The sequence below is a fragment of the Ylistrum balloti genome, unplaced genomic scaffold (assembly GCF_031769215.1).
Source record: "Ylistrum balloti isolate Yb309-2 unplaced genomic scaffold, AGI_CSIRO_Ybal_v1 Utg370470, whole genome shotgun sequence".
Lineage (NCBI taxonomy): Eukaryota > Metazoa > Mollusca > Bivalvia > Pectinida > Pectinidae > Ylistrum > Ylistrum balloti.
Genome location: NW_026782309.1, coordinates 545,022 through 833,379, shown reverse-complemented (window position 1 = coordinate 833,379; position 288,358 = coordinate 545,022). Strand labels below are relative to the sequence as shown.

Genomic DNA, 288,358 nt, shown 5'->3' with positions numbered 1-288,358 from the left:
TTACCGTGGGATATAGTGATGTTACCGTGGGGTATAGTGATGTTACCGTGGGGTATAGTGATGTTACCGTGGGGTATAGTGATGTTACCGTGGGGTATAGAGATGTTACCGTGGGATATAGAGATGTTACCGTGGGATATAGGGGTGTTACCGTGGGGTATAGAGATGTTACCGTGGGGTATAGTGATGTTACCGTGGGATATAGTGATGTTACCGTGGGGTATAGTGATGTTACCGTGGGGTATAGTGATGTTACCGTGGGATATAGAGATGTTACCGTGGGATATAGAGATGTTACCGTGGGGTATAGTAATGTTACCGTGGGATATAGAGATGTTACCGTGGGATATAGTAATGTTACCGTGGGGTATAGTGATGTTACCGTGGGGTATAGTGATGTTACCGTTTTGAGCCCAACATAGATTAAACAAGATATTTTTATCCTTACTTTTTGTATTTTTCAACCAGATCGACAATATCTTTGTTCTCTAACCTCTGACACCAAGAGTGTTTTTTTATTTCTGTTGAGGAGAGAGCAGGGAATTACCAGGGACTAGATCTAGAGAATGGGGTTAGTGAGGTAGAATCCTCCGTTCGGATTTCCATGGTGTTTCTCCTTTAATTTATAATCACCTGCTTCAACAGGTTAGGCTAAATACTTCCTATTAATTGTGGTTCCAATATGCATGTAGTCGATGTGATTCACTCCTTTACTTTTCAAGAAAAAGCGAAAAAAGGACAATTAGTGGCCTTCTTGGTGGGCCTGACATTTCTATTGCATTAAGGCCTATTCCCGGGTCTTTATGGTAAACTCAGGTTACATCACAGAACACAACCCTAAAGTGACAATCATTTGGGTTGGCCTTATACCGATAGCGCAAGGCTCCACTTGTGGTGACCCACAAATACTTCAAGTCATTTGAAAGCATTACTGAGACCCATCTTAAAATGTATACTTGAAAGGTCAGTTGCTTCTACTGACTAATAAGAGTATAACAATATTGCGATTTTCCATCACTGGTCTGTTCATAGTGTCAATGTTTCCGGACTGGTACTGGTTGATGACCGTCCCGCTCTGGGCCATATTCTGTATCAGGGGAAGACTCCAGACGGCAGTCGGTCCCTCCTAAACATGTTTATCAGCTTGTTCCATCAGTACTAGAAGCTTTATCACCTTTCTATACTAAGTATTGTCCGTTCTACCAACTCATTGGGAGTATGTCTCTCCAACCAAGTGTTGTGAGTATACAATGGCTCGATATATCCCCATGTTTTATCTATATACAGATTACATTATGGGTGTCGTAACGTAAATTTTGCACCAGTTGATATGGTAAGAATGCTTTGTAATGCAATTATGTTTTAATTAAAAAGGTTTTTCTGGTGGACTTAAAATAAGCATACACTTCCACAAGAAGAGACCACACGAAAAAAAAAAGCTCAAGTGGCGCAACAATCAGCTACAAGCGATAAGTTTTCAGTACCTTGTCAACTTGTCAGCTGTCAGTTGACTCGATTGTCTGTCGGGTCAATTTCAATGTAAAAACACAAATTTATTGATAGAAATATGTAGTTGTGTCTTTAAACGTGAAATATGAAATTGTCTTAAGACACGAAACATGCAATTCTGTCTTTAAACGTGAAATACGTATGTGTTACTTTAGACATGAAATATGTAATTCTGTCGTAAGACACGAAATATGTTATTGTGTCTTTGGACATGAAATATGTAATTCTGTCCTACGACATGAAATATGTGATTGTGTCTTCAGACATGAAATACGTGGTTGTTGTCTTTAGACACGAAATGCGTTATTGTGTCTTAAGACATGAAATATGTAATTATGTCCTAAGACATGAAATATGTGATTGTGTCTTTCGACATGAAATATGTAATTGTGTTTTCAGACATGTTAACTATTGTCCATATTATTATTATTATAGTTGAATACGTTGGAGTCACTGCACAGAAGAGAAAATAATGTTATAAATTAAATTTGATCCCTGGTAAAGGTATTAATTGCTTTACAGCTGACCATAAGCCTAACAGAGATAAAACATAACTATAACAATGGTTGTGTATTGTGTTTACTTAGTAAGGTACCTGCTAATTAGTTGACAGTAAGGGCCAGTTTTAAGTCAGAGTTCAAGCCAAACTAGTTATTCATGTATCTGTACAGATGTTCACGATACTTCAGGGTTTTATTTGCTTTCCTTCTGTCTTTGGTTTTCGCCGGCTAAGGTTCTTTGTTTGACATGAAAAATTGCAGTTTCGTGTACATAACCTAACAGAAACATTATGTTACAAAGAGTTATCTCCCTTCGGATGCACGAAGTAAGTTTGGAGCGGTGTCGGTCAATACAAATCATTTAGCTGTGTTGATTATCTTCATGTCTATGTTGTCAGAATATTGAGACATCATATCATGTTTCTGAAGACTAAGGACAGAAATCTCCCTTTTAGAGAAATTTTACATTTTCAACAGAATAACCCCGTCAGCAGGCTAGAACATTTACCAGATTTTTTTTTAATATAGCCTTCCAAGTTTATCCGATATAGCATAGACCGTAGTCAAATAAATTAGCAAGTGAACCTTTATTTCGAATCAATATCAATTAGAAATCCAAAAATTCGAAAATCCTTGTGGATCCATTTCTTCGAAACATTTAGTGCATTCTAGTAAAAACATGACAGATCTAGCAAGGCTCTTACTTAAACCATCACATTATCTTAACGTCTACAGGACCGAAAAATGTAACAAAACATTCAATAAAATAAACCAGTATACCGAGGTAAAGTTTGAAACAAAACTGGCTGCTTCCCAGTGCTATATTCTCATTTACGTAATATAAATAGTGAATGGTTGATGCCGACACATCAAGAAATCATAATAACAAAGTTTGGTTGGAAGTTTACTTTTAAAGATATTCCGAGAAAATAAGTGTTACTATTGCGAACGACAACCCATTTTTATATAGATGGTTCTAAAGACTTCATGTGACTGTCCAAGTCAAACTCTGTGAGGGGTGTAATGTGTGCACATGGGACCGTCCAAGTCAAACTCTGTGAGGGATGTAAGGTGTGCACATGGGACCGTCCAAGTCAATCTCTGTGAGGTGTGTAAAGTGTGCACATGGGACTGTCCAAGTCAAGCTCTGTGAGGGATGTAAGGTGTGCACATGGGACCGTCCAAGTCAAACTCTGTGAGGGATGTAAGGTGTGCAAAAAATTAAACGGTTTGAAACATAAAAATAACGACAGAATATTTTTTTCTCTTTTTATTAGAAAGTTACAGCACTTAGCATTACATCCATTGCATATAAGTATAACCCGAACAGCGAGGACACTTCGACATCAGCTACGGTATACCTTGTCATACTGGTGGTGTACAGGTGGTGTGGGATCAGTTTCACCAGTTCTTAAAGATTACTTTAAACAGAAGAAAGAACGACAGCGTATAGATAACACCATTTTGGCTTTGACAAGTAATGATCCGTGGTTCGTTTTGTTAACTCTGGACCAAAACTTGATCTCGCCATCATAAGGCAAGGCTAGACTTTTTTAATCAACGTGGACCAGAGGAGAGTAGTGAGCTTGATTTTTTTTTTCGGTTAACTATTTTAACTCCAATTAATAACGTTATGAATATCATCACAGCATGTTTTAGGAGTGAAAAGGATACGCAAATCAATTTAGCAAATGTACACCGGAAATTGCAACTGTTTGTATAACATGGAAGGTAACCGTGGCTAGTGTCTTAAGCTTATTCAGTGACAACGGTAATACAAGAGCTCGTGTACTTCACGGCCTTCACATAACTATGGTTACGATGTCACCAAGTTGTGTCCTGTTAAAGCACAAAGTTGATAAAAAAATCCCGTACAACGAAATTTCGCTCTTTCACTTGATACGGAAAATGTGAATTTCTCTACCGTCATCCGTAGATAAAAAATGCCGTGAAAAATAACTAAAAAAGAAAAGAAAATTCATTTCAATACCTAATTTTGAATAAAATTTGAGGGAAAACTTCTAAATCTGTAATCTATCCTACCTGAGGAAATTCCAAACCAATTTAAATACAAAAGACGGACAATATCTAGCAGAAATGACGCGGAGAGTACTGTATTGAGTATTATATTTCAGATGGTTATTGCTATAGAATACATCCTAAGTTGATGGGTATACTACTGGGTGAGTATTAACCAGTGTAAATAGTAACTATCCAGTACAATATTACGTCACGTGACCCAAATTCAACGTTATTATTTCTCCACGAGAGAAACATATATTACTCTACATACGAAACGATACAGTCGTCTTTTTCGCGATCATACCGAAATTAATACAATAACATGCCGACGATACATTATCATGCTACTGCGATAAATTTCACACTACCACAGTACTGATGGTCTACAACACTAATAAGGCGCCGATAACGTACCAAATTCCCGCGACAAAGATAAATACATCACCACGGCGTTGTAAATGTGAACACTTGTATTTTCACTCTCGAACTCGTTATGCTATTGCTGTATTGTGTTAATGGATGGATGTAACCGAAGTCGGGTTTGGTGACGTAATCTTCAAATCACTTTTACACAATACACAAATATGCAAAAATAAATATAGAACTTATGATTAATAAACATACACATATACTCAAAAAGAGACAATAGCGCACACCACGTGTTATTTACAAGCCAATCGAAATCTATTGCTAACTAATATGCAAAACGGTCATTTATTCAATTATAAGATAAAGAAGTAACAAACATTCAGAACTTGGAATCTTGTACAACATGGACAGACGTTGGAACTGTTGAGAACCTAATACACAGTTCTGAACTCGAACAAAATCCATATAGTGAAGTTTTTCCTGACATGAAATGTACATTCTCTCTACTCTGTCATAAACGGCGCAATTTTCCATCACGTATTGGAAAATAAACAAACAAATCAATAACTTAAACCCGCCATGCATTGTACATTTTTATAACACATGAGCATATCTAACACTTAAAAACCATATCAGAATCCCACTTGTACGAAAAACAAGCGTTTAATTGACCGCGAAATATGACACAAACACACAGTTGAATGAGATGATGGCATGGACAGTGGTGACTAGAAGAGTGTGAGAGTTATAACACTGGAAATTAGGGGAAATGAATTAAAACATCTTAAATGGTATTAAATAAAATGGAATAAACACAAAGCGTCGATATAACTAGTTGCTGTACTATTTATACACAAATATTGAACTTAACATGTACACTACAGATGCACCGTCTATATACAAGTAATTAATTGAACTCAGGATCAAAATTTGCTGGACATTAATTTGTCTGCCAACCAACCGTTGAAACTGGGCATTCCGCCTAATTCCTGGTGGTCGACCGATTGTGGAGTGGAATTTCGAATCCACCTGTCCCTAAAACAAAACAATCTTTTACTTCCGTGTCATCCGTCATTGACACGTTTATGTCAGTATGGTAAACGTCTTATGTTTGAACTACAAATAGTCTCGTTTTCATACACTCTTTGAAATGAGTTACTACATTCCTATAGTAATCACATGACATGGCCAATAACCTGCTCATGCCATGCGCTATGCACAATAATATGATTCCCGTTACAGTAAGGCGTACACACATTTCCCATCCCTCCCGTGCCTGTTAGCCTAAACTACGTGTAGGTCGATATCTAAGAAATTGTCAGTATATGATACCATACCTATTAGGGCGACTTTACCAATAAAGATAGGGTTTCTGCCGAACCTTGAATTCTGAACAATATGTCTTTTTATAATCGATTTCACAATCCTAATGTCAACCAGCTACACTTATAAATATCTTCAGTTAAAATGTCGTAATTACAGTCAGGGATGATGACAAGTCCCTTGATGATCTCTACATACTGATGGCCGACTCTCCTAAACTACTGCTCGTGGATGTAACCGTCCTGCCCTAGTAGTATCTATTTGTACATATCACCCGTGCATAGAGGAATGATTGAAGAGTTCTGCCTGAATATCTAATCATTTTTATAATTACAAGACAAGCAATGACAATATAAGTGATAAACATGACAATACGCATGACAGGAAGTTGGATGTGGCTGCACTTGTTCCATCGCCCTGTGGTTCGGCTGTAGCTGTAAGATAAAACAAGAGGTTAAAGTTCTATGAACATTTTGTTTATCAAGCCAAACAAAAGTATTTGTCTGGAAAACTTAGAATTAGGACATCCGTCTAAATAAAGAAAGCTATGCACGCTCTAAATTCTAAGAAAGTTCCTAATTGACCTACTCGTTACGGTGTCGGTGTGTCTGACATCCTTATTGACCTACCCGTCACTGTGTCTGACATCCTTATTGACCTACCCGTCACTGTGTCGGTGTGTCTGACATCCTTATTGACCTACCCGCCACTGTGTCTGACATCCCTATTGACCTACCCGTCACTGTGTCAGTGTCTGACATCCTTATTGACCTACCTGTCACTGTGTCAGTGTGTCTGACATCCTTATTGACCTACCCGTCACTGTGTCTGACATCCTTATTGACCTACCCGTCACTGTGTCAGTGTGTCTGACATCCTTATCGACCTACCTGTCACTGTGTCAGTGTGTCTGACATCCTTATTGACCTACCTGTCACTGTGTCGGTGTGTCTGACATCCTTATTGACCTACCTGTCACTGTGTAAGTGTGTCTGACATCCTTATTGACCTACCCGTCACTGTGTCAGTGTGTCTGACATCCTTATTGACCTACCCGTCACTGTGTCTGACATCCCTTTTGACCTACCCGTCACTGTGTCAGTGTCTGACATCCCTGTTGACCTACCCGTCACTGTGTCAGTGTGTCTGACATCCTTATTGACCTATCACTGTGTCACTGACATCACCTACCCGTCACTGTGTCAGTGTGTCTGACATCCTTATTGACCTACCCGTCACTGTGTCACTGTGTCTGACATCCTTATCGACCTACCTGTCACTGTGTCACATCCTTATTGACCTAACCGTCAGTGTCACTGTGTCACATGTGTCACTGTGTACGTGTCTGACATCCTTATTGACCTACCCGTCACTGTGTCAGTGTGTCTGACATCCTTATTGACCTACCTGTCACTGTGTCAGTGTGTCTGACATCCTTATTGACCTACCCGTCACTGTGTCTGACATCCTTATTGACCTACCCGTCACTGTGTCTGACATCCCTATTGACCTACCCGTCACTGTGTCTGACATCCTTATTGACCTACCCGTCACTGTGTCAGTGTGTCTGACATCATTATTTACCTACCCGTCACTGTGTCTGACATCCTTATTGACCTACCCGTCACTGTGTCTGACATCCTTACTGACCTACCCGTCACTGTGTCTGACATCCCTATTGACCTACCCGTCACTGTGTCTGACATCCTTACTGACCTACCCGTCACTGTGTCTGACATCCTTATTGACCTACCCGCTTCTGTTCCTGAGTGTTTGACTTTTTATTTGACCTACCCGCTTATACATACTTTGCCTATTTATAGAACTGTACATGTGCTTACCGACAACAACATTCACGTCTCCTGATTTCTCTGTTTCTTTATCATACTTGGAGGTTGCGTCAGGTTCAGGGGTCGGTGTTGTAACGCCGGGCTTTGGTGTAGTAGGATATCTTATGCAGGTTTCGTTCGACTCCGTCTTGGGGCAAGCGTCCACTGGAAAGGAAAATACACACCGTAGTTTATGTATCCCCATAAAGAAAATTTTGTATCCTCCACACTTTGCTATATAACCTGTCGGTGTTACCTACTTTGACATGTTTCACTAAAATTATCCTCCATTAGGCATCATCCTATAAAAGGAAATTACGAGGGGAAAGACATAATTAATTTTTTAAGTGAGCCGAGTTACAATTTGTGAAGTGAAAACATTTAAAGCCCCAATATACGTAACATTCACCAAAACTTTAGTGTAGAATTGCACATAATTATTGAGATATTCTCTAAGATGTAGTTAAAATTAAGTTATTCAAACAATAGTTACCATGACTTTGTGCATAAAGTATTGATATATGAGCAGTTGAAACTCGCTATTTGTAAACACACCTCCATTTTAAACACGTCGCCATCGAAATTACGATTGTTGTCGAACACGTCGGAAAGTTCATGACCTGATCTCGCGAGAATTGAGGTTTCTACTTAGAGAGGAAGCACATGCAGATATGTCTACGGTAAGTTTTTGTTTACAAACATTGTTTGCGAAGTCTTGTCGTAGACTTGAGGTATTCCTGTGATAAACATTCAGTTTTTTGGGAAATTATTAGAAGGAATAATTAGTTTAGAAACGATATGACGCACAATTATAACGTAAGAATTCAGAACTGGCCTGATGTATGATTGGAAAGAAAGGAAGCGACTGGTGGACGTCTGTACTGTGTCTGCCATGTTTACACACGGAATATACGCATGCGCAATGTCATCGCTACGAGCGGTCATGTATGAATTATTGTGGGTCCCACATTGTTTATTTTCCGATTTTTTCAATTTTTATTTAAATTGAAAACAGTCAGTTTTATTTTGTTTAATTAAAGGAAAGTATTTGTTTTGTTACATATATTACGGGGAAAATAAGGTAAAGTTTGTTTTTTTGATTTTTACGTATATTGGGGCTTTAAAAAAGATCTAAAAACAATAAATTGTCTCAAACTCCTTGTTAAAATAATTCATAAAGATAATAAGTTGAACTTTTCATAAACTTTACCATGTATATCACGTGTGTACTGTAAACTGAATGATGGAGGGCTTTTTCAAATCATGCACATTCTTGAAATAATAATTACCATTTTAATGAACCTTGTAAACACACGTTCGTATTCTCATTGTATCTTTCCGGTGCCTCCATGTAAATCTTTCTTTTAGTCAAATTTTGCTATAGCATATATTTATGATCACAATTTGGTATTTACTTGCGGTTATAAATTTTAAGTTGCAGATAACACTATTGTCCACTAATACAATTATTTCGTCAAGCAAAAGATTTAACAATATGTAATCTCGTATCACAGTCTATGACGTCTATGAATCGCCACGATACTGAATATTTCACTGGTCTGCGGTAGTATCCACGCTCACTCACCGTCCTGAGTAAAGGCTGTACGTTCGATACCACATGAGGCTGCAACTTCGTAAATAACTTCTGCTTCAAATGCTGTGTATCTGAGTTTATAGCCTTCCATAGTTTTCTCCAGAAACATCACGTATTTGTTTCCGATCTCCAATTGCGCAGTCGGACAGTCAGCTGTAGCAGAAACAACACAGTACATAATTAATCAAAATTAGAGGTTCATGTTGCAGACATGCATCGTATTTAAAAGTGCTATAATAATCAAGTTCATTGATTATGGTTACATTTAAGACACCTATAATGAGTTGGTTACAAACGTTTGACGGTATATTTTCGGCGAAACGGTCACAATGGCGGTACCTTATCACCGTTCATTTGACTACAATTATGACGTCATGGACACTTGAGCAGCATTTCATACTGTGATGTCACCATATGTTTAGCATATGCGCAGATCACACGACTGGCGTTGTAGTTTAGTTAATACACTAATGTCGTGTTTTTTTAGTATGTGCTATCATTAGACTTGTGAAAAATAACTGACGTCATGTCATGTTAAATGTACTTGCATGTTTTTTTATGACGTCACAATTAGGACACTACATAAACAGCATGTATTGTACTGATGACTTTGACTCATGGGTATACATACAAATTTGTCATGTTGTTAACATTTAACGAAACTGTCGATTATTGACAACAATCTATGAAGAGGGACCTGAGAAAGTATATTTTCTCAGCAGAATTAGTCATAGGCTTTGTAAACAAGGTAAAACTTGTTTATCCCAGTTTATCAAAAGGCGGCCGTGCATCGACCGTGTCGACATAACCTGCCTATTAAAGATGATGATTAAACTGCTTATGATTCTGAAAGACTTGTTTTTGTTATAAACAGTCTGCTTCAAAAGGATCACTGTCAAGCAGCTCGCATGTCTTACCGTCCTCGGTATACTGTGAAATGTAGAAACACACGGAGACGCCGGTCTCAGTACATTTTTATAACTCATGTTATTATCATCTTTCACGAGAATCCCTCTTTGACTGCACTAATCCATTGACCTATAGAGTATTACCATGGAGATATATTGACGTCTGTCCTACAGTCCGCGTGACTTACTCGTCCAAGTTCCCCGGGGAGCAGGATTTACATATATATGATAGAACTGAGGCCTATAATCTCCAGTTAGAGATTTCCATCAGAATCACACGCCGGTATCTATTTCAAATACAAAGTCATTTACAAATGAAATGAAGTCCGGCTTTGACCGACCTTGGAGCTAAAACCGAGAACTATTTCCAACCTTATAATTGAAATCTTCCAAGACAGCCCAAGATGACAGTTGATATGGAAACAAAGAGAGTGTAATTACGTGCTAAGGAATTGTACTTTGGTTAAGTCATGCGAATATATCTCATTGCACTGGAGGTAATATCGACTTAAACAGGCTTGCGATGAAGATGAAAAACGATCATAGTAACATTCACAATAATTCTCTTTCATCCTTGTTCATCAACAGTCCCGACAACCACCATCAACCTTTCGTGCCAAACATTTTCCCAATCATTCTTGTAAAGTGTTATCAATCAACAACGCCAGAATCCTTGGTTCTGCAAAGCTTTCCAGGGACCATGGACACGGAGCCTCTTGTTCTGTTTCCAAGGAACGGTGACACGGAATACTTGGTTTTAAAACACAACAACGATTCCTTTGTAAAAGACATCTGGGATCGAATGGGATTGTTTGATGTCGAACCAGCTGTTCCATAAACTTACGACCAGATATTTCATCACAGAAATTATAAACGTCCTTTCAGTCCGAGTAACGACATAGTAATGATGATATTACAAAAGCGTGGCGTTTAGAGTGCGTTTATAACCATCAGTTTTACTGATACCTCAAATATGACGAAACTTTGATATACTAGTATAATACTGCTGAAATGGTTTAGTTCCAGTTCCCTTCATTAAAGCATTTCTTACATAATGATTCCTTGTTACGCATAGATTAGAGGCATGGATGTTATACGTTTAAAATTTTAAGGAATATTACAGATTTAGTCCTATCCTATCTCCCTTGTAGGGGTTTCGCTTCTTCCCACCACCCCTTCATTCACTACGTGGAGCTGTGATCTATCCGCTTATCAGCCAATCGAACACAGGACACACAAAATTACATCTTTGTCTTTGTTTCCCTGGTGGCTTATATCTAGCGATATCTAGCATTTGATACCGAAATATACAACAACAACAACAACAATAACAAAACAATATTTAAAAAGTAAATAAAAAATAATTCAAAAAGGAAAATCAGACTATACGGCCATATTTGAAGGTAAAATAAGAACTGTCAGAGTATCATTGGATAATGGTTGATTCTCCAGTGCAACAACAGCCAACCCCCCCCCCCCCCCCCACACACACACACACCACCATCCTCTCTACCGCATTCTAACTGGCCTAATCAGTTTAACATTTTAGTGGTATTTGAGGCGCGCGTCAATTGTCCTCCCATCGCGTTGGTTTTATATCTTGTTTTGTCATCGCTACATTCCGAAATACCATCTCTTATCTCTGCTTTGACATGTTTTTTATTTATAAATTCGACTGTGTTTATTTACATTGCCAGTGCCCAGACATTGGGTGTTGGACCTGTAGAGATGTGTGTTCTACAATCCTCTGTGATATAAACCATGGTAAGCTGTGAACTCTCCGACTGTCAGCCTATCGGGACAGACAAAATTATATCTTCATGAAACTGACACGTTAAAACAAGTATAATTAGACCTCAAACAACACCACGATTATAACTACACATAAAAAGGGGTATGTGTTGTATAAATCCTCCTCCCATTAGGTATTTGAGACAACTTTACAGTTTTTATGTAGCTATTATACTCCTTTGGCCAAAAAACGGCTGTTCATGATAGCTTTGCTTAAATTGCCAAAGTAAAAGAACGGTGTCATAAACCTCAACTGATTAGTCTTTTTATTTATTTCCTCGTTCCAAGTCCATATTTTATCTCTTTTGTGATATTGTATATCATTTGAATAGGTTGTTAAAGGGGAGAATGTTGCCGGGGAGACGATGCGGAAAAAACCCTCAATTTATTCATATTACTAATTAATAACATGTAGTATTTCCTTTCTATTCATGAAAGGAAATAAAACGAAGCCGAGGAAAATAAGTTAGAGTACGCATCCTCGAAATCTGACCTAATTTTAATACGAGAGTGAATCACCCTTTCGTTGTATTTCAGCAGCGGTCATCGCCGGCAGACCTAATGACTATAATCCACGATGTCGCAGATTTTTGTGTATTTCGCTCTGCAGCCGTTAGCATTGTTCTCGGTGACCAGCGTGCGACCGTCAAGTAGTTGTTCTGTTTAATTAATCACATTTACCAAAGCCTTCAAACCCCTTTAAGGTCTTAGAAACACCGTATAACTACCAATCAATGTCTTCATACCAGCGACCGATCTGCAATGACCGATATTTTCTACGCCCTTCTCGTTGACCTAAGACCTCTCAGGAAAGGTCAAAGTTGAAGACTCCACGCGTGTTTTAAGTTCCATATGAACATATGTCGGATCGGAGTCCCTAACAAAATCCGGGAACAGATAGAATTACGATTGACATAACTATGATCATTGAGGTCAAAAGTTCAGCCACAAAACTGGTTATCGTTATCTGTGAAGACAAAAGACTTACTATATTACATATGGAATGTACCGAATGTCAACCTATCTGTGTGTAGACTAGCTCGACAGTTAACACACATCCATCACTCCTCTACATACGTATCTAGTTAGCGGTGCAATCTTTCATATGGTTTGTTTAATCCCATTGGTATCTTTTCTAAAATGTGTTCCGGGTTCGTGAAAAGCCTGTATTGGAGAAGAGCTGGGCGAGAGTGAGTACGTACTGCTCATACATATAATCAGAGACGCGAGATACATATACTCATCGTCCCTGATATTAAAAACGAGGCAGATTTCTCCGCCTAAAATCCGTCGTAATAAAAACAGAAAGTTATGTAGCGATGTTTTGTTTGTTGGTGATGTCTATGTATGGGGTACAGAAACACGCACAACTTCTCAGTCATCACATAGAGAGATGAACGTGCGACAGATTGTACGATTACGGGTGGGGGAAGTTTTTTACTAGTACTCGGCGCAGGATAAACATGTCCAATCGACTTATAATAGTCAGCGCACATGTTGTTTGAAGTACAGAGGTCTACCGACTGATGGCTGATAAGCTACCAACCTTATCAGCCCAGGTATCGGGCATTGTTTCTTCTTTGTGTGAAGGTTTTGGACACGAAAGTAGTCTTCAAAAGATTGCTGAGTGCATACACCAGAAGTGACAGCTGATGGAATCTTCGGTTCTCTACCGGGCCTCCCCGATCTTTCTGAATCACGTGCTACCACTATTGAAACTGATGCCTCTTGTCACTTTCACTTTGAAGAAATGTTTTACAGGAAGCATATATCAGTCAGAGCGGAGAGTTGCCAGGCGTCAGGAGAGTAAGTACTGTAGTAACACCGCAGAGTAAAAAAACAGAGACAGGAATGACATAACTAGAGAGTTGTCAAAAAAAATGTGTTATTACCAGACGATGATTCGGAACATGCATTTGACCACGAGAGATTCTCTCTTTTTTCGCAGAAAAAAATAAACAACTTTTATGCCTTTCAAAACGGTTTAGTAACAAAAACATAGTGTTGCCCTGAATAGCTGTGAACACAATTGTTTAAACCGAAAACAAACCTAGGTCGATAGCCAACAGTCCTTCTCCTTAGCAGTAGCAGTTTTTTTTTTCCATGGTGAGACCTTCTCCTGAATCAGATGATTTCCATGTGTTACTGTCATCGCTTTACTAGGAAATAGCATGATCATAAACGACGTGTCAGTTTTAGCCAGGTGTCACGCTAAAATCCCATTCTCTCTGTCCAAGTATTTTAATATTTGCTGACTCATACCTGCCAACAAATCTGTACTTAATACTACACCAAGCTATACATATCTATAACAGTTTCTATTCTGCAAATAATACATAGATGCGTGCAACACTGCTTCATTCTCAGTTAAACATTTCACTGGTGGTAACGTAAGCTTTCCCACTCATTCTCCGCTAGACGTTTCATTAAAGATGTACGGTAATAACAATGCGTTCTCTCAATATATAGACTTGCCTAAGTCTTTTACATATTGAATTTATAAATGACACTGAGTCCTATAATAGTGATGATAATTCTGATCTCTTCAGTATATCGGATTTTTCACAGAAATGGGAGATAATGAATAAACTAGTAGAGAAATGCAGTGACTATTTCTTGTAAACGTATGGGTTGGTAAGTAATCTACTTGTTATCACGCTAGTTTTCCGAAAAGCAAAACAACGGTTACCATAATCGACTTTTATTAGACGATGTATTCGCCAAAACATTCGGTGACGATTAAGTTAGGAGCAACAATGTAATTTGTTTCAAAATCCATTACCATAACTTGTAAAAAACTGCTGTAAGACAGTGTTTTTTACCGCATCTAAAACCTCTGTAGATGCATACCAAGGTTGTAAATGTCTGTAGGATACCACTTTTACTGATGAGTTTACTTTGGTCAAAATAACTTAATAGAATACCGACTTGAAAACATTTTAAATTCTCGATAATACAGAGATTTACAATGATAACTTTAAAAAGTACAAGGATGCCAAGACAAGGTATTCTTAGAGGTTATTTAACTAATAATCATGTTGTATACAGGTTAAAACCAATTTAGTGTAGGCTCTCAAAGAGAAAAACGCGCTAGTAGTTTCCAAATGTAAACGGTAGATAAGAATCCATGAATTTACACACAAAGTCAACGGTTTCAACATCAGGTAAAGGAAGATCAGATGAGGTAAACAGTCTCTAAAATGAAATATACATGTACAAGTAAAACGAGACTTTGTGACGGAAATGCAAACTAAGCTGGTCATTTGTCCGTTTCAAGGCCGGACAACTCGTGAATACACCAATTTATACACTTTTATACATAAAACATTTGTAAAACTTATGTAATACTTTTGTATAAAACGCTGAACAATGGGGAATTAAATATTAAGTACAAATTGTAATTTATTTTGTTGTGATGTTACTAAACACTACTTAGACGTACGTAGAATGAATGTCGTGCACGATACATGCAGCTTACGTGTGTACGCGTGGAGGCTACGCGTGGATGTGTTTTCTATTAGGGTAGCTAATTGGTTTTGTTGGTCTAGAGGAGCGTTCCTAATCGACGCACCACACGACTGCCGTACATAGCCTACAGGTAATGCATGTGCACAAACACAGATACATTGAAGCATCCTCCGGTAAACACCGTGCAATTTTTAGCAGAGCTATGCACGCTAATCATTCCAACTATCCTCATGTCAATGGAGGAGGGACGGTTCTAATGTAGATTCCCTAACTTCATTAACCTAATTCTCTCTCACAGACTGTACTAGTATACCGTAGTGATGCTAATTATACATAATAATTAACAAGCCAATTTACTGTTTCTATGCCTGTATAATGTGACTATTATAACAAAACGTTATATATCCTTCAGCAAAGAGACTACATTAACAATACCAGCAGTTCTGATGGATCAGATGTAAATTACGAGTGCGAAGTCAAAATGGCACGTGCAAGTAGCACATGTTTTAGTCGTCTGTGTAGTGTCGTCTTAAATTTCACTTTTAACAGCTTGATAAGATATAGACTTTAAGGTGATATGAACAATATTTAAATTTCGCCACGATTTATATTCATGAAACCGTATCGGCTTTTTACGATGTGCATCTGTCACACCGGACTCTCTAACGACACGACATACCCAACCTATTCGACGGCACAACATACACACCAGTCTCCATGAAGACACGACATACAACAGGCTCCCTGACGACACAACATACAGCAGACTTCCTGACGACACAACATACACCAGTTTCCCTGACGACACGACATATACAGGGCTCCCTCATGACACAACAGAGACCATGACCCTAATGACATGACATACACCTGTTTCCCTGCGATGACATACTGGTTATACTGCGGCAATGGCAACAATTTGTATAAATATGTAGGGAAACAATCGTATTTATGTAATTCATCCAATTTGAAAACTTTGATATAAACACCTAAACCTTTTCCCGACACTGATTTATACTCTTAAACCTTCTGCCGACACTGATTATGCTCACTAAGTTCTTTACGGCACTGATTTATACTCTATAATTATTCTGACGAAGACCCGAGGCTTGCTTGGATCGTACAAGTACATGAATGTAATTATCTCATTTCTGCCAAAAATATTAGCGAAAAAACGCGGCACGCGTATCTATAAACAATGTGGCATTATTACCCAATCTAAAGATTTTGATATTTTAGTCTGCGTTCTATCCGTAACTCATTGATTGAGTCCGTCTAGGAAAGCTGATTCTGGAGATAGTTACATCCGTGGGGAGACCTGGAAATAGTCGGGAATATCTGATAACGGGGTCACGTGATCACAGACGTTCCTTATGACTACGGTATCCATGGGAAACTCATTCCACAATCTATTCGTTCTATGTGTCCAGCCATTAAACACAATTGCACCAGTTGCGTAATATCTATAAAATCAACAAAATATAATGATATCAGAAAAAAATCTTTCAAAATTACAAAAATCGCTAAGAGATATACCCTTACCGAGCCCCGCACACTAATAGAGTGCGTCCATCATTTTTGAATATGACACACGTCCCGGGACGGATCAATATGAATTGTGTAACCAATTATCTCTCACATTGATAGGGTCTGGCAATTCAAATGTTATGATATACAAAACTGCAGACAACAGTCGTCCTAAACTGTATTCCTCCGCACGCTCTGCTGCCCACTCACAACCTTTTCACCACAGATCTGCTATATCAAGTTGCAATTTTAATACGATATTGTCACGAATGTCATTACACAATTATCTGTATTTAAAACACAATGATTTCATTGTTTAACGTCTTTTATGTGTAATACAATGCTACACAATATTCTGTCAAAACGGTACAGCGCATTATATATAAAAACGTATATTTCCTTTTACTTATTGTAAAACCGCCATTGGGAAGTTGCACATTGTGATCGGATGGCAGTCACTAACATGTCAGTTTCGACAGCTTTCCTTCAACCTCTTCCATTCATATTCGAGATAATTCAGACCCGTAGCTCGTCCCTTGATAAACGTCAAATGTACAACATTCATAATTATCTTTGTCAGTGTAATTGTATAGCGCTCTGTAATTGAAACCAAAATAAGGGTTAGGATAGCGGAATGATAGGAATTTAGTCAAACCCGAACGATCTCTAACAGACCACGACTTTTATATAGCCCCTTTATAGTTAAAATGAATATTCGTCTCGAGGTGTAGGTTTACCATACTGAGCGAGTTTTTCTTTACTGGGTATCGTCTTTCTACACATTAAAGTCTCGGGTAAGATCTTGCTGTTTCATATGTATGAGAGGTTTTTTTTATTTATTTTTTCCTTCTTAAATACTTATTACTCTGGTCGACAGCTTGGTTTCTCCTAACTTCCTGTACAAAATTACATGTACGGACGAATGCAAAATGTAGTGTTGGACACACTAAAGTATAATTCTTAAGACATTTACACAGTCATCTCAACAATAGATATGAAAACCGGATGTATATAAAGCAATATGAAAACAGCATCATCTTTTCAAAACGTGCACATGACACAGATCAGTGCCGACATATCGTGCAATGGTCGAGGTCCCCATGCGTTTGGCATCGACGCAAAAAGTGTCACTATGACGTAACGTCTACAAGTCGGACGCGAACTTTAACCTTAGACAACGTAAAGGACTTTATCATGATAATAAACGGTTCTTTTGGTGTGCGGGAGACAGAAGATACGGAAGCTGGCAATGTCTAACACAATTACATCACAATGGTATTGACTAGCACAGAAAGCACTTTTACCATATATATTGAAATAAAAAATATGAGCAAATTATGATGACTCGACATTTTTATCGCTTTGTTGGACGGTGTTCCCGCGATAGCCAAGTGTATGAATATCATCTACCAAAGTGCCAAGGAAAACATCAATGTAAGCCTTCTGCTTTGTCTCCAATCCCCCATTTCCATCTGATCATGGGCTAGCGTATCCATCGAACGACTAGGACAATACCAATTTATATCGTGCAACAACTTTATTACAAGTGAGAACATTCTGAAGTAGGACAATGGGATAGAGACCGGTTCTCGAGTCACGGTGTGGAGTGTTACAATATCTATTATAAGACATCCCTAAATGATGACACCGCCTAAACCTCTGTACGTCAACTTTAGAACACAGATACGTGATGTCTAAGATACAGATTCCAGTTGGGAAGCGCCATTTCCTTATTGCTAAGAATCTAGTAAACAAATAATATTCCTGAAAGATTTCCAAGAATGACTAACTTGTCTAATCATCGTTTAAATCCTTAGAATATTTTCCCTCTTAATGCCAAGAACACCCCCGCTTAAAGCCAAATAGTAATCTAGTATTCATCGACCAAACATCTACTTCATTTTTTGCTGTAATACCTCCTCCATGTACACACATTTCCCCACATATGACTTTCTAGGTCGGCCCTCGTCTAGTCCTCTACTGTTCCTCGTGTGTAGTACCAAACAGTACACCACATATTATGATGAATTCTACAGACTCCTATTACTTAACGAGCTCGTGCTAACTTTTGCTCACTGCCAAGTTTTCTCTATATATTGTCTTAATAGTTGTCCAAGTCCACAATGCGAGGCACTAGACATTGCTCAGAACCGCGTCACAAACATCGATCTCGTATGTTCAATCTGTCACCAAATGGTATTCCCAATGTGTAAAATTGTGAGCGAATTTCATTGTAGAATGGCCGTCGTGTGCAATATTACCATAAAGAGGAATGGTGACTAGGTATTTGGCCATCAAGTGTCCATAGATTAACAGTTTTGTGACAAAACCAGGCGGTGCTTACTTTTACTGTATTCAGTTTCCTTCAGTACAAACTTTCCAAAGAGGCCGAATAGGTATGTATGTTCACACGTAACTTAGATAATATCTGTGAACTTTTATGAGAAATACAAGCTTGTAGTCTCTCTCAGAAGATTGTATTATTCGACATATAATGAAGACTTTAAAGAAACATTTCAGTTTGGACCAGGTTTAACCTAAACAGTCTAGATTGATTCAAACTGTATATACATTCATTCTAGCATGTGTTTCGTAGTAAATCAAAACATCACAATCCTGTAGAAGACAAAAATGTCTTGCATATCTGAACATTCACTCAAAGTAATTTATTACAACAAATATTAAAAAAAACAGTCATTTCTGCATGCCACTACTGACCAAATATCAAACTAATGATAGTCTTTATTGTTCTGGAAAATTGTTGAAATGTCTGAACATATATGACCCCTGGAAACTTTTACATGTAGGTCAAGGTTATTACTAAGAACAAATGAGTAGTATTTTCTTTAAGAGGGTTACTACCACTATGTCAAGACCCTTTTCATCTTCTTTCAGTTTGTTTGTGAGTGCACTTTCTATAGTTTACCCTGTATGTATGTATAAAGCTACTTTTTAACGCTTAATTGCCGTAGTAGGCTGTACGATCACGCCTAACTGCTCCCTAATCTCCTACATCGAACACAGCTCGTCAGGGGAAGCAATCAATGGAGTGTTACATTTGGCGCAATATCAAAATCACTGTTACTGCCAGGCTGTAAACGAGGAGAGTTCCGTTTGTTCATACACGTAAAAGTCCACCCGTCATGGCGTTAAAGTGATAGCGACTGATTGGTCGGGTTAGTTGTACTGAGATGTTAGAGATGAAGAAGAAAGGCATCGATCATAAACGGGAATGCATTATACAACATAATCACATTGCAGTTACAGACAGAGAAATATTGTTGGTTACTACCGTAATTCATGGGTACTTCAGCGGCAGAATGTCTCCGACCCCTCACACAAAAAAAATGTAATTAATCGGTCAATGACGGTCCGGGGATTCCTCCGCCACTAACGTGTAATACACCTTCGCACTCAAAAAGAGTGCACATATCAGTTACCACGAAGAGTGCGCGTACTTTTTTTTTCAATGTTTAGTCGATTTAGGACACATCTAAGCTCCATTTTGACTTTGATCAATGCTAACATCGTCGATAAAACAAGATTGCGCATGCTTGGTCCCAACTAATCTCAATTAAACAGGGCTTTTTTCTCCTCAGATAAATCAAGGAATGGGGAGGATGTGAAGACATGACATGTAAGTACAAAGCGACCAGAACAGGAATCTCAATGTCTCGTATATCCACATCTTACAGACGAGTCCGTTTTTATAACAGTGAATAATTTCCAATGCATACATCCATCAATGAATCCGTTGGAAACTCAACAAATGAATTCTTGTTTGTTGTTTATTTTCGTAACATTAGCTGATGTTTGGAAAGATGTTTGCTTTGAACAAGGAAGTTATTTTCAAATTGAGCTAGACACGGCAGCTTTAGGCCACAAACTGTAAGTGATAAAGACTGTTTTAAGAAAAGAGTGCTTGTGCAAACACCGAAAGTCGATTTCATGTATTCATTCATTTGAGGAATCGGCGCCAATTTAAACATTCTCAGATCGTAATCCAAAAACATTGTCGTATTTAAAATTCTGGCGTTTGTTCTAGTTACTTAACATTTTTGCGTATTTTGAGAAATGCTGGCATTCGATCGGGGCACTGTCGACGTAGCCGTTAGATATATGAACAAACCTCGTCCATGTTGGGGTAGTGAAAATGAGAAATAGAAACACTCGGGGTTTTTTCTGGGTAGAGCATTATACACGCATACCGTGCAGTGGCGCTTGTTTTACCCTGCTACTTGACAGCCGGTAATACACTTAAAGCACACCTGGCGCGAATAGAGCCTAGCCATGTTACAATCGCATGTTTTACATTTTAGCACCAATAAGCACGATTAGTGTCTTCGTGTTTTCCCGTTTTTAATGTCAGGTCTATACAGAGTGTTCTTCTCAATAACAATGCTTGCATTTTTGGCATAAACAACGGTTTCTTTAATGCGCGATGTAATTCATTATGTAAAAGGTCGTTCCAACGTAATAGGTTTTTCAACTTGTCCTTGCAAAGCTGTGTTTAATCAGACCATCTTGACGACGCTAAATTGTTCTATTTTTCTTAGTTAGTCCCTTTTTATAATTTTTACTGTATTTTAAAACAGACTTTGCCCTGATTACTGAAAATTTATTGTCGGTGGATTTGTTATAAAAACAACACAAATACCAATGCTAGATGTAAATGTTTACACCAAAGATTCGCCAGTATATTTCAGAAGGAAAATCTACAATATCATTTAATTCTAATTGCTAACATAAAGAATTTTTCTACAGTTATATATATAAAGACTATTATAAGATATTGTCTGTTCTGTACAAAAGGTGATGTAATCCTCTACTTCCTTGAATGAAACCATATAAATAACTCGACATGCCATAACGTTTGGATGACGTCCAAAATCATTGACGTGACGTAAGTCAATCCAGTGCCAAAATGACGTCATGATATCGGGAATTTATCAAGAATCTCCCGTCACAGAAATCTGTAACACGGAGGATTTATTAATATGGGGCATTGTCTAAAAGGGATTTCTAATGAATAATAACCATGGTCCTTCATAGAAAGGGCACAGAATATGAATTTGAATTGATGAAAACAGTCTATATTCAAAGTACCACTGGTAAGTTAATAAACCAGCAAAGGGGTTTGATTCTTGAAGCTACAGTCGATAAAACGATGAGTAAACAAAATTCCAATTGTTTCAGTGACGAGATAGGGCGAAGCAATCCTCTGTTTTCTTACCAAGTCAACATTGTATACACGGGACTTGTGTTGGCCACTGACAGAACTGATCAGGAGGGAAGTAACGTATATGCCACGATGTTTATGTACGATTCTGCTAATTCCGTCCTGTATGTCATTACTGTTGTCTACCTAAAGTCAGGGGCTACAACGATAGGACGCTAGCCAAAGAGTTCGGACACCCAACAACACCAATTCTCCAGGACGGAGGTCACGTGATTGTATACCAAACAACACCATTCCCGAGTCAAAGGTCACATGGTCGGACACCTTACGCCATATACTCCTTATAGTTCAATCAAATCAGTATGTCCACATTTATTGCGGTTTTCCACTCGACGTTGGCAAATTATAGAGGAAGGGCAAACGTGGCCAAGTAATATATTTAGGCAGCCTGGAATCTTCCTTAATTATTAACACACCACAGTATACTCTTGCTTACGCAAGGTGTCCTTCATAACCACTACCTTCTCCTATTCCTCTACCTCCCCCTTCTGTTCCTCCGGCAAGATCGAGCGAAGTGGTCGGTATAATACACACAAACACTACCGATGTTTAGTAAGTGTCGACAACTACGAGATAATATCGTTACATTTAATTATCTTGCTATACTCAGAGAACTGACGGTCTATGCTTATGTTTGTTGAGCCTTTGGTTTGGCAGTGTTATTGCATATGCCAGTAAACTAGCAATATTGCAAATTGTTTACAATACATACCGCTGATCAGTCAATCATTAGCTGAAATAATGGAAATAAACAACGTTGTTTTCACGATTCTTCAACATGCAAGACGGGTCGGAACATGAAGGAACATAGAAAGCTCGAGTTTAACACTATAGTGTACATAATACTCGTTCTTCTGTATTCCAATCGAAACATGGATAGAGACCATCTTGTCGCTGAAGTGTTTCTTATGTCTACAACAATACATACATGTATATGTATCTCAAGTAGTTCTGTTGAGCGATATATTTATACCTATTAGTTCCCATCAGGTTTAGTCGTTACCTTGGTAATAGAATTTATATTAACATCATACGTTCAGTGAATCGGCATTAGACTGTGCCAAATATTTAATTATATCCAGCACGCAAGCTCTGTAACAGTTGTGTCTTCTCGAGTATTTATAGGGTTAAAGCACTCTGTTTATCATGCTATTGTTTTCCTTGTGGAATTAGTATCTGTAATCTACTTTGTTCAGAGATGGGGCTAATTCACGGAAACGTTTATCCGTTAGGGCTTGTTGGCCTTTCAACATCGAGCGCCCATTAGATCTAGATCGATGACACACGCGGGACGAACTATTTGATAAGATGGAAATTAAGGGCGACTATGAATGTCAGCAACACAGACGTAACAATTGCGAAGTGGCCATCCTCGGGATATAGGTTGCATCATTAATGAATCACACTTGTAAATGGATTCTCACTCGTCGACAAATTGTTGTTAACAAGATGCATTTGGCTAAGGATCAGATATGTACATGAAATGTCACAACCTGTGCGGCAAGCAGTACAGGGGTGTGACGGAGAGTTAACCTCATACCACATGTCACACCGTCGCCGATCACCCGCTACAACATCTGTTCATTGTTCTTTTATACAATCACACAACACACATGTTCAGCGTTCTCTTTAGCTTCATCCAAAATTCATTGTAACAGTTTGCATACCGTAGTTTACTAACAACGCATGTTCACGTGCAGGTTCTTGTGTTAGTAATATTTGTCACGAAAGCCCAGCAAAGACAGTTTCTGGGACAAAACGCATCAACTACAATGAACGTCTAGTCTTTATGACGCTTTGCTCTGTAAACCAAGCCAATTTCATACACTCTATACTGCCACATATCGATTGTTTTGAACATCTTATTTGATCTACTTCATCAGACGATCACACTTACGGACAGTAAGTCCACAGCTTTAACACTGCACCATGTCATAAAAATGGGAGATCTGTATATCATGAAACGCCAATCCGGGTCAACAGGACGGTGTTTAATTCAGTACCACCGGTATAGCAAAATACAAAATTGACTCCGGAGAAAAAAATCTCAACTGATGTTATGTCAAATAAAAGGACTTGATATGTTTATTCCGGAACCAATATGAGAAAAACGATACAAGATAATGACGCCTACGAGAGCGTGCAAGCGTAACAGCACAGGTAGGGTGACCGTTTTGTGGCGCGATGTGTTGTGTTCTGAACAGTTTGGGTGTAGCCGCTTTATCAGGGCTTTAATTACAAGGTAAGCAGCAATGGAAAATGTCAACAGGTTCTACAATTACTATTATAAACCCGACCTGCCACTGAAGGCCTGTCTCCTTGTACAGACACGTGTTCAAGAAAGAGAATATCGCCCCCGCATGGTAATAGTTACGAACATGAATGTAGACAAAAACAGTTCAGACTCACATCTCGAGAAAGGCGAAAAGCAGAAACGATTCAGATGCTGGTTTTCACTAATAAGACAACGATGGATTACAAAACAGCAACATGGTGTTTAAAGAGAGTACAGAAATGTTGACCACGGGATGCAAAACAGTAGCGTCCAAACTCCATGCATGAAGATGATAGTGTTAAGTAGTCGGTCGACGTAGTGGGTAACACACTCGGCTTTAAACAAGATGGCTACACTCCCGACCATGCGAGACAATTAAGACCCACAATCAAATTCATTCCGATCTAAATATATATATGAATATTTATAGTAAAGAGAGTAAGGGCAGACCTATGGGAAAACATTATTGTCCTCAAACGTATACATATACATAAAGGACAAAATATTTTGACGCGCCGCATAATGACAGCTGAAATAACTAGGTTTTGTCTGGCAAGTATAGCAGTAAAATTATCTTTGGCAAGACCCATGACCAAAAACGACACGATGTCTATAACGAGGCAATGAAACGTAATTATGTGTATAACAAGCACAAAGACAGAGCGAGGGTTAGTTTGACAAATTGACATGTAAAATTTTATCGCTGTTTATTGCTTTCGCCTTGGTTGAAGTGATTAGTAAATCGCTTGCAATCATTTTTATATGAAAGTCTCCGGTTGGTACTCAATGGTGTATGACCAGCGCCAAGTACACATGCCTACACTAGTAAGGAACGTATTTTGGCGCGTGGCGTTAATTCTAGGTATTACGGAGAAGCTGTTACCAAGCTGCCGACGAAAGCGGTGAAGATCTAATGGCTGTAGCACGAGGGAATGCACAGATGCATCAGCTGCACAACATACATGTATATATACTCTCTACTTTACATATTAAGCCGTTTGCAATTCAAAGGGAACCTCGTTGATGTATATACAAACATGTGATTGAGTCATTCAAACAGCATGCCATCACTACTCGCCGAGAAATGTTTCGGATATTATAATGATATCAGTTTCTCATAATTTTTAATTTAGAAGGAAAAGAAGGAAAAAGTGATTACTGTGATACTCAATACATGAAATGAACAAAATTACAGCTTGTTGGCACCGTTACTAAATCTCTGCTGATGTTTCGTCCATATTTATCTCCAATCTTCCCGCAATTGTACGCCATGAGTAGCATTAAAATGACACATAGATACACCATTCAGCTGTTTTATCGTTTTGTCCCTTTGATGATTTTTATTAGAAATCCGTGATGCATAAAGATGTTAAAAATCGATTCCATTTCAAAATGACACAATCGTGAGTATTCTCGCGAGATTTCATCGACCGCGCTCGCAGAGAATATATGTATCAAATCGATGGTGAGAGAGACTGTGTAGAATATTAACGGGATGCCGTCATGATACTTTGGTCACTTATTAAAAATAGAACCATAACGTCAACACCACAAACAACGGAATTATATATCGATTTTATACCTGGTGATTAGTGGAGCGCGGAGACCGCTATTAATCATATATAGTGACCTTTATAATACATACACGCCATGAGGACTATGATATACAAGTCCAGTACATATAACGTCGGGAATCTCTCTTCACGTGTCGATTTTATATAACGGGTCATATCGGCGAACTTATTAAATCGTCGTCATGGCGACATAAGTTCATCAAGTGATAATATATATTGATACACGCCATCAATCCTGATACGAGGATAGTGTCTCAACGATTTTTTAGATATGTTTGCAACTCTTTTCAATATTTTTTCCTGTTGTAAGGTTTTAATGCTACCCTTGACTTATAACTATATAAAAACAAAAGAAAAGAAGGGCCAGACCTGACCACGGTCATCTGATCACAAAATTGTTTTGTCTCATTGAGAAACACGTTAGTAATGAATCTGAAATTAAAAGAAACCATTTTAGCCGAAATATCAATGTCTGTTACAGACAAGATATAAACAAGATGGGCGTGACCCTTGTAGTTGAGTAGGATCTCCCAGTTCCCTTGTCAGTCCGTCCGGAGTTGTTACGCCAACATGGTCTGTATCTATTCTGCTCCTCTTACTAAAGTAATACCCTGGCACTACACCATACAAACTTCAATTGTATAATCACGCACTCCCCAGAATCTAAGTCCGTGATATAATATGTGTATATGATTTTCATACTAATGGTATATAATAGACCAACTTTTGGTTGTTTTGTGATTCGTGAGCGTTGACAAACGACCACGGACCAAACATGATGACAAATGGTTTTGGTCATGCATTTGTTATGCTAATATTCCAATAGCGGTTACCCTGAACTTTCATAGTACTTTCGTAATAGAACACGTTTCAAGTTCTGCGTACTCACGCAAGCTTTCAAATGTAACTCCTGTAAACTTTTGTCTTTATTTCGATAAGGGAAATTCCGACTATTAAAAATATCGACTTTTTTGAAGCAACACTTGTAGGCACGAGCTTACATTAACTACCGACCACTTGTTGGGAGGTATCATGATACAAGTAACAGGCTAACACAGAGAACGGGAGGTCGATACAGACGGAATTTTATCTCAACGATCACAAAATTACGTAATGGCACCACCATCAAACTGCCTAAACGCACGAGACGTGCAACATTGTAAACAATATTGACTGTTTTTAAGAAAAGGATTTCTTAAATACAATACAAGTTATGTAGAAATGCATGTCCAATTTACCAGCACGTGTCTAGCCCCCATGCCATGCTAGGTTGATATTTCACGGACTAGAGAGACTGGGAACAACATCCGTTCCCAGCTCATTTGCGGTCATTACAGTTGGTCAGACCTGATTGTGTGGCCGAACACAGCTGGTAGGTAAAATACTTCCTGTTGGTAAGTGGTAATCAATTTGATTTCAATTTTCCAAAATGATCCAGATCTACACACATCCATCCGTTGTTCTCGCTTAGCTGATACGCGGGAAATACACTACTAATATTACTGATGTGGTGCCAGGTTTGGAACGGTCTGCAAGGTCGTGAAATATTACACGAGACATTTAGGCGGTACCGAGCATAAACAGAATCAAAATGTCACAATATCATTTTCATATAGTGACTATATATGTATAAGTGGATCTCATAAACAGTGCACTTGTGTCAGAATTGTGATCATTTATTTATATAGAAATACGGTAGGCATCCTCAGGTATCCCTATAGTTCTGTCCATGTCATTAAACTATCGGTGTTTATCAATTTTCTCATCTCTAATATGTCAACCGTGGCACATCGCCGTAAAACAATTATCCAGTCCTATAATATCACACGGTGAGTTCATCTGTCAGCCGCTAGCCTAATATGGCCATAAAATAGGACTTTCACATAAATCTTCAACATCACCTCAAGGGAGAGAAGATCTCGTGTTTTCTCGTCGATGTCACAATGACCTGCATTTCATGCTCTGCATATATCCAGACCGTTCGAACCGACATCTGCACCGTGCGTTACTTAGTCCGATCAATTGGTTTCCATGACAACCAGACCATTTTAGAAAATTGATACTCAATGGATAGACGACAAAATGGTGATAAGAACAATGACGAATGTAATTTAGCCCGCCTCCGTGCTTTAACTCGACTGTCTGTGACCTGGTTTACAAGCTCTCGATAATAACTATTGACAATCTAACGCTTCAATCGAGTTGGAGTTAGCTAAACCAGTCAACTATGTGATAGGGAGCGTGACTTTACTAACAAGATCGTCCTATAGGAAAAGTAAGTTGTATAAGGACTTCAAAACTATTTCTAAGAATTAAAATAATTGTAAATCACAATATGACGTTCATGTGACAAAGACAAACGCTGGTCAGAGAAAACACGACGATTTACCTGTCTAGTCGTGTGCCTTGTACAGGTAAACTAATTTACATACACACGTCTGAGATTACATACATTAATATGTTATATCAGTTTATTTTGGGCCGAAAAAGAATTCTCAAACGATGTACTCTTTCATAGGCGAGTTTTCACACAAATCCTGGAAATGGTCAGTGATAGGAGTGCCCATCTACTCCGAGACTAGAGTCTGTCCTTTGTCCGGCCAAACGGCGTAATTACAATAGCATTGATTCAGCGGGCTTTTAATAGGCGTCAAAACATTATCTGGTGTGTAAATGACCCACGGGTGGTCATCGGTGGTCAGTTTGATCAATGTATTAGATGTTAAGTGTCATATAGGATATAGCTCCTGGTCATATTAACTGACTGACTGGATACATAAACACCTGTCTGTTGACCAGTCTCGCGTCAGATACGGCGAGGTACACGCGAGAATCCTATCTCTAATGTGTAACACTGAACCAGCACAAACAGACATGAAGGAGGTCCCAGCCACTAATTAAATACCCTATTTATTCTTATGTTGATGTAATATGTGGTAATGTAATGCACATTTACATATAGACGTTCTGTCCATATCACTACATACAATATACTGTGTGTTGTTGTATCATTTAAACAGATGTGCTATTCTGTTTGCCCAACAAGTAAGAGAAATATTTTATTTTGATGAGTAGAAACTGTTCACGGTACATAATTGAGACATCCATAAAAACGATACACCTTCCCTAGATAGCGCGGAGTATTTCAGAATTCACTGGAGCGTCCCAGGAATGTACTATGTGTATATCTACAATATATGTATTTTGTCGTCTCTTGGGATGTATACATTTATAAAAGATAATATAATATCATAATTTAGTCCGCACGTCAGCTCTAACTAGGACAGTGCCATATGTATATACATATATATAGGTCTTTTTTTTTTCGTCGGGGCATCATTTAAAATCTAATGTAAATTGTATGCATGCAGGGATCGGCTCTGAATATATTACACACGTACGTCAGGGTTCACGTCTTCATCAGACGGGTCCTACAGACAATATTAAAACTGACTACACAACTATATATCAATTTATTACAGACGTTCGGACTGACGAGATTTGATAGACAATGATGGAAATATATTGTTCCCTAAAGAGAGCCTATAAAAATGGTATGATCACGCCCATCACCATAAACTCTGTCTTTCAGTCCGTCTGTCTTGTGTCACAGTACATATTACCATAAATGGATAAATTCTGTATTGGGAATCACTGCAAGCAACTCAAAGTGTAGAAAAACCGGAAGTCGACCCAATAACATCAATCATGACGGCGTTTTACAGGTATCAGCCTTGGATTGATTTCCGATAAACGACTATTTTAAATGAAAGTGCGACAGCCTATACATCACTGGGACCCTCTCGATTACATTTTTTATCACCGCTAAATGAGCAAAACCTGTCACGCTGTATAACCTCAGATGTAAGCTTTAAGGCTGTTTTAAATATTTCAATCTAGTTACATTTTAAAATTCCTAAACTTTCTAAGAGTAGATGAGTGATTGATTTTAGAAGAAGAATGCATCTGAATAAAGCAATTCAAAGAAAGGTGAAAAAAGAATCATGACAGAAGAAAGTGCAGGTACATGGTTACTATTAGATTTAGAGAACTTCCATCTAAATGTCTGACTTGTCGTCAGTAGGAGAATGATTCAAGATTAAATTTTAGAACTAGTTGTAGCAGTATCTCGGTCTGTGTCTCCTAGTCTGTTAATTCATATCTCGGTCTGTGTCTCCTAGTCTGTTAATTCATATCTCGGTCTGTGTTTCCTAGTCTATTAATACATATCTCGGTCTGTGTTTCCTAGTCTATTAATACATATCTCGGTCTGTGTTTCCTAGTCTATTAATACATATCTCGGCCCGTGTTTCTTAGTCTATTAAATCATATATCTGTCTGTTTCCTAGTCTATTAAATCATATATCGGTCTGTGTTTCCTAGTCTATTAAATCATATGTCTGTCTGTGTCTCCTAGTCCGTTAATTCATATATCGGTCTGTGTTTCCTAGTCTATTAATACATATATCTGTCTGTGTCTCCTAGTCTGTTAATACATGACACCAATTCTTTTTTCAAGTTATTTCAGCTTTAATTTACCTATAAAGTTTATGGAATTTTTCGCTATTTACTACACAGTCACATTAATGTAGACCTTGGTCAGTGCACAGGTCATGATCAGGGACGTATATATCTCGGAAAAGTATATTTGTTATACTTTCATTTGTTTAAAATCTTCGCTTGGTGTCGGACTCTACCTAAAACATGTTACGCTGGTATGGCTGCAGTTGTCTTTGTAACATTACATAACCGGAAAAAAACGACCAGTGGTTCACAGTCAAAGTGGAGATGGAGGAGGAACGCAATGATGGATATTTCCACTTCGTTATTCAAAGTCCGTAATAGCCGAGCGCGCACTCACGTGCCCGCGGGAGATATTAATTTCATTGCCAACACGTGCCGGGGAGACTAATATAACACCGTATTCCAAGGGCCAAATAAACACCAAGAAACAAGAATTTTTTGCTGATTGCATTCACTGATTATAATGCAGTTCGTTTCTGGTTTGGAGGATAATATCGAACTATGTCGTTTAGCTCTACCGACGACAGATGTTATCTCGATTCTAATTGGTTGATTTGCTTTTAAAGTGGATCGACTGCGACCATGATTTGACAAGTGTCCTGGCCTGGAAGGGGTAACACATACGGACAGAATGACGTCACACCATTACGAGCTTAACCGGCTCAAAAGTTTAATGAATGAAAAGAAAGATTCAAAATTATACTGATCTACTCGATTTTTTTCTGGAGATGTCAGAAAGCTGTTGACATATTTTATATGACAGAGAAAGACGTGTAATTCGTGTTTCGCCCTTGATCCGAGTTTCCGGTACAAAAATTTCGATCCCACTTTTTCTGTACAGAATCATTCTAACACATTTCGGTTTCCCAGGGAATGGCTATCGCTATGCTATACCAGCCTGATTAGTTGTGACAACTTCCAGTTTGTCATGTGTTCCCGCGACATTCCTAACTGGCGGGGGTAATTCGGCAGGCGACCATTGAAACGAACAATGCCCCCAGTCAAGAAATTGGCCAGTAACGTGATCATAACACTGGCTCTACCTGGAGTAGCCCATAGTTCACGTGGAACCAATGCTATAGACTACACCTAACAATAGCACAAACAGGGTATGGGGTATTGAATACAACAGAAACACAACAAACAACATGTCCAACTTCAAATGCCTGTCAGACTCCATAGAAAATGTTATTAATAATGCCAGTGGTATTAAACACGTCGAAGGTCGCCGGGAACTAGCCAGTGACACAGTCAATTGGGAGTTATTAAACTCTTATGATATGTAATTGAGCGAACAGGGGTTACTTAACTTTCCTCTGTCATAATTGTCAACTTCCTCTAGAAAGACTAAATTTGCATCAATTTCACAATCCGTCAAATCTCAATAAAGAAAAATTACGGTACGTACGTGTATGAACTGACAAATTTGTCATTTTACGATATAGTACTGGGTTCACTATTTTCCATAAATAGATTTTCAAGTCTGGCTTACAGGTGAACGGCAACACTCTGTCAAACGTTTATAAATGTTTTTCTTTGATACGTCAAACCACACGTGGTGACGTCTGCGTCTACAGAAAGTAGATTGATAGGAACGGTACAAAATATGCACGTGCATTACAGGACAATGCATGCTACGATATTGTTTACCGTGTCTGTGTTGCTTTAGGAAAACGTTTAGTAATCTAATCCCGAAGATTCGTGCCAGTTTCAATCATACATTCTATTTCATATTTCTGTGTATGTGGCGATTTCTTCAAGGAACAGACCATTTTATTACTCAACAATACAAGTAGTCCTAGTACAACGTACTAATATCTCGCTTGTCTGCAAAATGGTACAGCGGAGAGGACGTGCTTGGGACCAAGGCAGTAACGACATCAGCAGCCTACACACAATTCACGTGCAATCACCGCCTTGACATGCTTTTGTTATTTTAGGTATGTTTGGGTACGCCCATTGTTCTCAACTCGAGGTTATCTACTCCGAAGTAAGGGACCTGCACACATGTTGGACATTCCACTGGTTGTGAGTGTAGTGGGAACTGTAGTGCGACGAAAAAAGTAGACCGGACCCCTACACGGTGTTTGGGAAAGCAATGATTTTTTGCCATTATTAGGATTGCGCGGTATGAAATGAAGTCACATTAATTCCTCGCCGTCAAATCAGACCACGTGTTAGTAAGTTATTGGGTGCCGGCCCCCCGCCCCCTTGAAACACATCTTAACGTTTAAATGTATTTATTCGTCATATAAAAGCGTTTCATTGTTTCATACAAAATAAATTGGAACATAAAATAATAGAAAAATGATAGAAATCCTTTAAGTTAACTTCCGGTTCCGATGTGGGTCGCCTTGGTGCAATGGTTCCCAGAAGGTTGATATAAATATCCCTGATGACCTTGCACAGGAACAGACTTTAATGTAATAAAACTCCTCACGTTTCACAACTCGTCAGAAGTCACACATGGACTGTGGCGCGCGTGAAGCCATTAAGAGGCCAGAGTCGTGTGGCGCGAGTTTAACACTAAAGCAGTAACGTCGTTTACTTATTCGATCAGAGAGGAGTTTATTTGGTGATTGTTTAGTACTAACGTGACAACAGAGTTAGCATTCCAGGATGAAACGACAGTGCTGTGGGAAATAACGTTATCTACGCTATCTCATTGACCTTGATTTTGCACGAGAGCACGTGGTCAGCAGGCGTTGACCCAATTTGTGACAGGTACAAATATTCAATAAGAAGTTTGACACTGAAATATCTCCCTCGCATAATGAAGCCACCGACGCATAACCGCTGACTTCAATCTCTGTGTCATCAGCTAATGGTTGTCCTCAAGGTGAACCATAGTTTTCAGTTATATAACGAATAGTAAGAGACCTTCAAATATCTAAATTCGTCGCAAGGTGAAAAAAATGTATAATATTTCAAACAATGTCACACGATTTCAAATTAAACACGGTCACATATGTTACAGTTCATATGCATGTAAATACGTGCAACAGGACTTGTACTTGTACACCATGTAAGATGTACATGCTAACTAGACTATTGTGAGATTTTATTATAAACCAAAACCGGCTTTTAAATGTATTAATAAGAAATTACACAACAGAAGTCGCTCGCACACGTGTGTGTCACTGTCTAGGTTTACGACAATCAAAGGAACGTAAGCAACAAAATCTGTGTGCGATTCTTAAATGGGCGGGCTGGGAAGATACATTGTGGAGAGCACGGTCAGTTAGACCTGTGGTCAGTGTGATGACACCTTCCTACCCTAGTAGTCCATCTGTCTACCTGGTGACAATGAGGAAGTTAATAGTTGCTCCTTCACGCTCGACATACCTCGTCTCGGCTAGTAGCTGCCCTCCGAGACGAAGTCAGTTAACATCCAAATCGTTATGCGGTAACTATTTGTAAACACATTCTATATAGGTAAAATAATGAAATACAATTAACACCAGTTGCAATCAATATTGCTGTTGGTAAACAAATATGACAATTGACAGCGACACAGGGATCTAAACCCAGATGATTGTATAGGTGATAAGTGATGTCCAGTAACATCACCAGCTGTCTAACGATTGTGACAGAAAACCACGTGGTGACCACGCCCCTCCGTTGCAAAGATGTAGAGCATGGATTCTCTTTCGAGGTATCATCTCCAGGCGGCCACAACAGAATTAGCAGATGTTTAAAGTTATAGGGGTGGGGTTAGCTTGGAGGGGCGGGACTAGTGTATGGCAGAGAACAAATATTCAAATCCTTCAAAACTTGTTGCATAAAAGTACTAACAGGTATATATGTGAAATATAATTAATTAACAATATCAATGGTAACTTACTCGGAATCACCACAATGTCGCTCTCCTTCCTGCTGCCGTCTGTCTTGTAAATACAGTCGAGTAAAATATCATATTTTCCATCACTTAGTGTTTTTTCTACCAGCCCAGTCACTACAGCGTCCGACATAAATACCATTTTCTCAAAGACAATATTTTCATCTGAATATATATCGATATCCCTATCACATGTCTGGGCCCGGGCCAGGCCTAGAACCATACAGGACACGATCACACCCAACACTCCTCGTACAGGGGCCATGCTAGATTTGTACAGAGGTAGAGCTACCGATACCGCCGCTGTTTGTTTCACTAAGTAATCCACGTACACCGCTCAGGTCTGCACTCTCTCGTTGCGATGTATCCGAAACTGTCGCGTAGACTGGTTGTACTTGTGCCCGCACCTTACTACGTTAGCTGTGCTACCCTCGGCGACTGACGAGCGACTGACGGGCTAACACAATGCGTTCGTTCAACCTTCATTCAGAAAACTACTGAAAAGTCAGCCAAGCGCATCGATCGCGATACAGCCGAGTAATTTTCAGCACTCAGCCTTAACTTCCTCCAAGACATCTTGAAGTGGATCATGTTGTTGACTGCAGGACATATTTTAATAGTAAGCAATAAATCAATAACGACTGACGTGCTATAATCTGGTTTTACTCTGTTGTGACAATATAATATCGGTTACAGCTCAAGCCGTTTTATCGATCTAGTTTGACTGTCACATCTGTTGGTATAATGGCGGTAAGTGAACAAAGACCTCCGATTTTAGTTATTGATATCGTCAAAAATTAATTAGCATCATAAAAAGACGCGGCGCGTGCCTTACAAAGGTACTGAGATCGCGAGAGGTGTTTCCCATCGGTTCTACTTCGCACGTGGGGACTCCGCCATCACAAAATCACAACGGATCGATATATTGTATTAGAGAATGTAGATGTACCATGCTGATACTGACGCAATAGTAGTGTAAGTGCATTTATGACACAACGTTTCCAACTTTGATCTGTCTTACTCTATAACCAGTAGTTACACCACGTGTCTTCCTCTATAACCAGTACTTACACCACGTGTCTTACTCAATAACCAGTACTTACACCACGTGTCTTACTCTATAACCAGTAGTTACACCACGTGTCTTACTCAATAACCAGTACTTACACCACGTGTCTTCCTTCATAACCAGTACTTACACCACGTGTCTTACTCAATAACCAGTACTTACATCACGTGTCTTCCTCTGTAACCAGTACTTACACCACGTGTCTTACTCAATAACCAGTACTTACACCACGTGTCTTACTCTATAACCAGTAGTTACACCACGTGTCTTACTCAATAACCAGTACTTACATCACGTGTCTTACTCTATAACCAGTAGTTACACCACGTGTCTTACTCAATAACCAGTACTTACATCACGTGTCTTACTCTATAACCAGTAGTTACACCACGTGTCTTACTCAATAACCAGTACTTACACCACGTGTCTTACTCAATAACCAGTACTTACACCACGTGTCTTCCTCTATAACCAGTTACACCACGTGTCTTCCTCTATAACCAGTTCTTACATCACGTGTCTTACTCACGTGTCTTGTCTTCCTCTATAACAAGTACACACCACGTAAACCAGTACTTACATCACGTGTCTTACTCTATAACCAGTAGTTACACCACGTGTCTTCCTCTATAACCAGTACTTACACCACGTGTCTTACTCAATAACCAGTACTTACACCACGTGTCTTACTCTATAACCAGTAGTTACACCACGTGTCTTACTCAATAACCAGTACTTACACCACGTGTCTTACTCAATAACCAGTACTTACACCACGTGTCTTACTCTATAACCAGTACTTACACCACGTGTCTTACTCAATAACCAGTACTTACACCACGTGTCTTACTCAATAACCAGTACTTACATCACGTGTCTTCCTCTATAACCAGTAGTTACACCACGTGTCTTACTCAATAACCAGTACTTACATCACGTGTCTTTTTCAATAACCAGTACTTACATCACGTGTCTTACTCAATAACCAGTACTTACATCACGTGTCTTACTCAATAACCAGTACTTACACCACGTGTCTTACTCAATAACCAGTAGTTACACCACGTGTCTTATAACCAGTAGTTACACCACGTGTCTTCCTCTATAACCAGTAACATCAGTACTTACACACACGTGTCTTACTCTATAACCAGTACTTACACCACGTGTCTTCCTTCATAACCAGTACTTACATCACGTGTCTTACTCTATAACCAGTAGTTACACCACGTGTCTTACTCAATAACCAGTACTTACACCACGTGTCTTCCTCTATAACCAGTACTTACGGTACGTGTCTTCCTCTATAACCAGTAGTTACACCACGTGTTTTCCTCTATAACCAGTAGTTACACCACTTACATCACGTGTCTTACTCTTTAACCAGTTCTTACATCACGTGTCTTACTCTTTAACCAGTAGTTACACCATGTGTCTTCCTCTATAACAAGTACTTACACCACGTGTCTTCCTTCATAACCAGTACTTACATCACGTGTCTTACTCTATAACCAGTACTTACGGTACGTGTCTTCCTCTATAACCAGTAGTTACACCACGTGTTTTCCTCTATAACCAGTAGTTACACCACGTGTCTTCCTCTATAACCAGTTCTTACATCACGTGTCTTACTCTTTAACCAGTAGTTACACCATGTGTCTTCCTCTATAACAAGTACTTACACCACGTGTCTTCCTTCATAACCAGTACTTACATCACGTGTCTTACTCTATAACCAGTAGTTACACCACGTGTCTTCCTCTATAACCAGTACTTAGACCACGTTTCCTTGTTTATAACTATTCCTTATAATACATGCCTTATTCTACAAGTATGTCATATGTAACGTAACCTCTTTCTGACCTCGCTATTTTCATTTAGTATTCTTAAAGATTCGCAGGTACACATTTTATATATCATGTAGTCGGCTAGTCGGAACTCGTCACTGCAGTTTTATAGTTTGATTCATTACGTCACACAGCTTAATTTGTCACGGTATAAATATTTTATTTATGACAGCATATTGCTCTAGGACGTACGTTCCCATTACAGTGGTTATGATTTACACAAACGTATTACAACAGTAACGTTCCTAAATGAATTACGTGCTGCATACTTAATCACTGCTGACAAACACCGGGACCGTACTCTCTCGTTAACACGTTACCTCCACGCCGCCTCATGTCACCAGCTCCCACATATCATATATTTTATTTTTTATGGTGTAGGTCCAGTTGTCGCCACTTCACTTTCACATATGAAAATTGTATTGATTATCAATATCCGTTCCAACTTTGATTTTTTTTTATAGAAAACACAAATATTTGTGTATGAAATTAGTTGGGTCAATCGTCAATGCTTACATAAACTATCCCGGGACAGTGTGGACGTAACTCCTGAAGTCAATATTGTTCTTAGGATGGTAAGTGAACCCGGTTTGTGTTTTGTTACACTGTTCAACCTGTACATACTAACCCGCAGACCAGAGACAAGGTTTGTAAATGATGGTATACATTTCGTACACGTAAATAGCGTTTCGGATGTTTTATGCCGTTGAATGAACATCGATGTTTATGAGGTTGAACCTCGCAAGGCCGAGCAATGCGTAATCGGTCATGAATTATTTAATTGAGAATCGATGTGTACTGTTAGCCATTTTTCCATACCGATATGATGGACGATTCGGTCCCGGAGAGATTACAGGACCCGCTAATGACGTTTGAGAGATATGTTTGTGGATCAGGGAAAAACGTGTTCATTAGCGACCTGATGACTCAGACAATTTAATACGGCATTTGTCCCTTAATCCCTCTGTATTTCTGTGCGCATGCGCTTTTGCAACTTTCCATACGTTTCTATAGCCAAACACCTGGTCTAATAACAACAGCGAGTACCTTTCTAATGTACCTCAAGCACATGTGTGATGCCCAATATGGTGATTTAATTACTGGATATTATGAAACACATTTAAACTATACTGACAGAGCTACCGAAATGGGTACACACATCTACGTAAAACAGAGAGAAATGTCGGATATAATGTGACTGTTTCATTTACTGAAATAACCACCAAGTACAAAGAGCAAAGCACCGAACATAAATGATTATCTACGACGTCGTTCCATAGATAGCGTCACAAATGTGTAGCTGTGGGCCTCCATACACCGGTGTACTGCGATATACCGGTACTTACGATGAGGGGGCCGATATGCAGTCCTTACACCCGATAGTGATCTAACATTCCTGTACGTAAGACAACTAATAACTAAAACTACGGTGTCAACTGGTGGAGGGCACGCAGACAAAGGTGTACATTTCCACTTAGAACGAGTACCTAGTAGCGAAGAGATTAGAACGGGAGACTTGTACATAATAAGTGTGCATCTAGACGTTGACCGAGTATTATTTCGACCTGAATCATAGTATATTTGTCCAAAGTCAAACTTTACGTCGAATGACTGCTCAGTCAGACCTGAGTAGACTTAAATATGAAATAGGAGTTCCTAGGTTGGATTTCGACATGGTGTTGATTTCAGCATGGCGTCTACGACGGTAAATTTTGACATGTAGAAAGAACCTTTTATGTAGATTTCGATTTAGAAGAAGGATAATGTACATAGTGCAGAATGATGTAGATATCAGATTTCGGCGTGGCATGAGTACAATGGACACTTGTACCTAACAGGTTTGCATGTGTATACGTTTTGTTGTAACAAAGAAGGTTAAGAAGTTTATAATTTCTGTTTGGCTTAAGATGATACTTAGAACCAATCTTACAATTTTCATTAGTTCCACTATTACTTATTCAATGAAGTTAACACTTTTTAAAACTGTTGTCTTACACACACTTATAGCTCCACAGGACACTGCCGTGTTCGCAAGTTTCTTACGTAAAAGGTGCCAGATTTTGGGTATTTTTTTTTTGTAATTGCTTTTAATTATGTGAATTGATGTTCAGATTTGATGGTCTTATTAAATCTATTTATAGATTGGCTTCAAAGCCCATGATATGGAAATAAGGATGCATCAAAGTGCATAGTCACGTGACGTGAAAATCCGTGATGTTCCAAATGCCAAATGAATGGAGTTCAGAGTTCTAGAGGAGCGGATAAATGGAAGGCAAGTTACATCGCCATATTAGGCCATATACGCTCGTTTACTGTGTAACATGTTAATCTATCAACACAGAAACACATTCCCCAATAACATGACATATAAACATTAAACAGGAAAGAAAAAAAAGAAAAGGAAAAAAAATGGAAACATGTCACTGCATCACTGAATGGAAATCTATTCAAGTGTATGCGTGGTTCCTCTACGTAATGGACACCAAAAATAGAGCTCACAAGTCATCCAGCTTGGAATTTATTGTCAATATCTGGTATATAAATCTGCAATAAAGCGGAAATTCTTGTTGTAGCCATCGATCAATAAACATCACTTCGCATAAAACGGTAAGGGGAGTTAATGTGATTGACTTGGGTTGTGTTGTTGAGTCGTTCTCCTCCTGCACGTGACAGAGTTTGACATCTCACGGGGAGATCTCGTCCTCTTCGAGATTGTACAGACATTTACAATTAATTAATTTTACTATTTTATATGTGTCTATTCGCACTTGTGTTGTAACAATGATCCAAGGCAAATAATTGTGGGCAGCCTAATATTGATGTTTCTGAATGTCCCTCCGTGGTCAGCTTCTGTCACGGACTCTAATCTGACTTAGGATGAAACTTGTCAGTCTACAATGAGTCAGTATTACCTGAGCCATGAAAAAAATCAAGTACTTTTGAAAAAAGAAGATACTGTACAAACCAGTAATAAATATTCAACCTATGTAAGATATAGTTGAACTGATTAAGGATGAGATGTGAGTGCATCTTCGTACTGTGTTCAAACTAAAAACAATACATGGGTTTTAAATAAAAACAGCAAGCAGCAAGACACACAGTGCTACAAGAACAAATACACAGTAACCATCTTGTAAATATAACAAAAGTGCAGTAGATATATACATAATATGTATAATTACAAATTACTCGGTACACGCGACTGCTTAGATCACATAACACTTATCAACTTGTATTCACAGTGATTACTGACGACAAACCATCACGTGTTGTTGGTGAATACTGACGGTAACACAACACGTGTTGTTTGTGAATACTGAGGATGTCACAACACGTGTTGTTGGTGAATACTGAGGATGTTACAACACATGTTGTTTGTGAATACTGAGGATGTCACAACACGTGTTGTTTGTGAATACTGAGGATGTCGCAACACGTGTTGTTTGTGAATACTGAGGATGTCACAACACGTGTTGTTTGTTAATACTGAGGATGTCACAACACGTGTTGTTGGTGAATACTGAGGATGTCACAACACGTGTTGTTTGTTAATACTGAGGATGTCACAACACGTGTTGTTGGTGAATACTGAGGATGTCACAACACGTGTTGTTTGTTAATACTGAGGATGTCACAACACGTGTTGTTGGTGAATACTGAGGATGTCACAACATTTATTGTTAGTGAATACTGACTGTAACACAACACGTGTTTTTGGTGAAAACTGAGGGTAACACAACACGTGTTGTTGGTGAATACTGAGGATGTCACAACATTTATTGTTAGTGAATACTGACGGTAACATAACACGTGGTTTTAGTGAAAACTGAGGGTGTCACAACACGTGTTGTTGGTGATTACTGACGGCAACACAACACGTATTGTTGATGAATACTGAGGGTGTCACAACATTTATTGTTGGTGAATACTGACGGTAACACAACACGTGTTTTTGGTGAAAACCGAGGGTGTCACAACACGTGTTGTTGGTGAATACTGTGTATTACAACACGTGGTGTTGGTGAATACTGAGGGTAACACAACACGTGTTGGTTTTGATTACTGTGTATTACAACACGTGTTGTTGGTGAATAATGCCGGTAACACAACACGTGTTGGTGGTGATTACTGTGTATTACAACACGTATTGTGAGTGATTACTGACAGTAACACAACACGTGTTGTGAGTGATTACTGACAGTAACACAACACGTGTTGTGAGTGATTACTGACAGTAACACAACACGTGTCGATGGTGAATACTGAAGGCAACATAACACGTGTTAGTGGTGATTACTGACAGTAACACAACACGTGTTGATGGTGATTACTGAGGATAGTACCGAGACTGATGGTCACACGGTGTGTTTGTTTGTAAGGTGCTTAGAAGAACAACTGCTTCGTTGGCAAATTATTTCTGTTGGCACAGTATTTGTAATAAAAGAAACAGAGAAATATTTACAATATACACAACAGACAGTACCTACAGAATGTATGATAACTATATCACCGAGAACAGGCAGTTTTCTAACACAACACCTCCTCTACATAACTCAATGGAGAATTAACTTCTTAGAAAACGTATACGTGTACTCGAGTCAAGAAACTCACCGAAGTCTGGAGGAGTTGTCGTTCTTATCTCAGTTTCTTCCGGCACATCAGAGGAGGCAACTCCATCTAGCAATTGATATTTTCTCATTACAGGAATCAAAACCACGTCTCCTGAAGATTTCCTTAGTATAATAAGTCTTTAGAATTACGAGAAACTGAAGAGAGGAATAAAGAAAAAATTACCTGCTAAAGTTAAAATAAAGCGGTAGATAAGGCGATGTAAGTAACTATTGTTGGAAGAGCTTACGTGTTGATAAAACACACCAGATCTACATTTTCCGTTTTCTTTTGTGTTTGTGTTTTTTTGTTTGCTTGTTTAGGTTTTTGTGTCTTGGTTTGTATTGTTTAGAATTACTTTCAGTATACTTAATATGGTTTCAAATCGTTTGGTCGAGATTTTGTCATCGTCAAACTATGATAACGCGATTATCAAGATTTGTTCAGCGAGTTTGAATTTGTTTAATTTTAGAGAACAAAAATACCGTTATTAACCGAAACCAGCTAGTTTTAATGAAAGGCAAACAAATAATACAAAACCATGCAATTGGTTCAAACATCATATGCTGTTATCAAATAACATACTTGTACATGTATATGAGATAATGGTACATGATATAGATAAAGCTTCTTTCAACAAAAAATCATTGAGTTGGATTGTCCACTTGGCCGAAACATTTTACAAACACAGACAAGAGCAGGTCAGAGATTTTATTTTCACACATAAGGAGGCTTCATTTCTTTATGATAACCGTGTAACATAGGATGATGTGTCAGTAGCTGACGTAACATTTCGTCTAAAGCGGAAGCTATGGAACTTCGGGAAAAGCGACTCATGTGTACTTTTCAAGTGAGATTTTCGGGATCATCGATATTTTATTTTTTTTAACATTTTGTTTTTAGATATAGCTTGGACCAGGAAATCTAAACGGTGCATTCGACTCCTATATATCCCAACCAAACGATTTGAAACCAAAATAAGTGTTCTGAAAAAAATAAGAAAATAACAGTATGTCAACATAGTCATAATCCAAACTCAAATTCAATAAAGGTAGGGCAAAGTATGAACAAATGAAATTACAAAGAGAATAAGACCAGGTATTCCGGAAGAGTAAGCGTCTCCTGCTTCATCTCCGACACCCGCCTTGTAAACCTTGCTCAATCCAAGTATGTAATGTCACAAATGAAATCAACGTATACAAAAACGGAACCAACAGGCAAACTAACTCGTATCACACACGCCAAGATTCTTATCGCACAAGGGAATGGACTTTTTCTTAATAAGATCATTATGGCGACCATAAAACCTCCCCTAATTGTCATCATCCTACATCTTTGAAAACCCTATGTGACGAGTTTGTCCGAATTCTTGCGTGAAAATCGTGATAATTGGAACAGGCCCTTGAATATCCAATCAACTACGACATGTAAACGCCATAGGTTGGAATACATGATTATTGATAAATACATTATCATTGATAAATACATGAGTATTGGTAAATACATGATCATTGATAAATACATGATTATTGATAAATACATGATCATTGATAAATACATGATTATTGATAAATACATGATTATTGATAAGTACATGATTATAGATAAATACTCGATCATTGAGATGCAATCAGAGATGGTACTATGACATGAATAACGAAGATAAAATCTCGCCACTTACCAAACATGAGAAATTGTCTGTAATGAAAAATCTTTAGAAGGAATTGATTTTCTGTGATATGTATCTCGTAAAATCTTGTTTTATGATGTTTTTAAGGTTTTGACTGATGACGCGTTCCCGCGAACAACTATTTGATCTTATAAGATGTTACATATTGTGTAAACACCACACTGAGCAGATCTGTCACCACACGATCTGTAGATAGACAGATGATGGAATCACCACACGATCTGTAGATAGACAGATGATGAATCACCACACGATCTGTAGATAGACAGATGATGGAATCACCACACGATCTGTAGATAGACAGATGATGGAATCACCACACGATCTGTAGATAGACAGATGATGGAATCACCACGCGAACTGTAGACAGATGATGGAATCACCACACGATCTGTAGACAGACAGATGATGGAATCACCACACGATCTGTAGATAGACAGATGATGGAATCACCACACGATCTGTAGATAGACAGATGATGGAATCACCACACGATCTGTAGACAGATGATGGAATCACCACACGATCTGTAGAGAGACAGATGATGGAATCACCACACGATCTGTAGATAGACAGATGATGGAATCACCACACGATCTGTAGATAGACAGATGATGGAATCACCACACGATCTGTAGATAGACAGATGATGGAATCACCACACGACCTGTAGACAGACAGATGATGGAATCACCACACGATCTGTAGATAGACAGATGATGGAATCACCACACGATCTGTAGATAGACAGATGATGGAATCACCACACGATCTGTAGATAGACAGATGATGGAATCACCACACGATCTGTAGATAGACAGATGATGGAATCACCACACGATCTGTAGATAGACAGATGATGGAATCACCACACGATCTGTAGATAGACAGATGATGGAATCACCACACGATCTGTAGATAGACAGATGATGAATCACCACACGATCTGTAGATAGACAGATGATGGAATCACCACACGATCTGTAGATAGACAGATGATGGAATCACCACACGATCTGTAGATAGACAGATGATGGAATCACCACACGATCTGTAGATAGACAGATGATGGAATCACCACACGATCTGTAGATAGACAGATGATGGAATCACCACACGATCTGTAGATAGACAGATGATGGAATCACCACACGATGATGTCACCACACGATCTGTAGATAGACAGATGATGGAATCACCACACGACACGATCTGTAGATAGACAGATGATGGAATCACCACACGATCTGTAGATAGACAGATGATGGAATCACCACACGATCTGTAGATAGACAGATGATGGAATCACCACACGATCTGTAGATAGACAGATGATGGAATCACCACACGATCTGTAGATAGACAGATGATGGAATCACCACACGATCTGTAGACGGACAGATGATGGAATCACCACGCGAACTGTAGACAGATGATGGAATCACCACACGATCTGTAGATAGACAGATGATGGAATCACCACACGATCTGTAGACGGACAGATGATGGAATCACCACACGATCTGTAGATAGACAGATGATGGAATCACCACACGATCTGTAGACGGACAGATGATGGAATCACCACACGATCTGTAGACGGACAGATGATGGAATCACCACACGATCTGTAGACGGACAGATGATGGAATCACCACACGATCTGTAGATAGACAGATGATGGAATCACCACACGATCTGTAGATAGACAGATGATGGAATCACCACACGATCTGTAGACAGATGATGGAATCACCACACGATCTGTAGATAGACAGATGATGGAATCACCACACGATCTGTAGATAGACAGATGATGGAATCACCACACGATCTGTAGATAGACAGATGATGGAATCACCACACGATCTGTAGATAGACAGATGATGGAATCACCACACGATCTGTAGACGGACAGATGATGAATCACCACACGATCTGTAGATAGACAGATGATGGAATCACCACACGATCTGTAGATAGACAGATGATGGAATCACCACACGATCTGTAGATAGACAGATGATGGAATCACCACACGATCTGTAGATAGACAGATGATGGAATCACCACACGACCTGTAGATAGACAGATGATGAATCACCACACGATCTGTAGATAGACAGATGATGAATCACCACACGATCTGTAGATAGACAGATGATGGAATCACCACACGATCTGTAGATAGACAGATGATGGAATCACCACACGATCTGTAGAAGACAGATGATGATGAATCACCACACGATCTGTAGATAGACAGATGATGGAATCACCACACGATCTGTAGATAGACAGATGATGGAATCACCACACGATCTGTAGACAGACAGATGATGGAATCACCACACGATCTGTAGAAGGACAGATGATGGAATCACCACGCAAACTGTAGACAGATGATGGAATCACCACACGATCTGTAGATAGACAGATGATGGAATCACCACACGATCTGTAGATAGACAGATGATGGAATCACCACACGATCTGTAGATGGACAGATGATGGAATCACCACACGATCTGTAGATAGACAGATGATGGAATCACCACACGATCTGTAGATAGACAGATGATGGAATCACCACACGATCTGTAGATAGACAGATGATGGAATCACCACACGATCTGTAGATAGACAGATGAATGGAATCACACACACGATCTGTAGATAGACAGATGATGGAATCACCACACGATCTGTAGATAGACAGATGATGGAATCACCACACGATCTGTAGATAGACAGATGATGGAATCACCACACGATCTGTAGATAGACAGATGATGGAATCACCACACGATCTGTAGATAGACAGATGATGGAATCACCACACGATCTGTAGATAGACAGAGAAAATCAGACTATTGAAACTTAAACTGCTTTGTTGTTAATCTGAGTTTGCCTGACATTGACGTTACGCTGAATTTTGCCTGATGACGGACGCTCCGTGCGGTTCCAAGCTTCATCGGATATACCAGCGATTTTTTAATTTTCATGAATCAACTTGTTCATTACAACATGTAAAATATCTTATTTCAACAACTATTTATATATCTAGACGTAATATTTAAGTTAATTCAGAGAGTAATTATGACGAATTATCGTACGTGCTAAAATACAGCTGTTTTCCGTCACTGCCGAATACAGCGAAAATATTTGTGGCAGTGTTTTCCGACAACGGCACTGCCAGTTGCAGGATACATTTACATATATATCTATGCATTAGTTCTTTATTTCAACTAGGACTGCATACAGCCCGCAGGCTACCAGTAAAAGGGATTGTCCCAAAATTAATGTTTGATTAAATTATTGAGAGACTCAAAATTGTATACACCTTATATAAATGACATAATGTTACTACACATAGCGGTCGGTACGTCATACCACAACACAATACCGCAAATCAATCACTGGGTTCGATCCTGCTGCAACTTTAACTATCTTGATCTTAGCACTCATACGGGGTGTTTTATGTAGATATATTTACGTCTAAGCTGGATCTTGTCTCTTCATAGTCCACAAAGACAAGGTCGAAACCTGCATGTCATCAAGCCAATTTCTGGATTCAATTAATATCTTGAAAACGTGTATTAGATTAACTCAATCTTTTGTTTGTTGACTATAAAAGAACACCTGCGGTAAATACATTGGGTATCGATAACAGGTTTTTGACAGCGGCGGAACCGTTTACAAATTACACAAGATTCGACCAAGATTTATATGTACATAATTGTGATACAAAGAGCTCCAGCTTTTTCTTCGTTAATATAGACATCGCGAAAATTCAGCACTTCCGGGTCCTAAAGATCAACATTCACACGCACACATCTATTTTACTGTTGTTCTTACACAAAACAATTCGTGATCGGTCAAAAATTTATATATGAAAGTGTATTTCAAAAGTTATAATGAGAGGACAGACTATGAAAGGCAGAAAGGTATACAGCAAGATATTTTTTTTCTCTATCAATGATAACTAAATGGTAAATGTACATTAAAAATTTAGAAAAAATCACTATGTCGAAAATCCTGCAATGACATCTGTGTCAATTTACTTCCGACACATAACACCACAGATATCATTTTCACTTTCGACACACAACACCACAGATATCATTTTCACTTTCGACACATAACACCACAGATATCATTTTCACTTTCGACACACAACACCACAGATATCATTTTCACTTTCGACACATAACACCACAGATATCATTTTCACTTTCGACACATAACACCACAGATATCATTTTCACTTCCGACACACAACACCACAGATATCATTTTCACTTTCGACACACAACACCACAGATATCATTTTCACTATCGAAACACAACACCAGCACATTCTCACAAAACAACACAAAGATATCATTTTCACTATCGAAACATAACACCACAGAGGTCATTTTCACTATCACTACACTACACCAGAGACATTCTCACAAAACAACACCACAGAGGTAATTTTCACTATCGCTCCACAACACCACAGATGTCATTTTCACTATCACCACACAACACCAGAGACATTCTCACAAAACAACACCACATATGTCATTTTCACTATCACCACACAACACCAGAGACATTCTCACAAAACAACACCACAGATGTCATTTTCACTATCACCACACAACACCAGAGACATTCTCACAAAACAACACCACAGATGTCATTTTCACTATCACCACACAACACCAGAGACATTCTCACAAAACAACACCACAGATGTCATTTTCACTATCACCACACAACACCAGAGACATTCTCACAAAACAACACCACAGATGTCATTTTCACTATCACCACACAACACCAGAGACATTCTCACAAAACAACACAAAGATGTCATTTTCACTATCACCACACAACACAAGAGACATTCTCACAAAACAACACCACAGAGGTCATTTTCACTATCACCACACAACACCAGAGACATTCTCACAAAACAACACAAAGATGTCATTTTCACTATCACCACACAACACAAGAGACATTCTCACAAAACAACACCACAGAGGTCATTTTCACTATCACCACACAACACCAGAGACATTCTCACAAAACAACACAAAGATGTCATTTTCACTATCACCACACAACACCAGAGACATTCTCACAAAACAACACAAAGATGTCATTTTCACTATCACCACACAACACCAGAGACATTCTCACAAAACAACACCACAGATGTCATTTTCACTATCACCACACAACACCAGAGACATTCTCACAAAACAACACCACAGATGTCATTTTCACTATCACCACACAACACCAGAGACATTCTCACAAAACAACACCACAGATGTCATTTTCACTATCACCACACAACACCAGAGACATTCTCACAAAACAACACCACAGACGTCATTTTCACTATCACCACACAACACCAGAGACATTCTCACAAACACCTTACACGTCGTTTTCATAGTAGGAACTCTTTCGGTATCATTTTTATCACAATACAACACCGCATTTCCATTTCAACTCTAATAAGACCAAAGATTTATTTTTTTCATTATCGTAACTCAGCTTCCAATAAATGCTACACCAAAACATCTAAAACACAATTCAGTTTCACCAACAGTCATCGGTTTCAGGATCAATTTCCTCACACTATGGTTATCGTTCTATTACGTGTACATACTTTTGTAAGTAAACATTCATCATATCAGAAGAAAGGTGTTATATGCTTTCTATCGAAGATATTTGAACAACTTTGATCTGTTGACATATTAGACGTTACAAAGCCTTTCCGAACTATTTCCCTCGCGAACTAACAAAAACCAATACAATACACTACTATAGGAACGGGGTGTGTTGTATAAAGAAAATGGTGTTATTCAAACCGTTGTATTTATGTCGTGGTACATTTTCTTTACTTCTATTTGACTGTTGATACTCATCTTTATAGTGCAAGACCTGTCGTACCGAAAAAAAAATCAGACCCACCAGTAAGGCAGAAAATTACTATGAGTACCATTCGAAATGTAAGACATAGTATTCTGTTAGTGTGAACGCTACTGCTGATAAATTGTCTCCTACCTGTAATCAATATCCAGGTATTTAGATTATAAATTATTATACTTTATTAATACTGTGTATGATATACCTTTAAACCTTTCCTCACCTTAACCGAGTTCAGGCATATTCTCTACACCGTGGGAGGATTTAACGCTCAATCGCTCTCTTGTAAAATTTTGTTTCTTAAAACGGTTCTTATACGTGGAAGGTGAAATAGCCATACACCAGTATAGAATTAGAAGTATTTACACGTCTAAATTCCAAACCCAATCTACCGTTGTTCTGTTGATATTCACAGTTTACAATACTATAAGTTTACATAGACAAATATAATTTATACCAGGGTCGTGAGATATTTCAAAATTTAAAATAGTCTGAATGACATTAATGTTTGATTTGAATATCATGAGAAGAAAAATTTTGTGTATATGACTTATTGTGATATAATTATTTGTTTGATAATGTGACCTGTACAATTCAGGGTCTGTGTTTTCCATACACATTTACGGTACTTATGTCCTTGTACAGTGCCTGGTAGTTCTGTGTTATAGGAAGTAATTCTGTATACGTATTTGTAACGGTTACAATCAGATATATAAAGATACAAAATTTATTGAATTATTTGGCTAGTGTACCGTCCCATCAAGATCTTGACATTTCTTTCAATTACAGCGGATTTTCTCAAGTTACCCCCTAAACTTAAAAAATAGGCCCTAATCATCAATGACGAGTCCAAGTTCAATTCATTGTATGGTATCTTTAATTAAAGGTTTTTGAAAGCTGTGCGTTGGTAATGTATTTTGAAAGATAGTCAAAGTTTTTGAAAAGCGACTTTTGGAAAACGGTTTTTGAAAGATACATTTTAGCAAGGTGTTGGATGGAATGCGTTTTGGTGAAGGTTTTTGAATCAATGTGTTTTTGGTAAGTTTTAATCACTATATGTCTGTAGCTATAATCACCCTGTCCTTTGTACCAAATACTCATTCCTATTTACTCAGTGAAACACAAAGACAAACCGAGCTATGTGATCAAACTCACTTACTGCTAAGTCTAATAGCGCGGCATTTTTCCAAAACCACATACCTTCCGGATCATGTTCTCGCCGAGATACCTCACCCAGGCAGGCAAATATTGAAACCCCGATATATAAATATGTATCAGGCTTTATAGCAATGTGCAATGAACTTTAAACATTCAATAACGAACCTGTTTAATAGGTAAATAAAAACGTCTCCGTTAAAAAATCGAATTAAGGATATATGATATAATCACGAGGCTTTGCCCTGGTATAATCCTCTTAGGTTTGGCGGGTAGCATGTTTCAGTAGTCATGTTTCATTGCTGAGGCCGGGTAGAAGTACCATCAAGTTTCGAGTGGGACAGCTTTTATTGGTCTGGTTACAATGTTGCTATGAAGTAATTATGTGATTTGATATCTTAATTGACAGCACGTGGAGAGTAAATGAGAAGGATAGTAACAGTTTGATCAGATAATCTTGGACATATCGAAGTGTGTGCATAAGTGAGGATATACATCGAAGTGAACACAAGGATATAATAACAGTTGTGAATTACTATGGAAACTCTTTCCTGGTCAGTATCATCACAACAGATTTGGATTCCTGAAAATTTATAACTGTATTCCTAAATCCAGGTAAAGAAACATTGAATTACGTTGTAACCATTGACTGTTTACATTGTGGTACCATGTTTGAGGTATTGGTGAAAATTTGTTGACATTAGAAGGTGTTTGTGTAGGTTTGAAATCGCGTCCTCAGCTTCCGCCGGACACAATGGTCCAATATATGGTGTCCCAGGACTTACCTGGACTGTATGTAAATAAACCTGTGTAAAACCGGAGCTAGTATCACCTGATTTACCTGGTCGGTTAATGAGCCGTTTAAACCGATATAGAATTACGATATCACCTTACCTTTATAGATCTTATGACAATGAAACAACCAAATAAAACATCAAATGTAGGTATTTTAATTAAGGCTGAATCGATAGCAAATACTGATCAGAATGTAGACAATGATACCAGAGTCCAGTCCGGGGATTGTGACGTCCCTGATAGCACGGCCGAGGAGAGCACTGTTAGTAAGTCAGGATCAAATATCGTCAAGTTGAAAACCTTTACCCCGAAACTTCCTAAGATCAATGCGAGACGAGAGGAGCGACATAAAATGGAGAGGGAGAAAAGCACTTTGATACACTACGGTGTTGAACGAGCTCCCACTTGGTTGACTGAGAGGACCATTCACAGAGACGGCGTGAACAGATATAATACACAGCTCGCTAACAGAGCGTACCACAAGCCAGGCTACGGTCGGCACAACACCTCCACGGCGTTCCTCAGTGACTATGGCTCGGACGCCGGGGTATACTCCAGTATTGGCCAGTACGAGCACTTCGTAGAGGACTATCCATACTATGAGGATAGCGAGGAGGACGACGAGGACTCATTGGAACTAGCTATCGTAGGGCTGTCACCGGTCAGTCCAACTCGCGACATGGTGTCGCTTGACAAACCGCGAAAGAAGACTGACGATTTAACGGACAAACATGCAGCGGAGCAAGTGTACGCTGGATATAACGGGCGTGTACCGCATAAACTGGGATCCTATGAAAAAGTGAGGGATTCTAAATTGTACAAAAGAACACGTCAACATGTGAAGGACATGAAAAAGCTTCGGCAATGGCCGGCCGGATTGGAGCTGTCTGGGAGAGGAATGACCGACGACGAGGTCGTCCCTCCGATAAAGGTAGGCAAAGACAGTGAGAGTGTTGACCAACCGGACGATGCTTCAATAGCAGAGAGTAATCGTCTACCGCCGTTGTCGGAAAATATAGTCTTCACTCCACGTAGTAACACAAAATTATCATTTTCGTCTTCATTCTTTTCGGATTACGGTCTACGTTCGAACAAATCAGATTCATTTTCGGGTTACAAACGAGGTAGGATGAAGACCAAATCTGCGTCTGAGGCTCAGCTAGAGAAGGAACTCCAAGCTAAAGCCGAGCGCCATATATACGCTTGTCATGTTCTTAGTAGTGTAAGGAGGGGCAGTAAAGCTGCGCAAAATTTTTCTACTTTCCGTCAGGCCATTGGTCCAAACCAAAGATCAATCCGTCCTGTCAGTGAGTTCTCTCCTCCCAAGCCTATGCACAGACATTTTAACACTTCCCCTGATAGAACTGGACACTTGTACGAAACCGCAAAAAAATCCCCTGTGGCCTTCTACATCAAAACACGTGACTCTTCCGATGTCAGTCGGACAAAGATGAAAACAGCGGACGGCCTTCCTGAAATAAATGGACGGACACTAATTCTTGGAATGGTAAACAAATAGTGAATGTTTTATCTAAGTGTGATGGTATGATCAGTTCTAACTATCTAATGATGAAGAGATACTGCCTTCAAAAACATCGACTGATGAAAACAAACGTGCGTGGATTATTACTCTGTTCTCGCCTCACCATGACAGGAGAGTTCCATGATGGAAGACACTTCCTTCACGTGGCTGTTGTTCATTGTTATAGCGTCTCTGTGATATCATTACTTTATATCGTGTTGTGATAATATACTAGTTTTTAATTATATTAATTAATTACATATGTTTGTTTAATAGTTTTACTGGATGTTATAACATACACTTGTATCTCCCGTCACGAATTTGTTCATTGTCGCTGACTGACTAGGTCCTGGAACTAATGTGTTTTATAGTATACAGCCAGTCTACGCTTTAGTATCAAACATTCCGTGGTCGATATGTATCGTCAATAACGGGGTGTCATAAGTTATAATTCGTTACAAGATTAAGTGTTGTGGTGTTTATAGATACAACTATAACAAGCGAGACTGCGACACGTGTACTTCACTATCACTGTGAAAGGCAATCAGTGCTGTTTTATAGTTATTATATAAAACATGCATTTCTTATTTTCTTATCATGAATCAGAACAAGATAGTGCCAAAATATCTGACAGTAAATGCCGGTAGCAGAGATGCCTATGGAATTGTTAAGAAGCACCTTGGGTATAAGCTGTAATCATTTATAAATTAAATAGTATGTTATATCTTTAAGTCCTCTTGGGAAGGACTTTATTCAATATGGGATAATATTCAAAGGAAAATTCCACGTGTGGTTTGTGTATCCTACTGGGAGCTTGTCAATGGCGGATATGTGCTACTATCTACTCGAATATATTTTGATAAATCTGTCACGCTGTTAAAACGTTAATTTGTTTGTTTACAATGACCAATAATAACATTCTCAAGCTAACAAAGATTCCATTGTTTGTTTAAAAGTCAGGGCAGGGTTGAAATTGATTTCACGTTTGTGTTGTTATTTTGGACACAGATTTATCGGAGAGACTCTCTAGGTAGTCTGTAGTTCAGATATCCATATTTTTGTGACAATTTCTGACTGTAAATTTGTCTTACTTGGCATTTCATTAGACAATGAATGCTCCCTCTTTAACGCAAGATGTTTACAAAGCTAAAAGCCTTTAGATCTTTTAGTTTAACTTTGAATGATCACTGTTTTATGGACTTATCATTTCAATTTTCGACTTGAAATTGCTGAATTAAATAACAGTTGCTACTACCTATATCAATAAAGTATTCACCGGAAATGCTTATCCTTAATAGAGTCCAGACAGGTTTGTATTTGATCAATGAGAAGTGTTGGCAGGTTCTCAAATACAGGGGGGTCGAGATCAATAGCACTTTGATACACTCATCAAGTATTTAACTCGACTATGGAACTTGACCAAGCAAAAATCCTTAAACCTACTTCACACATGAATGTCCAGTTGAACTTTATATGGCGTATAATCATTCAAAGAGGAATATTAACTTTACACCTGGCAAAGTAAATTACAAAGTTTATACATCAGATCAGGATCAAACCATTTAATACCATTTTTTATTCCAACAACTTTAATTTCACACATATCTGAAGGAAGAAACCGTGCGTAGTTCTCCAAATCATACTGACACGAACACCGATATTGTCGTTGTGTTAACTTTACAACTTCTATACATAGGTACACAAACAGATGGATTTCCTTCATTTTGTTTCCGTCCTACAATAATGTAATTCTTCAAAACAGAAAACAAACAGAATATTGTTTCTCTTCCAATTACTATCTTTTGCAGTGTAAACTTCTCTGTATCATAGGGGATTCAATTCTAAATTGCTTTTCGTTTAGTTAATGTTGGTTGATGATACTTAATAAAAACAACATGTCTTTTGACTGTTTCTAAAGCAGCCAACTTTGCTCGTCTTTCAGAGCACAATTTCAATTTCATTTTTTTCAATTCAATTTTAGTCTCATTCACAAAATAAATTGTACAGAGAAGCATATTTACAATCATATTTACAATCATATTTACAATCATATTTACAATCAGAGTAGTGTTCCAAGTCAGTATATGATATTTTGTTAATAATGCTGTTAATATGACACAAGTGATGTCTATGAGCACATGATATCTGACAAAACACACCACACACGTCTTAGGAATGATGACGGTAACTGAAAACCTTCTCCATTTGTGGTAATAGCACGATTCTGCCTTTTAAAGTTAGATTGATGCTCTCTGTTCTGTGAATTTGTGCCATCTTCATTCGGTTCATCGGCGAGGTTTTCCTTTACGACATTGGGTTTAAGATTTGTCATAAAAAAACCGTGTAACTTGTCTGTAGGCGTTTTAGTATCTAAATTTATCTCGATTTGATTATTGTATATGAATGTATTTTTTAAATTGTATCTTTTAGTAAGTAAATTGAAATGGAAGTTGACATCAGACAAGTCAAAGACAGAACAGTGGAGAGAAATGAGGGCAGCTGTGGAGGCCACTTTACCAGGTCTGCGACTGTCCTTGTTGTACCTATGCATGTTCACGTCCGATCACACACACGTGAATCCATACAAATATTTAATATATGTATAGTACTGAACTGAAGTACGCAGATAGATCGTGTGTGTAGATATCACTAATTAATTCTTAAGGGGTGTCCATCACGTCTCACCGAGCAGCTAGGTTTTTTTGTCGATCAGAATTTAAGATAAACATATAAATATAACCTAGAACTTAGCAGTGGGTCTGTTGTCGGAATGGGTGCTAGTAGTGATACAGTTTTTGTTTTGTTTTGATCATAGACAACGGTTAGTGTAGGTGGGTAAATTTCTGACAAGACAATGACACTGTGACAATGCACGTCATGAAGTAGCGGATATATCCCGTTTTAATTAGCAATAATTTGAATTACAATCTACCTTTGAAAACACCATCGTCAAGACAGCATGGATTGTCTGAGACTTTACTGGGACCTTATATATTCAACTGTATCAAGTCACAGTAACATTATTGTCCCACCGTCGCTCGGCTCCAGAATGGTGGTGTTATGTCTGTAATGCGACATTGAGAGAGGTAACTGACACGGTTGTTGGAGAGGCCCTAGGTATGAACCTGACGCCGACCGATCCCCGGGTGATCTGAAGCTGACGAGAAGTGGCCACGGTATACCGACAGAATCGTCCCAGCAAATGCCCGGTACCCCGGGCCCAAGACCTGTCACTCACGCGAAAACTTAACTTTGACGTATACCAACAACTTCGACCTATGTCATTGTTAACACGCACTTTTGGTGCCAGATTACGTGTATGTTTGATTGTTTCTAAGCAAGAAGGTTCGACCCTATATCAATCAAACTAATGGTATATCACATACTTAGTATGGAACAGGTAGATATCCCGTCTGTGTGTCTGATGTATTAAACCCTTGTATTATTAGAAATATTGTTTTTCTTTATTGGATATTATTCAATATTAGTTTTAACAAAGGATTAGGTATTTACAATTAATTCGGTCGTGGCGATTCTCGCTACAGACATTGAAGTAACGATATAGTTACTGTGTTCTATCATTATCTGTTAGGGGTATCCTTTCTGTGAACGTCGTATTTCATCAAACAAACTACTAACCCAACCCTGACAAATTTGATTTCCTCTTTATTATTAACATTCTTTAATAGTGAAATCATGAGAACTTTTCCTTAGAATTCTTACCATATGCAAAACTCAAAACTACATTGGCCAGCCAACGCGAAACCGGAAGTACTGTGATCAGAGCATAGCTGCTATCGTGTTTCCATTAGATAGAAAAGTATCACCTCAGAGAAAAAACTTTATAAAGTAATATTTTGCAGCTGAATTACTGTAGATGTTTACTACTGTTTAAGCTGAATCGGCGTAATGTTAAACTTGTAGCTTAATGTCTCTGGTCTCACGGTCGGCCTCCATTGAAAGAGGTAGCTTCAAGGATACAACGTCACATGCTTTCAAAGTCTTGTTCTAAACATGTCAACAGTAAACGGCAAACGACAAGCAACCTTGACGACGGTAACAAAAAGTATATCCATAATATGTCTGATGTCGAATGAAATATAACAATAGAACGTGCCTCTGTGTACGTCGCCTTAGATAAACAAAACCCAAATTTTAAACTGATCGTATGTTTTGTTGACGACTCAGTGATACTTATAATACTTATGGTAGTTATGATACACTTACAATGCTATGAATGACATAGAAAAACACCCCACCGCGATGGTCGTCAGTCAGTCAACTGCTGTCAATACACACGGCTAAACAGTCGATCACCGCTTGACACAAAGACTTTAAATACCCACCCAGACCATTGTATAACACGAGAACTTTAAAGTGCTGTTAAAGTTTGTGTTTAAACCATAATCGGTAATTTAAAAAAGTTTTTCAGTGGTAATGGGATTAATTTTCAGTCCATTTTAAAGATTTTCTCTCATACCAAAATTACCATCCAACACGAAGACCCATTTAACTGCTGACATATGGTGATCAATGTTGAAATCTCAAATAACATTTATCGAACCTAGAAATAATGTAGTTTAATGGCCATTTAAAGTATAAGTAATTGTCATATTCTCGAGTTACTAAGTGTGGTTGAGGACTAGATCAGTTGGCCGTTGTTACTTTTAATGTTATGTGATTATAAACTTAATTGTAAAGTTATTAGTAACTCAATATCAGCGAAGACAACTGTCATCGGCGATGTCCCTGGGGTGTTATGTCAACTGTACAATCCACAAGTACACTACGTGTATCAGTTGTCCCTGGGGTGCTATGTCAACTGTACACTCCACAAGTACACTACATGTATCGGCCATGTCCCTGGGGTTTTATGTCCACTGTATATTCCACAAGTACACTACGTGTATCGGATGTCCCTGGGGTTTTATGCCAACTGTACATTTCACAAGTACACTACGTGTATCAGTTGTCCCTGGGGTGCTATGTCAACTGTACAATCCACAAGTACACTACGTGTATCGAATGTCCCTGGGGTTTTATGTCAACTGTACATTCCACAAGTACACTACATATATCGGCGATGACCCTGGGGTGTTATGTCAACTGTACACTCCACAAGTACACTACGTGTATCGGATGTCTCTGGGGTTTTATGTCAACTCTACAATCCACAAGTACACTACGTGTATCGGATGTCCCTGGGGTGTTATATCAACTGTACACTCGACAAGTACACTACGTGTATCGGATGTCCCTGGGGTGTTATATCAACTGTACATTCCACAAGTACACTACGTGTATCGGATGTCCCTGGGGTGTTATATCAACTGTAAATTTCCACACGTACACTACATATATCGGCGATGACCCTGGGGTGTTATGTCAACTGTACAATCCACAAGTACACTACGTGTATCTTGTCCCTGGGTTTTTATGTCAACTGTACATTCAACGAGTACACAACGTGTATCGGATGTCCCTGGGGTGTTTTGTCAACTGTACACTCCACAAGTACACTACGTGTATCGGATGTCCCTGGGGTGCTATGTCAACTGTACACTCCACAAGTACACTACGTGTATCAGTTGTCCCTGGGGTGTTATGTCAACTGTACACTCCACAAGTACACTACGTGTATCGGATGTCCCTGGGGTGTTACGTCAACTGTACATTCCACAAGTACACTACATATATCGGATGTCCCTGGGGTTTTATGTCAACTGTACATTCCACACGTACACTACATATATCGGCGATGACCCTAGGGTTTTATGTCCACTGTACATTCCACAAGTACACAAGTAACGATACATGAGGTAATGTTAACGACAAACAAGGTAATAAAAACGATACACCAGGTGACATTGGCGTTACACGTGGTTATGTTAACCAGACGATGTGATATTAACAATACATGGATAATATCAGCATTGGATGATATCGGTGATACACGGGGTGATATCGGTGATACACGGGATGATATCGGTGATACACGGGATGATATCGGTGATACACGGGATAATATCGGTGATGCACGGGATGATGTCAGTGATACACGGGATGATATCAATGATACACGGGACAATATCAATGATACACGGGATGATATCGGTGATACACGGGATGATATCAATGATACACGGGATGATATCGGTGATACACTGGGATGATATCAATGATTGACGGGATAATATCAATGATACACGGGATGATATCAATGATTGACGGGACAATATCAATGATACACGGGATGATATCAATGATACACGAGATGATATCGGTGATACACGGGATGATATCAATGATACACGGGACAATATCAATGATACACGGGATGATATCGGTGATACACGGGATGATATCAATGATACACGGGATGATATCGGTGATACACGGGATGATATCAATGATTGACGGGATAATATCAATGATACACGGGATGATATCAATGATTGACGGGACAATATCAATGATACACGGGATGATATCAATGATACACGAGATGATATCGGTGATACACGGGACAATATCAATGATACACGGGATGATATCGGTGATACACGGGATGATAGGGTGATTCACGGGATTATATCAATGATACACGGGATGATATCGGTGATACACGGGACAATATCAATGATACACGGGATGATATCGGTGATACACGGGATGATATCAATGATACACGGGATGATATCGGTGATACACGGGATGATATCAATGATTGACGGGATAATATCAATGATACACGGGATGATATCAATGATTGACGGGACAATATCAATGATACACGGGATGATATCAATGATACACGAGATGATATCGGTGATACACGGGACAATATCAATGATACACGGGATGATATCGGTGATACACGGGATGATAGGGTGATTCACGGGATTATATCAATGATACACGGGATGATATCGGTGATACACGGGACAATATCAATGATACACGGGATGATATCGGTGATACACGGGATTATATCAATGATACACGGGATGATATCAATGATACACGGGACAATATCAATGATACACGGGATTATATCAATGATACACGGGATGATATCAATGATACACGGGATGATATCAATGATACACGGGATGATATCGGTGATAAACGGGATGATATCAATGATACACGGGATGATATCAATGATACACGGGATGATATCGGTGATACACGGGATGATATCAATGATACACGGAATGATATCGGTGATACATGGGATGATATCAATGATACACGGGATGATATCAATGATACACGGGATGATATCAATGATACACGGGATGATATCGGTGATACACGGGATGATATCAATGATACACTGGATGATATCAATGATACACGGGATGATATCGGTGATACACGGGATGATATCAATGATACACGGGATGATATCAATGATCCATAATGTAATACCCAAGTGATATTCATGACAATCGAGGGCACATTTAACAATAAACAAGTCACATTTAACAATAAATAAGACACATTTAACAATAAACAAGACACATTTAACAATAAACAAGACACATTTAACAATAAACAAGACACATTTAACAATAAACAAGACACATTTAACAATAAACAAGTCACATTTAACAATAAACAAGTCACATTTAACAATAAACAAGTCACATTTAACAATAAACAAGTCACATTTAACAATAAACAAGACACATTTAACAATAAACAAGTCACATTTAACAATAAACAAGACACATTTAACAATAAACAAGTCACATTTAACAATAAACAAGACACATTTAACAATAAACAAGACACATTTAACAATAAACAAGACACATTTAACAATAAACAAGTCACATTTAACAATAAACAAGACACATTTAACAATAAACATGACACATTTAACAATAAACAAGTCACATTTAACAATAAACAAGTCACATTTAACAATAAACAAGACACATTTAACAATAAACAAGACACATTAAACAATAAACAAGACACATTTAACAATAAACATGACACATTTAACAATAAACAAGACACATTTAACAATAAACAAGACACATTTAACAATAAACAAGACACATTTAACAATAAACAAGACACATTTAACAATAAACAAGTCACATTTAACAATAAACATGTCACATTTAACAATAAACAAGACACATTAAACAATAAACAAGTCACATTTAACAATAAACAAGACACATTTAACAATAAACAAGTCACATTTAACAATAACACAAGACACATTTAACAATAAACAAGACACATTTAACAATAAACAAGACACATTTAACAATAAACAAGACACATTTAACAATAAACAAGACACATTAAACAATAAACAAGACACATTTAACAATAAACAAGACACATTTAACAATAAACAGTACTGATCGAGGTTATATTACCTCCTGAATGCTAAATACAAACCTGGTTTTGATACACGTGCTATTTTTCAACAATTTACACGGAATGTTGAAGTTTCGTCTAGATATCAACAACGACTACCACGTAATTACGTCATGTAATAACACCAATAACATAAATTACACTTTTACCACACGAGTAATATCATCCTTTGCAGAGTCATGTGATTGGCTGAATGTCCTAATTGTTTCCATTGTGACGTCATAAATTTAAGTATGCGTTAACAGTGACGACAATATATATATATATATATATATATATATATATATATATATATATATTTCACTCGTGGTTTACACTCTAGAAGTGAATCTAGATATTTTGTCATACTCTTGAAATATATATGAAATTAAACTGAAAATCATTAAATAACCTGGCGTATATTGTAATCTACAGTATGTACGTGTGTAGTTAGATTTTATCTCAACCCCTTCTCGAAAGAGCAGACTGGTCCCTTATTGACAGAATAGGTAGAGAAAACACACATTAACTAATATTAGAACACGTGAAGCACACACTACATTATTGACCTAATAACAATAAATTTAATCAGGATATACCAACCCCCATAGATTAGATTTAAAAAATAACTGGAAATCCGAGTTAAACAGCTTTCCAAATCGTCCATTTTTAATGAAAACGTACACCTCAGTATTAATGGTGTCTTACAGACGGATATTTTCTTTTGGTCTGCACAGGACATGGACACACACACTGGTCAATAGTGTGGGTCAATATTGACACTATACTAATGCTGTAGTGTATACATGGCAGATAAGATGGTCAAACATTGGGGAACCAGAAAGTCAACAGTGGCGGTAGTATTTAAACACGGAAAACACGGAATACACATTTGTAAGAGAAAATGGTAAATATGGAACGGTTAAAAATAAAAACACAAGTGCTCTAAATCTCCTCGACTGTGTATCGACCAAAGGAGATATCTGTATAGGACAGTGGGTTCACATACGATCACATACTTATCGCAGAACAAATAACACAATAAGATACTGACTTGCTTAGAATTACTTTATAAACTGTTTCAGAGGGTTTCATTCACAGGTACAAGCATAGCTTACTCTAACTGTCTTTACTTCTTCAGGTTAGTGTAGAATGAAGTGTGCCAATCGAAATGTGATTGATACAAGGGAAGTAACTCTAACAAAAATATGTTTCTGGCATTGCAGAGATTTGTATTTCAAAGAATTATAGCATCCAAAATTTTATGATATCCTAGCTTTTAAACAAACACTTTCTTTCGAAACTATCCTAATATCCACATGCTAGATTGCTTATATTTTCCCCGGCAACGCAACACACGACAGCCATCTCGCTGGATACGGGAGTTCCTGAACGCCATTGATCCATACGTCATTGATGGCGTCGTAACACTCTATAGATCTTAGGATCCTCCCAGCCACTGTAGACACACCTCCTATTATGTAGATCTTCCCACCTAAAACAAAACATGTATTATAATTAAATGATATACCTTTGTTTCAATCTTTTAATTTCTCCAAGAATGCATTTCAGTACCCTCCATAACACCTCTGTAAACAGCTCACTCCATTACCAGATTCCCGAAAAACGTACTTGATAAACAATGCTGTAATATTTGTCTTCCTTAGACATCTATCGTAATCCCTGCTTCATTTTAGTTGTTTGGCATGAATAATTTATCCTCAGCTAATACATATATGCATGTTGGATTATGTTGATGGACAAATTTTTGAGTCAAATATAAAAAAATCACGATTTCCATGAGGTATTTTGGCGTGTCAAAAGTAATTCTATTCTCTTTTGACAATTTGCCATTTCGAACTGAATTATGCATTTATTTGGCTTGTCACCTTATGTTGAATGATTATATAACACAATGACACGTTCAACAATCATTCGTTGACAGAGTCATTATTCCACATGGATACCACCATCTCCGTTCACAGGGGTGCATTGTGACTGTAAGGAATGACAACTCGGGTACAGTTTGAAGGATTTGCTACCTACCAATGACGGCACTTCCGGTGAAGTGTCGTGCCAGCACCATGTCCGTTTTGTGTTCCCAAACGTCACTTCTCTTGTTGTAAACGTCAATGGCAGCTACACTGGTCAGCACGGAGTCGTTAGTAGTAAATGATCTGATTGCACCTCCGCACAGAAACAACTGTCCATTCACCGATACAAGGTTACCATGGCAACGTGGCATACGCAGGTCCTTCTTTGAAGTCCACCTAAGAATCACCAGAGTAAAATCTGCTTTAACATCCAAGTTCTTATCCAAACTTTTGGCAACAAAATTATTGTGTTCTAGAAAATTGACATAGGTTTATTATTTAAAAAAGAAAAAATCTACATTTCAAAACGATGATAATTTATGATAAGAAATGTGTTGTATAATCTACCTTTAATATCATCAAGGCTCTTTGGTCATGATAGATTGCACTCTAAATTTTGATAAGTTATTAAACTACTTACACATTTTCCCGAGGGTCGTAGACTTCGACACTACCTAAGACTGGGAGTCCAGATTTGCTATCGACGGATTCACCGTAACCACCAACAACGTAGAGAGTTCCGTCCTTGACTGCACCTCCCATCCCTAATCTGGCGACTGTCATAGGCTTCACAAAGATCCAGCGGTCCGTCTTAGGGTTGTAACATTCCACGGAGTTAAGGACCCTGCCGAGAAAGTTCACAACATATATTCTTCATCTTTTAAACCATATATAATGTAAGGTATTTAAAAAAGTTTCTGTGGAAGAGAAACCAATATATCAAAGTTTCTAATCGCCATTCAAATGTTATCTTCAAACTCACTGAGAAACTTAAAAAAAAAAAAAATAATTATAAACATAAATGATCACTCCCCCCCCCCCCATTGTACGTATGTAAATATTACGTCTGAGAGTCGACGTAGTCCAGATGCTGTCAACCGTAATGAGATAGAACAAGGGAATTTGTAGATCTGGTTTCGATAGTGTGAAAAAAAACCCGTTATTTATTAGAAAAAAAATATAGTCCCATAGTTTTATAAAAAAAATCCTTTGGGGCTTGACATAGGCACACCTACTACAGACAACTTCAGCTCGTGCTTAAGCACTTATTCCAATTGTTGATTGAACTTAAGGATATAACATGAACATAAACATGATTTACAATAATTTTCATCGGAAAATTTCCTTGTGTAAAATTACCGTGAATTTCCATCTTGTCCACCTATTGCGTATAGCATTCCATAAAGAGAACAGACCACGTGATGCATCCTTGGTGTTGCCATGGACGCTATCTGTTTCCACTCATCCGTCTCCAGGTCATAAACAAACGCATCGCTGGAAGGTATGGATATCTTTTTGGACTTGGATGGGTCCGAACCCCCTAGATCGTGGAAATGAGTGTGTTTTATTGTTACGCTTGTGGTAACAAGACAAATTTTGATAATGACCTCATATTTCAGGACGAATTCTGTTAAATGTTGAACTTGGTAGACAGATTACTTAAGACGAGCAGAAATTGCCATTTATAACCAAAACAATAGTTGATAATTTTATTCTGTAGACAACAAGAGTCCCAAGGGAACTGCATCACTCACCTGGGTAATTTAGGTAATCAGGCAGTTGCTAAAAAAATTCAAGTATGACAAACAAGTTCTGATACAATTTCCCTATTGATTCACTATTTCATAACAAGACCCATCATTTATATAAAATTGAGCCCCTTTTACTCAACAATGTTTCCGATAAAATTTGGGCAAAATACATGAGTAGTAGGCTTTTAACTGTCTCAAAGGTATAACCCAGAAACTATGTCTCAAGGGTTGAGGCAAGACACGGGCCAATTCTTACATCATGACTGTGTTTATCTCTTGATGACCGTCATTGCTATATATGGTTAAAGAGTGGAGATCTCAACGGTTTCATAGATATAGCCAAGAAATCAATTTCAGAGGGGCGGGGCCACACCAAAGGGCCAGTACTTACACCACGAATATGTTTATCTCTTGATGCCCATCATTGCTTTATACAGTTATGGGGAGGGTATCTTAACTGTTTCAAGGATATTACCCAGAAATTAAGTTCCTTGAGGCGAGGCACACCCAGGAATACGCTTTACACTATGACTGAGTTTATCTCTTGATGCCTAGCAATGATATATATGATTATGCGGTGAGGATGTCAACAATTTCAAAGTTATAACTTAGAAATTGATTTCAGAGGGGTGTAGCGGCACGTAAGGGCCAGTTCTTACATCTAGAATATGTTTATCTCTTAATGCTAATCATTAATACATATGTTTATGGAATGGTGATATCATGTGTTCCAAATGTATAACACATTTCCCCTATTGAGCCCATCCCATCCTCCCCTATGGGGCCAATATCCATCACTTATACAAAATTGATTCACCTTCACCTAAACATGCTGATAACCAAATATGGACAAAATCCATTCATTCCTACAGGATGAATAGGGTTTTAAAGAATGACTCTATTTCCCCTATAAGGCCCCACCGTTCAGACCCCATGGGGCAGAGAACTATCGTTTATACAAAATTGATTCCCCTTCACTAGACAATGCTTCAGACCAATTTTGGGTAAAAGTCAGTCATTCCTATAGGAGAAGTAGGATTTTAAAGAGTTTGCTTTATATTCCCAATTCGGCCCTGCCCTTCAGACCCTAAAATGCCAAGAACCAAACTTGATTTTCCTTCACCCAACAATGTTTCCGGTTAAGGAGTAGGACACACCATCCCTAAGGATGCTTCCAACTAAATTTGGTCAAAGTCCCCTTAGTCGTTCATGACAAGTAGCGTTTTGTAGTAAAAAGTCGACATCGACGGACGACGGGCGGAGGACGGACAGACGACGGACACCGCGGTATCCCTAAAGCTCACTTGGTCCTTTGGGTAAGGCATGCTAAAATGTGACAAATTGTTCAATATTCAAACTCATCATATCTGAAAGCTGACTACATGTTCTAACCCAGGGCCACTTTTCAATTGCAGCTGACACATTCTAGATACGTTCTGCGCTTTATTAATTTCTATGAAAGGTCCGGAGTGACCATTCAACGTTTCTCACCGACTAGGTACATCTTCTTGTTGATGATGGCCGTTCCATGATGGAAACGAGACTGTGGTAGGTTGGTATAGTGTGACCACTGGTTCTTCACCGAGTTGAATCTCTCTACGGTCTTCACTGTAATATAATTATGTTCTTCAAATTCACTTGTACCAAATAAAAACATATTATTCGTTGAACTTTCCTTTCATGTCTTAAAATCTACATCACTGTATATTAATTTTTCTCTGTTCCATAAAGACTGGGTTCTATCTCATACCCTACCTTGTTCAATCGACGCTTGACGCAATTTGATTCGTGTCTGTACGATTCTCTACCATAGTACGAAGCAAACATTGATGTAATGTTAGGTTAGTTCAACCATGGGCATTGATTGCCACTAATACTATTGATATGAAATCGGCTTTGCTAAAAAGCATTCGGATGTTATATATATGTAAGATTATTATCGTCTATTTCATGACATCACTTCAGTGGTATAAACATTGTTTTATGGGAAACTTCATAAAAATTCAAATATAATTGTATTGGACTATATGGATCTTATCATACGCATTCAACATTGTAAACCAATGTGAAAGTTTCGTGCCAAATCTGGAACCTTCGACTTCTTCATTGTAAGAGACGATACATCTGCGTTTTTACGAAATGTAACGAAGATTCTCAAGTCTTCACACGATATGATGAACAAGACATCAGACGTGCTCTTAGCCTGATTTGCTATTTATTTATTTTCATAGTTTTTGTAAAACATAAACATAAAACATGTATTTAAAACAATAAATAAAAGTGTTTTTTTGTTTGTTAATTTTGCTTGTGTTATCAAAACATTTTTAATTTTAATTCCACATGAAAGCTTGAAAGGATAATTTGTAGCAAAAGATAGTTTAACCAATAAGCAGGGCGGACGTTTTCAGTGACCAGTAACCAATAAGCAGGGCGGACGTTTTCAGTGACCAGCTTTTAAATGCAGATCACATAGATACCATTGGTTGGTTTACTTAATTTTTGACTACCATGGATTTTCACACACTACATAAAAATGCCTGCAAACAAAATTTTAAGTGATACAAAATCTACAATGCAGACATTCATCCCAAATGGAAATTAGTTAACAAAAAGGCCAGGCGGATTCATTCATCATTGATAACGAATTCTTAGTCTTACTATCTAAAACAAATCGAAAAATGTTACGATAGCAACCGAACATGTGGGATGTTGAAATTGTTTTTTCATAAAATTCTTAGGAACGATATCACTAATGTACGTGCAATGTATCTCATGGTTAAACAGATAGTTTAGCACAATGAAATCAGTAACAAACAATTCATCTGTGTGGTTATCCAAACCAGTACCACTCTCAGACAGCTCATCTGTGTGGTTATCCAAACCAGTACCATTCTCAGACAGCTCATCTGTGTGGTTATCCAAACCAGTACCATTCTCAGACAGCTCATCTGTGTGGTTATCCAAACCAGTACCATTCTCAGACAGCTCATCTGTGTGGTTATCCAAACCAGTACCATTCTCAGACAGCTCATCTGTGTGGTTATCCAAACCAGTACCATTCTCAGACAGTTCATCTGTCTGGTTATCTTAACCTGTATCGTTCTCAGACAGCTCATCTGTCTGGTTATCCGAACCAGTACCGTTCTCAGACAGCTCATCTGTCTGGTTACTCGAACCAAGACCGTTATCAGACAGCTCATGTGTCCGGTTATCCGGATAATTGACAGCACCAGAAAACTTACCTGTTCGATTATCTTTGGCCTTAGTGAACTTCTGGAACGCTCCCACAGCAATAATGTCTCCTGTCTTAGACACGTAAGAGGCATCCGTAGTAACGCCTAATTTTGGTGTGTGCTCCACCTCCAGCTTCACATTTCTCATGGAATGAGAACTCTGAGAAAAAAAGTTATTTCAGTGTTGTTTTCTGTGTATGCGGTACCGACACGTGACTTTTCAGACTGTGTCAGGTTTAATATTAATAATGATTGAGAGATGACAGTCACTAGATGTAAATAGAGTGGGATTACATCCACAACATCATACTCAATTTATTTTGTTAAACATGCGCAATTAGAATTTTGCAATGAATATTTGAATTTTGGATTAGCAGCTGACTTAATGCAAACAATGCCACTACATACGATACCAGTTCAATATCACCATCTAGCCCTGAGCCCCAACATGGTTAGAGTTCGTCATTATACAACCAGTCGAAATATTATCAGTACTTTGTACATTCCTGGGTGACGTGTTTCCAGAATCGAGGATAAACGCTCCCCACCCCAATCCCCTCTAACCCAACCCACCCTTCCTCGAAAATTCAATAGACGAATGAAATATAAATGAAATTAAGCTGTGTACATGACTTTTCGTGTTTGTGATGAATTACCTACCAAGTAGACACTGCTGGCTTTCTTTGTCCTCAGGTTCTGAGGGTCGGACAGTGCTGTCCTTGGGTGGACCATGGGGATGTTTAGGGGGTCGTCCCGGTGTAATTCACTAGCAGACACTAACCTAAACAATAGATACGTTTTGGCTCTTTCTAGTGGGTCAAAGTTAACCATGGGATGGGTCAAAGTTTTTTCAAAACGGTATGTATATTTCTGTTGCTAATTTGAACCGAAATCTACGCGATTGCAACAATGTAATTGAGACTGACCTTGTTAATCATGTCTCCCAATAAAAACAAATGGTAACATTCACAGGTAAATACAAGAATGCATAAAATTATTATATAACAGTTCTAGAACACGTCAAAACAAGAAGAACGTTTTAGAGGGCGTTTCGATAACTACACTTCCATTAAACATTTTACGAAAATTTCCACAAATGTTTACTTGAAAACATGAACAATAATTAGTCATATATACCAATTTGCGTGTAGAATGGCGTTCCTTGTTTCTTGGCATTCCCTGAGAAGATCTGTGACCTCGAAACACCGGAAGAGTTCCTCATGAGTCATGTATGGGAATCGCACACACGACATGACCTTGGACAGGTGTCGGTGTCGATCGTTCATGTCATGTGCTATCCATTTCAAGGCCACTTGAAACACCTCTATCTCGGAGGTGATATTAAGGTCATCACGTGATAGGATCATACACAAGGTATTTACATCGAGAAGAAAAAAGGATGTGTGATCCAAAACATCAGGGAACTGTGTACTCACGTGAGAAACACATACGTCATACAGGTCACTGCACGTGACCACTCGACCACTCTGCAGGACTGAAAGAGATTTCTCTAATGGCATACTCATCATAAACTCAGCACATTTGTCTTCAAGTAATGGTACGTTGAGGTGTTGTGCAATCACAAGAAGATCAGCTACTAGCAATGGAGTGATCTTTAAATTCCCTGTGTAAATCCAATCAAGGAAGACAGAGAATGACCTTGACGTCACTCCGCGAAGCCGAATTACTACTGGTACCTTCTGTTTTTCTGCTCCTTTGAAGAAAACATGCGAGAAGTATTCACTGAAGCAGGCCAGTGCTACACGATGGGCCATGAACTTGGACGTTTCAACGTGAATTTCTACATCGCATATCTGCTGGTTTTCTTGGAGGAACTTCATATACTCGCCGATGTTTGAGAAATGGGTGAGCTGATCGACTGGCAGACTCTGTAGACGACATAGTGCATTTGACAGGCAAGGAGACATGTGTCTTTCGTCTCTATTAATCAGTCTAAGCATGTGATCCAGGTCTGCTTCATGGTTGACAGGAGAGAGAGTGTTAAGATCATCAAGGACCATGATAAGCCCTTTTCGAAATTTCGGTGTACCTGTCTTCTGCACTTCCGGTGTAACTCTCGAAATCTGTCTGGTGGTCATAGCATTCTCAACTTGGTATGCGCCTAGAAAGAGGAAGTTCAATTTATACATGTACTTAATTAATCGTAATCCCCATGGAAATAATCTAACGGGTGTCCTTATGAGTCGAGGCATTCAATGTGAACAGCGCACAAGAGATATTGCTGTCTGTGATATGTGTCGACCGTTATCAGGCATGAAATGATATATTTTACAATCTCTTGGAGGTGTTACAGTGAAAAGAAATATCTTCTCATTACAGCAATGCCTGTATATGTAACCTTATATACAGTAGTTGTATTCAGATTACTATAATTTCGGGGAAGAAACAACAGAACAGTAGAAACATGCTTCAGCCATACATACAACCCATCAACATTTCAAAACTAAAATGAAAGGTTGCAATCATAGAGCTAACCTTTAATTGGCGTGGATGTCCTGGGGACGTTCTGACAGTCATTCGAACAAATCGATTCATCGAAGATTACACTTCGAAAGTTGTCCGATATTCCAGAATCGGTTGTGATACACCGACACTTCTCATTCCCCGACATGGCAACACATCCGGTCCGGTTACAGGTCATCACCGGCTGCCCTTTACTCGCCAACATTGGCACCTCAGCGTACCTCTTTGACTTGGTGCCTTTCTGAGTGTATGACTGTGGCTCTATGCTCTCGGACAATTCCTCAAGTTCGGCTGCAAGTGAGCGCTCCAACTCGCTATTTGTGACATTAGGCGGAACGAAACAATCGGTCATTCCTCCAGATTCATTGTGTTTTTGTGATTGTTCCCATTCCTCTTGTGGATTGAGACCATGGGTCGAACTTAGACACGTGAGACTGTCCTTCGTGTAATAGGAGGAAAAATTAAAACGAGGCATCTCTGCGGTGTATTTCCATCTATTGCCGTATATGAAACGCGGGTCTTTATGACTCGTGTCGCGAAGCAGTAACTGGCCGCATAACAACTGATGACGTCACAATTAGAATATCATTTACCGTGAATGTGCGCGCAGGAACAATGACCGCGCTTGCCATTATTGGGTTCTTACCACTTGTAACGTTTCGAGTCTGCTACTAAATTAGGATGTGTGTGCCGTTCCGGACGAAACGAACATACATGTACTCCGCTTATGTGATCTAATCCCTCGCAGGAAACCCAAGACTAATATATACACATATATTACAATTTATTACAATACACTTAACTATTTCAGAATTTACTTTTCTTCATCAATATTGTTGAGTCACGTCAGGATCATTCATCCGGATTCTGCACTTCGGAACACCGTTGACGGCGACTTTACATTACAGTGGACCCCACTAGTCCGGAAATGTCATCACGAACTCAGATTTTTTTAGATTGTCACGTGACCCGATACTTTCAGCTTTAACATAACATTATATGTGGACAAAATGTTTTAAAGAAATTTAAAAAAAACGAATGCAGTATTACACATGACACCATTTTGTGATTATTATAACTAATTCTAATTTTTCTATCAATCATCATAAAAAATACCTTAAACCTCTTTAACATGGACAGTCAGTTCTCTCCTGTGTTGTAATTAAACAAGGAATGTGGTGTTGAATTAGAAAACTTTCATGTAAGACAGACATGCTGTTTGTGTTTCTATTGACTTGTCAATACAGGGCAGCTGAGATAAAAAAAAAGCGCTGTGTCTGAGTAGTCATAGACATACATATAGGGAATTGTCCATTGACAGTCTAAGTGTTCGTATAAATGGCCAACTTTCAACCAAGGCCAATAAAACTGGCTGTAGTAACGCGCTGTTGACACGAAACAATCCCGATTGATTATTCATGAAATGTAAACTCAAGGACGGGAATATAACACAGATCATTTTAACTGTAAATCGCCGAGAAGTCAGGATTATATTTGCCGGTGTACAGTAATGTGACGCACTGATCAATCTACCTGTGTATTTCTTTCACTTATATTTTGTCGGAAGAGGTAGCATTGACAGGTAAGTGGAAACCGTTGTGTAAAACTAGAAGTGTTAATATGTTATTTATACTGTCTTAGAGATATCATAACTTAGAGACCGTCTCGAAGAAAATTACTTTACAGAGTTCAGCTAACTGCTGGTGTTCGGTTTCAGAAACCTTGAAGGTTTTAAAATATTACCTAGTGGGGTTTACCTGTTCTAGTCAGGACATTGTTTATCATTGAGCCTACGTTTCCCTGGTAGCATTGGGTGAATGCTACCCGAGGGGGCTGATGTTTACCTTATAAGGTTAGAGCATTTTGACCGAACGTGCTGATGTTTCCCTGGTGGGGTTTGGGGAAAGGTGCACGAAGGCATTGCTGTATACATTGTGGGGTTAGGACATGTTGTCCGGAAGTATCGATGTTTACCTTGTGGTGTTAGAAAATTTTGCCCGGAAGTAACGATGTTGATCCTGTGGGGTTAGGGAATGTTACCTGATTGGACTGATGTTGACCCTGTGGGATTAGGACATGTTGCCCGGAAGTACTGATGTTGACCCTGTGGGGTTAGGGAATGTTACCTGATTGGACTGATGTTGACCCTGTGGGGTTAGGGTATGTTACCTGATTGGACTGATATTTACCCTGTGGGGTTAGAGTATCTCTTTTTTTAATTTTTCTTAGTGGAGTTAGACAAATTTCCATAAATTGATCCGTTTCACAGGATGTGTTTTATCTCTTAGGACATACCATGAAGTTGTTGATATTTTATAGTAAAATCATAAAATAGTAGTTCGGATTGTTACTTAGTTGTGTATGAAGAAACGTGAACAATTCACGACAGTTTGCCAGATTTGTAACCAACGGACGACAGGTATATAGATAGGAATTTGCATGTTCGCCAGTGACCACCACATTGACCACTGGTCAGTTCTGTTTACCTTACTCTGTCTAAGTTTACCGAAGTATAAGTGTATTTAATCTCTATATCCATATTTGACCGAATTAATTTCCTACTATATATATAAACACACCGTAACCGCCTTTATCACAGAATTTGTTACACATTAAATAGGCTTTAAGCGACACATGACACTTTGTACTTAAACACACTACGGTAAGAACGGTTGGAAAGATGGATTCATACAACTCCTTTTCAAATGATTTTAATTTCATATTTTTTCGCTGGCGGCTTTACGTAATACGTAATAAGTCGTTTGGTTGAGTGAACATCAACAGTGATTCCTTAAATCAAGAAACCATTAGCGGTATATATGTGTATACTTATAAGATATTGCTAGTGAAAGTCCGACATGTAAGAAAGCCTAGCCAGGCGTTGATAATGAGGAAAAACATATACGAGACCCTATACTTATCGACTAGAACAATTATTATTACAGTCAAGATATTTTTATAGAAATACTTTCCATTTAAATCTACCTATTCTATCTCCTCCTGGCTTGAGTCCAATATCGCCATGTCGCTGTAGACAACATAATACAACTATGATATTGTTGGTGGTGTCTTCCATAGCGATGAAAGGAAAAACGTTTTGTGTCGAAAACAAACGCATACAAAATTCAACAATGTGATGTCAGGTATTGTAGAATACTAAACACTATAGCGGTAAAGACATAGCTTCAATAGTCACCGATATCTAGCAATAGCTTTGAAATACTGTCATTTTAAATATGTTCTCACAAGATCTATAGACTGTTTCACTGATGTGTTTCTTAATATAGACCTATAATACTAGTAGTATGTAAACTGTATCATAACATATCTACGGCTGATGGATATTCACGGTTTAATCGACTTAAAGAAATTACTACTAAGGCTTTCTTATTATATCCGGTTTGAACACTTTAAGTCATTGCCAACCGTATCAGATTTATAATATACCAGCGTAGACTTTTGATTACTCGACGATCTCGATATAAAAAGCTGTTAAAAATACGTTTGATTTTACCGTTGTTAGTCGTCTTGGCGACAAAGCGGGATATGGTCCTTTTAACTACTAATACGTCATCTTTGAGGAAAAATAACCCAGGCATTTTTATTGCATGAAAGCGATGATATTTTCTTCCTCATGCTGGCGACAATCTGAATGGGTTACCAGGCGATGTTTTATTCGGACGCGATTTTTTCAGTTAGGGTAAAATATCTCAATCTTCTACTAAACTGGATCCAAGCCGGACGTATTTATTCGGTACGAACCAAACATTAACGAGAGCTAAGCCGGAAGTGGCAAACGCGTGAGCCAAAAGAAAACATCAGTTGATGTAAGTGAAAACACGTTTTCCTTTTTTCGTGGAGTTCTGTGTCAATCTACTTAAACATTGAGAATATAGACCTACCATTTAACACGATATGGCAAAATTCAGCTCAGGGTCCGGTTGTTCAACAATTGGTTACAGATGACCAGTGGTTACCGAAATTTTAAATATAAATTAAACGAAATAAGGAACATGACTTATCAATTTTACATAAGTAGGTTTGTTGAAACAGGTCAGATGGCTATATTTTAGTGTTAATTTTGTTTTTATACTCTTATTTGCTCAGTGCCAGAAATTAGATTTTTTTCACTAATCACTGGTCAACTCTAGCGCTATACAATGAACAACCGGGGCTGAACAGTTTATAAAATGATACAATCATGAGAGCTGTGGATACAGTCGTGTGTTTGTGTTCTTTTCCCACCTAGACAGAAGGATAAATGGATATATCTTCCCTCGGTCCTACCCTAAAGCTAGGGAATGATCGTATCGGTCTACATCCCCTACTCTCTGGATAACTTGAACAAGGGGAAATAACTGCCATTTGAACTCAAATGCAACTTTGTCAAATTTATTAAGTTAGTGCGATAGCCAATGCGGACACACATGTAGTCATACCCACAAAGATCAGACACGACTAAAACAAACAAACAACCAAGTGCTGACCATCACTTAAGCGTGAAACGCTGAAGTTTCTAAGTAAACGGTTTGACAATAGATTTAAGATTCCACGTTCAGTATACGAGGAGAAAATGTGTAGTTTTATTTTTCATGGATCTAACGTCTTCGCAACAGCCAGGGTCATAATGTACCCTTATCTATCGTCAGATGTGCACACCAATCCCCTAGAATAAAAACATTCTTCACTAGAACAAAGCAGGTCAGCTCCCGATACAAAAAAATTACACTCAGCACAAATCTTGTTTAAAAGTTTGACTGATATCGACATTCACTGACAGGTAAAGTTCATTTTATTGTCAATGGTGCAGACAGACAAAAGACACTATAACACAGTAACGGGTTCTTTGCGAAATTGTTCACGGCGTTCCTTCTCGGCGAGAACATGTTTCACTCTGTCACTAATGCATTCTTTGACTTTATACATGAAAAAGAAGAACGTGTGTATTAAAGGTACTCCTAACAACGTTAATAATGCTGACGTCACAAGTGACGTTTGCCAATCGTTTGCCCAGTCAAGGATGAAGAGATAGATCGGTCTACTGTCACCGGTCCAGAACAATACCAGAGTAAATAATAAATATAACAGACCTAAGACCACACTGTATATCGCGTGCAGTAGTCGCACGGGGATGGGGCCGAGCACGTGATCAAGGCCGATAATAACGACGTTTATGGCGTGAGTCTGAAGGTTCATATTGCTGATGCCTTCCTGGTGGCTCAACCTCGGCCACAGGAAGACAAAGAAGACGAGCATGACCATAAGAGCAGCATTAGATGCCAAACCGTATAGAGCCCACGTGATCTTAAAATACCACTGTAATGTCTTCCGTCTAGATGGAACCAAATGGTTTTCCGTATTTTTAAATTCGGAACAAACTTCTTCTGAACGCATCACTTCTGATAAAATGATGCCATCCATACGTTCCTGCGGCACATCTGTTTCAGTATCACTGGATGGAACTCTCCAGTAGAACTTAGGCTGACGACACACGTGGAAGGACACGGCCAGTGCGTACAAGAGTAAGTACAGTGTGAGAATTAAGTACGCCCAATGAGACAAATACACAGGCCAAACGTGAATCAGCTCCTGATGCGCGGTCAAGGCCGTAAATTCCATGCATGTGACCAACAACCAGAACAAGGCATACAGCGCGAGGACCACTCGGTATACAGCGTACAGGAAAGGAGGCCATGGAAACTACAACAAATCACATACATCTTAAAACAACAAGTATTTTAAACATGAATGGTCTTGGAAGGCGGGCTTTACAGATTCATATCTCTAAGTGGCATATTTAGTCACGACAATATTACATGTTTTGCGGATATTTGGAAGTCATTCATATGATACTCACTTTAATAGTTTGGAAAACAATTTTGTTATGTTTTCTTTCTATAATCTATTTATTTATTTATATTTTGTTTGTTTAATTTTTCCCTGTGTTTTTCTTTCTGTAATCTATCTATCTGTTTATTTATATTTTGTTTGTTTAATTTTTCCCTGTGTTTTTCTTGCTGTAATCTATCTATCTATTTATTTATATTTTGTTTGTTTAATTTTACGCTTTTTCTTTCTGTAATCTATTTATTTATTTATATTTTGTTTGTTTAATTTTTCCCTGTGTTTTTCTTTCTGTAATCTATCTATCTATTTATTTATATTTTGTTTGTTTGTTTAATTTTGCCCTGTGTTTTTCTTTCTGTAATCTAGCTATTTATTTATTTATATTTTGTTTGTTTGTTTAATTTTTCCCTGTGTTTTTCTTTCTGTAATCTAGCTATTTATTTATTTATATTTTGTTTGTTTTTTTAATTTTTCTCTGTGTTTTGTTTTCTCTCCACATTCATTTTTTGTCGATTTCCAAGGCGGTAATATTTGATATGTTGACTTACATGTAAAACGTATCTAATCCAGTTGAAACTACGAACGTCAGCTATACGTTGGCTATAACGGTGGTTTCATGACCCAACAGCATGGCCATGTATTGTAGCATGGTTTGAACATGAGGCCCAAGGGGCCTACATCGCTCATCTGGCGAAGTTAGCTACATGTATTTAGCCATTTAATAAAGAATTTCAAATATGAAAAATAATTTCTGATCAAATTTCCCTACTTGGTCCCGGTGGTCTTGTGGTCTAACAAAAGTTTGATTCGATATTCATACAATTTCCTTCAGACCAAATTTGGATAATAAAAGAAGGCTGTTTAAAACTAACCTTCCCCCAGTTTAGCCCATCCCCCATCCCGCTCTAGGAGGCCAGGATGTACCGTTATTACAGAATGGATTTCTCTTCACCCAAGAATACTTCAGACACTATTTCAAAGAAGTTGCAAAATTTCCCATTTTGGGCCCCGCTCCTATGGCCCCAGGAGGTTAGAACCAATCTTTACATAAACTATGTTCCGTTTCTCTCGAGGATACTTCTTACCAAAATTCTGACCATAAAGCATCACCCTTCGCATGTGTACAACAAACAATACCCTTCACAATTGTAAAACAAACATCACCAATTGGCTCACTGGGTCTTGCCTAAACACAAAGCTGAAGGTTTTGGAGACAATTAGCAGTTTTGCTTTTAAGTGTTAAAGATGACTCCTCAAAACTTGGCGTACAAAATCTTGGCATCATTTCTATACCTTTCGAATGCAAAAAATGACTATGTGAAAATTTTACGGTTTCCAAACGAACTATAATTCTACTACCGTTCTAGATTTTTCAGTAAAATACCCCTTTCTTAAAGGCTAAATGGTATTCCCAGCGGCCACGGAGTTTGCAATGTTGCTTGAGCTACTCTTAACATTACAATCATAACGACCACTTATTTCTTATTTTCATAGCATGTTTTCACTGTTTTTGCCCCACCCATCGCCTAAGTGGTTGGGGACTGCGAATTTCCCAATTTTAATGTCCCGTTCAAGTATTGATGCTGGTGACTACGTTTGGTTTATCTCTGCCAAGCGGTTCTTGAGAAGGTGAAAATGTTTTCGAAAATTTCACAGACCACGGACGACGATAGACAAAAGACGATGTTAATTGGTCACTGAAAACATCACCGTTCACACAAGCATCCTAAAAAAAATACAAGAGTACCATTCACGTGTGTGCAGCGGTTATATAACCAATCTCAAGTGTGCAACAAACATACCTTATCCACGTGCACAGCACATTAACTTGCACATGTGAACAAAAATACTGTCTTCCCTGACGAAAAAAAGCGTCATCCGTCACACGTATAAACAAACACTACTTTTGCACATGTATAATAAATACCAGCATTAAAACGTGTAAAACTGATAGGCATTACACATTAGACATTCTCACGCGCAGCTAACCTCGCTACCGGTGTAACTGCAATTTATCTTGCGCAATAATTTGGTCCGGGCTCCTTTCTGAAATAGACCTACGGGATTCGGCGTCATCAGCCATAGATTCTAATTCTAACCGACATGCCTGACTTGGCTGAGTGCCACAAACACAACTGTTGCATCCCCAAGGTGAACTGTCTGACCCCAATAACCTCCATAAATTGTCATGGTAACCTTCACGTGAATGAGCATCATCTTACTGCGATAAATGACATGTGCACGACAGCATGGACAATTTGACTCTATGGTCCTGTTGTAATAGAGTAACTATCGCCCTGTTTACAAAACGTCAATATATGTGTACATACCCTGTTTAGCTGAATGCAATCGCCTTAGGATAGGGTATAGATTTTTTGCTCTTATCGAATGTGTAGTGTCTGTTAGGTTCGTTAAAATGTACATACATGTAGTTATCATACCAACAGCTACATTTTGAATCGATGCTAGCTATCTTTCACGATAATGCACAGCCCTGTATCTAGTCACAAGGGTATTCACACGAAGTCGTCTGCTCTTATTCATATACAAAATTAAAATGCCTTGTGTGTATGTAGTGTATGTACACTCTGTATAAGTACATATAATTATGTTTTATACAACTATATATAACTATGTGCTGTTGTCACTTACGTGGAAGCGCGTAAATTGATTCGGGTGCACTCCCCCAAACCCTAGGTTCCTCAGCTCGAACTCCCGACGCACATGCTGACAGCAGGAAGACATCTCTGTACCACTTTCTTCCTGTTGGCAGGGTTACTAGCGGCCAGGAACACGTACGCACACGACACCAATTTGATGGTTCGGGTTCAGTGCACCTGTTGCATGAACAATTAAAAAACGTCGCCGGCTTAATAGGCATTCCTGTCATTCATACTGGTGTTGGTTGAATGAAACATGATCGCTGTCGACCGATACTACATCGATTGGCAAGATCGCACGAGAACTGAGCTATAATTAGCCGCTGTGTGAGGGACCATTGTGGACAGTGCGAGGTACGGGTGAGCAACAGAGGGCGGGTGTATTTGGTTACTGAGTTAATCATATCACCACATCAGGTTAAAGCTACATATTAAATAGGGCATCGTCCCGGAGGATGATGTGAATGCTCACTTATGTGTGGGATATACCTGTGTACATAAGTAGGTCGAGTCATATTTAAATAACAATATGTAACAAAATAATACTATTTAAATCAACTCTTATATTTCGTGTACCCTTTGATAAATCACATCCTCGCAGTAAAGTGTATACAGGATTGGTACATTGATGCTACACGTTTACTGAACAATATTTAATCATGATGGAAATAGGAATAAGTTTTAGTGTTGATGTATACCGGGTGGGTATATTAAAATGTCTCACTGCATCATTTTTTTTTTAAATATATTTTTTTCAGGTTGCTAATGTCAATAGAATAGAAGTTCTTATAACACAACCAGTTGAAGATTAGAGTGTGACGTTTCAATGACTACACGGTCATCTTCATCATAAAGTGAAGTCACGGGACCAATAAAGTGATGTGGTGTCCGATAAAGTGTAGTGGGTGAACTTCTTTGTTGAGAATGAAGAGTGTTGCAGTGTTGAGTGGAGATGAAGAAATCCAAACGCTGTTTAGGTTGATGTAAATTTATTGTGTGTAGACATAGAGGTGGTACACTCGCATGCCTTCAGGAACCGAATCGACGACTGGCTAGAAACCTAGTCGTATTTATACTAAAAGTCGTAGACATTGATAATCTAATATTACATATTTGCTAACAAGAAGTGGATAACACATGAGTTATTTACATGGTCTAATGCACACACATAGTGGTAGATTAGGTGGTTTACGACAAGCTAAGGTTTTGCTGACCTGTCCTGCTAGACGGTATTGGTAAGCTTATGTAATTAACCCGGGAGCGAATGTATACTGGACATGTGTGATAGATTATTAACAGAAAGTATGTTCTGGCTTCTGGACAACACGTCTGACTTATGTCTAGTAGAATACAGTTTTGGGTAGTTTAATTTAACTTACATATTAACTTTTAATAGTTCATTCGTCCCTTTGTATAAAATTGATTTCAAATTAGTTATAATTTTGACATCATCTATGAAAATATTAATAGTTCGTTACGTCCCTTTGTAATAAAACCATGAATAACCATGAAACTTGCTTGTTAACGATGTACATTTTGATAAAAAACGAAGAGAAGAAAAAAAAACAAGTGGATAGTAAGGCTTTCGCTCGACTTTGATAAATTTCAATTATCGACAAATGTTTTCATTGTGCTGTGTTACAATTAATGAATGAAAAAATATGTAAATATACTTAGTTACGACGTACCACCGTCTGTTATGCTAAGTCATGACGTCACGCTCACAATAAGGCTATGACTAGTACAATTGATGAGAAAATGAAATAAAATCAGAAAGTTCCTTATCATTAAGTTATTGATATTAAATGTATCGGGAATGTGTCATCCGCATAGAAATATGTATTTGTGTAAATATGTCTTATGAGTAACAAAGTCTTTCATATGAATATTGTGCGTGTACAACCACGTCACTGACTTTGACTCTGACATAAAATGGTAGAGTTTAAACATTTAAATCCTCGTGTAATATCACGTAGGCGAAACTCTCCAAATAGTATGTGAATAAAAGTTGTGTGAATATATTGAAAACATAATTGATTTGGAACTCTCTAAGGATAATGATATGTAAAACAGCACAATTTGTAACATTTCAAGATAACATTTCAAAAAAATAAAAAAAATAGATCATTGAGATCTGATAAAACTAGTAATTGAAAACTTTTGTAAATCATAACGATTAATTATTGTTATTACCCGATTAAGGGATGGTTCCTTATAATTAATAGACATAAATATATAAAATACTACTTAAGATGTAACATACATAGGTAATGTACGAGGTCAATATAATATTTAGATATAAAAACTTACATGTAATACATGCAATTTTACAATATTTGCAATAGAATAAACATAAAAGTATTGTGTACTTATAAAGAACTGAGAACGAAAGGCAATAATAAATTGATATTACAGTTATTATATGAATAGTACAGTTCGAAATATTAATAAGACAGTTCAATCACTCCACAAGTTGATAGTTCCACACGGCGAAGGTTCCAAATACAGGTGTTTAGAATAAGGCAAGTCTTGACGAAGAGGCCAAATAAAAGTAATGTTCATCACATGATGAGTCTTGTAAATATGAAAATGACGAAAAGTTCTTGGTTGACGTACTACCGTCTAGACGTGATATCTCGCACAAAAAGGTTGAGACAAACGATGAAGAGTTAATGATAAAACAATACAAAGTTCGTCGTTAGAGGTAAAATAATAAATACGATTCTGATCAGGAAACGAAGACTTCTTCTGTCTTTCCGGCATTAAACTGCATCGGATGATTCCTGTCTGTCGAAATATTGTTGAGTTCTACTAGATGTGTCGTATGAGATACAGAGAATTACATTTTTGTGTGTGTTAAACCACATCACTAACTCTGTCTCAAACACATTATGGTAGAGTTTAAGAAAACAATGGTCACTCCATGTTGAATATCACGTAAAGTAAACTCTCCATAGTAGAAAAACTTGTAAAATAAGGATGATGTTGGAAATAGTGTCTCTTTTGACGAGAGGACAAAACGGCGAAATTTAACGAAAAATAAATGTAAATGTCAACATGTTTGATGAATATTTCTACACTGGCTCTTCTTCAATTCTTGGTGGTGGAAGTATGTTTTGTAGGCGTGGATAGAGCTGTGCTGGATACATGGGTGGCATCAACGGCTGTGTTAGTTGTTTTTCTGCTACATCCGCTGGACTGGAATATTTTGGTTTGTGTCCGTCTTGATCATTTTGGTCAATGGCGTTCGATTTCGTAAATTGACGTTTTGTCTTTTTCCGCAAGAAACATTTGAACCATACACAAAATATACTAAAAAATACTAAAACTAAGCCTAAACACGTGAAAATAGGAATAAAATACTGTTTATAATCCCAAAGATTACTTTCAAATGGTTCAATTTCTGATAGTTGCTGAATTAAAGATTTCATTGGTATTTTTTCCATTGTTTGTAACTTATGTGGAATAGTAACATTAGAATAGTTTGGAAATTTATCTTGGAATGGCTTCCATAAAGAACTAAATGAAATATTTAATACTTGTTGTGTTGTAATGATATGATTGTGGCTTTGGGTGTCTGTGATGGTTGTTTGTACCCCTGTGGCGATAGTGTTGTGTAGACTTGTGTGAATTTGTTGCGTAAGAAGTCTGGTGACCAGAGGGATTATGATGGTGTCGGTATGTAGACTGTTGATCTGGGTAAGTGTGATATTGTGATTTGTGACTTGTGGTATGTTTCTGTGGTCGAGTTCCTGTGGAGTGTGAATTTCTGTTGTCATGCGTATAAGTGTTTATGGATCTTACCCGTGTAGCGTCTATTTCTATTGGTTCTTCATCTCTACATGTGTAAGTGTGTGTGTTGTAAGGAGCTGTGTGTATTTGTGATGGGAATTGTGTATTTTCTATCATGGCACAATCTACAGCTTTAAGTAACTGGATGGCATATTCAGTTGAAGATTGGGTGTGTTGATTTTCTTCCATTATAGATTTAGAAAAAGACTTATTATAATAAAAGAAACATGTATGTATATATGTATATATTAATAAGTAAGTAAAAAAAATGACTTAGGTTCAAATGTTTCTACGGATAAAAAGATAAAAATCAATTCACTTACCTTACGAATGACCGGTGATCGTAGTGAAGCGGTGTCCGAGGTCACGGCGCCAATAAAGTGAAGTCACGGGACCAATAAAGTGATGTGGTGTCCGATAAAGTGTAGTGGGTGAACTTCTTTGTTGAGAATGAAGAGTGTTGCAGTGTTGAGTGGAGATGAAGAAATCCAAACGCTGTTTAGGTTGATGTAAATTTATTGTGTGTAGACATGGAGAGGTGGTACACTCGCATGCCTTCAGGAACCGAATCGACGACTGGCTAGAAACCTAGTCGTATTTATACTAAAAGTCGTAGACATTGATAATCTAATATTACATATTTGCTAACAAGAAGTGGATAACACATGAGTTATTTACATGGTCTAATGCACACACATAGTGGTAGATTAGGTGGTTTACGACAAGCTAAAAGGTTTTGCTGACCTGTCCTGCTAGACGGTATTGGTAAGCTTATGTAATTAACCCGGGAGCGAATGTATACTGGACATGTGTGATAGATTATTAACAGAAAGTATGTTCTGGCTTCTGGACAACACGTCTGACTTATGTCTAGTAGAATACAGTTTTGGGTAGTTTAATTTAACTTACATATTAACTTTTAATAGTTCAATCAGAAAAATTACCAGTGTGGAGCGTACCAGCTCTGACGTACGTAGTGTACGAGATGGTACGGAATCGACCGACTTTTTCGGCTGTATTATAATACCATGTACACGAAGGTCGAAAATATTGTGACGAGACAAAAATACACCAGATGGTAACTATGTGCTGTAGTCAATTCGGCTACGCTTTGTTGAACACTTGTTTATAGAGAGTCGGTGGCCCCCCTCGTCCCTATTTAGTACTGGACCGCTGCGGCGTATCCATATTGCTTCCTTAACCAAGCCAACACCAACACACCCTTTGACAAAGAGCATATCGAAACAACACCGATCTCCATATCCTAGACTTCATGGATTTACTTGAATTTGTGCTTACAAACACACTTAGCCTTCTGAGGAACTCGGAAGAAGGCTGTAGCCTCGACCCCCGCAGAATGCAAACCCAGTCTGTGAAAGCGGTATGTTGATACATATTGGAAACAGTTAAAAAGGTTCACAAAAAGATTTTACTGGGCATATCAATACCGTAGATACCACAAACAGCATCAAATTCACCTGTGAGGTAGAAATCAATGGCACTATGCCATTCCTCGACACCCTCCTCGTAAAGAAAGATGACACGGTACTATTAAAGTATTGATCTATAGGAAAAAAGACGCATACAGACCATTACCTCAACTTCCGATTGCACCACCCCTTACACCAGAAGTTGGGCGATGTACAAACCCTTATCAACAAATGTGAAGCGATTGTTACAGAAGAACAAAACAAGAAGCAAGAATAAAACCACAGCTATAGCACCATGAAAACATGTCTCCCTGTATCACTCTGTTATAACGATGTCAGTTCTACTTTAGGCAACTTTTGCTGTAATAATTATACCAACAAGTACAGGTATTTAAAACATCGAAATTCGTATCATCATTCGTTTATTGTTCTCTTGATCCTGTGGTAGTGAAAGTTCTCTTTTATTTATCTTATAGCATCTCTAATCCAGATCTCGACAACCAATACCCCCACCCAACCACCCCCGCAACACTCACCCCACCCATCCACCTCCGCTCCACTCCCCAACCCCGCTCCACCCCCCAACCCCGCTCCTCATCCCCCACCCCTCCAGCTCTCCATGTAATAAAGATGTAAGAACAGAAGATGATGATAATGGTGATGGTAATGATTGGACATGTTGATGATGATGATGATGATGATGATGATGGTGATGATGAGGATTATGATGGCAATGATTGGACATCATGATGATGATGATGATGATGACGACGATGATGATGATGGTGATGATGAGGATTATGATGATTATGATGGCAATGATTGGACATTGAGACATATAAATATCGTAAAACCCGGAAGTAAGAATATTACGATCAATAAATAGGAATTCGCGATAGAGAAATAGGTGTGTCTGGGATACTGCTATCGTTCATGGTAATATAGAAGATATTCTGATCTGGCAAAAATAATCCTACTAAACCTTAAAAAATTATCTGCGTATAAAATTGTGAAAGTAAAAAATGAAAACTCACCTAAAATTCATTACCTATACAGGACATGTAAGGCGATGGCAGTGGTCGAGGTTGATAGGATAGCGGGTATTATTTATATTTAGAAACAGAGCTTCCTTGATGGTAGCTTTTTCTTGCTACCTTCCTTGTGTGTAGCGCGTGACCAATATACATACAGTCGAGGAAATACAGATCTGTATGAGACGGACGGAAAGTTACAGCTAAGTCTTACCTTACAGTAGATACCTTAAAAACTATTGCAAACTTGTATCTACAACCGTATAACAAGTGTATAGAATAAGGGGCTGGGAGTTTGTTGTAACAAGTGTATAGAATAAGGGGCTGGGAGTTTGATGTAACAAGTGTATAGAATAAGGGGCTGGGAGTTTGATGTAACAAGTGTATAGAATAAGGCCTGGGAGTTTGTTGTAACAGGTGTATAGAATAAGGGGCTGGGAGTTTGATGTAACAAGTGTATAGAATAAGGCCTGGGAGTTTGTTGTAACAAGTGTATAGAATAAGGTGCTGGGAGTTTGTTGTAACAAGTGTATAGAATAAGGCCTGGGAGTTTGTTGTAACAAGTGTATAGAATAAGGCCTGAGAGTTTGTTGTAACAAGTGTATAGAATAAGGCCTGGGAGTTTGTTGTAACAAGTGTATAGAATAAGGGGCTGGGAGTTTGTTGTAACAAGTGTATAGAATAAGGGGCTGGGAGTTTGTTGTAACAAGTGTATAGAATAAGGGGCTGGGAGTTTGTTGTAACAAGTGTATAGAATAAGGGGGGTGGGAGTTTGTTGTAACAAGTGTATAGAATAAGGGGCTGGGAGTTTGTTGTAACAAGTGTATAGAATAAGGGGGGTGGGAGTTTGTTGTAACAAGTGTATAGAATAAGGGGCTGGGAGTTTGCTGTAACAAGTGTATAGAATAAGGTGCTGGGAGTTTGTTGTAACAAGTGTATAGAATAAGGTGCTGGGAGTTTGTTGTAACAAGTGTATAGAATAAGGGGCTGGGAGTTTGTTGTAACAAGTGTATAGAATAAGGGGCTGGGAGTTTGTTGTAACAAGTGTATAGAATAAGGGGCTGGGAGTTTGTTGTAACAAGTGTATAGAATAAGGGGCTGGGAGTTTGTTGTAACAAGTGTATAGAATAAGGCCTGGGAGTTTGTTGTAACAAGTGTATAGAATAAGGGGCTGGGAGTCTGATGTAACAAGTGTATAGAATGAGGGGGCTGGGAGTTTGTTGTAACAAGTGTATAGAATAAGGCCTGGGAGTTTGTTGTAACAAGTGTATAGAATAAGGGGCTGGGAGTTTGTTGTAACAAGTGTATAGAATAAGGGTCTGGGAGTTTGTTGTAACAAGTGTATAGAATAAGGTGCTGGGAGTTTGTTGTAACAAGTGTATAGAATAAGGTGCTGGGAGTTTGTTGTAACAAGTGTATAGAATAAGGGGCTGGGAGTTTGTTGTAACAAGTGTATAGAATAAGGGGCTGGGAGTTTGTTGTAACAAGTGTATAGAATAAGGTGCTGGGAGTTTGTTGTAACAAGTGTATAGAATAAGGGGCTGGGAGTTTGTTGTAACAAGTGTATAGAATAAGGGGCTGGGAGTTTGTTGTAACAAGTGTATAGAATAAGGGGGCTGGGAGTTTGTTGTAACAGGTGTATAGAATAAGGGGGCTGGGAGTTTGTTGTAACAGGTGTATGGAATAAGGTGCTGGGAGTTTGTTGTAACAAGTGTATAGAATAAGGGGCTGGGAGTTTGATGTAACAAGTGTATAGAATAAGGGGCTGTGAGTTCGATGTATCCACAGATGTCTGAAATTGAGACTTCCCGTGATGTTGGGTTTTCATGTTTCGTCTCTGGGTAATCATTTTACATGTAAATGAAAACAGAGGTGAATGAATATCTTTAACAAGCTATAATCGGCGTGATTTAACGGAACACATACGGTTTAACCCGCAAGTGTTAGAAGTATAAGGTCTATTGTCCATAACTTCAGAAACAGATCTACATGTAGTACAGCAAATAGCCGTTATCAACCAACGTTGACTATAATGTATTATCAGCGAAGTTTATCTGGCAAACGAGCATCTTCAAGTCACTGTGCTTATTTGACATTTAATAGATGGCGCAAAAATAAAATTCTATCTTTTCCCATTCATTCAATATTAACTCCATGACTGATTTAATCAGTTAAAACATTGCCGCTTTGTCCTCATTTGACAGTTCCAGTACACGTATCCATACTCAGCCTCCTCCTAGCCAACAGAATGGAACAAACTCTTAATGTCACCAAGAGACCCAACAATACAGCTGGATATCCCTGCAGACGAGGACGTGGGATTGTACAAAACACACACCTGTAAATAGCACCTTTCAATTCAAATTTTGAATTAATTAGAGTAGAGCCAAACAATAAATTTTGGTGTTGAAACTAAGGTGGCGCCATCAGAAAATTTAAATCGTTGTAGCATAATTGTACGACTGATAAAGACGACTAGGATTGTACGTCTTCTCTCCTTCCTTGGTGTCGTTTTGTCATTGCCATTTTTTTGGCCTTGGATTGAGTGTCAAAGCGAGGTTTGGTTTTCATGCTACATTTGTCCGGAGTCCGGCTTATGATGATTCAGGAACTTAAAAAGTCAAATAATGCATGAATACCTTACAGATAAACTGAAGAACTAATACTCCATCATAAACAGGGTTGTTTTTGTGTGTAGATCCACTTTGTAATGCAGTGTCTTGTTTGTACATGTAGCTGTACACAATGCATGCTGTGTACAGCAGGTTTAATGTGTCATTATCATAAATGTATCTCACAGTCTCACTGTAAAACACCATTTTAATTATGGTTAATTAGCAGATAAAATATAACACTTTTTTTCTTGGCAGAATATTGTATTTACTGAATACAGTCAAACTTCAACAAAATATATAGTACAATTATATAACACATTTAAATAAATAGAAGAACTTCTACTTTCTCATGATTGAAAAAGTATACGTTATTCAAAAGTTTATACCCATATAGAATAAACTAATGTTTTAGAACATGAGTGGTATTACATAATGTGATATAAATGACAATAAAAAATATTCATATTTCACATTTACCTAAGTACTTGTAAATGGTCTGGCACAGATTCTGTAGTCTGGTTGTTGTAGTTAATTATGGAAAGGTGAAGGTCAAAACATACTGTTCTAGACATGTATAATCAACATACATACAGAATGTATCAGTTTGGGGAAATGTACCTCTTAAATCAAGATTAAAAAACTCCTTATATATCAACAAGTATTTCTGAGGAATGTTGTCTTAGGAAGTTATAGAATAAATACCAGTTAGCAAGTGAACAGTGAATTTAACAGATACAGCAATCAAAATTCTGATACAAAATAGCAAAATCACCTTGTAAAATAGGAAATGATATATACCATATAAAAATGAGAAAATATTAATTTAACATTCATTTTCCTTTTTTATGAAATGGGTCATTAATAAATGATGCAAAAAGTCAAATTTTATCATAAAAACAACTATAATAATATTATGCCAATATATTTAAAATCCAATAGCTACTCCTTCAAAGATCTTCATTTAATTAAACAAAGCACTGAATGGAAATCAAAACAGAAAACAGGTAAATGATTTCAAATATATCCATATTTTTGTACAATGTAATTGTACCATATTTATCTGAAACAAGTGGCCTAGCAGTCTTGACAGTCACCTGAGATAAACAATATTGAATATAAAAGTAAAAGGATAGTTATCAAGTGTTATGAAACAGAAATTGTGACAATGACTATATTAACCCAGTGTCAATACATGCATACCATTAAAACTGTCATCCTATACTGATAATTCTTATAAAAATATGCTAAAAACAATCCAATTTTTCTATGAAAATTGGGTCAGGGGTTTTTGAGAAGAAGTCGAAAGTGTTAAATTGTTTACGAACGCACAGCGCCGGATGAAGGGTATTAGAATAGGTCACCATGAGATTTTGTCTCGGGTGACCTGAAAAGTCACTACCCAGTAAGTCAGTAAGTTATAACAGTATACATCATATATTACAATTCAGTTGAAATGTTTCATCAATTTCATTTCTATCATTTAAGATTAGAGTATCTGATTTCACTGCTTACAACCAGGTATATTTTGAGAGTGGGAAGTTATCCTTGTCTCTACTGCATTCAAGAAGGCCGAACAAACTCGAAATGGAAATATTGTCCTGTAAACAATATTTCATCCAGTAAAATGGTTTGAAAACAGATTGTGATATAAACTATAAATTGGACTCCTGGCTTGATCGGGAAAACATAACTAAAACCCCACATTTATGTATCAATGATAAAAAAATCATTTAATTATTAATTTGTATTCTGTATGAATCTACATCAGTTCTTCAATGAATAATATATCTATGATATAGTCAAAATGCTGAATAAAAACATCTCAATCAAACAATATCAAATAGTTGAATTATGGTACATCATCCGTGTATAGACTAACTTTTTCTATTTTTGCAATAGGCCCATGATTCAGAAAAAGCATCAGTTCAAATCCTGAGTCTGTACCACAGCTCAGATATTGTGTCTGTACCACAGCTCAGATATTGAGTCTGTACCTCAGCTCAGATATTGATTCTGTACCTCAGCTCAGATATTGTGTCTGTACCACAGCTCAGATAATAAGTCTGTACCACAGCTCAGATATTGAGTCTGTACCTCAGCTCAGATATTGTGTCTGTACCACAGCTCAGATATTGAGTCTGTACCTCAGCTCAGATATTGTGTCTGTACCACAGCTCAGATAATGAGTCTGTACCACAGCTCAGACTTTGAATCTGTACAAAAAAAACCCACATCAAAAGATATGGTGTGATAAGTACATGTTATAATGACAATATTGTTCATTGTAAGTCAGTGGATCTCAACAAAGTAGGATTGATTACATGCATTGGAAAGGATCAGAGGAAATATACTGTGTACATAGAATTTGATATGTGCTCTACTGGAATGTATTTCAGTGTTACAGGTGAACATTACTGCCCGGGTATATTTTCAGAGGGGTTTTGGTCTGATAATGGGCCCCATTACCAATTGAAATCATTTCATATTTCAGCGAAAATTCCCAAAATCTGTCATTAAATATTACCACCTCAATTTATCAATTTTCTTCCCAAAATGATGCGAAAATGTGCAATCCAAAATTGGTAGAAAAAAAGCTCTGACTGAATAAACACATAATGAGACATAATAAGATGTGGTCCTCCATCACAGCCTTTACAATTATGTATCAGGTTTATACTATAGAAATTGAGTGAGTAAAATAACAGTCATTTATCACAGAGGGACTTAGCCCAAATTACTCATCCACAGACCAAATGTATGTTCTATATAATACATATATATGATCCATGGGTTGAGAATTTATGCTAAATCCTTGTGACTCATCATATTTCATATTTATATCAATTATATTTGTATATGTGATATAAAAAATTGCTCTTAACTGGAGCTGATTTTTAAATTGAGCATTTGTGATATTTTACAAAATGTTTCATAAATTCTTAATCCCCGAGTTGTAGTCAGATGATTCAAACTACAACAAATGTTCCTTGTGATATACAACTACACATCCAGCTCTGTTACAAAGTATAGATATTTCAATGAATATAAAAGTATAAAAAAGATCTACCGTATATACCCGTAACCCATGCTGACTAATTATAGATAGTTTTGGTCGATGGATGTATGTTATATTGATGTTGTCACCAACTCCCCTTTTTTTATTGGATCAACCTGATCTTTGCTATACCATGACCTGCATAAATCGTGAAAAATGCTAATATCACTCAATATTTCTTTTTTTCTGATCAGTTAAAAACTTGAAAATCAATTTTGAGACCTAATTAGGAAAAAAAAAACAAAAAAAAAAAACCGTTTAAACATAACTAAAAACACAATCAAAAACATATAAATCTGATAACTATACAATAGAGTTAGTAACAATGTTGAAAATTTTCTGTGGTTGGTGACCCTGTTAGAACGTTCTGTTACTAAGACTTTTGAAGGCTATGACCACATATCAGACGACTAGAGGTTGGAGACACTGTTTTTTTTATATAAAAAAGCACAAAAACTGTTTCATCACAATAAATGAAAGGATTTCATATGATATTTGTATAATAGCTGGATTTATGATCTAGAACATTACACTAATTATGTCTCTAATTAAAGCTACAAAAAATTATGCTGGCAAAGCATTTTAATACAACAACATGTACATAATAAGAGAAAATTTAAAAAAAGCTAATTTGTAAATCAATTATTCCCAAATTTTGTAAGGTAATTATGATTAACCACTACTTTACACTCTGATCAACAGAAATATTACAATATTGATGAAATAAATACCTTAAAATATTATTGAATTAGTGTTGCTATAAAAACTTCACACATAAACAACACATTATCACGACATAGATATGAAGGGCTTTCCAGTTTTATCTCTTACTGTACAGTAACATTATCTGATTATCCAAAATCTTCAGGTAAAATCAAATCAAAACAATTAGAGAACTATGAAAGGTTCACATATACAGGTCTCTGAATAGATATGTCCATTCTAAAAAGTGTTAAAACTTACTTTGGGATTACAACAGATCAGAGAACTATATAAGATTCTTATACAGGTCTCTGAATAGATATGTCCATTCTAAAAAGTGTTAAAACTTACTTTGGGATTACAACAGATCAGAGAACTATATAAGATTCTTATACAGGTCTCTGAATAGATATGTCCATTCTAAAAAGTGTTAAAACTTACTTTGGGATTAAAACCTACTCCAGAATCAAATGTTCCCTGGAAATGATGACATTGTAATAAAGGGAGATCAATGCAACTCAAATAGAATTACAAAAATTTGTGAAGTACCTAATTTTTTTTCTCAAACTGGTATAGTGTGCTTCAGGATCCTTAAAAAATGTATATTAAATTTCTTTAAATTTCCACCAAGACTTTTCTAATACATAACAGATGTACTGCAATACAGTGTGTTTTATACACAATTCTATACCTATATAGCTACTTATTTATGATGTACTGTGTTTTGAGTACAAGAAATGGTAATTAGGTCCCCTGGACACATGTACTAAGGACTGAAATACCTACAACTTTCAATAGTTCTGAAGACAGCTTAAACACTACAAGCATCCTAGTCAGCATTAATCACCTGATGCTTCTATGGATGATACACAATTAAACACCCATATCTTCAATTTATAGATGATAAAGAAAAATACCTGTAGTAGAGGTAATATCACAAAACCTACCACCACTACCATGATCATTGTCTGTCCAAGTTTGTCCGAATTCCAGTCCAAAACATCAGGATAAATAGGGTGCTTGTTTCCAGCACCATAAAAGATAGCAGTGAAGAGAAGGTACACTATACCATAAATTAAGGGATAAACATAGTGTAGTAAGTGTACAGGAGCTGCAGTCAAAAGGCACTCCAGAAACACAATTACTGAGTTAATGCCATGTAGCTGCAGATTGTCCAAATCTATGGGTTGATTATCAGTGTCCATTTGGGGCCACAGAAAGATAAAAAATATCAAAGTGACCATTATTGAGCATGAAGACATAATATTCAAGAGGATCCAAACCAATTTGAAGTACATAGGCATGAGATTGGTTCTTGTAGATGTTTCTCCATACATTAGCTCCCTTTCCTCATTATCATGACTTGGTATCTGCTCATAAGAGTCGCCCCAGAGACTTGGATATACCTCTAGTTCCTTAAACAAAGCTCGATGTTCCGTTACTGAGATCCTCCTCCAAAGTACGACAGGTCTTGTGCACAAGAAGATGACCGAGGTCAGTGCATGCAGTGTGAGGTACAAGCATAGCATTGTGTACGTCCAGTTAGTAAGATATACTGGCCAGGCATATACCCCGTCTCCCGTTTCCACGGAGGCAAAGTCCACGGCAGTGTAGATCAACCAGAAGTCTGCATAGGCTGCAATGACCAGTCTATATAGGATGTAGGCGATTGGAGGCAGGCGCCACTATAAAATACAAGAAAAACACATACCCTGAACAGATTGAGTTAGATCCAAAGGGATTTATACAAAAATTATTTAATGGCTAAATGTCACTTAAGAAATCAGTTTTGAATGCTCAAACTTTTTAATTAATTACTTTGAAAGCAGCAGAGATGATAATTATGATACATCAATATGAATATCTGTCAAATATACTTGTCTGTTAGTCTGCTTCCTGTGTAAGAAACTTTTGTTAAAATATAAACAAATATAAACAAATATAAACAAATATAAACAAATATAAATAAATATAAACTTTATTTATTTTACAACCATTGCGAAACAAGTTATGTCAACTTATACTAACTTTTGTTAACAAGTAAGAGAGATCTCATTTTTATATGTATACATTAGAACATATGTACTCTTTCCTTCAGTCTTACATCTTAATATCATCATCACATCATTACTGCAGTTTGAATGGACTATACATTACCAGTTTCGAGTGTGGGAATAAACACCAAAGACCGACCAAAATCTGTGGCTTCCCTTATATTACCAACTAAACAAGTATACTACATACAGTAAGCATTCCTGGACGTGAAGTCTGTCAATGCCCACTGAGGTTAATGTCACAATTCATTCCTTTTGATCAAGCGTTTCAGGATTTTTTTTTTATTAGGATTTTATAAGGAAGATAAAAGGACCCAGACTGAAAGCCTCTATATCTATATCAACTAATCTTCATCAAGCAATACTTTGAAATGGTAAACATTATCTGCATCGATGATATGTTGTGGTAAATTATTCCATATATCTACTATTCTATGACTTAAGAAATTCTTTTTTGAATCTTTTCTGAATGACCCCTTGTTTGACTTGAAGTGCCCATTTGAAAAAAGCTTTTCGCTCTATAATCATAAATATGTTTTACTATTTTAAAAACATTTATGATATCTCCTCTGATTCTGAGTTGTTGAGAAGTGTTGGGAGATTTAATCTCCTCAAGCGTTCTTCGTACTATAAGTTCTTAAGTCCAGGGATTAGCTTGGTAGCCCTCCTGTGTACCTTCTCGATCAGTTCAATATCTGCAGCTCTAGATGGACTCCATACACTTTCTGCATACACTAGGTGTGGTCTAAGAAGGGCTTGGTACAACAATCCCAACATTGACTCATAAAGATAAACAAATGATCTTACTAGTCCAACTAAATTAATTTGCCTTATTAACAAAAGGTAGTGCAATGTCCAAGCTCTGCCTATCAAAACACACTTTCTTACTGAAACCAAGTACCTGTGCATTATAAAGTCTACTTCAGAGGAACGTTTCCCAATAAACAGGTAAACAACACGAAATCGCTTATTATTCCTGATTCGAATCTTTGATCCACATCGTGTGATGTAAATTATTACCTGAAACATTGCAAATCTGGATGGATGAACATCACTTAGCCAAAACTTCTTCCACTTGAATTCGTTACGAATGTGAGAGCAGCACACAGCCATCGTATAAAGTCAGTGGTGGAACAAACACCGGTAAGAAGTGTGGATCATGTGCAACCTAGATCACATGTCAAATGTCAGAATAGTATTAATCGACACGGTACATACAAAATGCAAAACGGAAACACATATAAAACGGAACACACCCATTCGTTTTAGATTCTCGTCGCGTATTTGTCCATACGAGGACAACTCGTGACAAAGCATATGTGGTTTTATATACTTAGCAGTTTGCCGTATGCATATCCTTCATTTGTGTTTCAAAGTAGTTCAGAGAGTATACTGCATATTTTCCTTTTCATTTTAATACCTGCTTTTACTTAAAACTAGTGGTTTTATTCATCAATTTTATTGTGCAAGAAATTTGGAACTTTGTAACATATGGAATTGACACGAATTTCCCACAATATATATATATATATAACGGGCAATTGATGGAAAGTTCAGTCTGTTGTGTGTGTATTTCAGAAACGTGACTTGAATTTAACTTTAATATAAACCAATTTTCATCGATATTTTATCTACACTTTGAAATGCTTTACAACATTGTTATGTTTTAATTCTTTTATTTTTGAAACCTTAATTTATTAAAAATATTGTGAATGTTCTGCTAGAAATCTAACTGTAATTAATAATTAAATGTCAGTTTATTGATAATATTGTCGTTATTTGTGCAATTAATTGATATTTAGGCTTTAAGTTGATAAGTTTATCGAAAGTAAATATTATCTTACTATCATGAATTTATTAGTGAACAAATAAAATGATAAATGATTTTTGTTTCATGCTTAAATGACTTAAATAACATGTTTGATCAAGTAATGTGCGATCAAGATTGGTTATTCAAGGGAAACAACTCTAATAATAATATTGATAACGCACACAGACAAAAAGACGGTCAAGTTTGAAATTTATATCGACCTGAATTTAGAGAGTACAATATGATCGATCTATCTTGTTTTTAAAAATTCATACTTAATTTAACTTAAATTTGCATCAAAATTATCCTTTTTTGTGAATATGCTATATAATCAAACTTATGGTGTTCTTTTGGGAGAATAGCATATGTTTAATGACAGGATATTTGAGAGTATTGCGGAGTCAGTGAAAACAATATGGCTGCTCCATAGCGACGGGGTACGCGCCAGCAAGAGAAGAAAATTGTAATTCTTCATATTGCAACATGCGTCATGGATTACATTTCAGCACCAACATGATCAAATGGGGAGGAAGAGAAACGATGTCCATGATAACCATACGTTTGCCCCTCAGATAAGTGAAGCAAGCAAACGTATTGCAGCTCGACGTTTGCAAAGTTTAGATGGAGGGGTGCCACATTTTATGTTGAATATCAAATGCAGAGAGCCGCTTGCACCCATCCCCTCTAACTCTGACAAGCAGAAGATACCGACGATTTGTGATGAAGCCAACGAATCTGATCGGGAATCGAAGGATGAGTTAATTTCAGATACCGATTTAAGCTCTCCTAAATTATCAGAGAATTGCATAAAATTTCCGAAAGATAAAAAGGGCGGGTATGCTCTTCGTACCGGGACTATGGCCACAAAAGCGAATGTTTTATTAGACGACAGCATCTTTACGTTCCGTCCAAAAGTCAGTAGTGCTAGTGTAAAAATTGTTGAAAGTCTAGGTACAGATTTTATGTCCAGACAGCAACAGCATTTGGAAAGACAAAAAAAGCATGTAAGTATTTACAACTAAATTCACGCAGATATGTGCAAGTATCCTATATGCATTAACAGTAGAAACTATATGTGCATTTTACTTTACAATACAATTCATGACCAATAACAGTAAAACCAGTAATAACCCTTCTTGAATATGAAATTGATTTATTTTTCAAGAATTTTATAACAAATTAAATTGTGTGCAAGAGGTTGTACTGAGGGAGAAACAGAGTACCCAAGAAAAACCCAGTGTGTTTAGTGAGATGACTCCATACCTTCTCTTGTCTGTTGGGGAATCAAACCTTGGGTATCTTCATGATGTTGGTGCTATGCAGGTGTGTGTAAACACTGCAACACCAGAACACATACCTGTGCTCAATTTGTTTAATACCCAGTATTATCACTACTGTATGAAAACTCCATATAATTGTCATTGTGCATCATTTAAATTGTAAGGGATGATTAATGTGGAGTTTTATTGAGGATAATGGACTTTCAACAGTGCCATCAGGCTATCAATATCAGCCATTTGCCTTAGTCTCATGTGTGTTATAATAACAGAATCTGACCTCTGGTAGCAGGAAACAGTTACTTTGCTTTTTTCCTGAATCATTTATCATGTTTGAGATATACAGATATACATGTATAGCAGTTTGGTTAAGAAAAATACATTCTTACATGTATATATTTATAAACTACATAACAATTACATTAATAACAGAGACTTAAAATTTGTGTAAATCAAAAATTTCCTCTGATTTCTGACATATGATTGTCATGGTTACCAATTCAAAAATTGCTAAAAATTTTAAAAAATACTGCGAATTCCACCCTAACACTACAACTTTTGATAAGAAATTTATTTCTGAACACCTGTCTTAAAATCAACAACACTGTAATAGTAACAAACTACTTACATTTCAGCAAATTCCAACTCAGAAATGCTTTACAACATGACCTTGTGTAAACATTATGAAAATTTTCCTTTTTGTAAAGCTAGTTTTTATTTTTATAAACACTGATTCGAGACTGCCCAAGAAGTATTCTCTATCAAAAGCTACAATATTTTTCTGAAGAAATTGATACCGCATATTGTCCACTTCAAAATGACATGACCAATTTAAGCAAGAATTTATTTTTTTAAATTTTAATTAAAAGCTTTATAATGGGGTAATCTAATGAACAAACATATCACCCATGGCCACATCGAGAAACACTGCTGCCTCTGATACTTTCAGTTGATGATTTAGGTGAAGTGTTAGCAATGTGATTCTTTCAGGATTTTACCATTCAAAACATTAATATCCTCTGAGAAATGTTACAAAATGATAAATATATTGATGTATGCTTACTATGTACAGATGTACATGAATGTATAAAAATGCAGTTGCAAATTACAAGTTATTTAACAGGTTATCGATTACTAAGTAACTCTTGAACTATCAACATGTTTAAATACATCATGTATTTATTTGTCTGTTTCAGATTGAGCAAGCGCCTATACACTTTTCAAGTTATTCTGGGCGTCTTTCACCTGTTTTGGCAAAACCTGGGAAGAAAACAATCAAACCTAGAGAGGTAATTATATGAAAAATTTTAATGTGTTTTTAAACAAAGAGAATTTTGTAGTATCAGGGGGAAAGTCAGAAAAATCTTGATTGTTAACATGATAGAAATATTTCAAATTGATTTTGGACAACAGTGTGCATAAAGGGTATAAGCAACCTTTATCAAGTTAAGGTTATATACAATCTTTATCTAGTTAAGGTTATAGACAATCTTTATCTAGTTAAGGGTGCAGACAACCTTTATCAAGTTAAGGTTATAGACAATCTTTATCTAGTTAAGGGTAAAGACAAACTTGATCAAGTTAAGGGTATAGACAACCTTTATCAAGTTAAGGTTATAGACAATCTTTATCTAGTTAAGGGTATAGACAACCTTGATCAAGTTAAGGGTATAGATAACCTTTATCTAGTTAAGGGTATATAGGCAACCTTGATCAAGTTAAGGGTATAGACAACCTTTATCAAGATAAGGTTATAGACAATCTTTATCAAGTTAAGGGTATAGATAATCTTTATCAAGATAAGGTTATAGACAATCTTTATCTAGTTAATTCTAATTCGTTGATCATCATAATAAAAATATTGGGGAATTGATCTGACGTTGACAATTCCATTGTTTATGAAACCAGTTTCAAGACAAGATGCTTGACATTAATACTTTCTTTCAAACCTTGTACCTTTAGAATTGTTGCATAACATTTTGTTCATAGTTTGTCTTGATAATATTTACTTGATTTTAATGAGATGAAATGACTTAATAATTCAAAATCAAAATGACTTGATCTGTGTTAAAATGACAACCAGAACTGAATCGCCAGCATTTTCTGATTGAAGGACACCCTGTCGTAATAGCTCTGGTTGTTATTGTTGCCACAATATTTATTTGGAAGGGTTATAATCTTAGTGTTGTACAATAGAAATACTGTTATTATTATTCTTTATTTCTCTGCTTGACATATAGCTACCAGAAATCCTGATGTCCTTACCATATGTCAGTATCACATATATATAAGTACAATACTGAAAGTTAAGGAAACAACAAAAAGGTGTACATGTAGGGAATTTCAGATATCTGTCATTGTGAAACCTCTTTCTGTCCTATGGAACATCAATGAAGACATCCTTCTGAGCTACCTTACGCTGGGGATGTGTATGTATACGTTACTGAAGGGATAATCAAGGAAAATGGACAAAGTAAAGGAGTATTTTTGGGACATAAAGTAAACAGATTCAAAGTGTTTAACTACAGTATATAATTATCACTGTATAGCCTGTTATTTCATGGTGATAGTATATATTTGTTTTTATGTAGGACAGAAACGTGACGGAAAATTTGATGTGTGAAATAATAAGACATTTGTAATTATCATCTGTGATACTACAATAAAAACTGTTGTCATGTCAGCACACTTCCTACCAATCCGACACTCCAATACTCACAGTATATCTCAACTATTACAATAGATTGAATGGATTAAGCGATGGTACATATTATAGTAAGTGATGGTACATATTACAGTAAGTGATGGTACATATTACAGTAAGTGATGGTACATACTACAGTAAGTGATGGTACATATTACAGTAAGTGATGGTACATATTACAGTAAGTGATGGTACATACTACAGTAAGTGATGGTACATATTACAGTAAGTGATGGTACATATTACAGTAAGTGATGGTACATACTACAGTAAGTGATGGTACATATTACAGTAAGTGATGGTACATATTACAGTGGTACATATTACAGTAACTTATGGTATATATTACAGTGGTACATATTACAGTAAGTGATGGTACATATTACAGTGGTACATATTACAGTAAGTGATGGTACATATTACAGTAAGTGATGGTACATATTACAGTGGTACATATTACAGTAAGTGATGGTACATATTACAGGTAATTTGTTACATGGTATACATAGCTTTATGAATCTTTTTCACTGATAATCACCAAGCACATATTTGAAATTTGACATTAAGATTAATACTTGTGATAAGATATCTCCTTATATCCAGATCAGGAAATTTCAATTTGTTAAAATGTCATTCTGTTGTTTATGTGAAATTTGTAAAAAATTTGACCCAGGGACATAATCAGTTATACATTACTACCAAATTTGGTTTTGGGACGGCCGCCAACATGTAATGTATTATATATATGTATGTATCATGTAGGTACTGAGACTGGATTCTTGATTTTCACATTATCTACATGGTTATCATCATTTTCTATTTGTGTATTACTTTGTCTCATGTATTCACATATTACTCTTGTTACACACAATTAACAACTTCCATTTAAAAGAGGTATAGTGGGTCCCACAGGAAGATCAGGAGTTCAACACTCAAATATCTGAGTTCTAAAAAGTACTGGTCTCAAGTACATTGGTCATATCCCAGCCTGGAACTCAAAGAAAGTCACCGTTAAAATCCATGTCACTTACAGTGTATAAATGCACGTATTTAAAAACAATAAGATGAGATTTTTCATTTGGAACAAATTAGGCTTAACACCTGAAGTCCTGGGTTCATTTCTGCCTTTGTATACCAGAAAGTTGAAGATAGTTGCAAGTATGGTAATGGTTTGCAGTAATTTTTGTAATATCTTATCACACAAGTCTTCAACAAATTTGTGTGTGGTGACCTGTTAGGTATATCACATGGATATTTGTGTGTGGTGATCTGTTAGGTGTGGTGACCTGTTAGGTATATCACAAAGTACATAACTTGTGTGTGGTGACAACTGTACAAATATAGACAGGATATTTGTGGTGGTGACCTGTTAGGTATATCACAGGAATAGTTCCCCAGTTGTGGTGACCTGTTAGGTATATCACAGTGATAGTTCCCCAGTTGTGGTGACCTGTTAGGTGTGGTGACCTGTTAGGTATATCACAGGGATATTTATGTGTGGTGACCTGTTAGGTAAACCATGTCACAGTAATATTTGTGTGTGGTGACCTGTTAGGTATATCACAGGGATATTTGTGTGTGGTGACCTGTTAGGTATATCACAGGGATATTTGTGTGTGGTGACCTGTTAGGTATATCACAGGGATATTTGTGTGTGGTGACCTGTTAGGTATATCACAGGGATATTTGTGTGTGGTGACCTGTTAGGTGCGGTGACCTGTTAGGTATATCACAGGGATATTTGTGTGTGGTGACCTGTTAGGTGCGGTGACCTGTTAAGTATATCACAGTGATATTTGTGTGTGGTGACCTGTTAGGTAAAACATACCACAGTGATATTTGTGTGTGGTGACCTGTTAGGTATATCACAGGGATATTTGTGTGTGGTGACCTGACAGGGATATTTGTGTGTGGTGACCTGTTAGGTATATCACAGGGATATTTGTGTGTGGTGACCTGTTAGGTATATCACAGGGATATTTGTGTGTGGTGACCTGTTAGGTATATCACAGTGATATTTGTGTGTGGTGACCTGTTAGGTAAACCATATCACAGTGATATTTGTGTGTGGTGACCTGTTAGGTATATCACAGGGATATTTGTGTGTGGTGACCTGTTAGGTATATCACAGGGATATTTGTGTGTGGTGACCTGTTAGGTATATCACAGGGATATTTGTGTGTGGTGACCTGTTAGGTATATCACAGGGATATTTGTGTGTGGTGACCTGTTAGGTGTGGTGACCTGTTAGGTATATCACAGGGATATTTGTGTGTGGTGACCTGTTAGGTATATCACAGGGATATTTGTGTGTGGTGACCTGTTAGGTATATCACAGGGATATTTGTGTGTGGTGACCTGTTAGGTATATCACAGGGATATTTGTGTGTGGTGACCTGTTAGGTGCGGTGACCTGTTAGGTATATCACAGGGATATTTGTGTGTGGTGACCTGTTAGGTATATCACAGGGATATTTGTGTGTGGTGACCTGTTAGGTATATCACATGGATATTTGTGTGTGGTGACCTGTTAGGTATATCACAGTGATATTTGTGTGTGGTGACCTGTTAGGTATATCACAGGGATATTTGTGTGTGGTGACCTGTTAGGTATATCACAGGGATATTTGTGTGTGGTGACCTGTTAGGTATATCACAGGGATATTTGTGTGTGGTGACCTGTTAGGTATATCACAGGGATATTTGTGTGTGGTGACCTGTTAAGTATATCACAGTAATATTTGTGTGTGGTGACCTGTTAGGTATATCACAGGGATATTTGTGTGTGGTGACCTGTTAGGTAAACCATACCACAGTAATATTTGTGTGTGGTGACCTGTTAGGTATATCACAGGGATATTTGTGTGTGGTGACCTGTTAGGTATATCACAGGGATATTTGTGTGTGGTGACCTGTTAGGTATATCACAGGGATATTTGTGTGTGGTGACCTGTTAGGTATATCACAGGGATATTTGTGTGTGGTGACCTGTTAGGTATATCACAGGGATATTTGTGTGTGGTGACCTGTTAGGTATATCACAGGGATATTTGTGTGTGGTGACCTGTTAGGTATATCACAGGGATATTTGTGTGTGGTGACCTGTTAGGTGTGGTGACCTGTTAGGTATATCACAGGGATATTTGTGTGTGGTGACCTGTTAGGTATATCACAGGGATATTTGTGTGTGGTGATCTGTCAAATATATCACAGGGATATTTGTGTGTGGTGACCTGTTATGTGTGTGGTGATCTGTCAAATATATCACAGGGATATTTGTGTGTGGTGACCTGTTAGGTATATCACAGGGATAGTTCCCCAGTTGTGGTGACCTGTTAGGTATATCACAGGAATAGTTCCCCAGTTGTGGTGACCTGTTAGGTATATCACAGTGATAGTTCCCCAGTTGTGGTGACCTGTTAGGTATATCACAGGGATAGTTCCCCAGTTGTGGTGACCTGTTAGGTATATCACAGGGATATTTGTGTGTGGTGACCTGTTAGGTATATCACAGGGATATTTGTGTGTGGTGACCTGTTAGGTATATCACAGGGATATTTGTGTGTGGTGACCTGTTAGGTATATCACAGTGATATTTGTGTGTGGTGACCTGTTAGGTATATCACAGGGATATTTGTGTGTGGTGACCTGTTAGGTATATCACAGGGATATTTGTGTGTGGTGACCTGTTAGGTATATCACAGTGATATTTGTGTGTGGTGATCTGTTAGGTGTGGTGACCTGTTAGGTATATCACAGTGATATTTGTGTGTGGTTACCTGTTAGGTAAACCATACCACAGGGATATTTGTGTGTGGTGACCTGTTAGGTATATCACAGGGATATTTGTGTGTGGTGACCTGTTAGGTATATCACAGGGATATTTGTGTGTGGTGACCTGTTAGGTATATCACATGGATATTTGTGTGTGGTGACCTGTTAGGTATATCACAGGGATATTTGTGTGTGGTGACCTGTTAGGTATATCACAGGGATATTTGTGTGTGGTGACCTGTTAGGTATATCACAGGGATATTTGTGTGTGGTGACCTGTTAGGTATATCACAGGGATATTTGTGTGTGGTGACCTGTTATTTATCACAGGGATATTTGTGTGTGGTGACCTGTTAGGTATATCACAGGATATTTGTGTGTGTGACCTGTGGTATATCCTGTTAGGTGGTGACCTGTTATATCACATGGATATTTGTGTGTGGTGACCTGTTAGGTATATCACAGGGATATTTGTGTGTGGTGACCTGTTAGGTATATCACAGGGATATTTGTGTGTGGTGACCTGTTAGGTATATCACAGTGATATTTGTGTGTGGTGACCTGTTAGGTGCGGTGACCTGTTAGGTATATCACAGGGATATTTGTGTGTGGTGACCTGTTAGGTATATCACAGGAATAGTTCCCCAGTTGTGGTGACCTGTTAGGTATATCACAGGAATAGTTCCCCAGTTGTGGTGACCTGTTAGGTATATCACAGGATATTTGTGTGTGGTGACCTGTTAGGTGCGGTGACCTGTTAGGTATATCACAGGGATATTTGTGTGTGGTGACCTGTTAAGTATATCACAGTAATATTTGTGTGTGGTGACCTGTTAGGTATATCACAGGGATATTTGTGTGTGGTGACCTGTTAGATATATCACAGGGATAGTTCCCCAGTGGTGGTGACCTGTTAGGTATATCACAGTGATAGTTCCCCAGTTGTGGTGACCTGTTAGGTATATCACAGTAATATTTGTGTGTGGTGACCTGTTAGGTATATCACAGGGATATTTGTGTGTGGTGACCTGTTAGGTATATCACATGGATATTTGTGTGTGGTGACCTGTTAGGTATATCACATGGATATTTGTGTGTGGTGACCTGTTAGGTATATCACATGGATATTTGTGTGTGGTGACCTGTTAGGTAAACCATGTCACAGTAATATTTGTGTGTGGTGACCTGTTAGGTAAAAGTGACACAGGATATTTGTGTGTGGTGAACCCTGTAGTGGTGTGAAGAAGGTGTACTAGGATGTGTTCCCTGTGAAGAAGGTGTACTAGGATGTGTTCCCTGTGATTAAGGTGTAGTGGAATGTGTTCCTTGTGAAGGTGTACTAGGATGTGTTCCCTGTGATTAAGGTGTAGTGGAATGTGTTCCCTATGAAAAAAGCAGAGTGTGATGTATACCTATTGGGGAATTGTAGTGGGATATATCCCTCTAAGAGTGGTGAAGTGGGATGTATTCCTTGTGAGGGAGATGTGGTGCAACATATTGTGAGGAAGATGTTGAGTGACATATTCCTTAGAGGGAGGTGTGGTGCAACATATTGCGAGGAAGATGTTGTTTGACATGTTCCTTGTGAAGGAGATGTGGTGTGACTTTTTTCCATGTAAGGGAGGTGTGGTGTGACTTATTCTATGTGAGGGAAGTGTGGTGTGACTTACTCCATGTGAGGGAAGTGTGGTTTGACTTATTCCATGTAAGGGAGATGTGGTGTGACTTATTCCCTGTTAAGGAAGTGTGGTGCGACATACATATTCCTTGTGAGGGAGATGTGGTGTGACTTATTCCTTGTGAGGAAGGTGTGGTGTGACATATTCCTTGTGAGGGAGGTGTGGTGCAACATGTTCCTTGTGAGGGAGGTGTGGCACAACATGTTCCTTGTGAGGGAGGTGTGGTGCAACATGTTCCTTGTGAGGGAGGTGTTTTGTGACATATTCCTTGTGAGGGAAGTGTCATTCCTTGTGAGGGAAGTGTGATTCCTTGTGAGGGAAATGTGGTGCAACACGTTCCTTGTGAGGGAGATGTGGTTTTACTCATTCCTAGTGAGTGAGGTATGGTGCAACATGTTCCTTTTGAGGGAGGTGCTGTGTGACTTATTCCTTGTGAGGGAGGTGTGATGCAACATGTTCATTGTGAGGGAGATGTGGTTTGACTTATTCCTTGTGAGGAAGTTGTGCTGCAACATGTTCCTTGTGAGGGAAGTGTGGTTTGAGTTATTCCATGTAAGGGAGGAGTGGTGTGACCAATCCCTTGTGAGGGAGGTGTGGTGCGACATGTTCCTTGTGAGGGTGGTGTGGTACAACATGTTCCCTATGAGGTAGTGTTGTAGTGAGAGGTATTTCCATTGAGTGAGGTGGATTAACATTTGTGAGGAAGATGTCATGGGACATATTCTAGTAATTATGACACCAGTAAAAGTAATTGTCTGCCAGGATCAGTATTGATCTACATCACTATTTTATACTTATTTGGTGGAGAAACATGTCTCCTGTATTACTTGTCCCATCCTAACAGACATTGGCAGACACCAGAGGATGTCATCAAATATTGATCAGCCCATGTTATATAGTTGTACTGCATATCCTATTCTACTGAGTGTTTGCTTAGATACACTGCATACAGTAGTAGGAGTAAGGTGTTTATAAGATAGAATTCGGAGTACAGAAAGTGTACGGATTACAGAAAGTGTACAGAGTGTGTACGGAGTACAGAAAGTGTCAGAGTGTGTACGGAGTACAAAGTGTACAGAGTACAGTAGATGAATATGACCTGAGGATTGATGTTATAGGACAGAAATGTGATGATTCAACAAGACTACAAACAAGTCGGTGAAAGCACAAATAGAGATATTTGGTATAGTTATTATCATCAGCAGTATACATAGTTTATTTTTCTGGAGGACTTTTCATCATATGTATTGGAATATGAAACATAGAGTGTCTAGGACCAGCACTGTAGTTTACAGAAGTACAGGTAGTAAGTATACAACCACAGGTAAATCACACATATCTGTGATATTGATGTTAATGAGGAAATCCATACAAAATACATTTACCCCACACTGGGGGTTGTTAACACTGCTGAATGGTACTTCAAAGGACTTCTGTAATGACTGATAGCCTGACAGGGAATGCTAAATAGGACATCAGGGCTGTATTATGGGTGGCTGTCTCACAGAGCCACTGTAGTGACCACCACAACGGTGAAACATATACCATGATAATATTCATATTCAGCTTTAATGAGAAGTGTTCTGTTGATATGATCCATATGTCAGCATTTGTCAGAATTTTCCTGAGACGATAGATTTCTGGATTCAATGGTCCCCTGTTAAATGATACCGGTGATAGACAGACCTTGTATTTACATCTCAATGTCAAAATTGGTTTAATTAATATATGGCCATTTTAAATTTGTTAATGTGAAAAGATATAATTTAAGTTTTCTAAATGTTATTTTTGAAGTTAAAAGACTTCCATGTTTGTTTTTGTAATAAACGTCTAATTGCACTTGAGGTAGGCAAAACAGATCCTTCTGTTTGTATTAAGTTGATTGTGACCAGAAATCATCCTTCTGTTTGTGTTAAATTTATTGTGACCAGAAATCATCCTTATGTTTAATTTGTGTACTCATTGTTGATCTACCTTCTGTAATTTCCAGGTTCCGGTAAGTCCTCTGTTAAACCTTGTCAATCTCACGATACCTATATAACCCAGCTGTATGACGTGTCAACATCTCTTAGTGTAATCTGATGTACCTGAGATTTAATTCTAACCTTAGATAAATTCACTGGTGTTCTATGTTGTCACCATTTATCTAACCACATCAGCTGTTTAAACTCCAAACAGATAAACCCAAGGCAGTGAAATATCACCAAAACAGTGAAATATCACCATAACAGTGAAATATCTCCAAAACAGTGAAATATCACCATAACAGTGAAATATCTCCAAAACAGTGAAATATCACCCAAATAGTGAAATATCACCACAACAGTGAAATATCACCAAAATACTGAAATATCACCCAAACAGTGAAATATCACCACAACAGTGAAATATCACCACAACAGTGAAATATCACCCAAATAGTGAAATATCACCCAAACAGTGAAATATCACCACAACAGTGAAATATCACCCAAATACTGAAATATCACCCAAACAGTGAAATATCACCAAAACAGTGAAATATCACCCAAACAGTGAAATATCACCCAAATAGTGAATATCACCAAAACAGTGAAATATCACCATAACAGTGAAATATCGCCCTAACAGTGAAATATCACCAAAACAGTGAAATATCTCCAAAACAGTGAAATATCACCCAAATAGTGAAATATCACCCAAACAGTGAAATATCACCACAACAGTGAAATATCACCCAAACAGTGAAATATCACCATAACAGTGAAATATCACCCAAACAGTGAAATATCACCACAACAGTGAAATATCACCCAAATACTGAAATATCACCCAAACAGTGAAATATCACCCAAATAGTGAAATATCGCCCAAACAGTGAAATATCACCACAACAGTGAAATATCACCCAAATAGTGAAATATCACCCAAACAGTGAAATATCACCACAACAGTGAAATATCACCACAACAGTGAAATATCACAACAGTGAAATATCACCCAAACAGTGAAATATCACCCAAACAGTGAAATATCACCCAAACAGTGAAATATCACCCAAATAGTGAAACATCACCCAAACAGTGAAATATCACCCAAACAGTGAAATATCACCATAACAGTGAAATATCACCCAAATAGTGAAACATCACCCAAACAGTGAAATATCACCCAAACAGTGAAATATCACCATAACAGTGAAATATCACCCAAATAGTGAAACATCACCCAAACAGTGAAATATCACCCAAACAGTGAAATATCACCACAACAGTGAAATATCACCCAAATAGTGAAATATCACCCAAATAGTGAAATATCACCCAAACAGTGAAATATCACCACAACAGTGAAATATCACCCAAACAGTGAAATATCACCCAAACAGTGAAATATCACCCAAACAGTGAAATATCACCCAAACAGTGAAATATCACCACAACAGTGAAATATCACCCAAATAGTGAAATATCGCCCAAATAGTGAAATATCGCCCAAACAGTGAAATATCACCCAAATACTGAAATATCACCCAAACAGTGAAATATCACCACAACAGTGAAATATCACCCAAACAGTGAAATATCACCACAACAGTGAAATATCACCCAAATAGTGAAATATCACCCAAATAGTGAAATATCGCCCAAACAGTGAAATATCACCACAACAGTGAAATATCACCATAACAGTGAAATATCACCCAAATAGTGAAATATCACCACAACAGTGAAATATCACCACAACAGTGAAATATCACCCAAATAGTGAAATATCACCCAAACAGTGAAATATCACCACAACAGTGAAATATCACCATAACAGTGAAATATCACCACAACAGTGAAATATCACCCAAACAGTGAAATATCACCATAATAGTGAAATATCACCCAAATAGTGAAATATCGCCCAAACAGTGAAATATCACCACAACAGTGAAATATCACCCAAATAGTGAAATATCACCCAAACAGTGAAATATCACCACAACAGTGAAATATCACCCAAATAGTGAAATATCGCCCAAACAGTGAAATATCACCACAACAGTGAAATATCACCCAAATAGTGAAATATCGCCCAAACAGTGAAATATCACCACAACAGTGAAATATCACCATAACAGTGAAATATCACCCAAACAGTGAAATATCACCCAAACAGTGAAATATCACCACAACAGTGAAATATCACCCAAACAGTGAAATATCACCACAACAGTTAAATATCACCCAAATACTGAAATATCACCCAAACAGTGAAATATCACCCAAACAGTGAAATATCACCACAACAGTGAAATATCACCATAACAGTGAAATATCACCCAAACAGTGAAATATCACCCAAACAGTGAAATATCACCACAACAGTGAAATATCACCCAAACAGTGAAATATCACCACAACAGTGAAATATCACCCAAATACTGAAATATCACCCAAACAGTGAAATATCACCATAACAGTGAAATATCACCCAAATAGTGAAATATCACCCAAACAGTGAAATATCACCCAAATACTGAAATATCACCCAAACAGTGAAATATCACCCAAACAGTGAAATATCACCATAACAGTGAAATATCACCCAAATAGTGAAATATCACCACAACAGTGAAATATCACCCAAATACTGAAATATCACCCAAACAGTGAAATATCACCCAAACAGTGAAATATCACCCAAACAGTGAAATATCACCCAAATACTGAAATATCACCCAAACAGTGAAATATCAGCATAACAGTGAAATATCACCCAAATAGTGAAATATCACCACAACAGTGAAATATCACCACAACAGTGAAATATCACCCAAACAGTGAAATATCACCATAACAGTGAAATATCACCCAAATACTGAAATATCACCCAAACAGTGAAATATCACCCAAACAGTGAAATATCACCACAACAGTGAAATATCACCAAAACAGTGACAAAAATAAAACCTATCGCAGGTGTAGTGGTAATCACTACATAGTTACTTATTAAGGTTGACACACTGTATTTAATATGTATGGTCTGTTGTTTTTCTCCACAGTGTCAAAACATTTTTGTATTTTTTTCATTTAAAGTTTGAAAAAAAAATAGTTCATTAACCAAAGATAGTCAGCTGTATCAACATGTTCATATAAGTTTTTCTTCGGCTCTTCCAAATTAACCTTATTGATGTTCCCTACACATGTTAACATGTGACAATAACCATGATTACTCTGTTTTCCACTAACTGGGATTGGCAGATGATGTGTTAGTCATGTCAACATATCAACATCCATTATTTGAATGCATGTTCAGGTGTTTGAAAATGGTTTGAAAATTTCTCTCTTTTTTGTTGTGTATATTGATGTTGAAATAATATCCATTTTGTGTACACCAGCAGGTTACAGTTGTGATGTTGAAAATAAATTAATCATATTTTTGTTCAACTGTCTGAAGTATTCAGTAGTCTGTATAATGGTAGGACATTGTCTGACTATGTATAAATTCAGGTGTTTGTCATAAAGATTTTCTCTCACAATTTTAATTTGATCTCTTCGAAACTTGGTAAGCTTAGTCACCATGACATAAAAATGTGTTCCCCTGAATTTGAAGATAAACTACCTCCCTCTGGGTTTTTTTTTGTTCTCAGATTGTCAACCAATCTTTTATGTTGACATTGAACATTGACTCTTGAACAGCTTTTTGGTTCAACGCTATCTTGTTTTTTGCAGCATTTTCCATTTTCAAAATGGTTGGAGATCTCCTCTATGGATTATTGACTAACCTATTTGTATCTTAGTACAGCACTTTCTGTTCAATCAACTTTTTCTGGAAAAATATTCTTCTAACTTTGATTTTGAGCTGTTTGATAATGTATGTTATATCTTGTCACTATGATAAGAATGTATGGTCACTTTTCAAGGTCTTACATTTCTTTTACGGTTTTATAAGAAAGTCTAGCAGTAGAATGTAAATTAGTGACAACTTTTACTAAAAATTCAAGCAATTTTCACGTCTACAGAATATAGATCTGTATGGTTGTGAGCCACTTTCATGACATTATCTAGAGACATTCTGGAGAGGAGATCTGTCATGGGCAATATTGATTACTGAATATTTTTCAAGGCCTAAGTTTATATAGTAGTCCTGCACTTGTTTGTCTCCTGGCAGACAACTCTGATCAGGTGTACATTTCACTAGATAAACCAGTTGACTTTACAGCGTCATATATGCCATATTGATCATCACACTTAACATTGCTTTAAGTCTAAGTGTAACACATGAATTGATCAATGCCAGATCTCTACAGATATCATTTGTCTGTTATACTTCTTCCTAATCAAGACATCAGATGAATCAAACTTTCAAACTTTTTGATGTATTAAAAAAAAGCCCAAAACATAAGCTTTAATGTGTCTTTAATGTTTTAGCCCCAAATACATTTCACATTTTCCACAGATGAACTTAATATCAAAATCATGATAGAGAATAAATATCAAAGTCTTTATAGGGAGGGACAGATTATCAGGATAGAGAGGAATTCATCATAAATCATTATAGAAAGGGGTTTTGAATAAGGTAGATACTGGTTTGGATACGTTATACTGTATGTAATATTGTATGTTTCTGAATTGTTCGTTTGTTTGACTGAAATTTCTCAGGACTCTAACCTAGGGGTTGGATATGAAGACATTCTATGTTGTGTTACTGGGGTATGTCTTTGTGATATACAATGTAGGTACATGTAATATGTCTAGCTAATTAGATAATTAGATAGTTAGGGTGATTAAATGTTGTTAGATCATTTAGCCAAATGGGTCAAGGTCATTGTAAGATTGACATTCATAGTTTAAGGTCAATCACTTTAAAGTCATAGTTGAACCAATTAGTTTTTTTACTTACTAGTTCAGTGAATATGCTACTTCATATCAAAAGTCTCAATATCAATAGCAGCTAATCAGCTTAACAAATGTGGGTTGGTCAGGCCGGAGATCGAGAAAATATTGTGATTAGACATATACATAATCTATGTTCTCAACATATGGCTCTGTCGTGAATTTCCATTTCATCAGCGTATAGAAAATGAGGTTTTTAAAATCCTCAGAATGATTTTGATATACATCTCCCATGTTGACTAGGTGATTGTCCTCAGTTTACAAAACACGATTATTTATTCCTCAATCACATAAGCTTTCTCAAGGAGTTAGTGGTAAGGTGTTGACATGTACTGACATTTCTCTCAATACACTAGTATGGCACTTGTATGGAACATTCATAAATGCAAGACCTTGGGAGAACTTATAATGCTAAACTAAAGAACTATTAAAAAAGGAAATTTTAATTATAGCCTGTATCTTATATTACGTTCTGATTTACACATGATTAAATCGTTTGAAAAAGACTGATGCAAAAATTGAATTTCTCATTTCTGCAGACACAGTAGAGTATACATGCAGAGACATGAAGCTAGGGTATGAATAATAAACCGGGCAAATAACAGACTATAAAAAATTGTTTACTTGTATGCTTGTATTAAAGTTGAGTGTTAAAAATGGAACATCCATAGTAAGTATTCCAGTAGTTAGTGTCCTGGCCTCCAGTAGTGTGTGTTCTAGCTGTCACCAGTTTTATACTGTCCCTGTGGTGATAAAGTGATTTTGTGTCCAATATCAGGGATCTGCTGACCAGCTCCATAGTTGTGAAAAGTAGGGGTAATATAAACGTCTGATTTGATGTTGTTCTATATCTTACTTTTATATCGCTATTTATGGTGAAGTTTAAATGTTAACTTGATGTTTCTGATTTTTATGAACTATAATACCAACAAAGTGAACCAGTTGGACAGAACGCTTAGTACACTAAGTTGTGTGGTATTTCAACAGATGTAGAAATAGGATTGTTACTTCTGTGTTTTATTTTCTCTATACAAAACAGATTTTGGTGTACGTTATTGTAAATCTGTTTTTTTATTTAAGACTTAACTTTCCTATCTTAACTGTTTCTCAGGTCCCTATGCCAATGGAAACCCAGATATGGTGTTAAAACGGCAGAAACAAAAAATGGGAAGTCATCAAGTCAAGTCAAAGCCTGTAGGAGATGCTAGCCTGGATGATACAGCTGGTAAGTCTAACATGTCCTGTCACTTATCAGGTTACATAGGTATGTTAAGAACAATGATATATTTAAATGGAGTTTTATATCTTTAGGATGTTTTCTGTCATTTAGATTGGTTTGTTTTTGTCACCAGGTGACCTGCCAACATCCATGTCCAGAAGTAAGACCATGCCCACCCTTGGCCGTCCTAAGATATCTCGTAAAATGCCTGCCACTTCCAACCCCTCAGGTGTTATCAGCACAGATCGGCTGAAGCACGCCAAGGAAACAGCAGAACGAGCAATCAAGGTGTGTAAAACGATATGATGTGGACAATATATGTTTGGTGCAAGGTCATCGTAACAATAGCTCAAGGTCACATCTTCAATGTTGGTCAAGGTCATTCTAAGACTGACAAGCTCATAGTTCAAGGTCGCTAGATACTAATGTTGTAGGTTAATGCTGATGGGCCTTTGATCATAACACTATCATGACTTTACAGTTGTTTCTGCACTGATTGTTCAAAAATATGTCACTTGGTTTTTTTTTAAACCGAAATCATATATTTCAATTATTGTAATTTGTAGCAACGAAAGATCTTCACCATTCAAGGAGGATATTCTGGGGTAAGACAAAGTCTACGTAAGAGGGGCTGGGTGGAAAAGTTCTATCGAATCCAAGGACCACCCAAGAAAACTCGGCGGAAACGTAGAAAAACTGTAGATGGAGATGATGATTCAGATGATGATGATGATGATGATGACGATGATGATGACGATGATGATGATACAGATAGTGATAGTATGTAAACCTTTACTACCTCCATTGTGATCTCACTTAATTGTTGTATTCTGCCTCTACTATGTATATAACAAGGCTATAAATAGCACAGCTATCAATGACTATGGTGAGAAGTTCCTCCAGATTCCTGGTACACGTAGAAGATTTCTCTATTTCCAGTTTTATTTCAGGAGGCTTATTTCATACCATATAAGTCCAGGCTGTGGTGGCAAAACTGTGATATATTAGACTAATTACTGAGTCTTAACTTTTCATGCTGATATTAAGAATAGACTTAATCTATAGTACAATAGCTGATATATACAATAGAGAAAGTCTGTAATCCTGTATAAGTCATCCAATCCCCATCATCAACTTCCCTATTGATCATAGAAAACATTCTCACACACACACACTATATGTGGATTAGTTTCTGTCATGGTATTAACTCTACTATCGATTCTTATCCTCAGGAACAAACTCACAGGCACTAATTAATTATACTTGTAATGACAGGAATACTGTTTTGTACACCTCACACTCCACCATTATACTGTACACCTCACACTCCACCATTATACTGTACACCTCGCACTCCACCATTATACTGTACACCTCGCACTCCACCATTATACTGTACACCTCACACTCCACCATTACACTGTACACCTCACGCTCCACCATTATACTGTACACCTCACACTCCACCATTATACTGTACACCTCACACTCCACCATTATACTGTACACCTCACACTCCACCATTATACTGTACACCTCGCACTCCACCATTACACTGTACACCTCGCACTCCACCATTACACTGTACACCTCGCACTCCACCATTACACTGCACACCCCGCACTCCACCATTACACTGCACACCTCACACTCCACCATTACACTGTACACCTCACACTCCACCATTACACTGTACACCTCACACTCCACCATTACACTGTACACCTCACACTCCACCATTATACTGTACACCTCACACTCCACCATTACACTGTACACCTCGCACTCCACCATTACACTGTACACCTCACACTCCACCATTACACTGTACACCTCGCACTCCACCATTACACTGTACACCTCACACTCCACCATTATACTGCACACCTCACACTCCACCATTATACTGCACACCTCACACTCCACCATTATACTGTACACCTCGCACTCCACCATTATACTGCACACCTCACACTCCACCATTATACTGCACACCTCACACTCCACCATTATACTGCACACCTCGCACTCCACCATTATACTGTACACCTCGCACTCCACCATTATACTGTACACCTCGCGCTCCACCATTATACTGTACACCTCGCACTCCACCATTATACTGTACACCTCGCACTCCACCATTATACTGTACACCTCGCACTCCACCATTACACTGTACACCTCCACCTCGCACTCCACCATTATACTGTACACCTCGCACTCCACCATTATACTGTACACCTCGCACTCCACCATTACACTGTACACCTCGCACTCCACCATTACACTGTACACCTAACGCTCCACCATTATACTGTACACCTCACACTCCACCATTACACTGTACACCTCACACTCCACCATTACACTGTACACCTCACGCTCCACCATTATACTGTACACATCACGCGCCACCTTTATACTTTACATCTCACACTCCAACATTATACTGTACACCTCACCATTACACTATACACCTCACAATTCACCATCACATTTGGTGAATCACACACCGTTTCATTATACAATGCACTGTACATATCATATGCAGCTATCGTACATGTCTTTGTGTTGTAACAGTAAATAACTCACACCCTTGTTAAATATTGATTTATTTAAATCTATTTTAAATACTTGTGGTTTAGGGCTGATATTTTTTGCTATAGTAAAACTGCTCAGGTATAATTTTGTAGGTAATTGTGTTACCTGATAAATAGATCTGTGGACGGTGGTTTATGTATATTGTGCACACCAAATACACCTGTACATTGACACCTACCAGGCTTAAGAGTGTTAATGCACATTCAGGATAATAATTATGTCACCGTTCTGTGGCCTGGTAATAATAACATTAAAGCAATTTGGTGTAACTAGGGACCTTTGACAGCTGGCTTTAACAAAAGTGTAGCTGGTGAAAAAGATGATTGGGAAATGGCACTCAATGTAGCTACAAATGTATCTCAGTCAGTAGAAATTATCTCTTACATTTTCCGCAGAATGTTTCTTTTTTTTATTATGCCTCTGTCATTTCACGGTCGAGTGTGTTAATTTAAATATCTATGTATATATGATCAATGAAGTAATAGCTACAGTATGGACAGGCAAATTGTCAAATTTTCGAGGCAATCTGCCCTTTTATCAAGGCACAAATACGACATAAATTACCTCACATAGGTAGAACATAAAACAAATACAAAGTTATAAATCTTAATCGAGAGCGGTGGTGTAATATATATATTGTGTTACCTCGTCTATTATCCTTTCCTAATTCTGCTTCTACTGATTTCCTCTTCAATAGATAGTATGTAGGACTGTATTTTGAAGTTGTTGTATAATGATAATATGTAAGTTAAGTTCTAATTTGACATCGTCAATATTTATAAGTAAGAACATTTTAGAGCCTTGTCCAACTCAAGTGGGGATTAAAAAGCAAATAAGCAGCCCATTTTATTTCAAATTCTTTACCATAAATCTTACAAACAGGGCTTCAATTTTATTTGGTGAGTCATGAGTACACCTCTTGCCAAAGTCAATCTTACTGAAAAGGTCACCACTTTGGTTGCTAGGGGAGGTATTCGTGTGAATCACGTTGCTTTGACATTTTTTTTCCTGTGGTGGAGACTGATTTATTAGTTTAATAAAATAAGAAGTATAAAATAAAACTTTAGTAAACATATGTAAGTGTAGAGCAATATACAGGTGTACTAGGTAACTACCAGGACAATATAATTCTCTAGGCTTACACCATGGACATGTCTAAACAGACAACTAAGCATCATCAATGACTTTTCTTTATCAAAGTTATATTTGTTACAAAAAATTAATCACTTACTACTTCATAAAATTATATTTCTTATGTAGAGAAAACTATTGATTTATAAATAAAGGAATATTTATCACAGAATTAATGACTTATTACTTATCTAAAATTCTCTTTATCACAGAAAATTGATGACTCATTAGTTAAAATGATATTAATCACAGAGAATTAATCAATATATGACTCTTTGTAGATGATCAGCCGAAGATAGCTCCGTGGGATGAGGATGATGGAATCTACGGTATCATGGTACGTCTCCTCAAACTGATCTCTGTAAACTCCAGTCACAAGTGACTGAAACATTTGTTTTATCTAGATTGAAGATATTGGAAAAATATGTTGTCTGATAGTTATCAATAGTATTACTATCTTGTAAAAAGTTGGTTTTTTTTACCAAAATCGTTATTATTTGCACTGAAATGAAATATGTTATTTTCGTTACAAACATCATACACCAGATATATAAAGTGACTTATATAAAATGGACCTTGAAATTTGGTGATAAAAGAAGTAGGAAATAAATATAATGTCTATGTACATTTTAAAACATTTTGAAAAATGATCTCTGTTCCATTAAACCAATGATAAATCTGATGACTTTACAAATAACTAGCTTTCATCATCAAATGTTTTATGTGAAGTTTGTTACTTAAAAAAATTTTAATTTCATCAATGGTGTTACTTTGAAAATTAAAAAAAAATTAACAATGCTGTCATTTTTCAGTCACGTATCGTTCGTAATGTCAACCCTACATTTATCTGGGTGCTGAAGAGAGACATCGTGGACTACAGATTCCTTACTAAAGACCAGATGGTGAATCACTTCTGTAAAGCTGGGTCGTTCACAACAAAAGTAAGTCAGCTCACAGGATTCCTTATATATAACACATATTATTCTGAGAGACTCTGGAGTTCTATGTAAGGGAGATAATTAGTTTCACAGACAAGTTCTAACCCAACTTTTACACTTTTTATGTATATATATGTGTGATTATCCATTTTCTGTTAAAAGAGATGTTTTATATCTATATGACCCTCTGTTTCAGGTTGGTTTAACAGTCAATATGAGAAATGTGCCGTGGTTTGACAATTCGGATCCTGAAGGATTTTTCCCTCGATGTTTTCGTTTAAGTCATGAAGAAGAAAAAAATGCTTTTATAGGTAAATTTTATAGTTTTGTGACAAGTTCTCTTTAGATAGTAATGTTTTATATGCCTTTTCACTGTGTACTGTTGATATACTATAATAGTGAACACCTAAACAGTTGGTTGCTGGAGTACAGAGTACATGCAATATTTGTTGGAATTTAATTATATGATAAGGTTCATGAAATTGCCTTAAGAATGATGTATAAACATTTTGAGTGAAGCCACAGACAGTTCAGGTATCAGGATAAATCTATATGCCCTTGGTTTTAGGCTGTTTTTTTTCATATTGATATACTGAAATTCATAGAATTTAGTAAGTAGTTCAGTATTACAATTATATGGATAATAATTATGACATTGATAAAACATTATTTGACAGATGATTACCGTCAGACAGCCTGCATGAATGTGCTTAAAGCTGTCAGCGCCCACTACATGGAGGCTGGACTTTCAGAGGGAGGCGGCGATGAGGAGGAGAAACGTGATGTTGGTAATGAGAAGGAGAGCTCCACTCCCTTCATCTGTACTGACCCTGAATGTACGCGTTCACGACCAGGAAACAATTCTGGAAATTTGTGTGTACACGCACTAGAGAAACAGAAACTGCTGGAGAGGGAGAAATCTGAGCTTAAGGATAAAGTGCCCAATCTGCCGAAAGGTAAAAATTTATATCTAACGTCGATATAGTACGACAAAACAAAATACAAAGAAATGTTAGTACAAAAAACATGTTTCAATAACATAAAACATGATTGTGTTTTGAGAATCGGTACTTCATATCTTGTTTGATAGATTTCAGAAGTGACTAGCATTTAGTGAAAACATGGAATGTTATCCTCTTATTGACTGTTTCAGTGTCAACGTCAAGGTCGGACAAGTCAACCTCATCATTTAAAAAATTAATGAAGAAGAAGAAACGGGTAGTAGTTCCACTCCAGTGCCTCGAGCGTGCCATGCAGCAGTGTGAACGGTACTTGGAGGAGAAGGAGCATGATGACATTGATGTCATGTCAGCTGTAAGTCTTAATATTTATTTGTAAGGGAAATAGAAACTGATATAATTGATTTACACCTTGTGAAAATAAAACAATAATACTTTTATCTTATATGTTGTCAGAGAGAACTTGCTCTGATCTAATTGTGGTGTCACAGGGATAGTTAAAAATTTAGTGAAGAAACAGCAATTGAAAACAAACTATAAAGTCATATATAGAAAATAATCTCATTTACCTGTAGACAATCTGTTTTCTGATAGAATTTATTGTTTTTATAACAGACCAATGAGCTGACACAGGCACAGTGGGACGAGTTATTGGTGTGGTACTACCAGCTGTGCCAGTGAGTACATACATGGGTTATTTTGTTCTGTTCTTTCTCTCTATCTCCCAGTTCTCCTTTATGGATCTTGGGCATTATGTGTGATATATTAAAAAATAAAGTCTCTTCATGTACACACAGAAATGACTCTACACTTGGTCGTGTGAAGTTCTGATATACCATATATGCTTGGTATGTTAGGACTTCATGGAGCTGCTCTGTTTGATGTTCTGTAGTTTAGTTACTTATCCTGATGTATGCAGAGTTATGTCCCTTTGTTAGTTTTTGGACTAGGGATTATAATTTACAGTATTTTATATTTGTATACAAAATAACATTTTGATCCTGACAGTCTGTATTGCGTATATTCTGTTATAATAACATTTTCTTTGACTCAAAAGTAGTGGGATGGAATAATTACATGACATTATGTAGCAGTCAATGTTATTTCTGATGAAACTCTAACAAATATGATTCAGGATTTAAGATAATTTTTTTGATGTGGTAATTATTACAATATGAACCATGTTACAGTGATGGAGGTGTGATCTCTGGTGTACCTGAGAACATGCTGACAGAGGTGGAGAATCTCACCAATCGTCTCAAGTCAAAACACACACAGTATGAACTAGATGGAATGAGGAATGTATGGATTGTTAAACCTGGTGCCAAGTCACGGGGCAGGGGTAGGTATTACAGGGCAGGGGTAAAAATAGAGGGACAGGGGTAGGCATTACAGGGCAGGGGTAAAAATAGAGGGACAGGGGTAGGATTACAGGATAGGGGTAAAAATTACAGGGCAGGGGTAAAAATAGAGGGGCAGGAGTAGGTATTACAGGGCAGGGGTAAGTATAGAGGGGCAGGGGTAGGTATTACAGGGCAGGGGTAAAAATAGAGGGACAGGGGTAGGATTACAGGGCAGGAGTTGGTATTACAGGGCAGGGGTAAAAATAGAGGGGCAGGAGTTGGTATTACAGGGCAGGGATAAGTATAGAGAGGCAGGGGTAGGTATTACAGGGCAGGGGTAAAAATAGAGGGGCAGGGGTAGGATTACAGGGCAGGGGTAAGTATAGACGGGCAGGGGTAGGTATTACAGGGCAGGAGTAAATAGAGGGGCAGGGGTAGGATTTACAGGGCAGGGGTAGGTATTACAGGGCAGGGGTAGGTATAACAAGGGTAGGGGTAGGTATTACAGGGCAGGGGTAGGTGTTACAGGGCAGGGGTAGGTATTACAGGGCAGGGGTAAAAATAGAGGGGCAGGGCTAGGGTTACAGGGCAGGGGTAAAAATAGAGGGGCAGGGCTAGGGTTACAGGGCAGGAGTTGGTATTAAGGGGAAGTGGTAGGTATTTGTAGGGCAGGGGTAGGTATCATGGGGCATGGGTAGGTATTACAGGGCAGGGGTAAGTATAGAGGGGCAGGGGTAGGTATTGCAGGGTAAAGGTAGGTATTATAGGGCATGAGTAGGTATTACAGAGCAGAAGTAGGTATTACAGGGCAGGGGTAGGTATTACAGGGCATGAGTAGGTATTACAGAGCAGAAGTAGGTATTACAGGGCAGGGGTAGGTATTACAGGGCAGGGATAGGTGTTACAGGGCAGGGGTAGGTATTACAGGGCATGAGTAGGTATTACAGAGCAGAAGTAGGTATTACAGGGCAGGGGTAGGGATTAAGGGGCAGTGGTAGGTATTTGTAGGGCAGGGGTAGGTATCATGGGGCATGGGAAGATTGTCTTGTGATCATGAAAGATATATATGGTATGTTATTATATGTGCCGATATTCATTCCCCGTCTCATGGATTCAACATTTGGATGATAACTCCTATATAATTCATCACTAGTTTTGTTACCAGAAGTAGTTTCAGACATGGCCTACAAGTACTATCTATTACATACCAATTACTTATTCTATCCTATGATTACAAAGTATTTCATTCAGTGTCATTCTTTGTTTAGGAATTGTGTGTTATGATAAATTGGATGATATGCTGAAACTAGTCAACAGTCAGGTGGTGAGAAAGGACAACAAATATGTTGTACAGAAATACATAGGTGAGTACTAAGTTACAGTCTTAAACTTCATATTTAATTGTTTGTAAATGTTTGTATAGAATTTTCATAGGTAACTTTTTACCTCTATTCTAACAATGTCATTAGCATGCATGACAATGTAAAAATTTAATACCGTCATGTGTAAATGCAAAAATGTTGTTGTTTTTTTTGTATACAAATTTACATTTGTTTGGTCTGTTTAAAGTCAGTTTAGTTTTCTGTATTTGCCTGAAGCATACTCAGTATTTTAGCAATCACAGTGGTTGATATAAGTTTATAGGACCAAGCGACCTTGTATTACAGAGCGCCCCCTGCTGATTTACAACTGTAAGTTTGACATACGTCAATGGTTCCTGGTAACAGACTGGAACCCTCTGACCCTGTGGTTCTACCAGGATAGCTACCTCCGATTCTGTTCCCAGGAATATACCCTTGATGATTTTGATGAGTCCATTCATTTATCGAACAATGCTATACAGAAAAATTATAAGAACGGCCAACGAAATTCCAACCTGCCGTCAGACAACATGTGGACACATGAACAGTTCAAGGACTACATCAAGTAAGGAACCTTATAGAGCTGTAAAGTGACCATCAGTGAACAAGGAAATGTTCACAAATTACTGCTATACTAATGTACTTTTTGTCTTCTGTTGTACAACATCAGTATATGTTTTGGTTTAACAGAATATGTAAACAAAATAACTTTCTTTCCATGCCCGCAGATTGAGAGATCAGGGGCCTTTTGTTTTTGTGGTGTTTGTTTGTTTGTCTGTTATCAACTATAACCTTGCCCATAGCTTTTGCACCATAAGAGGTAGGGTTTTTATATTTGGCATGTATGTTTCTTGTGACAAGACCTTTCTGTTGGTACCACAATTTTTCACCATGTGACCTTGATTTTGACCTTTGTCTACATTTGAAAAAATATTAGCATTGGCCATAACGCAAATTTTGATCATGTGACTTTGACCTGAACTATAGCACTGTTAGAGGTAGGCTTCAATATTTGACCGAGTTACAATGCTTGAACTTAGAAAATTTCCAAGAATTCACAAAGTGTGCATGTAATTAGCAAATGCCTTACACAGTATAGTTTTAATGTCCCAAATCAGAGGGGGCATAGTGTTTCATAGACACATCTTGTTCAAAATCTTTTAATTTGTCATTAATTTTAATGGAATTGGTTTATACACGAAGAAATGCAAGGTACTGCAGTCATCATTCATAACAGATATAACATATATGTAATACTGTACTAAATTTGTTTATACTTAAACGTGACTTGTCTGTAAAACCTGCCTCCAAACGTAATCATGACATGAAGTATGATAATGATTTGCAGGACAAAGAACAAGGGGAATCTGTTTGATGAACTAATTTATCCTGCGATGAAGAAGGCCATCATCTGTTCACTGTTATGTACACAGGATCTGATTGAATATAGAAAGGTAAGACAAACATTTACAGAACTGTAACAAGAAAACCAGAATTGGTACCTTCATAGGTGTTTTTCTCAGGAACATTTAGAATAACAGACATATATATATATACATATATATATATATATGTTAATTTGACTCGTGTTAACGTTTCTATTTTCAGTCTTCGTTTGAGCTATATGGTGCTGACTTTATGTTGACGGATGATTACCGTCCGTGGTTGATAGAGATCAATTCTAGTCCCAGTATGGAGAATAGCACGGCGGTCACCTCTCGGCTGTGTAATAATGTTCTAGAGGACACCCTCAAAGGTTAGACATGTTGTGTATTACTCCTAGTTCTCAAAGGCAATATAAGCTACATATTAAACACCTCAATACGTCAAGAAAAATATGGTACTTGCTGATAATGTGTTTTGATTTTCTTAAATATCTTTTTAATTTTTGGAGCCTCTTGCTTTAATGCTGATAATGTGTTTTGATTTTCTTAAATATCTTTTTAATTTTTGGAGCCTCTTGCTTTAATAAATTCAATCTCTGTTTTAAAATCCCATCGTTATTTAGTGAAATCAAATGTTGTTTGGTACATTATTACAGTTCTGAGATATAAATGTTGAGTTTCATGTGTTCCAGTGGTGATAGACCGCAAATACGACAGAAATTGTGATGTAGGTCGGTTTGAATTAGCCTACAGACAGCCAGTGGTAACTGTTCCACCCTACATAGGGATCAGTTTGTGTGCGGAAGGCACTGGTGTCCGTAAGCCTGTTGGATTTGTGAAACGACCAGCAGAAAACGGTGATGGACAACATTACTTTTCCCCTCGGAAAAATCAGGGTAACCAGGACAACAACAAGGACTCAAATAATAAGAGTTTTACCTGTACAGGTGTGACTCGTCGGCCGCGGAGTGAGAACAATGACAGTGTCACCCACAAAACCACAACTGTTAACTCGGCACCAGCCAAGGCAACCAAATCATCCAATCAGGAGGCCTCTTCTGTCTATTATCACGCTGCACGTAATCAGCGCAAGAACAATATGAACAGTAATACTAAAAACACTGTATCCGCTAATATCAGAAAGTCACCAACAACAGGCAACAGCCATGTTATACTGTCCAGTAGTAACTCCAGCAATCACTCGGACTCAGACCGGGGAGGAGACAGGGATGTCACGCGGGATGTGTCTGTGTTTAATAAGGAGAACAATCACCCACTGCAGGCTTCATCTTTTCCTCGACCAGAAAAGTCATCTTCTCTACCATCGACCATGGGCAGTAATTACATCACAAGCATGCCAGGCAAAAAAATTGTGTCAAAGACTTCTGTGTCAAGTAACTACAGTATTCCTGCTGACAAGTTGGATCGACCTACACTGGCAGTGAACAATGTAGAATCTACAGATCTACAGACTATCAAACCATCAGCCTCCAACTCTTCTAACACAAAAGGTAATAAAGAATTACAAACCATGTACAGGTTGGCTGGTTTTCCAGCGAACAGAGCTCCCAGGATTCAAAAACGAGGGCATGTGCACTCTCGGCCAATTGGACATCACATTCGCAAGCAACGTGATTATGCCAGGCGGCCTGAGGTCAGGATAAAGTTTCCTAAAGTACCCTATGCTAGTATCAATGTTAGTTTCAATGAAAATATCACACCAAAGCTGAAATACTTCAACCTAGACAAAGAGGATGATGATATGTTCCAGCCAGAGTTGGCGGTGGTGACACGTTAGATGCACACTGGGTCACACACATATTCTGTATTATTGTTTGATGTAGGTCACTATAGCATTGTTTTCGTACTTTTATGTGAAATATTCTTTAGATCAGACACCATCCATTTGGCTGTGAAACTTACTACTTCCAACTTCCTGACTTCAGCTTACTATAGGTCCAGATTAATTCTCTCCAATAGCTGTGTATGTTCTCCAGCTACTTATTATGTATGTTATTGTCAGTGACACATACAGAAATATACCAACATGGCTGACATAAATTCTACCTGATGTTTAAAATCAAAGGTCTTGATAGAATTATCTTCTCTTCAACCTTGGAAATCGTCATGACATAACTGACAGCTCTTTACAAACTGGGGGACATGTAAAATTAACTGTAGTATGTTGGAATATGTTTTCTCCATCGTTATCCTGTAATATGCCCACCCTTATTGCTCAAAGTTACCGGATTATTTTTTTTTTTAACAGACATGGGCTTATTGCTAGATAAATATGGAAAAAAATAAGTTTGTGATTGGTCAGTATTTTATGTCTGGAGCCAGACAAAAGGATGACAGCAAGTCTTTGATTTAGTCATGACATATTCTGAAGGTGTGTACAAGAACATATATATTAAGAGCAAAGGCTTGGTTTTTAAATTTGATTTTCACTATTAACATATCTATAGCTGACAGTATTCTTCCACTTCACAGCATATACATAAATTACACTATAAACAACACATACACTACATTATAAACAACACTTACATTACACTGTAAACAACACATACATTACACTGTAAACAACACATACACTACACTATAAACAACACACACACTACACTGTAAACAACACATACATAACACTTTAAACACACATACATTACACTGTAAACAACACATACATTACACTGTAAACAACACATACAGTACACTATAAACAACACATACATTAAACTATAAACAACACATACACTACACTATAAACAACACATACACTACACTATAAACAACACATACATTAAACTATAAACAACACATACACTACACTATAAACAACACATACATTACACTATAAACAACACATACATTAAACTATAAACAACACATACATTACACTGTAAACAACACATACAGTACACTATAAACAACACATACATTAAACTATAAACAACACATACATTATAAACAACTACACTACGCTATAAACACATACAACACATACATTAAACTATAAACTATAAAACAACACATACAACACATACACTATAAACAACACATACACTACACTATAAACAACACATACATAAACAACACATACACTATAAACAACACATACACTACACTATAAACAACACATACATTAAACTATAAACAACACATACATTAAACTATAAACAACACATAGATTACACTGTAAAACAACACAGACATTACAATATAAACAACACATACATAACACAATTTACAGCACATAAATGTCTCATACAGCTAGCTGTTTCTGACACATTATTTCTGGACTGTGATTTCCCTACCTTCTAGTGACACTATTTCATTCATAAAAATTTAACCATGTTGTGGGATACAAAAAGCACTGCTTTTATTGTCAAAATAACATTGTCAGATATATATATCCTATCTGATTGGTTGTCTGCACAGCCAACTCATACATGAGCTTAGTATAGCTAAATGTATAGAGTTATCACAATAGGACTTTAGCAGTTGGTTGTTCATTCAGTACAACAGAAACTTTGAAAATATATCACAAATAAGGCTTTATCAGTGAAAACTCATCAGTTATGGGACATTGTTTGGTTGCATTTACAATTTTAAAATCAAGGGTATAATAAATGGGTAATTGTCTCTGGGTTTATTTATGCTTCATCACCTCAATTGTTTGTAATTTATATAATTGTAATTTCACCATAGAACAAATACTGTAGGAATTTAAGTAGAATGTATGTGTACATTTACAGACAATATTTACACATACAGAAAACTATACATGTACATCATTTTCTAGCGAATTGATCACATCAATGACAGTTATCACAATGAACTCTTTCAATAGGGCACAATTATTGACATATTCTATTACTTGGGCATTTTCTCGTAATTTTGATATATCATGTGTAGGTAGTTTAATTTTCTAGCTATGGAAATTAGATTAAAGATATAAAAAATTTGAAAGATAGCTATACCCTTCAACACCATGCTGAAGCATTTTGTAGGCATATCAACAAACCAAATATTAGCAAAGACAAATTCAAATGGTATTTTGCAGTTAAGAAACTGATATTATAAGAAATCACTAACGCAAGCATGAATGCATTTAATTAGTACATTGTAGCAGTTACTTAAGGCAGATTCAAGTGATTACTTACCTGTAGTAGGGGCTACGATTTGTATACTGACAGCCAAACTAGATGTACTGCAACTGGTACTTATGTATTTAATGCCTAACAAACGGTGTCAAAAAACCTTTTCTATTGTAGACATGTTTGCAGCAAAATTATTGTATCTCAAAAAACGGCTTTAGTTTTTACAGTAATGTATTATATCATTGGTTACATGCACCTTGAAATATAATACAACCCGAGTAGATTTTAAAATTTTAATCATGGCACCCTTTGCTAGTTTATCTCAGGACCCTGTAGATATAGTAAGGTAGTTGAAGTATTAACAGCAATGGTGAATTGGGTGTTCCTACAACCATTCTCACACCCAACCTCTTCAGTACCATCTATTAACTTAGGTAGCTAGTATTATTAAAACTATATCCCATGCTATTACATATGCATGTATCATGAAGCTGTTTCCCGATCTATACATAGACCTAACTGTCTTCTCCAACGATTCAATGACATCATTCATGGTGACATCAACATAAACCTCATTATAATCTGTCTCAGATTACCTGAGTTAGGTGTCTACATGTTTCAGCTGTGTGTGATGTCTGTTTGGTACCTACCTGTGTTAATGTTTGATACCGTCACACGTGTCTACATGTGTCTACATGTGTCTGATGTACACTTGTCCTATATGCATTTACATGGATGTTTTGGTTATCATACACCACTACCTGTGGTAGCTGTTTTTAATTGATATTTTCTATTTTCCCACACTTCAGGAAAATACAAAAAAGGCAGGTGTTTCATGAGACATTGGCAAATAAGTTTTCACTGACATTTAACTGGTTGCCTACCAATGTCAGTTGTATTTGTCGCACACTTTTGTGTACTGTCTTTGTGTCTTCCTGTGTCAACAATGTCTGATGTTTGATGTGTCTAGTACCATTTGTGTCTTTTGTATCTAGTTACATGTGGCAGCTGTGTCAGCCTTCATGTAATATGTCTTTGGAGTCACTGTGTGTCTGGTGCCTAGCCGTGTCCTAGGTTATAGTGCTTACATGTGGCAGCTGTGTCAGCCCTCCATGTGATTTGTCTTTGGAGTCACTGTGTGTCTGGTGTCTGGCTGTGCCCAATGTATCTGGTGCCTAAATTTATTCAATCCATGTATTCGTTGATGGTGTCTAGACATCTGTCTGATTCCATGGTTTGTGTTTGATGCTCACCTATATGTTAGTTGTGTGTGCCCCTGTGTGTTGTGAATAACCCAAACATGTATTTGGTACCTACTTATGTATTTGCGATGGGTATAAAATCCTGTCGTACATGGTGTCTAACTTATCATCATCCTAGGACTGTATCATAAGTTAAGGAATCATTCTCAGCTATCGATTGTACATTGATTTTTACTTTGTCTGGTAATCACTTTGACCATTTTCCACAAATGTGCTTGTCCAAATTTCATTGGACGTCATTTCTTGCCTTACAGAAAACTATTCTATTTTCCAATGTTTTCAGGATTGTACTTACCATATACCAGTATCTGATCAATCATCGTCACCATCATCAACATCATGTACAATTGTTCTCATTTCTCCAGCAGCAGGTGTTTCCTCATGTGACCTGTAAATGATCGTGATGGCTTTAGTCGGTTTATAGATACATGTAATGTGATCCCAGCTTGGGAAGTATGGGTCATTTTGTTTACATTTTGGTATCCTTGCTCTGTTATTTTATTGTATATTTTCAAAATTGATATATAAAGGCCAAACATAAAGTGACTGTCTATTTATTTTAAGGGAAAAGACGTCGTAAGAAACGAAAAGATGGAGACCGCACACATAGTTTGAATACATCGCAGCGTCCGGTCAAACTACAGTTGACCAAAGCCTCCCCTTATGTGAAGGTTCACAACCTTCCTGCAATCAAGGTTCATGTCATGGACGAGCATATGCAAGCTCAAGTTCACGATTTATTCCATATTGCTTGACATATAATGAGATTTTCACATAGAGAGGCTTTGGCACGTGGTATTGGTGAGGGTGCATTCAGTATATTTGCATGCCATTACTGGGGCTTATCATGTCTATGCCAACTCGCCAGGACATACAACACACAACCAACTCACATGTACCTCTCAAAGCAAAGTTGTAAAGAAATTCTAATTCTTTTAAAGAAGATTTTAATAAGAAACATTGTTAAATAAGAGAGTTTACAAGTGAAATGGGCTGTTGTGACGTAGTCTGTAACAGCCTGTCATTGTAGTCATTACTCATATTTCATGTTGTCCCTCCTGGTGCTTCGTCATACCCATCTGCCCAGCAAAACTAACTCAGCAAAATACATCCCCAGGTTGTAGTCCCAAGCTCCCATCAGTGATTAACCTGCATGCTGTCATGTTGCACACCTTGATAACAATCCTATATGTGTAGCATCCCTGGTGGTGGTTAGAATTGGTTTTTTATTGTAAATAGTTCCTTATGTATTCTACATTTGTAGCTTCCTAAGGTGGTAGTCCTACATACCATGGTAAATACATGTATGTGTTTAGTTCCCTTGTTCAGTGATCTTTGTCTTTTCACCCTCTTGTGGTGGTCTTACATATCTTTTGATTCCATGTTAGGTGGTAGCTTGGCCAAGTCATGCTTTCCCTGGTGGTGGTCCGACATACATGCATGTTTTGACTTCCTTATTTGGTGATAACATGACCTAGTCATTGCTTTCCCTAATGTTGATTATAGTACAATGTATAACTTAGTAATATAGCTCCTCCTGGTGGTGGTCCTACATGCATAGCTCTGTTGAAGTAAACAGCTCCCTCTGCTGGCAATCAGAGGTTAGGGCATATGTTCTATTTTCTTGTAATCTGTACATGGCTTATGGAAAACTAATTGAAATGAGATGAAGTTCAAGAAACAGATTTTTGTCATGTTGTCATTGTCCATATCTGATGATGTAAATAGACGTGGGTTCAAATGCTCTGTTTTCATTGATACCAAGTATTTTACACAGGTATGACCTCTACATCATATTGCTTAACATGTTATATATTTTGATTTTTCAGCCATGTTTGCATTCAGTGGCATTTGTGCCATTGCAAGTCATTTCTGTTGGGGATCTTTTTCATTTACTTTCATGTCCATTCCTAAATTAATTGCTTGCAATAGTTCTAATGATGTATACCACTTCTTCATTTTGTATAATATCATGTAATTTACATAACTTTAATGCATTTAATATGCATTAACAGCAATCCTAACCTTCCTGTATTTAAACTTTCAGACTACTTGGGGTACATGCGCCTAAAGTTTCCACTGATTAAGTTTAAGTAGAAAACAACTAGATCCTAAGGTACATGTGTCTGCACGCTGAATCTCAAGTTTGGATTTTTTCTAAATCTAACGATTTACAAACTTTTCTTCCCTAGATTATTTTGCATTAATTTTCTAATAGTTATTATTTTGTTAATTTCTTGACACTAAGACCTCAAATCCTGAACTATGACTAGGTTTTGGATTTAACCAATGGGAACTGACCTATAACTGTTATTTTGTAAAGATTTCCCATCAGTTAAATCAAAATACGTCATTATCAGAGAGAGATGAGATCCTAGAAATTGAGTGATTTTTAGTTGCAATTTAAATGAATCAGTTATTTTTTTAATTTCTATTATTCACTACTACTTGAGTGCATTTCTTGTTTATACTTGTTTTTTTCTCTCAATTTTAAAAGCTGCTTGTAAGTGCCACATTAGAAGTCAATTTTTGTTTTTCCAATCACAGTTAATATCCCTGAATTTGACTTATTTTGTTGAATGTACGTATCTATTTGTTGTTGGAATACTATGGCAAAGATTCATGGTTATGTTGTATTTCAGGTATTGAAGACATGGCGAGTTTCATGATAATGTTGTTCATAAAGTATTGAAGAACTGATTTCATTTGTCTCCACAAGTAATTGTTCGGCTAGCTGGATTGTAGATACCCGGGAGTTCCTTAGAAAGCCAATTTAATATAAAAAGATATTTTTTCTGGGTTAATAATGGTCTAGTCACAGTGATGTATAATTTTATAAAATTTGACATGTGGCTCTTTCTTTTCTCTATTGGGTCTGTGAGTTCCATATCACTCAACACTGGTTAGGAATCTTACAAGGAAAGTACCTGATTTCTCTCAGAAGTGATGTCATTTCAAGTGAAAATACCTCATAGATTTATCAAACAAATGGGTATATATATAAATGGTGGTACAATTAGGTTAACGAATATTTAGGATTCCACTGGACTGAACTAGATTGTATTTTGAGATGTTAGAGACAATTAAGCTGCAAGTTTTTGATGATCTATTTTCAAGCTATCATAGAGAGTATTAACATTCATGTTTGTTTTTTTTCTTTCTTTGAGGCGCTTAAAATATTTGTTTCTTTCATTTGAATATTTTTATAAACTAGATGTTTAATGCTTTTCCTGAAATTCCACACATCTGCTTCATGGACTGCTGTTGTGACATATCCACAAATCCTGCATGCTTCACTATATTTGCTAAAGATCCACTCCATTTCCAGCTACTGTTTTACATAAATTGCTTTTGAGAACGTTTTTTTAATTAGGTAGAAAAACATCCAGTACTGGATTGGTGACATGGTCGATCTTGATACTTGATCTGCATGTACCCATTACAGAAAGTAGACAAGAAAACAAAAAAAAAAGGTACCAACATGTCAACAGAATCTGAATTCAAAATAAACAAAATTAGGGCTAAATATTAACAAAAGAATGATATACAGAGGAAAATGCAAATAAGACCAGGTGTTAGAGAAGGGAAAGTGTCTTCGGCTTCATCGACGACACTCTCCATGTAGAACTTGTCATCCAAGCAAGTAATGTCACTTTCCAATAAAAGAACAAGGCAAGCAATGGAACCACCAGGCAAACAAACGAACATCAACACGTCCGACTTAATATCACACCAGGCAAACAAACGAACATCAACACGTCCGACTTAATATCACACCAGGAAATGGATTATTTCACAACAAGATTATGAAAAAATGTGATAAATTCCATATTATTCATAAACGATATGTCAGGTGTCTTTCTTACTGAAATAACTTTTACATAGCCTCAGATTATTTGTATCATTAGAAAGAATTGTGTTTGTATTTGACTTTACATACGTACTTCATCTGTTCTTGTTATGATGAAGTACATATGTATACCTCCTTAACTCCAATGTTTTAAGGTAAAACAGGCTTCTTTCATATATATGTACCTGAAATAAATCGTATACTTTGGATGATAAAATATTTTGGAAGTTTTAAGCTGTCATTGACACCAATAGTTCTGTGTAGGTGGAGTGTCCCCTCAGTACATTTCTGTTATTCAGTCATCACCATTTTGGCCTATCATTTTTTTTTTTTTTACATTTTTATCTGTTCTATTACAAATTATGCCTGGAAGGTGAAATATATTACCCATCATGCTACAGGGATAGATCTGGCATTAAGGGACTTACCACCACGCCCTCTCAGAAAACAGATCCAGTTACTGTGGTAGAACTAACCAAAACGTAGTACTGAATGCACTAACCCTGTAGATAGAACTAAAAGAGCTGTGGTAGTGATAACATTGTTAAGTACACTGTATATAGTCACACATAGCTGTAGCAGCCAGGTTATATCAATAGAACTGCTTATATTGCTTACATTTCCATGTTCTGAACATTACAAAATGTTAATTATTGTTGATATGAAGAACCTATGCATGTGATTATGGATAAAAAAATCTACATACATTTAAAGAAAATATAAGTTAAATCTACTTTGAAGTACCACTAAATAGTAGTTGTTACTGTGAAAAGTGAAATAGTTGAATCATGTAATTTATTATGTACTGAACTGCATCTGTGGATCATCCTATACTGATCATGGGCTTCTCTACCAATTCACAATAGGCTTCACTTACCCACTGACTTTTGGTTTACCACTTCACATTACTGATGTTGTGTCTGTAACTGTGTTGAAATGATAATGCATTGTTAATATTCACCATATTTATCTTAATTACGATCAAAGCCTTTGTTTTACTGGCACCATGTATAGTTATCATTGTAACACAACTAGGATTAAAATTGGCAATGTATTAGTGAATAAATTTCATGTATCAAGCATTGATTTATATTTTGGATATTGGGTGATCAGTTTCTTTTTTTTAAATTTGCTCAATTAACATTTTACGAATAATCATTCAAATTAATGTAATTCTAATCACATTTTAATAACTATAAATCCTTGTTACACATTTATTGGCGCTAGTGCAAATGTTTATGACATTCCCGATTGTTAATGGAGGCATCAACAGGTATCACAATCATCATCAGATGTGATTTAGTCTGGACATGAAACATCCACAGGCAGTCAAACCACTCCAATGACACAGAAATTAATGTGCTATAAAACAAGTAATAATAAATTTATATGGATATATGATTTCTGATAATTGGGTATAAATATCATTTGATTAAACTTTAATTTAACACAAACTTTTTAATTCAAGTAAGATAAAATGTGACAATCTAGCAGAGATACATGTAATGAAGATTGTGAAACTAAGGTTTGCTATGTGTTTGGTTTTTACTGAGCTAATATTGCCATATTAACACCATTTACTACCAGACTTGCATGTGTGTTCATTTTAAACTCATCTTTGTTACTAATACTGGATCTTCGTCCTCTTTTGTTAACAGGTGTAAGTCCTTTAATTGATGGTGCCTGGGCTCGAACTTGTACCGAGTGTGGGAGCGGCAATAATCTCCATCTTGATTTCAACAAGCCACATTGTAAATGTCGCCAAGATAGTGTGTGTATCCCGCCAGGGTGTGAGCGTTCCCGTAGCGCTCGAGGCTTCTTCCCTCGCCCACGTAGTAGCTACGGATCGCCTAGGCCCCCGAGTGCTTGCTCGAATACAGTGAATGCAAAGAGTGGTAGTTCCTCTACAAGCTTGGCCATAGTTGCAACCGCTGCAAAGACAAACAACAAAATTCTCCTCAAATTTTCTGATGGAGGAATTCAGAGGCCGGTGTCACCAATGAACTCTATTTCAAATCCGCTTCCCAAAATTGTCCGACGTTATATTGGTCGTAAAGTCGCTCAGTGTCACGAAATATCCTCTAGTGCCAATCACATGTCTGCTGTGTTTTTGGACACCACTCAGTTACATAACCCACTCTCTATAGTATCTCATGGGGTCTATAATACATCCAGGTAGTCAACAATCATACACTTAGCCAGTACTTTTGTATTCATTTAAGAGCAAGGTGTATTATATTACCTGTTGAATTTTGATATCAGTAACTAATAACTAATCCGTCTCCACCAACGCACTAAAATCACCCATTCTCATTGCCGCCATAAAAGTTGATATAATACTTTCATTTAAATTACTTTGCAAAAAAAAATATGAAACTGGGTACATTTCATACTTAAAGAAAAAAGATTTGAAAAGAAAGTATGAATAGCAATGAAAAAAGAATTTATTGCAAACAAATGCCTCAAAATCGGTACACGTACTGTTGTAGATATATACGTAGATATTTTGACAAATTAATACCTTATGTATTAGATTTCAGCTATTAGTTTTATATATATACTTTATCAACATTTATTACTTACATTTTAAAACATTTTATTTGTAAGCATATTTTTAGTAAAAAAATATTGAGGAGAACCATCTGCTTTGGTTAAAATACTACACCTTCAGTAGTATTTTTTGCTATGAGCTTGGGCATAATTTTCCCAAACGGATGGTCACTTCAAGCAGTTTTTTTTCTCATCCTGTATGCTTGTATATATTTAACATTTGTAGCAGTTTATTAAAGGAAATTATAAAATGTTTGCTTTTATAGATTAAGAATATCACAAAAAGTAAGAAATTACAAAAAAAAAAAAAAAAATTGCTCAAACATTGGGTACCATGGGTTAATGATAAGTAGGTGAAGCATTGCTTGTGTCTGTGTGTAGAAAGACATGAAGGATTTGCTGTTTGTCAGACGAAGATTTAAATGTACACATTCTTATATCAAGTTGTGCCAAATATCATTTCAATAAATGTGCAAATTTTTTCATGTTGTTTTTTTTTCAACAGTGCATTAAAATGAATTGTTCTTTTTGTATTAATTGTATCAATCTGTTTTGTTTTTTATACTTCATACCCGGCATGTCTCTATCATTTTCACTTCTCTGTTAGCGTTCATTTTATGATCAAGACGATCTGTTTTACAATCATGTATACTGTTTTGAAGTATTCATATTTTGAAATGACAATTTGTTGTGCTATTCTACTACTGTTTTGTAGATTTTGTCCTTATGCTATGCATTTGAGTTACATTTTGAATGACTCTTGGTCTTATGGTTCTGAAGTTCTCCTTAACTGATGCCAGTGTTTTCACAAATGATAGGTTTTACAAAAATAATATTTTTGTTTTTGTTAATTATGTAGTTATTGGTGAGAAACTTTTACCACAGGTCTTTAATAAAAGCTGCTACAAGAATCATTCAAAAATACAGAACAAAGCTAAAAACTCCCATCCTTTACCAAATCTGAATTTGTTTTTAAAGATACCTTCTAACGAATATGGCAAGACATGCGTTTCAGTAATTTCCATCGAATCTTCTAAGTTAATTTGTCTGATGTTTTACACTACTATATACTGGTGGGATATACCTTTGCCTTGGTATGAGAGAGTTCTGGGTTGTATGTGTTGAAAAATTGTTTTGTAAACTTTGACTTGATCAGAATCAGAACTCCCCTTCCTGCCTAGAATTGGTCATTGTTTTTTATACTGTCTGTTGTTAAGTTTTCTGTCAGTATTATATATTTATGGTTCCTAACAGAGTGAAAAAAAAATACTTTGTCATACTTACGTTATGCTTGGATTGGATAAGAACAGATTTTACTACGTTTTAATCATTATAGAGCTGTTATATGATAGTAAACAATAGACAAAGGTCTAAAGGATTACATATGAAAAAGAACAATAACAGTGTATAGTGTTAGTGGTCTAAAATCATGAATACCAGATGTTGTAAATGGGATTTGTCCGGTTTACCCCTAGAAAAAGCCTCTGTGATATGTTTATAGAGATATCTTTGTTTTTGTACAGATTGTATTTATTTTAGTGAAGTTATATTTATATATGTATAATTTTAGATAAAGATTTATTTATCATTTGTATTAACTGCTGAACTTCAGTTTTTATGTCAATAAATTCGTTTAACATTTCTCGCCTTGTTTTGATTTAGTATATGGCACAGCGATATCAAGGGAACATTTTCCCTGGAGACTAGAATTAAGGTATTATGATCATAAAGTCCGGTGTTTTTATTTGAGAAGTTAACGTCTTCGCTTCATGGACGACAACCGCAGTGTAAAAACTAAGTAAAATCCGTGTGTTGCTTTCTTTACGGGAGAACCGTGGTAGCGACAAATATTGAATTTCTAAATCAAACATCGACACGCTGCGGCACGTCAACAACGGTGACGGAGATAGCTGCAGCAATCTTCACAAAATGTTGCTGAGAGGTTTCTCATGATGTGTAAAGAAAAAACAAGTTTATATCAACATGTCAACATAATTATAATCCAAACTCAAATTCAATAAAACTAGGGCAAAATATGAACAAATGGAAGATTTTCGCGAAGACTTCTGAAAAGGTACAAGGAGAATAAGACTAAGTGCTACGGAAGAGTAAGCGTCTTCTGCTTCTTTGTCAATCCAATGAAGTAATGTCACGTTCTCAAATGAGAACAAAGTATACGACAACATAATCAACAAGCCAACTAACGACCGTCAAACACGTCCAGCTTCACAAGTAAGTATTTAGGCAAATACTTCATTACAAATGTTACATTACGTTATGGTCGAGTGCCTATATATACATCAGACCAACAAGGTGAATAGGTTTATCATTCAAGGATAATATATCTGATAAACCTGGAAATGGAAGTCTTGCGTGTCCAGACAATCTATTAAAAGATAGTCTAATGTGAAAACAAAATAGTTTGTCAAAGGGGAGACAAAGTTTGTCGCCACGGGCAGGTCAACAGTTTGTTGGAAAACGTTACTGCTGGTCAAAATCGGTCATGACATGGGATCAATTTGCCGCCATGGATAGATCCTATACCTGGTAGAAGTTCTTGCTATCGGTCAAAAACAACAAGAAAATACCAACTTGTGAACATAATCATAAATCAAACTAATCTTCAGTAAAACTTCTGAACAAAATATTAACAAAAGTTTACTTTCTCGGAGAAAGTGCAATGAAAATAAGACCAGATGTTCCGAAATAGCAAGCGTCTTCTGTTTCATCGACAACAAATGACATGTAAACCTTGGTCAGTCTAAGTTAGTAATGTCACGTTCACCTAGTGAGAACAAGGTAAACAACAACGGAACCACCGAGCAAACAAGTGAGCACCAAGCACGTCCAGCTTCATATCACACAAGGAAACAGAATATAGGAAATATGATTCTGTAGTTTATTACTTCTGTTATTACTTATGGAATAAACAATATCAGTAGGAACACGACTGTGTGCTGGTAAAAATACACGTACATAACATTAGAAGTACGTTGGATACAAGTGAAAAGTGGAGCTATAGCATTGTGGATCTGACTTAATCTGAATCATAGCGCTCGGGAGAAATAGGGGAACAGTAGGGCGGATAGTTAACCCAATGCTTGTTCAGTCGGGTTTTGAAAAAAACAACAAAACATTACCAAAGTTGACCACATCAGACTCCACTAGTCCACAATTCTGTTTTAGCTGTTACCGGGTATTTTTGTTTTGGTAAGGATTTATTTTGCGGTGTCCACATGTACTTGTTGGATACCTCTGAAAATCATGTTTTCGTAGTTTAGACAATCAATATCCTCCGGTGTTTTGTAAATATGTAAAGTCCTTACCCTACAGTATTAAAGAGAAAGCAGACCAAATCATCTTAATCGCCCCAGTATGTGAAGGTCCTGATTATTCCGCCAAGGTTCCTGTTCGACTTCGGGGCACTTTTTGAAGCGTATTTATTGAGTTTTAAATGTTAAAGATAACACCTGGATCTTTTTCGGATGTAACTTGTTCTGAAGTTTGGTGACAATTTTTTGTGGGAGTGTCATTTCTTGTTGGATCCGGTTGTTTTTCTCTCTGCTCGGGTGTTTACACCTGTCAAATTTGTCAGTTTAAAACTTCATTAACCACTTCTCTGTGCGACACAGATCAGGTGCTGTTTTTTCCGGTAGATGATGATCGATGTTACTGTTCTGGGTTCTGTATAATGCAGAATTCTCTGTGAAGAACTACCGTAATGCTTTGTCTCCCAAGGCCTCCAGTCAGTGTGTGGTACTTGATCTACAACTATGAAATCAATGTTGACAGTTGCTGAATATGTGTTCTTCCATCTAGTCTACTTAATTTCACATGACTCGGATATTAACCTAATTGGTTTAGGATTACATGATGTAACATACGAAGTGTTTCCGTAAAACTACCTCATATTACAATCTAATTCTTGTCCTCTCTTTGTCTTACAATGTAGGTGGCCATGGAGCTTCAAGTTGTCTGATACTGGTAGAGTATTCGATCAAACGTACATTGTAAGTCATGAAGCTACTGAATGACGCCACGACTGATAACGAGACGGTATAGCTGGAAAGAAAAAAAAAACTAATAAAACAAAACAAAAACATGGTTATCCAAATTTGTTCATAAAATTGTGACATCAGATAAATGTTTTTTTCATTTGTGTCTACAACATGAGCTTGACGAAAAAACAAAACCTCACTTTCTCTCATTTTCCCCATCAGAAGATGATGGCCTGTTGATTCGACTTTGCGTCGATGGTCCGTCCGTCTGTCCGCTCTATACAAGCGCTCAATGAATTTCTTTCAAAATTCGTGAACATACTGTCTTTGGTTGATAGAGTTATGCATGCCATATTTCGAACTTCTGTGTATTTTCAAGATGGCCAACAGAAGCGTACTTACATTGTCATTTAAAGTGTGTTACCGTTACATCAGAGGAATGTGGTTTCCTTAAAACATCGTCAACATGTTCAGTCGGAATCATATGTGTGCATGTCATACATGTATTTGGAGCTTGATCATATATTCAAGATGGCTGCCAGTGGCCATTTTGAAATTAACATACAAAATTTGTACCGTTATTTTTGAATATCCAGAATGAATCTTCTTTAAACTTTGTAATATGCATAACACATTTTGAAGTTCATCAAATATTCAAGACAACATAGAGCGTCCATTTGAATTTCGACATTAAAAGGTTCTTACCACTATTTCTGAAGAACTAGTAACAAGATCTCATTGAAACATCATAAACATGTTCTATTTTGAAGAGCTCGGATGTACAGCATGACTGAACGTAGCCAGCCTCGATTGTGGTTGAGCGTGCCATATTTCCAGCATCATCTGATTTTCAAGTCACAGCCGCCAGCGTCCATTTTTGTTTGATCCTTTTGATACTTTGATTTAGTAACCACCAATTCTAAAGATATTGCCTTGAAGCGGTAGGAATAAAACGCATTATATGAGTACTATGCCATCTTGAATTTTGACGGTTAAAAGTGTGTTATCACTATTTTTCAAGTGCTTGTCATGTGGCTTTCCACGGATCTTTCATTTTCCATATTCAGTTTTATTTTGTGACATTTATTTAAAAAAAACAAGATTGATAATAGGAGGCTAGTTTTGACTTGGACATCTGCAGATTGCTATATAACAATTTTTTCGTCTTTAAATATATACGACCTCTGGGCTCACATTTCTCTCTGGGTAGGAGTTAAAGTTAACGATACTTTACATCGGATGATAACATTTTTTAGCATAATTTGCCTTTTTCTTTGTTTACTTTGTTTTATTAGTATATTGTGTACAAGTACGATACTATCGATTTTGTGTTTGAAGTACATTTAAAAAAGTAGGATATGTTGACTTCTTCATGTGTTATACACGTATATATAAATGCATTTGTATGAAATTCGCCTGTCGATAAACTAAATCATATATAGAGTAAACAGTAATTAAAGGGGAAGGAGAGAAAAGAAGAGAAAAAAAATCCTAATTATGTATGACAAAGATCATATGATGGTGGGCACCATCTTATATTATTTCTTTCTTTAATTTTTTTTTTTTTTTTTTGCTTTTTATATTTTAAAGTTTATTGTGCGAAAACAACGATTAGCTTAATAATATTTCCCTAACAGTTCAGTGAAAATCTTATAGTATCAAATCAAACAAATTAAGAACAGTTAGCAATTTAACTAATTTAGCTTATTAATTTTTACGTCATCCCTATAAGGTACATGAACAGCTGTCATGGGATTTATCAGGAGGATTTCAGACACATACGAGAAAATGAAGACAAACAAAATTTTTATGGCTTATTTCTTTTTCGACTTATTCAACAGACTAAAAGTTATTGAAAAAGATGTTTAATGAAATTATAGACCTGTGAATCCTTTCCCGGCACCGGTTTTACATTTACTAGCTACTTTTGACTAGAGTTATCTCCCCTCTTTTATTGTGAATGGAGTTGATCCTATGAAGAACAACCACTGATTTGCTATCAGTGAAGTTTTCGGGATCTGGTGGCCTACATTATTTGTCTTTTAGTGTTTGCATTACTGACCAGTCACATGCTACACGAGATATGTTCTTCGTCTTTGAAATGAAGTCTTGGTTCGTGATGGTCCTGAGTCGACACCGCCCAGCAGGCGACCTGTAAGTTTTGTCTTAAGATCACAAATATTCTATTACTTCTTTAAACTCATGTTTACGATCAACGATATAAGTAATGCCTCACTGTAATTAATTTATCAAGTAAACGTCAATTTGTTGTCTTCAGATTTTATCTTGACGGTTAAGCATACCTCTTAAATTATTTTGGTCGTTCTAAAATATGAACCAGACAGAAAGGAGGAGACTGATGATTCCGGATCAGTCTCCTCCTTTCTTTTTTTTATAAGTATTAAAACAGGAACGTAAATTATCACATTCAGATACCAGATTATTTTGATATAGTTTTGATGTAACTTTGTTATATTGACATTAGATTATCAATTTAGGGACATAATTTTTTTTATCTACCGTCAATGGGTCTAAACTAGCGACCATTCGGTCTCTAGCCTGACACTCTACTGTGAGACTAAAGGAAATTCCCTCAAGTGTAGCCTTGTCAAGCAGATTCCTACTTGAAACAGGGGTTGGTCACTAACACCAAAATGTAATATTAATAGGAGCAGAAAAATGATCTGCCAGAGAGTGGTTTGATAGCAACTGTTGGCCTTTAGTCTCCAGCCAGCCATTCTATCACTTGACTGGAAGGAAATTCCCATCAGCTGAGACTAGGCCATTGGTACCCTTAACTTCTACAAGGCTACTAATGATTATTACAGAATGTAGCTTAGGTGTGAATCTCCGGCCAGTCCCACTAAATGTGCTGACATTAAATTTAAGTGATAGTGAAATTAAATCAAACCCTTCCACATCAGGATAAATGCATTTAACTCAGCTGGGATTTGCTTATACAGGTCACTGACCAGTTCTTGCTCAGTACCAAACATTTATTCTCACCAATACCTGTGAAAAGCATATAGTAGTGAATGGATACTTAGTGGTAATAGGTTGGAGACTGCAAGTAACTTATATTTCATACAGACTCTCATGGTCATTAAAGTATATATATATATGAAATAGAAACTTCTAGCTGTAATGAAGATCCAGTGATTAGGTAGAAATTGATGGGATGAAAATACAATGTATCATTTTTTTTTTACCAGAGCAACAATGCTTGATTGGCCATGAACCAGCCAGAAAACCAGATATTTTCCGGTATTCATTGGAAGATATGTGACAAGGATTTCAGTAGATGACCACTTCCCCTCCAAGTGACGCTATGGCGATGACAGTATCTGAAAACAGCTTTACTGGGTCATTAGATGGATCTGATGGCAATCAGTCAGGAGGAAGTGAGTCATATGCAATGTATTTGACTGTTGGAGATGCAGGCTATGGGGTATCCACCACAGTGTATGGAAGTATTGACCCCGGGGAAGACGCAGACACAGAGGACGAAGGACAAATCTGTAACACTAGTCTGAATAAAGAACAAAATGAGACAACTGATGTGGAAGCTAGTATAAACACCTCTCATACCAAAGAAACTTGTAAAAAGCCATCAGAAGGTGATATATTGTGTGTACCAGATACCCTGGAGGCCAGAAAGTATCCTAATAATATACAGTGCAGTGCCACAGGAGTTGATGGGAAAAGCACATCAAACCTCCATGATTCTGGTGATAACACCAGCGACACTGAAAACTACAGCATTAACTCAGACGATAATCAACAAACCAACAACACTGACTTAGTGGATGATTATGAAGGACATTCTGTTGATAATGAACATGTAAACCATGATAATAGTAATACAGCTTTGAGTGTAAGTGTGAAAACTGAACCTGAATCACCTGTTGATTCTGATTCCTCCACAGGACATCAGGCAGTAAATCATATAGCCCCTGGATCTGGTCAAGATGCTAACACCAACTTTTCACCATCAAAAGCATTTTCACTTCGATTGAATCTCTTTCAAAACAAGCCAGCTCCTGAAAGGGAGAAATTTGACTTTGAGACACTTGACAATGTTATTGCTGCTGCTGTTAGTAAGACATACAACAAGGAGACTAATTTGAATGCTAGTGGGACTATTCCAAGTAAAAACAAAGGTAAACTCCAGGAAGCTTTCCCTAAAAAGGTGATAAAATCTGCTGAAGAGGCAAGGTCTGGGGTAGTTGTTGTGGACGAGCCGATATACATAGAAGGCAAGCTATTTCATGGCTGTAGTGTTTGTCACAAGATGTTTAAAACACCTAAGGAGTTACGTGTCCATTCTCGTATTCACACTAAAGAAAAACCATATTCTTGTTATGTTTGTGGCAAGTCATTCCGGCAACAGGCACATTTAAACAGTCATTATAAAATACACAGTGGAGAAAAACCATACTCATGTAATCTTTGTTCCTTGTCATTTACTGAGAACTCTAGTCTTAAACGACACATTCGTATCCATTTAGGGATCAAACCTTACAAATGTGACCTGTGTGATGATGCCTTTGTTACATCTTACTTGTTAAAGACACATAAGACAAGACGGCATGAGGAGAAACAAAATCGTACTAGATTTGTTTGTGATCTATGTCCAAAAATTTACACCAGTAAGGAAACCTTCAACAAACATATGAGGAGTCATAATCCAGATACTAGGATCTCTTGTTCATACTGTGGACAAGTTTGTTTGACAACCTCACATCTTAAACGCCATATAAATGTACACACAAGGACAGATCTGTGTAACCTACAAACTAAAGATAAACCCTATGAATGTGGAATTTGTCAGAAGAAATATTTCAATAAGAAACACTTAGAGTTACATGTTGTGCGCCATACTCAGACAGAGAATTTCTCATGCGATACATGTGACAAAAGTTTTGATACTCGTTACAAATGGAAAAGACATGTACGACGTTCTCACTTTGAGAAAAACGGCGAGACAACGTGTGAACCAAACCTTTATAATTGTCTACTGTGTAATAAGGTGTTCAGGACTAATGATAGTCTAGAATCTCATATCAAACGAACACATGAAAAACCTATGATCTATAATTGTGATCTATGTGAACGGACATTCTTGAGGAGAGATGCAATGCTTAATCATAAGGAGAGTCACTTAGGGCAGACCTTTCAGTGTTCCCTCTGTGACAGAAATTACTCCACTTCCATGACTCTTAAATCACATATGCGTAAGAAACATGGTAAAAAGGATGACAGGAGATCTACAGGAAAGATTCTCTCAGAGATAATATGTGAGTTTTGTCACAGAGCATTTTGTAATAAAGCATCGCTTAAAGAGCATGTTAGAACACGACATTCAGACAACATTCAGCTGTTTACATGTTCACTTTGCCAAATGAAATTTACAAGGAGAAACTCGCTTCAAAGACACATGAAAAAGTCATGTCGCATGTTGAATCCAGATCACCAAAACCTGGACATAATAAACGAATTTAGTGACGACGACACCAGTCCAGATATAGATCAGGGTATGGATGAAGACATGGATTCCGAAGTCCAAGGTGCTGACATGGATACTAGTCTCAATACACCAGGTGCTGACAAGTCAGATGACGAGTGCAGTGACACAGACATTGATCCTGACTATGTACAAAAGGACGATTTAGATACAACTTGTCATCAGACCAATTCAAGCACATTTATCTTGAAACAGACTCCTGACAATGGCCATCACCATGATGAATCAGTATTAAGCAGACAGGAAAATAAGATGGAAGATGAGCCTGTTTCTAACTTTACCCAACAATCAAGTCACCAGGATTCCAGCAAGGGTATAACAGGTGACTGTTTGGTAGACAGTTCAGACACCTGTCCCAGTCCAGAAAAATACCCTGATGCCCCTCCAGACAGTTCAGACACTTGTCCCAGTCCAGAAAAATACCCCAATGTTCCTCCATACAGTTCAGACACTTGTCCCAGTCCAGAAAAACACCCAAATGCCCTAATTTCACCAGGGGCAAGCTTTACTTAATGATGGAATATTAGAATTTTCACCCCCTTAGAGAATACATGATGGTGAGGAGAAGAGGAGGGTTCAATCCAACAGGTGAAATTATTATCATAATCTATTGTTATCCACAAGGGGACGAATGATTATTTTTCTCATATCCTGCTGGTTTTAGTGTATTTGTATTTATGCATTGTTGTCATCTCGGTGTTTGGCTGTGTTGACATAATGCAATTGTCAGGAAAGGGGAATCCCCCCATCTTAACCCTACAGCTAGCTAATTAGGGTAAGACAAGGAAATCTCGCACAGGTAAAGCAAAGGTACACCTCAGGAAGGGTAAGAGAAAAATGACTGTACACAGTCACTGTAACAATAGATCAACATAGCCATGTTGAATGAAGTTGTTAACTGTGTTACAACACATGTATGTGATAATTACACTATTAGCTATACCACTTGTATTTACAGTATCTTATACCAAATTCACACTTGAACATTATGGCTTTAATTTCTCATACATTGTATATATAATTTAGCCATGATTTAGTATTTTTAACTGTAAGATATATAGGAGTAATAATATTGATGGTGAACAGTGAAATCAATTTGGTTTCGTCGCACCAAAATTTTATTTCAGTAATAAAATTTATTGATAAATGTGTTACATATTTAAGTTGATGTCAAGTAAGTTGACATTGAGTTGTATTCCTTACACTTAATTGATGGTAATAGTGTAAATTATTTATTATTACTTATATTCAGTGGAATTCATTCCTTTAGTTTCAACATCACTCAAGCATGGAAGTATTGTGATATTTACAATGTGATAAAGCATGGTGTGGTGTACATTTTGTTCAAGGTGTTTAACACAGAGCTTGTCATGACAACTGTATCCTAGGAAACTGTTACCAAGTTACCATGAAATAGTTACCCTTCACCAATAAAATCTTTGTTCTTCTACAGTACATTTTGTCAGGCACAGAAAAATATTGAATTGATCTGACATGAATAGGTTGAATAAGTTAAACTGGTGTGAATGTTTTCCTGGTTTACAAAATTAAATATTGTTTTTTATTTACTTTTTGGTATTTGTCTGGAACTACAGCCAACATGTAAGGCATCATATACAGAAAGTGAATGACCAGTTGACTACTTTTTTTTATAAAAGCAAAGAATAGCTATTTTATGTCAGTAAGTCTACATGTATATGTTTTTTAAGCATTTATTCATTATTTTTATCTGAAGACCTGTCTGTATGGGCTTATTTTGTACATCATTATTTATATATAGGTCTGTTTCAGCCTGTTCAAATAAATGGTGGTTAAACCATACCATACAAACCATACTACATTTGTACATTTATCCTTAAATCATAGTGTAATGTTTTGTCCACATTGTTGTGGAGGGAACCTGTTTTGACAGCTAATCTGTAACAATTAGTGCTAAATATCAGGCCATTACATACAAAACCTTTGTAAATATAGGTAGCTTAAAGGAATGTTTCTCTAAAAACATAGTGGTGAGCAATTTAAATTACTGATATCTCCATAATTGATGGATCAAACTGATTACATAATATACCAATCTCTTGTTTATATACAGAAAATTCTTAATTCCTTACAATTCTGGGAACAATAACTTGGCTGCTCCTTAGTCCTAGACTCTGCAACTACATGGTAAATATTAAGTATATTTTATATTTACTGAGGTATGCATGTAAATATATTGTCCTAGATATATTTTAACTCTACATGATTTTTAGTGAACATATAAGCAAGAACAATTATTTTTAGATGGAGTATGACACCTTCTGTTTCCTCCTGTTGTATATTAAGCTCTGTGTGTTGATCATGTTTTCAGAAAGTTTCTGTTAAGTCAGGGACGTATTTCTGTATTATACATCCCTGGTTACGTGTAATGTATTTACAGATTTCCTTTCTTTCTTGCAAATAAACACAGAGGGAACTGATCCTGGATTATTTCACTTGCAAAGTCTCAAGGAGGAATTACCGATTTGTACATGTATTGATAACTTGTTTGTCATGAAAGTAATAAAGAAGTTAATGTGAAGTGGTGGTGAGGTCAATATTTCATAATATATGTGCCAGAGACCTACAGTATGTAGATTAATTACGTCCTTTTCATTAAGTTATCAGAATACAATGCAGGTATTTAATGATTAACCTTATGTTTAACTGTCCGGTGTGGATATCATAAACGTGAAACAATATTTAGTATAGAAGCCCACAATAAGTAAGAAATTTATGTGCGATATTTTGATGACTACATTGTCACCTTCATCAGACGAATGACATTGATGCATACTGGAAAATGCATTGTTTGGTATTTATTGTATGAGAAGAATACGGTGAAAGGACAGGTAGAAAATAGGGAAACCGAAAAAAAGCAGGAAATATACCAGATTCAGCATATACAATCAGTCTCGGATCAATAACAAGAAGGCAGGAAATTTACCAGATGTAAGCGTAAACAATGAGAGTATCGGATCAATAAATCTGCACTTATGGATCAAGATGTACGGCAAAACATATCATGTGACAATTCCTAGGAAGTGATTTGAGAGAATAAGTTTTTCAAGTGGCAATCAATGAAGTCAGCTGATTACGATGACCGCATCTGTTCTAAACAGTGATGAGGGGATCTATAAACCCTAGAACATTTGAAACGAAATGTTAAAAAAAGATAGTAAAATCAATTTTAATGGGATGAAGACGACAGTGATGTAGTCATCAAAATGTCTCTCTATATTCTTCCATGTTGTGATCTTCTACTCAAAGACTTACAAACTTGAAGAAAATGTCTGCTTGTTTCTGCTGAAATTCCAAAGAGTATGCCAAGTAGTGAATGTCTGCTTATCTAGCAAGTTCATGGCTCACCTGTAAGAAATTTCCGAAATGTACACGCTATATACATTGAGTAAAGGGACCTTTTTTGTACAGCGTTGATGTATGATTAAGTCAAGGGAGACAACTTCAACATAGTCTGGAGTAAAAATGGTAGGAAGCTTTGGGAAGATCTGTATGCAAGTTAATTGATAATACACCTTGTTTAAGGACTTGTAGGAAGGCTATTGTAATGTGTACATATTAGAATGTGGTTACTGTGGCCATATTGCTTTTATAGAATTTAAAGTACAGAGTGTCACATTTGTATTTCTAAATAAAAACAGATTTTTTCTGTAAAGTATCACCATTGTTGTGTTCTTCATAATTAGAGCAGTCTTGCTTTTAAGGCAAATGTGTAAAAGAAAAAAAATGACCAAGATCTTTGAGTGACTGGCTGTTACAATTACAAAGTTGTTTGTGTGTGTATATCTTGTCCTCATTTGTTCAGATTAACATTGATAAAACTTGTAACCTTTACAATCCTAACATCATACATAGAAACCGCTCTTGTTTTGGGTTTAATTGACATTCAGAATGGTTTCCAGCATGCATTCTAATTTTCTGAGATCTTTTTTGTTTCCGTGGCTACCTGGGATTTATTGTACTGACTTCTGATTACCCTGTTATTTAATCAGGCCGACATATTTTCTACTGTGCTTTAGAACCTATATAAGTGATCAACTGCTCTTTATTGTTTGATTATCAATGACTGATATCTGGATAATTTGTCTTTTTCCTGTTTAACATCTGATAAAACCTCACTATTTGAAAACATTTTGAAAAATACAAAGGTTGTATTTAGCCCACCATTATCAGATGGTGGACTGTTCATATCATCCATTCTTGTTGTAGCTATTTGTGATCAAGTGTTCAATGCAACATTCTCAAATTTCATATGTAGGTTTGCATTGTTCTTTAGCTGTGCATATTCAATTTTGCAATTAGTTTGAAAAACAAAATGGCCGACAGGCATCCATCTTGGTTTTTTACAGTCATAAATTGTTATGCTATTTATGAAAGTTTTAATGGATCTTTCTCTAAAATTCCATACGTAGGTTCAGTTTGGTCCTTAGTTGTTTTTAGTCCATTTTGGGAATGATCGGAAAAACAAGATGGCTGACAGTCATCCATTGTTGTGGCTTTTCTAGAGAAGTACTGGATGGATCTTTCCACAGTTTCATACTGTAAGTTTCCTTTGTTCCCTAGTTTTTCCCTTATGATTTAGGGACTGATAAGTAAAAAATAGCTTACATGTGGCCATCTTAGAACTGACAGTTAAAGACTATTATCACCATTTCATGGGAAGAACATTCAGCTTTCATATGATTAGAGAAAAACCAAAACATGAAGAGATAAGCTCCAACTTTCAAAAACCTTATAGAGATCAAACAAAAACATAATATCCCTGTGGGATCTCTTGTTTTTGTGTAAAGCTAATTTCGCCAAACGTTGTTAACTTCATTTGAAAAACAAAAAAAAAAACGTACATCACTTGGTTTTTAAGCAAAGTATACTCCGATTGTAATGATAGTCTCCGAAGCATATGCTTATTGCTGGGAGTGTGACACGTAATTATATATAGTAGAACCGAATAGAAAACATTCAAATACAAAGTTACTTCCCCTGATGTCATGTTATTTATTGTACCTTGAAAAAGTTGACTGGTATTAACTGCCGTAAAATATGGTTTTTATTGGTAAATTTAACATAACATTATTTATAGTACTTTATCTTTTAGGTTTTTTTTCTTTTTTTTTTCTTTTTTTCCGCTGTCCTATTTGTAATGTACTCGTAGCTAGAATGAGTACAAAATGTTTAATGGTGGTATAACAAATGTAAACATCTGGATAATCTGGAAAAAATGGGGTGTCGGACACAATACAGGTATGTTTAAAAAAGTATTTTAGTTAACAAAAATGTGCGCCCCCACCTCACTAACACATGATCATATTTCAAAGTCGAAAATCGATATAATAACAAGTACCGGTTGATCGTCAATTTCCTTGTCCGTGACATTTAAAATTGACTCCGCCCTTGAACTCTTGTCACTAGTCTCTGATATGATGTGTGTTTTCTTCATTCGTTCTTGTAACCAATCAGTTTGCGTGATCTGCTTTTCACTACTGTTGCGCATGCGTGGATTGATTAATTTTGCATACGGCTTCCTGTCTGTTTTAGAAGAAAACAGCCAAAGTTTTGAAACATCCTAAGTTTGAACTTGAATAACGAAGAAAACAAAGAAAAAGAGTTTAAGGGGAAACGTTTTGTACAAATTGAACACCAAAGAATATGAGTATGTTACAAAGCTCTATGTCTCAGATATTTGATAACATAGTAGCTACCTTCATAACGTTATCAGCAATATATCACTGTAAAATGAAAACAAAAGGGAAAGCCCCAGCTCCACGCAGTACCACTTGATTTGAATCCCGCTAATACCCAACAAAACCGACTCGCGAAGTTTATTTATCCAATTGCAGACGTGTTCTACAATAGGGATCCATGCCTGGTGAGACTCCATGTATAGTCTTGGTGTTTGTTTCTTGTCCAGTAATTTCTATTGCTAAACTTCATACACAGGTGTTGTTACAATATATATATTAACATGCTGAACATGCGAATAGATACGCTATGTCTTTGTTCCGTTGTGTGCAGTTGAACAATATATTTATTTCAATAAAATGGATACTTTGGTAAAAAAAAAGAAACCATTAAAAACAAGCATATTGTACAAAACGATTGCAAATATGTATCTTCATATAAAAATTTGGACAAACGCGGAATAGACTACTAACAAACGGGTGTGCATTCCTTCGTTTCAAGAATGCCTTATCCAGAGAGACCGGGAGAAGTCTACAAGAACATCATGGCCACGAATGTCAGCATTCCAACCATCTAGTAAGTGCAGTGTTCCCCCCGCCCCACCCCCTTGAATTGGCCAGCTGAGAATTGAGAATAATACACTGAAATTCACCATCACACATAGAACTGTGGACATTATAGGTCAGTTTCCACAAAAATGAAACCCAAACAAGCAAGCAAGCAAACAAAAAAGGGTTCTACACACCGAATCAGAAACTGAAATTTAATTTGTAATTTCATCGACAATTTTTTAGCTTTATTTCCTATAGATGCTCATTGGATTCGCCCCACTGGCAATGAAAACCGTCGAATCTATCCCCAAACTAACAAAAAGTCCGCGAGAGTCAAATTTACACCCACGGCGCCAGTTCTGGTTTGCCATTGACACCTCAACGTTGAGCACCTCGTATGCGATCGTTGACGGCACAGGTCCCCAGACGTTTCTCTATAATACGTTGGAGGTCCATGCCCTTCACAGATCATGAATCTTTACGTTACATCAGATATCCGTCAGCGTGTGTAGTCGCTGGTGTTATGGAGCACGACAGACTTGGTTATGGTTTGGGGAGGAATTTCTCGTGGTTTAAAGACACCTCTAGTAATCATTAACGCGAATTTAACGGCTCAACGCTATCGATGTGAGATCATGGAGCCTCATGTGTCTATCATTACAAAGCACCATTTGACCTTTCAGCATGATAACGCTAGGCCACACTTGCAAGGGTGTAGGAACTTTCTTGCAACCCAGAAATCGTCCGTATTGATAGACCTCCATATCGTTCTGATCTGTTCTCAATCAAAAACTTGTGAGATGGATTAGAAGAGTTCGGAATCGAACAAACATCCCAAACAACCTCGGCCAATTGGTCAGCGCACTTACAGAGGAAGGTAATCATCTACGTGCAGTCACTGTCGTTCGGAACTCCATGCCACGCAGAGACACTGTTCGAGGAGGTTCACACGATATTTAGAGATTGGTCTGACAACTACCGTCATATCAACTTTGTTTACTTTAGTATAGGGTAGCATGATTAATTGCGGCTTAATATAATAATGAAGTCCTCACTTGTTAAAAAAATCTCACAAAATTTGAAAACGGAAGACCTAATATTCGAGATTAAATATCGCATTTCACATATAGACTTATTGTTCATATTTTATTTCATTAAACCGTAAAGTTGGAGTTACGTTTCTTTTTCCTCTAAGTATATAACATGTTAAAGACTCTGATACTGTGAATATCGTAAATATGGTCGCTGAAGAAAAAAACCACAACTTGTATGACATTAAATAAACGAAACAATTTTTTCAAAAGATACTTTGTGTATAAAATAACACGTCAAATGTTACTTGAAATGGGTTATCACAGGAAGTATTACCTGTCGGTACTTGTTGGTCATATATATTTTTATCGCAAGAGACACGTGTGCAGACGATTCAAAGGGAAAAAATACCTTTAGCACGTGACCGTTTACAGCCAATGAAATTCGGCCGAATGCATATCCGGTCCGAAGTGAAACTAGCAAAACAATAGTCAAGTTGAACGTTGTGGGAAGAGAGTCATATGTTAGTTTGAAGATTATACTGATATCTACAGACATGTACAGGCGTAACGTAAGTATTTCAGTGCAGATTAATTACCTGTCTAACGACTGACATTCGTGGTAAGATTACTTCGTGAGGTAGGCCTTATCGCAAGAATATTTAGAGATTCACACGGACCGCTTTCGTTTACACGGTCGTAAGAAGACTTGTCAAAAACACAATACAAGGCTAGATGATTTAAACAACTACATGTTAATTGTTCAAACCGATAAACGAAAACGGTCCGGTTCACGGACACTAACAAAGTATGTAAAAATCACAATATATGTCCATGAACATAATATAATATACATGTACACTGTACACATCGGTATAACTATACATGTTGAATAAAAAGGAAAACTCAGCAACAATAAGCCTTCTTGCTGAGATTTCCTTTTTATTTATTATGTTTTCTTAGTAAGGAACTCTGTTGAATCCCAAGGGGATCCAACCGAAGACACTACCACCAAGTTCTACATCAGGAGTGTTGGATCACCCTTTATTGATTAGATATACATGATGTACATACAATTATGACAACATGTAATGATGTATATATGTAACCTTTTATCAATATTGTCCTGTGTCTGTTTTCATATGGTTGATATTAAAATCATCCAGCCCATCCAACTTGTATGTATCCAAGTGATGTCTTCATATCAGTTAACTTATTTGAATTAATAAAAAACCACATTGACACAGTATTTTGATAAGAAGTTTAACAACTAGTACAAAGGGTTCAGACTATCTCTCTGTAGTTTCAGTTTTTCTTGACCAAGACAAAAAACAGAACCATGGATATATAGTGAAAACCTGTTGGACTAGTTAACATCATATCAAACTTGGAAGTTTAAGTGGATATATAGCTACCAGGACACACAGAATACATTTGTTTAGTATCTAGAGCAGTCCCTTAGTCACTGTATCGAACCCCATGGTAGGTAACTGTAGGGCTATTGGAAGGCTAAGTGAGTTTTACTACCAGGGCCCACAGAATATCAATAACAGTAGTCCCATATTTAGTCTCCGTACCGAACCCCATGGTAGGTAACTGTAGGGCTATTGGAAGGCTAAGTGAGTTTTACTACCAGGGCCCACAGAATATCAATAACAGTAGTACCATATCTAGTCTCTGTACGGAGCCAGCGGTAGGTAACTGTAGTTACACACTTTTAATGTGACTGAGGCTGAATGATACTGGTAATGTTTGTTTAGTTCCAATACCTCCAGTACTATTTTGTAAACAAACAATTTGAAGCATAGCACAATTGTGAAACATGTATGGATCAGCAAAATGATGACATTTGTTAGTGAAATACCTACTTTCGCTTTGAAAACACATTTTAAGTCACCTACAAGCCTAAATATGCATAGGTCCTTTCTCCTTCAATAGACACTTAAAGCTTGAGAGCTCAGTTCAGAAATGTCTAATATTATTGTTTGAACATTTTTGTCTATTGTCGCTGTTGGAACAGCTGTACAAATATGAGAAGAGACATATATATTTTTTCACTCAGATTGGCCTTGGCCATGTTGGCAATAGCCGATAGTTACTTACCAACATTTCGGTACAGTGTTAAAGGCCCTGTTCTATCTCTATAATTTGCTGTTTCATGCTGTAGTGTACTTAAACAATATTATAGAATTTCATTGTTGACAATTAAAATTATTTATCTGTTCTGTAGTAATATGTTATCTTTCCTGCTAGTATCCCGATGATCCTGGAATGCATAATATGAATGATCGACACACTCGTACCACCTTTAGGAGGAATGCTACGTTTTTTGAAAGGATTGGAAACAGCTGTGCTGGAATTTTGATTGGAACTGTTTTATTGTTTATTGCGTCAGGACTTCTATTTTTCAATGAGGTAAGCTACCTTTAATCATCTTCATTGTAAAGTCTTGAGTTCTCTTTGTTGAAGCTGGTCTATACATCTGTTAAACCTTTAATGTTACTAGTCGTGTTCTTTTTATGGTAAGATCAATGTGAAAAAAAAAAAAAAAACTTTGATAAATTTTATTTTCTAAACGCTTATTTGTATATGTAAGATTACGTTGTAAATAGAGATTGTACTGTTAAAATACTTGATGAATCATACTTTGTAGGGACGAGCGGTTCAGACTGCACAATCCCTAGATGAAGGTTTAGCCAGTGTAGTTCCCTTGGATAACATTGATGTGGTGTTTGACCATAATAATGGTAAACTTGTTCACCTCACTGGCAAGTTAAAGACTGACAGGGTAAGTGATCAATTTTAAAGAAACAAAGACAAAATCTTGTCACTGTGTCTGGAAAGGTAGTCGGCATTATTCATATATACTTGCTTGTTGTAGAATCATTCAATATTTTTTTCAAGTAGCTGGTTCAGATGACTTACATTTCAGTAAAGTTTTATCCCATAAAATCTGAAGGGTTGGACTACCTTAATTGCCACTAATAAAATCTGAAGGGTTGGACTACCTTAATTGCCACTAATAAAATCTGAAGGGTTGGACTACCGTAATTGCCACTAATAAAATCTGAAGGGTTGGACTACCTTAATTGCCACTAATAAAAATTGAACGGTTGGACTACCTTAATTGCCACTAATAAAATCTGAAGGGTTGGACTACCTTAATTGCCACTAATAAAATCTGAAGGGTTGGACTACCGTAATTGCCACTAATAAAATCTGAACGGTTGGACTACCTTAATTGCCACTAATAAAATCTGAACGGTTGGACTACCTTAATTGCCACTAATAAAATCTGAGACAATAATTAGTAGTAAGAGTGTACTGTCTGTTTCTTGAATAGTAACTGGTGCAAATTAATATGGAAATCACAAAATTTTATAGATGTGAAAGAAAGTTGGTTTACACTGTTTACGGGGGATAGGTACAGTAGTGTTCCACTACTACCCTCCACCAGGAGAGACCATGTACATGTATTTATCATTAATTTTTTGTTAATGGTGTTAGGTATTGACAGATTCAACTTACAACATAGCAGTACACGCCGTCCACCTGAAGAGAACGGTAGAGATGTTCCAGTGGGTGGAGCATCAGAGTAAAACGTAATTCTCATTATTTATGAAATTTTTATCGGAATGTCATTTCTGTAATATAAACCAGCTATGACAAAATGACATATTGTTTACTATATCTAATATATAGCTTTATATAATTTAATATATATTTCACAATATTTCATATTGTTCAATGTACATCATTTACAATAACACCTTATCATTTGATACAATAAATGTAATAAGTCAACATGAAGTCAGGGCTAATATGCATCCATAGATGTGCTCCTTGTGTGAGTGTTAGGATGGCTCCTTGTGTGAGTGTTAGGATGGCTCCTTGTGTGAGTGTTAGGATGGCACCTTGTGTGAGTGTTAGGATGGCTCCTTGTGTGAGTGTTAGGATGGCTCCTTGTGTGAGTGTTAGGATGGCTCCTTGTGTGAGTGTTAGGATGGCTCCTTGTTTGAGTGTTAGGATGGCTCCTTGTGTGAGTGTTAGGATGGCTCCTTGTGTGAGTGTTAGGATGGCTCCTTGTGTGAGTGTTAGGATGGCTCCTTGTTTGAGTGTTAGGATGGCTCCTTGTGTGAGTGTTAGGATGGCTCCTTGTGTGAGTTTTAGGATGGCTCCTTGTGTGAGTGTTAGGATGAGATGTGATGATTACAGTTATACGTTTGTTTATTCAGTAATTACAGATCTATATAATGAACAATGAATCTCTAATTGGTTATGAAAAAACCAGACTGGAATTGGTTTTTTTGTGGTGTTTAGATCTTGTTATTTCATTTTGTTCCAGAGAGTACAATGAAGGCAGTCATACCAGGACAGAAACTACCTATTCCTATTGTGAGTGTGGTTATCTCCCTTTGACTATTTTGTAGCATTATTTTGCATGTATCATTATTTATATACATATATATATACAGATCTGTATATTGTTGTTACTGCTGAAATATATCAGAACTTAATTATGATAGAATCATGTGATGCAAAGATATTAACTGGAAAAGAACGATTAGATAAAAAATCAACAGACAATCACTATCCCATTACAGACCTTAATTTTTGTACATATACAAATTTATATATATACATAGATTATATCTTACATGATTACAGACTTAGTTTGACCAAGTATTTCATATGACTGATGTGCCAAATTATTTCTTGGAAAATCATTGGCAATATTTTGAAATAAACAATTTATTTCACGGAAAATCATAGTCAACCTTTGATGTAAACAGAATATATATTTTATACATTTTTATACTTTTATTGTTTATTCACTAGACACAAGAACCAATCAAACTGATTTTGTGTTAATTTTGTAGCACAGGAATGGCGGTCAGATCTTGTGAGAAGTGTACAGTTTGATAATGAATTCAGTCATCGAAATCCAACGTAAGTACAGACATATATAGGCAGGAACATATCAGGCACGTTGGAAAGTGATACAAATGTATTAGAGGTAATATTTGAAACATTTTCTAGTATCAATTCTTATCTTACTCTATACCTACAGTAGTTTGAATGCCTTTTGCCACATGTACATGTATCTACAGAAGTTTGATAATTAGTTGATTAACACAATCTATATAAGACAACAATTGCTGTAACATTTGACAAATGCCTGATAAATTGATAATTTCAGAGTTGCTTAGAATAGATGATAACAATTGTAGACTTCACAAGAATATTTAGAATTGAAGGAACATTAGAATTACATAGAAATACATTAATTAGTTCAAGTGAGATACAGTACATTCAAAAATCTACAAAACTTTGTGATTCATTTTGGAAATTCCTACATTACTGGCAGTATATGTAAAATTATCAATTAAAATATAAGTAAAATATCACATGTTCTATAAGTATAACATGTATTTTTACATTATCTTTATGAGAGTATCACTTTTAGAACGTGTCTGTTAGAGCTGTATACTAGATATTCATCACAAGCAAACTGCAAAGTTTATGATGTACACGTACCAATGTAGTAGAGTGTCAAATAAATGTTCGTTTTGGAATACAACTGTTTGCTTCAGACACCAAATAAATTACTACAAATATTGGTACTACACAATATCAGAATACAATAGACTTGTATCAAGTAGTTTGATCAAATGGTGTTATTTCGTAGTCTAATGAACAATATGGTGTGGCAGTTTGGCATCAAAGATTATATTGTACAGCTTTTTGATGCTTTGACAGTTTTTATCATCATACTTTAAAAAAATTTAAGATACGTATCAAATTTCACTCATTAGAAGAATGCTGCAGTATTTTTCACTTGAGCTTCACCCTCATAAAAATATCATCCTACATACATGTATGTGGTATTTAGCTGAAAATCTCTGAATTATTAGCTTCATGTAGTAATACTTCACTCACTATTCTAAAGGAGATCTAAGTGTGAAACTCTCAACAATATCATCATCTATTTACTTTTAATTCCTTAATTGTCACAGATCTATGGCTGTCCAGTCGAAGACACAGACGGCACATCTGGTGAATGTTGGACCATTTCAATTATCTACAGGTAATTACAGGTCAACTAGAAGCTGTGGCTTCAGCTTTCTCCTGATGGTCATTTACCATGACGTATGTGGTTACTAGCTTTCTCCCGATGGCCATTTACCATGACGTATGTGGTTACTAGCTTTCTCCCGATGGCCATTTACCATGACGTATGTGATTACTAGCTTTCTCCCGATGGCCATTTACCATGACGTATGTGGTTACTAGCTTTCTCCCGATGGCCATTTACCATGACGTATGTGGTTACTAGCTTTCTCCTGATGGCCATTTACCATAAATGTATGTGGTTACTAGCTTTCTCCCGATGGCCATTTACCATGACGTATGTGATTACTAGCTTTCTCCTGATGGTCATTTACCATGACGTATGTGGTTACTAGCTTTCTCCTGATGGTCATTTACCATGACGTATGTGGTTACTAGCTTTCTCCTGATGGCCATTTACCATGACGTATGTGATTACTAGCTTTCTCCTGATGGTCATTTACCATGACGTATGTGGTTACTAGCTTTCTCCTGATGGCCATTTACCATAAATGTATGTGATTACTAGCTTTCTCCTGATGGTCATTTACCATGACGTATGTGATTACTAGCTTTCTCCTGATGGTCATTTACCATGACGTATGTGATTACTAGCTTTCTCCTGATGGTCATTTACCATGACGTATGTGACTACTAGCTTTCTCCTGATGGCCATTTACCATGACGTATGTGATTACTAGCTTTCTCCTGATGGTCATTTACCATGACGTATGTGATTACTAGCTTTCTCCTGATGGCCATTTACCATGACGTATGTGATTACTAGCTTTCTCCTGACGGCCATTTACCATAAATGTATGTGATTACTAGCTTTCTCCTGATGGTCATTTACCATGACGTATGTGATTACTAGCTTTCTCCTGATGGTCATTTACCATGACGTATGTGATTACTAGCTTTCTCCTGACGGCCATTTACCATAAATGTATGTGGTTACTAGCTTTCTCCTGATGGTCATTTACCATAAATGTATGTGATTACTAGCTTTCTCCTGATGGCCATTTACCATGACGTATGTGATTACTAGCTTTCTCCTGATGGTCATTTACCATGACGTATGTGATTACTAGCTTTCTCCTGATGGCCATTCACCATGATGTATGTGATTACTAGCTTTCTCCTGATGGCCATTTACCATGACGTATGTGATTACTAGCTTTCTCCTGATGGCCATTCACCATGATGTATGTGATTACTAGCTTTCTCCTGATGGCCATATACCATGACGTATGTGGTTACTAGCTTTCTCCTGATGGTCATTGGTCATTTACCATGAGGTATGTGATTACTAGCTTTCTCCTGATGGCCATTTACCATGACGTACGTTATTACTAGCTTTTCTGATGGCCATTTACCATGACGTACGTGGTTACTAGCTTTCTCCTGATGGCCATTTACCATGACGTATGTGGTTACTAGCTTTCTCCTGATGGCCATTTACCATGACGTATGTGATTACTAGCTTTCTCCTGATGGCCTTTTACCATGACGTATGTGATTACTAGCTTTCTCCTGATGGCCATTTACCATGACGTATGTGGTTACTAGCTTTCTCCTGATGGCCATTTACCATGACGTATGTGATTACTAGCTTTCTCCTGATGGTCATTTACCATAAATGTATGTGATTACTAGCTTTCTCCTGATGGTCATTTACCATGACGTATGTGATTACTAGCTTTTCTGATGGCCATTTACCATGACGTATGTGATTACTAGCTTTCTCCTGATGGCCTTTTACCATGACGTACGTTATTACTAGCTATCTCCTTATGGCCATTTACCATTACCTATGAGATTACCAGCTATCTCCTGATGGCCATTTACCATGAGGTATGAAAAGACGAAAAAAAGATAAGAGTAAAGGTTGGTTGACTCTTACCTTTTCAAGAAGGAGAATTTAGATTTTTAATTCTCATCTGAAATATGGAAATGCCACAAATTAACCATCATAAAAAGTGATAAGAAATATAGCATGGTATTTTAGTTGTAAATAACTTCAACATGCATTTTGTTAAAAAGGTATTAAGATTAATAGAAATTATTTGTCACAAAAGTTAAAAGGCTCAATTTGAAATTTTTTATTTATCTTTTTACCAATGTTTACTTTGAAAAGATAACTTTTAGTGAAAAGGAATGTAAACACATCAAGGCTAGTTGACTTATTGGCTGTGATTTTTATGATGTGATGTAGACAGTGTCCACTATTCTTGATGTTAACACAAGTGTTGCATAACTGGGGCAGTTTTTCAAGTTTTCTTCAAAACAGTAAAATCATCAAACATGTATTAAAATAGTTACCTTACAGTCATGTTTTTTGTATTATTTAAGGATTGGTGGGCAAGATTTCCAACTTTAAGCCTGTGGATGGTCAATTACTTACCCAACCTGGTGATCCAAATATCCACATTTTGGATGGTTACTTTATTCACAGCTTAAATCCAATGAGTCCACAGGTAAATGCACACACACTGGCAACCCTAAAGAGTGTAAAAAACTTGGATATCTCGTTAACGTAGCAGGTTAACACAAATATCTCACAAGTTTATCACGTAAAGACACATGTCTCACAACTTTATCAGGTTAGGACACATTGATATCAAACAACTTTATCAGGTTAAGACACATTGATATCTCACAACTTTATCAGGTTAAGACACTTTGATATCTCATGACTTTATCAAGTTAAGACACACCGAAATCAAACAACTTTATCAAGTTAAGACACATTGATATCAAACAACTTTATCAGCTTAAGACACATTGATATCAAACAACTTTATCAGGTATCGTTGACAAAAGTTTTTCTGTACCAGGGAAATTTTGTATTTTCTTCCTCTGCTGATAAGTTTTTGCATTTTTGTATATTTTCTTATACAGGTAGGTGACTTGAGGATTAAGTTTGAGTATGCAGGCCTCAGTGGACAATCCATGATGGGAGATGCAGACATTGTAAGTACTGTTAAAATATGTGTATCTATAAATAGTTTTTAAAGATCTGATCTTATTGTTTGTACAATAAAACATAAACAGATATTAAGGTTTAGAAAATGTTTTCATATGAACAGTCCCAAAATGTCAATACAGATAAGAAAAATTACGACACTTTCCCATCAATGCATTGTGACTTAAGTAAGTAATTGGGTTGTAAGATATTTTCATATCCAGTTTGATGGTAACAGAGTGTAGTTGATGATGCAGTAAAACACATGACTTTTTGTCTTCATGTAGGTGAGTATAGTGGCAAGACAGCTGGGAGATCAACTGAAAAGTTACAGTACTGTGGCAGGGGATGTTCTGGAAATGCTGTACCCTGGGGCTTTGTCTGCCAAGGTTTGTATGGTTACTCAGTGTTGTATAATATACTGATCTATTATCATTCTATGGAATCATTAAACCTATATAGTAAATTAGCTGAGAAATTCAGATTATCTTTTGTAAATATTTTGTTGTGTATACATGAATTAGGAAAAACTGATCACTGTTTACCAGGAAATGATAATATTATGATATAAATCTTTTTGAAGTGCTGAGAGCACAGAGTGCAGGGTGCTTATTACCATTGAATGGCCATGTTTTTGGTTATGAAAATTGGTAAGTCAGCAGAAGTGTTGTTTGTACTTGTATGATATATATATATTTAGATCTTAACTGTTGCAATGAAGGTATTTTAACCATATTAATTTGACTATCTTTTGGTGAAGGGGTTTGTGCAAACAAAAGGCCTTGGGATTAGATATTTTTTCTGCTTAGATGAAAGGGTTTGGACAAAATTTCATTTGAAGCTTAAAAATTCCTCATTTTAAGCATAAAACACTAATAATTTTGAAGGAAAATGTTTTAATGTGAAAGCTGAGACATCGAGGCTATACAGACCCCATCTGCATCTTTGTATTAAAGTTTCTGATATAATGTAATTTATTGATTAGTGTACAAGATCAGAATATCTTTAATTATTAAACAAATATGTGTATATCCAAATCAAGTTATTCATAGGATTCATGCAGGTGAAATCTGTTTTTAATCTATATTTACAGAAAATGTTTGCCAAAGAACAAAGCTTCAACACTGTTGTGACTTGGGCCCTAAGATTCGGAGGCTGGCTTCTCATGTTTATCGGTTTTGGATGTTTAACAAGTATAATCACCACTCTAGGTAAGTTTTCAGAGTCATTTTCTAGATACCCGCAGGTAAGCTCTCATGGACATTCTGAGGGTAAGCTTCCAGGGCCATTCTCTAGGTAAGCAGATGGGTTATTCTCTAAACAAGCTTGGTGGTAGTGTCATTTTCTAGGTAAGATCTCAAGGTCAACCTCTAGGTAAGCAGATGGGTTATTCTCTAAACAAGCTTGGTGGTAGTGTCATTTTCTAGGTAAGCAGATGGGTTATTCTCTAAACAAGCTTGGTGGTAGTGTCATTTTCTAGGTAAGATCTCAATGTCTCTCCAGGTTTGTATTGTTTGTTGACAGGGTCAGTAGATAAGGTCATAGGGTCAACATAGTTTTGTTTTTCCCCAATAACTGTATTAGAGTTGTGATTTTAGAATGCCTGAAGATTATTCCATTGGATAAATTGGAATGAGGACCACACATAACTTTAAAGGGGAAGAACTCCTGAAATTTAGAGATAGAACTTCTGACAGGTAATTGATTATATAGAAATGTCCTGAGTGTTTCACAGGAGCTAGTGTGGTTACTGAAAGTTTCAGGGTTCTACCAGGTTGGTTTTAACCCTGTATTAAGTCTAGGGAGACAACACGATGTTTTTAGCTCTAAATATGTAGTGGACTGTTTAGACTTTGTTACTGAATTTTCACTAGACATGTGTGACCTTATTTCCAAGCATGAACTTATTGTTGTATAGATATGGTAAATATCATGTCAGTACGGTAGAAATTGATTTTAAACTGAGATACATATATCAACATTAAAATCTCCATTGTATGAATTTTACAAATCATGTCCATAGTTCATAGCTTCTGAAGATATCACTTCTTTTCAAGCCTTGATTTAATTGTTTCAGTTGATTGGCTGCCCATTATCCGAGACCTGGTCGCTGCTGGTGTGACGATTCTGAATTTGTCATTGTCAATCAGTCTGTCTCTAACCGTGATTGCTATTGGCTGGATCCGGTATCGCCCCCTTCTTGGTATCAGCATATTAGCACTGGCAGCCACGCCTTTCATCATGTCAAAGTTCCGACGGCAACACCAGGGGACAGCCAGGTATCCATAGCAACTGTGCTATTGAGCTGTAATTTTCTATGTTAGGAAATTATTGGTGTGATCTCTATGACTTGGCTTTGGTAATAGGATGAATATATTCAAACTTGATTAGGTATGCTTTGTTATTAACTACAGAACACTTGTACTAAAATTATTCTATAAGTGATACTAACTCTTTATAAAAAATAGTTATATATAGATACATGATTTAAGTTGTTATTTCTGATTTTCTAAAGTTTATAACTTATTGGCATTTATCTGAGCATTTTAAATCACATTTTTGTAAAACTTCAATTCAAATGTTTAGGAATTATTACACAAGTTACATCTGTACTAATTATGGTAAGTAGTTTTACCTGACATCAATGTATTTTACCTGTGTGTTACCTGATTTTCCTGCTCAGTTTACCTGTACATTTTACCATTAGAGTTTAGAGTTATGATTGAATATGATTGATGGTGTTATAGGTGAGTGTGTGTATACAGTATGTACAGGATGTCTGTATATTGGAAAGAGTGTGTATTATTTATTGGTGTTTTTTCACTGAGCTTTGTCATATAAGTATGTGAATCAGTGATTAATTTCTGTGTGAAAGCATTCCATTAAACACCAGCACACCACAGCGTGGATCATGTGTTTGAACTTTAGTTGTTTGGCTGCCTTGTGATTATGTTGTAGTCGGTGAAGAAGTTCCCAATGTCTCCTGAATGTCTTAAGTAAAATCCAACAATAATGTTAATTCAGTTGATTGATTTTGTTAATATTCTGCAAAATCAGAGTTCTGAATTTTAGACACACACTATATTTAAAATCAAAATGTTCATAATGTCATATTAGGCAAACCAAGAATTAATATATATTGTCCAAGTTATATAGCAGTGTCCACAGTTATAATTAATTTTAGAACATTTCTGGGACCCTATCATGTATATGTGACCTCTAGCAACTTTCTGCTATTTCCCTATATAATTTAACCTGTATGTTTTATAACACTTGGCAATATTTGGTCTGCCTCCTGATAACCTTCACATACCTACAGTCATTCAGACCTACACAAACCAACAAACTACCATTTACAGGAATGTACGTCTAGAAATGGACGTCTAGAAATGGGCGTCTAGAAATGGACTTCAAACATATTACCATGTAGACGTAAATGACCATGTGTAACACGCTGATGATAATTGAACCTGATTTTCTTACTCATGATTCTGAAGCATTCTTTTGTTCACCTTTTGTGTCATTTCTATTTTGATATTTTCCCTCCATTATTAGAAACTATCTCCCTAATAGACCTGATGTGTTTTATTTCGTCCCTCGATCATTATCAGTAATATACCTGTGTGTGTGATGCACATGTACATTCTACTCTTGTTCCGAGTAGACTGTGCTGCATTAAACTTTATTTCATGACCTAAATGTAAAATTATATAAAACCAGATGAGAAAAGTCACCAGGTTGAAGAATTCTCTTAGAACCAACATCCAGCTGAATTCATATGTGTAGATTTGATTATCTACTGGGTCTCGGGAAGATTCCTAGTCAGGTTGGGAGCTCTCTCAGAAAATAGTAAACAACTAAAAATGAAGAGAAGCAACTCCTGAAGCCAGCTTGCCAAGCAGTATATTCTCCTTTATTCTTAATTTGGTTGCTGACATATTTTGACCTTAGGACACATGGAACCAGGGATATATTTTTGTGTAGTGTCCATCCGTTCTTCTGTCCTGCTGTCTTTCTGTCCTGCTATCTTTCTGTCCTGCTGTCTTTCTGTCCTACTGTCTTTCTGTCCTGCTATCTTTCTGTCCTGCTATCTTTCTGTCCTGCTATCTTTCTGTCCTACAGTCTTTCTGTCCTACTGTCTTTCTGTCCTGCTATCTTTCTGTCCTGCTGTCTTTCTGTCCTGCTATCTTTCTGTCCTGCTGTCTTTCTGTCCTACAGTCTTTCTGTCCTACTGTCTTTCTGTCCTGCTATCTTTCTGTCCTGCTGTCTTTCTGTCCTGCTATCTTTCTGTCCCACTGTCTTTCTGTCCCACTGTCTTTCTGTCCTGCTATCTTTCTGTCCTGCTGTCTTTCTGTCCTGCTATCTTTCTGTCCTGCTGTCTTTCTGTCCTGCTGTCTTTCTGTCCTGCTATCTTTCTGTCCTGCTGTCTTTCTGTCCTGCTATCTTTCTGTCCTGCTGTCTTTCTGTCCTACTGTCTTTCTGTCCTGCTATCTTTCTGTCCTGCTGTCTTTCTGCCTATCCTTTGACTATCTTGTCCGGACTCTGTCTCCTGCACTCTTAGTTACTAGAACCTGATACAATACTAAGGGTATAGGGGTTTTACCTTAAATGGTGAGGTGAAATGTGGTGTATCAATATCAAAAGATGTTCACTTTGACCTTTGACCTACATCAAAAGATGGTCAAGACTAGATCTCCTACACTTCCAGTCACTGGAACGTCTTACTATGGGCAGTTGGAAGATTCACATTAATTTCACATTCTGTTGGGGACTGTTATTATTGAATGGTCTTGTTCCTGTAGATTTTGTTTGAGGTCTGTAGTGTATTGACTGTCGTTACTGTTTATTGTCAACTTGTTCTCCTATAGATCAAAACACAGCATTTGATGTTACTACTGAGTATTAATTACATCAATAACAGTCCATGAAAAATGCAATATTGTTGCTGCATAATTTGTTTGATCTCTGTAGAAATCATAATTATCATGATCCATTAATAAATCTGTCTTAATTACTTACACAGGGAGTTAATTGTGCAATCAATGTTATACATATTTAGTCCGCAATATGTCATGTACTGTACTACATGTCTACGCACCTCTCAATCCTTTTATCCGAGGTTTTCCCAATCAAAACCATTAAACCATTATCAGTCATGTTGGTTTTTCAATTTATTTTCAAATTTCAAGTTTATTTTTTCAAGAAGATCTTGTTTTCTGGTGTATTAAATGTATGAATATTACGAAGGAATTCCTGACAGATGTAAACAATGATAATAAGGACATTTGATATAGAATTTGTTACAAAAGGTATATTTCAAACCTGTGGAAATAATTCCTAATTCAATAATATAATAATGTTTGTGATATGGTTCAAAGATTTGTTTTGCTTTACACTACATGTATAATGTACTGTCATGGACTTAGAATATCTAAGTCTGTGGTAGTGTGTATGAAGCAGAGCCTATTGCAGTGTCCACATTTTAATTTAAGACTTGAGCAGAGCACCTTAAAGGGCAGATTCAGTGCACCTGTCGACATTTGTAGCTGTTTTAGTTATCAGATTTAAGTAAAATTTGTTAATATAAACATATATTGTATTTGTGTTGGTAGGAAATTCAAATCTTAACTATTTATCAAATAGTTGCATACTTGTTTATTACTATCAGGAGAAATATATTCAAGAAATCAGTATTTTCATATTTTCCTTTTTTACATATAATATCTTCATACATGTGCTTTATTTCCATTGTATAGCTTTTAATAGATATGTTTATTCATAAATTTCTATATCTAAAATTCTTAAAACATGTTTACTAATCCATTTGTTATTTGAAGTTGAAAGTGTAGATTACATGGACCTAGGTACTCCCTTGGGATAAGAAGTAGACCATTAATGTGAATGAAGAAGCCACCTAACTGAATGTTTACACAACGCTTATCTACACAGCTATTGTTGATCTGTTACAATAAATTCTTGTTTTTGAGTGACGATTGTCTATTGTGGTTTCTTGTTTATTGTTGTGGTTTGTTGTGTGGAGAAATCTTTTTACACAACAAATATCTTTTTTGGATGCACATGATAATTTTTTTCTATCTAGAATAGATTTCCATACTGTTCAACAAAAGCTGAAAATTGCTTCCTTCTTTAGCTATACAATTATTATACGAGAAAGAAGATGTCAATCTGTGTCGAGATTGTGGATTGATAGGAAACATCCACACATTTATAGATTTTTATCATTTATTGCAAACAATATATATCCAATGTATCACAGAAGTTGGAAGAAAAAATAAAACAAGTGTAATATAAAATATCATTTGCAACAGAAATACTGATACATATAAAGAAACTTAACAGTATCGTTTGTCGCAACACACAAAGCCACAGATCTTCAGCACATACACGGGTAGCAAAAACATAATCTGTAACAAAATTGTCACAGCAGGTAAAAACCTACAAACTGAAGCATAATAACAGCTCTGTATGTTTAATCATTAACAAGTTATTTGTCTTTGATTAAGAAACTGGAAATTATGTTTCTTTTGTCTTGATAAAAGTATTCCGATATTAAATTGTCCCCTAATCAAATGGGAATTCATGAAGATAAAAAAAGAAAAAAAAAATCTTTCAAAGCTTTAATTTTTCACATGGATGCTTAAATTAGATCCAGGTACGCTTAAAAGAATATGTTTATCTGAAATTGGCAGGATACAGTTCAAACCACACATGAATTTGTCCCGATGTGAATGTTCAACATAGGTACATTTACATATGTAAATTCATATGCCTGGTTAACAGCTAATCAACTGAACGTCCATTTTCCAATAAAACTAGAAATATTTTACCTATGCATGTTACACCCTTATATATACATGCACTGTATTTTTCGTTATCAATGTTTTTAGACAACTCGGGCAAATTTTCTAGGTTCAAGAAGTTATTTACGCCAACCTCAGAAGGAGACCGATTCAGTGACTTTTTACAGAATTCTTCACCAATGGAAATGTAGTATGAGCACAAGTATGCCATGGATGAAAAACAATGATTATCGGTATGTAGCACCAAATGGAAGTAAACTAATTGTATACTACATACATAGGAGTGTATGGGAAAGAAAAGGGACATTAAGCTATAAAAAAATCACACAAAAATATTGAAGCTTTTGAGGAAATTATAACCCCACCCAAGAAGAAGAAAAAAAAGGTCAAATGTTTTTATAACTCTTTGCCATCATTACATTTCAATGCACTGTAAGACATTTATTTTCATTCAGATCTAGAAAATTGAAAAAAGTTTTTTTTACCAGATTTTGTGGTACAATGTTAGTAAACATAAGTTATTGTAATATTTCATCAGGATGGCTCTCTACAACAGTTAATTGAATGATTAAAAATAAAATGTGAAATATAACGTACTTGGATAAGTAATATATTGATAATGATTTGTGTTAATTTACATGTGTATCTGTTATACCACAGACAAATTCAGTGTTTTTTAAATATTGATACTTCTGATGAATTATTACTTAAACAGATTTTAGTTGTGTTCCATGTCCCAAATATCAAATATTTGTATCAGAAAACACATTCTCCAGTGTTTTATAGTTTAAATCAATCAGGTTTTGGATAGATTGACAGATAGGTAAGTTATTTTACTGTTGAAATAATTGTTTTCTTTATAAAACAATACTACACATACTTAGATATATATATCCTTCTACCAGAATGTCTGTAGTTTTAAGAATATCAATGGAAACTAACCTTTATTCTTTATGCTTTATTCTTACAAAAAAAAACCCCAAAAAACAAAAAAAAGTAAAAAAAAAACCATTTTGTCAGCATTCTGCACTTGTTAATTTTGAATTTATTTGCAATACTAATGATAAATAACTTTTCAAAAATTTCCTTTCTTAAAAACTATTTTCGATTTTCATTTCATTTTCTATACTGATATAGTCATTGTAATTTTAAAATTTGTGTGAAAATGAATAATTCAGACTTCAATTGGATCTCTACAAAGCAGGATGATTTCATAGTTTCTAACTTTTGAGAAAAAAAAGATTAAAGTACCTTGGATTCAACATATTACTAACTAATATTTACTAAAAGTGGTCTTAATAGACAGTGTCTGGTGATTCCAGTCTACACATACATTACACTTCTATATCATAAGTCAGGGTTTAAAACCTCATACAATAATGCATTCAATATTTTAATACTGTAAGTAATTCTTTAAAATGCTATGGTAATAATACATGTTAGATATGATCTATATAAATATGACATCACAATAATGTATTCACACAGGGGCCTCATATATATATATCTCATTAAAAAGATTTTCTCCTCATGCCCCTGTGATATGATAATGCTAAAGGACTATGAAATACATGATAAAGTATTTATAATAAATAGAGTTGAGCAAAAACATTGATATAATACAATTATAGCTTAATAAGTGTGTGTTGAAAAAACACACTGGTACAAATCAAACCTAATTCAAATTGAAAAACTTATTACCATATAAATGATCGATCTATTTCTAGACACTTTCCTTTTGTTAATATTTATTTCTGTAAGTGTATTAGAGAAGTGATGTATTGGATACAAACACTTCGATAACGACTTTTACTTTTTGTTAAAAAATGAAATTTCAATTTCAAGAATATTCACAAATTTGGCATTTTATTACTTTTGATTTCCATGGCTTTGGTAGCGACCTTCTTGCACTGGTCTTAACAACAAATGTTTTGTTTGTAGATGTATTGTGGGAGTTTACATTGTGAATTAATGAGAATTCTGTGTAAACACTATTCATGATGAAGAATTTAAGTTACAATGTACCATCATCAGAATTTCCTGTGATTTCATTGGTAGGTCTATAGATCTGTTCATTCCCAGGAATAATAATCAACAGCTTGTTACTGAAGACATGATTACTGATTAATACAATAATATTAATTGTGACATTTTGGTTACCATGGTTACATATGCAAAGGCAGTATCTGCTTACAATTTTAAATCAGTTTAATTTAAAGGATATTTTCTTAAAGTCACTAGATGGATTGGAACTGTTTAGGAGGAAGAACTTAAAGAACAATGAGCCCTTTAATCATAGATCCTTCCAGCATTTTTTCTTAATCTTATAAATTCTTTTACCATTTTTATATAGACATGTATCTTTGGAATTTGATTTATAATCCCATCATTTCCAGTTTGATATTAATTTCAATATTATCAAAAAAATTCAATCTTATGTAAATAAGCAACTTAACATTTTCACCAGTGTGAAAATGTGTAATTTTCTTATAATAAATTAATAATATATACTTCTCTCACATGTGCGTTACTAAAACAGCCATTTAAATTTTGCTAAAGACTACTGGTTCAAGATATTCTAGCCTGGGTATATATTCTGAACACAACTTGCTGCTGGCTCGCCAAACATTGAAGTTATTTCAAGAAATTGATTTGAGTTACATGTCACTGTAAACCAATTAGCTTTTAACAAAATCTCTATGGTACACACTGACCAGACCAGTCCTTTATCATAGTAATCTAGAGACAGAGAGCATCTGAGGAGTTGTAAAAGTTATGGAAATGATATGATCTATTACAGGTGCTGAAAATGACTGTTTTTAGATATGAAACTTTACCTGTTTTGACGATACAGAGCAGTAGTTATACTGATGTATATTGTTGTTTAAACCTCTGTTAGTCAGAACTACATATGTAATATGACTAAACAACTATATGTTTTAGAAAAATCACAGAAAATGTTATGTATGACATTTACACAGTTCCCAATAGTCACTCAATTTAATGTCAAAAGTCTGTTGAGTCTGAAGTGGAGAATAATCCATTCCTCAGTTATTTTTTGAACTGGTCAGATCAGTGAGATGCTTGTAAGCAATGGACCATCACTACGGAAGTTTTGTTCTATACAGCCAGTCTAGATCACTTAAGACTACATGTCCAGTTAATGGGATTGTAGCGCCCTCTATCTCGATCTGATCGATCCTCGATAAACTTGTTTACTTTATTGTTACTCCATCTCTCCTCCATTGTCTGAAAAGAAACAGAACATTCCTTATAGCATGTGTCAGACAAACATTAGGTAGAAACAGAACATTCCTTATAGCATGTGTCAGTCAAACATTAGGTAGAAACAGAACATTCCTTATAGCATGTGTCAGTCAAACATTAGGTAGAAACAGAACATTCCTTATAGCATGTGTCAGTCAAACATTAGGTAGAAACAGAATATTCCTTATAGCATGTGTCACACAAACATTAGGTAGAAACAGAACATTCCTTATAGCATGTGTCAGTCAAACATTAGGTAGAAACAGAATATTCCTTATAGCATGTGTCACACAAACATTAGGTAGAAACAGAACATTCCTTATAGCATGTGTCAGTCAAACATTAGGTAGAAACAGAACATTCCTTATAGCATGTGTCAGTCAAACATTAGGTAGAAACAGAACATTCCTTATAGCATGTGTCAGTCAAACATTAGGTAGAAACAGAATATTCTTTATAGCATGTGTCACACAAACATTAATAGAGACAGAATATTCCTTATAGCATGTGTCAGTCAAACATTAGGTGTCAGTAGAAACAGAATATTCATTGTGTCCTTATAGCACACAAACATTAGTGTCCTTATAGCATGTGTCAAAAACATTAGGTAGAAACAGAACATTCCTTATAGCATGTGTCAGTCAAACATTAGGTAGAAACAGAATATTCCTTATAGCATGTGTCACACAAACATTAGGTAGAAACAGAATATTCCTTATAGCATGTGTCAGTCAAACATTGGACAGAAACAGAATATTCCTTATAGCATGTGTCAGTCAAACATTAGGTAGAAACAGAACGTTCCTTATAGCATGTGTCAGTCAAACATTAGGTAGAAACCGAACATTCCTTATAGCATGTGTCAGACAAACATTAGGTAGAAACAGAACATTCCTTATAGCATGTGTCAGACAAACATTAGGTAGAAACAGAACATTCCTTATAGCATGTGTCAGTCAAACATTGGACAGAAACAGAATATTGGTCATTATGTATGTGATCAATATATTATACCGAAACACAACATTTTTCATCATGTATGTCATCATAACTTTGAAAAGAGCTGAACATTCATCATAACATAACGTTACACTACAGGGGTTCTGGACTATAAGTATACACTATAATGGTACACGAACGAAGAAAATGAGATCCAATGGCCAACTATAATGGTACAGTTCATCATTTGATTTGCATAATTAAAAACTTGCTTATCCCAGTGTGTGTTTACAGCTCTTGTTGAAATTTGAAGTGGGAAGGGAAGGGATCTTCACCCACCTGTTTATTACAGTCGCGGAAGCCTTGTAGATAAATATGTTTCTTAACGAAGGCTTCTCTATCTTTTGTCTTGTCGTTATCATCCTGAGCTAACGCCATCTCACTCTCCTTCTTCTTCTCTTTCACATTCTTCTTTCGTTTATCCTCAATGTCAGCCATCTGTTGCTTTAATACATCCCGGAAATGTTTCCTGAATATTGACAAAGTACTTAATAAAACAGAGACAGAACAATATAAATGAGGATTTAACTATTTGTAATTAAAGTATACAGAAATGGTTGTTGACAAATTAGAGCAAAATGAGAAATAATTGTTGACAAGTTACAATGTATAGAGAAACAATTGTTGACAAGTTACAATGTTAGAGAAACAATTGTTGACATGTTACAATGTTAGAGAAACAATTGTTGACAAGTTACAATGTTAGAGAAACAATTGTTGACATGTTACAATGTTAGAGAAACAATTGTTGACAAGTTACAATGTTAGAGAAACAATTGCTGACAAGTCACAATGTTAGAGAAACAATTGTCGACAAGTTACAATGTTAGAGAAACAATTGTTGACAAGTTACAATGTTAGAGAAACAATTGCTAACAAGTTACAATGTTAGAGAAACAACTGTTGACAAGTTACAATGTTAGAGAAATTATTGTTGACAAATTACAATGTTAAAGATCAATTGTTGACAAGTTACAATGTTAGAGAAATTATTGTTGACAAATTATAATGTTAGAGAAACAGTTGTTGACAAGTTACAATGTTAGAGAAACAATTGTTGACAAGTTACAATGTTAGAGAAATTATTGTTGACAAATTACAATGTTAAAGAAACAATTGCTGACAAGTTACAATGTTAGAGAAATTATTGTTGACAAGTTACAATGTTAGAGAAATTATTGTTGACAAGTTATAATGTTAGAGAAACAATTGTTGACAAGTTACAATGTTAAAGAAATAACTTTATGCACTGAGAATAAGAGGAATGATAACAACTATAAAGTTGAACCAGAGATGCAATGTAGAAGATGCAGTGTTGACATAATACCACATGGAGATAATCACATGATATCTACTACACCATAGTGGACTATGTACTTGTGTAGGGCAGTGTTGTTTACATTATCAGAGATAGATATATCATTGACCAATCTTAAACTAAAACAAATTATCAACAAATCTTCACCCTTAACTTATGTGATCTGTCCAATAATTCAGTCAGATTTTAAAAATAACTTGAGACTGAAATCAATACCTTTCGACTGAGATTTTTTGTACTTTTATTGGTTAATACTTAAATTTTAGTAAAACTCCTTTAAGTGTATAAATTTCTCCAAGGATCATTTATGATACCAAAGTCTTCTAAAAATCAATATTTGTTTATGCATGTCTGTATCCTACAAAATCAATTAATATTTTCAAAAATTTTAAAACTGGCATTAATATCATCATGTGATTAATATACAATTTCTGCCTATAGAAAAATAACCTGTAAATATTACCATCTTTTGGTTCCATTTTCTATACAAAGTGCAAACTGAGAGTAGACATGTTATCAGAAGTGTATGGGATCTTATTATATAGGAGGACAGGTATGATAATTTTTACCTGAAGTTTAACAGGATGACCTATAAAGGTACTACTTACTTGTCATATCTGTGAGTAGACATTTTACTCCTCTAAGCACAATGTCAACCAAAACCCTTACAAAACCATTAAAGAGTAAAATTCAGTTTCCAGAAGTCACTTTTTCTGTGTGATCCTAGTGGTCAGCAGACCCAATGCTGAGTTGCCAGGGTGTTTGATGTGCTCAACACCTGAGGCCTGTGTACATATAGACCTCCAGAATAACATTAACAGTCCATACAATGAGATGGACTATATCTCTGCCCGATATTTAATTTGAATAGTAGATCTACAGTTATATGTTGTCATCCAAAAACGAGTGTCGAGAACAATGGTTACAGTGCGGTACGTCAGTATTTTATTTTTTTTTCTGCGATAGCATTGTTTGATCAACACTTATATAAACATGACTTGAATTGCGAGCCTGAATAGACAGCTCTAGGGGTATAAAGACTAGATCTCCAATCAGTTTTTATAAGAGATCAATTAAAGTTTATATCGGGTCAATCTGTTACAAGGTTTGTGTGGTTTGAATGATACCAAGCACCTTGAGTTCTAAGTGTCCATTGTTGAAATTCAGGGACCATTCAGTACTTGGCTTGAAACATTCCAGCATTAATCAGGACTCATACAGCCGTGATTAAGTATGGTTAAAATCATGGTGTAGTAATGTTATGATGACAATGTGATACTCCTATACCTCAATAATTCTGTCACAGATTTTTCATTGTGAATATCGTTATGATTATGATCATAGAATAGAAGTTCTCATTAAGCTCTCAGCAGAGGACCCAAGTTGCTAGGAATATTTGGTTCAAAACAGATGTACCTTTAGTGTTTGTGGTTTTCCCACCTGGTGATAGGAAAAGGAATAACAAGCGAGAAATGGTGGAGAAATATAGCCGCACAAGGGTTGAATTGTACATACAGGATTTCACAAATGTTTCTATTGATTTAATTCTGGAAAATTGCAAAGTTTCAAACACTTTGAACAAAATTGGATATTGATTTCAAATCGATTTTTCCATAATGCAAAACTTTCCATATATGTTGCAGAAAAGATGCATTTGTTTTCCATTTTTATACAGGTTATATTTCTAAGTGAATGATATAGTGAAGTTCAAGGTTATATAGTCACTGAATCCTGTTTTAAGTTAGACATCTTCTCAATGTTGATGATGTTTTAATGACTTCAAGCACAAACATACATAATGGTTAAGTTGTAGTGGACATGTGTAATTTACACGGAAACTCCCTTGTACTCAGTAGGTAGAAAGGGATCGAGCCCAGGTAGGTGATATGATGTATGGTAAAAAGACCACACTCCTTGTGGTACTATATCTGAACTACAGTATAAAGACAGGTGTAAAAATACTGAAATACTAGTCTCAAATAAATCTGTCCAGGTGGTGAAGTCCCAGATCAGGGTTAGAACCTATATACTGACACAATGAATGTGTATATGATTCCAAGTTATGCATTTGATCAAGTTTTGAAAAGAAGTCTTTCAATATTTTGATAAAAGATTTTAAAATGTGACAGTGTATTAATGGTTACGTTAACTGTGATATATGTATACACATACATGTATATCAATAAATATGTAGATTCTGTGACAAAAATAGATCTGACTGTGTCTGACTTTTTCAAAAAGTTAAAAGGAAACTATCAAAAATTAATATTCTACTCTTGGACAGGCAAAGAGGGGTTGCCTCCCCTCTCTCAAATCTTTCATGGAGAAAAGTATAAACTTTTAAGCTCTGCTTTAATAACTTTTGTTGAGTGTAAGCAGAAAGGTTGCCTCCCCTTTCTGAAACTCTTCGAGTCAAAGTACAAAATGTATCTTAAGTTCATATATTTGTTTACTTTAACTGAAAGCATTGGATGTATATTGTTCTTCTAGTAATCTAAAGACTGTGATGCTGAATGTTTCTTTAAAGACAATCAGCCTCTACCCTTTTATCATAAATATCATTACAGTACAATATCAACATTTCAATTTTGAGTCCTGGATGTATAAAAAAGCAAATCAATATGAAAAATATCTCTTTTTGAAAGGTATTTAATTCTCTGGAAAAGATTCATTTATGTAAAGTAAATATAACGTGTGACTAGTGTACTGACAAATGTCAGGAAAGGCCCTGCATAGTGTCAGACTCTAAACCCATGTGTTACATTGATAATGATTGTTTCTACAAAAGTTTATAGACACATTAATTTGGCGGTGTTATATAAATGAATAATTTCAAATTTGACCTTCACCTTTGACATGGTGACTTTACCATTAGTCAGGTGGCTTTTCATTTGATTCCAACTAATCATGCTTCATATTTACCGGTAAAATATTTCAAATTTGACATTAGATCATTTTGACCTTTGGACTGGACCATAAGATCACTACCACACAAGCAGTTCCTTCAAAGAAACATTGGGTGAAATGAATTGAGTGAAATTGGCCCAATGTATGGATATGTGGATGACTAGCAGACAATTCTGATGGGAGTGCGGGGAGGGGGAGCCCTGAGAGTGGGGAGCCCTTATGAAAAATGCTCATAAGAAGATAGTATCATCACATATTGGTGTGTTGTCCAGTGAATTTGCCAATGAAAAAATTCTTTGTATATTGTCACTAGTTCTGGTCAGAAACACATTGTGGTGTCATAGTATGGACAATGACATTAAATCATGAAATGAAAATAAGGCCACTTTATGGCTGCCTCTGTATTATAAAACCTATCAAAATGTATGTCAGGCATGTGTTCGCAAACATTCAGGGATGAATTTGAGGTTCTGGTCAATATGTGAAGCGTCAGTAACCAAAAGCTGGGAAGACATTGGGAAAATTTGGCAGTTAATTTGCTTAATTTGGTGATGATGTGTATGCAGCTGTATATTTGTATAAAGGCAGTTATGTCCATTCATGTATCTTAGATAATTGTTTGCATTTCATATGTGAGATTTTACTAAACTTGATTCAAGTTTTTAATTTTTGCCATACCTTGCAAAAAAAAAGGGCTTCTAAGACTTGTTACGTAAAATCTCTTGAAATGAAAACTCATTTAAAATCCTATCTGTAAACTTTGATTGTCTCTTAGACTCTGATACAATTTTGCTGTGTGTCACCAGTATTATAACTCATGCTTGAATAGTTTCAACTTGTATTGAGTTAAATTTTATTTGTAAACAAAAACAAATGTTAGAACACTCCCTGACTGATGTGATCTTGAATTATAGGATATTGAGAGTTGTCTACCTTGACTCAAAAAATACAAGAAATAAGGAAATCAAATGCTAAACTCATTATAGTATTGTTCTACAGTATTCAAGTATAATCACAGAAACATTAATATTTTTATGAACATTAATATATCAGCAATATTAAGAAGGAAACAAACAGTTTCCTACAACTGTAAACGTAAGGCCACCACATTCTTCTGTATTCTTACCTGTAAATTATATTACAGTGTTGACCTGACACAGGTGTAATAATTTAACAGTCCATGTTGAATCATATGCAAAGAATTTATGCAATATTTAAAGAAAATAACAATATGTTGAGGAAATAGCTTTAAACTGAAACAAATATTGAAACAGTGACTTCATGTGTTACAAAAAATTTAAAGAATTTTTTTTTCTAATCTGTGATAAATATGGTGGATATCTTGAGAGGAATATCATCTTTTCAGTTTTAATGTCAGTTCTTGTGATATGATTCTTGGATGTTTAAAGATAACTGTAAAATAGGTGATGTAATATTCAAATATTGCTTTTTTGAGTTATGAAATAATATAAAATAGAGGTTTATGTCTCCTACTACTAAACAGATTTTTGAACAGAATTATATACAGTAGTAAACTGGCAGGAGCAATGAAATGTAAACCCTTTCCGCCAGTAGGAGTTGTCTCCCTTCAATAGTTTGTGAATTGTTGCTACAAACAAATGAAAAATAAGAACTTTTTAAAATGAGAAGTTCATGACAAACATCCAAGAAAATTTATCCTTGAGCACTAAAATTACGAAATGATTTAAAGTTCTGATTAAAATGTACCAAATACTATAATTTTACAGTTTCTTATTCATAATACTGGTGATAATTAAGTGTAAGGTATGTTTTTATTTTACATATATTTTACTTTTTTTTTTAACTTTTTTCTTTTCTAGTCAAATTCATTTTTATTCATATTAATGTCATTTTCATCTATCATTTATCTTTTGTAGGAAAACTGAAAACTTTGTGTAATATATACATGTATGTATATCACATAGACTAAACAATTGAATTGAAAATTAGTAAAACAAAAGTTAATCTTTTAGTAAGTTTAAAATTGGTCCTTTTAGATTTACACGTTGTTATATGATAGATACATGGTAAGTCTATATAAGTAACACGTTATACCTATTCACCGGTTAGTACTTGTGGACGTTTAATCCACTAATGTATGGTAGTCAGACCTAGGGGGCCTGGATACCAATGTAAACATTTAAATCCTTACTGGACGCCCAATAAGTTCTGTACGAAGCAGGGTCTGATCTCACTATACATACTACACAGAAATATAAGTACTATTATTGAGCTTTTGAATTACAATTCTGTGTCAAACCCAAACACAAAACAATAATATTCGTCAGAACTAACAACTACAGGATTATATTACTTTTAAAGGAGCTACCTCTACCAAATCTTCATAGAGAAACCATGTCTTTCATTTCATATACCTATGTACAGTCAAAGTTTAAGTTTAATTTTCAGTATTACACATTTTTTCTTATCTATTATTTTAAATACTTTTATTGAATTTCAGAGCTAACTGTTTTCACTGTTTTGGGAGTAGGTCATTTTTGCTTCAGTTTTGAAAGAAATTGGTAAAATGGGATGGAAATTTTCAGGAGTAAATAGCAAATGAGAGATAGGCTTAAACATCAAATAATTTAAATCAAGAATGGGGCCAATTATTGGTCCTGAAAAGCCCTGCATATTCACTTTTCTTTTATCAGATGTTAACCATTGTATGTGATGCTGCTCTGAGATGTTTTATATTCAGAAAGTTAGAAAATGTCTTGTGGTTATTTCAAGTCTGCGTATTCATTACCTGTTCTTTTGTATACAAAGAATGTACAGGTAAAGACTTACTATAGACAAAGTCAAACAATTGTAAATATCAGCTTTGAGGATAAGTTTGACATATATAACATACACAATATATAAACTGCCTCCTCCATTAACAACTACACTTAGATTTCCGTGGTTTATTGCGGGACAACAGTCGTGTATGTGGCTGTATAGAAATTAATATACCTAAAACAAGCTTACATTGATTGATCTCTGCAATGACACCACACCCGACTGGTGTTAGGTGTACTTTTAATGAACTTAAATCTATTTAAATTAATTACAAGGCTTTATACAATAAGGTTAGAAGAATATATAAAATGACTTGATGTACCAATTGTTCCTCGTCATACACTATGATTACTGTAGCCTTCATTTAAATGTTAGTGGAGTAAGTTGTAACCGAGGACCAAAGAGTTTGTTGTCTTCTCTTTACAATGAGATAACTTAATTATTGTTTTAATTCCTCAACTGTATAAGCCTTTAGCTCCTGACTAAACCTGTGCACTTCAGAAAATTTTATTTAATACAAACTGACTTCAGAAAATTTTATTTAATACAAATTGTTTGGATGTTGGGGAAGGGGTACAGATATCAACAATATCAACAAAAGTGTATTTATGTTTATATGCAAAAAGATTTTCAACAAAAATACCAACTATAGTATACGGGTAGATATATGATATAAGGTGTTCTACAAAACACTATGGAAATTTGATGACAAGCAAGGTTATGTTTGTTAAAAATACACTCCCTAATAAAGTTGTTTGAAATGCCAAGTATTGATAGATGTCATGTCAATGATACAGATTGATCTAGACATTTTAATAGTGTTTAAAAAGTAGCTTTCTTCTGTGATATCTCTGCTTCTGATTAAATCGAGGAAATTGCTTGCTGGTAAGGCAACATTAGTATCATTGATACAACACTTGTGTAAGTTTACTCTTCGACTTATCCTGGCTTATCTTAACTTGTCCATATTTAATGTTTACTGTGTAAAGTTTGTCCACGTCATTGAGACAGATACTCGGATAAGAATAGTTTATTTACCAGGTATATACAGGGTAGTTCACTACTGACCAGGAAACATACCGACCACCTCATTTAATCCTTAAATGTTGATTCAACAGTTCAGAATTTCTGTCATTTATAAAAGATTGGAATTTTACATTTTAAAAGTTTGATACTCGCATTCTTTTCATTTTTTTTTAACCTAATAGTTAAAAGTCTTAAACAAATCTATAATGTCAATTTTTCCAGTTAGTTTAAATTTTCATGTGAACACATTCTACATGGAAATAATTCAAGCCCCAACAGAAAGAGTCTATGGGATCTATGAATAACAACAAACACACAGGCAACTGCCTGTCATAGTAGAACTGGGTTCACCAGGATCATTCTCGTACTAACCTGTCCACGTTTAAAGACCAACAGCAAGTTAAGGATACAATAAATACAATAATTATGTTGGTCAGTCAATGGTCCAACTTTTAAAGCTTATAGCCTTCCAAGCATATGTCTCTGTGTTTTACAATCTATTCAAAAATAAATAGTCAAAATACTTACAACACAGTACAAGGTTTTTACAACATTTTGTAAGTGTGCGTGCTGAGGGCATGTTTTGTCAAAACTTTGCGCAGATGTATTATTGATAGTAAAAATTGTGTTGAGAGCCTTCGAAAATACTGTACATCTGACAGTTTGTTAAAGCATTATTGAATAGGGAAAAACCCCTTCCTGACAAGCACTGCAACAGGAATTCAACCTGGGTCGCTTGTGTGATATTCCACAGCTCTACCAACAGTGAGCCAAAGAAACATGCTCCATCAGAAAAAAATAATTTTGTTATAAAATGTGTATGTAAGCAATATAATTGTGTACACAAGCCTAGTAAGCTATATATTGTTAACGTCTATAGCTGTACAGTTTTAACAGTCCTTGGAACATGTATTAAGGTACGTTGATAATATGATTATCAAGGTCTGTACCTGATAAACACAAATCTTCAGTTCAGGACCAATGCCTTCATTGTCAGTCTATATGTTTTTTCATTACGTTGGTCTTGGTTGAGTACTCTACTATTTGTCACTTCATGGGAGAGTGACCTCCCCTTTGTCTTTATCCTTAATGGGTCTTGTGCCCCAATGCTGTTATGACCCTGTCTGATCAGGCTCCAATCTTATTAACATCTGACCTCCAATATTTGAAGTTTACCATTGACTCATATAAAGTCCATTAACAGTATTCATATACAATTACCACTAGTCTACAGCAATTTTGCGTCAATCAAGTATATTAAAAGTTTTTTTAAACTGATATATCTCTCATTTCAAATGGTCTGTATCAAGGAGTTTATACACTATGCTCACCAATGCAAGACCAAATTTATCTTGAGTAATAATTTGTCAGTATGTATGGTCTTCATGTTTATAAAATGATCTCAAGGGACATAACTCTACTATTGTCCTGATAACAATGAAGAATACGATTTGAAAGTTTAACTGTAATTAAAGGCATGGCTTTTTATGTTATAAATAGATCTACAGGCATTAATTCAAGGGCCACAACTCTCTTTAGACCCATCTACAGTAAATTTGGTTGTATCACTTTATCGTTGCAGAGATTTTTCAGATTCAGATATCTGTGTCCATGCCTCATCTTTTTCTGTGGGACTCACTCAAATTTTGAGTAATATGAACTGATCAAGATTTTGGTATTAGTGTTCTTGATGCACCTTAAATAAATCCTACAAAAAAACTACTGTTATCACGCAGGTAACCATTTTAATAATAAGTTAAAATAATAACAATATATCATATGATAGGATCATTATTAAATGTTTATAGCTAACAGCACTTAAAAGCCAATCTTACAAATGATACCTCCATTAATGGATAAACTTACTGTTTTGATGTGTCAATAGAGTGTTTTATAATGTCTGAAATAAGTTTGATAACATGTTTGTTCAGGTAATACCAATCCTCTTTAAACATGTGACAATCTGTAAGAGTCAGTAAGACAGAATTTAACCCTCTATGAAATAAGCATTTTCAATGACCAATTCTCTTCTGTTTTCATCCTATAACACTGAAAAAGTGATGTCATTTTGTAATGTCACTTTGACTGGTCAACACTATGGTGTAAGAAATTTTGAAAGAAAAAAGTCATAAAATATTTCAATCTGTAATTAAATCCTAAGTTTTGTCCATTGTTTTTTTTATTTTATTGAAAATAGAGTGTTTTCTTCACATAAATGGTATAAATATCTCAGATACCAGTATGTATTAACCACATTCACACCTTTCCTGTTTGTATTAAATCATTAATCTATATTAATATTTAATAATATTTTTGCAGACTTGATCAATATCTTTTACAGCCCACATCAAATGACAATGAAAAAAAAATCATGACATGAAATCCATTCTGATATTTTCTTTTGAACCTAGTGCTGTATATACAATAATCAATACGTTTTTACGACACAATAGAACACGGACAGGTAAAGCAGTTCATATCACATTAAAAAAAATTGTTCACAGGACATGTCATTGTCAATACTAATCCTCCCTGTAAAAAGCCCATTCTGTCAATGATAATCTACCTTGTTTATTTTCCCCTCTCCCTACCAGCCAAAAGTACAACATTGGCATGCTAATCTCGCCCAGTATTTTAAATCTGGGAGTAAACAGGGAAACAATCTGAACATTAACACTGGTGACTTTCAATCATTGATTCTCATTAAATCATACATGTATAAATGTTGGAGGTGCTCCACAGACTAACGGAACCCTTGCTGAGACCTGGAGCCATTAACAGTTCCTGGTGGTTCACATCCAGCTGAATGGGATCAATAAATTCTCCGGATCTTTATTGGCACAATCAAAACCCAAACCCTCGATTGAAATGAGACAAAATCAATATCGCTGAAATGACTGAGGTCTCAACTGTTGGACATAATTTTTTAACCCTTCAATGGAACATTAATAATCTTACTTTAAGTTTCAATAGGTTTGTGATAGACAGTATCGACCAATTTCACACTACGTTCTGCTCGTTAAGTTTACACACACAATTCTTGAGGACCATGCCATTTAATATCTATGAAAAGATGCGTTCAGTCATAGATAATTGATGAAATTACAAAGCTTTGTATTGACAAGGACGGATTGTATATCCTAGTTTAGAAAAGTTTTGTACGTTGGAATTCTTGGTGCTGTTTTGGCAGTCTTCCCATATCAATTACTGTCCTGATTTCAGTGAAAAACACTGCCTTAAGATTTTTATAACAACAATTAATATATTTCAAAAGAACAATGAAGTTACTGAAAGAGATTTTACTCCATGTCAATTTGAACCGCAGCTTTGGAGGTTTAATTTGTAAAGATCAGTCACACTTTACATATTATATTACTTGTTCAGACGTTCTGTTGACTTTCTCTGTCAAATGACATCTAGCAAGGAACACAGATTTGTATTCATGTCCAAGACTTTTAGAATTTAACCAAGCAAGCTCTTTTTTTAAATCTGTTTAAATATCTCCTAGTCTTTGTCTGGTTTCCGTTTCAATAATTACATGTATCATATTTATGTTAAGTCCCTCTAAATATTGATGAAGTTCTTTAAATGCTATTTACGCTGAAAGAAAACTATTGAAATCCTGACAATTTACCTCTATTACATTGAACTGTTCAGGCCAGCTTTCCTCACCATTCTATACCATCCGTTCTAAACAAATAGCTCTTCATGTGTGTTGTTAATACTGGACCAGAATTTATGTACCCTGATATCACAAGATTTTGGGTACGGTAAATCTACATATAGGACCGGAATTTATGTACCCTGATATCACAAGATTTTGGGTATGGTAAACCTACATATAGGACCGGAATTTATGTACCCTGATATCACAAGATTTTGGGTATGGTTAACCTACATATATGACACAAGATTTTGGGTATGGTAAACCTACATATAGGACACAAGATTTTGGGTATATACCTATAGGACACAAGATTTTGGGTATTTACATATATGACACAAGATTTTGGGTATGGTAAACCTACATATATGACACAAGATTTTGGGTATGGTAAACCTACATATAGGACACAAGATTTTGGGTATGGTAAACCTACATATATGACACAAGATTTTGGGTATGGTAAACCTACATATATGACACAAGATTTTGGGTATGGTAAACCTATCTATAGGACACAAGATTTTGGGTATGGTAAACCTACATATAGGACCAGAATTTATGTACCCTGATATCACAAGATTTTGGGTATGGTAAATCTACATATAGGACCGGAATTTATGTACCCTGATATCACAAGATTTTGGGTATGGTTAACCTACATATATGACACAAGATTTTGGGTATGGTAAACCTACATATAGGACACAAGATTTTGGGTATGGTTAACCTACCTATAGGACACAAGATTTTGGGTATGGTAAACCTACATATATGACACAAGATTTTGGGTATGGTAAACCTACATATATGACACAAGATTTTGGGTATGGTAAACCCACATATAGGACACAAGATTTTGGGTATGGTAAACCTACATATATGACACAAGATTTTGGGTATGGTAAACCTACATATATGACACAAGATTTTGGGTATGGTAAACCTACCTATAGGACACAAGATTTTGGGTATGGTAAACCTACATATAGGACCAGAATTTATGTACCCTGATATCACAAGATTTTGGGTATGGTAAATCTACATATAGGACCGGAATTTATGTACCCTGATATCACAAGATTTTGGGTATGGTTAACCTACATATATGACACAAGATTTTGGGTATGGTAAACCTACATATAGGACACAAGATTTTGGGTATGGTAAACCTACATATAGGACACAAGATTTCGGGTATGGTAAACCTACATATATGACACAAGATTTTGGGTATGGTAAACCTACATATAGGACACAAGATTTCGGGTATGGTAAACCTACATATAGGACCAGAATTTATGTACCCTGATATCACAAAATTTTGGGTATGATAAACCTACATATAGGACCAGAATTTATGTACCCTGATATCACAAGACTTTGGGTATTGTAAACCTACATATAGGACCGGAATTTATGTAGTCTGATATCACAAGATTTTGGGTATTGTAAACCTACATATAGGACCGGAATTTATGTAGTCTGATATCACAAGATTTTGGGTATTGTAAACCTACATATACATGTAGGATCTGGTCAGTTGGGATCAGTAGAAAACCCAAACACATAACTTTCTCAATAAAAACAATAATTTTCTGTTTAATGATAGATCAACCATTCCTATCCTTGTTTAATCATGATTTGGATCATTGGAGCACATGGAGTGAAAAGTTTGAGATTGAATTGAACTATTTGTAGTTGTGATAGGGTTATTGGCATCATCCTTCCTTGTTGTCTATATATAGAACCAACACAGGAATCTTTATACCTAATCCTTATATATGGTACTTTTACTCAGGGCAAGGATAAAGGTATTATAACAGTCTTCATAAAAATCAAACGATCTTTACTATCTGAGAGAACAGGTTGCCTCACTAACTTTTCCTACAGGAAATTTCCTTTTAGTCGAGCGGTAAAAGCCCGGCTAAAGAGAGAATGGTCACTAGTTCCAACCCCTGCTGTGAAATGATTTTTTTTCATTATTCCCTCCTGATACAGATTTGGTGCTGTTGACCACTCCAAGAGATGCTTCCTTGGAGATTATGAACCTGGGTTGTTGTTGTCTTTGGAGTGGGAGACTTTGTGAAGGAGGGAGTCACCAAGTGTAGATGTTGAGAGTTCAGTTTGCCTTACTAGCCTCGCCTAGTGGGAGTTTTCTGTTAGACCAACTGGTCACTGGTTTGAACCCCAGTGGTGGCAGGCTATTTTCTAATACCCTGTTCTATTACATAGTCAGCTATGTAGGACAGTGGCAATGATACTGCTACTTTTGATGACCATTTTACGTCTTTGCAAAATCAATTCCTGAAGCAGCAGAACACGTCTTCCCTGTATACTATTGTGAACTTGTGGTGTGGTTTGGTTGTAGCTCCACAAACAGGGTCTGTATATATTAGATACTGACACTCAAGTGGAACTATTAAAACAACATGCACAACAATTTGTTTGCCATAGACATCTTGTTTGTCATTCACAAGGATAACAAAATTCAATCTCATTACCTAAAATAACATACTGATAACCAGAAAAAGAACAATATTTTAATACTCAAAGATCTCAGTAAGTAGCTAAAACAGGAGATTCCTTTTAAAGCAAGACCTCCTTGTATATTTCAGAGCAGAATGCAATCAAATGAAAAAAGAAACCAAAACATTGAGTGAAAAAAAAAACGTAATTATTGATGATCAAGTTGTAATTGTATACCAGAAAATTACTATTGCCATTTAAGTCTTTGTTGTGTCTCGTCAGAAACCATACAATTTACAGGGCTTTTTAGCAGTGTGAGAGGTTAGCTGTATGTAAGGACAAACTCACAGTACATTGGATGGGTACTCGATGTAATAACTCTGTGATTTCAATAGTGATCAGTAAAGGCAATTCAAAGCTCTATTGTCAGAGGTAAAATTGCATTATCTGTCAACATTTGGTTTCTCATTTAGACCAGTAAAAATTCCATTGTCAACAGTGATTTTCTCATTCACCAATTCTTCAATAACAACCTGTTCAATTAGAAGTACGTGGACCTTGTCAATTCAAAATTTTTACCTATTACTATTTTTTTTTTAAACCTGTTCAGATAAATCCAGTTTAAGGTGAAATTTGATAATCTGTCAGTTGATAACAAAGTATAGCCTATATGCAATCATTGTTCAGTTGAGAATATCTACATGTTTAATTTGTGTACACAATACATAGCATGTACCTCGCACTGTCTCGACTGTGTATATCAGTATATACAAACTACACTATACTGTACAGAAGATTTTTCTGGGTTAGCATTGATATATCTTATTAGATAAATCATGATCCTTATAAATCACGAAACAAAAGCCCCTAATCAGTCTGTCAGATGATCTGTAATGGATACGTAACATTATATCAATATTATCCAGGTTACACTGACTTTTGATATACTTCACATAGATTTTAGTATATCTTTATCAGTGATAGTAATTCAATCTTTTTTCTTCCTTTTTTGTGTGTGTAAAGGTATAAAGGTAGTTTCTCTGACACCTGACATCAGTGGATGTCAGTATGGATTAATCATAATATCTATAATACAAATAGATTCATTCAATATAAGTTTTCTTTGTTGAATAATATTACCAATAATTTCACATGATTACAGCCATGACCATAAGTTTATAAAGCCATTCCCATGTTACCAATTCATAATAAAGTGCAGTGTGTCTGAAGGAGTGTGTAAGTACTAAGTGTAATTAGTTATACCATCATAAGGAAGTTCTCCATAGTTTTCATTTTAATGTTATCAAATATCAATAAATTATTCATAAAAGGACACTTTTAAAAACAGTATGAACAACAGAGTTTGAAGAATTAGCATATATAACTTGATATGTTGTATAAATTAACTATTTTTTAAAATTGTGATCCTGCAAGTTACCATATTTTTAATTCAGCCATTTCATACAAGACATATAATGCTTTCTTTGTAATAGGAGATATACAGTACCACTGTTAATATTACATAAAAAAAACCAATTTTGATACCAAATGCTATCTATTACTCCATACCTGTTAGAAATAATATCAAATTAAAAACAAATCTCCTCATAAAGTTTTTGTGTGTCTACCTACCGGTATTTAATTCTTTCAAGACTGCAATATTGATAATATTTTTAACCATAACATTCAAACTATAAGAAATGAAACTAAAATTCACAGTCTACATATACCTTGAGCCTTAAACCATACATATACTCTATAACATGCTTTACTAAAAGGTCACATGCCATTCTAATATTGACACTCAAAAACATTGCTAACACATTGATTATATTCAGATGGAATTCATATCAGCAATGAATGCCTAAACCAAAATTATTGTTTATTTTTATCTTATTACAGCAACTACAAATATAGAACAGGAATCTTTGATACACATTTCTTTAGATTTGTCTTTTCGCAGTTGTCATTTAATTGAACTTTGAATGTCAAATGAAAGCAGTGTGTATAATAAAGTTCTAACATACATCCCCTAACAACAAAGATATTGGTGGTCAATACCACACACAGAGATGTTGAACAGAATAATTATTGACTTGGTGACCTGGTACCTTGTTTAACAGTATATATATAGATAAGGTATACGTTACAGAGAAGAAATCAGTAGATGCCATTATTTTAACAAAAAACCAAAATGGTATGGTAATTAGAAATAATATAGTGTGTATTATTCCAAGTGGGTTGTGTCATAGTCACAATAAATTATCATTAGTATATACTCTTTTATAACAACTTATCTATGTCATAAACTGACTGTTTTTTATTGTCATTTCTGTTTTTTCTTTTCCCTTAAACATTACTTCCTATATAAGCTTATCATTATATTTTACATGACTTGTCTTATCAAACAAGTATTATGGAGACTTAAAATTCATACAGTTACAGAGAATCACGATAACACTTCCATATTTTGACTTACTATTGCATTGACAGATAGCAGAACTGAGAGAGTTTGGGTACTAGAAGGATAAAATCGTCAGTCATGGTACGTGTCTCGTGTTGTAATACCGCGGGATTAGTGCGGACACGCAGTGGGGTTACAATGCCTGATATCTGGTATTACAAGCAACCCTAGAATTTCTATAAGCTGAGTAAATACAGTAGGTAACTTAATTATTATCCTAGATAGCTCAGTAGATCCCAGGCATACAAACAGAGACTACCTACACAAATGTAGACAGCTTTTAGTATTAACTAAAACCGTGAAGATTTTAAGTCAGGGGCCAACAGATAAAAACAAATATAGTATAATCATACTTAAATTTCAACTAAATATCACGTACTCTTAAGTTTTGATATGTTGAGGTATACCTTACCAATAACTTCTAGTACACCATATAGTGTATTTCTACATGACCTATTTAATGATTCATAACCTATTTAACTTTACTGTACTGATACAAGACATATCTAACATTGTTGTAATTGTTACATGACCTATTTAACATCACTGAACTGGACATATGACCTACTTAACTTTACTATACTGATACATGACCTATTAGAATTAACTGTACTGATACATGACCTATTTAATTTACTATACTGATATATGACCTATTTGTCTCAAGTGCACTGATACATGACCCAGTTAACTTTACTATACTAATACATGACCTATTTGATTCAGCTGTACTGATATATGAGCTATTTAATTTACTGTACTGATACATAACCTATTTAATTTACTGTACTGATACATGACCTATTTAATTATACTGATACATGACCTATTTACTTTTACTGATACATGACCTATTTAATTTTTCTGTACTGATATTTGACCTATTTAACTCAGCCGACTGATACATGACCTTATTACTTAACACCCTACACAGAATTCATACATGTTTACTAATCATTATTATTTTTAATATATTTTTAAGTGCATAGTCTTTTGAAATTTGATGTGGTTTCACAAAGCACATACCTAAGATGCAAGGCATCTTCATACATTCTGTATTATCTTAGAGTTCTAAAGATTTCAGAATCGTATTAAGAATGTTGGGGTGGAGGGGAAATCTGCTCCCAATGGTATGCAATGATGGTGGCAAAAAGATCTTAATAAACCACTCTCAACTCATCAGTGCGTCATGGAGATGATTATCATTCTGCCCTATCGTATGGAATATTTTTATTTTTTCTAATAAAACATTCATGTTTTAGATAAGATCATACAGAAACTGCCATTTACACTTAGCCTGTTTTATGACTACAAAACACTATGAAGTATTTAGTAATGCTATCTGTCAAGAAGGCAGCAATGTGGCTACCACGTTTGTTACCTGTATGTCCCTATACACCTGCCAAAAGTTCCAGTAGAGAGACATATTGATCAGCTCCCCCCTTATCACACCGTTTACGCCCCATTGTTTTACTAACTCTCACAGGCCCAAAATAACTGTTGAACATTCTCTTACGATTTACAAACTTTCAATGGCGTTTTTTGAGGTCGTTAAAGTTAAAAAAGGACTATAAATTCTGCGATTGTTGACTGTGTCACACATTCAGGGTAGAAGATCAAGTAGACGTCTTATCAACATTTACATAAGAATTGGACGTAGTGGAGATTTTCTAAATCAAACACTTCACAGTTTAAGTCCAGGTCTGGATTTATAACGTCATTGCACACAGGACGAATATATCACCGAGCCAATCCCTGCTGGGCAATGTTTACACCTGTTTTATCTATGATGCTGCATATTCATACAGTGATTAAAACTTTTTACTATTAAATAACTCATTAAAACTGAATTTACACACACATGTTGGCAATAATGAATTCACATATCTTTGATTATTACACACAAAATCTATGGACCAGTTTTAATTCTAAACTCAAACATTTCAAATGTCTATAAATAAGAAAATTTAAAAGGACGATAAAATATTTTGAACAATCAATACAGATTTATCAATAAATTAATTGATTTCTGAAATATAAATATCCTGCGGTAGAAAGAATCACTTTCATTTCATGACCCACAGCTCAGTCTATCAATAATACAGCTACATCTACTATCAATCAGTTGAAATATCATAATGTAACTGTAAATAGGGAATGTGATTTATATAGACATTTAAATGTATTGATATATTTTATGACATGACAATAAATTTACTCTGATTGCCACTCAACTCCATAAAGTAAGTTGCCGGTGTCGATCAAATGAATGCAGGCAGACAAGTTAATTCTGATTTCTAAAGTTTGAGATTTTCTCAAGTTTCTATCTAAGCTACATGTCAGTTGAGAAGATAAGAAGTTCAGATTCAGACTGAATTTTTGGACAAATTCCTGTCCACAGAGAGAGGTGAATCTCTAAAATGAAAAACCATGTAACCAACTCATCAGTACCTACCACAGAGAATTTTATTTTTTAAATGGTCAGATTTCAGGAAAATAATAAAAATGAAACCAGAAGCATGCACCATGTCTCTGGTGGAAGATTATTAGCAGCATAATTTAGGACATCATGTAGTTGAGAATGAGTTGTGAGGATGAGAATTTAGGACATAAGGGTGATGAGATGGTAGGAGTAATACTGCCCTCACCTTTGACACCTGTGAAGTAGTCACATTTGAAATGTATAGTGTCACCTATTGACCTTTTTCCCTTGATACCAGTTTCCTCCTATATAAAAACCCACTACTGCCCCCTTTTGACAAAAACCAGAATGACCAATGAAAGTTGGTATGAAAGCAAGGTTGAAGCTTATTTTTAGCTACATAGCACAGTTCCATGGCATCAGTTCACAAGACAGATGGACAGACAGACACCCAGGTTAAAGTATACACCTGTAATATTTACTTGGATGTCCATCTAGATATAAACAGTATCCTTAAAACAACAATGAAAATTAGCATGCAATTATGTGATGGACAGGTGGACAGACGTAGCAAATACAACTGTCCTCTCCAACCTCCGTTCTGATGGTGGGAGCATTACATATGACTTTTCATGATCACAGTAAAATGCTTACCTATAATATTCTTGCTCTACCACGGACCCGTAAAAAGCCTTAGACCAAGCTGAGTGATATCTTTCATGTTCTCTTCGTTGCATCAACTGACTTCTTTTATGATTATGTAAATGTTGTTCCGATGTTTCCCAGCTCATGTTTATGCGTCGTTTAGATGGAGGAGGAGCGAGTGGGTTGATCCTCCCAGGCACATACACATTGTCCATAGAGCTTGATAGCTCCCTAGGTGGGTAAGGTCCATATATAGAAGGGGTAGGTGGGGTGGAGAATGAGCGGGGCTGACTAGATACAGCACGGGGCACTGGTGTGCCGATCGGCGTAATCCTTGGCAGTGTTGTTGCCATGGTTACAGTTGTGGTCTATCTGTTAAAAATAAAGACACTATTTATGATCTAGCAGAAGGAGAATATAACAGTTCAATAAGTGTTCTCTTATGAAATTTTATCATTTGTAAAAGATGCCCAAGGGTCTTTTGATTTCTCACCCCATAGGAACTAAATATTGTTTGATTCCCATTTGATAACAAGATGAAAGTTGAAACTTTTAGTTCCCAAAAGTTTTAATAAGAAGAGGATGATGATAGACACAAAAGACAAGTTTAAATATTATGAACAAACTAATATGATATAGAGAATGACGAGATAATTGATGACAAGTACTTGCTTACTTGTACATCTAATAGAGGGTGACCATAATGCTGAACACAAGTATCATATAAGTGAAGATATCAATATCTTCATGACCACAGTGTTCCATTTCTAGTCAATGGGGGGAAAGTTTTAATAATGAGCACAATATTGAGGATGAGGAGGATATCAAGGATTAGAATTATATTGATGATGAGGGCAATGTTTAGATGAGTGCAATACTGAGGATGATCAATGAGGACAATATTAAGGATGATAATTATATTGAGAATGAGGACTATATTGAGGATGAGGATAACACTGAGGATGAGGACAATATTGAGGATGAGGACAATATTGATGATGAGGATAATACCGAAGATGAGGACAATATTGAGGATGAGGATAACACTGAGGATGAGGACAATATTGAGGATGAGGACAATATTGATGATGAGGATAATACCGAAGATGAGGACAATATTGTGAATGAGGAAACACTGATGATGGGGATAATACTGAGGATGACGACAATATTGTGAATGGGGATGACATACAACACAGAGAATGAGTATATATATAACAAAAACTGGTGTAATATTGATGATAATTGTTATACTGTAATATTACATACCAAATATCTATCATCAGCATGTTGTGTATATTTACAAACAAAAGCTGTCAATCTATGTATATATATCACAGTATGATGTACCTACTGGAGTTGTTCTATTAGAATTTAAAACAGAAAGTCTAAAATACAGGACAGGAAAAATACATGGGTTTTATATGACTGAATTTTGGAACTTTTAAGATGTCCCCAAAAACCATACAAAGTGCTCCCTGCTTTTACCAAACATGTATATAAAGAAAACTTGAAATAGTTTGTGGATAATTTGCTAAACATCTAGACTCAGTGTACTAGACAATGTTAGATTAAGCTATGATCTAATTATTATATCTGTTAGATGACACATATTGTAAAGTATATTTTTCCAAATTGAAAAAAGATAGTAGGTATAAGAATTTGATTTATGACAATATAGAGTTTAACGAGCAGGTAACCTTATACATTTTACACTATATCTATAGAGATCGTAACAGGTAACTAGAATACAGTCAGTCTGTGTTATCTCACTCTAGCATTATCTCAGTTATACACGATTTAATGATATGGTCTAATGATTACTAACAGTCATAATTAATATATATACCATATGTCTCAGACTACAAATGTATAGTAATATAATCAATTACAGGGGAAAATTGTCACAGCCATATAAATATACATAGCAATGACAGCGAGAATCAAACCATTAGATAGGCATAAAAAGTAAAAGTCAATTTATACTGACAAACACATATGAATGCAATATCTACCTATAGTACCTATGGAGTGTTAATTGATAAGAGTAATCTAAATCACAGGTGATATGATTATAATACTAAGACAGGTAAAAACAATCGAGGAGAAGTGGTCAATTTGACTTCCGAGGTAAATAAACATACTACCTGATAAAAACGCTTACATCCATACAGAATTACATTTAAATCTGGTATCTGATCAGACCGTTCACAGTTGACACACAGGTCTAATAACGTGGGAGTCCCACTGCCTAACCGAGTCACGTGATACAAACGTCGCTACGGTGATATCGCTAGCCTCGTTTACAAGCGGATTGAGTCGCGCAAAACGGATATCATTACGTCCTGAGACAAGGCCGGTGTTTATTTATAATTAGGCGTTCTATATTCATTGACTCATGAAATCACAGTGAATTACCAATAAAATGGCAAAACACAGGATCAGATTTAAATACACGTTTCAAATATACATATATATTGCCTTAACTAAGACATACCGGTATAAAAGAAATTAAAACGAGTATCTTCGCTAATATGATATATACATGTGTGTGTGTGTGTATATATATATATATAATATATTGACCAACAAAAGATATTCTCGATTGGATGATGATGATGATGATGATGATGATGATGATGATGATGATGATGATGGTGATCGAGAGGAGTGTTGATGTCTTCCAAAACCACTACACTCGACTTTGAACTCCGATTTTTTGGGGGAGTTGATGCCTAAGCCCAGCCAATATCGGAGTCGGACTGCGTATCTACCTTATTATTAATGTCATGTTTTCAAATGGCGGAAACAAAAAAGAGAGTATACCTTTTAAAGATTGGCACCAGGCAACTTCTTTGAGTGGAGGTTGCCGAAATTATGACGGATTTTTCCGAGATAGTTTATTTAACTTTCATCGGGGACATGTAATGCATAGTATACATGTATCCATGAATAGTTATGAAACGCCAGTTTCTCTAGGCTTACTGCATGGCGATGTACAAACAAATATATTAGGCCCGACGTGGGACGGGTTTGATGCCTTTAGTATGTTAGTTAGTTCCGTTGTTGTTTACTGGTTCCCATTTGATGTCGTAACACTGCTTACTTGAATGACCAAGATTAACATAATACATGGTGGATGTCGGCGATAAAACAGAAGACGCTTACCCTTCCGGAACACCCTATGCTCTTCTCCTTGTAATTGTTTAAACATGAATCTCAAGGTGAACTTTTCTTTTGTTCATGTTTAGTAATATTCTCATCAAATTTTAATTTGAATCCGGATCCTTTAGACATGTCGATTGTTTTGTTTATTTATTTATTTATCTATTTATCTATTTATCTAGGCTACTGTTAACTGACCATAGTGAAAACCTAAGCCTGTGGTGAAACTTTCATGAGCTAATGAGATATTTTCTAAATACTTCCAGTCATGCGAATGTATACGCCGTTATAATTACTGATGGATATCTTCAAAATCTGACTAAAAGGAGTCACAATGTTGGAAGAGTTATTTCCCCTGTAACAGCAGAAAAGTACCACACTAGTAGCAGTATGAAGGAGTTACAGCCCCTATATGAACGGGTCGCGCTCGGTAGTAATTTATCACTATTAGACTTTATATTGAACGTTTGGTGGTTCTGCTACTGATGAGACTACTGTCTGATACTAAGTTATATACAAAACACTTAACAATGTTGAAGTTTTTCAGCTAAAACAGTATTGTTGTGAAAACGACATGAGGATAGTGCAAAGTTATATGAACTAAGAAACGTCCTTTACCACCATACAATAAGATACAATTCAAAACCTAGACAGAAACATGTTTTAATCTTAGATGCAAGTGTTTAATATTGTCGGCACACAGCTCATACCGTATAACAATAACTTAAATATATATCAACATTTTAGTTCCTTAACTGATCAAATAAGACTATTCCACAGTTAATTTTCATATTCAAAAGTACAATGATAAACATGCTCACAATATCTGCATTGTTATTGAAGGACTGAACTGGGAACAAATCACAATTTTATTGGCTCTATAGATTCCTAAATAGCAATATATTACAATAAGTAAGAAATCGTCATTTTATTTCCAAAATTCATAATTTACATCCATTTTACTATCATAGCAATGGTTGTGCACTTTAGACGTGCTATCTAAATCAAATTCAATTTTACTCCGTTTAAACAACGTATGAAAATGTTCATGCGAATTTACGAAGTGATCACAGACGTAAGATAACAGTGTTTTAACGTAACGGCTTTGTTGTTCCGTGTTGCTATTTTCCTGATTAACGAAACATGGCAAAGATTCTCGGAGAGTTCCTGGGTATACACAAGGACACACCTGCCCAGGACAACACAGGTATCGCCACTCACCATGACCGTCGTCTGCCTTGTGTCCCGGAAGTATATTTTATGTTATCTTTTAACTGATATGCACATATATCTATTTTCAAATTACATCATGAACGGATCTCGTTTATCTCAAGCGTGTAAAAAATGACATATCATTATGTAAACTTGCGCCTTACAGAAGCAAAACGTTTTCTATAAGGTCTTGAGACGCGTACTTGAAATAGCATCGGTTTCATAGCCGATATAAATTAAAGCAAAAAGTCAGTTCTTTCCTCTTGATTAGTTCAGAGACATGTATGTGATATATACGTCTCTGAGTAGTTTAAATAATATTTTTATTGTGTTGGGTTATGATAGAATTGGAATAATTTCTATAGCAGTGCATGCTAATCCCTGAAAACAGGTTTATCTTAGAAGCTATTCAATGCAATATGACCCCCCCCCCCCCCCCCCTCCGATTTTTATACAAATCCGCAGAACTGCAATATCTAAACTTCAATTTGTTTTATTCACTAAATGCTACTTTTGAACTCAATACAAATATGCCATTTGTTATTAACAGCAGTAGATGACGTCGACGGTTTTTGCCTCTCAGGAAACTGAGAAAGGGACCATCATGTGGTGACCTGGTTGTATTCCTTACAAACACCTTGTCTTTTAGTTGTGACGGGCCTCTCGCTGATTATTTAGTGAGGTTGTTACCAGTAGCTATAAGGAGTCCTCGCTTCAAAATGGCCACACTGTTCACAAGGCGACATAGACCGCCGACCAGCGGTGCGCCGGCCTGGGTTAAGTACAGTGTGTCAGGAGCACAGGTGTACTATATATACACCTTACGGTATACATATGTATGTTTTGGGGTAGTTATGACGACACCCGTGTTAACCCGGTGGTACCGTTGAGCGGCCACGGTTGGAAGGCTGTCATGCTCTAGTTTCGCTTTTGAGACCGGTCAAGAGAAGTAAAAGATGGGGTCCCTTTGATTCTTCCGGACACGTTTCCTTTGGAATACCGATGGCCACCCAAGGATATTCACTGACGGGCGGCATGGCCGTATGTCCGTGGAACGTCCTGTATATAGCCCGGGTAAGTCACACCTCACGTGTTTGAAAATACAACAAATACTATGTTAACTAGCAGGCATTGTAAAGGTAATCTAATTGCGGACACTTGTCATTAGTGAAAGCCGTGTGATTTACACGGGCCAACACCTCGACAAATCAAGGGTTGTCTGTGGCATACCTATTGATCAGATCATTTCTGGTCTTTCATAATGATGCCCTGACCTACTAAAGTCAACTGGCCATGAATTAACCATGAGAAGCTGGGGCCTTGGTGTAAGCTGACGGTACAGGTAAGTATTTACCGGTAAGGTCACTTACATCAAGTAGCAAAAATATATAACTTTTAAGAAAATTATACGTCCCTTATAAAAGGTAGATTTTGGTTTACTACAGGAACCTGTGGGAACTTGTGCAAGTCTATATAGATGAATGTGTGCATTGGGATGGCGTGATATATAGGTAGGGTTAACGATGGTCCCGATCTGTACTCAAATACCACGCGATACACTGTATGCATAAGGAGGGATGAGCGAGGTATAATCGTGGGTTTGGAGAAAGAAAATCCGGGGACGATGAAGGGTAACATTGAATTATCCAACCTGTGTTCGGAATGGGACATTTAATTTCATTGGAATTGTTCAGCCGAAACAGTTGTCTTTTGTGCTGTAAGTTATCCAAAGAAAACTTACATTTATCTTTATAAAGTTTCGCTAGTATGCAAGAGACTGTGGTCAGTCTGTACATAAGTATTGGAAAAATGTTGTGAATTTCCGGATTCAATAAGAAGGTATATAGGTTTTCCGCGCTGCGGAAATACAGTATGCTTGCAAAATCCGGCAATGTGTACTGCATTTGTACTTCAGCTTCCATAGAAATTCCCTTATACTGTTGGACGTAATAATCACCTTCTGTTTTGAATCTAAAGTGTAGTGTTAAATACTCCGAGTCGAGTCGTTTCCGAAAAGCTGTGATCAATATGTAGTTTCTGGAAGTTAAACATTACTGAAAGATGAAAATTGTATGATTTACATCATCCTGTGCCGTGTGTTGATTGTGGATCTGTTGTAATACATGTGTTGTTTTGTGTACAAGTATGGTATCTATCATAAGTCCAAGGTCGATCTTTTGTTTCAAAAAATATATATATCTTATTTATCATGTAAGATAAGATGACCCCATGTACTGTTATATATATATATATATATATATATTATTTAAGATATTTCATATACTTGATATAAGCACGGACTTAGATCTATATATAAGTCCGTGATGAAAGATATCTCATATGAAATTAAATTGATATGAACATGTTATATATAAAGCATAAACTAACTTATACTGTATACGAGATATTTTTCATCTGATTCTTTATAAGGTATTTTTTATATGAAAACTTAAACCGTATTTAGAATATTTTGAAGCACGTCAGAATATAAGTTCGGTATGTATCGGCGGGAAAATCTGCATAACGTTTTATAGGTCATATAGAACAAGTTCGCTCTTCCCGTGTTAAAAGATAATCATTATTCGTCCCTGTATTAAAAGATAAGCATTATTCGTCCCTGTGTTGAAAGATAAGTATTTCTCGTCCCTGTGTTGAAAGATAAGCATTATTCGTCCCTGTGTTAAAAGATAAGCATTATTCGTCCCTGTGTTGAAAGATAAGTATTTTTCGTCCCTGTGTTGAAAGATAAGCATTATTCGTCCCTGTGTTAAAAGATAAGCATTATTCGTCCCTGTATTGAAAGATAAGCATTATTCGTCCCTGTGTTGAAAGACAAGCATTATTCGTCCCTGTGTTGAAAGATAAGCATTATTCGTCCCTGTATTGAAAGATAAGCATTATTCGTCCCTGTGTTAAAAGATAAGCATTATTCGTCCCTGTGTTGAAAGATAAGCATTATTCGTCCCTGTGTTGAAAGACAAGCATTATTCGTCCCTGTGTTGAAAGATAAGTATTTTTCGTCCCTGTGTTGAAAGATAAGCATTATTCGTCCCTGTGTTAAAAGATAAGCATTATTCGTCCCTGTGTTGAAAGATAAGTATTTTTCGTCCCTGTGTTGAAAGATAAGCATTATTCGTCCCTGTGTTAAAAGATAAGCATTATTCGTCCCTGTGTTGAAAGATAAGCATTATTCATCCCTGTGTTGAAAGACAAGCATTATTCGTCCTGTATTGAAAGATAAGCATTATTCGTCCAAAGATGCGTTCGACCACCTTGTGACACTGCTCTTCGGCAGTTTAAACAAAATTTCGTTCCAAGACGAGACTGCACAATATAGAATATATATGTAATATTCTATATAAGACATTATACGGAGAGGTTAATTGAAATATCTTACAGAACATATCGTATATAACATGTGGACTGTCTTATATAAATGAATTATTAACCGAATTGCTCCTTGAATGAATGTTAAGCTGACTTGCCACATTATGTTGGGCCGATCGACGGTCATTGTCGTATATAAGAGATATATATGTATATAAAGTATATAGGCCTCTCATCCGATTACCGGTGACGAACGGGAAGTGCGTGCACAATTGCATTTAACTGGCCTGTAAGTACATATGTACCTGTTGTATCTATCCCACCTGTGACAGTGACGTCACAATGATCCTACCTGTACGGAAGAACAGCTGTCTTTTCCCCCTTGTCATACATGTAGATAACGAACTGAATGTACGTGTAGCTGCTTTCACAATTGAAGCTCAGGTACCAACGACGGACCACTGACAACAAAAGGTTTCCCTACAACCGACAGCCAACTACAGATACTATATTCATAGTTCACAATCGACGTTTAGTGAAAAAATAATTAGTAAACTAAGCGGGGATATTTGTGGACAGAAATCAAGACAAATCTCAAAAAAGGATGAATGGAAGGGATTAAGACTTATACATGTAGATATGCACGAATTCCAGAACAGCAGAATGGAATGGTCTGGATTGTTTTATTCCGATCGAAAAAGTGAAATTAATTAAAACGGTACAGTAACCAATGGCAGCAAAGAGTGAAAAGTTTGACAACAAATAGCGAAATAACAGTTTTAAAAGTTTGGATATTTTTGACGCCAAGAAAAATCGCATAGTGGCCATGTGCATACAACAGCGTAGTGATATTTAAAACATGACGGGTGTGAGTGTAGCTGCGGTCAGTCTCGTGGCTGTTGTATATAGTATGCTGGTGCCGGTTGCGGAGTTCGCGGCTGTAAGTACGGCGGTTATTCATAAGTTCAACATTCAATTCTACGAATGTAACGTCGTGTACAAATCAGTAAACAAAATATAGATGGTTTTATCTGTGATAGATAAGTGTATTGTCGGTTATATTGTGTCTCTCATCCCGTTTTGTGGACCTTGGATAGGTATGTGGGTATGAGCAGACATTTTGTAAACCTTGGGTGAGTGTATGAACAGACATGAACAGATATTTTGTGGACCTTGGATGGGTGTATGAACAGACATTTTGTAAACCTTGGGTGGGTGTATGAGCAGACATTTTGTAAACCTTGGGTGAGTGTATGAACAGACATGAACAGACATTTTGTGGACCTTGGATGGGTGTATGAACAGACATTTTGTAAACCTTGGGTGGGTGTATGAGCAGACATTTTGTAAACCTTGGGTGGGTGTATGAGTAAACATTTTGTAAACCTTGGGTGGATGTATGAACAGACACTTTGTAAACCTTGGGTGAGTGTATGAGCAGACATTTTGTAAACCTTGGGTGGGTGAATGAGCAGACATTTTGTCGACCTTGGTGGGTGTATGAACAGACTCTTTGTAAACCTTGGGTGAGTGTATTAGCAGACATTTTGTAAACCTTGGGTGGGTGTATGAGCAGACATTTTGTAAACCTTGGGTGGGTGAATGAGCAGACATTTTTTCGACCTTGGTGAGTGTATGAAAAGACATTTTGTAAACCTTGGGTGGGTGTATGAGCAGACATTTTGTAAACCTTGGATGGGTGTATGAACAGACATTTTGTAAACCTTGGATGGGTGTATGAGCAGACTTTTGTAAACCTTGGGTGGGTGAATGAGCAGACATTTTGTCGACCTTGGTGGGTGTATGAACAGACTCTTTGTAAACCTTGGGTGAGTGTATGAACAGACATTTTGTAAACCTTGGGTGGGTGTATGAACAGACATTTTGTAAACCTTGGGTGAGTGTATGAACAGACATTTTGCAGACATTGTGTGGCTGTATGAACATACATTTTATAACCCTTGGGTGGGTGTATTAATAGACATGTTGTCGAACTTGGGTGGGCTTGATATGAGTCATGTTACAATGCTGTTACAACATAAGTATCAATATATCTAATCATATCAGGTTGTATCACGCCAGACAACAGATGTCGACAGCAGTAATTTGATTGATTTTTTTCACATTTTTTCTCAGTATTGCATTTCATATACGTCATGTATATAGTTTGATTTGCAAATAAATGTAAAAGTTTTCAGGTTTCAACAGATATTTAAACATTAAATACAACGGTCAACAATGTTTATTTAAACTAAGTAATTATCAGCGGTTCCAACTTCGTTAGGCCAAGACTGTACAATGCGATGTTCTTCTTTTAATGGTGTTTAATGCGATATCCTTCATGTAAGTGCAATAGAAAGGTGTAATGAAAAACATCTTGCCACCGCTGGGGTTCGAACTTCGGTCGCTAGCCGGACACTGTACCGCTGGGGTTCGAACTTCGGTCGCTAGCCGGACACTGTACCGCTGGGGTTCGAACTTCGGTCGCTAGCCGGACACTGTACCGCTGGGGTTCGAACTGCGGTCGCTAGCCGGACACTATACCGCTGGGGTTCAAACTTCGGTCGCTAGCCGGACACTGTACCGCTGGGGTTCGAACTTCGGTCGCTATCCGGACACTGTACCGCTGGGGTTCAAACTTCGGTCGCTAGCCGGACACTGTACCGCTTGGGTTCAAACTTCGGTCGCTATCCGGACACTGTACCGCTTGGGTTCAAACTTCGGTCGCTAGCCGGACACTGTACCGCTGGGGTTCGAACTTCGGTCGCTAGCCGGACACTGTACCGCTTGGGTTCAAACTTCGGTCGCTATCCGGACACTGTACCGCTTGGGTTCAAACTTCGGTCGCTAGCCGGACACTGTACCGCTGGGGTTCGAACTTCGGTCGCTAGCCGGACACTGTACCGCTTGGGTTCAAACTTCGGTCGCTATCCGGACACTCGCTAAACTTCGGTCGCTAGCCGGACACTGTACCGCTGGGGTTCGAACTTCGGTCGCTAGCCGGACACTGTACCGCTTGGGTTCAAACTTCGGTCGCTATCCGGACACTGTACCGCTTGGGTTCAAACTTCGGTCGCTAGCCGGACACTGTACCGCTGGGGTTCGAACTTCGGTCGCTAGCCGGACACTGTACCGCTTGGGTTCAAACTTCGATCGCTAGCCGGACACTGTACCGCTGGGGTTCGAACTTCGGTCGCTAGCCGGGCACTGTACCGCTTGGGTTCAAACTTCGGTCGCTAGCCGGACACTGTACCGCTGGGGTTCAAACTTCGGTCGCTAGCCGGACACTGTACCGCTTGGGTTCAAACTTCGGTCGCTATCCGGACACTGTACCGCTTGGGTTCAAACTTCGGTCGCTAGCCGGACACTGTACCGCTGGGGTTCGAACTTCGGTCGCTAGCCGGACACTGTACCGCTTGGGTTCAAACTTCGGTCGCTATCCGGACACTGTACCGCTTGGGTTCAAACTTCGGTCGCTAGCCGGACACTGTACCGCTGGGGTTCGAACTTCGGTCGCTAGCCGGACACTGTACCGCTGGGGTTCAAACTTCGATCGCTAGCCGGACACTGTACCGCTGGGGTTCGAACTTCGGTCGCTAGCCGGACACTGTACCGCTGGGGTTCAAACTTCGGTCGCTAGCCGGACACTGTACCGCTTGGGTTCAAACTTCGGTCGCTATCCGGACACTGTACCGCTTGGGTTCAAACTTCGGTCGCTAGCCGGACACTGTACCGCTGGGGTTCGAACTTCGGTCGCTAGCCGGACACTGTACCGCTTGGGTTCAAACTTCGGTCGCTATCCGGACACTGTACCGCTTGGGTTCAAACTTCGGTCGCTAGCCGGACACTGTACCGCTGGGGTTCGAACTTCGGTCGCTAGCCGGACACTGTACCGCTGGGGTTCGAACTTCGGTCGCTAGCCGGGCACTGTACCGCTTGGGTTCAAACTTCGGTCGCTAGCCGGACACTGTACCGCTGGGGTTCAAACTTCGGTCGCTAGCCGGACACTGTACCGCTTGGGTTCAAACTTCGGTCGCTATCCGGACACTGTACCGCTTGGGTTCAAACTTCGGTCGCTAGCCGGACACTGTACCGCTGGGGTTCGAACTTCGGTCGCTAGCCGGACACTGTACCGCTTGGGTTCAAACTTCGGTCGCTATCCGGACACTGTACCGCTTGGGTTCAAACTTCGGTCGCTAGCCGGACACTGTACCGCTGGGGTTCGAACTTCGGTCGCTAGCCGGACACTGTACCGCTTGGGTTCAAACTTCGATCGCTAGCCGGACACTGTACCGCTGGGGTTCCGGGCACTGTACCGCTTGGGTTCAAACTTCGGTCGCTAGCCGGACACTGTACCGCTGGGGTTCGAACTTCGGTCGCTAGCCGGACACTGTACCGCTTGGGTTCAAACTTCGATCGCTAGCCGGACACTGTACCGCTGGGGTTCGAACTTCGGTCGCTAGCCGGGCACTGTACCGCTTGGGTTCAAACTTCGGTCGCTAGCCGGACACTGTACCGCTTGGGTTCAAACTTCGGTCGCTATCCGGACACTGTACCGCTGGGGTTCAAACTTCGGTCGCTATCCGGACACTATACCGCTGGGGTTCGAACTTCGGTCGCTATCCGGACACTGTACCGCTTGGGTTCAAACTTCGGTCGCTAGCCGGACACTGTACCGCTTGGGTTCAAACTTCGGTCGCTAGCCGGACACTGTACCGCTGGGGTTCGAACTTCGGTCGCTAGCCGGACACTGTACCGCTTGGGTTCAAACTTCGGTCGCTATCCGGACACTGTACCGCTTGGGTTCAAACTTCGGTCGCTAGCCGGACACTGTACCGCTGGGGTTCGAACTTCGGTCGCTAGCCGGACACTGTACCGCTTGGGTTCAAACTTCGATCGCTAGCCGGACACTGTACCGCTGGGGTTCGAACTTCGGTCGCTAGCCGGGCACTGTACCGCTTGGGTTCAAACTTCGGTCGCTAGCCGGACACTGTACCGCTGGGGTTCGAACTTCGGTCGCTAGCCGGACACTGTACCGCTTGGGTTCAAACTTCGATCGCTAGCCGGACACTGTACCGCTGGGGTTCGAACTTCGGGCGCTAGCCGGGCACTGTACCGCTTGGGTTCAAACTTCGGTCGCTAGCCGGACACTGTACCGCTTGGGTTCAAACTTCGGTCGCTATCCGGACACTGTACCGCTGGGGTTCAAACTTCGGTCGCTATCCGGACACTATACCGCTGGGGTTCGAACTTCGGTCGCTATCCGGACACTGTACCGCTTGGGTTCAAACTTCGGTCGCTAGCCGGACACTGTACCGCTGGGGTTCGAACTTCGGTCGCTAGCCGGGCACTGTACCGCTGGGGTTCAAACTTAGGTCGCTAGCTAGACACTATACAACTCGGCTTAAGTTACATGAGGCTAGTAAGGCGATCTGTACTCTCAACTTCTACAGAAGTATCAAATGAATATTATTCAACACCATTTAATAAGGAAAGTATCCGCATTGAACACAAATAAAGAATAGCATCACATTGAACGCAATTGAATTGAACCCTGTTATAATGAACACAATGGATTTGCGAAGTTCAAGCGGTTGTAACAGCTACCGAAACTTCATTCATGTGTTTATTTAGGTTATAAATGATACCTTTCATGTTCATTCTAATGTTTTTTCTAACCGATGAAGAAATATTATTGTCTGTATTTTACGATAGGTGCCGCCACCTGCCTGCTGCCCATTAGAGGACAAGAATGAAACAGGTGTTCACCCGGATGTTACGTCACAAGAAGCAGAATGGAAACAGAGACTCCATTCATTTGGTAAGCTCTTGCATGAATTTCTTCTTCTTCTTCTTCTTCTTCTTCTTCTTCTTCTTCTTCTTCTTCTTCTTTCTTCTTCTTCTTCTTCTTTCTTCCTCTTCTTCTTCTTCTTCTTCTTCTTCTTCTTCTTCTTCTTCTTCTTCTTCTTCTTCTTTCTTCTTCTTCTTCTTCTTTCTTCCTCTTCTTCTTCTTCTTCTTCTTCTTCTTCTTCTTCTTCTTCTTCTTCTTTCTTCTTCTTCTTCTTCTTCTTCTTCTTCTTCTTCTTCTTCTTCTTCTTCTTCTTTCTTCCTCTTCTTCTTCTTCTTCTTCTTCTTCTTCTTCTTCTTCTTCTTCTTCTTCTTCTTCTTCTTCTTCTTCTTCTTCTTCTTCTTCTTCTTCTTCTTCTTCTTCTTCTTCTTCTTCTTCTTCTTCTTCTTCTTCTTCTTCTTCTTCTTCTTCTTCTTCTTCTTCTTCTTCTTCTTCTTCTCCTCCTCCTCCTCCTCCAAATATATCACTAGATTTTCATGGCCTTTTGTCTGAAGGCCCAAGCAACTTTCAGCAATCTATTGTGACCTTGACCTCTACATTTAATTCAACTTCTTTAAAATACTGTTTTTGCATTGTGTCTATAAACCTAACACCTTACTTAAATGGGTTTCTCGACCTTGGATGGTTATTAATCACTAGTTGTCTAATGGGTTTTAAATATTTGTGCAGAAATTTGTGATGGTACGAAAAGTTTTAGGATTTCGATACATGTATATACACAATCGATATCCATTACTTTCAAAAATGTCTTCCAACTGACATTTCGATAGCTTAAAACACACCATATGGATAAACCCTGGCCAAATATTTCAAAATGTGATATTCGATTCAAAGTTTTAGAAAAAATAAAGAGAGTTTGTTACACAGCAAGAATCATGATTACATTTGAAACATTTTACAGTGATGTTGTCGTCTACTTGTTTTTCATAATTGAAAATTCAAAGACAAAAATCAATATTGGCAGAATGATTTGATCAGATATGACCTAGATATTGTTAACTTTCTTACATTGTTTTGGTATTTACAGAAAACTCACTGTTGATGAGCGTGGAGAGAAGAAGTTTGGCCTTCGCAGCTCTGCTGATGGCGGTGTCCATGGCTATATTACTAATAGGGACTTGTATTTTGTCGTGTAGATCGGAGGAGGCTGGTTGTCAGTACGAACCTTTATCACAGGAAGACTGGGATACCTTAACATCCAGTCTCTTACGGAATGCAAACCATGTAGACTTGAAAACTCATCTTTATCCGGCACCGTTTCGAGAACAGCCGGAAATGTAGTAGAAATTATACAAAACTCCTGTTACCCTGTTATAGTTATGTATAGTTTATATATAATTACTAATGCAGACACTCTCCATGTTATATTTTAAAGTAATTTATTTTCATTTTTGTTGATATTTTATTCGTATTGGACACCAGGACCGGTTGAACGTTGTACTGGCCCTGTTGATACCTTGTTTTCTAAAGTATTGGACACCAGGACCGGTTGAACGCTGTACTGGCCCTGTTGATACCTTGTTTTCTAAAGTATTGGACACCAGGACCGGTTGAACGCTGTACTGGCCCTGTTGATACCTTGTTTTCTAAAGTATTGGACACCAGGACCGGTTGAACGTTGTACTGGCCCTGTTGATACCTTATTTTCTAAAGTATTGGACACCAGGACCGGTTGAACGTTGTACTGGCCCTGTTGATACCTTGTTTTCTAAAGTATTAGACATTAGGACCGGTTGAACGTTCTACTGGCCCTGTTAATAATATTTTTTCTAATTACAAAGATATTTTATTGTAGAAAAGTGGTATCATATTTTATTCGAATTGTCCCCCAGGTTCAATGTATACTATCTATACGAGAGCCTGTAGCTGACAGACCGTCCTTGTCAGTGTAGTGGTTCTTCAGACTAAAATGGATCATATATAGTAAATCATCAGGATGTAACTGATGGTATATATAAAAAATAAAAAATAGTACATCTGTTTCATGGTGCACGATGGTGACAATATTTCATAAAGTTGTACCCGGAAGGCATTGCACTTTAAATGTGCAAGTATATTACAGAACTGTATAACTGGTGACAAATCTTATTAAAACCTCTTTTTCACATTAACATTTATATTGAGTAGCTGTCGTAGAGGTCAAATTTATACAATGTTAACCTGGCATACTAATGTGATTATTAAGTCTAGTGATGAGGTAGTCTATAGAATATTACCACCTGTACTTACACTACTTTTTAAAATCAAGATGCACCAATTTTATAAAAATATTCGTGATGTATCAGCCAAAACAGATTGTCAACGTCCAGAAGGCTTATGAACCACAGAAACATATCTTTAAAAGCCTCGTATGACTTAAGGTTCGATGTAATCAATATATGTCATTGTAATCTATGTACCTGGTGACTGCTCCGTGAACGAGGTGGAAGGGGTGAAATTTTTGTTATATAAGCTATTACTGGATAACAATTAAAACGGTAACCAGTGAACATTTAGAAAGAAACAAACAGGACGTTTATATAATTCCATAGTTATATGAAAACATTCCCAAATATTTTTATACGAATATCATAAAACCTGAATAAAAATATCAAACTTAATGATATTTTTCCTTTTTTTTAATAAATGGATTAATGAAGGACGGAAAAACTCTGAATGAAGGTTAAATTGATGATGTATAGGTAGTACTGAGATGGTGTAGGTAGTACTGAGATGGTGTAGGTAGTACTGAGATGGTGTAGGTAGGTAGTACTGAGATGGTGTAGGTAGGTAGTACTGAGATGGTGTAGGTAGGTAGTACTGAGATGGTGTTGTTAGTACTGAGATGGTGTAGATAGGTAGTACTGAGATGGTGTAGGTAGGTAGTACTGAGATGGTGTAGGTAGGTAGTACTGAGATGGTGTTGTTAGTACTGAGATGGTGTAGGTAGGTAGTACTGAGATGGTGTAGGTAGGTAGTACTGAGATGGTGTAGGTAGGTAGTACTGAGATGGTGTAGGTAGGTAGTACTGAGATGGTGTAGGTAGTACTGAGATGGTGTAGGTAGTACTGAGATGGTGTAGGTAGGTAGTACTGAGATGGTGTAGGTAGGTAGTACTGAGATGGTGTAGGTAGTACTGAGATGGTGTAGGTAGGTAGTAGTGAGATGGTGTAGGCAGGTAGTACTGAGATGGTGTAGGTAGGTAGTACTGAGATGGTGTAGGTAGGTAGTACTGAGATGGTGTAGGTAGTACTGAGATGGTGTAGGTAGGTAGTACTGAGATGGTGTAGGTAGGTAGTACTGAGATGGTGTAGGTAGGTAGTACTGAGATGGTGTAGGTAGTACTGAGATGGTGTAGGTAGGTAGTACTGAGATGGTGTAGTTAGGCAGTACTGAGATGGTGTAGGTAGTACTGAGATGGTGTAGGTAGTACTGAGATGGTGTAGGTAGGTAGTACTGAGATGGTGTAGATAGGTAGTACTGAGATGGTGTAGGTAGGAGATGGTGTAGTAGTACTGAGATGGTGTATGGTGTACTGAGATGGTGTAGGTAGTAGTACTGAGATGGTGTAGGTAGGTACTGAGATGGTGTAGGCTAGTACTGAGATGGTGTAGGTAGTAGAGATGGTGTAGGTAGTACTGAGATGGTGTAGGTAGGTAGTACTGAGATGGTGTAGGTAGTACTGAGATGGTGTAGAGATGGTGTAGGTAGGTAGTACTGAGATGGTGTAGGTGGTACTGAGATGGTGTAGGTAGGTACTACTGAGATGGTGTAGGTAGTACTGAGATGTATAGGTGTACTGAGATGGTGTAGGTAGTACTGAGATGGTGTTGTTAGTACTGAGATGGTGTAGATAGGTAGTACTGAGATGGTGTAGATAGGTAGTACTGAGATGGTGTAGGCAGTACTGGGATGGTGTAGGTAGTACTGAGATGGTGTAGGTAGTACTGAGATGGTGTAGGTAGTACTGAGATGGTGTAGGTAGGTAGTACTGAGATGGTGTAGGTAGTACTGAGATGGTGTAGGTAGTACTGAGATGGTGTAGGTAGTACTGAGATGGTGTAGGTAGGTAGTACTGAGATGGTGTAGGTAAGTAGTACTGAGATGGTGTAGGTAGTACTGAGATGGTGTAGGTAGGTAGTACTGAGATGGTGTAGGTAGGTAGTACTGAGATGGTGTAGGTAGGTAGTACTGAGATGGTGTAGGTAGGAGATGGTGTAGGTAGGTAGTACTGAGATGGTGTAGGTAGTACTGAGATGGTGTAGGTAGTACTGAGATGGTGTAGGTAGGTACTACTGAGATGGTGTAGGTAGTACTGAGATGGTGTAGGTAGTACTGAGATGGTGTAGGTAGGTACTAATGAGATGGTGTAGGTAGGTAGGTACTGAGATGGTGTAGGTAGTACTGAGATAGGTAGTACTGAGATGGTGTAGGTAGTACTGAGATGGTGTAGGTAGTACTGAGATGGTGTAGGTAGTACTGAGATGGTGTAGGTAGTACTGAGATGGTGTAGGTAGGTAGTACTGAGATGGTGTAGGCAGATGGTGTAGGCAGTACTAGTGGTACTGAGATGGTGTAGGTAGTACTGAGATGGTGTAGGTAGTACGAGTGGTGTAGGTAGTACTGAGATGGTGTAGGTAGTACTGAGATGGTGTAGGTAGAGATAGGTAGGTAGTACTGAGATGGTGTAGGTAGGTACTGAGATGGTGTAGTAGTACTAGTACTGAGATGGTGTAGTAGTACTGAGATGGTGTAGGTAGAGATAGGTAGTACTGAGATGGTGTAGTAGGTAGTACTGAGATGGTGTAGGTAGTACTGAGATGGTGTAGTACTGAGATGGTGTAGGGTAGTACTGAGATGGTGTAGGTAGTAGTACTGAGATGGTGTAGGTAGTACTGAGATGGTGTAGGTAGTACTGAGATGGTGTAGAGATGGTGTAGGTAGGATAGTACTGAGATGGTGTAGGTAGTACTGAGATGGTGTAGGTAGGTAGTACTGAGATGGTGTAGGTAGTACTGAGATGGTGTAGGTAGTACTGAGATGGTGTAGGTAGGTAGTACTGAGATGGTGTAGGTAGTACTGAGATGGTGTAGGTAGTACTGAGATGGTGTAGGTAGTACTGAGATGGTGTAGGTAGTACTAGGTAGTACTGAGATGGTGTAGGTAGTACTGAGATGGTGTAGGTAGGTACTGAGATGGTGTAGGTAGTACTACTGAGATGGTGTAGAAAGTACTGAGATGGTGTAGGTAGTACTGAGATGGTGTAGGCAGTACTGAGATGGTGTAGGTAGGTACTACTGAGATGGTGTAGGTAGGTAGTACTGAGATGGTGTAGGTGGTACTGAGATGGTGTAGGTAGGTACTACTGAGATGGTGTAGGTAGTACTGAGATGGTGTAGGTAGTACTGAGATGGTGTAGGTACTACTGAGATGGTGTAGGTAGTACTGAGATGGTGTAGATAGGTAGTACTGAGATGGTGTAGGCAGTACTGAGATGGTGTAGGTAGTACTGAGATGGTGTAGGTAGTACTGAGATGGTGTAGGTAGTACTGAGATGGTGTAGGTAGTACTGAGATGGTGTAGGTAGTACTGAGATGGTGTAGGTAGGTAGTACTGAGATGGTGTAGGTAGGTACTGAGATGGTGTAGGTAGGAGATGGTGTACTACTGAGATGGTGTAGGTAGTACTGAGATGGTGTACTGAGATGGTGTAGGTAGTACTGAGATGGTGTAGGTAGTACTGAGATGGTGTAGGTAGGTAGTACTGAGATGGTGTAGGCAGGTAGTACTGAGATGGTGTAGGTAGGTAGTACTGAGATGGTGTAGGTAGGTAGTACTGAGATGGTGTAGGTAGTACTGAGATGGTACTGAGATGGTGTAGGTAGGAGATGGTGTAGGTAGTACTGAGATAGTACTGAGATGGTGTAGGTAGGTAGTACTGAGATGGTGTAGGTAGGTAGTACTGAGATGGTGTAGGTAGGTAGTACTGAGATGGTGTAGGTAGTACTGAGATTGTGTAGGTAGTACTGAGATGGTGTAGGTAGGTAGTACTGAGATGGTGTAGGTGGTACTGAGATGGTGTAGGTGGGTACTACTGAGATGGTGTAGGTAGTACTGAGATGGTGTAGGTAGGTAGTACTGAGATGGTGTAGGCAGGTAGTACTGAGATGGTGTAGGCAGGTAGTACTGAGATGGTGTAGGTAGTACTGAGATGGTGTAGGCAGGTAGTACTGAGATGGTGTAGGTAGTACTGAGATGGTGTAGGTAGTACTGAGATGGTGTAGGTAGGTACTGCTGAGATGGTGCAGGTAGTACTGAGATGGTGTAGGTAGTACTGAGATGGTGTAGGTAGTACTGAGATGGTGTAGGTAGGTAGTACTGAGATGGTGTAGGTAGTACTGAGATGGTGTAGGTAGTACTGAGATGGTGTAGGTAGTACTGAGATGGTGTAGGTAGGTAGTACTGAGATGGTGTAGATAGGTAGTACTGAGATGGTGTAGATAGGTAGTACTGAGATGGTGTAGGTAGTACTGAGATGGTGTAGGTAGGTAGTACTGAGATGTTGTAGGCAGTACTGAGATGGTGTAGGTAGTACTGAGATGGTGTTGTTAGTACTGAGATGGTGTAGGTAGGTAGTACTGAGATGGTGTATGTAGGTAGTACTGAGATGGTGTAGGTAGTACTGAGATGGTGTTGTTAGTACTGAGATGGTGTAGGTAGGTAGTACTGAGATGGTGTAGGCAGTACTGAGATGGTGTAGGTAGTACTGAGATGGTGTAGGTAGGTAGTACTGAGATGGTGTAGATAGGCAGTACTGAGATGGTGTAGGTAGTACTGAGATGGTGTAGGTAGTACTGATATGGTGTAGGCAGTGCTGAGATGGTGTAGGCAGTACTGAGATGGTGTAGGTAGGTACTACTGAGATGGTGTAGGTAGTACTGAGATGGTGTAGGCAGTACTGAGATGGTGTAGGTAGGTACTACTGAGATGGTGTAGGTAGGTAGTACTGAGATGGTGTAGGTAGTACTGAGATGGTGTAGGTAGTACTGAGATGGTGTAGGTAGTACTGAGATGGTGTAGGTAGGTACTACTGAGATGTTGTAGGTAGGTAGTACTGAGATGTTGTAGGCAGTACTGAGATGGTGTAGGTAGGTACTAATGAGATGGTGTAGGTAGTACTGAGATGGTGCAGGTAGGTACTACTGAGATGGTGTTGTTAGTACTGAGATGGTGTAGGTAGGTACTACTGAGATGGTGTTGTTAGTACTGAGATGGTGTAGGTAGTACTGAGATGGTGTATTAGGTAGTACTGAGATGGTGTAAGTAGTACTGAGATGGTGTAGGTACTACTGAGATGGTGTAGGTAGTACTGAGATGTTGTAGGCAGTACTGAGATGGTGTAGGTAGTACTGAGATGGTGTAGGTACTACTGAGATGGTGTAGGTAGTACTGAGATGGTGTAGGTAGGTAGTACTGAGATGTTGTAGGCAGTACTGAGATGGTGTAGGTAGTACTGAGATGCTTTAGGTAGGTACTACTGAGATGGTGTAGGTAGTACTGAGATGGTGTAGGTAGTATTGAGATGGTGTAGGCAGTACTGAGATGGTGTAGGTAGGTAGTACTGAGATGGTGTAGGTAGGTACTACTGAGATGGTGTAGGTAGTACTGAGATGGTGTAGGCAGTACTGAGATGGTGTAGGTAGGTACTACTGAGATGGTGTAGGTAGGTAGTACTGAGATGGTGTAGGTGGTACTGAGATGGTTAAGTAATTTAGCAGACAGAATACAGGCATTTAACATTGTAACATTGCAGTTGTAATACTACTGGACTAAAAGAACAAAGTAAAAAAGAGTATGTTTGTCCTGGAACAATGGATGACAAACGAAATAGAACTACATGGATATCTGTTACCCCGCATACATAATACGTCATATTTCTATCGTCGACCAACTTATGTAGAGAACGCGAGTTTAACGTCTAACCTAGGCATGGATACGTCCTTTGACGGTACACAAGATTCTTATATCTTTCCTCCAAGGAACGGAGAAAAGGACAACACAAATAAATATAACATGTAGTTTCTTAAAACGAGGGACACATCACGGAACACCTGATTTACAGAGAAAATCATCCAAGAAAGCAGGCATGTTTTAAACGAATACGGGCCCATGGTAGATTATTATCTGCCCCCCCTACACACACACACACACACACACACACACACACACACACTCCCTCTGATATCGTCTACCTCCCTCACAGAGATACTGTTATTTCTATAGAACAGCAAGTAGTCTCATTATAGTGTAAAAGCTCCTGACTGCTTTTATTCATCGTCATGTAGGTCTAAATATGTCGTCTAGAATGAACACAACCCCGACAACACTGACCACAGGTTAGTGTGAGCCCAGCACATCATATTTTCCTAGTTTTATTAAGGTGACGTGGTACATGAGACATCGTGATGTTTTGACTGACCATCTCTGTACCATCATCATCTGTCATCGAGGTGTCATTAGTTATGCGTGTCAATATTTTATCATAAATGTAGAGGTTATCTCCCTTCCCACATAATCACGTTTGAAAACACATTTTAGCCATGAACTCGTACAACTGTTTCACCCTACTGATCTGATAAATAAAATGGCCAATATCTAAATAACCATCGGAGAATTATAATTAATTAACAAATATTTCGGGTTCTTTCCTCTAGAACGAAACAATTCTTCAAATACAAGAGTTTCCTGTTATAAATATACTATCAAAAGCGAAACGATTTATGAAAAAAACTGTCAATATTCTCGCCAACATATCTTGACATCCGTACTGTGTCATTCTGAGAGTACAGCTAAATAATTATGTGCACGACAAGTGTAGTCCATCATCCTTAAGGCAATATTATTACGTTGACAAGATGACTACAAAGAGAGAAAATCCCTTGGATTTTGAAATTCACTTTCTCTTAGTTAAACTCTCCTTTAAACGCCGTATAGCTTTATCTGAAGAACATAACAACCATTTAATCAGACAACTTATAAGCCTTGACTACCGCCCCACAGCGAGATATTCTCTTTAAACCACAATTAATGGTTTCGTGATTACACAAAGCAGGATGCGTCACAGTTTGATATAAATCCACTGTCTCGTCAGCATTTATCACTACGTACCTGGTGGTACCACGATACACAAACATGTACAATGACATCCTCCTCCCTCAAAAAATTCTTCTAATCTCCTGATGATTAGAAAACAATAATGACATTGAATTTGGAATCGAACAAGTCAATGACTCAATTGATTTATAGAGCGAAAAAAATTGACGTAAGGAATGATGAATCATAGTAATGAAATGACACAGGTAAACTGTCTTACAATACTTTATTCAAAGTTTTACAAATCCAGATAGAATTATCATCAAAAGAAAATAAACCGCAAAATTTAGGTGTCGCGAAAATATCTTGTTATTCTGTATAACTCAAATCTCGAAGATGTATTGTTCAAATGACGAAATATAAAACGACACATGTAACGAGTGTAAACTGTATCGGAACTCATTACACAAGTTCCATAAACTAACTCCTTAGTCGTGAATGATGTTTATTGAAGTAATTCAAGATAGAGGGAAAGGTCTGTAGAACAGGATGGTAGCATCGCCAAAATGTTTAAACAATAAACGTGACATTGGCAGGGAACCTTGACGTAACTTAAAAAATAACGAACAGAAAGGAGAAAGAGAAAGAAAGAAAACAAGAAAGAAGATCATTAACATCCCAAGTTTTGTTTGGGCGCCTTCATGAAAAGTATATGTTATGCAACTTCTCAGAAAATCGCTTCATTATTTTATAAGATACTGCATATTGTTGTGAGACGGATGAATGGTCAGACAATGAGATATAAAAATATTAATACCTGGTAGCATTAAGCTTCTTTGACAGTTTCTTGTTAACAAGGTTTAAATGAGTTACACAACAGCTTAAGACTTAACAGAGCGCTCTGACCAGTAATGGGAAAGATTATCTCGAAAATGACCACCACAAGCACTCGTAACAATGGGCAATAATTAAACGGCCTATTGTAAATAGTAATAACCCGCCTTTCATTTACCAAATCTTGTCTGAATCGTCAGTCCATGTCACAGCCGGTCATCATTAAGGCCATATAAAGACGGACTTGAAAATTGTTTGTATTATTTGTTAGCCAACAATTGGTAGCAAGTGTAAAATACTTCAATTTAAGGTTATCAATCAATCTTAAGCAAGATGCAGTTTGTAAACACTCCAACGACTGGACGACGTCTTCTGGTACCGTTAGCCAGTGATGTGGCAAGACTACGGCGATCGCCAGTGGAGTTAATTCTCAGATCGTCATCATTTTCGCGCGGTTTTGACGCTGTACCGAATGAAGAGGACGTTAATATTGAGGACAAAGGAACGTGCGTCAGTGAGGACGAAGGTGTGGAGCTGTTCACGGAGTTATCCAGCCGACCAAGCCAAGGGGAACACACCTGTGCGACGGAGGGCTGCCAACGCGTCATTATCAACGTCAGTGGTCTTCAGTTCGAAACCCAACTAAAGACTCTCAACAGACTTCCTAACACGTTGCTTGGAAACCCCTTTCTAAGAGAACGTTACTGGGATTATAAACGTAAGGAATATTTCTTTGACAGACATCGACCGAGTTTTCAAGCTATTCTTTATTTCTACCAAAGTGGTGGACGACTGAAGTGTCCGTTGGAAGTACCGTTTGATGTGTTTCTAGAAGAATTAAGATTCTTCGGGTTTGACCAGAAAATGATAGATGAGTATAAAGTGTCTGAGGGCTATATTTTGGAGAAAGAACCACTCCTACCAGAAAATAAAATTTTGAAAGTAATATGGCAATTGTTCGAACATCCTTGCAGTTCTATCGGTGCCAAATTGCTAGCTATTGTCTCCGTTCTGTTTATTGCCCTGTCGATATGTGTTTTCTGTATTGAAACCGTTCCAGGTTATTCCAGCGACCCCTGTGTATATTACAATCATACAAAAAATATTTCATCCACGCACCCCAGAAAACAAGCAGTAACGATTAACTATGGAGACCATTTTTTCATTCTGGAAAGTGTTTGCGTGACTTGGTTTATTTTCGAACTAGTGGTGCGATTTATCTCATGTCCTTCAAAACTGTCTTTCATCAAAAGTCCCCTGAACTGGATAGACGGAGCGTCCATCATGCCTCACCTGGTCTTCGTCGGAGCGTTCTGTCTGTCTGGCGCCTGTATAGATTCCAAAGCGAGCAATGTTCTGTCCGTTCTTCGGATTTTACGAGTCACACGGGTACTTAAGCTCGGTAAACATTCCCAGGGTCTACAGATTCTGGGTCTGACTATTGTCAAAAGTGTACGCGAACTCGGCACGTTTTTCCTGTTTTTAATATTTGGGGTTGTGGTGTTCTCCACGGCGATGTTCCACAGTGAACGACTTGTTGACAACAGCCATTTTGGCAGTATACCGGAAACATTCTGGTGGTCTATTGTCTCCATGACAACGGTCGGATACGGAGACATGTTTCCTCAAGGGATAGCCGGTAAAGTTGTGGGGGCTTTTACTGTTGTCGGCGGTATTCTGACTGTTGCACTGCCTGTCCCGATTGTTGTGACAAATTTTAACACCTTGTATAGCGCATGTATTGGCAGGGCGCCCATATACTGAAGTGCTGAGACAGATATTCTCCATTGTAGGGAGTCAGGGGTAGTGCCAACTCGAAAAATTTCCGGGATTCTTTATCTGGATTCACGTTGCTATACATAACTGTGCATTTTTGTCTGTCAATAACAGTTATAATTTTGGCGAATGTTAGAAATATACACGTGTATGTACATTTTAAGACGGAGTCAAATACTTTTGATTAAATAAATTGAGAGAGTCTCCAAATATTTTCATTGTTTCCTACCGGTATATAAAAGTATCAATGAATATCATAGATTTAATTATTACATCTCAGATAATTGACAATCTATGATGGTACATTTAGGACATGCACAATGCTATTTTTTAAGCGCGCGCTCGACATATTATCTCTGTTTACTTCCGTCTTGACGAGCGCTCGAGATAATATGTGGAATGTTCAACATAATAAATACAAAATATATTGTACATGTCATAAACGTACCACCGTAACATTCAAATTGTCAAACTTGACAAAATGTGGACAATGTTATCTATTACTGTGTTCAATACTTACAGAATACTGGATCATCGCCATTGGTATAACAATGACCAAAATAAACTTTTACTAGTGTCATGGCAACGCTTTAGCTGTATATATTTACCGACTTCCGACTCTGAAACTAGATCTGTATATTCCAGCGGAAGTTGCAAGGAATTCGTGGATGCAGTTCTGCGTGTTCAAAATTTGTGTGTTTCATCATAATATAGAACAACGATGTGGAAGGTAGACCTTCTCAATCATTATCATTAGCGAGAGTAACCCTTTGAACTTTGTCATATTAGGGTGAATAGTATACTAATTAGGTATAAACTTTCTCCTATTAGTTTGTATTGCTGGATTTTCACACAAAAATAAATAATGATATTCATCACCTACGCCATTGTTACAAAGGGGACATAACCTGTCCTCTCTTCTAATACCTGTCCACCTACCAGTTTCTACTGGCATGTAGGAATTCAATTTACAAAGTAATTTCCTATTTTTAGGACTTATTTTCAACAAATAGGTTTTACAACCGAAATTCGTTTTGTATAAGGCATACACATTTCCCCTTGAAGCATTATTTATATCACTATACCACTTTTGAATAAATTGATCATGTAAATTCTGTTTCAGAATAACTTTCAGCTCTGGTAAACAAGGTAGATACTCTCTTTGTAAGGTCCATACATAACTCAAGCCTGATTCATTAAGTATATATTCTGTACAAAAGAAATCCATTTAAATTTAACAACATTTTTTTCGTATAGTCTGAACATCAAGTTATACCATGTACTGGACAGTTTTTCATTACATGTTATCAATTTATGCCAAAAGAAAATTGTTCTGAGTTTTATATCACATAACACAGGGAAACGCCCTGTTTCTCCATACACCATTAAGGAGGCAGTGCGTTTCCTTACATTCAGCAAACGTTTACAGAACTGAAGATGTACTCTTTCTATTATATTTACATTTTCAAAGACCCATATCTCACATGAGTAAAGCAATATTGGCAAACCTAGAGTATCAAACATCTTAAATTGTAGGTCTACTGGTAATGATATGTTTCTTAACTTACAATAAACAGCATATAAAGCTTTTTGAGCTTGATCACATAATCTATATTTGGCATTTACAAAAGTTCCGTTATAATTAAACAATATGCCTAGATAAGAAAAAGAGTCTGTAATTTCTAGCTCATTGCCATAAAGACTAAATGTAACATTTCCCTTATGTTTCCGTTTGGAACATATTGTAATCTTTGTTTTATCGGTATTGACTGTTAACTTCCATTGATTACAATATCTTTCAAAACTATTCAAGGCAAATTATAGTCCTTCAGGAGATTCTGAAAAGATGACATTGCATAAAGAATAACAAACAGTTTAAGATAAATACTAATGTGCTCAAGGCTAAGGCTATCAAGATGGTGAAGCCAGTTTACATTGTTTTCATATAGAAATAATTCAAGATCATTTAAGTACAGTGAAAATAAAAATGGTGACAAATTGTCGCCCTGTTTTTTAAACCTACACTAAAAACAAACATGTCGGATAACTTATTTCCAGTTTTAACACATGATTTCGTGTTTTGGTAAACATCATGAATTACTTTAAATATCTTACCAGTTATATTATTCTTTAAAACTTTTGACCAAAGACCAGTTCTCCAAACCGAATCGAATGCCTTTTTGAAATCTACAAAAGCACAGTACAATTTTTTACCAGTTGAAAGATAAAGACTACTTAATACATGTAGTACAAACACATTATCCGAAGTGGAATAACTCTTCCTAAAACCTGCACGAGCATCTGTTATGAGTTTAATTTCATCTGCCAATAGGCTCAGCCTATTATTTGATATGGATATGGAAACCTTACCAAGGCAAGATACCAGGGTAATCGCTCGATAATTGTCCAAGTTCTTGGGATCGCCTTTATTTTTATAAATTGGTTTTATAATTCCTGTGATCCAAGCATCTGGTATGATACTAGTATCTAATACAATATTAAATAACTTTACATTTAATGGTATAAAGACATCTGCTGTGTTTTTAATGTATCCATTCACTTTTCCATCTATTTCACATGCTTTATTATTGGGCAGTTTATGAATAACATTTTCAATTTCACTGACACTTATATTACCATTAAGTATGTCACCATAGATATCATTGTTAAACTCAGGGATAACAAAGTCTTCACCTTCTCTGGCATCAGAATTAAGTTGTTTAAAATAGTCGTATAATTCATTAATTTAAAAATCGACCATTAGAATTGCTCTTACCATCTAGACGGTTAATTATATTCCTAAATTCTTTGCTATTATATTTAGACAATCTTCTTAACTGGGATTCAGTATTCTCTTGGTATTCTCGGTAAGATTTATTTAATTCTTTTCTATAATCCTTACTCACCTTTTTTTAGATGTTTACCATTTCGGGGGGTTTTGATATTTTTATAAGTTTTCTTAGTACTGTGATATGCCCGTCTTTTCTCTGCACATTTTGGTGTGAACCATGGTTTACTAGTAATGTTATAATTAGGATGTTTCCTAGGAAATTTGCGTTTCGTGACACCAAATACATCTTTGCAGACTTAGCAAATACACATGATATATTATCAACCATGTTGTCGATATCTTCTCTACTAATTGACTCTATGGGCGATTCAACCAGTCTGTTTAATGTATCATTCATTTCATGTATTACGTTTATTTCACCCTTTCTTCTATCATCAACAAATTCGTTTTTCTGGTCACTATTCCACAGTATAATGTTTTCAGTATCTTTATGCAAAACTGAAGTAGCATTATTATTAGCAAATATTATTTCAAAACTAATTCGACAATGGGCATCTGAATAAAGTGGATCAAAATCCACCACCTGAAAGTTGTTTACACAAGAAAAAACATCAGCTTGTGATATCAAATAATCAATAAGACTTACAGATTTACCTGTACATTTACCTAGGAATTTATCCTCTCCAATTCTGCCATTTGTAATATACATGTTATTATTTTTACAAAAATTTAATCGTCTGTTACCAAAATTGTTTGGTCGACCAGTATCTTCACTGTGTCGACCAAGAGACACATTTAATTGCCTCAGTTTATCAAAGTCATACAGATATTTATTCAATCCATCATTGTTTCTCAAATCAATTACAAGAGATAAATTATCATCTGGTACAATGTAATCACTGTTACAACTCGTTCTTGCATTGAAGTCTCCTAATAGTGCAAACTTATTGTTCTTTCTGGTTAAATTTAACATCTCAGTTTCAATTTCGTCAAATGCTTCATTTGATGAATACTTACTCGTCTCGGGAGGTATATACACACACCCAATTACAAGATTTACATAATTATTACTCAACTCAAACCATTGTACAAATGTAGACTCTGTACTGTAAACATTTAATGAAGGTATTAGCTTTTCCTTGAAAATAACAATAATACCAACAGATTTCTTTTTAACATTATTTCGATGTTGGCGAAACAAGTGTACCCTTCTGGTAGGAACAATATATCTAAATCATCAGTTTTCGTTTCAACTAGGAAAATAATGTCATGTGCTGTGATTAAATCATTAAATTCAGGAAGCAATAATTTGCTTTTCACACCACACACACTTAGAAAAGTAATGTCTAGTTTGTTTAGTTCAGATGTAACACCCGGCGGGCGCCCTCCTGTGGTGTACCCCTAGCGCTGCTGGTTTCCGCTGGAGCTTGGTCCCCCATGACTCTGACCCTGTCCGACATCAGAGGGCGCACCGTCCCATTGTTGGCTGGCAGGCTCACTCCTGTGATGGAGGTGTCTTCTATTAGGTTCAGAGGGGTAGTGAAAGTCTCTCCGTGGGGCTAAGACCGGCAGGTGTGGAATATGTGATTGTGGCCGCTGAATTTGACCGTCAATTACTAGCTTATACGCTTTGAAGCTAACCTGCCGTTTCTGCCTTTTGGCCTCTTTGAACACGGCGCCGTTCATTAATTTCTGAGGGAAATTGTTCGTTCACACTAAATGGTTTCCCCACCAGTTTCCTGGGGTCAACGTCGAGAACCTTTTCGCGGTCTTTACGATGGATGAATACGGCTATGATAGATCGCGGTTTCCCATCACGTCTCCTCCTGAGACGATGGACTACTTGGAAATCAATTTCCTCTTCAATCTCGAGTTCCTCCCGAATAAAAGTTTTAACAACCTTTTCAGTACCATCGTTTGGGTCACCCTTGTCCTGGATACCCCCAATTTACAAGTTGTTACGCATAGATCTAGTCTGAGTTTCGAGCATTTTTTCATTAAGATCATCAAATGCTTGTCGAGCTCGGTCCCGTTCAACCTCAACTTTCTCTATACGTTCTTCCAGGATAGCTTGGTCAATTTCAGCCCGATGTATTCTTAACTTCAGATAGCTCATTGTTTGTTTTACCAAATTGTGTTCAATGGTGGTCAATCTGTTGACGATTTTATCAAGTATGTCAAGTTTACCTAGTTTGCGGTAAATATCATTTATGACAGATTCCATAGATGTTGGCAGAGCCGAGGGAGGCAAGGACTTGGAGTGGTCAATTTGGGGAAATGACAGTGATGTGTAGTAACATGGTACCGACGATCCCTGTACATTAGTTGGAGGAGGTGGAAAGGGGGGAACGGGCGAAGGTGGGGTTCCGTACATATCACCGTGTGCGCTCGCTGATATAGCACTAGTGGGCACGTGCGCGGCGATAGGTTGTCCAGGTGTCTGTGTACCAGTCCTAGGTGTAGAGTACATATTGTTACCTGTGCCGGTCTCGGATGATTGCTTATGAGGTGTCCCTGACAATTTACGTTTCTTTGACTTTTCCCCCATATTACACTTTTAAAGTTAAAATATACACCACATTCATTACACAAAGCCTACTCCTCTAGAACTATGTAGGAAAACGTTCACCTGAATCACAATAGCGTCCGTATCATCCGACATAGAGTCGGAAACTTCAGCACGCACCTGTACTCACTCCGCCATGATATCACGGGATAATAGGTGATGTTAGACCCACTTGCAAACTGGACAAGGTACCTTTATCAAATACGTTAGAAACAAAACAATTGCTATGGTTAGCATTCCTAAATTTAGAAGTGGTATTTGAATTATAGTGGAATGTAACTGTTATGTGCTTGACCTTTCGGAACATCTGATATGAACGTTGCTGTGTTGGCCTCTTTGTTATCCTGGTGAGTTGTATCTATATGACCTTCACACTGTGTGACGTCTCGCTGGTCTAATATCTATACACACGGTCAAGTAGGATTAATGCCCACTATAATGGCACTGTATCCGTGCATACCAGCGGAAGGTGCAAGGAATTCGAATTCCGATGAAAAAAATGAGACAAAAAGTCAGAATCAAGAAATTAGTAAATATGATCATCGAACTGCGTTCATTTTGACATTCATGGGCTTATAAATGACATCTGGACAAAGGCCAATTCATCATGAAGTGCGTGTGTCCAGTTGGCATTCATGAGCCACAGAATGCCAAATTGTTGTCATAACTTCTTACAAATGAGCATACTTCTCGTGGAATTTGAAAACTACAATAAATACCAACGACATGCAAGTAACTTTTCTGCGCAGAAAAGCGAAGGGGCACTTATTCTTAATTCAGTTAACCGCTTCGTTGGATACACGAGGGCCTTGGCCTTTAACGGTCATCTGACAATCGACGGGTGGTAGGGCAGACCACAGTATATACTAATGGTTGTTAAATAATCTGTTGATATCAAATTTTGAACATCCTGGAAAGTATCAGATACTCATAAATACACGATGTAATAGGTTTCGTTCATGAAAAACAGTTGTGCAATAATGTCACAAAATGGTTACTGTGGCTACCATGTCAAAGTTTTGACCAGGCTGCAAAATAACTTGTAATCTGTTTCTTTTCCCCGACAAATCAAAACTCCAAATATTTTTCTCCGTGGTGTGAATGACACTGGAGAAGCAGCTAGGTTATTTGTTGCAGATGAGTAATATTGGATTTGGGGCCAAACCGAAAAATAAGATGTGGTCAGGACAATCTCAGGATCACTGCCTGCACGTTTGATATCATTGCCACTTCCTTATGATGTTTCAGATAAAATTTGAATCACGTCCATTTACACATCAAACAAAAGAAGCGTTTTAAAGAAAATTTATTGTGTAACTTTCCAGTCCTGGGCCCCGCTCCCAGGTCCCTAGAAGTCGAATCAATTATCTTAATGTAAGAAATTATTCCCCACTCCAAATGATGTTTCAGACCAAATTTGGGTGAATTCCGCCAGGGCGTTTTTCAGGAGTAGTGTTTAAAAGGAAAAGTTTACGGACGGCGCACGACCATGCATGACAGCAATAGGTCATCTAGAGCCGTGGGGTCATATGACCTAAACAAAATCAAGGAAACAGTGTCACAGAACGCCAGTAGGACAAGACACATGAACAATAGCGTTTACCAATTCTGGCCGTACACTTGGGTTTGCATACCAGTGTAACATATCAAAATATTTTATCAAAATAAAATAAATGTTTATGAATGGATAAACCATTGAGAATTAAACCGAACTGAAGCAAGACTGCTATACTGAAGGATTAATAATCGTGGATGCAGTTCTTCATGTTCAAAATTTGTTTGTGTCATTGTAAGTCAGAACAACACTTGGGAAGGTAGACATACTTAATCCAAATCAGTATACATGTATTGCCATTAGCAGATAATAGGTGATGTTAGACCCACTTCTTTCCCCTGAAGGTGCAAACCAGATAAGGTACGGTGCCTACCTGTATCAAATACGTTACATACTAAACAGTTGCTATGGTCAGCATTCCTAAATTTAGAAGTGGTATTTGAATTATAGTGGAATGTAACTGTTATGTGCTTGACCTTTCGGAACACCTAATAAGAACGTTGAAGTGGTGACCTCCTTGTTATCCTGGTGAGTTCTATCTGTGTGACCTTCACCCTGTGTGACGTCTCGCTGGTTTAATATCTATACACACGGTCAAGTAGGATTAATGCCGGAAGTTTGGCTGCCAAACTCTACCGGAATTGTCAATAGCAGCCAAACAATGCAGGTATTTGTTTCTCCCAGATCGGACAGTCGACCACAAACAGAGGTTATTTATCAAGAATCAACATCAGCATCGCCTGTTATCATCCTGTGACGTCAATATGGAATATGAAATTGGATTAAAAGTTCCATAATCATACTACAATCTTTGGTGATTACACGCCAGCTCTTGTTGTCTGTATGTTAAACAATTCCTACGATACACATGTACTGTAGTGTCCCCTCACTATGATACACATGTACTGTAGTATCCCCTCACTATGATACACATGTACTGAAGTATCCCCTCACTATGATACACATGTTCTGTAGTGTCCCCTCACTGTGATACACATGTACTGAAGTATCCCCTCATTGTGATACACATGTACTGAAGTATCCCCTCACTGTGATACACATGTTCTGTAGTGTCCCCTCACTGTGATACACATGTTCTGTAGTGCCCCCTCACTGTGATACACATGTTCTGTAGTGCCCCCTCACTGTGATACACATGTTCTGTAGTGTCCCCTCACTGTGATACACATGTTCTGTAGTGCCCCCTCACTGTGATACACATGTTCTGTAGTGCCCCCTCACTGTGATACACATGTTCTGTAGTGTCCCCTCACTGTGATGTGCCCCCTCACTGTGATACACATGTTCTGTAGTGTCCCCTCACTGTGATACACATGTTCTGTAGTGTCCCCTCACTGTGATACACATGTTCTGTAGTGCCCCCTCACTGTGATACACATGTTCTGTAGTGCCCCCTCACTGTGATACACATGTTCTGTAGTGCCCCCTCACTGTGATACACATGTTCTGTAGTGCCCCCTCACTGTGATACACATGTACTGTAGCCCCCCTCACTGTGATACACATGTTCTGTAGTGTCCCCTCACTGTGATACACATGTTCTGTAGTGTCCCCTCACTGTGATACACATGTTCTGTAGTGCCCCCTCACTGTGATACACATGTTCTGTAGTGCCCCCTCACTGTGATACACATGTTCTGTAGTGTCCCCTCACTGTGATACACATGTTCTGTAGTGTCCCCTCACTGTGATACACATGTTCTGTAGTGTCCCCTCACTGTGATACACATGTTCTGTAGTGCCCCCTCACTGTGATACACATGTTCTGTAGTGCCCCCTCACTGTGATACACATGTTCTGTAGTGCCCCCTCACTGTGATACACATGTTCTGTAGTGTCCCCTCACTGTGATACACATACACATGTACTGTAGTGCCCCCTCACTGTGATACACATGTTCTGTAGTGTCCCCTCACTGTGATACACATGTTCTGTAGTGACCCCTCACTGTGATACACATGTTCTGTAGTGCCCCCTCACTGTGATACACATGTTCTGTAGTGCCCCCTCACTGTGATACACATGTTCTGTAGTGCCCCCTCACTGTGATACACATGTTCTGTAGTGCCCCCTCACTGTGATACACATGTTCTGTAGTGCCCCCTCACTGTGATACACATGTTCTGTAGTGTCCCCTCACTGTGATACACATGTTCTGTAGTGTCCCCTCACTGTGATACACATGTTCATCACTGTGATACACATGTTCTGTAGTGTCCCCTCACTGTGATACACATGTTCTGTAGTGCCCCCTCACTGTGATACACATGTTCTGTAGTGCCCCCTCACTGTGATACACATGTTCTGTAGTGCCCCCTCACTGTGATACACATGTTCTGTAGTGCCCCCTCACTGTGATACACATGTTCTGTAGTGTCCCCTCACTGTGATACACATGTTCTGTAGTGTCCCCTCACTGTGATACACATGTTCTGTAGTGCCCCCTCACTGTGATACACATGTTCTGTAGTGTCCCCTCACTGTGATACACATGTTCTGTAGTGTCCCCTCACTGTGATACACATGTTCTGTAGTGTCCCCTCACTGTGATACACATGTTCTGTAGTGCCCCCTCACTGTGATACACATGTTCTGTAGTGCCCCCTCACTGTGATACACATGTTCTGTAGTGCCCCCTCACTGTGATACACATGTTCTGTAGTGTCCCCTCACTGTGATACACATGTTCTGTAGTGTCCCCTCACTGTGATACACATGTTCTGTAGTGCCCCCTCACTGTGATACACATGTTCTGTAGTGCCCCCTCACTGTGATACACATGTTCTGTAGTGTCCCCTCACTGTGATACACATGTTCTGTAGTGTCCCCTCACTGTGATACACATGTTCTGTAGTGCCCCCTCACTGTGATACACATGTTCTGTAGTGCCCCCTCACTGTGATACACATGTATTGAAGTATCCCCTCACTGTGATACACATGTTCTGTAGTGTCCCCTCACTGTGATACACATGTTCTGTAGTGCTCCCTCACTGTGATACACATGTTCTGTAGTGCCCCCTCACTGTGATACACATGTTCTGTAGTGTCCCCTCACTGTGATACACATGTTCTGTAGTGTCCCCTCACTGTGATACACATGTTCTGTAGTGTCCCCTCACTGTGATACACATGTTCTGTAATGCCCTTTCACTGTGAAACACTTGTTCTGTAGTGCCCCTTGACAGTAAAACACATATCACTCAATGCCCACGACCCTCAATTAATGAAGTGAACTCGTAATATATCGGACAAACTCAGCTATATTAACTTTCTTTGAATTTTATAATTTCGTTCAATTTTCGCTATTTATTCATCAATCTATTGAATGATAAATTGCTATTTCGTGGATATTTAAATTCGTTGATGAATTTGGCGAAATAAATTTACTTTTACTTATTTCAATAGATTGTTGACATTGACTAATGAAGTTAAAGTGACATCGAAATTAACGAAAATAATTCCCTCACGAAAATTAATTATTTTACAGTTTCCATGTAGAAATCAATGATATATCTCTTAATTTTAATCAATGATTTATCTTCCTGTGTTGATGGAACCGTATTGCTAGCTTAATAGCCACTTTCCTGTACTTAACAAAACATTATATATAGACACAAAACACGTCTTTTCTACTTTCGATTTTTGGATCGAACATATAATTACTGCCAGCCAATGTCACCTATTACATATAAAACATTTGATCAATTCAAACATTCGATTTCCTCATGACGCGCGTTTTCGCTTAAATTTATAGTGACAATTTTCAAAAAAGATTTTCACATATTGAAAGGTAATTGATGAAAATTAAGTTTATATCTTATGAACAAGTCATTCTGAACTGTCGGATAAGTGATTGACATTTAAATAAAAAAGGAAGGAATATTACTTGGCGTTTTATTTTGTTTATAAACAGCAGCTTCGGTCATTGACTTGCAATCCCTTCATAAAATTTTAACGAAAATTGTTTCTTTATAGTTTTGTATGGATGGATTCAACTTTTTGTTTAGTCTTTTGCTTCGAATGTGCTGTATTGTTTCAGGCCTGGATGTGTTTCAGGTTTGGATGTGCTGCAAAGTTTCAAGTCTGGGTATGTTGTATAGTTTCAGGTCTGGGTGTGTGGTAAAGTTTCAGGTCTGGGTGTGTTGTAAAGTTTCAGGTCTGGGTGTGTTGTAAAGTTTCAGGTCTGGGTGTGTGGTTAAGTTTCAAGTCTGGGTGTGTTGTAAAGTTTCAGGTCTGGGTGTGTGGTAAAGTTTCAGGTCAGGGTGTGTTGTATAGTTTCAGTTCTGGGTGTGTGGTAAAGTTTCAGGTCTGGGTGTGTTGTAAAGTTTCAGGTCTGGGTGTGTTGTATATAGTTGCAGGTCTGGGTGTGTTGTATAGTTTCAGGTCTGGGTGTGTTGTAAAGTTTCAGGTCTGGGTGTGTTGTAAAGTTTCAGGTCTGGGTGTGTTGTAAAGTTTCAGGTCTGGGTGTGTGGTAAAGTTTCAGGTCTGGGTGTGTTGTAATGTTTCAGGTCTGGGTGTGTTGTAAAGATTCAGATCTGGGTGTGTTGTAAAGTTTCAGGTCTGGGTGTGTGGTAAAGTTTCAGGTCTGGGTGTGTGGTAAAGTTTCAGGTCTGGGTGTGTTGTAAAGTTTCAGGTCTGAATGTGTGGTAAAGTTTCAGGTCTGGGTGTGTTGTAAAGTTTCAGGTCTGGGTGTGTGGTTAAGTTTCAAGTCTGGGTGTGTTGTAAAGTTTCAGGTCTGTGTGGTAAAGTTTCAGGTCAGGGTGTGTTGTATAGTTTCAGATCTGGGTGTGTTGTAAAGTTTCAGGTCTGGGTGTGTGGTAAAGTTTCAGGTCTGGGTGTGTTGTAAAGTTTCAGGTCTGGGTGTGTTGTAAAGTTTCAGGTCTGGGTGTGTTGTAAAGTTTAGGTCTGGGTGTGTGGTAAGGTCTGGGTGTGTGGTGTGTGTTGTAAAGTTTCAGGTCTGGGTGTGTGGTAAAGTTTCAGGTCTGGGTGTGTTGTAAAGTTTCAGGTCTGGGTGTGTTGTAAAGTTTCAGGTCTGGGTGTGTTGTAAAGTTTCAGGTCTGGGTGTGTTGTAAAGTTTCAGGTCTGGGTGTGTTGTAAAGTTTCAGGTCTGGGTGTGTTGTAAAGTTTCAGGTCTGGGTGTGTTGTAAAGTTTCAGGTCTGGGTGTGTTGTAAAGTTTCAGGTCTGGGTGTGTTGTAAAGTTTCAGGTCTGGGTGTGTTGTAAAGTTTCAGAAAGTTTCAGGTCTGGGTGTGTTTTAAAGTTTCAAGTCTGGGTGTGTTGTAAAGTTTCAGGTCTTAAAGTTTCAGGTCTGGGTGTGTGGTAAAGTTTCAGGTCTGGGTGTGTTGTAAAGTTTCAGGTCTGGGTGTGTTGTAAAGTTTCAGGTCTGAATGTGTGGTAAAGTTTCAGGTCTGGGTGTGTTGTAAAGTTTCAGGTCTGGGTGTGTGGTAAAGTTTCAGGTCTGGGTGTGTTGTAAAGTTTCAGGTCTGGGTGTGTGGTAAAGTTTCAGGTCTGGGTGTTGTAAAGTTTCAGGTCTGGGTGTGTTGTAAAGTTTCAGGTCTGGGTGTGTTGTAAAGTTTCAGGTCTGAATGTGTGGTAAAGTTTCAGGTCTGGGTGTGTTGTAAAGTTTCAGGTCTGAATGTGTGGTAAAGTTTCAGGTCTGGGTGTGTTGTAAAGTTTCAGGTCTGGGTGTGTGGTAATGTGTTGTAAAGTTTCAGGTCTGGGTGTGTTGTAAAGTTTCAGGTCTGGGTGTGTTGTAAAGTTTCAGGTCTGTTTGTGTTGTAAAGTTTCAGTTTCAGGTCTGGGTGTGTTGTAAAGTTTCAGGTCTGGGTGTGTGGTTAAGTTTCAAGTCTGGGTGTGTTGTAAAGTTTCAGGTCTGAATGTGTGGTAAAGTTTCAGGTCTGGGTGTGTTGTAAAGTTTCAGGTCTGGGTGTGTTGTAAAGTTTCAGGTCTGGGTGTGTTGTAAAGTTTCAGGTCTGGGTGTGTTGTAAAGTTTCAGGTCTGGGTGTGTTGTAAAGTTTCAGGTCTGGGTGTGTGGTAAAGTTTCAGGTCTGGGTGTGTTGTAAAGTTTCAGGTCTGGGTGTGTTGTAAAGTTTCAGGTCTGGGTGTGTTGTAAAGTTTCAGGTCTGGGTGTGTGGTAAAGTTTCAGGTCTGAATGTGTGGTAAAGTTTCAGGTCTGGGTGTGTTGTAAAGTTTCAGGTCTGGGTGTGTTTTCAGGTAAAGTTTCAGGTCTGGGTGTGTGTTTCAGGTCTGGGTGTGTTGTAAAGTTTCAGGTCTGGGTGTGTTGTAAAGTTTCAGGTCTGGGTGTGTGGTCATAATTCATCTCTTCTGAACTCCTGACAATTAGTGTAATCTGGTGTTGGATAGTTTCAGGTCTGGGTGTGTGTGTTTCAGTCTGGGTGTGTTGTAAAGATTCAGATCTGGGTGTGTTGTAAAGTTTCAGGTCTGGGTGTGTGGTAAAGTTTCAGTTCTGGGTGTGTTGTAAAGTTTCAGGTCTGGGTGTGTTGTAAAGTTTCAGGTCTGGGTGTGTTGTAAAGTTTCAGGTCTGGGTGTGTGGTAAAGATTCAGATCTGGGTGTGTTTTAAAGTTTCAAGTCTGGGTGTGTGGTTAAGTTTCAAGTCTGGGTGTGTTGTAAAGTTTCAGGTCTGGGTGTGTTGTAAAGTTTCAGGTCAGGGTGTGTTGTAAAGTTTCAGGTCAGGGTGTGTTGTAAAGTTTCAGGTCAGGGTGTGTTGTAAAGTTTCAGGTCTGGGTGTGTTGTATAGTTTCAGGTCTGGGTGTGTTGTAAAGTTTCAGGTCTGGGTGTGTTGTAAAGTTTCAGGTCAGGGTGTGTTGTAAAGTTTCAGGTCTGGGTGTGTTGTATAGTTTCAGGTCTGGGTGTGTTGTATAGTTTCAGGTCTGGGTGTGTTGTAAAGTTTCAGGTCAGGGTGTGTTGTATAGTTTCAGGTCTGTATGTGTTGTTCATTTTCATGCCTGGATATGCTGTATAGTTTCAGTGAACACAGTGGACACTAGCTACATTTTTATTATCAACTAAAATAACTTTTACATATTTCTTCAATTACATCAGTTCTCTATAAATAGTCCATTTAAGTGTGCGATTAGGACTTATAGTAGATGAAGGGTAAGAAAGTGACATTTGACTGAACGTGCCAATAAATCATGCCGTAGACTTAAGAAATCTACACACATGTTTGTGTTTGTTACACAAAGATAATAAGATATCCTTCTGATCTGTTTACATGTCCTTGTTCCGTATTCTGAATGTTGGACGGTCCATTTTCTCTTTCTTATATACAGCCACGGATATGTTCTCCAGACGATAATATTGACTTTTAATTACTTCTAATGTGTTAGAAACCTAAACTTACACGACTATTATATAAAGATAAGTTATTGGAGGCATGTTGTACTAAACAGATATAAACAATAATCTCATTGGTTAGGTACGTACCATCTCTGGTGTCAGATATCGTAATACTGGACATTACGAAAGTTGACATCATCTATAACACTCGTTAGTCTGTTGCTTCAGTTTTCATCTTGAGAGAGAGAGAGAGAGAGAGAGAGAGAGAGAGAGAGAGAGAGAGAGAGAGAGAGAGAGAGAGAGAGAGAGAGGAGAGAGAGAGAGAGACGACGACGAGTGCTAGAAGGCCGAAACATATCTATGATGCAGTTTAATTCCTTGTTTGGCTCCTAACTCTGAATTTGTATAAAACGAGTTACATTCATTTGCATGTCTGTTGTACAATTTTTCAGATAAGAGGTAGTAGACACTACTGGTGGACTTTAAGTCCCCGATGTCTATTCCTCCGAATAGTGGTACGGTTCAGAATTTACACACGTACTAGACACTGTTGTAAAATTACCTGCTATATAAAGAATAATTGAATTATGAGGTCGGTTCACCTCCACGTCTAAATTTTGACATTTCTTTCGAAAACTTTGGGCTGTCATACTTCCATGACAAGACTTACATTGTAGTGTGGTACAAATGTAGTAGTAAAGATACACTAACGTCCTCTGTACACAGATAAGCCATCACCTTTAACCATATTTCAATATCATAATAGACTTAATAACCTAAATGTCCCAACAATAACAAGGGTGCAACCGGTACTCCTAAAGTGACATGATATAGAAATACGTACACGCTGACCTGTGTTTAAGGTCGATATGTTTTTATAATCAAGGGTAAACATGATGAATATAGAAATATAATTAATGTGCTGTCTTTCGTATAAAAAGCTTGATTACAATATCTATGTAAAGGAAATACTCCATACAGAATTTCAACCGTATACACAACTTAAGCGACATAACGCCAGCTTGGAAGGAATAATATTTTGTAAGCTGCGGTATTTGGCAGAGATCTGTTCTTGATCCTACCCTATTCGTTCTTAACTACCTACCGGAAGTATAGGGTTTCAATGCCAGAACGTAATAATTTGCTGACAAAACTCAATTCTATTGAGCAGTATGAAGAAACAGAGATTGTTAGGCTTTACAAGGAGATCGTTTCAATATTCGGCAATGGAGTGCCAGATGTTCTTCCACACAAACTGATGTAAACACAGAAGTTATGTACAAATTAAATAAGGAAAGGGAACTCCCGTTTACTGATACGTCTTAACAGATATAGCAATAGTTGTTGACGGACCCAACACTTTTATAAAACATAAGGAAGGTGTTTAAGATATCCAATAGACACTACTAAGTATCTACAGACAGCGGAGATATGGTCAAACGTTTTCAAATAATTACAGAAAAAAATTTTTAACACAAATGTAACCATATCAAATACTATAAATATTGCTACCCGAGTCACAAACTTATTTAACTCTGTAGGTATCTAGATGAGATAAATGGAGATAACATTGGAATACTGTTATTATTTCGGCTAATGATCAATTGTCTCCTTTGATTCCATCCATTCTAAGTGACAAGAGTTTGAGATTTTGTCACTCCGGCAGATGTAAGTAACGTTTTAGGTTACAAACAGTAGTATATGTTACAGTCAGATATAAAAAGAAGTTGTATACATTATAGTCAGATGTTAATGGAGTTGTATATGTTACAGTCAGATGTAAGTGGAGTTGTATACGTCACAGTCAGATGTAAGTGGAGTTGTATATGTTACAGTCAGATGTAAGTGGAGTTGTATACATTACAGTCAGATATTAATGGAGTTGTATATGTAACAGTTAGATGTAAGTGGAGTTGTATATGTTACAGTCAGATGTAAGTGGAGTTGTATATGTTACAGTCAGATGTAAGTGGAGTTGTATATGTTACAGTCAGATGTAAGTGGAGTTGTATACATTACAGTCAGATGTAAGTGGAGTTGTATACATTACAGTCAGATATTAATGGAGTTGTATATGTAACAGTTAGATGTAAGTGGAGTTGTATATGTTACAGTAAGATGTAAGTGGAGTTGTATATGTTACAGTCAGATGTAAGTGGAGTTGTATATGTTACAGTCAGATGTAAGTGGAGTTGTATATGTTACAGTAAGATGTAAGTGGAGTTGTATATGTTACAGTCAGATGTAAGTGGAGTTGTATATGTTACAGTCAGATGTAAGTGGAGTTGTATATGTTACAGTCAGATGTAAGTGGAGTTGTATATGTTACAGTCAGATGTAAGTGGAGTTGTATATGTTACAGTCAGATGTAAGTGGAGTTGTATATGTTACAGTTAGATGTAAGTGGAGTTGTATACGTCACAGTCAGATGTTAATGGAGTTGTATATGTTACAGTCAGATGTAAGTGGAGTTGTATATGTTACAGTCAGATGTAAGTGGAGTTGTATATGTTACAGTTAGATGTATGTGGAGTTGTATATGTTACAGTTAGATGTAAGTGGAGTTGTATATGTTACAGATAGATGTATGTGGAGTTGTATATGTTACAGTCAGATGTAAGTGGAGTTGTATACATTACAGTCAGATATTAATGGAGTTGTATATGTAACAGTTAGATGTAAGTGGAGTTGTATATGTTACAGTCAGATGTAAGTGGAGTTGTATATGTTACAGTCAGATGTAAGTGGAGTTGTATATGTTACAGTCAGATGTAAGTGGAGTTGTATACATTACAGTCAGATGTAAGTGGAGTTGTATACATTACAGTCAGATATTAATGGAGTTGTATATGTAACAGTTAGATGTAAGTGGAGTTGTATATGTTACAGTAAGATGTAAGTGGAGTTGTATATGTTACAGTCAGATGTAAGTGGAGTTGTATATGTTACAGTCAGATGTAAGTGGAGTTGTATATGTTACAGTCAGATGTAAGTGGAGTTGTATATGTTACAGTCAGATGTAAGTGGAGTTGTATATGTTACAGTCAGATGTAAGTGGAGTTGTATATGTAACAGTCAGATGTAAGTGGAGTTGTATACGTCACAGTCAGATGTTAATGGAGTTGTATACGTTACAGTCAGATGTAAGTGGAGTTGTATATGTTACAGTCAGATGTAAGTGGAGTTGTATATGTTACAGTCAGATGTAAGTGGAGTTGTATACGTCACAGTCAGATGTAAGTGGAGTTGTATATGTTACAGTAAGATGTAAGTGGAGTTGTATATGTAACAGTCAGATGTAAGTGGAGTTGTATATGTTACAGATAGATGTATGTGGAGTTGTATATGTTACAGATAGATGTAAGTGGAGTTGTATATGTTACAGTTAGATGTAAGTGGAGTTGTATATGTTACAGATAGATGTAAGTGGAGTTGTATACGTTACAGATAGATGTATGTGGAGTTGTATATGTTACAGATAGATGTATGTGGAGTTGTATATGTTACAGATAGATGTAAGTGGAGTTGTATATGTTACAGTTAGATGTAAGTGGAGTTGTATACGTTACAGGTAGATGTAAGTTTAGGTTATGTATTTTAACTAACTTTAATCATCAATGATGATAGGTTTTCCCTCAGCTTTATATAAGTACAGGTATTATCAAATATATATTTTGTATTGACATTTGACTATTATTTACGTGTAAGAAGGGGTAGTGTTATAGTGGATGTGCACGGTATGTAGACACAACACAACATTGTGGTACAAATAATGCTTGGCAGAAATCTAATTACAAATTATACAGAAACCGCAAATCAACAGATAAGAATGAGCAGCTGCTTTATGTCAACGTTGTTAAGTTTGAATATATAGTAAGGTATTTCGTTTGCTTTCTACGAATGTAAACAGTAGTCTACTGGATATCTGAATAAAGTGACATCGACTTTTTATCATTAATACAAGCTATTGCCGATTTCAATATACTTTTTATCGGTTGAATCATACGTCAGAAATAACCCTAAATTAATCTTGTTTGCACGAGACATAAAACCTTCTGACGCCTTCTACAATGAAAATTTTCTTAAGAAACAGACGGCGTCACAAATTATTCAACTGTCGTATGTCACGCGTCACGTGACTTTTGCTATTCTAAATCAGTAAACAGGATATTTTCAATAATTGGTGACTGAAATGCACTTGGAGCAGTGATTGAAAGTACAGTTAGCTGAGCTACATACAGAATATTAAACGATATTTTACTTCATTTGGAATTTCTCACCTGATTTTGTTCTTTAAGTCCTGTTTTCATAAGCCATTATTTTTATTGAAATATGAAAAAAAATCAATTTCCTTATTATCATTTACTGTTATATCATATCCTGTTTATCGATAAGTTAGAGACAGCGTCTCTCTATATCTACTGGACCCTTAATCAATAAATTCACAAATACATGTACTGACACTATGAATGGTTAAGGGGCGGTCTGTGGATAGTATTATATAGAATACTGTGGTCTAGAGTAATTTGTGCAGGCTGTTCAGGCTAAGGACAACTAGATCTTATGTATATAAATACATTAGCCGGTGTGTTCCGTAACGAGCGATCTAATAGGATATTAAATACAATATTTCATCTTTATCTCTTATCTTTTAAAGCCGGGCTTTCAAACATACACATCCGGAGAAATTTTGTACCACTGAAATGTTTTGAATTCTTTGTTAGATCTGCCGCTTATTTACTTAGTGAATATTCAAACATACATACCTTCAAACTGTATATAACTGGATAGTGTGATTCATTCCATTTTGAAATTAAAGTGTCAATTGGTTTTTGGAAACATTAGTTTGATTCAATTTAAGATTTGTTCCATAAACGTCAACGATACAACAAGGAAATTAGGCAGGTTCCAAACAGCGTTCACATGACAGTGTTAAGTTGGATCCGAACGTCAGCCAAAAAAAAGAGAAAAGATAGATATCGTAGAAAAAATACAAGAAACTTTAAATCGTTTTAGGAAATATAATATTTCCCATGGATAATGGTATCATACTGGTAACTTCTCCATAACGTTCATCAATATGCATCTTTCATGGGAATCTTGATATTGGGAACAGACTATTTAGTCGACTGCGACATGAATGCACTGTAGATTGGGGAAGCAGGAAGTCGCTATCGAGAAATGAAAAATTCATGAAAATGGATATAAAAAATCACATTTATCATATAGATTTTTGAAGATGTAGACAACTTTGTCTGTCCTCATTTCCGACGGATATAGCGGCTGATGTAGACATCTATGTCTGTCCTTCATCTCCGACGGATATAGCGGCTGATGTAGACAACTATGTCTGTCCTTCATTTCCGACGGATATAGCGGCTGATGTAGACAACTTTGTCTGTCCTTCATTTCCGACGGATATAGCGGCTGATGTAGACATCTATGTCTGTCCTTCATTTCCGACGGATATAGCGGCTGATGTAGACAACTTTGTCTGTCCTTCATTTCCGACGGATATAGCGGCTGATGTAGACAACTGTGTCTGTCCTTCATTTCCGACGGATATAGCGGCTGATGTAGACAACTTTGTCTGTCCTTCATTTCCGACGGATATAGCGGCTGATGTAGACAACTGTGTCTGTCCTTCATTTCCGACGGATATAGCGGCTGATGTAGACAACTTTGTCTGTCCTTCATTTCCGACGGATATAGCGACTGATGTAGACAACTGTGTCTGTCCTTCATTTCCGACGGATATAGCGGCTGATGTAGACAACTGTGTCTGTCCTTCATTTCCGACGGATATAGCGGCTGATGTAGACAACTGTGTCTGTCCTTCATTTCCGACGGATATAGCGGCTGATGTAGATAACTATGTCTGTCCTTCATTTCCGACGGATATAGCGGCTGATGTAGACAACTTTGTCTGTCCTTCATTTCCGACGGATATAGCGGCTGATGTAGACAACTGTGTCTGTCCTTCATTTCCGACGGATATAGCGGCTGATGTAGACAACTGTGTCTGTCCTTCATTTCCGACGGATATAGCGGCTGATGTAGACAACTGTGTCTGTCCTTCATTTCCGACGGATATAGCGGCTGATGTAGATAACTATGTCTGTCCTTCATTTCCGACGGATATAGCAGCTGATGTAGACAACTTTGTCTGTCCTTCATTTCCGACGGATATAGCGGCTGATGTAGACAACTGTGTCTGTCCTTCATTTCCGACGGATATAGCGGCTGATGTAGACAACTTTGTCTGTCCTTCATTTCCGACGGATATAGCGGCTGATGTAGACAACTGTGTCTGTCCTTCATTTCCGACGGATATAGCGGCTGATGTAGACAACTTTGTCTGTCCTTCATTTCCGACGGATATAGCGGCTGATGTAGACAACTATGTCTGTCCTTCATTTCCGACGGATATAGCGGCTGATGTAGACATCTATGTCTGTCCTTCATTTCCGACGGATATAGCGGCTGATGTAGACATCTATGTCTGTCCTTCATTTCCGACAGATATAGCGGCTGATGTAGACAACTATGTCTGTCCTTCATTTCCGACGGATATAGCGGCTAATGTAGACAACTTTGTCTGTCCTTCATTTCCGACGGATATAGCGGCTGATGTAGACAACTGTGTCTGTCCTTCATTTCCGACGGATATAGCGGCTGATGTAGACAACTTTGTCTGTCCTTCATTTCCGACGGATATAGCGGCTGATGTAGACATCTATGTCTGTCCTTCATTTCCGACAGATATAGCGGCTGATGTAGACAACTGTGTCTGTCCTTCATCTCCGACGGATATAGTGGCTGATGTAGACATCTATGTCTGTCCTTCATTTCCAACAGATATAGCGGCTGATGTAGACAACTATGTCTGTCCTTCACCTCCGACAGACATAGCGGCTGATGTAGACAACTGTGTCTGTCCTTCATTTCCGACGGATATAGTGGCTGATGTAGACATCTATGTCTGTCCTTCATTTCCGACGGATATACATTTAATGTATAAACAAGAAGATATTAAGTTGGTAGTTAGGGAAAAGACGACGTTATCATTATATCTTAAAATGAAACTGAAGGAAAGATTTTGTCTCCTGTTTTGATAAAATTTTCGATAAAACCACGAAAAGAAGTCAGCCAAGAGACTGGAACAGTTATAAGTAGGTATGCCAATAGTCGGCTAGATGCTGTTGTCACTTATAGAGTCAGTCAATTCCACGAGTTCTTCATTAATATGCTTCATTTTACACACGCTTTTAACGAAACATGCTCAGACTAATTTACAACGGTTACCATATACTTGTACCACCGTCCATATTTCACGGAAAAGAAAGCTTTCATAACCAAAGTTAAATAAGATGTAATGGCGTTTCTTTAGTAACGGATAGGGTACAAAATGGAAAGCACAAATAGTATTAAGAATAATAGAATTGATGTTCAAGATAGAAAGTTTTTACTCAATGTTACAATATCTCAGAAAGACTGTGATCCTGACTCAACAGAATTGATACAGCGAGTAAGAAGTTTGGTTAAATATTTGGTCGAACACCTAGATGAGCCCACAAATTAATGTTTATAAGGTTCGTATGAAATTTAATATAAAGCAGTTCCGTGTCACTATCTGAGTTACTGTAAGACTTGAATATGGTTAGCGAGTATTTCGTCTTTAAACAAGACTTGCTAATGTGCTTGTAGAATTTCTTCCGAAATAGAGTATGCCTAGTTATTTGTGAACTGGACATGTAATAGCTTATGTAGACAGATGTAACGTTATTTAAAATATTATCTGACATAATTATACAATTTTCAGGCAGTTTGCTAATGGCGGTCTCGACATCGAGATAAAGTAATACAGAGGTTTTTGTTTCCATTTAAGATTTCAAGCTTTTAACACTGATGGGAAATATAAGTTAATTAATCCTCTCTGAATTGGATACAGCGCAGCACGTTCTCGACATAACTTTTATATTGTGTGTTTCCCACATAATCTATAAATAATATACTCTAACAAACTGTTTAATAAGTGAATCTAGGTGGTTGTGTATTGACTTTTTAAACAACGCCTGCCATACCCGTCACACCAGCCATTTAAATGTGAATGAACATCGATAGATCTCGGTGGCAAAGACTCATTTGCAATTCAACATCTTTTGACAAATAAAATCGCTTGTAGAAATCTTCAATCAGAAAAAATATTAGCTTTGATTGTAATGGAATAAATTAATCAAAACGTTCTTAAACAAAAGTATGGGATATATAGGTAGCATCAGACGGGAGTTTCAGGCGTCTAATCCTACCAACAGCTGAAAATGAGCTGTGATTTGTCTGGTGATTTAGAAAAAAAAGACATTTTGCTCCATAAAATGAATATGAAAAGAAACCATCCATGGAGTCACTTTACTAGTCGTTAAGCCTAACAAAACAAGCGGATGTTGTTGACCAACTTGAAGTTTCCGTGCATTAATCACTGTAGTTCTACATCCACGCGGATTTCATGGTACACTGACTATTCCCTAGCAGTAGAACGTAAAATAATGTTCACCGAAACCAATAAGCCCGTAAAAGTACATTATTGTTGGGTTATAACAGTAAATGATACGCATTCTTTGTCGGTTACATGTCACAAACCTCACGATAGGTCGGCAAATGAAATTCTGTCGACTTAATGCAAGTTTAAAGTCTGTATTTTTTTCATCTGATACCCGTATTGATGGTACATCAGTGTTGTTGACTAACTCGTGTTCCTACTCAATCCTGTCAACACACGAATTTTTTTCAAACCGCCAAATTTTAACGGATTTTCATAATGTATTTATCTCTGTGTAAAATATTTAGCGATGGATATAAGGGTGATTCAAATGGAATTTACATCAAATTTTGTTTATTTATTTGTTTTTTGAAAGAAACCACTGAAGTGTCTTGTTTGTTAAAGGAAGCGTATAGTAATGAGTGTATAACGTAGCGAACGTACACACCACGAAGGAATTGAGAGGACCTGCCATCACGGAGACATTTGAATGGATTTGTCATTGATCCGAATATAATCAATGATTTTAGGTTGATATTTATTGTGATAAGTGACATATTTATCAATAAAGGTCTAATCACCTCTTCAAGCTGCTCTGCATTGCTCATGCAATAAACACACAAAGTTCATCAACTCCTGACGTTAGAAGAGCACGGCTGACTATTCATAACATCCTATATTTCCGTTATGTTCAGTTCATTGAAGAGGTCGTTTATACAGAAACATTTTTAATGTTCGCTTCATTAGACTGCCACTCTCCATTTCAGCGCGGCCTGGTCGTAGTATACGTCCGTATTTTAAATACAACTTAAGAAATAACGATATGGGGATATTTTATAGATCAATAAACGACACGATCTTAACACAAGGTATTCATACAATAATTCATAAGTTATATGTGGCTGATAAATTAATACTTTGTAAGGAATTTACATGCTACATATCTGTGAAAACTGCAACCTTTTTTACACCCTTCAGCAATGTGAAGAACAATTTGTTTAAACTACTACTATCTTTATTTTAAGTTTAAATATTTTACAAAAGACACACAAGTTAATGACACCTTTCAAAACAAAAATATCTTTAGATACAGAAGAACCTAATACTTAATCGACTACATCATACAACTGTTTCGTCCTTCAAGGCCACGTCGGTGATGCTACATCATACAACTGTTTCGTCCTTCCAGGCCACGTCGGTGATGCTACATCATACAACTGTTTCGTCCTTCCAACTGTTTCTACATCATACAACTGTTTCTTTCAAGGCCACGTCGGTGATGCTACATCATACAACTGTTTCGTCCTTTCAGGCCACGGCCACGTTTCGGAACCCGATGATGCTACATCATACAACTGTTTCGTCCTTCCAGGCCACGTCGGTGATGCTACATCATACAACTGTTTCGTCCTTTCAGGCCACGTCGGTGATGCTACATCATACAACAGTTTCGTTCTTCAAGAACCCGTCAGTGATGCTACATCATACAACTGTTTCGTCCTTCCAGGCCACGTCGGTGATGCTACATCATACAACTGTTTCGTCCTTCCAGGCCACGTCGGTGATGCTACATCATACAACTGTTTCGTTCTTCAAGAACCCGTCAGTGATGCTACATCATACAACTGTTTCGTCCTTCCAGGCCTCGTCGGTGATGCTACATCATACAACTGTTTCGTCCTTCCAGGCCACGTCGGTGATGCTACATCATACAACTGTTTCGTTCTTCAAGAACCAGTGATGCGTCAGTGATGCTACATCATACAACTGTTTCGTCCTTCCAGGCCACGTCGGTGATGCTACATCATACAACTGTTTCGTCCTTCCAGGCCACGTCGGTGATGCTACATCATACAACTGTTTCGTCCTTCCAGGCCACGTCGGTGATGCTACATCATACAACAGTTTCGTTCTTCAAGAACCCGTCAGTGATGCTACATCATACAACTGTTTCGTCCTTCCAGGCCACGTCGGTGATGCTACATCATACAACTGTTTCGTCCTTCCAGGCCACGTCGGTGATGCTACATCATACAACTGTTTGGTCCCCCTAAGTCACGTCAGTGATGCTACATCATACAACTGTTTCGTCCTTCCAGGCCACGTCGGTGATGCTACATCATACAACTGTTTCGTCCTTCCAGGCCACGTCGGTGATGCTACATCATACAACCGTTTCGTTCTTCAAGAACCCGTCAGTGATGCTACATCATACAACTGTTTCGTCCTTCCAGGCCACGTCGGTGATGCTACATCATACAACTGTTTCGTCCTTCCAGGCCACGTCGGTGATGCTACATCATACAACTGTTTCGTCCTTCAAGGCCACGTCGGTGATGCTACATCATACAACTGTTTCGTCCTTTCAGGCGTCGGTGATGCTACATCATACAACTGTTTCGTCCTTCCAGGCCACGTCGGTGATGCTACATCATACGACTGTTTCGTCCTTCCAGGCCACGTCGGTGATGCTACATCATACAACTGTTTCGTTCTTCAAGAACCCGTCAGTGATGCTACATCATACAACTTTCGTTCTTCAAGAACCCGTCAGTGATGCTACATCATACAACTGTTTCGTCCTTCCAGGCCACGTCGGTGATGCTACATCATACAACTGTTTCGTTCTTCAAGAACCCGTCAGTGATGCTACATCATACAACTGTTTCGTCCTTCCAGGCCACGTCGGTGATGCTACATCATACAACTGTTTCGTCCTTCCAGGCCACGTCGGTGATGCTACATCATACAACTGTTTCGTTCTTCAAGAACCCGTCAGTGATGCTACATCATACAACTGTTTCGTCCTTCCGGGCCACGTCGGTGATGCTACATCATACGACTGTTTCGTCCTTCCAGGCCACGTCGGTGATGCTACATCATACAACTGTTTCGTTCTTCAAGTACCCGTCAGTGATGCTACATCATACAGCTGTTTCGTCCTTCCAGGCCACGTCGGTGATGCTAAGGGCTTAACATTGAAACCAAGGAGGAGTCCGAGTAAAATCTAAATTGACTGACATGTCAAAATGAAGTTGCGGAGGTGGAACTGCTCTACCATTCATTAGATTTAATAATATCCATAGAATGTTCATTAATCATTTCTAACTGTTTCTGAACACCCAACCATACCCGAATATTACCTTTTTCATGATTTAGAGGTTGATTTCATTCAAAGGTGTTTCTAGTATCGACTGGTCTGTCCCAAAAAATATATTATTCTTGATGTGTCTGTAAAAGAGAAAGCTTTAATCATCAAAAGCAAATCCTAAAAAAGACAACCTTCTGCACCAACTCAACCTTTATCTGTGTGTAATTGTAAGCAGATTGCGAGGATGGTTGGATTACCCTAAATCGGAAGTAAAGAGGTGCTTGTATTGGTACACGCTAGTGGTGTTTATTGTCTGACAACACGATATCCAACTCATTATTTATGTGGTTCAAAAGTTCAATTGTATTGTGGTTGTTTGATAAGGCAGAATCTGCTCATTCTTATTAGGTGCCTATAAATAAAGTTATTCAACACAACGAGCTTACATAGCAAACAGTTTAATACTAAATTCGTATTTCAGCGTGTTCTGTCTGCTTGATGCACACAGATGGAGTTGATTGTTTTGTTAGATAAAACTATTTTAAATTTAGATTTGAATAAGTAGATCCCAAAGAAATAAAAATGGAAAGTAGTAACATTAATACTTATTAATATATTAATATCTACAAGATTCAAACGGGGGAAAACATCAATAATGAATTGAAAAAAAAATAGCTACTGACTCGTTAAGCTGACAATTCTTTGACAGATTATGATTTGTCATAGAGACTAATTAAGACTTGCAGTGTTATTGAAATGGAGGTCAGTTTGCAACAATTTTCACACGGTATGACTTTGTTACCCTTGTGATCTCGGTGTGTACTCATCCCTTAACTGTACCTGTATGTCCTTTGGTCGTTTGATATGAAACATTTCCTCTGATAAGCTATTCAAACACATAAAAACCAATAAATTGTATACTGCAGAAAAACCATTAATCTGACAAGTTCGGTGCTATAGGACGACGAGGGGGTGTGATGTGACCGAAAGTCTAAGGAATGGCCTGATATGATCTGGTATATAATCTAATAACAAACGTGCTTTAACCATTTCTATTGCATGTATAGAATTAATGTATAGTAATAAAAATAAATACCAGTTCTATAGCCATTCCTTCTTGGTATAATGAGACATTCAGTCATATACAGAAAGTGGTAGGTACTGATTTCTTAACTGTGGTATTTATATAGGAAACTGCGAGGTTTTGTCTTTTTCCTCCTGGATACACTAGTTTATTAGTCATTGTGCTTTTTAATATCATTACTGGATATTTCTGTTAATTGGTATTATGTATACCTGTATGTCACCTTTGTCACACCTGTAAGGGGATAGAGTAATCGATATTCGTCCAATAGACGGAACTAGTTCCTACCTTTAAAACACCCCATCACAACCACTACCTAACGATTCACGTACACCAACGGACTGGCAAGGACACCAATACCTTACTGGAACGACGGACTTTTCGGAAAATCAACACGTTTATAATAAGGTAAGTATTGAGAATGGGCCTGTTTATCAGTGATAGTTAGAAGTTAGATTAATTTATATAATTCAATGTTTTCTCGCTTTGTCCCTGACAAAGTATCTTACTCTGGTTTATATCTCTGGTGCTGATCTGTGACAATCCTGAAACATGATCGATGTTGCTGGAATATTAAGTGCCTTCCCTAAAATTAATTTTATTTAAAATTCTACATTAAGGAATGAAACATTTAGCTTAACATAGTGAAGACTGTGAGGTATATTCTGTTGTATACATATGTATCACTTTAAAATCGAATACAGAATTCTGTAATTTTAACACACCTTCTTTTTAATTTTTGTGACTTTCCTCTGACGATTCTTCAGCAGATAAATATAATTTAGGAACGAACGATAAAAAAACTCAAATAAAAGATGATACTTAATATCAGATATTAGATACCAGAACTAAATGGACAGTCATGGTTTCAATATTTTCTCAAAAATAATAAAACTTAATTCTCAAGAGAATATTGATTCGCCGACTTAATGGTAACACGAAGTTTGATCGATAAAATGAAACATATGACCAAAACAAATAATTACGCAGAGGAACTTCAGGACAGCACAAAAAAGAAAAAGGAAACAGGTGTTTCGGAAGGTTTTGCGCCTTCGACTTTATTGTTGACAACCACCCTATAAATATAGGCCAATTCAAATGTGGCCAGGTTTTCAAAATTGGAACAGTGTTACTAAATCTATAGACGAAGGAAGTAACAAATAAATTGTATTGCAATGGATGCAGAAGAACAATTGAAATCCTTTCAATATCCTTACACTGACTCCAAACTGAAGTAAAAAAATATTACAGTAACATCAGCTGAAACAATCACTCGGTCGTTTACAGTTGGCTAATTGAACAGATAGAAGAGCTCTTCCCCAGATCTGAAATCGATATTTTTTAAATACGTGATCAGTAGATCGTTAACGTTTCGTAACCAAGGTCAACAAGTGATAAAATATAAACTTTTCACCTCTGTTGAATGTCCCTCAGGTATTGGTCTGAACGGTTAAATCATAATTAGATTTAGCTTAGCATATATCAACAAAGAATATTGAAACATCTACATTTGCGATGTTTGATGAGGTCATGCCTAATATACGTCTCATTTCGCCTCGTTTGATGTATCACTATCTATGAGTCAAGTGGTGTTTTCGTGTTAAACTCATTTTCAATGGAAACAATGTATCACGTGGCTGTCCGACTTTTCAGTGAACACACTCGTGTACATATAATGACCGTTTGTGACAAAATGCAATGATAAATCGATGGTGTAATACATTTACAGGTAGATTGGACTGTGACGTCAACATGGAGACAATAGTTGCAGAAGGATACTTTTATTAAAAGTATTGCTTCAGTTAACCTATGGTTGATGCAAATTCTAAAATGTAACACAATTAAGGACATCTTTGTATCAATTCACACAGTGTTGTATGTAATAGTATTCATTTTGCTTTGAAAGCTCGTGCTTCTTTGTTTCAACAATTGGATTTTTCACTATCCACTGTTTAGTTGTGACCATGGAATGACGATCACAAGATTTATTGTTGAGGAGGAAACATCAAATATTTTCTATTTCATGTTAGATTTATTAAACTTGTTTGATGTTTTATTTTAGCTCGACAGAACCTCGCTAAAGACAATAAAAACTCTTAGACTGATTTTTTATATCTCATACGACGTCTGTATTCTGTTATGACTATGATGTGGAAAACGAAAAAATAGACACATAAAATTAAAGTCTGAGATTTCTGTGAAAGTCTGTAGTGACTTGGTAGCATCAAACAAATCCTCTGAGAATGTTTCGATAGGTGCAGGTCAACTGATGGCCACCATTATCACCTCATTGAGAAATATCCAATCCCTTGTATTCAATAAGATTCGGTGTGCTTTATAAGGGAATGTCGTGAGACTTCGTTACAATAGCTCGGTTATCATTTTGAATTACTTGAATTACTTGAATTTAAACTAGATTTGTATGATTAGTTTGTTCAGAAAAGGCATCATTCCTTCTGGAACATCTTATTGCATTAGTCTAGTACATCTCTGGGGGGTTTCTAAGTACTTTCTTTAATCGATAGTGAGTTCGAACCACTGCATTGTTGCTCGATCATTTGTTTTCATATCGTAAATATTGTTTTATATATTGTATATATATAATGTTTTATATATTGTATATATATATATATATATTGTTTTATACATAGTACGTATATAATGTTTTATATATTGTATATATATAATGTTTTATATATTGTATATATATAATGTTTTATATATTGTATATATATAATGTTTTATACATTGTATATATATATATAATGTTTTATATATTGTACATATATAATGTTTTATATATTGTATATATATAATGTTTTATATATATATATAATGTATATATATATATATATATATATTGTATATATATACATATATTGTACGTATATAATGTTTTATACATTGTATATATATAATGTTTTATATATTGTATATATATAATGTTTTATACATTGTATATATATAATGTTTTATATATTGTATATATATAATGTTTTATACATTGTATATATATAATGTTTTATATATTGTATATATATAATGTTTTATACATTGTATATATATATAATGTTTTATACATTGTATATATATAATGTTTTATATATTGTATATATATAATGTTTTATACATTGTATATATATAATGTTTTATACATTGTATATATATAATGTTTTATACATTGTATATATATAATGTTTTATACATTGTATATATATAATGTTTTATATATTGTATATATATAATGTTTTATACATTGTATATATATAATGTTTTATATATTGTATATATATATAATGTTTTATACATTGTATATATATAATGTTTTATACATTGTATATATATAATGTTTTATATATTGTATATATATATATGTTTTATACATTGTATATATATAATGTTTTATACATTGTATATATATAATGTTTTATACATTGTATATATATAATGTTTTATATATTGTATATATATATAATGTTTTATATATTGTATATATATAATGTTTTATACATTGTATATATATAATGTTTTATACATTGTATATATATAATGTTTTATATATTGTACATATATAATGTTTTATATATTGTATATATATAATGTTTTATACATTGTATATATATATATGTTTTATATATTGTATATATATATATGTTTTATACATTGTATATATGTATTGTTTTCATTTGTTTGTAAAGCTGCACTTTATAATAAAAAGCATAGATTTATACACTTGAAACAATTTTAACAATCTTTTATAGTTTTAAATATATCCCATCGAGCTTGTAGATTTAATATGAATCTGAACTCGGTATTGCATTTTACGACAATGCCACCACCGCTTTGCTTAATTCGAACTCAAAATGAAATAAATTTGTCTCTTGTAGATATTTCACCTATCTCATATTGAGATTGACCAATTTATCATGATAATTTGCAAACTGCGTCATCACTGGTTTCGATTACACACCAATATAGTCGTGAGCTTTCAATATCCGCGGTATATTGGTATTTTTTGAGTATCATTAATTTAATCAGTGCGCAAGAAAGGGTTTACGTATATCTAAACAAACAGGGGGACAACGTCATTTTTCTTGCTTTATAGTGTTGACACGGCACTTGTTGTGATATACGTGTGTGTGTAAGTGGTCATTACTCATTAAATTGATTTTTTATTGTATTATAGTTAATTCACTCCCCAGAATGCGTAATGTATTTTCTGTAAAAAATAAAATAAAAAAAAAAAAAACATTGACATAAATATATTTGGTTTAAGGTCCTCACAAGTGATACGTCTATGATGTGTGTGGTATTTACAGTTGATCTGAAGAGGTTTTACTTACTGAGGGTTTGGCAGCATAAACCATTGTGGTTATGTCCACTTATTGTTTAAGATTACAAGGACCACTCTAAAGAACCACTGTAATATTAATATACACGGAAGCATGCGTTCCACTTGGTCACATTATCCCAAATTTCAGTCCAACAGGGGTATCTAAAAGGAAAACTGAAGAAATGAAGAAGGTTGTAAAAACAAACAAGGACTTAATGAAGAGTCAGGCCTTATATGGCGGATAAGTAACTTCTCTTTTTCTACTTAGGTATTGGTTACGCAAATGAGAAACCCGATACTGTTTAATTTACTCATTAATTGGCCCATAGGTAGATAAAAGATGGAAGTTGCTTTCTCCTTCCAGATCCTACAGAGTGATATGCACCTGAGAGTGCTTCATATATAATTATTAATCTACCTGCTTTAAGTTTAGATTAAACAGATCACCTCCTTGACTGAAGTACATTCTATTTATATTGACTTTGTGACGTCAAATGTCTTTGTAATTTTGGCAGAGTGCCGTTAAAGGAGATATAATTTCGAGCATAATTAATTGCATAATTCCCCAGGAAATTATCAATTCACTTGAGGCCAAAATACTTGTTTTTTACGAGTTACTGATGAGAGAGTAAAACGTCGTGTATAACAAGCATATAATAATGTAGGCTTTATTTAAGATAAAAAATATCGATACAAATGCTCATATCAACAGTAAAATTAGCAAAATAGTGATTAAGTTATCCATTTGACCAGCAGCATGGATAAGGCTTTGTGATTACAACTCAACGCCTTTCAGGCGAAAAGGCTTAGAATAAGTAAAAAAAAAAAAAAAACAACTAAATTTAACATATAGACCTCATGTCACTGAATATCATAAATGCTGTTTGTTATTTTTTCGTTATTTATCATCTTATCAAATCATTAATTACTCACTGATGTCTTTTTATTAGAGTTGTTTTTACAGTATTACTAAAGGTCATTGTGATTTTCCTGTGTTAAATAAGACAGGTTGGACTATCAGGGATTTCTCTGTCAAGTGAATAGAACCATTTTGTTATAAATTAAGAGAAAGACATAGTAGGGAGATATAGGGACTTAAACTGCATCGTACAACTGTTTCGTCCTTCTAGGACTCGTCAGTGATGCTACATCATACAACTGTTTCGTCAGTGATGTTACATCATATAACTGCTTTGTCTGTATAGGACACGTCAGTGATGCTCATCATACAAATGTTTCGTCCGTCTAGGACTCTTTAGTGGTGCTACATCATACAAATGTTTCGTCCGTCCAGGACTCGTCAGTGATGCTACATCATACAACTGTTTCGTCCTTCTAGGACTCGTCAGTGATGTAACATCATACAACTGTTTCGACCTTCTAGGACTCGTCAGTGATGTTATATCATACAACTGTTTCGTCCTTCTAGGACTCGTCAGTGATGTAACATCATACAACTGTTTCGACCTTCTAGGACTCGTCAGTGATGTTATATCATACAACTGTTTCGTCCTTCTAGGACTCGTCAGTGATGTAATATCATACAACTGTTTCGACCTTCTAGGACTCGTCAGTGATGTTACATCATACAACTGTTTCGTCCTTCTAGGACTCGTCAGTGATGTAACATCATACAACTGTTTCGACCTTCTAGGACTCGTCAGTGATGTAACATCATACAACTGTTTCGACCTTCTAGGACTCGTCAGTGATGTTATATCATACAACTGTTTCGTCCTTCTAGGACTCGTCAGTGATGTAACATCATACAACTGTTTCGACCTTCTAGGACTCGTCAGTGATGTTACATCATACAACTGTTTCGACCTTCTAGGACTCGTCAGTGATGTAACATCATACAACTGTTTCGACCTTCTAGGACTCGTCAGTGATGCTGAGATGAAATGCTAGATTTCGTAGTTACGATTTATCCAATAAATCATTGTCAGTGAAAGAGTATTCTCTTTGAGAACCACAAAATGTGAGCCTCACAAAATACAATATTTAGCAGTATGTATATCGTGTGTACTTCAACGATAGCATTGCACAATATTTGTATTTACATGAGTGAAATTAATCTCAATTAAAACCAGACAGGAATGTGTTGTGCGTCGGCTTGACCATAGAACGTCGTAAATCACGCTCAATACTGCATTTTCGATTGTGCGTCCATTAACGACCACTTAAAAAGCCATTATTTTATACGCATGCTATAGAGCTATTAGTGTGAAATAATATTCCTGATACAATGAGAAATAGATTCCTAAATGTCTGGGATTGATGCATTTACCGATAAATTAATTTGTTTATATCCTATTTACGAGTAAGATTGCATTTGCTAATATCACACCTTTAAATGTCAACAGCAATTAGCTTTACATTTCATTTTTATAACCTAATCTTTCTGCTTACCTGCAAAGGCGTTATGATATCTGACCTTCAAGTATTTAATTTGATCACTCTAATTAATTATTTTGTCATACCAAAACGTATAATTACCATAGATGGGTTAGCCCTTTTATTTCCTTACCAATTTTAGACTAATTGATATTTTACGATTGTTGATACTGAAAAATGATTATTTATATAGAAACCATATTTACTGTGCTTACCAATATTCGTACTTACATACAGGTAAATATGTAATTCTAAAGGGAACAGATCAAGTTTTCGGTCTATGACACTTGATCAAGAATCAAATTCTTTTCGCTAATGTGTTATCTCCATCTAGGAAATTTATATTTTCTCATTGATAAGTCGGTTAGTTAGTTATGTAAATACGTTTCATAGAGGTCAAAAGTACAGAATTATATTCACAAATAAAATATTAACACCCGGAAAAAAAGAAAGAACTGTTCGTTTTATTTGATAGAGATTTAGTGTATAAATTAACTAAACATAAACATCTTCTATTTGATGTATAGGCGGGGCGTCATGGTCAGTTCAAACTTATATTTGTTTAGAAATGTAATATTCAGGCGGCAATAGATAGCACAAACACGTAGAAAAGTATACCATTTTACTTAAACAAACAAGCTCTTAATCGGTAAGGATACTACCAATAAAGCCAGAAATATGTTTGGTGTTTCGTTTCCATGCTATATCCTGAAGACAATATTTTTGTAGACAAAGTAGAATACACATCAATTCACAATATATTCAATTCTTTGTAGAGTAATTCCTCCCGTACAAATATATACCGTTATATCAATTTGACCTGCATTATGTTGATAAGATATCTTATGTCTGAACCATATTGAAATGTAATATTCCCAGCACAAAGGAGCAAATGTTTACAAAGCTATCGCGAGTTAAATAAATACAAAAGCTGAATTATTTGTGGTGTAAAGGAGTAAAAATGTACGAGGAACTTATGCGAAGTAACAAAGGAACATGTGAGAGGTATTACTATGCATATTTGATAGAACTGTGATGTCGTGTATACTACAAACAATTACCCGAGCTTTGTGATATAAAATGATTTTAAAAAATTGTCCAGGTGGCATGTTTCAATTAAAGTAGACAGCTAAAAGGTTCTCTCTGCAATACCAAACTATTTCTTTTTATTAAGGCTTGATGATTTGTATGATCAACATGATTTGTCTCTCTGTGTTCTATTATAACACGTCATGACAACCTCCATGGAAACCCATTATAACATGACAGTCTCCATGGAACCCCAATATAACATGACAGTCTCCATGGAAACCCATTATAACATGACAGTCTCCATGGAACCCCAATATAACATGACAGTCTCCATGGAACCCCAATATAACATGACAGTCTCCATGGAACCCCATTATAACATGATAGTCATCATGGAACTCCATTATTACATGACAACCTCCATGGAAACCCAATATAACATGACAGTCTCCATGGAACCCCAATATAACATGACAGTCTCCATGGAACCCCATTATAACATGACAGTCTCCATGGAACCCCATTATAACCTGATAGTCTCCATGGAACCCCATTATAACCTTACAGACTCCATGGAACCCCATTATAACATGACAGTCTCCATGGAACCCCATTATAACCTGATAGTCTCCATGGAACCCCATTATAACATGACAGTCTCCATGGACCCCATTATAACATAACAGACTCCATGGAACCCCATTATAACCTTACAGTCTCCATGGAACCCCATTATAACCTGATAGTCTCCATGGAACCCCATTATAACATGACAGTCTCCATGGACTCCAGACTCCATGGAACCCCATTATAACCTGACAGTCTCCATGGAACCCCATTATAACCTGATAGTCTCCATGGAACCCCATTATAACATGACAGTCTCCATGGACCCCATTATAATATAACAGACTCCATGGAACCCCATTATAACCTGACAGTCTCCATGGAACCCCATTATATCATGACTGTCTCCATGGAACCCCATTATATCATGACAGTCTCCATGGACCCCATTATAACATTACAGACTCCATGGAACCCCATTATAACCTGACAGTCTCCATGGAACCCCATTATAACCTGATAGTCTCCATGGAACCCCATTATTACGTGATTGTCTCCATGGAACCCCATTATAACCTTAGAGACTCCATGGAACTCCATTATAACATATCAGTCTCCATGGAACCCCATTATAACCTGATAGTCTCCATGGAACCCCATTATAACATGACAGACTCCATGGAACCCCAATATAACCTGATAGTCTCCATGGAACCCCATTATAACATGGCAGTCTCCATGGAACCCCATTATAACCTGATAGTCTCCATGGAACCCCATAGTCTCCATGGAACCCCATTATAACATGACAGCCTTCATGGAACCCTATTATAACGTGACAGTCTCCATGGAACCCCATTATAACATGACAGACTCCATGGAACCCCAATATAACCTGATAGTCTCCATGGAACCCCATTATAACATGACAGTCTCCATGGAACCCCATTATAACATGACAGTCTCCATGGAACCCCATTATAACATGACAGTCTCCATGGAACCCCATTATAACATGACAGTCTCCATGGAACCCCATTATAACATTACAGACTCCATGGAACCCCATTATAACCTGATAGTCTCCATGGAACCCCATTATAACATGACAGACTCCATGGAACCCCAATATAACCTGATAGTCTCCATGGAACCCTATTATAACATGACAGACTCCATGGAACCCCAATATAACCTGATAGTCTCCATGGAACCCCATTATAACCTGACAGACTCCATGGAACCCCATTATAACATGATAGACTCCATGGAACCCCATTATAACATGACAGACTCCATGGAACCCCAATATAACCTGATAGTCTCCATGGAACCCCATTATAACATGACAGTCTCCATGGATCCCAATTATAACATGACAGTGTCCATGGAACCCCATTATAACATGACAGTCTCCATGGAACCCCATTATAACATGACAGTCTCCATGGAACCCCATTATAACATTACAGACTCCATGGAACCCCATTATAACCTGATAGTCTCCATGGAACCCCATTATAACCTGACAGTCTCCATGGAACCCCATTATAACCTGACAGTCTCCATGGAACCCCATTATAACCTGACAGTCTCCATGGAACCCCATTATAACATGACAGTCTCCATGGAACCCCATTATAACATTACAGACTCCATGGAACCCCATTATAACCTGATAGTCTCCATGGAACCCCATTATAACATGACAGACTCCATGGAACCCCATTATAACCTGATAGTCTCCATGGAACCCCATTATAACATGACAGTCTCCATGGAACCCCATTATAACATGACAGTCTCCATGGATCCCCATTATAACATGACAGTCTCCATGGAACCCCATTATAACCTGATAGTCTCCATGGAACCCCATTATAACATGACAGTCTCCATGGAACCCCATTATAACCTGATAGTTTCCATGAAACCCCATTATAACATGACAGTCTCCATGGAACCCCATTATAACATGACAGACTCCATGGAACCCCAATATAACCTGATAGTCTCCATGGAACCCCATTATAACCTGATAGTCTCCATGGAACCCCATTATAACATGACAGTGTCCATGGAACCCCATTATAACATGACAGTCTCCATGGAACCCCATTATAACATGACAGTCTCCATGGAACCCCATTATAACATTACAGACTCCATGGAACCCCATTATAACCTGATAGTCTCCATGGAACCCCATTATAACCTGACAGTCTCCATGGAACCCCATTATAACCTGACAGTCTCCATGTATCCCCATTATAACATGACAGTCTCCATGGAACCCCATTATAACATTACAGACTCCATGGAACCCCATTATAACCTGATAGTCTCCATGGAACCCCATTATAACATGACAGACTCCATGGAACCCCATTATAACCTGATAGTCTCCATGGAACCCCATTATAACATTACAGACTCCATGGAACCCCATTATAACATGACAGTCTCCATGGATCCCCATTATAACATGACAGTCTCCATGGAACCCCATTATAACCTGATAGTCTCCATGGAACCCCATTATAACATGACAGTCTCCATGGAACCCCATTATAACCTGATAGTTTCCATGAAACCCCATTATAACATGACAGTCTCCATGGAACCCCATTATAACATGACAGACTCCATGGAACCCCAATATAACCTGATAGTCTCCATGGAACCCCATTATAACCTGATAGTCTCCATGGATCCCCATTATAACATGGCAGTCTCCATGGAACCCCATTATAACCTGACAGTCTCCATGGAACCCCATTATAACCTGACGCCTTCTATTATAGCTTGATGCTCTCAATCATTACTGATTACAATTTTTATCCTTGTATGATACCTCATTATCCACAATGTACTTCAGCTGTATTTTAGCTGTCTTATATTGTTGATAGTCCACCCTGAATTAGATAGGAGATATCGTGACGGATACCACTTGTGGTGCAAAACACTTTAACCTCCTCCGAAGGTTGTTGTTTGGCTTCCGGTTATTTGAAATGTCTGGTCCTTATGTTTTGAAAATCTTCCTATAAGATAACCAAAGAGAGCCCCATTCATTTCAGATACATTTATAAATATATATATTACTGTATGATGTATTTCATGAATAAATATTTAACAATTAAAAATTTAAGTAGTTGAATTGAATATGAATTTGGAATATATATTTGCACAAGGACATAATATTGTGTAAATATCTATCCGACTGCGATCCCTCCTTAACCCATTGACCAGGTGTGTATCAATTATGTAATTTACCTATCAAACATTGTTTGGTTTATATACAAAGTCTCTGTGTATACCAAACACTTGATATATCTCGCTTTACTTATATACATTTCGCATTTAGGATCTTTTGAAAATAAAATAAAACAGAAATGAAAGGAATAATTTCCCGATGAATATAATTCCTTACTCTACGGAGTGTAGTCTCTCCTTGATATTCTTCATACAATTGATCTATTTTCATCTTATTGATCATCAATAACACCAGAAAACCGACTGTGCTGAAGGTTTTATGAAGGAAGGGGTTCCCTGGTATAAAGGATCCACGGACTACTTAGTGTAGTAACATTATAACAGCTTATATCACCTGTAAATGTAAATATATAAAAATCGTTAGTATACAAAGTGTGGAAAATGTCTTCCATACAATTTTTCACAGACTTTGAACACAATTTTCTATTCAAATTTACTATGTCAGATATCGATAAGCACATATTAATATTTTAATATCGAGATAAGTCTTTGTTTACTGTCACGAATACCTGTTCACTACTTGTAGGGCGAAATATAACGAAAACACATTTACGATTATTTTTTTCTTAAACATAATCCTCATTAGGACATTTAACTCATAACGTATTCAGTATTTCTCCGACGGTTTTCTCTATATCCAAGAGAAAAGACCATAACCAAATTATTATACTTGTGACCGGACCTACTTGAGGTACTAAATCCATGTAATTTTGATTACATAACGAAGAACCATTTACTTTCTGACTCATGAATTTTTATATTTGTCTTAACATTTTCTTGCATAATTAAACAAAGAGAGAGCCCATCACAGCAAATTAACGTTTTACCTTCAAGGCATGTTGATAAACTTGTCAAGACTTGACACGTTGAGTTAACATAATTATATTAATTCTTCACATCTGAACAGACAGATGAAAGGCCAATATACTTGAAAATGACTTAATCGAAGTTAGGTTCTTATAGGCCATATAACGGAACCACGATCGGTGACGGACAACTTGTATGGTAATGATGTAGCCGACTTACATAACGTACAGAAGTGGTGAAGCTAAACATACAGGTTCACTCAATAAAGATTAAGCTGTTCTGCTTATTCACGCAATCGAAACTTGACGTTCAGTCGAAATCATCAGCTGTATGAAAACTCGAAATTTACTTAATTATGTTGCCTCTACATATAAATTTGTACATTGCGGTCAATTTTGATTTCCCTCTGTCGACTTCTGAATTTCAATATCTAAGTTCTCAGCATCATTGACGAGTTCTAGAAGGTAAACACCTCCAAATAATGCAGTTTGATGTATTATTTGGTTGTAATGTATCTAATTCTCAAAAGGAAGGTGATCATCGCTTGTGTCTTTAATCCAATCTGTAGTACGGAGGGTGATGGCCACTTGTGATAGTCCCCGTGTCACTTCAATACAATCTTTGTAATGGCAGGTGATAGTCACTTATGCCTTTCTAACACAATCTTAGTAAAGATTGGCATTGTGTCTCTTTTCGTTATGGAAAATGACAGTCACTTATGTCTCTTGTAATCTTTGTAATGGAAGATGATAATTACTTGTGTCTCTTCAGTACAATCTTTGTAATGAATGTTACTAATCAATTTTGTCTTTTTCGTGCGATTTGTATGACAAAACTTTATATTCAGTATTTAAATTTGCAGTTGAAAATAAACTCATTTTATTATCAACTTCTTCTGCGAAATAATAAATCCTAACACGTCTACAAATTATTGTTGTTTTCCAAATCCATTTTATACGATGGTGCCTATTTGAGATATACATGAAATTCTTCGTCCTACACTAATTTTTCTGTTCAAGTGCTGAAAGAGAAGCTCCCTCCTTTTACGGTACCTAGAACATTTGTGTGGTTTGAAACAGACAGTTTAATATACATGGGTCTAAGAAGGGAAATTTCCTACCTCAACAGACTTGGCTTTTAAAGTCGACGAAATTTTAACTGCATATTTTTCGTCATGAAGAATATTGATTGAAGATCAAATAGAAATTGATTAACATTGTAAAAGTGATAAGTTATCAATGAATACGTAAGAAATCGTCAACAACACATTTATACTGATTAATTGTGCATGAAATGATGTAATGTAACTTGTTGTATAATCTCTGATCTATGAATAATTATAATATCTTTTAAACATCAGTCAGAATCGACTCTTTAAAAACATTAACTCAAGAAGTAAACACATGCAAGATAGGACAAGTTTTAGGTTTTTTCTGTCTGTATTAATAATTTAGCATGGTAGTACTTTGATAATCAATGTCCATCATTCAAATATTCAGAACAAAATGATCAAATTTCGATGACTGCGATGTTTTACTTGTGATGTATGTAGATGTTTCACTGTTAGATATATCTATTTAACATTATATAACCTATATTAAAATACAACTATTTCTTAATTCCAATGATGAAATGATAAAAATGTGTCGATGATGTAAGAACTATGACCTTTAATATCCATACATATGTCATACATATTACGTAGTACGTGTTGTGCTATTAACTGACTGACATAATCTAGCGTACTTTTTATATAAGTAAGAGTTAACATGTTATGTCACGAACGGCCGTGCACCTATACACACTAGAGTGCTTAACTACAAAACGACATATTTCTAAGTGTTCGCATGTAAACACACAGAATGACGCAAGGCAATAAAACATTGATAAAATGGGACCAAACATACCAGTGATAAGGACTTTTCCACTCCTATCTTTCAATTATGTTAATGAAATGAAAACTTCACTTTAAGCAACCCCCCCCCCCCTCCCAACACACACACCGCTCACACTTTCTCTTCCACCAAGGTATTATTGACATATGGGGAATTTCGATTTCAGGTGGAATAATAGTTCGATTTGGGTTTCCTGAACAGAGATGTGGATATAAATGTCGTTGTCACTCTCTCTTTCCTTTCTGCCAAATTATATCATTTCAATGATAAAATTGAACTTGTTCAAACTAAAAAGTTCATAAGGTTGATGATTCAAAATAGTTTCACGAAATAAGAATAGTGAGTTTGACTATTTGAATTTTCTTCCGAAATTCTAAAACTGAAAGAAATAGAAAGACTTGTGACCTATTTCATACTATCGAATTTTCTTCGCCACATCCAGAAACACAGTTTATTGAATTACAATGGACTTTTAAAATTAAAAAAGGAGCCAGTTATTCCTAACCCATTTTCCATGTCCTAGTAAGGTAACAAATCAGGACAATTGAAACTACTGTTACTTATTTCAGGTGTCTGTCTGGTAAACTGATACTACCCGTTAATCACCTCAGGTATTGCCACCAACTGGACATATTGATTGACGTTATAATTAGTTGTGTACCTACCTATCGGGTATCTACTTGACGATGTAACTATATATGTACAATGATGGAACAAATATCTTGATACATAGATGTTAATGTTGTTCTGCGGTCATATAATTGGTAATATTGGAATATGAATGGCCTATAGGAGAGAGTGTAGTAGGCGTGTGGATTGATGATTAAGTATCTTTCACTTGGATGAATTAGTCCATGGATCTTATTGAATTAACAACTGTTGTAGTATATTTGTAAATACTAAAACTGAAACGTGGAAACAATCAAAATCAAGATAAAAGTGGTTTTTAATATCACTAATACCATAAAATGTTATTAATTTAATTTTAGTTCTTAATATGTAACAATGAAAACGAATACCAAATACAACATATGTAGAGCTCTGGAAATGACTATCATTATTTCACCCCATTGCCATCGTTTGAATACCTAGGAATCAATTAACGTGAAACATTATTGAAAGAGATCATCGTTAAATGATAAAGTAATTATTTATGATATTCACATTACTTTATCTTCTGTATAAAAGGGAGGTTACTAATGACTAAATAGAACCGGAATTACCAGGTACTCATCTTTACGATTTGAGTCAGTAAAGTGGTGCCTTTTAAATTAAAAAGGATTATTGTGTTTGACATCATCAACAGGATTACACAGGATTGTTAGAATTAACAGTAGAGCCAAATAATGGATTAAAATGTATCATACAGCTGCTTCGTCCTTCTAGGACTCAACAGTGACACCACGGGTCTATGTTTTTGACAAGGAGGCGACTTCGACAAATCCAAAGTGATCGAAAAAAATGTCAAAATCTAACAGGGGAAGTGGAGTGTCCCCTTAATTGAATAAATTTCGTTATTTTCATATATTTTATCATTTAAGAACAACTTTAAGTACGTGTGTGTATTCTGAAACGTTCAAACTATTCGAAGGAATTGAAACATGACATGCAAGTTTCGGCAAAGCTCGGGGGCTAAAAGTCCGCCAGCAGTGTCAACTACCTGCTATCTCAAAGATTGTACAGAAGACGCAAAAGTGAATAGCACTATTTGATATAAGTATAGAGTTAGATACAGTAGAGACTCACAATGAATCAATATGTAGCATACAACTGTTTCGTCCTTCTAGGACACGTTAGCGATACTAAGGGTCTACACGTTATAGTCCAGGATGCTACTGAGACGAAGGATAATAATAACAATTATGATAATAGCACAGTCTATATACATGTGCTTTATGATACAAATATTAAGTGACATTGACTGAAGAAGAATCAATTTGATACGGATGCTCCCTTCTTGTATATGTTTTGAAATAATTATTTTCAAGGAAAACTGAAAAATCGTAAAGAAATAATTGCTCCATTTTCTTCCATCAAGAGAAGTGTACTTCCTGATGTATTTGAACACTTTACTGCTGGATGAAAGAACAAATATTTGTAGTTATGTCATTAAGTCAGTTCAGAAATAAGCGATAAATAAAGATATCCCAATATGTATATCGATCGTTAACAATATATATAATACTGCCAGATCAATCACTTACATTCTTCCATTTATTGTTGACAGTAGACATATTAACATCATGATTGTGCAGCACATTTTATTGACAATTCAGAAAAAGGAAATTTAAAATTGAAACATTATCCGCATGAAATGTTAATATGTATGATTATTAAATTTTTTTTTAAAGTTAGGACTGGAAGATTATTGAGTGTAAATCTAACAAGTTTGTATATATCATCACGATAAATCTTTATGTAGTTGATACTAAACATGTATATATAATCCTTATGTTGCGAAGCGCGTAGCTGCACCAGGTGTAAAGAAGTTAAAGAAACTAAAACTACTGAATACTGCAATTTACATTTTATTTACATACAGTTTTATCTAATGGAGCGAGAGTTATACATGGTAGTTCATACATGAGGAATTTAAAGGGACAGGTGTGCTATAAGAAACATTAGACTGGGGAAGAACTTTCTCTTCTCGTCACAGTTCACTTTGTGACATATACTGGTGTGCTGTATCGTTTACAAAAGGTTCGTATGAAATTTTTGATGATAGTAAATAGATTGTTTAGATAGAAATGTAACGATAATTTTGCTATCTAGTGAATAGCGTTTGACATCGCATGTTATTATATACTTTATAACATTAAAAGAAGAAAGTGGAAATCTGACCACAAATTAGAAAAAAATAATAATGAAAGGAAAACATTGTCAAGTAAATGAAAAGGAAAAAGAGCTTGTTATAAAATGACCGGCTCAGCGCTAGAAAACCATAGTCCAGACTCTGACTCTGATTATAAATTACCTTAACAGTTCTTTTTATATGAATTTAAGATGTTTTCTCGTTACCTACATTAACAATGACGTTAAACAAACCAAGGAGCGATTGTTTAAAACAAGTATCAAAAGCTAACATGAGTAATTTATAACAATAAACATATAGCTTGAGTATAGGGTGCTCCCAAACCCCTGGGGTTGTCTGAACACGACTGTTAATCTTTTGTTACAAATTTTGTTTCATTTTGTCATATGAGATGGTATAGAAATTTATTGTGACTTATAATTCTTTGTATGAAAGGAAAAGAAAGAAAAGACAAGCAATAAACAGCAAAACAAAGGATATCCGTTACTTCTTGCTGCTTGTAACACACGGTAATCATAGTAGAACTATCATTGCTGTTATAAATCTGAGATAAAGATGAACATTTTTATAGTGTAGATGAAAGCTACTCTGGGAAAAAATTCCAGTTCTTTGATTATCAATAGTTTAAGAAAACGATCAAATATCAGGTGGAGATTCCATTTCACTTACAATTACTAACTTGTGACGTGTCCAAACCGCATACTGACGGGATCAAAGACACAGACTGACCAGCCCATTGTGTTTGTGTAAATTTGATTAAAAGTTGGTGAATTTGTATATTGTAAATGGAAAGAATTAATCACTATGTGAGGTTAGAGCTTGTAGTCGGCCATAGTGTGTTCCATATTAATGGAACTTATACATCTGTAAGTAATCTTATAACACCTATGTAATCTCGAACCACAATCAATTATTGTCATTGTGTTATAAAATAGTGAAAATTAATTGGTAATGGAGGAGAATATCCGAAATTGTAAAGCAGTCTCGTCATTCCGGAATGTCATCCAGTGTATATAATACACTGCTAGAATTCACACACATTGTATGTCAATTTATTTCACAATTTCCACGTTTTTATGAATATTATTATTGAATTAATTCTGAGGCGTATTTTATGGTACATTATACACTTTATATGTTTATAAACAAGTCACTATGTATTAATGACCGAAAGTCTTTGTACCTCTCCTAAATATCATGTGACACGAGACATATATATAACAGAGGTATACAATACCAAGAACCCCTTTTATAGAATTTAAAGACGGGTTACTTTCATAATACTTCGTCAGTGACCTCGTCCCTTCGTCGTTGGACATACATGCCAGATTCCCCAATCACAAGGCTACACTACCAGTAGAAGTTTATGTTTTGTTTAATTACCTCGTACCTACCGTTATGGTGAAGTATTTACTAACCATTTCACAGTGTCAAAACTCAGTCTTCACTTATCAGTCAGTGCTTCAGGAAAACACTTTTAATGACACTGCGTATAAAACGACATAGTTCTCTGGATTAATACCGCAAAACAGGTAAGGGAACGTTACATATTTTAAAATATCTTTTTTATGATATATGTATTAGTGTAGAATTTTGATATTATAAGCTTTTCTTTTCAGTAAAACTAAATCACTTGTAATACTACAATTCATCTTTGAGACTATATCTGATTCGGTACTGGGATTGTCATGTATGTATGAAGTGGTTTGTTAAGTCTTGAAAGTAGTAGATGTAATATTAGAGAAAGATTGTGAACGCATCTTAAATATTGTTACATTATTATCAAAGTATCATAAATCAATTGCGGCCTGACATGAATAATTGAATTCTCAATTTTTATTGACGAGGAATCAATTAAAAATTGATTGCATGCAGATATACCCAAATATACACCTATGATAATGTTCGACACATCCGTTTAGATTTCGATCTGGTTATCAGTATTTATTAGTAACACAATATAGTTCTTTTTCACCATAAATATGTGAACTTGAATTTATATACATTAATTTTATCAGAACCTTTCTTACAGTTTGATGTACCTAGTCGATGTTTCTATAAATATGTGTAGTTGTGTTGGTATCAGTATGATCGTAAGAAACTCAACTTTCCCTTAAAGGTAGCATGAAGTCGTGAGAATGATACTTTTTCAATTGTAAATATGTTGATAAAGTCTCATTCACAATAACAATGAATTATATTCATGGAATATATACACACCCCAGTTAGATATCAAAATTTTCCAACATTTCATATCCGATTCCAGTTAATGACATTATTTTTCTTTAAAATATTTATAGTATCAAAAATGAAAGAAGAATAAAAATTTAACATCCACGGCCTCTTATCTCCATCTTTTTTTAAACAACGAAACAAACACGGATGTCTTCTATCAAAGTGAGTGATAATCGTTATGATTTCAATTTCTTCGTTTTTAATTTTCCATATCTTGATAGTAACAGTCCTCCATTCTCAACTTATGGTGTTTACATTTCGTAGTTCTTTCCGGTATTCATGAAGAGTTTGTTTCCGATATCTCAACAAGATTGACCAATATAAAATTATATAGCGATGCTAACGGCCAAAATATTGAAGCTTTGAACGCGAATGGGGCAAGTGATCGAAGAAAACATTCTAGATGAGATGCACTAACCCCATAATTTGATAAATTTTGTAATTTGATGGTTATGGCCAACCATGAGGACTAAAAGATTACAAGCAGTGTCTACCACCTGCAATCTCGAAATGAAGATTGTACAGAAGACACTTAAGCGGATATCTGATAGTTTTAGAACAACTTCAAATGCATGTATATTCTGGAACCTGCCACTATTCGAATGAATCAAAACGAGACTTATAGGTTATGGCAAACCTTGAGGACTAAAATGTTACCATAACCTGTCCACCTGCGATCTCGAATCGAATATTGTACAAAAAGCACTTACGTGGATAACACTTTTAAGTACAAATTTAAAATTAGAGACTTGTCAGGATTCCAAGTGCCTAACTTTTGGAGCCTAAGAGGCGACGGAGGTAATAAAAAAAGTTTTAATGGGGTGGAGTTGGAGGGCCCATAATTCAATAAATGTCTTTCTTTTTTAAATATATTTCTGATTGTTTGTGAACATGTAGACATTTCCATCGTCCATCGTTATTCCATGTGTGTTTGTATAAACCTGATTCACAATTTGATTACTTGACGCTACTTTGATTTACCATCTATGACGTGGCAGGTATTGTCGATAAAGCAGAAGTTTACCTTTCCGGGACATCTAGACTTATTCTCACTGTACATTTTCACCAGTCTCGTATAGACATTCTCTCTGCAAATATTTTGCCATAGTTTCATCGAATATCGATTTGATGTAAAAGTTTGAAACCGGTCAAACAGAAATCTCGAAACAAATATGATTCTTATAAAATTAACTTTATCAGAAGTATATCTATAATTGTTTGGGAATTTTAAATCATGCTTACCTGACTCGATGCTGTTTAGTGATGAGTGCATTGTAAGATATTGATGATGGAAAAGTCGACAGATACCAGTAAATGCCCAATATATTTATTTTTTGTACCATAAGGGGTTCGTTTAACAGTTTATAATGTGAAATTTCATTTCCTGCAGATTGTCGGGTTCTTTTTGTTCTTTGAATGTATCTCATCAACATAGTAATATTTCTACCAAATTAGAAGTAGAGGACGTTTGCTCATCCGGAACACCTGGTCTTTTTCCCCTTGTACTTTTACAGGAGTCTCCGTGTAAATCTTTCTTTTGTTCATATTTTCGACTAGTTTTATGGAATTTGAGTTTGAATTATGATTATGTCGCAATGTTGGTATTTTCTTGATTTAAAAAAAAAAAAAAAAAAAAAAGAATTCGTCGTTTAAGGCAGAGAAGCTCCAGAAACATCAATACCAGTGTATATATGCATACATTTTTATAAAGCGGAATTTTGTATCCTGCTGTATACTGCTATCATCAAGCGCTATTGCTTATCTTTCAAAAAAAGCTATAAAGTGGTGTGGTATATCCAGATCTGATGAATTTGGCGATAATCATAGCATATAAGGAAATAAGCGGAGGTATCAAAAACCAACATCTCCACACAATCATAATCCATTCAAAGTCAATAACACTAGGGAATACCAACATCTCAACACAAGTATAATCCACTCAAATTCAATAACACTAAGGAATACCAACATCTCGACACAATTATAATCCACTCAAAGTCAATAACACTAGGGAATACCAACATCTCAACACCAGTATAATCCACTCAAATTCAATAACACTAAGGAATACCAACATCTCGACACAATTATAATCCACTCAAATTCAATAACACTAAGGAATACCAACATCTCAACACAATTATAATCCACTCAAATTCAATAACACTAAGGAATACCAACATCTCAACACAAGTATAATCCACTCAAATTCAATAACACTAAGGAATACCAACATCTCAACACAATTATAATCCACTCAAATTCAATAACACTAAGGAATACCAACATCTCGACACAATTATAATCCACTCAAATTCAATAACACTAGGGAATACCAACATCTCACCACTCAAATTCAATAACACTAAGGAATACCAACATCTCGACACAATTATAATCCACTCAAATTCAATAACACTAGGGAATACCAACATCTCAACACAAGTATAATCCACTCAAATTCAATAACACTACCAACATCTCGACACAATTATAATCCACTCAAATTCAATAACACTAGGGAATACCAACATCTCAACACAATTATAATCCATTCAAATTCAATAACACTAAGGAATACCAACATCTCAACACAATTATAATCCACTCAAATTCAATAACACTACCAACATCTCAACACAAGTATAATCCACTCAAATTCAATAACACTAAGGAATACCAACATCTCGACACAATTATAATTCACTCAAATTCAATAACACTACCAACATCTCGACACAATTATAATTCACTCAAATTCAATAACACTAAGGAATACCAACATCTCAATACAATTATAATCCACTCAAATTCAATAATGCTATTGCAAAGTATGGACATAAGAAAAAATTCACAAGGAGATTGCTGAAAAAGAACAAGGAGAATAAGACCAGGAGTTCTGGAGAAGTAAGCATCTCCTGCTTTAACACCCGGCATGTAAGTCTTGGTCAATCTAAGTACGGCTTAATTATACTATTGCAAACTGAGTTTTTACTGGTGACGTATAACGGAAACACTAAAACCGATAATTGAAAAAAGTGTAATCAAGATATAAAGCCGCATATTTCAAATCAAGGTAGGGTTATACTAATTCAAATTAATGTCGATTTGAACAAACAAAACCACTATAAGATTCGGTAGTTTTATGCATAAATTAAGAAATTTGACATAAAATCAGGCAACGCCCCGGTGTCACGCTTTTATTTCTTACGTCATTTTCATAACATGTCAGGTGAGACAGGGTAAAAGATGATTTTTGTAAACGGTTTATCGTAGTTATACTTTCACAAAATATTTCTTTTAATCTATCAAACTTCTTGTTATATTTAGTATAAAAACAGAATGTCCGGTGATGTATGTTTTTATAAAGTGGAGATATATGTCTATAACAGGGACATTATCGTAATATATGGATTCTTATGTATGTATTTTGAAAAGACACTTTGCTATCCTACGAATGTCTGTAAATGTAAGGAAGCTTATCCGAATAAGGTGCCGTTTACAACGTTGGTGTATTGTTCTATAATATCATTTATTCACCTGTTGACATACGTTTACATACGATTATGTATAATCATATTCCGTACACTACTGCAATGTTTGTGCAATGTAATCAACTTGGTGTGTATAACAATATCTTTGAGTCCAGCAATATTTGCATGTCTGTAAATGTAAGGAAGCTTATCCGAATAAGGTGCCGTTTACAACGTTGGTGTATTGTTCTATAATATCATTTATTCACCTGTTGACATACGTTTACATATGATTATGTATAATCATATTCCGTACACTCCTGCAATGTTTGTGCAATGTAATCAACTTGGTGTGTATAACAATATCTTTGAGTCCAGCAATATTTGCATAACTATTTACAACAATTTTGCAGTAAAACATTTATTATGTAATACGGGATGCGTTTTGTAGGGACTTGTCTGCCTCCTAAAATTATATGTCGTATAAAGTGGTCTTAGTTTCTTGGTGGAAAAGTTAAATGCGGTTTGTATAATCTATGTATAAGGCATTAACGAGGAGTCTACTATATTAGTAAAACCGATCCGAGATCAACGTAGTTGTACACTTATATTGTTAATCAGATGTAATCATGGAAATAGATCTAGTGGTTACTTGTACTAACTATCACCTAGCCAATGGCCATAATGAAATAATGTTTACACATACCCAGCACCATGGGCACGGATGCACATAATCAATAAGTCACGGCACAGCCAATGATGTCGTTTCTTTTATCAGTAATGATAAAGAAATCACCACGCTGATCTAGTACATTAACGCCACTTTTTTAGGTGTTCGTAAGACGTTATAGGACCCGTAACTAGTAGGATATGTCATAAAAAGGATTTTTGTTACTTGGTATAAATTTGTGATTATCCAGAATTTACTGGAACACAATGGGTATGTATACTTATTTCAGGCAAAGGCTAGAGTATACATGTGTTCTAGTCATTCTGTATTGTAAGTTTTATGTCTCACATTTTTTCCAATGATCTCTTTATTTTGATGCATATCCGAACACAAATATTTTATTTGGATCGTGATGGGTTGTTCAATTTAAGTCATGTTTCAACTTAATGTTACTAATTTGTGTCAGAAATAATGAATCGTGTGCCAGAGAATTCTATGAAGTTTATAGTTATGTTATACAGGAGATTTAAATCTAGTGTTGATACTTACTAAGCGTTTAAAGTAATTTTGTATCTAAATCTAATACCAAATTACTGTAATTCCAAAAACTATGAAAACGATCTGTTTATCTATTTGACATGTACACTTTCTCAATGGTTATTACGAAACGAAACGATGAACTTAAACACCGTGATAAAGTGTATTAGAGATTCAAATCACACACTGGAATTCACCCAAATAATTCGGTTATGGTGATACCATACAACATTTACATGAAACAAGGCAGCATCAATAGAATCATTTATTATGGTGCCATTGTATTCAAGAGTAGTTCACCGTAAGAACTGTCCGTCTGTTTTCAAATCAGTTCAATGCTAAGGAATGAGGCGTTACTTTTTTTAATAACATCTCTACTGTTTGAAGAAATAACTTCTTCCACCCTATTTCCCCAGTTTGTTGGAATGCTAGGACGAATGTGATATTTAAGTGCTGATGAACGAGCTTTTTTTCAAATGCCATTTGTTTACGCTCAAACATTGTCTTTACTGAAATACGTTCTACAGATAATGTTGAAGTCTGACGATTCACTGTATCCCCATTTTACCATGTAATAAGACATAAACATATATGGCTTTCTTGTCGTCTTATAAATTCCCAGGGTTTACCTTAATTGAAAACAGGAAAATGGACATGAATGTTTTAGATATATAGATAAGATGTATTAATTGGTTCGATACAAAAAAGTACGTAATACGATATCAATTCATTTGAAAGTAACATTAGTTTGTGGAAAGTCGTCCAAAAAAATCACATTATGAAATCATGTCTATTTTACAGACACAAGGAGTATTCCTATTGGATTATAAAGATAGAATCGTTTATTGTCTTATCTTTTATAATAATTTATATGATGTACTTGCCAGTAAACCCCCAGTGAAAATACGTAAGGCAGAGAATGTTATCAAAGAAGTTACGTATGAAAAGTAAATAAAGTTTTGATATCCTGTAATAAAAAGCTTTTGAATGATGAGATTGCTCACAAGTCGACTCAGATCATTCTTACCTGTGACTTTGAATCTTACCTGACATCGCTTTTCATGTTTGTAAATAGTTTACCTTATTTATTCCGATTACCTGCACTATATTTTCTAGTGTATTAATTTATGGTCATATCTCTCTAACACGCGAGGTTACCCTCTTACAGAAAAGTACGGATTGTTAATTTTCCAACATCCCTACATCGCTAGTTGTGGTGTTTCTATGTCGCAGTTGATTTTCGATTGATAATTAAGGAGTTTTTCGCTGCATCACGATTTTCGTGCAAGATAACGAACGAACTTCTTTGATAACACTGTTGACACTCTGAACTCAGGGTTTCGGGAATGAGATATAGATTGAAGAAAATGTAGCAGAAGTTTTACGTCCATCATAGTGATCTCATTGATAAACATTTTCTTGTGCTTTATGAATCTGGTTGTGTTTAATATTCGTTATTTTATTAAAACTGTTACGTTGTTGCCTACCGTTATCTCACTTAGAAAACTAACATTGCTTACTTGGATTGGCGAAAAATTACATGTAGTAGATAAAGTAGAAACGCTTACTCTTCCGTAACATCTGGTCTATTCTTCTTGTGCTTTTCCATGGGTATCAGTGTTATTGAATTCGAGTTAGTATTATGATTCTGCTGGCATGTATTTTATTTCGTGTATCCATTGTGCGAAGATTGTTTATATTTACAAATGGGATATTGCTAACAATCAATAACTATACCCAAGAAAATTACTCAAGGAGCAATTAGATAAATACAAAATGATAAACATTATGATATTTTTGCTTTTCTGTTCTGAATTAGTTCATAAAGGACTGACCTGTATGAAATCTCATGCATATTTCGCATGCTTAGGTATTTATTTCCCTCGTCAAGTACATTTCGTTTTTCGTTTCGTTATTATTGATAGACGTCTCGTTGAACACAATATCCGTGCTGTATATCTTTTCTATTGATATACCTCTTGTGTCCGTCGAATATCTCCGTTTAATATCCTATTGAACTTATATGAACTGGCGGATGAAGTATGTCGGGTGTACCAAATACTTTCCCGGTAACAGTGATATCAATTCCCCGTCATAAATCAATCAGTGTTACTTCCATTCAACACGGGGATCATTTATTGTCTGAAAACATTTTAAGATTGCAATCTATGTTTGGTGATACCTGGATACAACCTGCACAAATATAAAAAAGACCATACAAAAATAGTTTGCTCCTATCTTAACACGTTACACATTGTTTATTGATAGGGCTTTCAGTGATTGAGTTGGCCGTAACCTGTATGCATTCATTAATGGAAATTATGAGGTTTATTGAATTTGGTTAATTAGCTCTGTTGTATCTATTCTTTAATATCGAAAGGCGTTATTCATTAGTGACTTCTGCACGATCTTAATATTTTATATATAACATACATATATTTTTGTCATTTCAGTTGATATATAACAGACAGATATTTTTTTGTCATTTCAGCTACAACATCTGTAACAGTTACAGCTACTGGGACGTCCAGCACTCCCATCATGTCGTGCGGGGTGCCAGATAACGTGGCGGCTGCGACGGTAGTATACAACACTACAGTCGCCACGTACACGTGCATATCAGGATATTCCATGACAGGGAGCAATCAGATTTATTGTTCCGGCAGCACTTGGACCGGAACAGCCCCAACATGCACTTTTATTCAACAAGCAGACGACATTGACACCAATGTCAATGTTTATGACTCCGACAGTAAGTCCCTTCTAACGTCCGATGCCTTCCAATTGCTATGAATTTAATGTTGAACTTTGTATTTGTTAAGATATTTCTTCCAAAGTAGTAATAGCAGTCACTACCGACTTTCGCTTCTTCAATTCTCGTTGTTTTTCATTGTACTTCAATGGGTTTTTTTAAAGTTGATTTTTTTTTCAGAATAAATTGCTATTTCCGATACAGGACCACCGATGATTTTGTAAATATAGCGATAAATTGATTTTACCATAAAAAGGATTTTTTAAAATAAGATTTTTAATGTTCGATTGACTTAAAACATCTAACGGCGTCGTCAGTGGGGGAGATATCACAATGTTAAAATAAACAGTGTAAGACTTCATAAAGATCAAATCTGAACAAAAGATATCAATCAGCATACCCCGTTAAACCATCCGAATATTGAAATGTCTCGTGTTTTCGAAATATTTAAAAAATTAAAAAATTATATTTTTGAATCGAAAACAGATATTACTACTACTAGATACATATAGAAAGCAATTGGAGAAGTTCCAAACGTGCTTGTTATTAATTTTCATGATTCATGATTGTCTTACCCTTTCGAAATCTTTCTAGAACAAGACACAAATCAGAAACACCATCAACTGCTTTCAGATATTTCTGTTATTTATCATTCCAAAAAGAAATTTAAAAGCAATAAAACGTTAAGCATATGAAACCATTGAAAACAGATAAGATCATTAAATGTCATTTATTTTATGTCAAATCAAACTGACGGGCATCAGAGGTAAAAAGGGTGATATTAAACATTTTGCTCAGCTCCTCTAAGCCTTAGGTTTGTTTACACTCAGTGTAATCATTGCAACAGTGTGTTAGAATTGTTATAATATATACGTGAAAGAACGTGCAAGAATATATAGTCTGACATTATTAATTTCTTTGTATTTTTTCTTATAATGGGATATATGAACATTAGAACAGACCACCTCGAAGTCATATGTAACACTTGATACGGAATATTTACAATTTTACATGACCAGTCAGTGTAAAATACAGGTAAGTTAAACATGTCGAAATAACCCATTGATTAAATGAATTTCTTATTACACTTTAAAAGACATTTCCCAACAGTTCGAATATGGTGTCATTTCATCATTACACATAGTCATGTTGTTTGCTTTTATTGTTGTTTATGTTATCACGTTTACAGATAGTACAAGTACGACGTATGGAGGTTTTACGGGTAACTGGTCCACACATCTAACATATAGAGAAAAACTAATATATAATGATAAACTAAACCCAAAAACATTGACCAATGGAAAAATTATCCGACAATGGATTTCAGAAAATTTCCCTCATGTAGAGATGTTTCCTGGAATGAATGTTCTTTATATTCATGATGGAATTACATAACGATGCGTTGGGCGTTTAAGTGGTGTATTGGTTAGCCTTTTTACCACATTTGCAGTTGTTTGAAAAACTGCGATTTATTTTTGTCAAAATATGGCAACAATATATCTATATGATAGCACGATGGCTGATTGATAAATTGTGAGGCTTATATTTAGGGGGTTGAATTAGGCCGACATATTGCATTATTTTTCAACATAATCCACTTTAGTATCTATATATGTTTAAGGACTTCAATGACACTATTAAAGAAGTTCTTTCCTTGACCGCTCAGAATGTCCTCCACTGCATGTATGGCGTCATCATCTTACCGTATGTGGGTACCGAAAACGGCCCTTTTTCAATTTACGAAATAGATGAAAGTCTGATGGAGCGAGATCAGGCGAGTAAGGCGGATGCTCTATCAATAAAAAGCCACCATTGTTAATGGCAGCCATGGCAATGACAGATTTGTGAGCATGGAGCTTTTTCTGGTGGAAGAACGCACCTTTCCTGAGTTTTCCGCGGCGCTTGAGTTTCATATTTAACTGCCTAAGAAGTGATACATAATATGTGAAATTGTTTGACCTTTTTACAGATAATCTACAATCATAATACCATCAGCATCCCAGAAAATCGTGAACATAACCTGATGGAACAGTCTTTGCCTTCTTTGGCAGGGATGAACCAGGATGTTTTCATGGTTTAGAATGTTGTTAGGCCTATGGGGTGAAATGATAGACCTTTGTTTCATCCATAGCCACAACTGCTGCAGAAAGTTGGCAAAATCTGCCTTGAAAAGGTTCAGATATGCATTCGGCAAAGTCCGCATGGTGTACTTCTAATCAAATGTCAGAAGTCTTGGCACCCAACGGGCTGAGAGTTTTCTCATTACAAGAGCTTACATAAATATGGAATGTTCTCTTTCCTGTGAAATCCCAACTGTACTGGCTATATATCTCTGTGTAATTCGCCTGTCAGCCATAACTATATCATGGATTTTATTGACCATTTCTGGGGTTGCATCAGTGACAGGCCTTACAGGACAGGTGTTATCCCAAAAGCTCTGTCTGCCTTGGTTAAATTCCACCAACCCTTTTTCACAGTAGCATATTGAGGATCACAATTCCCTAGTGTTGCTACCGTATCAGTATGGATATCCTTTGCTAGACATTCCTTATGCAAATATCAAATCGCTGCTTTTTCAGCGAATTTGTCCTTTTAGAAAAACGTCATTTTCTCTGTTTACTTTAGAGTGCTACCCCTTCGACATAAACTGACCAAATGACACCAGTCTGCGAGTACACAGCCTTAAATAGTCATATCAGAGCTGAAGAAGGACATCCCTGCTTAATTTCTTCAATACAAGGATTACAACTTATCAATCAGCCCTCATGTGTTGTTTTAACTATTATCGGAACCCTCAAATAATAGAAAGAGAAATATCACTTATCTATATATGGTGATGATGTTGACGATTTTACGAATACATATATACCATAATAATGCCGGGAAAACAGTGTGCTACAATTAATGTAGCATGACTTTTCAGTGCATACTAAATATATTATATATGTATGATTGTAATATTCAAGAACCGGTCTGGTGTACTTTAATTACACATCATTAAATGTTTACTATGGTTAGCATTGAGTGTTGCAGTTATAACATCAATTAAAATTAATTAGATATTACAAACTAAAACAATCAACATTAATGAATTGCTTCTTGTGTAGAATTAGTGTGAATTTTACTACAGCTCTACAGTTTATTTATAACATTATGGCATAGTTTCTAACGCTGTCACACAAGTGGTGACATAACATCCTTAACGTGTTATCAAGCCATATTATAGTTAATATGTATAATGGTATTATTTAAAAAAGACATTTCATGTGCGTGTATTATAGGCGATGACGTCGAAGCAACAACAGTGAGAAATCCCTGATGGGTATTCTATCACTTAAGCATGTAGGATATGCTTTCAGCATGTAGGAAATGCTTTTGTGCTGCGTCAATACCTACCAGGAAGCATAAAAATAAAATGACATTTTCTTTATAATGGTTGTTTTTATATATCATGACTGAATTGAATATTAGTCATATGTAATGTTTGTTGATTTATTTGTCTATGAGGCAGAAATGAGTACCATATAAAATTCTATTGTTTTTATACTAAATGTCAAACAGTCTATTAGGCATGATAAAAGCGGATACTTGTTTTTGTTGTCAGTGCCGGACTGGCTGCTTGGTGTATTGGCTGCACTGGCTTGTGTTTTCGCTCTATTGCTGTTGACATGTATCATCTGCTGTTGCATGTACATGTGTGGGTATGTAAATGAAATAATTTACCATATTGCTCTATAGATTATTTCCACTGGTTTAATGTTTTGTGATTTTATTTAATTTATAAAACGATATATTGTTTTTACACAGTTATAAGGATGAAATATGTATCCTGTCTTAATTACAGTTGTGTGACCGGACCTCTTGGTTCCAGTGCCGTACACCCTTTACATAGCAATAGGTCGACATGCTGTTGTTGTAACCAACGGCGACGGAGGAGAAGGAGAGGTGACGATTTCTATGACAGCAGATCTTCGAGTGTCGTGGACATGCGCAATGGACATAGGAATGACCAGGTCTGATAGTTACATCTGACATTTACATCAAAGTATAGAAATAGCCGGAGAAATAGGAAATATACACAATTTATTGTCGTATACAATAGTATAACAACATTAAATGAAATATCAAATAAGACCAAACGTCTGCTAACGAAAAAGGAAAGAAATTGTTGTAAGTAGAATATATATAAAAAAAAAAAAAAAAACAAACAAACAAAAAAACAAAAAAAACAAAAAAACAAAAAACGCGTAAAGTACTGCAGTCTGAGGACTATATATCTCGGGAAAATGAAGAGTACTTATTGTAATTTATTAAGACTAAAATACATAATTAATGTCTTGAGAGTTTTGGGGAGAAAAAAATAGAAGTGTTATTGATGTCATACTGCATTACTTCATAGTCATTGTGTTATGTTTATTCCTACAGGAAGTACGGATAGCGGGTTTCAATTACGGAAAGTCCAAGAAAGGATATCCCAAGGTAACAAGAAACATTACTCTAACTCCGTCTCTCCTCAATGTGTATTTCTAACACCATTTTACACCATCACAATATCCTTTACTGATCATGTTTAAATTTGTTACAGAATACAATCTTTTCCTTCTCTCTGTATCTAACTTTATCTATTCAGTACATACATAACTAGAAAACCTTTACCTTAAGCCTCACGTAATGATACAACATTGTGTAAAATTCATGTATATATGAAATACAAAGAAGCATACAGTGTTATGGTTTCTTTAAGTTGATCTTCATATAAAATGTTTCATGGTACATACAATTTTCCCCTCATCCGAATTCATGAAAATTTCAACGAATGCAAGTATTGGAAAACTGTTTGACAAACTTACAGCTGCTGTTAACTTCAAATATTTACACATTTTTGGCCACATATATGCACTTAAAGTAGTGAAAATTTCATCGAATTCCAGGACCGGTAGAATTGTTCAAAGGACAGATTTACTTCTGATGGCAGAATCATGTTGTTATGTTCCTTTGTATTAAAAGGTTGTATTCCCTTGTGAGTATAATCTTTTTACAAACAAGGTTCTCGAATTTGATGAAAATTCTTTAAACAAAAAATATCTCATAGGGTATTCATTGATTAAAATCGAAAATAAAAAAAAACATTATCTTAGTGATGATGTCTTAATATGATTGAAGAAATACTGGAATAATCAGTGTTTATTTATAAAAAAAAAAAAAGAAAGAAAAAAATGTTTAACCCTTAACTTTAAAGTTGTAGGATGTAAAACAGAACTTTTCTTCTACATACATTAAAGCTAAGCTAAAAGTTAAGGAATGACGCATATTTATGATAATACGAAGTAGTATATATGTATGATTCCTTTATAAACGTAGGAAGTGGTGTAACAATTAGTAACCTAAAGCGTTCTTCACCATTTTCATATGTATAATACAAAGTAAATGGAAGCTACACCAATGCACTGATATCTGATGTATATGATATGAAGTGAACTTCATAATTATAAAGTTAATAAAAAATGAAACTTATTTGGTATCCGATATTAAAGAAACTAGCAAGAAAACTGAACTGACATTCGAAAAATAATAACCCATCTATATGTATATCACACATGAGAAAACGTAAAACAGAATAGTTAACTCAACAATGGTATCAACGTTGGTAAACAGGGTATTGTCAACTTGCCTTATGCTTTACATTAGACTACTTCTGCTAACAAAATAAGGTCTTAGGTCTCTCTATACAAATTTTAACATATACACTTGTGACAAAACATGTAGAATAATAGCAAATGTTTAAGATGTTGATGAAGATTTGTCAACCTTATACAATGATAGTGACGTCACATCTTCATTATTTGACCTCGTTCCTTGTTTTCATGCGCTGGGTGGTATTTTCAGATTATATCACAACCATCCACATCTAGTTTTCTTGTTTCTTACGAATTAGGTGGTTGGCAGCAACAAAATATTGCACCATTCAACACGTCATTACTGACAACTGACCAGAGTGGACACAACAACTGTCGGACATATGTGTCACCTAAACTGTTATTGGCGAAAATACAGGCTGTGTATTATAGTAGCGAATGTGTGGTTTTATAGGCTTACTTTTTTTACAGTTTTGTCGTGCCGACATCTCAGTTTATTACGGCCAACAGTTTGCAAGTTTGGATTCGTTACGTCAGTCTAAATGAGACTAAATAAATTATAGTGATACGCTATTTATTGTTTCCAGCTAAACTGATTTATTCTGTTGTGTGCGCTTTCTGATAATTCTAAATATAAAATTATTGGAGTAAAGATAACTGAATAAATAAATATGTTGTCGTTGCATCCATAGGTTTTTAAGCATTTTGTATGTGATATTGTGAATGATCGTTTCATTGATAATGAAAATTTGAGATAAACAAATGCATGGTCAGTCCCTTGAAAACCGTGATCACTGAGTTGACCATCAATATTTGCAAGGAATAGCGGAAAAAGGAAATGAAGGTTGTTATTTATTTTTTTTTTGTCATTATCTTTCATTTTTTTATTATATCTATTTATTTTTAGCTGGTGATGGTTGTGGGGAGGGGGCGTTAACATGATAGTAATTATTATTAATCAATGTGTACGGTATATTTACTCATACTGTTGCCATATAAACAGGGGAAACAGGGAACTAATTACCTATATCGACTGACATTATTATATCTATTTATTTTAATATTTTTGGTGGAGGTAGCTGTGGCAGGGGGAGGGGGAGGGGGGAGGGAGGAGGGGCATTAACATGATAGTAAATTTAATTACTCTATGTTTATGGTATATTTACTCATACTGTTGCCATATAAACAGGGGAAACAGGGAACTAATTACCTATATCGACTGACTTTATTATATCTATTTATTTTAATATTTCTGGTGGAGGTAGCTGTAGCAGGGGGAGGGGCGTTAACATGATAGTAATTATTATTACTCAATGTTTACGGTATATTTACTCATACTGTTGTCATATAAACAGGGGAAACAGGGAACTAATTACCTATATCGACTGACATTATTATATCTATTTATTTTAATATTTTTGGTGATGGTGGCTGTGGCAGGGGGAGGGGGAGGGGCGTTAACATGATAGTAAATTTAATTACTCAATGTTTATGGTATATTTACTCATACTGTTGCCATATAAACAAGGTAAACAGGGAACTAATTACCTTTATCGACTGACGAAGTTATAGTTCATTAAAAACGGTGGCTGGTTGTTTATTTTTGTAAATGTTTATTTATATGGTGATTTATTTCATATTGCTTTATTGACTGTGGCTTTGCAGTTCGTCACAAATATTGTGATATCATATTGTATTGTTTAATTTTAGCAATGTATAAGTTCATAATACAATATAAAGTTACATTTTTTTTTATTTTCTACATTGAAAGAAGAAAAGTGTTTAAACATACGGAAGTAGGATGACGAAATAAATTACTTTAAAGTTACCTGGGTGTTCTTTATTGTTTACTTGTGTGCAATTTGTGTTGACAAAATGTTGTAGAATAATATGCATTTTCTTACTTATTTTCTTACACTGTTCAAATCCTTGATTTTCCATGCTTTAAAAAAACACATCATTTAGAATTTAGTTTTCACGGATATTTCATTTTCACAATCATTTACGAAAAGATATTGCAGAAATACATATAAAAAATATATATGTAAACCTAAACAATGCTATTTTGATTGTAAAAAACAAAATTTGGTATATTTTTCTTGTTCACGTCGCGTAAATTTAATTTTTTTTTCACATTTAATGTATGCATCCTTCTACTTCCAATTATCTATTCCTATCTACTAAAATACTCCACTATATCTTCCTCCATTTACTTTGTTTATTCGTAGTTAACTTATTAACATTGCTGACACATCATCCTAGCATGCCTTTATTCATAAGAGATTTTCTATCATTTGTACGTTAGGTCAATAGTATATGTAAATTAATTGATCTGCGTGCATATATTGTATTTGATTATTTTGCAGTAAATTTCCACTCTACTAGTCTTATTCTACTAGTCTGATATAAAAATAAATATAGAAGAATATCAAGTGTTACAGATATTAGTGTGATATTCTTTTGCTTTATAAAAATGAAATAATCTTATGTATTTAATAAAAGTCGTTTTCTATCATTGGTGTATATCTTTTATCGGTGTGAAACTTATTAGTAGTATTGAACTATATTTATCACCGTAAAATGTTTGTTAATGGTAGAGACATATAAATGTTATTTATTAAATATATATATATTGTATACTGATTTATTCGTCAGTTTTTTTTATATCGTTATCAATATTCATGTTAATAAGTTTTTGTATAGATTTAATTTAGACATGTTTTCAACTTTATCGATTTAAATAAGTTTAAATAATAAACTAATAATTCACACCACAGAACTGTATTTATTAAGAAATAATTGGCATAGACATTAATTTTTTTTATATAAAACGGGTTAACATGGGAATGTATTAACATTCAATACAGATCTATTGACATACTAACCACGTCTGTTCATTTAGGGTCAAATATATAAATTCTACCTATTTTCCAATGCATAAAGTTAATAGCTTTTATAAATCACTATTATTGGCCTGAACTGAAGTCTTCATGTGGGAGAAAAGCGTTGCACTAAGGAATAAGCCATTGTCAGGCAGATGATTTCATACCATATCAGATACCTCTTATACTTAGGCAAGTTGTAATCATAACAAGGACAAGACTGTATACAAAACATAGTATACAAAGGTTGAATAACAATTTACAGTTCCAAGGTACCAAAACATTTGATCTGATAAATAAGTATCATTATATTTTCCAGACGACACATGTAGCTGAGGCGAATTCAACTCCAGATAGCGGGATGGATTCAGCGCGTACTGCAGAGTCGCCTACTTTTGTCAACAACAACAGTCAGGCCACAACCATACAGGAACTGATCCTCAGGGACAAACGTAATCAGCCGGCCAAGGAAGTGAAAAAGTGGATGCCACATTCCCATAACATCCGTAACATCAACACGAGTACAAAATAGTGGAAAAGTGACTGACGTATTACCAAACCAACTTTAGTGCTAAATAATGAAACAGTGTGGAAGTAACAGACATGTTACCGTATCAAACTTTGTACTAAATAAGGAAACAATGTGAAATTGAGAGACGTGTTAACTTGTCAACCTCAGTACAAAATATTAAAACGACGACAGAGTTGTTGCGTACCAACCTTAGTTCCAAATATTGAAACAGCGGCAAACGTGGTAGTGTATCAACCTTAGTACCAAATTGTAAAACATTGACAGACGCACTACCACTTGAACCAAATAATGAAACATTGAAAGTTATATCATCACATCATCCTTAGTATTAACTAGTGTAACAGAGAGACAAATGTATTTCCACACCAAATAACCCAAGTAAAATATAGCGTGACAGACGCACTACCACATCAAGTTAATACAAATGGTAAAACCGCTGTATTTTCAAATCAACTTTAGTGCCAAGTAGTTAAATCGTGTCAAACGTATTACTACATTAACCTTAGTACTGAATAGTGAAACCGTGGCAGATGTATCAAACCGTGACAGGAGTATGAAATCGTGACAGAAGCACTTTTGTATTAATGAAACTGCAACATCAACTTTAAATCAATATTTCATGATGGGAAATTTACTCTTAAAGCTTTGTGTAATAGTTATAGTACCAAATTCACCTAATGCTTGGTACCGGGGATGGAGTTGTTGAGTAATAAGGAGTCGCAATATCAGTGCAGCTTCCACCAAATTTGAAAGCTCAACCCAAAAATGTGACAAATAGTAAATCAATGAGCAAATTAATAATAATAAAAAAAAATATCAGTTTCGTCGACAAGACCAATGTGTGTGCCAAAAAGTGAAACAAGTATATATTCATTACAAGGATACTTTGGTGAATCAGGGTAGACTGAAAACATCCCCACAAGCGTTAGACAATGCAACATGGAGAGCAAACATACAATACTGTCAACAAAGCTTGCGATTGTTATCATAAACGGTGAAACAGAGAATGTCTAATTGCAATATCGTGCACGTCAACACCATCAAATGATATTACTTTGGGAGATTTTATTGATGATCTGGTGAACTTGTTATCAAACCTTCAACTTGTGAATTATTACGAAAAACAAGTTGTGTATCCAGAGCTTTTGATAGATGTACTGTTTAGCACATAAAAGATGGATTGCAACAAAATACATAGCATTCTCTCATATCATTCTCTCAAATGTGAAATGAAGGGAAATCATGGTGCATTACTTACTCGGTTTTGTGATTTCATCGAAAGAAGAAAATATATGAGAGAAAGCATTTTCTAAAATTACGATTTAATTTGATTACATACCATCGATAAATTGTATGACGAACAATATTTCGTTCAGTTTCCAACATGTCGTGACATTTATCTTAGCTTGCTTCCAAACTTTGCTTGTCAGTTTACAAATTAGGATGTAGTCTTGATTGCTTTGTTTCGTTACGAGATAATGTTGATTATAGTGAACATGAATGTGCCAATATCTTATATCAGATGTGTATTTAATCAAAACAGAAATCAAATGTTTTGTCTAGATACATTCACGTCATTGTAACAAATACAGTGGCAAAATCTCGGATACCTTGGATAGACTCAACGTCGGCATTAAAGAACGTTGTATATTTAAAGAGAGACAGTAGTGTCTGTCAAATACGTATTGGCTGTATTCTGTTATTATCGCCAAAATAGGATAATTTGTCTATTGGTCTTAACGCGAGTGTTTGCTATGATAGTACTGGTGTAGACTGGTAATCATTATTCAACATTTTTTACAGTTCTTATTTGTTGCTTCCTTGGCGAATGTCTTCTTTTGGATAAACATTCAGGCTTAATGCCGTAAATGATCCATTTTAGACTTTCATCCATGTATCAAAGTGTTTTCTGTATATTTCTGTCCACATTATCTCCCTTTAGTTTTACAACCCTTATATGCTGTAAAAACATGCTGTGTTAAACTCGTTCATAACATTGTTAAAAAGACGCTAGCTTTTAACCAGCCGCATTCAATCAGATTCTTTTTGTCTACACATATTACTCTTGAATAACGAAATAATCAACTAGCTGTGCAAACGAGACTTCTCTATTTTAGAATAGTGTAAATAAGTAAACTAGTGTGCTGTCATCATTAACTTATTATATCTTCAAAATATCTTGAATCATATCACCTGTTCCTAAACAACTGTTTCTTGTACAGCTTTGTCTCCGTGTTAACTGCTGATATATTTTACAGATAATATTGACCATTAATTTAAAAATGTATACATCATTATTTATAGTTTTGCTAATGTGTTGCACGAGACATTCATAAAGCTGTTCGGGTTTATGCTATATTTCTTATGTGAATGTTTAGTAATGAAAAGGAATTCCACGAAGAAACGAAAAGCAGTATGATATAACTCCAGAAGAATGACATAAAACTGCTGTTTCAAAACAGAGACAAAGTGGTGGTTCCGGTATTAATATAGACATTTTATCGACGAAAGATCATGAGTTTCATTTTCTGTCTTCCTGAACACTCTGAATGTCTCTTACTACGGGCTTCATATTTGCAGTGACGGAAATCTATTTCGGAAATCCTGAGCTATAATTCCATTGATGGATACCGTTTGTTGAATATCAATAAACATGGTTCATCCACACTGCAAGTTTGATGGAGAGCTGATTGAAGAAACGAATTGTTGTTGATCTGTGATCTTGGAAAGTCCTTTGCATATGGGTGGCATTATTGTTACTTATTATTGTTATTTTACAAACAGAATGCCATCTGTTTGATAATGATCGTTATAGTGACGTACATAATAAACTTTCTGTTATTTTTTTCATATTTTAATAAACAGTATTTCGTATTTGTTGAATTTGTTCGGTTTTTAAAACATCAAGAAATAACACAAATACCATTAGATATAACAACAACCAGTCAATATGTGATGACATCCCAGTCTCCTAGGTGCAGTCGAGGACACCATAACAGTGGGGACATTCCTGGTGAACAGGTTAAGTGATGCAGTTTATGTAGATCCTTCTTCAATCCTGTTGTCTCTCTTAATGTCCTTGATGTACTTGTTTATAACGACATATTGATGTTTTAGAGTGAAGGGAAGCAACTCCCCCGTACCGACAACAATACTGTAATTGATCCCACTACAATTTCTATAGTTATGTAATGGAATACGTGTCGACAGAAAAAAAGGATGAATTAGATTAAAACTAGGATTTTAGGTAGGAACGAGAAAAGTCATAATATATATCTCTAGATTTTTTTTTTGATATAGCACACATTACTTTCACTGATGTTAATATATAGACTTTACGAAAGACTATTTAGCATGTTGTTTAATATGCAGCTGTCAGGAAAAGTGTATATATATATATTTCACCCTTAATATACTGTACAAGAATCGTGCGTGATTATGTAGGCAGAAGAAAAATTTATACTATCTTGCGACCCAAAATTGACCTCAATTCTGAAATCACGCTAATGTTCGCGTTACATACTGAAATGTCATATCATGACATCACTGTCCTAATTGTATCTACTACGATGTTAGCATATCACGTTAATGTTTGAATAAAAAGAAATTAATTGACCATATCAATCGAATTCGAAATAAAGGACTCGAAAAGACAGACTTATTTAATTGTTTACCTCGATCTTTTCCTACCAACATCGATAGCTTCGATGGAGAAGTTTGATAATCGTAATTAATTCGATTTTTCTGTTGTAATTTTTCCATTGCTAGATAGCAACTTTCCTGCATCATAGTAATACTCTGTCGAGATTATTCTATTTCCACGTGCGTGACACTCATGCATGTACCTAGTGGTTCCATTGTTGTTTACTTTGTTAAATGTTTTCTAATATTCTGAACGTGACATTACTTGACCATGAATTAAATGGTTGGTGCCGTCGATGAAGCAGAAGACGCTTATTCTCCTGGAACACCTCGTCACCTAGCTTGTTTCATATTCCGCATATACACACATATCCTCACAAATGCTTATTTCTGGCCCCTTTTTAGCTACGCAAATACATAGCTAACTAGACAGGAAAAAATGGTCTTCGGTATAAATCATACAGATAAGAAGCTTTATGATGTTTGATTCCCAATCGAAGACAGGTAATGCTTATCAAGACACCTGTACTGTACATTAAACTATGTTTATAACTGTTGAAGGACAATGCTAAGTATGTATCATATGACGCATGATCAATGAGTAGGTACGAAAAGAGCAGAAATGTTGATAACCTTTATTATCAAAAATCAATCAATATCTATTATACTCAATTAGTCTTTTGCGAATAGAGTACATCTGTGTATATATATATATCTATGTCCTGGTATATAAACTCTGTCTGTATTTTACCGGGACATTTGTGCACGCTTTGAAGGTGGAGAATCGGCCAGAGGTTTAATTATATTAAATGTCCTACATGTAAGAGATATACTACATTGTTCGATCACATGACCACTCTATCAGAAATGATAATCTATTAGTGCTGCCGTTAATGCAATTTATCCGATCTTAAGTTTTAAAATCCTATATGTACAAACACCGTACGAAACAGCTCTTCTGTTACAACGTTTTAATACATATATTTTAAAATTACATATTTTGACGGTAATCTTATTTTTCTTGTTGTAAAATCATTAATTAAATATCGAGATAGATTTATTTATTTTTTAATCACTAGGTGCTCTAAAACCATGAATTAATTCATGAAATAATAAAGAAAAAGTGTCGTTTTCCCTCTAGAGATTGAAATCTACAATATTTTCAATATTCATAATATCCATGCCAACGTTTATTAACACGTATTCAAAACTGGACACTCATAAAACAAATCGTGAATACAAAGAAAAATAGAATTCTTTATTAACAATATTAAACAACTATTAGAACATTATTTACAGTTGAAAACAAACCATTGATGTAAGTACGTATTTGATTTACATACGAGCGCCGCAGATCGTCAAAGTCTTTTCCGGGGACAAATAAACCTCATACAGAGTTAAACTCTACTAGCAATGGATATGACCTCATAAGGAAGACATGTTGTTTGGTTTTGCAGTACAATATATTTTGCAGGCAAAAATTGATCACATGAGCTGAACACCCATCAATGGTAGGAACGACAAAATTGCAGTACAAAGGTGAGAAACGTCGGATTGCATAAGTTTACCTAACTGAATAGTCAACGAATTATAATACACATATCGAAATAGATGGATGAGACGTTTAAAATCAGCATGTGAGGTCAGCTTCTTTTAACTTTTGATATTTTGGTTATTTAGAAATCACTCTTGTCATCGACAGGCTGTTATTCTTTGTTATCGGACCGATTACGTTGCATTAAATCATTGTCGACCAGATTTACATTGAATATTCGACATGATGCTGTATCTGGTTACAAGAAAATGCCCCCTAAAGCTTTATACGCTAGACAGCTATATAAATCCAAGTCTTTAACGTCCATACACAGTGATGAACATCATGCTGACTAAGGACATGGTAGTAACCTATCATATGTATCAAACGCAGCTTTCCTTGTTCTCAACATAGTGTTTGCTTTATTTTAACATTTCATTTGGAGTAGATTTTTTGTAATACTATTTCTTTATCTGCGATATTATTCTATGCTGCTGCTTTGATATAATCAAGTCCATTTGTGATAGATTTTTCTATCTGTTTGTCTCTGTAGCGTGATGATGTATTTTCATTGCTATATTGAGAGATCTGTCATCTATATCATGACATTTAGTGACCATTCATTGTAGGGAATTAATTAACTGATCCAAAGGTCACATAACATATCTTTACAGATATCAGATAGATACCCGAGTTAGTCAAATTGTTTATCTACAAGATAACCGATCAGAACGTTGGGTGTCTCGGTAAACCATACAATTAATGAAGTGTAATTTGGCCATTACTGCCGTTGAATGGTTTCAGCAGACTTTTTTTTATATCTGTGTTCATAAAGTCAACTGAAAATGGCGTTAACGGACAAAGTATATGTGTTATCAAAACGGTGATAACATGAATGTCTATGAGACAGTGTGTTTATATCAATGTATACAAGACAAAGTATATGTGTATTAATGGTTATATGACATAACGTCATTTGAAATGTATAGGTAAAGTATGATAAGTAATTATGTAGGTATTAATAGGATGACCGAGCATGTCGACAAATCTTGTGAAAATCTTTTGTAAATTATACAGGTATAACATATAAATTCAACGTAGCCATATTTCTACACATATTTCCACAAGCCAGATAGCTTTTCTATTATCATACTATACTGTCAGTCACACCCGCAGGGTCTGGGTTCAATGGGGCATTCTCGCCGTTTAATTCCATTCCTGGAGAAATTTCCTTTTGTCTAGCAAGCGCCTCTGCAGCTTTTCGTTCCTGTTCTTGAATTATTTTTAATTCCGCTTGATCTTTTCTAAACTCCTTCTCTTCTATAGCTAAAGACACTGTGTCGGGGTCATTTTTTTTCTTCTTTTTATCTAACATCATTTGCATCATTTTCTTTTTGCTTGGAATCTACAATGAACAGAGCAGAGTTATGTACACCCTATGGGATATTGAGTTTGTAGAAAGCACAATCATAGTCGCAACAAGAACAGGCATAAGATTATCACAAAAATTATATTCAATATATTTGATAAATGATAGTTATATAGAACTTGGTTGGGATACTCCTAAGACACACAGAAATGATCAACAGCAAACGCTATTTTTTGAAAATAATTATCGTGATATTCATAATCTTCTTGAAACCTCTGAGCCTAACCTTATAAGCAATGAACAAGTGACTCCTGTTCTTCGACACCAGCGTATATCTGAAATACCCTTTGTAGACCTAGCATATGTTTTAACAGTGTCTTTCATAGTACGATGCTGGAGAAGACTTATTGTAACTCAATATCTCTAAGAAAACTCATTTCAGTAAGTAATGTCACGATAAAGTATCTACTCTTTTGAGTGAAGTGTAACATACCGGTTTGTATTCAAATTTGCAGCAGTAGAATATGTTCCTCGATACCCACGTTTGGGAATAGCGAAAAGTACCTCCGAATGCCACAGCTTTTCCTCTACAGCACCTGTATGGTTAATAAGCTTTTGGTGTATTGAATATTTCAGACAGAGGGAAGAATACACAAAGTATTATAGTAGAGGAGTATCGGTGAATGTCGAGATGTACTTAATCCACCATTATCAATGTGTCACAATATATGATTTTTACCAAAATTAATATGTTTGATAATTTTCATAGGAAAATAATTACATAAACGTTTGCATAGTTGAGAACATTCATGATGGCAACAATATTTAACAAGAGTATTTTTAATAAATACCATCACCTTAATTATTTTGATTTAAACCTTTATATGTATTATTTTCTTTTCCTGAATTAAATGAAACGTAATTTTTTCACTTCCATTTATTGGACTTACCAGCAAAGTCGGACACAGAGTAAAACCAGACAGGCGGTGAAGGACAAGAAAACTACCCCTGTAAATATTCCCCAGATAGTCAGGAGCCAATTTGGAACTGAAAATAATAATAAAAATGGCATTATAACCTCTTATTACTAAATTGTATGAAAGACTATTTGGCATAATGTGTATATATCAAGTTATGCTATCAAAAAAATATTACATTCTTACTAGGTATAAAATCATTTCTCAATGACTTAATAATGTTTTCGCTATTCATCTATTTTGATAATCAAGGATACAATCTGGCGTCACTAAATAGGGTCTGTCAGCCAAAGCGAGCCATTTTTTAAACATCATCAGAAGTCTGGTTAATTTTACATATACCATTTGTCGTGCTATGATTATTTCATGCTCTCTGTAATACCGTATTTTTGTCTTGATTAAAGGGCGCATCATTTGTTTTAGAAAATATATTTGATAATGTATAGAACAATTAAAGAAAACAAAAACTTTATCACTCATGATAAAAAACTGAAAATATCGTTTATTCTACAAATATACCTTCAGGCCTCCGGAAACTGCTAGTATAATTCAATTCTCCCGACAGCGCTTGAGTTCTCCAGTTTAACATACAAACTGGAAAGTCCCTGATCCATGCTCCATTTTGACAGAGAACTACTTCATAGCCTTGGAGTTTAGTACCCCATGCACACTCGAACTCCACCGCTGTGTCATTTATACCCACTACCGAAGCACCTTGGATAGATGGAGGATCGCCACACAAAGTTGTCATTGTGAAAAAAAACCTTTGATCTAATAAGAATCACTTCATGGGCACCAGTTTTATAGTTTTCGCCTCCTAAAAATACACATGTTTTTTTACAAAACAAACAAGATGTTTAATGATATCAATTGCAATTTTAAAAACTTTGAAATGAAAGCAAAATAGGAGGGAAACGCATGAAAAGTTTTTTTTTATATGTTTCTATACTTTTGTTTTCATTAGGCATGTTATCACTCTAATAAGTCTTTTTATCTCGAAATATTTTTTTCTTTTAAATCTCGGATAGAAAGTTCAAAAGTTATAGATTAGTAATTGCTTTCTCTTGATAGAAACAGATGCATAAAAGTTACCTGTACAAGAGAGTATATGCTTGATGCTCAGCCACTATCACTGATTTCTGTTAGTCTTCAACACTTTTGTAAATACACTTAATTTTATCATCTTTTTAAGACGGATATAGAAGGCAACAACGACAGGCATTGATATATCAGTTCCATTACTTACTCGATTGGTGAATTCTTCCACAATTTCTGCATTTTATATCCTTCATGCAAATACGCATGTTCTATAATGTATAAGACTGGGCTCCACTGACTTGGCTTGATTGATCCATTCTATAGGATCAATACAATTAAACCAGTCATTGGAATGCTATGGATGAGAAGTTTTAATTAACTGAAGTATACAACCAATTACGTCTCGTATGGTATTTATAACGAACTGGTATAGTGTGTACACTA

The 288,358-nt window shown here is 36.5% G+C and overlaps 12 protein-coding genes across 12 annotated transcripts; 7 read left to right on the top strand and 5 right to left on the bottom strand.

Moving 5' to 3' along the window:
- Positions 1 to 3,264: 3,264 nt before the first annotated feature.
- LOC132555317 (uncharacterized) lies at positions 3,265 to 34,728 on the bottom strand. Its single transcript, XM_060219673.1, has 4 exons — positions 34,297 to 34,728; positions 9,138 to 9,299; positions 7,565 to 7,717; positions 3,265 to 6,157 (listed from the first exon to the last, which is right to left on the bottom strand). The coding sequence occupies exons 1-4, from the start codon at positions 34,553 to 34,555 to the stop codon at positions 6,054 to 6,056; spliced, it is 678 nt and encodes a 225-aa protein (XP_060075656.1). The 5' UTR covers positions 34,556 to 34,728; the 3' UTR covers positions 3,265 to 6,053.
- A 27,898-nt stretch (positions 34,729 to 62,626) lies between these two features.
- LOC132555316 (kelch-like protein 2) lies at positions 62,627 to 71,112 on the bottom strand. The gene is made up of 9 exons (XM_060219672.1): positions 70,650 to 71,112; positions 69,291 to 70,275; positions 68,814 to 68,934; positions 68,163 to 68,313; positions 66,412 to 66,528; positions 64,529 to 64,709; positions 63,810 to 64,013; positions 63,342 to 63,565; positions 62,627 to 62,790 (listed from the first exon to the last, which is right to left on the bottom strand). Exons 1-9 carry the CDS (start codon positions 71,110 to 71,112, stop codon positions 62,627 to 62,629), a joined length of 2,610 nt encoding a protein of 869 aa, XP_060075655.1.
- Positions 71,113 to 75,015: 3,903 nt separating this feature from the next.
- Positions 75,016 to 79,476, bottom strand: LOC132555298 (protein rolling stone-like). The gene is made up of 2 exons (XM_060219654.1): positions 79,137 to 79,476; positions 75,016 to 76,337 (listed from the first exon to the last, which is right to left on the bottom strand). Exons 1-2 carry the CDS (start codon positions 79,227 to 79,229, stop codon positions 75,462 to 75,464), a joined length of 969 nt encoding a protein of 322 aa, XP_060075637.1. The 5' UTR covers positions 79,230 to 79,476; the 3' UTR covers positions 75,016 to 75,461.
- A 12,611-nt stretch (positions 79,477 to 92,087) lies between these two features.
- Positions 92,088 to 94,958, bottom strand: LOC132555311 (protein rolling stone-like). The gene is made up of 2 exons (XM_060219668.1): positions 94,844 to 94,958; positions 92,088 to 93,454 (listed from the first exon to the last, which is right to left on the bottom strand). The coding sequence occupies exons 1-2, from the start codon at positions 94,934 to 94,936 to the stop codon at positions 92,609 to 92,611; spliced, it is 939 nt and encodes a 312-aa protein (XP_060075651.1). The 5' UTR covers positions 94,937 to 94,958; the 3' UTR covers positions 92,088 to 92,608.
- A 1,187-nt stretch (positions 94,959 to 96,145) lies between these two features.
- LOC132555326 (uncharacterized) lies at positions 96,146 to 98,211 on the top strand. The gene is made up of 2 exons (XM_060219682.1): positions 96,146 to 96,637; positions 98,107 to 98,211. The coding sequence occupies exons 1-2, from the start codon at positions 96,155 to 96,157 to the stop codon at positions 98,209 to 98,211; spliced, it is 588 nt and encodes a 195-aa protein (XP_060075665.1). The 5' UTR covers positions 96,146 to 96,154.
- A 14,859-nt stretch (positions 98,212 to 113,070) lies between these two features.
- LOC132555306 (tubulin tyrosine ligase 3-like) lies at positions 113,071 to 134,463 on the top strand. The gene is made up of 16 exons (XM_060219662.1): positions 113,071 to 113,158; positions 113,286 to 113,440; positions 113,719 to 113,932; positions 117,169 to 117,224; positions 117,700 to 117,828; positions 118,022 to 118,136; positions 118,503 to 118,781; positions 118,979 to 119,139; positions 119,400 to 119,461; positions 119,975 to 120,126; positions 121,396 to 121,491; positions 121,795 to 122,053; positions 122,837 to 122,942; positions 123,097 to 123,244; positions 123,566 to 124,384; positions 133,747 to 134,463. The coding sequence occupies exons 1-16, from the start codon at positions 113,071 to 113,073 to the stop codon at positions 134,265 to 134,267; spliced, it is 3,360 nt and encodes a 1,119-aa protein (XP_060075645.1). The 3' UTR covers positions 134,268 to 134,463.
- Positions 134,464 to 140,625: 6,162 nt separating this feature from the next.
- LOC132555309 (zinc finger protein 530-like) lies at positions 140,626 to 147,860 on the top strand. The gene is made up of 2 exons (XM_060219666.1): positions 140,626 to 140,790; positions 141,849 to 147,860. The coding sequence occupies exon 2, from the start codon at positions 141,938 to 141,940 to the stop codon at positions 144,671 to 144,673; it is 2,736 nt and encodes a 911-aa protein (XP_060075649.1). The 5' UTR covers positions 140,626 to 140,790; positions 141,849 to 141,937; the 3' UTR covers positions 144,674 to 147,860.
- A 4,092-nt stretch (positions 147,861 to 151,952) lies between these two features.
- LOC132555307 (transmembrane protein 43-like) lies at positions 151,953 to 163,073 on the top strand. The gene is made up of 12 exons (XM_060219663.1): positions 151,953 to 152,032; positions 153,714 to 153,875; positions 154,114 to 154,248; positions 154,968 to 155,062; positions 155,806 to 155,855; positions 156,341 to 156,410; positions 157,478 to 157,548; positions 159,924 to 160,048; positions 160,473 to 160,544; positions 160,824 to 160,925; positions 161,630 to 161,747; positions 162,614 to 163,073. The coding sequence occupies exons 1-12, from the start codon at positions 152,018 to 152,020 to the stop codon at positions 162,823 to 162,825; spliced, it is 1,227 nt and encodes a 408-aa protein (XP_060075646.1). The 5' UTR covers positions 151,953 to 152,017; the 3' UTR covers positions 162,826 to 163,073.
- Positions 163,074 to 170,495: 7,422 nt separating this feature from the next.
- On the bottom strand, positions 170,496 to 191,693 carry LOC132555290 (uncharacterized). Its single transcript, XM_060219646.1, has 3 exons — positions 191,350 to 191,693; positions 171,903 to 172,092; positions 170,496 to 170,606 (listed from the first exon to the last, which is right to left on the bottom strand). The coding sequence occupies exons 1-3, from the start codon at positions 191,691 to 191,693 to the stop codon at positions 170,496 to 170,498; spliced, it is 645 nt and encodes a 214-aa protein (XP_060075629.1).
- An 8,210-nt stretch (positions 191,694 to 199,903) lies between these two features.
- Positions 199,904 to 206,173, top strand: LOC132555325 (uncharacterized). The gene is made up of 3 exons (XM_060219681.1): positions 199,904 to 199,984; positions 204,760 to 204,865; positions 205,920 to 206,173. Exons 1-3 carry the CDS (start codon positions 199,904 to 199,906, stop codon positions 206,171 to 206,173), a joined length of 441 nt encoding a protein of 146 aa, XP_060075664.1.
- Positions 206,174 to 215,130: 8,957 nt separating this feature from the next.
- On the top strand, positions 215,131 to 216,561 carry LOC132555324 (potassium voltage-gated channel subfamily A member 1-like). The gene has a single exon (XM_060219680.1). It carries the CDS (start codon positions 215,131 to 215,133, stop codon positions 216,559 to 216,561), a length of 1,431 nt encoding a protein of 476 aa, XP_060075663.1.
- A 53,532-nt stretch (positions 216,562 to 270,093) lies between these two features.
- On the top strand, positions 270,094 to 281,137 carry LOC132555312 (uncharacterized). Its single transcript, XM_060219669.1, has 5 exons — positions 270,094 to 270,304; positions 273,909 to 274,005; positions 274,149 to 274,317; positions 274,730 to 274,783; positions 279,142 to 281,137. Exons 1-5 carry the CDS (start codon positions 270,094 to 270,096, stop codon positions 279,352 to 279,354), a joined length of 744 nt encoding a protein of 247 aa, XP_060075652.1. The 3' UTR covers positions 279,355 to 281,137.
- Positions 281,138 to 288,358: the final 7,221 nt, after the last annotated feature.

Bases quoted from the DNA above. Each gene is read 5' to 3' on its own strand.
- LOC132555317 (XM_060219673.1), bottom strand. From the start codon at position 34,555: ATGGCCCCTGTACGAGGAGTGTTGGGTGTGATCGTGTCCTGTATGGTT. The intron at 9,300-34,296 runs GTAAGTTACCAT...TTTCTGCTACAG, and splicing joins CGACATTGTGGTGATTCCGA to CTGACTGTCCGACTGCGCAA. The intron at 7,718-9,137 runs GTGAGTGAGCGT...TTTCCTTTCCAG, and splicing joins TACAGCCTTTACTCAGGACG to TGGACGCTTGCCCCAAGACG.
- LOC132555316 (XM_060219672.1), bottom strand. From the start codon at position 71,112: ATGCCTCGTTTTAATTTTTCCTCCTATTACACGAAGGACAGTCTCACG. The intron at 64,710-66,411 runs GTGAGAAACGTT...TCCACGATCTAG, and splicing joins CAAGAAGATGTACCTAGTCG to GGGGTTCGGACCCATCCAAG. The intron at 62,791-63,341 runs GTAGGTAGCAAA...GTTTTGTTTTAG, and splicing joins CACCGGAAGTGCCGTCATTG to GTGGGAAGATCTACATAATA.
- LOC132555298 (XM_060219654.1), bottom strand. From the start codon at position 79,229: ATGTCTTCCTGCTGTCAGCATGTGCGTCGGGAGTTCGAGCTGAGGAAC. The intron at 76,338-79,136 runs GTAAGTGACAAC...GATTTGTTGTAG, and splicing joins ATCAATTTACGCGCTTCCAC to TTTCCATGGCCTCCTTTCCT.
- LOC132555311 (XM_060219668.1), bottom strand. From the start codon at position 94,936: ATGGCTGTGTGCTGCTCTCACATTCGTAACGAATTCAAGTGGAAGAAG. The intron at 93,455-94,843 runs GTAATAATTTAC...TGTATTTTATAG, and splicing joins CCAGATTTGCAATGTTTCAG to TGGCGCCTGCCTCCAATCGC.
- LOC132555326 (XM_060219682.1), top strand. From the start codon at position 96,155: ATGGGGAGGAAGAGAAACGATGTCCATGATAACCATACGTTTGCCCCT. The intron at 96,638-98,106 runs GTAAGTATTTAC...TGTCTGTTTCAG, and splicing joins TGGAAAGACAAAAAAAGCAT to ATTGAGCAAGCGCCTATACA.
- LOC132555306 (XM_060219662.1), top strand. From the start codon at position 113,071: ATGGTGTTAAAACGGCAGAAACAAAAAATGGGAAGTCATCAAGTCAAG. The intron at 117,829-118,021 runs GTAAGTCAGCTC...CCTCTGTTTCAG, and splicing joins CTGGGTCGTTCACAACAAAA to GTTGGTTTAACAGTCAATAT. The intron at 119,140-119,399 runs GTAAGTCTTAAT...TTTTTATAACAG, and splicing joins ACATTGATGTCATGTCAGCT to ACCAATGAGCTGACACAGGC.
- LOC132555309 (XM_060219666.1), top strand. From the start codon at position 141,938: ATGACCACTTCCCCTCCAAGTGACGCTATGGCGATGACAGTATCTGAA.
- LOC132555307 (XM_060219663.1), top strand. The intron at 153,876-154,113 runs GTAAGCTACCTT...CATACTTTGTAG, and splicing joins GACTTCTATTTTTCAATGAG to GGACGAGCGGTTCAGACTGC. The intron at 155,063-155,805 runs GTAATTCTCATT...ATTTTGTTCCAG, and splicing joins GTGGAGCATCAGAGTAAAAC to AGAGTACAATGAAGGCAGTC.
- LOC132555290 (XM_060219646.1), bottom strand. From the start codon at position 191,693: ATGGCAACAACACTGCCAAGGATTACGCCGATCGGCACACCAGTGCCC. The intron at 172,093-191,349 runs GTAAGCATTTTA...GTCAATATTCAG, and splicing joins GTAGAGCAAGAATATTATAG to GAAACATTTCCGGGATGTAT. The intron at 170,607-171,902 runs GTGGGTGAAGAT...GTTTCTTTTCAG, and splicing joins TCCGCGACTGTAATAAACAG to ACAATGGAGGAGAGATGGAG.
- LOC132555325 (XM_060219681.1), top strand. From the start codon at position 199,904: ATGACGGGTGTGAGTGTAGCTGCGGTCAGTCTCGTGGCTGTTGTATAT. The intron at 199,985-204,759 runs GTAAGTACGGCG...ATTTTACGATAG, and splicing joins CGGTTGCGGAGTTCGCGGCT to GTGCCGCCACCTGCCTGCTG. The intron at 204,866-205,919 runs GTAAGCTCTTGC...TGGTATTTACAG, and splicing joins ACAGAGACTCCATTCATTTG to AAAACTCACTGTTGATGAGC.
- LOC132555324 (XM_060219680.1), top strand. From the start codon at position 215,131: ATGCAGTTTGTAAACACTCCAACGACTGGACGACGTCTTCTGGTACCG.
- LOC132555312 (XM_060219669.1), top strand. From the start codon at position 270,094: ATGTCGTGCGGGGTGCCAGATAACGTGGCGGCTGCGACGGTAGTATAC. The intron at 274,318-274,729 runs GTCTGATAGTTA...TTATTCCTACAG, and splicing joins ATGGACATAGGAATGACCAG to GAAGTACGGATAGCGGGTTT. The intron at 274,784-279,141 runs GTAACAAGAAAC...TATATTTTCCAG, and splicing joins CCAAGAAAGGATATCCCAAG to ACGACACATGTAGCTGAGGC.